This window comes from Pomacea canaliculata, linkage group LG12 (genome assembly GCF_003073045.1).
Source record: "Pomacea canaliculata isolate SZHN2017 linkage group LG12, ASM307304v1, whole genome shotgun sequence".
Lineage (NCBI taxonomy): Eukaryota > Metazoa > Mollusca > Gastropoda > Architaenioglossa > Ampullariidae > Pomacea > Pomacea canaliculata.
In genome coordinates this window covers 9,189,897-9,461,886 of record NC_037601.1, presented here as the reverse complement: position 1 = coordinate 9,461,886, position 271,990 = coordinate 9,189,897, and the positions used below count along the sequence as shown (strand labels likewise).

General features: G+C 42.6%; 5 protein-coding genes and 1 long non-coding RNA gene across 18 annotated transcripts; 2 read left to right on the top strand and 4 right to left on the bottom strand.

Annotated features, from left to right (window-relative positions):
• The first annotated feature begins 35,870 nt into the window (after window positions 1-35,870).
• LOC112577117 lies at window positions 35,871-38,920 on the top strand. Its single transcript, XR_003102009.1, has 2 exons — window positions 35,871-36,146; window positions 38,548-38,920. It is a non-coding gene; the product is annotated as an uncharacterized LOC112577117 (long non-coding RNA).
• Window positions 38,921-38,924: 4 nt separating this feature from the next.
• Window positions 38,925-61,109, bottom strand: LOC112577116 (ankyrin-3-like). Of its 7 annotated transcripts, none has more exons than XR_003102007.1 (18): window positions 61,055-61,106; window positions 52,685-52,860; window positions 51,684-51,831; window positions 51,427-51,525; window positions 51,026-51,121; window positions 50,641-50,739; window positions 49,848-49,976; window positions 49,374-49,469; window positions 49,089-49,187; window positions 47,880-47,978; window positions 46,001-46,102; window positions 45,534-45,704; window positions 45,127-45,237; window positions 44,465-44,557; window positions 43,866-43,964; window positions 43,565-43,663; window positions 42,389-43,387; window positions 38,925-41,178 (listed from the first exon to the last, which is right to left on the bottom strand). XR_003102007.1 is itself a non-coding variant. In XM_025260071.1 (18 exons), the coding sequence occupies exons 4-18, from the start codon at window positions 51,810-51,812 to the stop codon at window positions 43,151-43,153; spliced, it is 1,758 nt and encodes a 585-aa protein (XP_025115856.1). In that variant the 5' UTR covers window positions 51,813-51,831; window positions 51,959-52,019; window positions 52,685-52,860; window positions 61,055-61,107; the 3' UTR covers window positions 38,925-43,150. The 7 variants fall into 7 exon arrangements, 5 of the variants coding, with proteins under 5 accessions (XP_025115856.1, XP_025115855.1, XP_025115857.1 ...); XR_003102008.1 differs by having other exon boundaries at window positions 38,925-40,325; XM_025260071.1 differs by adding an exon at window positions 51,959-52,019 and having other exon boundaries at window positions 38,925-43,387; window positions 61,055-61,107.
• Window positions 61,110-69,052: 7,943 nt separating this feature from the next.
• LOC112577341 (zinc finger protein 208-like) lies at window positions 69,053-83,266 on the bottom strand. Its single transcript, XM_025260396.1, is given in 5 exon segments — window positions 69,053-72,756; window positions 72,884-73,479; window positions 73,673-74,378; window positions 74,381-75,882; window positions 83,179-83,266. Coding segments are annotated over 4 exon segments (4,089 nt in total). The 5' UTR covers window positions 75,881-75,882; window positions 83,179-83,266; the 3' UTR covers window positions 69,053-71,469.
• Window positions 83,267-83,277: 11 nt separating this feature from the next.
• On the top strand, window positions 83,278-193,524 carry LOC112576671. Its single transcript, XM_025259296.1, is given in 5 exon segments — window positions 83,278-83,443; window positions 179,096-180,529; window positions 180,532-180,626; window positions 182,257-182,454; window positions 182,742-193,524. Coding segments are annotated over 5 exon segments (4,470 nt in total). The 5' UTR covers window positions 83,278-83,403; the 3' UTR covers window positions 185,445-193,524.
• Window positions 193,525-193,814: 290 nt separating this feature from the next.
• Window positions 193,815-215,020, bottom strand: LOC112576670 (zinc finger protein 236-like). The gene is given in 27 exon segments (XM_025259295.1): window positions 193,815-195,032; window positions 195,661-195,832; window positions 196,109-196,336; window positions 196,984-197,193; window positions 197,858-198,085; window positions 198,539-198,889; window positions 198,891-198,988; window positions 199,280-199,472; window positions 199,713-199,942; window positions 200,220-200,489; window positions 200,702-200,862; window positions 201,362-201,453; window positions 201,663-201,926; window positions 202,577-202,847; window positions 203,141-203,390; window positions 203,584-203,730; window positions 204,104-204,298; window positions 205,440-205,698; window positions 205,946-206,149; window positions 206,587-206,763; window positions 207,421-207,543; window positions 207,963-208,120; window positions 209,065-209,192; window positions 209,499-209,840; window positions 210,304-210,398; window positions 211,980-212,263; window positions 214,234-215,020. Coding segments are annotated over 27 exon segments (5,841 nt in total). The 5' UTR covers window positions 214,454-215,020; the 3' UTR covers window positions 193,815-194,541.
• Window positions 215,021-219,144: 4,124 nt separating this feature from the next.
• On the bottom strand, window positions 219,145-257,916 carry LOC112576672 (MTSS1-like protein). 7 transcript variants are annotated; one of them, XM_025259297.1, is made up of 16 exons: window positions 257,482-257,916; window positions 254,325-254,386; window positions 253,931-254,004; window positions 251,031-251,115; window positions 249,603-249,694; window positions 246,700-246,786; window positions 242,071-242,243; window positions 241,663-241,818; window positions 240,120-240,263; window positions 236,006-236,119; window positions 234,174-234,618; window positions 233,798-233,943; window positions 231,331-231,543; window positions 227,759-227,939; window positions 226,203-226,322; window positions 219,145-225,348 (listed from the first exon to the last, which is right to left on the bottom strand). In XM_025259297.1, the coding sequence occupies exons 1-16, from the start codon at window positions 257,551-257,553 to the stop codon at window positions 224,186-224,188; spliced, it is 3,327 nt and encodes a 1,108-aa protein (XP_025115082.1). In that variant the 5' UTR covers window positions 257,554-257,916; the 3' UTR covers window positions 219,145-224,185. The 7 variants fall into 7 exon arrangements, with proteins under 7 accessions (XP_025115082.1, XP_025115083.1, XP_025115084.1 ...); XM_025259298.1 differs by having other exon boundaries at window positions 240,120-240,260; XM_025259299.1 differs by having other exon boundaries at window positions 242,071-242,228.
• Between the last annotated feature and the right edge of the window lie 14,074 nt (window positions 257,917-271,990).

Here is a 271,990-nt window from a genome sequence, read left to right as displayed (position 1 = left end):
TTTTGTTCTGCAATACTTGTCCAGAAACAGTGAGAAAAAGGGTAGAGAACTAGTACAGCTGTTTTTACATGGGCATGTATATTTTATTCAAATAAAAGAGCGAATAAAGTTTATACTAAGGAAAAAACAATGACATGTTGGAGTTTTTTGTTGTTATTGTTTACTTTTACCAAGTAAGTATGAAAACAGACATCCAGAAGAGAATAAATTATTCTATTTATATCCTACTAACAATAGGTAAGCAAAAACATGAAAAATCAAATACAAACTTTGATGATCTCACGTTTGTATAGATGAAAATAACAAGTAAACATACACATTTGCTTCCTAATCAAAGATGCGGAACAAAAATACAAAAAGCAACAAATACTCTTTCAATCTGAACATTTTCGTCTAAAAAATACTTTCTTCCTCACAAAATTTCGTCCATCTTGCAAAAGTTCAGTGAGCCCTGGAAGATGCAGGTGTGAGGGATATAAAAGGAAGATAATAACCTGGCCCAAACTTCCTAATAGCCTGTCCAACGACTTGTTTGGACATGAAGCGAAAAGCCTTGACGACCATCACATTCTACCTCCATCAGTGGGCGGCCGGATGGAGCCTGTGGTTTGCGGACATTGATCTGAGGGCAGGCACCATCAAGGAACTGCAAGACTTTACCAACAGACTGACACACAGTGCCAATGGCATGAAATAGTCTGGCACTGACAGACCACAGTCATGGCAACACCAGCGTGGCAGTGATGTAGATACAAAGTAAAGCTCAAGTCCTGCCAGCCGCTGTTCCCTGACCACCACCACCGGCAAACACCACAACCGTTGGTCAGCTGCTGCTTGTTAAGGGAGGAATGAACAAAAATAAACGAATTACCCGTCGTCATGCCAGACACGTGAGGTGTGGAGCACTTGGATTATTTATGGGTGTCGGACTTGCTGGCACTTGTACCCGGGGAATTATACAGACCTTCCCACGCTCCTGAGTCAGCACAAGTTACAAGATGTCTGTGTATGTCAGATTATTCTACTCGCAGAAAGGCATTTTTCATGTAGAAAATTCCTGCACATGTTATACATAACCATATACATCTCATTTATACATCAGTACAACATCTTCACTATTCATCTGATGAATTAATTAAGCGCTGCTTCAATCATCCAATGAGTTATGTCAAAATTATTTGCTAGTTCAATCATATTAATGATAAAATGTTACATCTAAGCTATGAGTAGGAAGTTTAGACATCGAAATTGAGAAAAACGAGGCTTTTACTAAATTGCTGAGATAAAAATACGCGAAAAATCGTACACGTCCATCAGATGAGGTTTCCATTTTTCAGAAAAGTTTTCCCAGGACCAAAAAACCGACAAGTTTTCAATCCATCAACAACTCGCTTTTGTGTTTTGATTTGTCAACAAAATGTTTTTGCAATGGTGGATGTGTCGTTCAAACATTGCAGTTTCTGTTTGAACAGTGTGTTCAGAAGTTTGCCTGCTCGTAGTTTGTCGTGCCGTTCACTGTAGCTCCGTACCGGAAGTGTTGGTTATTTGTAGGACACGCGAGTTGTGCCCCTTTTTTAATTTTCTTTTAGCTTTGAGCTCATGTGAGTGCACTGCGTCAAACTGCCTTCACGTCAAGGTATATTTATAAACCTCAGCTCTTCACCTGGTGAAAGCTTTAATCTGTGTTTACCTTGTAGCTGAGTGCTCCACTCCGTGCACAGCGCACGTGCCAGAACCTCCCACACGTCGCTCTTCTCTGCGTGTTCATCCCTCTTCCTTGCTTTTCTGAAAATTTACTAACCGCCGCCCAGAATCTGACTTTCACAAATCATTTTCCTTCAGGAGTTTCTCTGTGACGTAGCTTACCCAGGGCTCGGCCACCCAAACACAACCGTGACGTCACTGAGCTCCGCCACCCAAACACACAGAAGCTGTGTGACGGTGTTGCCAAAAGTGGGTATGTGGATACAACAGAAACTACCAGACTTGGCCGTCAAGATACCTTTAATTAAACGAAACATCTTGGTGATGGGCTGCAGTACACGTGGGAACATTGAAAATACAGCAATGGACGCTAATCAGTCTCGGCTGCTGGACAGCGGGTGGACACAGGAAGGTCCGAGGAAATTGCACGACAGCCAAAGACGAGAAAGTCTGACGAGTTGTCCTCTCTTTAATTTGTTTTTTCTGCTCTTGTCTTGCCCACAGTCTCCTACACAGCAGCTGGTGTCTCACCCTGCTTTGCATTCCTTCTTCCTGGCCTTCCTGCTAAAGTAACTGGCTCACCAAGCAGCCAAGATGTTATGTCTATAACGGATATATTTAAATTTCCACACGTGTCTGTGTTTTGAAAGGTGACCTCATAGTTGGATGGATGGGTGCGAGAGGTCACACTCAATTTACTGGCTGACAGACCGCAAAGACTGCAAGTGATGCCAGGGGTGGACTGGATGATCTGCTCTCTAATGAATCTGGTCTCGCCTGTTATTCTGGACAACAGACCCTGCAGGGGCAGGCATCGGAGTTCGTTTCTGTTTCTGCCAAACGTCTGTCAGAGCCTGACATCTTTAATTACATTTCTACAAAATCAAACATTTCCCAGAGATGAAAATCGTGTTATTAAAATCTCCAGTAATCAAACATGTCAGAAATTGACATTATTTCACATTTTGTGGAGATAAATTGTCTGTAATTGGAATTAATTAGTAAATATTTCACAAGACTCCGTCTTCCTTTCTTCTTTTCTTTCTACGCAGTGCCACGGCGCACGACTTGACAGGTGCAATAAAAGATCTCGTGAAATCTCGTGCAATCTCGTGCAATCTCGCGCAATCTCGTGCAAGATGCAATCTCGGCGATAAGATGCGGAAATGGCAGATCGCCGACTGCGTGAAACTCCGCCATCTTTGTTTTCGCCAGACAAGCGTGAGCAGCACTTAGCTTCTGATGCTTCCCCTGCAAGCCGAGACTTCTCTGTATTTTTATCATGTGAAGTTGCGAGGTCTGCGCGCTGTTCATCTCTCGCGAGTTTATAGGACAGAGTTTATTTTTCATCAGTTTGAGATGAGCTCCTCCTCACTTTACTGCTTCGCTTTCATTGCGATGTTTTCTCCAGTCTTATCTGTGTCGACTGACATCATGCTTAACGTCCAACATTTTCAGAAGCTTACCTCCGTTTTATCTTTCTCTATCATTCTTTTCTTCATTTCTCTGTCTTCCAAAGTATGCTCATCTCTTAACTACTAGCAGGCAAAACTGCCCTCTAGACTTTCTACTATCTTCTCCATCAAAATAATGAGAGGGTCTCTCAAGCTCAATATTCCCACACCGAGAATTGACCTATTCAAGACGAGTCTGAAATATTCCAGCAAAATTCTCTGGAACAACCTTCCCTCAGGTCTCCAGACTGCAGTCTGTACAGGGTCAGAGTGGGTCAATTCAGATATTAACCACCATGTTTGTACGCATGATGATTTCTATCTACTTTTATTGCTTTGTTTTGAATTATTTTTTTATTATTATTATTATTTCTACTACTTAGTCCGAGGTCCAGATGCGAAAAAGCATGACTAATTCTGTTGCCCTCGTAAATAAAGATTTGTCATTTGTCATTTGTCCCTCTGTGTGAGTGTGTGTGCCTGAGTGTGTGCGCGCGTGCGTGCGCGAGTGTGTGCGTGAATGTGTGTGAATGTGTGTGTGCGTGTGTGAATGTGTGTGTGCGTGTGTGAATGTGTGTGTGCGCTCGTAAGTAATGACGTCAGTGGGAGACGGCGAGAGAGTCAATAAGTCCGCTGTGTGTGAGTGAATGTGTGTGTGAATGTTTGTGTGTGTATGTGAGTGTGTACGTGATGACGTCAGTGGGAGACCGATAGTCAATCAGTCCGCTGGCCGGCCAGTCTTTTCACGGGCTGAAGACAAGTAAATAAGATTGATCCCGCCACCACCGCACACACCAGCGCCCTCACTGGTCATCAGCGACGCCAGGGGCGACTACCAAGATGCATTTTCTTCTCCCTCCCTTCCCGCCAAAATGATGCTGATGGGAAGAAGCGAAGCACGACTGTTGGGAAACTTTATGGGGTGGGGAAGGGAGTAAAATAAGGGGACAGGGTCTGATACACATCACTGAAGCCTAAATTAACTGCCCTTGTCAAATTCTACAACTTCTACATCCTAGCGTAGAATCTACATCATAAACTACCTCCAGGGCTTCTATGATGGGGAACTAACTTGGTCCCTTGTCCAAATCAGACAACAATTTGTTTTCTCTGTCTCATTGAAAACATGGATGGTTTGTTTGGCAGTTCAAATGAGCGCCTGACTTCCACACTGAGAATTATTATGAACAAATCATGTTAATAAATTAATTTAAAACAGGGAAGGTGTTTTTTTTAATCTATAGACCTCAAAACGGCGACCTTTTGCACCACAATCCTAACTAACACCAGGCTTTCTTTCTCTCTATATACATAACAAAAGAGTTTGGTGTTTTAAAACATTAATTTATTATTTTAGCCTCTTTACGACTGGGTAGGAAAAAGTGGCTAAAACTCTAAATGTTACCTTGGCATCAATGGTGTCTTCTCGATGGTTTTCATCAAATCAGTGACAGTCAAGCGTATTGTCGTGTTTCACCTTAAACTAGTTTAATTCTAAATCGTGTTACATTGTTTACAGTTATTGGTAATCCAAGTTATTTTTAACTTTCTGTTATATAACTGAAGGCCATGGAAAGGAAAAAAATAGTTTGTGTGTTTTTCATTGTTTCGTAACGAAAAAAGTCAAGGCCGGACACTTGCCCCCAAAGCTTAGCTCTCGAGGAAACGAGCTTGGATATTTTTGTGACTGATGGAGAATATGACATCGTGGTGGTTGCTGTCGCTGTACCTGGTGTCCAATGGAGGGTTTGTTGTGTGCGCATGCGCGTGAGGCAGGGAGCTAATTCTAGTCACAAGCGGGTGAGAATTTCAGACAAAACAGAGTTAAAAATACCTGAGCAGGGTGGACAGGGTATGAAGAGGCGGCTGTAATCCGAGAGGTGTGCATGCCGGGAGTTTGAGGACACCCGATGCTTCCTCCAGCTTTTCTTCATTGATTTGGAGCGGAGCTCATTTCTCCTGGAGGCGATAATGGATCTGAGGGAGTGAAGGGAGGCAACTGAAGCTTCTAGACGGACGAGATGGGGGAAGGGGGGCGACTGCTTCATCCTTAGGGTGGAGGATGGATTCTATTTTCAGCCTGAGATGTGCCAGAGCTGTTGTGTGCAGTGACATGGACTCGTACTGGTGTGTGAATGTGTTTATGTACATGTGTATGCATGTGTGGATACATTTGCTGTATGTCATCTGTTTGTATGTTTGTATGCCCTCATGGACAGATTGATGGAGGTAAAGTAGATAGCAACATTACCTAGAACATCAAACCAGAACACCTATTGAAAGCAGTTGTGGAAAGACTCCGTGTAAATACTGACACTGAGCTAATATTTCACATTGCATATACATCCGTTGGTTCGTCCGTACAGTCTACCTTCTCTCCAGTAAAATGAACATTAAGTGCAGCAAGAATTTCCTGTCCTCCAAATGGTACTTTCAAAAGGATCTTGCATCTCTAGTAGTTTGATGTTCTCAGCAAATATCCTAGAGGGGGCCGGGTACCTTAAGTACTCGCATGCGGGCTGAGTTGGATTTTCAGCATCATACGGGTACTTACAATACAAACATACCCGCATAGCTTTTATCTTCAGATAGAGCCCTAGTCCAGATTATCGACAAACCAATTTTAATCACTTCATTTAAAGCATTATTAGCTGTCGATGTCGTGTGTGACCAGGATGTGCAAGGTCAGGGGTCACACGTGAGTCCTAGTTTACAAACAACTGTTTGTTGTTCGTCCTGTACACGTGTACAGTCACTCAGTCCACCACACACACCAGTCTGCGAGTCTTGGTGGTCTGAAGTTGGGACTAAATGAGGTTTGACGAGTGTTTGCCGAAGTCTGTGAGTTACAGCTGCTCACGTGTGAGTCAGTGTTGACTCTCGAGCGCTGACCTCACCATTTGGGGGGAGGGTTCAGGACAGGGGTCGGGGGTCGGTGCCAGACGAGGCACAACAACAGCGACTGGAGTTAATGAAGTTTGTCCAGCAATTCACTGGCCCTGTAGCTACTCAATGTGTTTTGTCACAGACCTTGTGAGGTGTGTACATGTCAACAAAGCCGCCGTCACCGATGGGATGTGTGTGTGCGAGCCTGCATCCCTGTGCCCGCCATCTTAGCGGAGTCTTCCATCTCTTCCACCTCTCTGTCTATTCTCATGTTCCCGATATTAGGAAACTTGCAGACAATGTGGATGTCCACCATCACCAGGCTCAACCAGTCAAACGAGTTCAGAATAATTGCACTTTGGTAACTTAGCATGAAAATGCTTGAGAGAAGCATTTCGACCTTCTGTGTTTACCTGTACACAGGTGTGATGAACATTGCTTTGAATTTCTTAAAGTCTAAGGAAATAATATTATTTCAGGAATCAAGACATGCACTGTTTATGTCGATGGCATCGAGATAACACATAAATATTTAGGGACTGTTTTCGACATCCAGCTTCCAGGGAACTCAAACTGACAGGATTATTAGTCGGGACCAGCGACCCCTGTACATCCAGCGTGAGGCTTTCAGTTCTGTCCTCCTGTCATCCTCACTCTATTCTAGCAGCCCTTCATTCAGCTTTTCATTTTTTTCTTGTATTTCCTGGATCCACAATTCATCAGCCAGACTTGACATGTTATATTTTGTTCTAAATAAAAAGGGAAGGACTTCACAACCCAAGGCAGACGCAAAGACTTCAGGAACACAGTGGAGCAGTGAGTGACTAGTGTTCACTAACATGAGGCATACCCGCTCTTTTGAGCCAGTAAAAATATTATTTTGTTTGTTGTTTAATAAAGTGAAAATATGTGGCCATTAGCTCAGTATTTTTCGCTTTTCCTAACTTACTTTACCTTGCTGCTCACGCAACTAACAAAAATTCACTTTTAAGGTGTGTGTGTGTGTAGTCAATGAAAATCAAGAACTTTCAGGTATACTTCGGTCGGAAATCAAAAGGTCCGGCGCTTGTTTATTTAGGTTACTTTATTTATATTTACTTGTTTATTTAGGTTACTTTCTTGATACTTTCTTGTTTTTCGCGGGGGATGGTGGCTAGAAAAAACTCTTTCAACAACTACAAGAGTCCTAAGCCGCAGTTGCAAAACAAAAACAGAATTTCAACTCCATTACTTATAATCACAAATTATTTATTTCATAAAATATATTCTTCATCCTCTTCCAAGCAAAATTTTAAAGCGAAGACAAAGACCTGCACTAGCCGACCTCACATCCTATGAAATTGCTGACAAATATAGTGACACTGTCATGCCATTACATCACTCAATGCCCATAAATAGTAACACTGTCATGTCATCACGTCACTTCCTGCACATTAATAACGACACTGTCGTGTCCTCACGTCACTTAGCGGTCCTGCTGTCTCCTGTAGACCTGTAGCGTAGCCGCTTAGCACACAGACAGTTCGTGACACCTGATAGCCTGAGATTACTGTCAGTCCATCGCTGACGTGCCTGCAAGACGACGGTCGAGGGTCAATACTCACGAGGTCGTGGCTGTCAGATGCACTCGGGCTGAAAGGTTGTGACGGGGAGGGGGCGGGTAGCCCGCCATAGTCCACAAGGTCTTCACTGGGTGGCGTGCTCACGTGATCATGTGTGGTTGTCGTGAGAGCAGACATGATGGTGGGACTGGTGCTGGTGTAGGTGCCGCCATCACCTGCCCGCGGCTCGCAAGTGCGCCATGATGGGGAGCAAAGGTTACGTCACGATGTCGCACGATGTCACGTGATCTGCACGAAACAGGTTTTACAACTTTTTTTTAACAAACAAACATTCTGCACACCACCAAAAGAACCGTTTCTGGCAATCACGTTTTCAGCTTTGTTGCTCGGAGGATCACGAGTCTGGACAGGGAGCATCGAGTCATTTTACACGAAAACAGCAACAACAACAACAACAAAAATTGAAAAACAACTGAAAATATGATATTAATGTCTACAGGAGAAAATCGTAAATATCCGTGTAAATAAAGTATTACTGTATGCAGTAGAAATTGGAAAAAAACTCTTGTAAATATGAAATTACTGTGTACGATGTATTGTCAAGGATAAAACGGCGACACATGTTTACAAAACATGTTGTAATGAATTTTGTTGAGAGAAACTTTGTGAGCTACAACCATGAGGTTGGAGTCGGGTGCATGTTGCTACGGTCACCCCTAGAACACTCCAGCGCGTGCTGCACCACAGAACATCACCAAAAAGGACTGGTTGATAAAAAATTCCCCTGCCGCCTCCATCCTGGGTTTGAACTGCATGATAGTATGGATCTTATTGTGTGGATCTTCTCTCATAGGTTGGCTGGGGCTGTGCTGGCTGGCTGCTGCTGGCGGCTGCACTACAGCATTGATCACACTGGCGTTTGTCAAGGCTGTACACGATGTTTGCGCTCGCTACCCGGCCCACCCATCGAGTTCCAACCTGAGACTCGCCAAGCATGTAATAAGGTTGACCTTAAAGACAACGTGCAATCAGATTATTTTGGGACCAGGTTCGGAAGTTACGACCTCATTTTAAAAAATGAAATAAAATAAGTGCACTGGATATTTTGTGCTGTTAGAGAGCGGGTCCCCAGGGAAATTTGCTGCAAAGAGCGGGGAAGACATTGGTCTGGAGGAGAGGGCGTGCCCCGTGCCCCAGTGCCCAGGTATTTGCGGCATGCAAACAGGCTTTAGGACTGCCGCGTGATAAACATCTTGCTGGGTGTAAACAACAAAACAACATCTCCTGCTGCTGAAGCACGACTGATGTAGTTACAACTGCTCCACCTCCTGCTTCTCCTACCTGGATGTAAGTGTCGAGATGTTGACGTTTTCTCTTGCAAAAGGTGAACATGACTAGTAAAGGGTTTTAACTACGAGATTTTCTGACCAGTGTGTTGTGAAGCATAATCATCTTTGTTGTCATTCTCATCATTATCACTTTTTTCATCTACATTTTTTCCGACCACCTGAGTTTTCTAAACAGCAATAACCAAGAGCCAAAAAAAAAGGCTTCAAAGACATTCTTGTGGAAAGAGACCGCTGACCCTTGTTATGAACAGCCAGAACGAACACAAGTTCTTCTCTTGTTTACGTCTTGCAGGCTGACAAGCACCACGTAAACTTGATTACTTTGTAATTCAACTGCGCTCGGCGAACCCTCATCTCGCCGCAAGGAGGTAGAAGTACAGACTGGAGTTTGTGGGTTTGTCGTCTTCCACAACCTCTCTACCTGTGGGATGGAACATCGCCGATACATTGTGATGTCACTGGGAGACAGTTTGAATGATGATGTTGGGACATGTACTAATCACCATCAAGGCTTTCTAGAAGTCGTGGTGATAGTGGTGCAGAAATGAGACTCTTTGAAGACCCTGCCTACACCCGATCAACCTTTCAACACTTATCCATCCATCTGTACCCACCTCGAATACCTTCATAGTAATCAAAGATGTCTGAAATAAAGTTCCGCCATCATACCACAGTCATAAACAGCCATGTTCTCGCCAAAATACCCGGTCATTACCCTCCGTACAGCACATCACTCCAAGTACCTCTTTACAGACAGATTCTAATCAGCTTTCTAATCGAATGATCTTGCAAACTGACAGGAGCCGGAGGAGAGATTCCATCAGCATCAACTCGATGTCTCACTACCTACATCCACGCCTTCAACAACCTTTGCCCAGCGCTTGCGAACATCGATGCTCGGCTGTCTACATCAAACACAAATAGAAGTTTCTAGAAGTGTTTACTCACCCTACAGCCAGCGTGCCCTACAGTGCCATAGAAAGGGTTCAACCCAGGGATGTAGGGCGATATAAATATTCACTGTTATTGTTATGTGTCTTGGAGAGGGAGTCGCAGACCTGTGTTGTTTGTACCACGACAGAAAATGGGGCTCGAAAATCTCAAAGAAGGAAAAGAATGGAACCCAAAACTCCACAATGAAAACAAACAAAAAAAATTGCTAATTGGAAATGTTGAAACCCATGGATGGAGAAAAGGCAAATTAATATTCACACCACCCCCTGAGCTATCGCGGCAGAGAGGAATTAACAGCTGGGCATCTGTGTGGCATCGTCATCATCATCGTCTATGTCGGTAGATAAGGAGAACAGACTTCAAGTTGAGTTCAAGACTTTAAAGTCAAACTCTCACGACTGCACGCGCTGTCCTGTCCCAGCCTCCAATCATGGAGCAGCCAAGGCTACAAATGAGTTTCTCAAAACACTCGGCTTTGCTTGCAAGACTGCTTTCTCTCCACCCGGCATTAGTTCCGCTCCCGCGTCTGACGTGGCGCCGAAGATTGGCTGCAACAAGGTGCAGAGCACAATCAGACACAATCACACTAGGAGTACTTGTGGAGTACATGGGCAACTTGTTGTCTACTCCCTTCAATCGGTTAGAAATTGCACGCTAAAAATAACCTCATTACAAAGTCGGGAAAATGAGAATAAAAAAGTTTGCTTTACAATTATTCACTTGAGTCACGACCTTCGCCTTGAGATTTCCGGACTGGTACGAGACAGATTTCAGCCGTACAAGTGCTCGCATCCTTTTGCACCCAGTAGCCCTAGGTTTCCCCCCACCACCACCACCACCACCACCCCTCGACCTCAAACTCAGCTACAACAAATTAACTGAGCGACCGTTAACCTGTCTAGCCCTGTTTCACGCAGGCGAAGGTTAGTAATCAAAGGCTGATCAACCATGAAGGGATTTCGTGTCGATGGAGGTCTCAAACCTGCAGTGGGGCTTGGCAGATGACTAGTCCACACACACACGCAGCAAACGACTTTGTACCAGCCGCCCTTTGTTGCTTATTGGTTGCAAAAGTACACTGTCCGTTTCTGTACCCTGTGGCACCGCCACGTGTCGCTACTATACGTCACCACCCGTGTCACTACCTGTCACTGCCCCGTGTCACTACTATACGTCACCACCCGTGTCACTACTATACGTCACCACCCGTGTCACTACTATACGTCACTGCCCCGTGTCACTACCTGTCACTGCCCCGTGTCACCACTATACGTCACTAAGCCCAGTTCACGTCCAGTGTCCAGTGTTCAGATCGTCCGTCTTCCTGTGTAGAAGGAAGCTAGGAGCGACGCTGACCCCCATGACCTGGAAGGATCGTCCAGACGTTGACCCCCAGGCGATGTGTTGTCATCGCCGCTGATGTGATCTCAGTCGTCGGCCAGTAAGCAGATCCGCAGCACGGACGCAGATAACCTGCCCTCCGACACGAAGATGTCCTCCCAGGTACAGCTCATCGATTGTGTGTGACGTGTGACGTGTGACGTGTGACGTGACGTGTACAAACAAATGCACAAAGTGTTTACTGCTGACTGCGTGGTAGCCATCACACGCTTCGCTGATCTCATCGACCTGGCTGCACTTTGCTGGTCCTCCCGTCATGCTTTGCTTTTAATTATTAATTTACTTAAAAGTCAGGACCGTGAACACCTGGAGACTTCACAGGCGGGAGAATCTGTTCTTTCATCAAGAGTACAACCACACATACTTGCCCTACCTTCACCTGTGACTAACATTGAACACACCTGCAGTGTCATTAAATATCTCGACAGCAATTGAGGAAAACTACTAGAATATGACGGATTTGTCGACGACATGGAAAAGAAACGTTTATTACAGACATAATTCACATTATATATATATACAGAGTCAGAGAAACAAACACAGGGAATAAACAATGAAAATACTCAGGTGAAATTCTGAGACTTCCCGCACAGTCCACCTATTTACATATTCACTTACTCTGGAAGCGTTGAGAAACTTCTTGTCCAACATTCACTACCTTCAAGTTTGTTGTAGATGTCGTAAACATCAGACTGCCGTTATGTTGTCTGAACGAGAGACGTAGTTAACATACTTGCAAAACCTTTCCTGAATTTTTGTTTGTTTGGGGTTTTGGCAGCCCCTCTCAAAAGAATTTCTTAAAGGCAGAAGATTTCTCCTGAGAAGACCTCACATATCAGTAAAGAAACTTCGAGATTGAAATTGTTTGTACACAACTTCTTAAAAAATCTTGCCTAGACAGATAAACATTAGTCACAGACGGCTTATAAGTCATCGAATGGCAAAAGAATGAATGAAATGCGAATGTGAAGGGAAATATCAAAGGTGACTACAGCAACAAATGTGAAACGTGATCACGACGAGTTAGGAAAAACGACATTTTCATTTAGCATCGTGTCAGCATGTCCTTCGGAGGCAACCGCTCTGTGACCACCATCACCTCCTCCTCTAACCCTCCTCTAACCCTCCTCAACAGTCCGGCATCCTGTGGGGCAGTGCGACCGCCGCGAGGTCAGGATGTTGCCCCCGTGTCGATCAGGAAATGACGTCAGGATGCGCCGCCTTCAATTCCAATGTCTCCCTTGGGCATCAGAAAGGTCCTCTAATGGCGATCTGAACTCTTGCTGCTCTGGTTTTATCTCTCCTTCCCTCTTCCGACTTGTTATTGGACGGCCAGATGGAGGCTGAATGGTCGCGCGAGAACAGTTGCAAGCTGGTTCTTCATCCATCAGAGTGTCCGTTGAGTGAGTGAGTCAGTGAGTCAGTCAGTCAGTCAGTGAGTCATCGAGTTACATTTCAACCTGCACACAGATGCTCATGCATATCCATCTCGACAGTCACAAAAACAACCGAAGGCTTTTGCAAGTCACTGAACTTACGACCTTTCTGCCAGTGCTCGATCGTTAGACATTCTATTTCTGAAAATCTTAATGAATGACGTGACCTACAATTTCTCTTGAAAAACAAGCACTAAATAAAGATTTCTGTGCATTAATTTCTCTCTGTCCCCGTACATACTATAAGGTTTCAAACGCTGGAACAAATGTCATGGGACCAGCCGGCTTCAAAGTCAGGGAGACACAGAAGATGGCATCGATCTTTCTACAAAGAATATTCCCCTCGCTTACAAAGGGTTGTCTCTCTTTTCTTTCTCTCATTTCACCTCCACCCTTGTCCCTTCTCTCTCTTGAAGGCTGAGTATTCTGATCGAACATTTAATCTACAAAATGACAGTAAGACTGGCGCTACCTGTTCCACTGTTGCCCTCGGGTAAGAACACAGAGAACTTATTATTGCTGGTATTTTTAGAACGACAAAAACTAGAAATGTTAATGAATGATGACATGCGGATGATTATTTCCTTTATGCCCTTTTCGAACTCGCAAAGCAAAAAAAAAAAAAAAAAAAAAAAAGAGGACAGGGCCACCTGACAATAAATGAAAAAATAAGAATTTTAAGATTTCCTGTAGGATCCTTCAAGAGTGTGTTTACTATTCTGGGTTTTCTGAAACTCATAAAAATTTCCTAAAGACATTAAGCTGGCTGACGGTTCTGGTTTTGTGATATCTGTCACCGCAAGTCCGAAGCCTTTCAAGACTTACTTGAGATGTCGGAGTGCGAGAGTATCGCAGGGGAGGTAATCAGTGAATGTGGCGACGAGGGAGAGCGTTGAGGGAGAACTCTTTCGGAAATGCGGAACAAAAAGCGACATTTCCCTCAAACCTTAGGAGTTGAATGTATTTCGGGTATAAAGGCCTGCCATGCATTCTGTGAAACACTGGAGAATAACAGAAAACTTGCGACTTTCTTTGTGAATCGCAGAGAATCGTTGAGGATGAACTTCTGCCTGCTCAGCACATTACAAAGCGGGAACAGTTTTTTTTTTTTAATGCGATTTAATTGTTTTTACAGTTGGAAATCACAGGGAAGTCTTGAGCTTCTCTGCCAGAAATGTCTTTTATTGTTTTGCTGTTCCTTGCCATCTGACGTTAATGACCGCAACAGACAGATGTTGGAGGGGCACTTGTCTCGGTCAGTCATTAAACTTGCCACAAACAACTTGCCACAAACAACATGCTACAAACAACTTCCCACAAACAACATTCCACAAACAACATTCCACAAACATCGGTAGACAATCGCTGCACCCACTGTGTATATAAATCGTTCAAGTATGCCTCAAGCTCACTGTAGATAATTTTCAATATAAGACAGGAACTTTGAAGCCCATTGTTAAGTATACCAAACATTTTAAGAGATCTGTCACGTCCAATCGCCATTTGTGAATAGCAGGCCTTTTCAACTGCCACCTCTAGTCATGGCATCCACCCAACACCCCACGACAGGCACCAGTCACGTGACAGGTCAATCAGTATACAGACTACTCACTACTCAGTGTACAGAGTGCAGACTACTCAGTATACACCATACGGACTACACACTACTCAGTATACACATTACACAGTGTACACACTACTCAGTATACACCATACAGACTACACACTACACATTACACAGTGTACACACTACTCACTGCCGTGGCCTAGTTACCGGGCCTTTCCGTGAAGGGATGAGCGCCAGAATCATTATCAGTCACGTGGTACATTACAGCTAATTCTATTTCTTACCGAGATGAAAATAAGAGGAAACTAAAATAGAATTTCGACCTTCGCCGCACTTGGCAGGTCTAATAAGACAGGAGGCCAGACAAGATTTTACACTTTATTTGTATCTTCTATCTGTCTGGCCGGCTCTGTCTGTCTGTCTGCCACTCCTCTTCTTTCTCTCTCCCAAGTCTTGAGTGTTTGGATTATTTGAGTCGCTTACAGAACATTCGGTTTCCATGTTTATTAACTTCTTTCAGTTTATTTACCTTCATGGGAAAGTTGTTCGCCAAGAAGCGAAAGGCACCCAGGGTAGACTGTTCCCCTCCACGGAGCAGCCAAAGACATTTCTGACAGCATGACAATGTGCATGTGGGAGCGTCTGTGGCACGTGAACAGAAATATGTTTACTCAAGTCTCTCTACTGTTGGTGAGTCTGTTCACAACATTACATAGAGCTGCATGTCATAGACAAGGTAGCATGTGATGGAGGGTACCCGTGGCCATGACAATTCTATGCAAGGTACCCGTGTCCATGAGAGTACTATGCTGGGTACCCGTGGCCATGACAATTCTACGCAGGGTACCCGTGTCCATGAGAGTACTATGCTGGGTACCCGTGTCCACGAGAGTTCAAATCACTTTCAACATGCGCTGTGTATCGACCAGCCGCGGGCTCCAAGGAAAGAAAGAAGATTTATTGTCTGCTATTATCGGCGGCAATGCTTCAGTCGGCTTCTTGAGATCCCAGTTTCTCACTCCCTCGTGTCCTCAGCCTTATAGTCACACCCTGTCCTCAGCAGTCACAGAGAAATAGGAGAACTCGAGAAACACTGAGATGTGGAGGTATGACATTCAGGGTACATTGCGAGAGCTGGAATGACACCATTCCGGGTAGAGTGTCAGATCTGAAACGATGACACCGGGGGTAGACTGTGGGTTCTGGAAACTTGATGTAACTTGTGAGAGGGTGGGTCTGTTGTATGGTTAGATTGCGTGGCTTCCAGGAATATTCCAGAAAAAAATGTTCCCTTGTCTAATTAGAATTACACTGACACCATAGAAAGTTCTCTCTCCCTAGAAACAAAATTTTGACAAGTACCACGCGGTCGTAAAGAAGCAAAGGTCAAGAAGATAGATAAAATCCTTAAGCCAGACAATAAAGACATCCAATAAAAACACGGAGACTGCAGGTGAATGACAGACATCTACAGAAGGCATCTCGGCAAGACAGAAGAAGAAAGAATAGTCTCAGAAGTCAAGGTTAGTCGATCAGTCAGTGTTTTGAACTTTTAATAGTTGTGATCATGAGAGAGATACACTCCTTGTACACAGGATGTGTGACTTGAAATACTGAATGAGAAATGTATTTTATAGAACAAACAAACAAGCAGACAAATAGTAAAGACGTTTTATGCAATGGATTGTGTATGGCAGCAAGCAAGCACGCTCACTAACACCTGACAAAAGCCAAGTTCCCTGACTGACCAATCAGCATCAGACCTCCAGACGCCGGTGGAGGATCCATTGATTGAGAAAACACAAACACTCGCAGGCGGGGCCCGAAACACAAGGTTGTGAAGTTGAAGATCATTACCTTGTTATTCCTCTCTATTTTTAGCTGATCTTATCATCTTTTCCTGTCTTGAGTAATGGAGTCACTGCTGGTAATGAAGTCGTGAGCTGCATCACGAGGGCGATTGGGTGGCGAGCGCCGCCGGGTGTTGTGGTCCCCTGACACCTGTCCCAGCAGGCACCGCGAGGCAGACATGTCCATTTTGGGCACAGCCCCTACCCCTGCACCCTGTCCTCTGGGGTTTCCTGTCGTGTTTGCCTTCAGTCGCTCCTTTCATTGACTTCCTGGGAAGTGTATTGTGGCTGATGCAGTGGGTGGTGGGGACGGTGATACCCACTTAACACCATCCTGTGTTCCTGTCTCTCACTTGTTGTTGCTGGTTGGCTGAGAGTGATGACTACTCCCTCGCCTTGAATCTCTGATGTGCTTCTTCGTCTTCATCGCTGGATGGACGCCCAGTCTTCTCTGTCCTCTGTGTACCATCTTGAAATTTATTTATCCTTTTCTGTATGAATTTACAACTATTCTCTTGATTATTTTCTGATTTTTGATCTCCTGTCTCTACCTTTGTGACAACAGTGCCTCAACCACTCTACCCTAGTTGTGTCCCTTAGCTTTCTACGATGTCACCAGACTGAAGAGACATTTTGTTGACAACTGGCGTTTTTCAGTTTGACCTTTCTTCCGTTTTACTCGATTTTGAGATGTCATTGACTCAAGGGAAATCATTGTAAGCCTCACTTTGGGGACAATCTGTGATGCAATCAGAGTTGTGCGCCATTTCGTATTCTCCTAACTTTTCTCCTACTAATAAAAATGCGTGGCGTGTGCATTACAGGATTAAATTAGTGGGATGCTGTTGACTTCAGTCCCTTGACCTGTACTGCAAGTCGTGGAGACGACGGATGCACCAAAGTTCACTTCCTTGGATTTTCTGAGCGACTTCCGGCAAGGAAGAGTCTGTCCACTCCTCCAGTTAATGAAAAAAAAAACTATCTGAAATAACTGAATACGTTTTGAAAATGTTCAAAAATTTTTTATCTCGTATGAGTATGCGTATGCGTAACTGCGTGCAGTAAGGTAGTCGGGAAAGGGAGGGACAAAAAGGAGGAGGAGTCTGATGATGTGGAGAGAACAAGGAGGGGAGAGAGACAGAGAAGGGGAGGAGGAAGAAACTCGTGGATTAAAAATCAAGCCCGGCTGGTCGAAGTCGGCATGAACTGCTCACATCACTCAGGTTGTTTCGTGAGGTTGCCCCTGGTCAAAGGGAGGAAACAAACAAGGTCTGGTGAGGAAAGTACAAGCAGCCTCATGAACAAATAATCGATATAATCGATACCGTGCAGCTATTTTGGCTACAAGATGGACTAAAATGGCATCTACAACTTTACGCGCAACTCCACAAATAAGACTTCCGCTTGATTTAGTGCACGAGACATTTGTTTTTTTACATCGCGCGTGCAGCTCGTGATGGCTGGTGGCGAGGAACACACGCTTGAGTGAAAAAAAGAGAGTATGAACGGAAAATTTGTGAGCTGTTCTCTTAGTCTAAAAATGTCTCTTTGACCATCACCCTGTCGCATCACAAGGACTATTTATTGGAGAAAAAACAACTGAATTATTACTTCTTTCTTTCTTTGTTTGTTCTTTCTTTGTGTCAGGTATTTCCTTTTTCTATTTTCTTTTTTTTCTTACTTTTGTTTTTCTTTATTCTCATTCTTTCTTGTTTTATATTTCTTTCTTTTCTACTTCTTTTTATTACTTTTTTCTGTTTTTAATTTCCTTTTTTCAATTTTGTTCGAGGTAAATTTTGCTTGTTTTGCATGTTTTTTCGTTAGAGTTTCATTTTCTATACACTATTTTTTTTCTTCTAATGAGACAAAAAAAAAACAAAAAACACATCTACTATTTTATACACTTTTGTTGCATTGTCTCTCTGTCCGGTTGAAATTTTGTAATCAATTTTTTTGTCCAATTCCCACCGTTCTAGAGGTAAGAAAGTATCGCCAGTTGCTCATCTCCGGTGACAATGAAACATTAAATCATTTCCACAAGTAGCAAAAGGAACAGTTGTAGTAAATGTTTGGTACCCGAGGTAGGGCGTGGAGAGCGCCTGGAATGTCTCAAACTACCCGACATATTCTCTCTGTTCTCAAAGTGGCACAGATAACTCGACTGTTTAGAGAAGTAGACTACCTCTGGCATGCAGGACCGTGTGTGTGCTTGTGTGTGTTTGTGTGTGTGTTTGTGTGTGTGTTTGTGTGTGTGTCTGTTTGTGTGTTTGTGTGTGTGTCTGTTCGTTGCCAAACTTGCCTGCGTGTTCGAGTGCTGGTCACCTCACACAAGACACCGGCGGGTAAACAATGTCCACAACCAACAACTACTACAATACTTTGGAGATGAAGGACAAGATGAAATCTTTAAATTGTCACAGGATCAGCCAGTGGATGCGACATGAAGATGTGAAAATGTCAATCAAGAAAAAGAATTGCTGGAGATGACAATGACTGGTGGCCTGCCTACGGACCTTTTGAGGACAAATGTATGTTTGGGGCATTCGGTAAATAGTTTATAATTAACTGCTTTTACGAGCATCCCTCACACTTTTATATTTTAAATTATAGTATTAAAAAAATCCCGAGACCTAAGAAAAAAATGTTTTCACCCTTTTTAGTACAGTTCAACTAAACCTGTATGTGTGATTTTTAAATACTTATTTCATAAAGTTATTAAAGTTACACGTTGTGAGAGTTCCTCTCCCCATTCCCACAAAATTAAGAAAACTGTTTGCAATCACTAACCACGATGGCAAACATTTTGCCCTTTTTGTTAACCTCTTTCTTTTTAAGTTTAAGAGAAGCGGAAGGAGCTAATTAAATTAGGAAACTCATCTCAGAGAGAAAACAATCCCGGGGTTGGCAGCTAGGCGTGGGGGCGTTTGAATCTAAAGGGAGAGAAGCAGTTTTTGTAGCAAGGTCCTTAACTTGCCAGAAGTCGCCTCAACTTAACCCATTTATGCCGAAGGTTGACATTTTTTACTTTGTTCATGAAATTCACATGTGTTGCGAAGAAAAATATGAGGAACAAGAATTTGAAGAGAGAAAAAAATATTGCATTTAATTGTTGAGTTATGTGGCGTTCCAAAATTGGAACACTCGGCAAATCCACTTCTTACATTAAACATAATGTGTAAAATTATGTTTCGTATCTGAGGAGATGGCAAATACCTGCTATTTGGTGTGACATCCAGCAAAGCATTCTTTTGACATCGAGTACACCGTCTTTGCTTTCCCTGTTTGACTATCACGTGACTCAGGCCATCATAACGGGAATCAATGTGGCGCTTCTGAGGTCTTCCTGTTCGGCAAAGGTCTGCAGGATGACCCTGGGTCTCCACATAATGGCATCCGATGAGTCGCCAGAAGATCCATTGGCTTCTTGTCATATGTTTTATGAAGTTGCCATGCATCTTGTAAGGCCAATGGGAAACAGAAAACAGCGGACTTGAATGCCATTTCTTTCCACGGATTGATGTCCGATACTTATCAATGTTTTCATCAGCTCTGTCTATGCCTTCCATGAAATTGTTGCAGACTTTGATCATGTTTGACTACTGGACTTGGATATTCTTTTTTCAGTTGCTGGGAATAATGATTGACAAGACACATGGACTCGATGCTAGCACCAGATGAGGCAACAGTGACAAGACTGCTATCATGCCATCTGCATACAATATTGCCTTAGCCATCAACTCGACAATCGAATGTGCCTTTTCTTTTTTGTTTTTAGCCCTACATCTGAATCCAATGGTAGCTTGTCAATGCGATACTTTCTCACTGTACCTGTTGCCTGATGTCCTATTGCACTGAGCTTATCCAGAAGTGCAATGGTGGTGACAAAGTTATCAAATACAAAATGGTATTGTCCAGGGTGTGTCTGTGTAAATGCCTCACTAAACTGCAGGACAAGTGATGCACCGACACCATATTCCTTATGTTTATTATCTAAATGTTTACCCTAGTGTGGCTGAAACCAGCAAATGTAGCCAAGACGAGTGGCACCACACCAAAACTTGAAGCCAAACCGAATTGGTTAACCGCGAATAAATTGTTTGCACCCATAAAATAAGGAAACCATGGATTCATCAAAGCTGAAATATATTTCATGTGGAAAAACATTTATGCATTTATCATTGAGTTTGTTTATGAGAGATCGCAACTCGGAAAACTTGTCCATTGGATCCAAATTGGCATTGTCAACAACATGACACTAGAAAATATGGTTTTAAATTGCTCATGTCTCATGGCGGCACTAACAAGCACATTATCGGCATCTGTTCTTCCTTTCCAGAGCATATATAACCACTCAGAAAAATAATTCCCCGAAAACCTTTGAATTTGGAACTAGTCAATCCCAGATTACACCCTTACTTGCAGCGTATAAGTTGGAGTATCTGACAATGAGTTCACCGATGTCGTCATCAAGAAAAAGTTCAAATATTTCTGGAGTATAAAAACAACTCCCACGTGAATGCCGTTCCAATAAATGGGTTAATGCGTTCGTGAATAATACATATTAAAGTTAACATAGAAACAAATACCCATTAACTGACTACATTTTGTCCAGTCAGTTTTTCGTCTCTTGACTGCTGTCTATCGTTGTGAGGACCTCATGCACATGGCCGCCATCAGTCCTGTCCTGGACCACAGTCGTCAGGTCCTGACAGGACCACAAGACCTCCACCTCCTACAGTCAGTTCTTCCTCTGGTCACCGCACTGTCAACAGCCCTCCACAGTACCTTGCCGGACAGTCCTCAATAAAGTGTCGTACCGGGTCACGTGGCCAGTCCCGACTAGCGTACGCCACGTGACTCTCGCCAGTAGAACATCCGGGTGTCGCACGTGTGTGGCTGCACGTTTCCTGTCACAGATCTGGAGCAGTCTTCTCGGGTACTTGCTCTCGATTACCTGGTTTCTCCGCTAAACCGTTTCAAACATTGTGATCTGGTTCTCGTCACCAAGACATGCAAACACGTGACGCTCGCGACATCAGTTGGCCAGGTAAAAAGTGACGCACAGCTGGAGCCAATCAAGTTAGAGTCCTGTCACACCTCCAAGAAACAGAAGACAAGAACAGCAGGTCAGAGGTTACCGTGTCAACACAACTTGACATGTCAGTGTCACCGTGACACTGCTTCCCTCACGTTTTCTTAAATCACAAACGTGAGCTTCTCAAGTGAGGCTGTATTTTAAAATCTCTTTAACGGATGGATGAGTAAAAAATGACAAATTCGTTCTCCACCTCTGTTTCTCTTGATGTCTCTCTCTCTCTAGCACGTGTGTGTGTGTGGAGGTGGGAAGATGACCACTGAGGATGACACGCACATACACACAAACAAAGACAGAGAGGGAGAGATACACACACAAAGATGGGGACAGAGACATACAAGTCTTAACACCTTGCGTTACTGACTGTGAAATCATCATCATGTCAAGACCTATTGCAGTCCTTGGACATCAAATTCATCCCCACCTAAACAAATATAACATACTGTAAATATTTTTTAGAAATGGTGGTTCCCATTTTGTGCCAAGACAAATCTTCGAAAGAAAGTTGATTCCAGAATAGGAATCGGGGAAACATGAGACAGGAAAGAGACGGTACGGAGAAAGAAAGGATGGATGGAGTAATTTCATGTAACTGGAGTAATTGGAAAGAAAGTTAAGAGGAAAAAAATGGTTTGTGTCTCTTTACAGCGGTAGATAGACGATTCGCATGCTTACATAGAAACTAAGAGAATTAACTCCCTGAAATGTAAGAGAAAATAGAGGAGTTACGTCTCCTTGCAGCAATAGACAAAATCGTGTTCAAAGATTTAATTGTGATTAGATTCTTATTTTCTTCGGCTGACGACATAGCTCAAACAATTTTTTTTCTTGCGAATGTCGATTACTTTTGCATAAACAACCATCGAGACAATTAAATAAAGTTGTTTTCCTTCCTTTAGTTTATAAGTAATCTTAGAAATTACATGTGTGTGTGCGTGCTCTCGTACGCAAGAAAAGAAATAATTGTACACAAGGGGTGTGAATAGAAGTACATGTAGTGGTGAATGCAAGTGTGATTAATGATTGTTGACAAAGTGGTGATAAGGTGTTGATTGGTCATTGTCGATAAAGTGGGGGACATCATTAAGACATGTTCCTCCTGTAATGTCCCTTGGAAACAAAAAATCTTATCTTGGTTCTCGTTTATTTTTTCTCTTTTTCTTGCTGCTTTTTATTTGTTTTTTCATCTCAATTCTCATTTAAACTAGCTCCATTCCTTTTAATTGTTTGTTTGTTTGCTTGTTTGTTTCTGCCTTCAGCCTCCACTTGACCGGAGATAGAATCCATTACCGATGTGCGTGATAAGCGATCAAAATAATTGTGTCTTTTGTTTTAAATTATCTTACTGAATCCAGAAAGTCATTTTATGTGTTTATTTAATTTTTAGCGATGTCGGACACAGCAGTGAGACTCCTGCGGGTTGTAATCATCGTCATCCTACGGATGTCTGCAGGCGCGCTCTCTGTGTGCTGCCATGTGTCTCGTCAGGTAGGGCGCTCGAGCCCTTTAATAACAGATGATGATGATGTGAACCCTTTAAGAGTGGCTAATGATGATGTGACAACAATTATATGTTGATCTGGGGGTTGAGAAATTTAAGAGGGGAGCAGGATCTTGACATCACCGACTCGCACGTGCTGACGTGTCGGTTCCTATGTTTCCCCTTGTCTCATCTTGTTTAACCTTTCACCTTGTACTAAGGTCTCTCTCTCTCACACACGGGGCATGTAAACAGCAAATGAAGGACGTGCTGAAGACCAACAGTGAGATGGCCTTGCGATGCAGATGAGTGCAAGGCAACAATCAACGTCATCGTCAACAACCAATCAAAGCAATCGACTTGGAATTTATGTGTCTTCGACTTCGGGCAAAGTCCTTGCTCTGGAAACTCGGAACAAACACCGGCATTAGACGACACAGCAAACAGGAACGACCTTCCGCCGTGTCGATTAGACAAACCAGACAGCTGAGTCACAGAATTAAACAGAAATATTCCTCCACAACTTTCAATCTACCCTCACCCAAGCTCCACGCCATGTATCGAATATGATATGTCTTTCAACAAACACCTTTTTTTAAGCGTCTCGTTTGTGTGCACAGACGAAGTAGGCACCACAAACAAGGTGTTGACAATCGCAGATCTTCATGAAATTTTTTTTCTTTTTCCGTTGACATCTGAAGCATCTGCGTCCTACAACCTGTTTTGACTGGCTTCTGATTGGTTCGCAGACGTCCACGTGCTGATGACCTGATTACTGCGGCTGACCTTCTGCCCTCAGCCTGCCGGGTACTGGTCTGTTCACTTGCTGTGTTCACATGAAGGACAGAGATTTGATATGCTTGCTGTTTACCTGCTGGCCATGCAGTTTTGGTCTTTCCGTCAAAGCTGAACTCATTTCACACCATCACGGAACTTGCACCTGATAGACGCCTTGAACCTGTTGTTTCTTGGAATATCATTGAATTTGTACAGACAGCCATCTGAATATTTTTTTTCTGATTTTCTGATTTGAGATGATCCAGCTTTAGCCATTTATGGGAGGTAAACAACTTGACAGTTTACTGATTGAAACAAAATTGACGATGTCTCGTTTTCTTCTCTGCTCCTCTATTCTGATGGTCCTTTCCGATGACTGGTACTTCGGATCTTTGAGAAAAATAAATGTAAACTTCTAACTGTCTAACTTTTGTATTTTAGTCTTCATACAAATCACTCTGTCTCTCCAACTTTAAGTATTTAAAGACTTAAATCATTTCACTTTGTCGTCTGAATGGTTTTTATTTTTTCTAACATGGATATAAATGTCATCCTAATCAGAAATGGATATTTTATGCATGTATAATGAAACACACTTGCAAAGTATCAGTGTCATTTGATGTTCCCAATATAACCTGAGTGAACCTACGGGTATGTAGCAACCAGCTAACTGAAAAGTTGTTACTCGCAGCTTAAACTCACAGTTAATCTCACAGTTACACTTACAGCTAAACTCAGCTAATCTCAGTTAAACTCAGCTAATCTCACAGCTAAACTGGCAGTCACACACACCATAACGAGGATCTGGTGTCGCCATCTTTCCCATCTTCCTGTTGTGACGACAGCTATGAGCGCTGATTGGACGTTTCTTCTGGCGGTTTGGAGGGAAATGGATAGCTTCATCCTTTACAGTTTCAAGTTTTCACTCTGTCTTAAGAATATGGAGACATTGGCTATTGATTAACCGACAAAGTCCCCGAGAAGGAAGAATTTTTGTAAACAATCTGCAGCGGTCTGAGAGAAGAAAACAACAAGATTTTTAAAGGTCAAAGTGTAACGGCCAGAAAACTTCAATTTAAAAAAAAGTGCTGTTTGCATTGTTTTGTTTTGCTTTGCTTTGTTTTTTTAACATAGATGCGTTTGTTTTACCTGACGAGCCTCGCCTGTTGCTGCATACAAGGAGCGCCTCTCCGGCAAATGACAATCAGATGAAACTGTTGACCTGCCGCGTGCGCCGCCTGCACAACTGTTCGTCAATACAAACATCAGGACGGCCACACAGGTCGGCTAGTAATTAGTAATTAGCAAGGGCCTGGCTGTCATCACCAACAAAGAAAGGTCTTTTGTAACCGATGAGTGTGGCCTACTTGCTGGTGTCTTGACTGTGGAGGGAAAGGTCGGTAGTTCCAGGCTGCTTCCACGCATGTCAGGTGGTCTGCGGCTGACAGTCGTCATGTCAGCAAAGTGATGTTTACATCGCCAGAGACGCTAATTAGTCCATTGTTGATTTCACACGAGTTTTAATTATATCAATGTCAAACTGCCCGTTGGCATAAAACCCTCGCTCACCAACTAAGTCTTTACGTCACAGCGCGAGCATCGCGTCATTTATAAACGCGTCATCCGTCACCCTTGGTATCGCAGTGCACTTCCTTATTTTTAATTTTTATGTGTACTTTGCGAAGTTTGTAATTGTATGTACACTTCTCACTATACTACTGTCATATAAGTACATTTAGTTTGACTTGTCATGAAACATGCGGCAGTTGAACTTTGAAGTTCACGGTAAAGTGATTTTAGACCTTGGTGGGCCGCCATAGTTTGACTTCAGTCGAGTGGTCCACGGTGCCAAATACTTTGAGAACCACTGCGCTAGTAGACTGCACAAGAGGGAGGCCGGTGGAGGGGAGAAGAAAATCATCACCACACGTCGACGGAAAACCTGCCAGCGATGAGTGGATGAGGCTGATATTACAGTCACGTGATTCCAATCATACTCAGAGTTCCGTGCCCATGATCTATTTTCATACCGGAAGTACGTACGCCCCCGTGTTTACGACCAGCGGTGAAAGTTCCGCTTCCATCCGAGGCTTTCGGATCCCGAGCTGTAGGCAAGTTTACATTTTCTGCAATCTTTCATATTTCAGCGAACATCCGTATTTCCTTTCTTTGAGCCAACTTCTGAGCTAAGCCTAAGTCTTCGAGAAGCTTCCAGCAATTTCTAAATTTAAATAAAAACGTTAAAAACTCGCTGTACTCTTAACGTTCTTGTACCGACGCCTCCTCACGTTTCTTCCAAATTTTAATTTTAAGGAAGAACTTTACAATTGTCCTGGAGCTTTTCCATGTTGGTTTAAAAATAAATTCAATTCAATTGACCGATAAACGTCACCGACTTTGCTGTGATAATCATCTACCTTGTTTTTAATTTTCATAAGTGCAACGACCTGCGGCTGACATTTCCGGCGGGAGAACTGCGCATGAGTGGAGGTGACAGGTTCGGCAGCTTTACTGATGTCAACAAGTCTCTCTGGTTTTCTGAGACACTGATGATAGGTCGACCATTTGTCAACAAGTGAATACGAATTAAATTGCTCAGAAGTACATTATAAACAACAATTCCTTCTAAACTGAAATATATTCTGAACAGTCTGCTGAAATCCTCATCCTTTTCTTTTTTCTTACTCGTCGTGGTCATGCAGTGAAAAATCTCTTTCACACCTTTGGTCAGCAATGTATTGTCTACAACAGTAAAATGAATATCTTAAAAGAAACAAATAAAAGATTAGAATACAGAATGTGAGACCAGACAAAGATAATTTAAATTTCAGAATCAGATTGTCTGCCATTGGTACTTCTTAACCCAGTCATTTTTTTCTTCATCGTTTTTTTTTTTTTTTTTTTTTGGTTGTTGGTTTTTTTGTTTTGTTTTTTTGTTTGTTTTTTTTTTAGCCGTGGAATGTCCTTAGATGGCTCGAGAAGGCAAGACAGAGAGAGAGGCGGGGGAGATGGGCACCGCCCCCTCAAGAATCATTTGTATATTTGTAGAGTGTGTCTTGTCCACGTAGTGAGAAAGAATCTATGTAAGATACCGGAGGAAGCAAACCCATCATTAACCCTGACTTATAAAAGTCCAGGCATGGACAGGCAAGGGTAGGTAGTTCCAAATACCGGAAACCAGAGGAAGAATGCAAGCGTTTCTAGTCTAATGGGAGGAACGGAGATTAGTGGATTACCTGAGGTTTCTATTCAGTAAATAAAAGTTTTCACGCTTCTGCCAGCCTCTAGCATTACAAGCATTACAAGCATTACTTTCCTCAAGTCTCTAGTGTTACACTCCATTATTCTTGTGGCTGCTTCTTGTATTTTACTCCATTACTTTGATACATTCCACTAACATAACATTCAATTACAATTCTTCCGGCTGCGAGCATTACACAGCCATTATACTCCAGCCAGAGCTATTAGGGCAAGCAGATACCCTGGTGGTATGAGTAACGACATCCAAATCCGGAGAAGGGTGCACAAGTTGGTTCGATACCCGTATGACAGCGGGGTTTGTTTTTTTTTTGTTAGTTTTTTTGTTTTGTTGTTGTTGGGGTTTTTTTTTTTTATTGTTTTAGCCGTGGAATGTCCTTAGACGGCTCGAGAAGGCAAGACAGAGAGAGAGAGGCGGGGGAGATGGGCACCGCCTCTTCAAGAAGCTGACCCCTTGATAAGTGAGACTGCACTCGTGTAAGGTCACGTGACTACCTTTTTTTAGCCACAGTCATTACTTTCTCTACAAGCCTCGAGCACTACATGCCGTTACTCCCGCATTAGTACAGTCGTATCCCGGATGCACAAGTGTGAGTAGCTGTCCGTCCATTCACTCTCACATAAACCCTCAGAAATCTCGCCATAAGCTCTCAGAACTCTCGGGGCGAGACTACAGGTCAGTCGTGCTGTGTGCACACCTGGCAACAGTGAATCGAATATCGATGGAAATTTAGAGTAATCACACCCACTTTGTTTTCAACACGAATCTTATTGCCAACACTTGGTGTTCAGAAAAAAATAGTGTGTTTACAGCTGGGAGGGAAGATCAGCCACAGTGTAGGGATTGTTCTGTCACGTGATCCCTGTCAGAAGTATGTAGACGATGTAAAGAAACTTGGTGGTCCTGTTGCTTAGTTACCTGTTTTCATCTGTTTATCACATCCCCATTACTCATCTCCTTCAATATTTTGCGGATTTTTCTCTTTTATTTTTTTTTTCTCATCCCCATCCCTTTTTAAAAATAAAGTGAAAGTATAATTCTGATTAACTTTACATCAACGAGTTTAGAACCTTACTTTAATACCTTGTAGTATTATTGTACTACCCACCATAGAGTCCACGTTATGCAAGTGAACTTTAATTTTTAAAAAAATTAACGAAATAAAGGATAAAAAAGCTTTGTGGAGGCGAGGGACTCATTTTTATTCTCGTTAAATCACCGACGTCCACGTCACTCATTTTCCGCTTGGCAACTCTACCCGCCACCGCCACCCACTCGAGAGAGCGGGCTTTGAGCTGTTGGCATCATGTCTACATTGCCAGGCTGCTGATAGACACTTCTGGTGTCGCCTACACACACGTGACTACACTCTACAAATAACCGCTCCTAAACAGGAGTACATTAGGAGAGCAAGTGGGAAGCCGACACAAAAAGTGATATGAGTGAGATTGAACACTAACCCTCAGATGCTCCGGGCGGCTAAGCCCCTCCAATCCTTTTTTCTTTTTTCTTCTCACACCCACACCAGTCGCCAGGGCTTGATTTGTACGTTCTTCCGTCCCAGTTACAGTCAGGCTTCTTCCCCAGCTTCCTGTCTGCTGGACTCTTGAAAGACGGGTAGCTTCTTCATCTTTCCACTGCGTGCCGAGCGCGTGTGTACATTCGGTGGAACGCCGGCCAATAGAGGAAAAAAGTCTGGAAAGAGAAATATAATTATACCTCTCTCTTTCTCTCCACCTGCCAGGAGTAAAACAATTTTTATATCCTCACTCTAGGGAGGTCTTCTACTGAGCCCATATTCAGGGACCATAGCTAGCCCTCCATTCTGCGGGGGCAGATCCCATGAGACCTCTTGGAAATGTTGACAGGAGAGCAATTAAATCATTATTACCAGCACCCAAAATACAGTCTAATGTTGTCGCCTCTTTGGGAGTCCTTCAATTGACAGAAAAAAAATCACTGACAAGTTAATTTTCTCCTGCAATCTCTTTGCTATTATGTACAAAAGTACACGACCTATTTAAATCAAACCTGAAATAAACAGGGAGCATACTCTGAAATATCCACAACCACCACCACCACCACCATCTCTGTCCTCCTCATCTCCAACAAGTGAACTGTCTAAACTGTTTCCGACAAGAATTACTCAAATATTTATACCAAACCTGATATTGTTTACTGAAGTCTAAATCCTTAGCTAAAGGACCCACATTGAACTTCCATAAAGAATTACTGTGACACTATCTTTACATACTTACTGACTCCATGAACATCTTGTACATACGAGTTAATAACTATTTCGTGTTTTTGTATCTATATTAAATGTCTAGTTCTCTTTTTCTGTCACAGCCTTATGTCTATATGTAAATGTCTAACAATTTATGGATTTTGCCCACTTTTTGAGGGCGTGAATGAGCTGTGAGGAAACGAACTTGTTTTGTTTATTCCACCATCCCCGGAAACACGAAATGTTCACACTCATCCAGTTTTCAACCCGAAATTACAGGATAGCAATTGTCTTGTATGACTGAGCAATGGCAGGCGTGCCTGTCGGTTCATTGTTTCATTCAGCTCACAATCACAAAGCTGAACATGTCGTTTTATTCTGTTTTATTCTGTTCTGACAAACTATCTCCATTGCACCGTGAAGCCTATACACAGGGTTTGTTAGTTAAATCTCTCAAATGTCCATTTACCTCTGCTTCCTTGTCACGAGCTTGTCCACCCTCATCAAACTGATGTCCACGCAGCTCCCAGAGCAACGACCAGCCACAAGGTCGGTTAATTTCCAAGTCCGAGTTACCGACAAACAGTTCGTTGTAACAAACAGAATTATATTTAATATATTGGTAAGTTGGACACCGATGTAGCAACTTCCCATGGCTAGTCTCAAACACGCTGTTCAAATTCTTTTTTCTCAAGGATAAGGTTAGAGCCGTGGCTTTGAAGTCCCCATCCCCATCCCCATCCCCAGTGCCGTCTTGCCTCAGTGCAGGTTGTGTATCACTCTACTGTTGTCGGCGCTTGTTTTTGTTTATTTTATGGTATAACAAGGTTGTGTGATTACTCACGAGCGCGTAACTCCTGCCTTGTTACCGTTCTTGGTGAGGACCTTTGTCTGATGGCCTCTGATGTCTGCCGTCCTCTCGCCATAAAGCCCATTGCTGAAACTCCCCAGGGTCTTGTGAGAGCCTCTTACTCAAAAGTTTTTTTCTAGAACAGATTTCTCTCTTAGATAAACCTGTTTCGACAATACTTATTGCTGTCTCCATTTACATCTGTTGTCGAAACAATCGTTGTTGATGTGAGTGGTTGTGAATGTCCTCTGGGACCGCAACTGTAGTATTTATCTCTCAGAAGCCACACAGAAGACATGAATAATAAAATAAACTGCGTCAGTAAATAATAATAAAGTTAATATTCATCTCTTTATCTTTTAAAGTGTAGGTAAGATACCAATGAAAAGTTTTTAACAACACAAAATATATCACAGTTCCTGAAAAGCTGGGCCCGCTGCTGTGTATAATTTGCCATCAAGGACATAAAAACCGTTGTTTTGTCATGAAAGGCAAATGTCAATTACCGTGGAACAAAAATAGGAAAATTGTTTTCAATGATTTTCTTTCAGAAGTAGGGTACTTCGCTGTTTCTGCTTTCTGAAACTGAGAGAAAATATTTCTAGCTGGTATTTCCTACAGGAGAGAAAGTATTTTTACATCGCTCATAATCACGCTCGCGAAGGAGCATGCCATCAGCTCTTAGAACAGGTAGGACACGTGGACTGAACACCAAGGACGGAAGGAGAGACAGCTATGCAGACAAGTAATCAAATACAAACATAGAAGACACAAAGAAGAATCAGGGAACTAACAATAAGATGTAGTGTCATAAATTTGGAAGACAAGCAGGCGGACTATAGTGAGTTGACTATAATCACAACTATTGACAACTATGTTGAGTGGCAGTGCTCGTGAAACAAATGTGATTTTAGCGCACGTTTAGAGATAGTGGATAGATGGTGGATATGAAAGAAAAGAGAGTTCCATTGCTTTGCAATACAGTCAGTAAAAATCATGTGACCATATGTAGTTGTAACACACAGCACAGTCCCTACCATGGAATGTGAGTAACCAGTGGAGACAAAGCAGGAGAAGAGGGACATAGTCCTGTTCCCTGTCTCTAAGCCTAAAGGAAAAAAAAGTATTTGTGGACGGTATTTCCTACAGGAGAAAAATATTTGTAGACAGATCTTTGCACAAAAAATTTATCTCCGGCCTACAAATTCATCGTAAAAGACGCACATCGATTTGTAAATAATTGTAGGTCTTCTTCGCCATGTGTGGGTGGAAGTTTTGTCACATTTTTACTCAATAAAGATCGACAACAGGGTGTGTGCTTGTCTTCACGTTTATCGACATTTTTTTTTTTTTGACTTTATGGGAGTCAACAACCGCCAGAACCACACAAACAGTTCCATTGAACCCGAAATTTAGATGATGCTGTACTAATACACCCAAGAGAAGGACAGGCGAAATAAGTATACAAAAAGTAAAATGGGAGCGCTGAGGCCATTTCATTACAAAGTAGGAGTCATCCTATCAGACAAACACTCTTGTAGGGGGGACAGACAGAGGGATGGGAGACAAGTCATCAGGACATGGACTACTCCCACCCCGAAGACCCTCGGCCCGACTGTTGTCATCCAGTCACACGAAGCACAAAAATAACACGTGGTGTAGGTGTTGTCATTATGTGGTCGCCGGACTGTCGGACAAGTTGGGGAGCAGCAGACTCGGGAAGAAGACACTGAATGGCGAGGGCGACAGGAGGAAACTCAGAGAGACGAGCGACGAGAAAACAAGGCGGGACATCGTGCACAGGTCAGGGCAGTGCAACGGACACAGGTCAAAGCAAAGGTCAGAAGGGGGCAGGTGATTAGCCGGCCTCTCATTTCCGCTGCAGTCAGTCAGTCGTCCGGCACCTGTCGTTGGGAGGTGGGGGAAACATTGGTAGACAATGACAATGACAATTCTTTATTTACGAGAGGTAAAATAAGCAAGAAAACCTTTTTTTTCATTCAGCCCTCGCCCTTTACAGGGAAGAAAATTAACTACATAAATGAAGTAATTAAAAATTATTGAATAATTTGTAGTAAACATAAAGGAAGGTGGATTGTGGATATGTCCAAAAGAGGTGGTTCAGAAAAATATATATAGATATTTATATATTTACAAGGTTTCCTGGAGTTGGGAGGTATCTCTAGAGGCCTCATCTATCTCTTGAAAGTATTTAGGTAGATGGCGTCGAAAGCGGTTCAGGGAGTTCAATGGCTTAAGATGGAGAGGGAGGCTCTTCCATAGTCAGACAAGACAGCAAGTGTGTGTGATTGTCTGTGCGTATGTGTGATTGTGAGTGTGTGCGTCTGTGTGTGTGAGTGTGTGTGTGTGTGCGTATGTGCGTGTGTTTTCCAGTGCCCAGGACTATTCAGCCAGTATCTCCGAGATATTCCCCAGGACGACTAGCGCTCCCATGTGACTCATGTATCATAAATTATGAATCACACACGTTAACCCTGTTAGTCACTTGATGCTCGATAAAATCTCCCAATGTTCGCAGTAAAAGACTGATGGCCCTCCCTGTCTCCCTCCAAGGCCGTTACCCGAAGTGACTATAATGCTCACTTTCTTTAACTGATCCGTCATATATTGACCAGTCTCGAAACTTCTAAACAATCCCTGCCTTCCATAGCATTTTATCTTAAGTCTCGATTTTCTTTTTTAAACAACTTACAGCAGCACCCGTGGTGAGAGCTGTAAACCACCAACTCCTATGCATAAGATTTAACAGTAGAATAAGAACCGGGAGCGGGGCAAGGGGTGCAGCAGCCTCCTCAAAAAAGTTATTGAAGAGGCAAGAATTTCCACACACACACACAACGCCGAGCATCTTTCGTTGCCACTGTATAATGGTATGTTTTATTATTATATCCTTGAAGTACAGCAATATACCACTTACAGCATGTACACGTGCAGAAAGGACGAAAGTCTGATAGTATTGCATCTTTCAAGAAAAATCTTAAGACTCACTTGTTTAAACTTATTTGAAGTTATCATTTGACCTGCAGTTTGGTGGCTGCTGGGATCACCGCGCATTGAGCGCATCTTTGTGATGCGGATACTAGCGCGCTACAAAACTACATCATCATCATCAGCATCATCACGTTGACAAAGCTTTGTTACATTACGAGGAGTTAACTGTAAGTGGTACACCGTATCAAAAGGGGGGTATGAGGAGCGAGGAGCTCAGTATTTTTCTTCTTTCTTAATTCCCTCACAAGTCAGACACCCGTCGCTTCTGGTGGGCGAGGAGGAGAGTTTTCCAGTTACCTTTGACCCCACGACTTTCTAACTTTTTTAAGGGCTCTGGCCTTCTTCCTTCGACTGCTAGCTTGTATTCCTGGCATAGTCCCCTCTCCCCTCGACTTACGAGGGTTTCTTTCAGATTGCGAAGCCCTTGCAGCGACCGCCCTGTCCGCCTACAGTCCGTCTCCCGTCCATTGCAGCTGAGCACGAGAGGAAGTACGTCACCCACGTCCCACGATGACTGCACGTCACGTGACCGGCGGCCGGGAGACGTTTTGATGGCCGTCAGCGATGCAGCTTTTAATGGCGAAGGTGTTTACATGTAATCAGTATCTGTGATGTGGCTGTGGGGGTGCAGAAGCTGGGGGGTATTCAGGGGGAGAGTACTGCGACTGTGTCGGAGAGCCAGACAACACAAAATGTTTTGATCCCCGGCGGTCGACTGTGGAGTGAACTTTTAAATGAGTTTATTGGTTCAGGCTTGTTGCTTCCATTCGAGAGCGATGTCAACATTTCCAATGATCGTCCTGGCAGCAACTATGTCAAAGTTGTCACGATTCGCACAGGTGAACAAACAAATATCTATGTCACAATGCCACAGTCTCTCTATTTCACAACTTGTCAAGTTCATAACCTCATTCTATCCTTTCGTGGTCTTTAAACGAATAAAACTGTCAAATAATGCAACCAAACGTTAGTGTTCTGTCATCCTTAGTTTCTTCTATCTAGTTCGTGGGTCCACACAGCGTTTCTCAGTCTTTTCTGTCCAGAGAGCTGTTCAGTCTTGCAGGGACTATCTGACTCTTTAAAACATTCACTGAAATAATTTAAAGAAACTCTTCCAAGAAGACACGCTGAAGACACGTGAAACAAAAGGAAAGACTCGAGTTTTTAATTCATGTTTAAAAAGAGAGTTTCTAACAACTTTACCAGACAGCATTTGTTTTGTTTTTAGAAACATAACTGGTTTTTGGTGGAGCTCGGTAATTAAATAACCCGTTGCGTAACCAAAATAACATCTGTCTTTAGTTATTTTAAGAACAGAAATATGATTAAGTGTCTTGGTGGTGGCTTATCTTTTCTTCTTATATTAGCTTACAAAAATTCTATCATGTTTGTTCTTTTTTCGGTCAATCTTCTCGGGAGGATAAAGAAAGCATCCTGTTATGTCTCTCCCAGACGAAGCTATTTACAGCCAAAGAGGACAGGAACAGCAGGTGTAAGGTGGCCGGAGGTATAAATAGCAAAGCGTGATATTGGCTTCAATCAAACTCGATGTTTTGTTTGAAGAAAACACTCACTAAAACACTCGCTCGCTCACTTTTTAGACATAGCATCGCATCTCCTAAATGTCAGGGGGAATGTATCGATGTATTTAGCGATTTGGTGCATCCCAACACCCAGTACTTCTGCCAGTGCACCGCATTAAGCTGGCATTTACTTTTTTTCTTTGTTTTTTGATCGTTCGCTCATTTCTCTAGTAAAATAATTACTGAAATTAACGGCTGCCTCGACAGTTGTTTTATCAGAAATAAGACCATCTATGAAGAATGACAATCAGAGAGTTTCAATGGTTTCCTCCTTTCCTGATACAAGTCAACCCTACACTATAGTTCTGAGAGAAATTCTTACTTAAAAATAATAATTTTTAAAAATCTAAATCGGTAAAACGGAAAATGAGCAGAATCAAGAGTGGCATAATAGAATGAAATGACTGATCAATGAAGTGTACTATGTGTCTCTTTTAGTCCGTCATCACTAGTCAGGTAAGTAAGTGGACAGAGGTCAACAAGTAGCGTGACTAACCTGACACAAAACTAACCCCTTACCTCAATGCCCCGTGACCTTTTAGACATTTTTTCGTGGTGAAGTTATTCCTGTTCTGTCTGTTCCCGACAGTTCAATTTTTTTGTCCTTCGTGCACATTAAAGACTGCATTATTTTTCTCGTCTCTTTTTATGATGGTTGTCTATAAATTTTCTGCCTTTTGTCGGCCATTGGTCTGTCCCTTGTCTACAGTGAGCTTAGCGCAGCTGCTTCTACATTACTTTGACAGACATCCTTAACACAGTTTGTGATGAAAATATCTTCGAGGCCAAAGTTAAGCCATAAGGCATCGGCGACCATTCCAGTCGTGACGCTGGTGTCTGTGGCCTTGGCGCCATCTTGTGTGCTGGACATGCGCAGAGCCAAGGATTCAAGTCTCTTCAGACGAAAACAATCGTGAAACGGCAAAATAAGATAACCGATGCGTGCTTTGTTATAGATGTAAAGAACATTTCAGCAATAAAAATACACCCGCTAATCTGGGATTTAAAAACATAAAATGACCAGAAAATATTACGTTTCTATGGAAATTAGACTGAGTAAACCTTGATTTATTTTAAGGCTGCAGACAAAAATGCTTGAGATAAATGTCAGAAAAACTGGTAATTGTTATCCTTCTGTCTTTTCCTTTTACCTTCGTCCTATCATTCCTTTCTTGTAAAATATTCCATTCTCTCGCTCCGCAAAATACGTTTTTCAGAAAATCTGCTGCCCATTATTTTACTGACTTCCTGTTGGCGCTAACTATTAATAGCCCTTACGTCACAACACTTTGCTAGTTTTTACGTCACTGAATGTTACTACGTCGCCTATCAATTACGTCGATCTCAGTAATGACGTCAGGTAGTCTATAGACCTTCTGTTGTCAGTGCTGACGTCATGTACTCACGTGGTCAAGTCAGCGCACGGCAACTCAAGCCCTGGGAATGACCTCAAGCTGGAACCCAGGTGTGGCAGTTGAAGCAATTAGTGCGACAGAAACACGAGACAGCCTTCCATACTCTCAGCAAAGAACAACACTGACTGCCAGATACTTCAACTCCATTTTGTTTAGAGAATGACACAGAAGAAATGTAGAGAAAGAGATAAAAACTAAACGAAACGAAAACAAGTCTACAATGAAGAAAGAAAGAATTCTGGGGGGAAGTATAAAAAGGAATGATGGATGGAAAGATGCTTGGTGGTAAGGCAGCAGAAGTGTATCGCATTTCAACATGATAGCATAACATCTGACCCCTTTGTACTTAGTTGAAAGTTATGTCACCAGTCTCCATATCTCCACCACACCACTCTCACCGCACGAAGGTCGTATTCCATTATGCTCTCTTTTTACTTTTACAAAAAGATCAATTCTCTCTTTCTCGTATATCCTCAATTCTTTATAATTCACTTACCTCTCCCTCTAACAACAACTCGCACCTGACACTTGTTTTCCTAGTTTTGTCGAATTACGGTCTGATGTTCAGCAGCTCCACTTTGTCATCGACTTTATTAATGTATTTGCTCTGGCACCTCTCCCATACCCTACTAACAACCAGGTCTTTGTCGATCAACTATTGTAAGAAGTTTTGGGCGTATTTGGGATTTTTTATGAGTTATATACATGCTTTTTGGTGGGTGGGGTGAGGGTATTGAACAGACTTAAAGATGAAAGCAAAAGTGTTTAAATGTGTCAAATGATGATGAATGAAAATGTCTTACACATCCATAATTATATCTTCTCTTCTTCCCTCCTAGTTTTTTAGGGTGCCATTTTTGGTATCTTGGAATGTGTGGCAAAGAGGCAGGGGTTTTGTTTTTTTCTTTTTGGCAAAAACAACTTTTAAAACTCTGAAACCAGATTCCTGCAAAAGATTCAACGAAGGGGCGAACATCGCCAGCGTCTTCTAAAACCTTTGAGAAGGCTTAACACATTTCCGAGAGGTTGGTTGTGTTCTTTCAAGAAGAACGTCATTGTCGGATTTGCTGGGAGATTGAAGAGTTTCCACCTGTGTTTGATTTTCCCTTAATACTCCAGTAAGTGCAGCTGGCAACGACAAACTCCGTCCGCCAGCTGACATCCAGGAACAAGCATCTTCTGTTGGTGCCTAACATTCTCGTTGCATGAGTGGAAATATTCTCACTGCTTGTCAATCCCGTTCTTACAGCCAAGTTTGTTGTTTCAAAGCAAGTTTCCCAACTCAGTCCTCAGAACCCAGACAAGCTCCAGAATGTTTGCCCGCAGTCACCAACAGCCCGTGGCTTTCGTGCCGTCAAAAGCGTAACTCGAAACAACCACAAACAATGACAAACAAAACAATTACTCCATGTCTCCACAATCTGTTTTCTACTCAATAACTTTAGGACAGATTTGAATGAACTGGAAATTGTTTCTAAGTAAATAACTGTGGAGACGAGGAGAGGCGATGGAAGGGAACGTACGTGACACAAACACTGCGCGTGGCGTCACAGTCCAGCAAGCATTAGTGACTGTGCTATGACGTCATGGCGCATTACGTGCTCGACAGATCGAAGCTGTTAACGATTTTTTTTTTTTTTAAGTCTTCGCGTGCAAACGCTCCCTCCCTCTCACTCGATCGTTGCACAACACGCACACAAACTCGCTCGGGACATTGTGGGAATGATCAGAAGCACTGAGGTCACGCGGGTATCGAACCAGCTCACTTACAGGTTGCCAATGCTGTAGCCACCTACTCGCTTCATAAAAGCTTTCAAACGCTACTTCTAATTAGATGTTTCTACCTTTTAAAAAACTAAATAATTGCGTCGATCATTTTTCCTCAGCGCATCACCTGTGGCGCTGGCTGCCGGCTTAGCGCTGATCGATTTTGTGTCTTTGTGAATAAATCGTGATCAATGCGTCTTGAGAAGAATATCGCAGAACAATCCTCACGTCCGCTTTATATCCTTGTTTTCTCTTGAGAGAAAAGGACAACGACCTGAACACATTAATCCCTGACAGCAGCTTTCTGTATAAGAAAAAAAAATCAATCTGATTAATGAAGAGTGAAGGCCGTTTGGTAAAAACAAAACCATGGCGTCACATGCAAAATAATGTGTTTGGCAGAGGTTGGCATCATTTAACTGCGCATGCGTAGCCACAGGTTAGCTGCTGGACCAACAGACGAACGCATGTGTTGTTCCTCTACATCGCGGCGAAATGCCTCTTCCCCACTCAGCTATGATGACAATCAACTTCACCAACCGTAGGCATCCAATGCATCTTGGTCGCTATGACGACGGAGTGCTGGTAGCTGATCAAGTGTTCCTGTAACTGTATTCATTGTTTATATTGTTGTTTACTAGTATTAAATTAAATCTCCCATGTCTTCTTGCAGTAAGGTTAGTGAAAGAGACTGGAATTGTTTTGATGGATGTTGTTGAAGGAGTATGGTTGCTAGCGAGCTGGTTGCCACAGCCAGTCACGGGTAAGGCAAAGACCGTCAACCAAAGGAAAGGGTGGTGGCTCATATAAATTATAATACTAGCAAGCAGGGTACAAAAGATTAAATGAGTAGTTCTGTTTAACTGTGAACTTTTTTATGTATTTTTTAATGTCAAACTAATTTCTTCTTTTGTAACAGTTTTTGATAAACCACGACTGATGCTTCAGCATTACAGAAGGGGAAGGACATGGTACTGTGAAAAATGCCTTACATATCATGACAGACACAAGTTTGTTTCCAAGGGTGCATGTCCCCACAAAAATGTCTAGGATTTTACAGGTTCAAATGAGCATGGTTCAAGACTGGTGAAGTGAGGCATAAACAAAAGGATATTTACCCTAGAGACTGCACTGGCCACTGACAGCAGTAAAATCTTCCAAGACTTTGCCAGCGGTAACAAACCACTGTGCCCAAGCCTAGACCACTGAATATGTTGACAGTGAGCATGAACATAAGAGCTTTATCTTTATCTGTACTGATCTAACAACAAAAGCTTTTGAACAACAAAAAAGTCATTTTGTCATGTGGGTCTTTTAATTTAATAATCAAATATTGAAAAAATTGTTTAAACATGCTGTCAACACTTTAAATGAATACATCAAAAACTGAGAAATAGACACAAACGCAACGACTGTCTCAAAAACATTTTGCTGCAGGACGAGCTGTGCACAAAATATTGCGTAGCAGTTTCTCAATCTGTGGAATGTCTTCAGAAAGAACAACTGAATATAAATAACAAGGTCAAACCAAGTATAAATTTAGGTAAAATCAATCGTGTGCTTTAAATGTTCAAAAGTAAAGATTGGTCAACAATAACAGATTTGAAGGATGATTACTGGTAGTAATCTGTAGACCTCTCTTGTCTTCGAAACTGTTTCATATACTTCAATATATGTGATCACAAATAGTGTCTTGAAGGAGTGTGGAATGCAAATAATTAAGTGACGTATCACAGAACCACAACATCAGCACATTGATTGTCCACATGGCATACAATATTGCACATCTATATCAGCTGCTGTACAAATAAAAGTAAAAATTTGTACAGTCAAAATATAGGCTTTTGTGGGCCACACAAGGTAAACAGGCATAACAAGAGAGCAATAAAACAGGTGCACAGTTATGTGGCTTGCTGGCCCCTCCCAACACAATAAACACAACAGAACTGTAACAATGTATAATTGGAATACAGTCAGCCACAACCATATATTAAATATAACATATATAATTTACATAATAAATACAAATGTTCCATCAGTGATCCAAGGTGAAAAGGCGCTGCAAAGCACTTGTGTTTAAACTTGACTGTTCGGATTGACCAAGAACACTTTAAAGCCTAAAATGCAAGAGACAATCCATGCCAGCAGGTATACTATTATAAAACACAGAAACAGATTAATTAACCAGTGTATACATCTAAAATGCACAGATAATCAATTAATCCTTTGTGTTTTAAATATTAAGTACATATCACGGTGCCTGAAGATAAAAACTATTACTGACTGTGCTAACAGACATGTGAAATTTGTCATTTTCACCTTTATAAGTGCAGCAACCACACACACAAAATTCTTTCTAGGGAAGGCAATCTATGATCTTCTATGAAACTGATTTATTGCAAGGATAGCCTCCCTCTCCCGACTGATTAAAACAAGTTTCAACCACTGCTGCCACAGTAACCTGTAAAAACGGGGTTTTTTTTAAATGCTGTAGCCATTTGTTCACTTTTAAAACATAGTGGGGAAAGTCCTTAACCTTCTTTTTTGTTATTGTTGATGTTTGAAAAAAAGAACAGCACAGGCCTTGTATAAAATACAGTGTAGGATGATCTTTTTTGTCCAATCAGCATACTGATGTTATGGTAAATAAGAACACCGGTTAGCAGGCTGCACCTGAAGGCTGCCAGTTTTTCTAATCTGTGATCAAAGACATTCTTCAACTGAAAAAGACTGGAATCTACTGCCATAAAAATGCTTTTGTTTAATATACAGCAACATATTCTCATTAAGTCAACTGACACTATTGCACTAAAAGCAAATTTAACACAAAAATATCTGACATGACCATTGCTATGCATGAACAACAATAACAGTAGCTGGACTAGTTAGCGTAATATCATAAGGTAAAAATACAAAGTCAGTGTATGTAAAGACATTTTTTCTTGAAGGAGAAAAATGACAATGAGATCAGACACAAGTGACTGCTTATCTACTACATACAGGTGACTAATTGGTTCTCAGCTACGTGGGTAAATAATTCAAAAAATATCTCTCAAGGAAAGAATTATATATTATTATTATATCATCATAAAATCTCATTAAATGCCAGAAAATACCAGAGATTACAAGAGATTTCCCAGCATCTTAACTGTGTATTCAAGAATAACAACCACTGGGTGTTGCAATAACCTGATATACTGTAGTAATATAAACCCCTGGCACTAAATTTCTTTCCTAAAATCACTAAATCTTAGGTTGTTGAAAAAATTGCAGCAAAAAATGAATATCTTTAAGACAGAAAACCTGAGTTCATCAGTCTGATTTCTGAAGGTATTACAACCAGATGTTACAAATGTGTCAGCTACAGAAGGTAATAGTTACAAATGTCACTTTTTTGATGGTCATTCATGTCCTGTTGTTACATTCTTATAAAAATAATGTCAATAGAAACATTTATATCATAATATTAAAGCAAATTTCCCTTTACTTTCGAAACATACTCCTTTATTGTTTCTTGATGCTAACCGTTAAGCCACCAGACTGCAATAGCCTGTGATAAAAGCAGAACACTTAATACACAGGATACAGCACAGATCATGTCACTTACTGCATAATTCTGTCTTGCTTTACATTTGCAAGTGAAAAGTAGTCTTTTTTATATTTACCTCCAATACAGCATACTGATCTGATAAAGAACAATTTTCAATCTGTTCTCTGTTCTATTACTTGATTCTTTGTTTGCCACACTTCAACAATCCCATGCCATCTCTTCTAATACTTCATATATTTTATCTTACTGATCTTAGTTTTTCCCTTCAAACAAGCAACTTGCTTTAAATAAAGTGTTTTGTGTTCAAACGGTTCAGATGTTTTACAGAAAGTGAAAATTACACTACCATGCTGTTTTTGTAAATATGTTTGAGCTGAAATCTGAACCAACGACCATCTTACTAATGGACACATAAAAAGATGGCTCTTAAACTCCCATTCAAACATATCTGAAAAACTCAATTACAGTGTCATGGTCTAATTTCTAGAGCCATGACAGGTCACATAACCAAACCAGATCTGCTTATGCCACTTGAATGCTGTGAGTAGTGGTTCCTGGTGTCCTTTGAGCTGCCTACTAGGGAAAATATAGAGCGCTAGCCAGATGATACTACCCTGGTACAAACAGCATGAAAATGCTGGAAGGCTAGTGAAAACTTGTTGCCAGTGCCTCTTATGTAGCTTTTGTAATCTAATGGACATGGCATTGTAACTTCACCAGCTCTGAAACTCCATTCTGCTACTCCGGCTCTCTCCTCCCCACAAAAGAAAGATATACATCACAAAAAATGAAACTACTCTCCATTAAATCTGAGGTTCTACTTTTCAAATGTTGTGTAATATCCAAATGCTCCAAACTTCTTACCTTCATCATTTAAGTATGTATGAAAAAAGAAATCACTCTTTCTAATCTTCTCTTACTGTGAGCAGAGTACACTTAATTCCCCAGCACACCATGCAAGCTGAGGTAAGAGTTGCTATATTTTCCTAGTTTAAAAAAGTGCACAATAATGTTTAGCTCTGTTCAATTAACTGCATGACTCTCACAATGCAATACAATCATGTGCAGCTCTTGGCACAAACTGATGGCACAATCATCGCAACACTATAAAAACAGCCCATGACACTATCCAAAGCAGAACACTACAAAACAGCACACAGTGGCAGCGCTGCTCAACAAAATGATACAATGTATACTATATTTCACTTACCACACAATCAAGATGACAGTGTGCTCTCTATTCTTACAGTGATGCACAGTAATGCACATTGACGAAAACAACAGAACTGTGCAACACAGGACTGGTGAACAGCAAAACCACTTTCCTACCCACACAAAGTATCTGCAACAAAATATACAAACCAGTGTAATTGTGTCTTAACATAAAAACACTGACATGTAAGCAGACACTGGCCCCTGATTGATCCCGCTGTACTGGTCACTAAATGTCAGCACTGAAGACCTTTGACACCAAAGCTTTTTACGACATTATCACAAAGCTGCACAGACAAAATTTACAACATTTAAAACTAGGGCTAGATTGCTTGTTTTTATCTTCAAAGCCTTTTAGGTTAGGTCAAGACTGGGCAAATGACAAACATTTCATGTTAAATATTAAATTGAGATCCTCTAAAGTTTTTCTAAATAGCAAATGAGACTCACCAGCACTTGACATCTACAATATTTTCATTCAGTAGTGGCTTATATACTACAAGCTTTGTATCCAAGTCAGTAAGACAGAGTCTGAAAAACATTCTTACTTTAAGCTATGATTCTTCACACACCCAACCTTTTTTCACATAACCAGCTAGCTATTATACTTTGGCCTACAAACAGACTTTTCTAGAATCATCCTCCAAATTTTTATCTTTAAGATGGAGCTCACCCTCTTATAATTTTTACCCTCTTACAATTTTTTCTTCTGATACAAATGATGAGATACAAATTAATCCTAAGGTGCACAAAAAGTGCTTTATGTCAAAACACATGCCCGTCGACCCTTCTTGCGTCTGTTTGCAGAGGAGAGAGGATTGGACCGACAAGCCCACTCCACCATCCCCAGCACCTGTGACACCTGCTGTTCTTCCGACTGGGTGCTCAAGACATTGAGTATGCTGCAGCATGGTGCTAGTGGATGCTGCTTCAAAATGTTTTCTGCTGCCTCTAAGTTCTTCTTGGCTATGGCCATGCCCAGGGGTGTCAAGCCATTCTAAAAGTGAAAAATAATTAATGCTGTTAATAGGCTATAAGTAAGATTTATTCTCACATTAGATTACAGGCATAATTTGTCTATAAAAACTATAAACTCTCTATATCACTCATCACACTGCTACAATGCCTGAGAAAGTATTTTATAAAGTAATAAACATAAGACAAACGTAGGTACCTGCATGCTCAGTGTCATATCAGCACCATTCTTCATAAGAAGTTGCAACACAGAGGGACAGTTTGCATATGCAGCCATGATAGTTGGTGTGATTCCATTCTGCCACATTAAATATAAATGAAACATTTAATGCTCTCCCTGACACACATTTACATAAAGTGTCAAGCAGAGTTCACCATCCAAATGTTCGGAACTATAGTCTGAAAATTAACTATACATCACACATTATTCATGCTTTCGCTCAGTTTCTAATCATGTGCAGATTGAATCTCTGTTTTTACTTACGATTAACTGTACTCACATCAGTAGAAGCATTAGGGTTAGCCTTCCTTTCAAGAAAAAGGGAAACAACTGCTACATGCCCTCTCACACAGGCTACATGCAGAGGAGTCAAACCACACTGAAACAATGTGAGCAAGTGTTATGACTGACATACACTGACTTATGATGGTTACTAGCACATTACACCATCATCAGTACAGTTAATGATTGACATGCTCATAACCACTCCTGTTAATCATTAATATATAGAATAACTAAGCTTTAAAGAGTGGTGACAACACACAACACATAGCAACAGTCCACATTTTACTTTATTTCTATTATGATGATGAATTGTCATGTAATTTACAGTCCATACAAAGGGCACTTAGTGGTAATGCACGTGGCACAATGCAAACAAGAACTGCTTGTTGTCTTCAATTGAGTGATTTGTGCCATTAAGTCCCACATAACAGCAGACATCCCTTTACTATGCAGATACATTATATGTATATTTTATGAGTGATGCTTACATCAGAGTTATTTTGGCACTTTCTTCACCTTTGTATCTTTTACAGGACCAAGAAACCAAGTTATTTGACAGAGATGAAGATACTGTGTTTCAAGGAGTCCACTTACCTTTGTCTTGGTTTCTAAGCAGGCAGGATTTTCATCTAGGCAGGCTGTTGCCAGCACCGCATTGCCTTCATCTGCTGCCTTGAAGATGTTGCACTGAAACAGTCAGGGTATAACTAGCCACACATATACTGACATACGGGCAGCATTTAGTCACATATATGCTGCTATAAAGTCACCATGTCACTATGTACATGTCACAGTGAACATATCAAAAGCTATACATATTCTAATAGTGTGTCATCAGCCACACAAATGCTATAGCTTGACATAAAGCAGTGACAAGGAAGTACACATGATGATCAAGCTTGAAGAAATTTTAAGCATATGTCAGCATGAGAGGTTGAGTGTGAATATGTTTTGCTTGGGTGAGTGAGCGAAGTAAGTAAGCATGTTGCGCTATGGAGGAATGAGTGAGAGGAGCATGTTACACTATGGGTCGGTAAGTTACACTGAGTGAGTGATTGGCATGAGTGAGCATGTTACACTGTAAGTGAATGGCATAAGTGAGCATATTACACTATGAGTGAGTGAACAGGGTGGGTGAGTGAATGAATGGAGTGAGCATGTTATACTAGTGGTCAGTGAGTGAGCATGTTAAGAATGCGTGTGCGCATTAAACGGTTCCTAAAAAGAAACATTTTCTAAAATTTTGATTTGCTTACCTGGTGAATTGTACTGAGTGCTGCTTCTATCAGTTCATCTACATGTTCAGGTCGTGAGCGGAAAAGTGAACGCATCATGGCCAAGCATGTTCCTGCAGGATCTGGATCAGGCTAATTGGGCAAAACAGTGGCTTGACATAATAACACTTTGACACAAGTTATTTGTGTCCCCCATCCCCCCACACACACAAACATGAATGGTCCACCTTATAAGGTGTAGTTGGCACCCAGCACTAGTGTCCAAACACACATGCACACAAACACAAACATGAATGGACCACCTCATAAGGTGTAAGCGGTGCTCAGTTACTAGTGTCTCCCCACACACAAACATGCACGCATACAAACGTGAATGGACCACCCCATAAGGTCTAGGTGGCGTCCACTTGCTAGTGTCACACACACACCTCATAAGGTGTAGGTGGCTCCAGAAGCATGTTGCCTGCCTCAGACTCTGTGTCATGCATGACATGTGTCTGTTGCTCAGGGCATAGTTGCAAGGCCCACTGAACCAGCAGAGACATAACTTCAGCATGGTGGTCATCAAAAGCTACGCGGGCATTCATGCTGATCCATTTCTGCAGAATCATTTACGTTCTGTGTTAAACATGCATAAGCCACTAGGAATAGGGAGAATACCATAAACCTGGTGATCAACAGCACAGGTAAATAAATACCTAAGAAACACTGGTAATATAACATCACACTTTATTTAGTGACTCACTACATGTTTAATAAAATGATTTATATTATCTTTATTAGTTCTTTGGCCAATGAGAACTGTTTTAATTGCTGTGAAGTGACTGCTTGTAAGCAGACTGATTCCAGACTGGGAAAATCTTTAGAGAAGTGATGATGGTGATGTGCAACTCACCCCAGCAGCTTTGACATCTGCTCCATGTTGTAGCAACATTAAAACTGCTGCTGTATCTCCATAGTTGCAAGCAATATGAAGTGGCAGGAGGGGACTGTAGGGCTGCAAACACAATTGTTATCGATCCAAGAACACTAAGCTTTTCACAAGTAACTTGATCAATCTAAACAAACCTAACAGACATATTATCCTAGGAACTAGATTATGCTACCAAAATACACAATAAATCTAAAATAATAAATGATAAACAAACTACTGCAAGCTCTTGATAAATATTTTAAAATCATTTACCGTCTATGAAGTGAGCAATAAACTAGCATCTCTTTTCCACTACTTCCTCATCCTTGGGTTTTGTGGGGAGATGGAGATGGTTGCTGATGGCTCCGTGACTATAAGGCCATGTGGCAAGAGGGTCTTTACCATACCCTCAATCCAGCATCTGAGGGGTCGTCCTCTTGGTCACATGCTAAAACATCTTTGAGTGCAGTGCTTTCAGAGATGCCTTGTCGACTGGCAACCTGATCAAGAGACTTGACTTAGCTGTTGGATGTGCTGACTAGCATGACCCCCACCATCAATCAGATTGTTTCAATTTTGATCATGTCTGTTCAAGAGTTATTAGCTGTCCATTTCAAACATCTCACTTCATGTTATTTTTCTTTTCTAGACTTTAGTGTCCATGTCTGGCCCTGATGTGCTATGGTGAGTAGGAATACTGCACATTAGCTGTGTCTTACTCTTCACTGGAATGGTTGGGTGTCTAGAGAATGAGGTCACCTGGTAGTTGACACTGTTTACTTTTTAAATTTGTGCCTCTATCTCTTTGTCAAACTTGCCAAAAAATGATGCCCATACTTGATCTCCGATGTTTGTTTGAGTGACATTTCATTAATGATGATGTCCAAAATGCCTGGTGTTCTGCTGACTGTCATTACTTCTGCCTTTTCTATGCTGATTTAAATGTCATAGGACTCAGTTGTCCTGTAATATATTTTAATGTTCACATGCTCCCTTAAAGCTTCTTCATTCACCAGTCCCTGACTGCTGGCAAAGAGCAGGGCCAGGGTTTGCTTCTGTAGTGATTAGGTCCCTGTGAATGACAAAAAAAAGTACAATGATGGTACATATCCCTGCATTACTCCTGATGTTATTTCAAACCATTCTGTCAGTCCTGCTGAAGTTCTCACTGCCCTTCTGCTGTTTATATACATTTCTCTGATGTTACTGAGCAACTGTCCCTTCACACCATACTCATCCAGAATATTCTTGACTTTACACAGTTAAATACTTTTCCTTGGTCTATGACGACAAGAAGCAGGTCTTTGTTGTATCTGATGGCCAGTAAACCGAGTTTTCTGAAGAAAAAAATTGAGTCAGTGTAGAAGCATACTTTTCTGAACTTGAACTGTGCATTGCTGAGGTATAGTTCCACTTCGTAACAAGTATGCTGCTTCAAGATCTTGATATACATGTTTCTCACAAGACTAAGAAATAAAATGCTTCCATATATGTTACAGTTTTCTTTGCAACCCTTCTTCTTCTAGATGGGCACCACTATTGCAAGATACCAATGATCTGGCTCTCTTCTTTCTTTCCAGGCCTTTTTGGACAGCTTTGTCAGACATGTGATACCAGTTTCACACAGACCATATCTCCAACATGATTCCATCCACCCTTGCTTTGTTCTTTGGGCTTGTTCATAACATCTGTCTGATTAAGTGATGATGGTGATGTGCAAGTTATGATGAGTTCCTCCTTTTCTGGGTATTTTGGGATGAGGTGATGCAATATTAAACCATAATAAGTCAGCACTTATTGTTGTCTTTTTACAAGATAAAAAAACTAAAACAGTTTTTATTTAACTAAACTGTGATCTTACCCGAGGCTTATCATTAGGATTTGCACCTGCACTTAACAAGGCCTGGATGATATCACGTCGACAGGAGTGACAAGCCGTGATTAAAGGTGAAGAAAGTTTCTGAAATATTTAGTAAAGAATTGCTTCAACAAAAGCAGCACCAATTCAAAAGCCTAAATCAAAATAAAATGTTTCTATACTAATATAAGCCAGTAGATGTGTAACAAACTAATATTGAATAGTATTAAATATTAAATAAAAATATTAATGGTACAGTCACACGGTTTACAAAGTACCTAAAATATGAGCATGCCTATAAATCAGAAGAAAGTGTATATAGCATATGTGAAAGTTACATGTTTATTTTTGTAAGTATTCATGTATTCATGAACTGGTTATTTATATTTGGAATTTTTGAAGAGAAGATTCTTATTTGTTCATAACATTTTTTGCAGAATGAAAATAATGTCTAAACTTTTGGTTTGATATAATTGCAGAAAGCATGTGATGTTCGTAGACTGCCTCAAAAAAATTAATTGTAACCAAATAAATAAGTATAAATAAAAACGGTTCATCTGATATTTAAATGGATAAGAACCTTGAAATATAGTTAGGATAAAACTAGAAAAATATCTTTTGTGACTATCTTCCTGTGTACTGTAACTTTGTTGTCTATTTCAATAATGTCTTCATCCCTGAAATCATCAAATTGGTATGGCAACTTTCTCAATAAGTTAAAACACAAGACATGTTTTAGTAGGGATGTGCCCTGTTGTTTTCTGACGTATCATTCAAATTTTGCATTCAAAATGAATGTAATAGCTAATGGAGCAATGAAAGAATATGTTTGGCACCATATGCATACACAGCCCACCTTCCCCAGTCTCCTCCCTTTTTACTCTCTCTCACACACTTCAAAGTTCATACATTAGTATAACCAAATCTATAAAATTAGATTATAAATACCCTGTTATTACAATATACCTAAAAAGAAAAGATGAAATGTATACAAATAAAGGCAATATCCCAATTGTCTGCTAAAGGAAATTTTCCAGTTAATTTCTAAACAGATTTATGGAAAATTCTGTGCGTCAAATCTGGCAATAGCCTGCACATCTAAAAGCTATTTCCAATCTCTAGCAAAGCATAGACATATCTTCACACTACCTGACTTATGTCGGACTGAACATAATAATAATGTAGGTAGCCAGGGTAGATTATCTAGATTACCTCTGATATTGTGGAGGGAAAGGCACCATGACTTATCAGCTCTTTCACCATCTGAAGATCTCCCAACACAACTGCCAGATGCAGCGGGCTTAGACCATCCTACAATAATAAGATAGTGGCCCTTTATAAACATTGAAAGAGGAAATCATAGTGATTGTAGGACTGGATGAGGATCACAAATATATGAGATGATAACATTTTAACCTTTAAGAAAATGTTAAGACAATAGATTCTCAATTTTTAAAATTTACTTTCATTAATTTTGTCAAAATGTGAACAACTCACTTTTAGCGTCTGATTTACATCACTGCCACTACGGATAGCTTTCCGCAGTTCCACAAAATTGCCTTCAGCTGTGTATCTGAACACATCAGGGCAATCCTAAATGAAATACAATATAAAAGTTTTTTAAAAAACCAATAGATAAGGAAAATTAAAGTGAAAAATGCCTTACATGATACTTTACTCTCTCTGCTCTGAGGATTGGTGCTCTGATCTTACTGGACTAATGTTTTCCTTGTCTCTCTTCACAGAATGTCATTTCACATGTGTTGCTTCATATCTTAAATAAAGACCTACACAAAAGACACATGAGACAGTAGTACAAAGTTTGCATCGGTGATCTTCACCACTCCTCACAAAAGAATCACCAAACAGCAAGAATATGCTAACAAACACACAATCTGCAATTCACAAGCACAACCTAGACTTGACAATCACAATATAAAGCCATTGGTCTTGTTAAGTGCTTGTGCTTACTAGTCCTAGTTCTTCAAGCAATCTGAAGGCATATTCTGGGGCTGACGCTCGCCAGTTGGGCAACAACACATTTATTACTTCTGCATTTTCCTGTTGAACAGCTACTGCCAAGGGAGAAAAGCCATCCACCTGTAGACAAAAACAAGAATTACTGTTGAAATAGATTCACTTACATAAATTTGCATCAAAGGATAAGAAACACAGAACTAGAGATAGCACAGGGAAAAGCACTGTTTTCTACAAGAAGCTGGTTAGATCATAGAAGAACAAGTTAGCTGTGACGGAAGTTAATGAAGGGGTTGTTCTGAGCAGATGGACTGAATATTTTCAAGGTTTGTATAACTGTCATTTAATGCCATACTAATAGACAGGAACATGACCTAGAAGAATCCAGAGCTATTGCCCACAGTAGGGGAGGAGATAGAAGAGATGGTAACTTGCATCTTCAAAGATGGGAAATCACCTGGAACTGACAACCTCCAGGCAGAACATCTCAAGCATATGGTAACGCAACAGTAAAGTTGAAGCTGATCCCCTGATAAAGTCTGAGAACCCAATAAGACTGGACACAGTTCTTTATCATCTTATTACTAAACAGTGGTCTACAGAGTAGACACAGTCCCTTGTCATCCCACTCCCAAACTATGGCCCTGCAGAAAGCACAATGGACAACTCCATCAAGTGCCTTGTCTGTTATATATCTGTCCCTTACTTCATAGATCAGAGAACTAAACTATATAGCAATGCAATTATTTTTAAGTAAGGCATCCAAATAAGACATGCAAATATTTACTGTGTGAATACGCTGATCTGCTCCAGCCTGTAGTAACATACAGGCTATGTCTGACCCATTTTCTTGTGCTGCCAAATACAGAGGTGTGAACCCAGTCTCCTTTTAAACAAAATGGAAACGTCACTGAAGAAAATACTTCTGAGTCTAAGAAATGCTACAAGTTCCAATAAGTTGATGGCACAGTCCTATTACTTGTAGCTCAGAATTTAAAGCCACTATCAAATCTTTGAAGATGTCTAAAAAGCAAACATATGTTGATAGAAACATGTTAACTGATGTTCACAATTAAAATCTAAGGCTTAACAGCCTTTATTTTAAAAAGTCTGACTTTTACAAAAGGTATAGGTAAAGATCAACAATAAAATCATGTAGATGCTACACTTACAGAGACTGCATTTATGTCAGCTCCTCTTTCCAGTAGGATCTGGGTCACTTGGGACTGTCTTGCTAAGGCAGCAACATGCAAAGGTGTGTTGTTTTTCTAGCACATTCAGAAAAATCAGATCACTCAACTATACATTCTTTTATGTTGTTCCCAAAAACTTCATTATCTCATATTTAAACTGGAAATAAAATAGTAATTGTGATACAAAATTCAAAAACATGCTATATTAGTTGTAAATAAAATGAAATTAGTTGGATGAACAGTCCAATAAATTGTGGTGACCACATACTACACCCCACAATTTCATAAACCATACTACTTGCTATCTTGATACATTTTTGTCTTTTTCTACTAATCTTAAATACACACCAAAGTGAAAAAAAAAATGGCATATCCCTTACACGAGTTCGAGCAGCACAATTAGCTCCCCTGTTCAGCAACTCCATGACCACAGACAGATGCCCTTCTTTGGCAGCAAGATGAAGACCACTCATGCCATTCTGAGCATTTACATTACAAAATATGTGTTTACAAATAATTTTAGTATGTTCATGTAAACAAAGATTCTTTCCATTGGATGTTGTAAGTAAAAAAGATCCTTTTTGAAAATAATTTTATGTGCAATTGGAAATGTCTACAATTACAATAATTTACTTACAATGTTTGTGGTGTCCACATTTTGACCAGCATCGAGATACTTTCGTACCTCCTCCAGATTCCCTCCTCGCACAGCTCGTAAGAACTGAGCATCAGTATCCATTGCCATTCCAACACATTGCCACGACATCCATAACACTTAAATTGATCTGGGCACACACACATTATACATATATTTTGAGTAAGCACAGTTAGAAACAATATGGCAAAATACTTCTTTCCATCCGATTATAAAAACAGAGAAGTTTACAATTCCATAATCATGTTAATAGTCACCTTTAAGATTTACTTTTGGTCACTGGTTTTAGAAACCTTTCAGAAACTGTACTGCTTGATCCTAAATCATAAAATACACATGACCACATTGATCAACAATTAGTAAGCATGCACAATTTTGCAACTAATTATACAGATAGAAAGTCCCTGAAGTAAAGTTGAAAATTAAGTAATAATATTGTTAATCATATTGTTTCAGTCTAACAGTCGTTTACAAATAATATTACTTTATTAGCATAACAGCTTCAAACCAGACATTCAGCTAAGTTTAATAGCAGCATAGCCATCTCTCCTTCCAGGAATGTAATAAATGCTAGTCTGCAGACAAAGACTATAACAGCATTATATGCACTTTATGTCTATTTACGAAAAAAACAAAAAAAAAAACAAACCGCTATAACGTTGATTCGTTATGTAAACATAATAGATTTCCATAAAACTATGCGCTATCTTACAATCAAGCTGAAGGTTTGAAAGTCCCATTTGTGTGTGTGTGTGTCGTGATAAAAAAATAACATACACTTTTGATTATTAACAAAATATGATTTGGAATCATTTTTTGCTGCTGTAAGATACACTGCGAAATGCTTGAAGATGAAAAACCCAACCTCGTTCAGTTGCCGAGTTTGCGAGTACTGTCAAGACCCTCATTATGATAAACAGATTGATGACACACTTTAAAGATATCAAAATTAAAAGAAATCAACAAAGCGATGTGTAGATCACCTGCAGTTTATGCTTATTTCCAATTCTCAATTAATCTAGAAAGTATGTTGCTCATAAAATCAACAAACAACTGGATGCTCTCTTTCAGAGTTTGCGCCGAAGCAGACGTCATTACCGGAAGCAGGGTGTATCCAAGGGACATCACTCTTGTTCTCAGGCGGGAGTATTTGTCCTTCCTGGAAATCCAAGAGAGACAGAAAGCTACTTTGTGTAGCGATATGAGAAAAATAAATAAATTCTATATGTAACCTTTATCCGAAATTCTGTGATCTCTAAATGAACTTAGTTTTTGTAGAAAGTGATTCTTTTACTTAAAAAAGAAAGAAATGGTATTTTTAGTTTATTTTTTATAAATTGTGCGAAACAATATAATTATTGTTTTTGTACATGACCATTTGTCGTTGAGCAATAAACGGAAGAGGTACCAGTCCTTGTATTTCAATATTTCAATAGACTTTCAATCAAAAACTAACAAGCCTGCAAGTTCTGTGTAAAAGTAAAACGCCAGTAGCGCAACCATTCCCGCCCCCCCCCCCCCCCTACACGCACCACCCACATATATTAATAGTATATATATACATGCGTGTGTGTGTGTGAAAACATGTTTCGTTAAGAAATTCCAACATCCGTTATTTTTATTTTGGGCAGTGGACAAACGATCATGCATGTTATCGCTTCGTTCAAGACGTCAGTACAGCCGACGAGGCAAAAACAAAAGCACGCATATTCAGAGTGACAGAGACAGACAGTTTGATCAATCGATTACACGCCGAAATTTCTTGTTTCCTAAGAACGGTCATCACAGCATACATCCACTGCAAGCTGACATGAGGGAGGAATACCGTAAACCAGATGTGACCCCGCATACCAGAGCTTTGTACGCTTAGTGATTTGCGTGGGACTTGCACATAAGTTTATGTTATACAGTAATGTGAAAGGATGTAAACTAGTATTTGTCTCTCCCCTTGTCCCCCTCCCCACTCGCAACGCTCCCCCACTTATGCAGGTCTGCATGCTCTCACATCAGCCCGTCTGTAGGCCAAGCGCAGTGGCTCGGTGGCATGAGGTGAATTATGTTCCAGACTCTCCATATCGTGTTCGCCTGTATAATCTAGGAGAAGAAAAACAGTTTCTTGTGGCCAGGATTAAGTAGCCCCCGCACCTTAATACTGTCTTCTGCTGACGTCTACTTATCACCTGACTACAGACTCTTTGTCGCGTGCGAGTCATGCCATCTGTAGACAAGGGGGAAGTCAGAACTTTTCAATTTTAAGGAAAATCCACTGAAAGAAACATTCTTTATGCTGCACTTGTACGTTGTCCATTAACTCTCCCTTGTGTTACCTCAATGAAAAGATAATTTTTTACAAACTACAGCTAATGCACTTACGCAAAGGGGATACGGTGTAATCGTAATCAGCTCCAGGACTGCATGATGATTCTCTGTCGACAACAATCCCTTTCAGTAATCTCTTAGTGTCCCCTTAAGTAATCTCATCGACTCCAGTAACTTGTCGATTAGTACCGCCAACGCTGAGCTCGAAAAAAGAAAATCTGTTTGGCGAGTATAAAGAAGTGGATAAACAGTCCTTTCTGGGTGTTCCTGCCGCCGCTCACAAAGGCTACAGTGGAGAACTTTGTCAAAATCACTCCAAACTTTCCGACAGTCGAACCTAAAGTGAACTGATTTGTGTTATTATTGTGCTGCAAATGTCTTGAGATGGCGATGACACAAAGTATATATAAATACCGGGACTGGCTCCATATCGCTGACAAATATTCATACAAATACAGCATGCACCTTCAAGAAATCCAGATGTTGAACCACATCCAGCTCTGGCACCTAGATGTATGTACAGACAAACAAAGACAAGACTACCAGAGTTGCAGGATTACCCCACGTTCTGGAAACAACCTTATTTATGGCATCCTTCGAGCGAAGTACCTGACTGGCTTTTCGCTGTAAACTGCCAGAAACTATCGAAAATCAACGAACTAGTGGAAGACTTCTGTCATCGTCTATAGATGTCACGATGATCTTTGATGTCAGTTACCGTACCGATGAAAATTGTGAGCCGGCCTCACGACACGCCTCTCTCTCTCTTATTAATGTATACTGAAGGTACAGGGGCGATTACCACTCACGGCAGCACAGTTATCATTCTTGTCATTTCACCCCTCACGTTTCTGTCATGGCCGCAGTGTGTGTCGCTGATGGATCGTGTTTGTTCTTTTGCTCTGAACAATATTCTGTCAATATTCAGACCCACGATAAGGGTCGGGCACTGTCGACCGTGTTTGTGTGATTTATAGCTCGGCGTCCGTTATTACTAAAGAGAGATTTGCAGCAGCAGACGATCAGGCGCCGCTGGACCTAAAGTGGTCTGGCTTCGAAATGCATCTTGGGAAGTAAATCTTTCACTTAATCTAAACACGTTATGACTTTGCTGCGCAGAGATAAGCGAACTCTTCCATTTTCATGCATTGTTGGGGATGGTGGGGCTGGGGTAACCGACTGCGCGAAATCTTTTGGTAGTCGGAGGATGACGAGTTGACCGTCGGCAGGGTACGTGATATAAGCAGGTTCATTTCCGGTCTGGCTGTGCGCATCCGACTGTTCGCCCTTTGACCTATCCAAGGACGACGCTTCTTTATCTTCTTTGACCCATCTCACGGATCTTGAGATGGTCGACGAGTAGGATAGCCAGTTTCTGGATCAGTCGATGTAACGGAAGCTCTCTCTCTGCATATACACTAATACATGTACAGAAAAATTAGTTGTTACAAAAAGTAGGCTCATACCTATATATATGTGCACTCCTGACAATAGGGTGAGTGGCAGGTGGGTCTGGTGTACCTGGGCCCGTGGCTGTGAAGAGACCACCTAGCAGAAGCAGTTGTGAGCGATGTCTGGACCACACCTCATCCACGAGGAGTCAAAAACAAGGCAAAGGTGAGTCGTTCACCACGACAAAGTCTGAGTTTGCCAAGACAGGCGACAGCAGCGGATGTCGATGCGCTTATAATGGTTGCGCCTCTCGAGCATCGTGCTTTGGTTTTAATGATGCCCATAGACTGAGGGCCGATCACAAGGTCCCATAAATGTTAAATACACACAGACGCATAACTGCACTTAAGAGCGAGACCATTGTTAATGCCGACACTTTCTGAGCACACTACACGAAGTGATTGTGCGAATGTGTCAGTGAGAGAGAGTGATCGTGCGTGCCAGCAGCTAGTCAGTCAATCAGTCAGCACACGTGTCCCAGAGAGGGAGAGAGGAAGTGAGTGTCCCAGACATCTGCCATCGCAGCGCAAATGACATCTGCTCGTGTTGTTTGTGGATAAGACCTGACAAAGGCCAGTAACTCCAGCATGCAGGGTCAACCGTTTATTGTGTCTGTGATGACACAAAGCATTTTTAGCGACAGAGCATCCCTCCCTCTGAAGGATCGTTAAAACAGTGGAGCGTAGAGCAGTAAGCAACCTGTGCGTAGACATAAACAGGGAGACGTTGGCAGGGGGACACAATCCACATTGAAGAGTATCTGTCCTTTAGTGCAGTAAGGATCATTAAACAAGTGAAGCGGGGACCAGTAAACAGCTGCAGCACAGATCAATAGACAACATGTAAATAGAAAGAAGAGGGCGGTAATGCCAACGGGCATACTGCCGTAAACTTCACATTGATCTTTGTGTCCAGGATTCAGTGTGTTAACGAGATACGACCATATCACACTTACCTCATTCTACAAAGGTTAGGGAGGGGCGCTAACTTCGCTAGAGTGGAGCTCACTTATTTGTTTCGTTTGGTAAATAGTCACACGCAGTCGTCATAAGGTCACATGACGGAGAACGAGACTTCGTTGAAGCCAACGAGAGAAGTCCCGTGTGATAACACCCTACATAAACCTTCAAATTTTTTGTATGCGAACAGACACGAAAATAGATAAAAGGCAATATTCTTTAGTAGAAATCACAACAGCTTTATTTTGCCTTGTTTGTACCTTTAAGACTGTCATCAACATACTTCTATGAAGTCTGTGAAGCCACCTGTCGCGACGGGACCTTATCCACGCAAGCGCCAGAAAATGGCCTCATGGGTAGGTGCAGGTTATTTTGGGTTTTCTTCAAACACTTTTAACATGTAGGACTTAGATTATGTCACTCACTTAAATAATTTACCTTCCCCCATATATTTATATATTTGTGTAAATATTATTTAATGACTACAGTCAATTACTATTGTTTCTGTGCCACCAACCTGTTATCTTTGCGGTACTTCGCAAAAATAATTTTCGCGTTTTGTACATCTCTTGCATTTGTTTGTTACTAACTTATATAATTTGTTTCGCTTATGTGTATATTGCACATTAGTACATATTTTTGAATTAGCATCTTACCATCCTGTATACGTACTTTGCTTGCCACGTGTGAATGCAGGGGTGTATGTATATATAACATTTATTTTTGTCTCCAACCTGTATGAGTTGTTTTGTGTCGTGTGTGCGTGTGTGTTGAACAGTGTGTACATATCTCTTGCATTTGTGTCCCACCAACCGGTATAATGTATTGTTCTTTATGTGTTTTAAGATCATCACCAGAACACTTAAGTCTTGAACTCTAACAAAGTCCTATTTTTGGAAAACCAATAGCAAATGCAAAACAGAGGTACTTCTGTGCTTAAACCATCATTGCTTTTATTTGACTAATACATTATCATTGATCTTAAAACAGTTATGGGAAAATTTACTACATGCAAATGTAGATTAGGAGTATATATATATATATATCTTGTATTTATATTTTCTAATGGCGTTAAAAAGACATAAAAAGATATTACCTTTATTTTAAGCACTCTTTAACCAGAGACAATCATAATAAAGTCTATAATATATGTGTCACGTGCTAGTCTGTTGTTACCTTTGGACAAGATAGAAAATACCAACAGAAATTTGAAACTAAGAAATAAGTATAACATCAGAAATTTATTCGACAAGGTAAATGATTTACCTATTTCCGAGACATACATTAAGACTAACCCTGAAGTCATCCTTTCACGATAAGTCTTTGGTTACATTCATGCCTTTAGAAAGTCGTCTTTGAAGTGTCCGCCGTCTGGTTAGGAGCTCCAACATGAACGAACACTTTTGAAATTATTTGTTCCTTAATACATAGGCCAGGAAAAGTGTACCTAACCAAAGCACAATGAGGTATTACACCATATTAACCCCGATCAGCCAACAAGGCTAAAAGAATTTGTGTTGTCTTTTATATATGCACACACATACACATCATGTTTCTTTGAACACAACTCTCACCACATATAACATACACCTTAACAGTAACTCAGACCTATCCCTATCCCTAACCGTAACCCAAACCTATTCCTAACCAAAATCCAAATCCATGTCCTGACTCTAAGACTCGCCTCGATGCCAACTACTGTAACGGGTGGACAGCTACAAACTGATCTCAGGAACAAGGAAAGAAGCAAAAATAAAGTGAGGAAACAAAGCAGGCAAGAAAATAAATAAAGCTGGTATTTAAAACACACAAACACGCACGCATGCACCATTACATGAAAAATAAAGAGAGAGCTAGCCTCAACAGATTTTCACGTGAATAATTTACACTCTTCTAACAAGTCTGGTCAACACTTAACAAATGGTGTGGTCAGGACTTCATCACACAACACCAAAGAAAACTGTCAAGTTCCTCCTCCCGGTCAAGAACACAAAACAGCCGCAAAAATCACTGAGTTTTTTTTTTTTTTTTTCTCTCTCGGCCCTAACCTTTGGAATTTATATCAGTGGAGTCTCAATGTCGCCGTTACATCGAAGAACATGGGGCAGCCGTGAGACGCTCCCACCCTTCGCTCGCGCATGAGCAAATCAACCCACCTTTTCCGCCCACCTTTGCTTCCAAACGATTAAAACAGCATGTTTGTGACATGCTCGAATGCTATAACAGTAACGGATAAATAAATAACAGTAAGAAGGTAATTTTTTTTAATTTAAAACCCTAACCCTGACTTTGAACAATAAGTTGGAAGTTGGAGTCTGTTGGTGTGAACTTTCATTTAAAAACACACCTACATGAGCATATACCTGTACAACTGCGGTTAGTATGGGGCGACAGTGCTGCCACCTCGCAGTTGTCACTCCTTAATTACTCCTCCATTACAAATAAAAAATCCCAATTCGCTGATGTGTAAAAGGATGTAACTCTTGTCGGCCAGCTAAGGGCAACTGTTTTCTGCCTGCCAGTGTACTTAGTATAATTGTTATACAATGAACATCATTGTGGGAATTTTATGCACTTTATTTGTGTCTATGCACTTTCATGACCTGTTTTATTGTAAAGGCAGCTGCCTGACACCAACAAATGTGAACAAACTTCTGTTTTACTTTCTCTAACAATGATGCAATCAAATGTAAAGAAAATGTAAAGAAGAGAAAATAAAAAATGTCAAAAATAGAATGACTGACAATCCGACTTTGATAAAGAGCGAAGTCTGCATTTGCGTTTTATTTGTGACAGTCACTGAAACATTGTTAGAACAAGCTTTAAAAATGTAGTTTAGCTGTAATATTTAGGAACGGCCATGAGTCATTCTCTGGTTCAACTTCAATCATCTGCATACCTACACGCACTCGCGCGCATTGACTAGGATCATTGTAACTAGTCCTTGAGAGGAGAGCAAGGCACCGACATCACATCCCCCAGCGCCACAGGCAGCAGCAACAGCAGGGCCAACATCATCAGCACAAGCCGCAACATCAGGCTGTTGCTGTCTCTCCATCAATCACGTGACGTGCACGACACTTGCAACAAGACTGGCCACTTCAGAAGCGCGCGCGCGTGTGTCTGTGTGTGTGCTCGCGTGCGTGCGCGTGTTTGATGCATTGTCTGAGTGTTTACACTCGCGCGTGCATGTGTATGTGAGAGATAGAAATAAAAGAAAGAGTGAGGAAGTGAGATGCAAGAGGGAAAAAGAGTGAGGTCGACAGCTCCAGAGGGACAGGAGAGGTCTGGGGAGGAGGTGGTGCAGATGGATGAGGGAGGGCCTCCCGTGACGTGGATGTAGGGCTGGCAGAAGAAAACGTGTCTTTTATGTGCGTCAGGGTTGGCCTGGTGTTGGCAAAGTCGTTTGTCAGCTCAGAACTTTGTACTGTACTGCTCTTCAACACCGTCAACTAACTATGCTTTACAAAACCATATGCTTTATTGGAAACATTAAAATTCACCCACACACACACGCGCACTTAAACATGCTGTCTCTCTAGTACTAACGTGCAAACTTGTCACCATATCCTTAGAACGCCCAGATTTCTTTAGCCTGCTCTCCAGATGCCCCCCAGTTTTGATCCCTCCCCATCTAGCTTCCCTCTACCTAGTCATACCTATCACTTTAGCCATTCAATGAACCTATGACACTATCCCTCGAACTCACGGGTGGGCAAATCGCGGACATCTTTGCGAAAACGTGAAGTGCCCTTGTTTTTATTTTTCTATTTACTCAGTCAAGGTTGATTTAATTGAAATTTAATTTATCGAGTACAATAGTGTTAAAAATCGGCATTCTGTAAGATCCTAACACAGACACCATATAAAGATAACAAACAACAGATATGTCTGATGGAGTCGTTAGAGAGCATCGTGGGCGGGCCGGTCTCAGAATCCTAAGCTATGTGGCAGGCCGGAAAATACCAAAATCCCAGGCCAGGTAACTACACAACAAACCTAGTGATAGTGGTATGAACAACAAATGAGCACATAATAGCCTTCACTTACCGAATTAATTGTATAAAGTGAAGCTGTTTGACTTCGCTCGCAATAAAACTTTAAAACCAGCCTTTCCTTTGATGCTCTCTAACGACTCCATCAAACAAGTCAGCCGTGTTATTTATCTTTGTAATTTGTGTTAGGTTGATAACACTGATACATAACACTGTCTACAGCCAGTCGAACTCTGACCCTATACATCACACTGTCTACAGCCAGTCGAACTCTGACCCTATACATCACACTGTCTACAACCAGTCGAACTCTGACCCTATACATCACACCGTCTAGAGCCAGTCGAACTCTGACCCTATACATCACACTGTCTACAGCCAGTCGAACTCTGACCCTATACATCACACTGTCTACAGCCAGTCGAACTCTGACCCTATACATCACACACAGCCAGGCGCGTTATGACAACTGCCGTGAAGTTGTCGTAAATCTTCATCATTTTTATCATTTTCCTCATTGATCTGGTTCTGACGATACTTGGCTGGTTGGCACGGTGCTGTTGGATCAATATGTCGAGAGCTAATTCTATCAACCTTTTCATTCCTCTACCCTGACGGCCTCTCTTACCTTTATCTTCTGACGAGTCGTCTGTCACCCCTGAAAACTAGGTAACGACACAACCGTTGGCCTTCCCCTTCTCCGTCCTCTTGCTTTAGCATTTGAGGAATGTCTCGTGCGGTTGTGGAATCATTTTTTCATTCTTTTGTTTGTTCACTCCGTTATTCTTCTGCTGTGTTGTTCAGTCGGCAAAATCCTGGTCATTAATAGCCTGTCAAGCTTCATGTGCAGAAGACTGCAGAAATTTTTTTTTTTAACAAAAAAAGGTACATGCATTGTGAGTGTCATGCTGTGTCAGTGGCATTTACAATCAGTGACATGAAGTGTCAGTGGCATGAAGCGTCATAACTAACCCCGAGGACACCATCACCAGCGACATTAGTAGCAATGACATGGTCTTTCCTCTTAGCGCCAAAACAATGTGTATCAAGTTCGGATACTTGAAGGTGCTTGATATCTTCTTTCACACACACACACACAAAAATGTGTGAAAGAGAAAAGAAAGTTGTTACCATGGTGCATTTAGTCTTCATGCAAAATGGAGAAATTCTGTATTTGATCATGCAATACATGTCTGTTATGTTCTTCCTAAGGATTTCACCATCAATAGTTTTTTTTTTATCTCTTTTTTCGAACAATTTAAAAGGAGGAGCACGATATTTGTGAATGAAGGAACTGTGCTGAGACATCGTAAAAAGCAGACGATGAGGTCTATGTGCGCCTGTCATTCAATGTACAAATTCTGTCTTCTGCAGCCAACACCATCTTCGTCTCATACTTCCTGGTTTCCCGTTTACCCGATTCCAGAGAACAAAATTTCCATCAACCTTTTTTTTTTTTTTTTTTGAAGACACCTGGGCCGACAGAAGCTCAAATGCATTGATCGAATTTCGTAAGAACATTTAAAGTGTCTTGACACTAGTTTCTTCTGTCAGGGTGTGCATGTGTTTGTGAGAAAGAGAGAGAAATAAAGAAAGAAACGACGACGACGGGAGGGTGACAGCAGCGCTACCTTTTTTGTCTTTTGTTGGTTTTTTTTTTTTTTTGGCACTCTTCCATTTTTGTAATTTACCTATCTGTCCTAATCTTCACGACACAACTGCCACCCGGTCTAACACCCGAGTCGAGCCTTAAATCATCTCAAAGGCTTGACATGCGCACCCGACATCTGGCTGGGTGTCCCACGCCCTGACAACTGGCGTCACACCAAAGCTCAGGGCGGTCGATGAATCACAGGAGAACGAAATATTTATCACATGTTCCCAGCTGAGAGATGTAGTGCTTGATGATCTTAGTTTCATCTCAAATTACTTGGCGTGCGTGCGTGCGTGTGTGTCCCCGCAGACAAATGTTTGTGTCAGAAATCTCAACTGCTAAAGATGCATGCCACGATTTCTAGTGTTTTTCATCCATGTAGACATGGCTGGTGTCTAGATTCTGTCTTGGATGTTTACCTACTGTGTTTGGGCTTGCTGAAGTTCTCTGATCCGACCCAGTGACATCTCTGGTCGCTTGTTTGTCTGTATCTCGTCTTCTTGATGTTGTCTCAACAAGAAGAAATGGCTCCCAAGCACATAGTTGGCATAGCATCCGAGACCTTAGTTCTCTGACTGCATGTATCAACCTACAAAGACCTGTAGCTGCCTGCTTTTCAAATGTTTCAAGATTTTACTTTGTCGTCGCAGCTCACCTTCCATAAATCTGGTCGACAGTTGATGCCACAGCCACTGTACCTGTCAGTCACCCTATAAAAATGTCTGGACTGAATAGCCGTGAAAGTACAAATTCAGTCATAAAAATGTAAGACAGTCATAACACAGCTGCCAGTGCAACATAAATATAACAGCTGTAATGTTGCTGGCATGTTGAGGCTGATATCATGCAAAGTCAGTGATGCTTTGTTTGTATCGTTTAAACAATATTGGCAATCGTTTTGTTTTATTCTGTAACAAATGAGGATGAAAGGAAATTTATGGTGTGAGATGCGGAGATCTGAAAGGTTCTTTCTATGGAGGTCAAGATGTGCAGATGACTGATTAGCAGTACAAGATGGCAGTAACCACCAGCACAGTATGTACAAATGACAGTGATTAACAATACAAACCTGTAGAGATGACACCTGACGCTACTTAGCTCTTCATACTGGAAAACTGGAACCAAGGAGAAGAACATGTATCACAGACAATGTGAAGGCTGCCAGAAATTGACCTACTGACCTTGACTGAATCTGGAAATTGTTTGTTTCGTGTGTTGACTGGATGTTTATCAGGTTGTCGCATCAGAATTAAGTGGGGAGGGAGTAGAAGCTTGCATGTGTGCAACAAAACACAACACCACAGTCTTCTGTTTTACTCCCAAAAAGTTTGTTTTTAAATGGGTGGGATCCTTTGAGGTTTAGAATTATATGTTATTTTACTGAGAAAATATTTCCGAGAGGCAAGACTAGTAGAGCTTCGTTTGGGAATAGAGCAGCAAGCACCACGTGACCGCCTGCATTCAACAGAACGCCAGCAAGAGGAAGTCACCTGGTCAGCGACAAAGAGAGAGAACTCCATTGACCACAACAACCACAACATCAGAGCAAATGCTTGAATATTTGTTATCTTCCTCTCTACCAAATATAAGCAAATCTCACAAAATATAAGCCTGGTAACATATTTCTTCATCCTGACACAGTGTAAGACTAACAGAGACACATGGACGTGCACCGTACATACAATCTGTGGATAAACAAAAAGAAAACGACTTAAGGAAATTATTGATCACAACAACGTTCGAACATGAGAAGGTCGGGTACATAAAAGATTCGCGAGAGTTGGAGGGAAAAGGAAGGGAAGGTAGAGTAGTTGGAGAGGGGTGAAGTCGGCTGACTCAGGTAGGCTTTCGGGTCGCCATGACGGTCTGTCAGCCGTCAGGTATTGTGTCCGTCACAAGGCGTGATTGATGGGAGGTCTCGTGAAATCAACACCCAGCCTGCCAGAGCTTGCGCGCACATGTGACAAATAAATTGCTGCGCTACCCGGAACGACCCGTCCGACATGTTGCGCGGCTTATTTCGTGTAAGTGGCGCCCCCTGACTTATTTTCACTGTTCACGGACTGGTGTTCACTCCGTCTCCTTTGTGCGCGTGCATGATGTGCGCATGCGTGCGAGTGTTTGTGTGCGTGTGTGTTTGTCCGTCCGTACGAGATCTTCTGTGTCCGCGCACAGGTGCGCTTGCGTGCGCAGGTGTGATCGTGTGAATAAAGCACTGCAACTGGGTTGTGAGACGAGCTAGCCCTGATGTTTTCCACCCGGATCGCTTTACATAGGATGAGGTCTGGAGAGGTATAACAATGAGGGAGTGAAATGTCTGTCTGTTTTCCACCCCACTATCTTTTCTGTTCGTCAAACCGTACATGCCTTTGGTCTCCGCGCGCAACCTTTGTTCTTTCATCTTACCACACACCTTGCTGTTGATCTCAGCTCACAACCCTTGTTGTTCATCTTGCCTACACATTTTCTTCTTGCTATCAGCTCGTAACCTTTTGTTGGTCTTTATTATTGGCCCAGTGGCTCCCGAGCTTTGTTGCTGGGGTCACTTCACAATGCCAGGGGTTGGCATTATAATTCACAATTCTTGGCTTCGCGACTGACAGCACATTACGTGTGCCATCCTCCCATCCAACCTAGCCGCTTGACACGCATCAATACATAACAACACAAGTCAACTCGCATCAATACACACAGACACAATGTAAGACCAAGTCTCAAAGGAAGTCGTTTACCTTGCCCAGCTGTTCAAACTGTAAGAACGGTAACTGCATTAACCGTCACTGCCCCACCCACACCAAAGAAAATGTTTCAATAATAACCTCGTACTGACATCCTGCAGGTTTCTCATGTCTCCCTCTTGTTTATCTGTGAACTATAAAAAAAAATATATATATTCACTGCAACCCCACTTTCCACCTCTAACTCCCCGCCGACCATTCTTTCCGCTTATCTGCAGGTGTCGTGATTGTCTACACAAGAGGTCTAGTTGTCTCCTCTAATCTTGTCTGTCTGCCATTAACGGACGACACAAGAAGAAAACGCCTTGATGCCAGAAGGTTCAAGAATGCCGCGCCTGAAGAGTGCAACCCTGCTTGGATGTTGTAAGGTAATCATTGACAGCAGTTCAATTCCACGGTGAGGTAAACTATTTGTTTTTGACAATGTTTAAAATAAAAGGAAGTGATGGTAGCTGATGTCAAATAGGTGTGAAATAGTAAAATGCCGTGGTGTAAAATAGGAAATGTTGTCGTCACATGGTGGTGGTAAGGACATGGATGGCAAGTGAGTTTTGTTAGCAGTGTACATCAGGGAGCGATGAAAGCTTTGTTTCAAAACAGCATTTACCGGCACGTGATCAGCAAGTCACAACATTTACACGGCAGCACCAATAATCAGCTGCATCCCCGGGTCATATAGGGAAGCTGACAGCTGGCGTCCGAACCGAAAGCATCAAGGTTCGCTACCCGGCGGGGGTAACAAACATTTCCCAGTAGACCGGATGTTGGGGATGAGTACTTGACTCCAGAGAGGGTTGGGTAAGGTGGATATCGCCCTCACAAAAGCCTTGCCCCGAGAACCTTCTGTCCCCAAGACCTGGCGGCTGTCTTTGAGCAAGGAACCAAATGCAGAGTGTGCACGCATAGAGCTCGTCAATCATGCTGCACCTTGCTGTCAGCCTGAGAGTCCCCTAACACCAAACTAACGCAACCCTCGGCAAGTCGTTCGAATCTGCATCAACGTCATCTGCAGGGTGGTAGTCGCCAGCCTTGCTGCTCACCGCCAATAACACCGAGGAGTCAGAGGGGCAGTGGCGTCAGCAGGAAGCTAAATCTGACGTGGCATTCATCTGTTGTTGTTGGGTTGTTGTTTGTTTTTTTTCGAAAGAAGGGAGCCGAAGTGGAGGGGCGTGGGGTGGTCTGCAGGACATAAAATAGTGCCGAGGATGTTAGCTGCACTATCGCTAAAGACTGTTGAAGAAAACAGCGTGTTTGTTTTCTCTCCAAGTTGGAAAAGATTGTTGTTGAGACTGAAGGACCACAATTTATTTGTCTTGCGAGACCTTTGTCGAGTGTTTGGTTCCTGCGGCGGCGGTTTCATCCGCGTGCGAAGCTTGTCACAAGCAATTCATTGCCCCTTTTCATCTAGGGGCAGACAAATCCATTTTACCTCCTTCACTTTCGCACTCACCACTAGGTTTCGTTTTGTGGGGATTCCTTTCTCGCACACAGACATCGCTGTTCTTTGTCAAGGTTTTGTTCTGGGGACGCACTCTCTAAATAAATATATAAATCTTAAAGTTGCTGCTTATTCTCTGACTGTAATTACACTCAACACGATTTATTTTCCAGAAAAACACAGAAAATTGAAAAATGATTTTGTTATAATTCAAATATTTGAAAAACACTTTCACGCCGACACTGGCACCCGTTCTAGCAAACCACCTGTACTAACGGAATCATCAAACCAAGGTTATCTTAGGCAAGATCAGAATTAGTGCACTAGTGTTGTTATCGGTCGCAGCAGAATCATTATGCTAATATCACCATCTTTCTTAAATAATCCTTAGTAATGTTACCATCCGCCCCCAGCATAATCATTACACTGGTGTTACACTTAGTTGGTGTAATCATTATACTAATGTCACAAACTGAATCATTATAGTGGTGTTATCAGTCATCATGGCAGAGGCGGGTTAGCAGTCATCTTATTCTGAGATCACATCACCTTCTGTGAAGCGCCTTGAGGGTTAGGGTCAGCATAAGGAGCTATACAAGTGAACACTTATTATATTGTTATTGTTACGAGTGTCATATGCAGGGACCAGAGCCTCGTGAGAAGACAAGAATCTCTTATCGCGGGGCTCCCCTCAGGCCCTAGTCGCCACCCCTAGAGGCCGCCTGTGACCATGATAATCATGACGAGAGCTAATAGTCACATGACAATGTCATGACTATCACTAACAATCATTATATTGTGACCAGCACTAGCAGTCATTTTTCCAGATCATAACAGCTATCAAGTCGCCGCTGGTCACGGCAAGACGCTGGTTCCAGCGACCATCCATCCAGCCAGTCAGGCAGTGATCACGCTGCTGCCAGAGCCGAGGTCCGTGCTGCTGGTATGGGCCGGCGCGTGCCGTGGTGCGCGTGATGCATGCGTGCGCCGCTGTACTGGAGAGGACCTCGCTGTGACACCCATAGCTCATCAAAATGGTGATGCGGGGTGACGGGCCCTGAACCTGCCACGTCACTCTGGCTCCAGCCCCTCGCTGTCTGGGTGCAGCGACTCGGCAACAACTGTCAGGGTGCAACGATTCATCAACACTCACAACAAAACCGGACACAAGAGTCTGGAGAAAGGGTCAGCTTCTCCCTCGCCACGAGACGCATCTAGCATGTGTTGCACAATGCTGACGTCACATACAATAAATTGTAAACATAGCTGGGAATCACAACAAATTATTATACATCTGCTACAAATATCCGACTGTTGAGTGATTTCCACTTGGACATTTTATTTTTTTGTATTTTTCTTAAACGTCAGTGGTTGGTTTCATTTACTGGACAAAATATAAAATCGCTTTTTGAACATAACCTGAGCGATGTTTCTTCCTTTGACTCGACGAAGTGCACAGATTAGGTGCACTGAGCCGCACTCACTGTCAGAAATACGTTACAGAGTTCTCAAGAGGTAGGTGAGAATGCTGATGTTCGAAGGATTATATCATCACAATTAATCATAATTATATAAGTACTACTATATTTTGGGAATTATCATTTTAAAATGTAAATAGATGCCACATGAAGAAAGATCAGCTTTCCCGAGACGAGATCCGAACCCAGGACAGCCAACTGGTGACAGGCGCTAACTATTGCTCCACCGGACCGTCCAGGTGCATATGAAGCAAGAATGAAAACCATTGTTATTTGTTCCAAACACCACCTTACCACTGAAGCTAATTAATAATACTGGATGTTCATATTCTTACAATTTAACAGCTATTCCCATGGTCAGTAATGTATAAACACCCTCACCCACCCTCAGTGGCGACCAAAACATGTCGCACTACCGCCAGCTCCCATCCCTCCTCTTTTGGGAGGGTGGACAGGACTGTCACGTGCAAGGTTCGCCCCATCCATCGATCTGCTAGCTTTGAAACCTGATAGCCGCGTGCTGGCAGTCAAGTCTCACTGCTGACCCACCCTTCAGGGGTCAACAGGCAAACCACTCGCAACATTCGTCTTGACCAATGGGGCATTAGTGAGTTTACCGAATTTCTGAAAGAACACAAAGTTGGAGGAGATAATAGCCAAGAAGCCCGAGATATTGCGCGAGAAACTGTTGTAAATCCACACACACACGAAACATATCGAGTACAGACATGCTTCTTTCTTTTTCCTTCGGAAAACCCGAAAAGTGACTTTGTCGGACGAATGACCACTTGTAAGAGTCGAATGACCACATGTAGAGTACTAATTGTTCTTGAGGAAGCTGTCCCTTGTTGGGTAGCTCCCTTTACTGTTTGACTAGAACCTGTCTACCATCCACACTTCACTAGCTAGGTGTATCCGATCCTCCAGGTTTCTCTTATCACCTAAAGGAACATCGTGCTACTCTGATCATTCAGCTCGATCTTTTTACGTATCACGAAAGATGAGCTGGTCTCTTTTTGTTTTCTCAACTGTTTTCTTAAATTTCGAAGTGTTTCCTGTAGCTGTGTACGGTTTCCGTCAAAGTGATACGTTAGAAGTGTTTCCGTTCTAGCGACAGCTGCGCATGGCGAGGTAGCTGTGGACGTGCTTCTTGTCCTTCTCATGGCATCTGCACGTGCTGGCATGTGTCGCCCACGCGCGCTGGGTGGCATGGTAACAATTTGTGGTCCTGTTTGCCTTCTCGCGCGTGCCTGTGTGTGTGTGAATAAGTTTCCAAATGAAACGAATCAAAAACAAAATGATATAAAACACCGATTCCTTCACCTTTTGGATTTTATTACGAAAATACCTTCGTATACAGATTGATTCCATGAAACTTATCGCAGTTACATGTGAGATATAAATTATCCTGCATATTAAAATATAATTTTCACGCGACTTTCATCAACCTTATTCATCTTTTGGGAAAAAAACATTTGCGTGCGCGACAGCTTTATGTGTGCGTGTACGCGCTCTCTTACAGGCATGCACTCACCCATACCACATACTTTAATGAGGTTCAAATGCAGAAACAAAAATGTAGATAGAATTTTGATAGGATCACATCACTAAGATGGTTGAATGAAGTGGAGGCTGCAGCAGTCTACGTCGCTCATTCATGTTTCCAGTATGTAAGAAAAGCCAGCGAGAAACCTCGTTAATTAGCTTTAACAAATGAACACAAAATGCTTCTCTCGGGGCGTCGTTCCACCAAAAACACAAGTTTAGGTAGACATCTAAACCATATCATCACTAGATATACTTTCAGGTGCGCTTAAAAAAACGAGAAGTACCTCGCAGGTGTGGTGGCGCCAATGCCTGGTGGTGGCAGCATTCGACTCCGTAGCAAGTGAAGTGGTTGGTCTATGCTGTTAGAAGAACATTTCCCGCTCACCCAGCAGGACTCGTGTTCGTGGACATCGGCAATCTACCCATAGGTAACCTCGTCACCACGTGAGGAGGGAAACTAGGCGGTTAAGTTACCCCGACAAGCAAACAATCATGTTCTAGAGTACGTCGTTACATAAAAGCCAACATAACAATATAAAATAACCTAGAAATAGCGATTCCCAAAAATGGGTACCACTGCCTGCGTGGTACAGGGTTGGAGGGAGGATTGGTATTTTAAGCCGAGCCAGCAACTAAGGCTATATGACGACATGGCAGCCAGCCCTGTAAACAGATGCCACATGCAGAGAAAGATCCTGCAGGGTTCCCGAGACAAAAGCTGAACCCAGGACAGCCAACCTTCACTGTATTGGTGACAGGCGCTAACCATTGCGCCACCGGACCGCCTGCTAGGTAAGAGGGTTAGACGGGAACCTTACAACTAAACGATAAACATTTCAAAAGGGGGGAAAAACAGACAAGATATATTTGAATTTATCTATTCTGACCAAATAATGTTCCGCCCCCAAGCATTTGACGAAAAAAGGAATTCGAAAACTAAATAAAGTAACGGGGAGTGGCGTGGGGGTGGAGATAAATCGAATGGTATCCTTTATTTGTAGGGGGTCAACAACTCTCATATTATGAATATCATAAAAACAGTATACATCGAATAGTTCTTGGACACCAGATTTGTCCAGTTCATTTGTCTAGAAAATTCTGTTCGTTACTGCTGAGGTGAATCAATCACGAAATCAGCCATATTTAATCTATACAGAAGAAAGCTCTTGGAGGGAAAATACAATAAAGCTGGTCAAAAGAATTGATTAGGCCCACCCTGAGTCCATGAATACGGAGTTTTATCCACTGTCTGTGGGAAGCCGATTTCTCCAACTCAGGTATGCTAACATGCTATAAACATGATTCGGGTGAGTACCCGATTCATCAGAGGAGGCTAAAGGCAGTGGAAGGAGTAGGTTGAGCCCAGCCTTGCCAATATCTTTTTCTTATACGACCACTAGGCTATGCAACCTTTACCTTTTCATTTTTTGTCACAGCCCTTTGTAGGACCGGAAACGCCAGATTGCAGGTGCCCAACCATGCTGTGTCCACACACAGAACATAGTGTGCCCAAACCTCATACCTTAATGAGTCGAGACGACATCTGGCGAGTGGATGGCAGAAAGCAGCAATCTAATGACAGCTCCGAGGGACGGACATAACTACACCTCCAAGTACAACGTTGGCGAAGAAGACATGGGAGGAACTCTAATTGGCTCTTATCTTTCAGCTACAGGCAATGCCACACTGCAAGGGTAAGATGAACCAAAGCAGGAAACCTCCCATTTCTTTAGCTAATTCCTATATCCTGTACTTATATAGCTCACGGAGGCCTTACTTCCTTATATATCAATATCATCTGCTATGCCACTGTCAGTAAGTTCACATTTAATAATGTAGCTCGATTACAGGCCCGCGACAACCGACCGATGGACGGCTACTGAGGGTAAAGTCTGCTCGCACATCTAGGAATACCGAGGGTGAGCAGGTGGCAAGCTGAGAGCATAGCCTGCCATAAATTCATGTAGGCCTGCATCGAGTTAATGGTTGATGGTGACATTGGTGGGAATCACCTGGAAACTGCCAGCCTCCATCTGCTGAAACGTCTGATCGTCCACGTTGACCACTGTCAGAATACTGGGAGCACCCTGGGTGCTGCTCATGAAGGCTGTGCCGGCCACGTGACTGCCGAGCATCTGCACGGCCTCTGGAGCGTAGGTTTGGATTTGCGTGGGTTGGGCCACGACGTCAACCACCTGGCCCCCTGCAGTCAGCCAGTTCTCGCGAGCCACCACGCTCCAGGGGAGGCTCTGAGGATACACCACGGCAACATCCACTTGCTGGACGTTTGGTCGCAGGAGGGGACTGTTGATGGGCGACCAGGGACAAGGCACTTCCTTCCGGTACAATGACCTGGTTCAAGGTCGCGTCGCTCGTGCTCATCATTTTGTGCTCGTGCAGTAGGCTGTGCTCAAGTGGCGGCATATCTTGAACACATTTAGTCTTTCGTTTCCCTGCTATGGCGCCTTTCTTTTTGGAGCAGTTCGCAGGGTCACCGCTTAGCTGACGACTGCTGTCGTAGGTCTTGACAAACCGTCCCTTCATGACCTGATGGATCTCTCCGCCTTCTGGAGGCTGCGTGATGTCCTCTTCAGGGTGATAGAGACCGGTAAACTTTACCAGGGACTCGGAAGGCCTGGCCTTCAGGTACTCCATATGCTCCAGCATGAGGTGCTTCTTGAAATCTTTCCCTTCATTTGACTGGAAGGTGCAGAACTTGCACGGGTAGATCTTTAGCCCCTGGTGCTTCCTGGTCTTCAGGATGTGCTTGCGGATGTTTTCATGTGTGTTGCAGGCGTAGGGGCAGTACAGGCACTTGAAAGGTTTACTACCGATGTGAATGCGCATGTGCCGGCGAAGATGCGTCTTGCACCCGGCCTTGTAAGGACAATACTCACATGGAATCTCCCGGGTAGCCTGGTGGGTCTTAACGTGGCGCTTTAAGCGAGTCTTGTTGCTAAACCCATTACCGCAGACATCGCACAGAAAGGTCTTCTCCTGAGTGTGGGTTAGCATGTGTTGGTCCAGTTCTGTCTTGAGGACAAAATGCCAGTGGCAGCCGGGCACAGTGCACTTAAAGTTGCGGTCCCCATGCCTCTTTTTGTGGTTGACCAGCTGCGACTGGAGAAGAAACGAAGCTCCGCACACGTCACAGTCAAATTTTAACCCTTTCTTCTCGCTCTGGTGCAGGCGCTGGTGGAAGTAGAAGGCGTTCTGCTTCTTGAACTCCCGCCCGCAGGTCTCACACTTGTGCACGCCGTAGCCGATGTGCTCGATTAAATGGCGGCGTAGAGACATGCGGGAGCCGAAGTCACTGGCGCAGTGCCGGCACTTAAACGGCCTCTCGCCAGTGTGGGTCCTGAGGTGCTCGATGAGGTTCGTCTTGACGAAGAACTTGCCACACTCAGGGGCAGGAGACCGTCGAGTCGTGACTGACCTTCTCCAGCTGCCTGAGGTGCTCTCCGTACAACTGTGTCACCATGTCACGACCTTGACACAGCCGCGCCACGGCCTCCTCGGTACTGATATGCAGGTGGGTGAACTCCACGTGGAGCTGAAAGCTCTTCTCGTCGTTGTACTTTTTGCTGCAGTGAGGACAGACATGCAGCGCCACCTTATCGTCTGTGTCCACCAGATTGTTGAGACGAGCCTGGTGAGTACCTCCAGCGCAGTGAATCTTGTACGCCTTTTTGGACAGAAAAAACTGACTGCAGGGGTCACAATGAATAATGTGAGAAGGATGTTCTTGCATATAGTGCGTCCTCAGGTCCTCCATCGTTTCACCGCAGAATTCTTGACAATGCTCACAACTGAAGATATCCGCACCTTTGAACGTTCTTGCAGAGCCTTTGGGTCTGACACGTTCTCCACCTTTAAGCCCACTGTTATCTAAAGTTATGTTCACTCGGTCTTCAAAACACTCCTCAGGATTTTGAGCGACTTCTACACAGCCGGTTCTGTTGTTCATATCTAGCACATCATTTTTAGCCATCTGTTCACTAGCTATACTTTCAGTAAAGATAATGCTTTCTTCTTTCTCTTTTCTCTCAAGTTGTCTCACCTCATTTTCCAAATTATCGCCAAACGGCTTGTCACATCCTCCTGAAAGATCGTCCTGCGACGATTTTAATTCTGACTTTCCATCTTCGTTGGAGTTTTCTTCGTTCCTGCGCGAACGCAGCACAACACCTATTCTGTCTGAAATGGAAGGATCATCATCACTTTCTCCTTCAACAAGTCGGAATCTTCTCGGCTTTCCTCTCTTTCTCTTTGGTACTCTGCTTGTAGCTGAACCTCCCACCTTTTTTCCAGCAGGTTGTGATACAAGTTCCTTTCCCAATACTTCTTTCTCCGACTCTACGTTAAGGTCGGAGTCTTCTGTAGCGAGGTCATCGCCATCCCGTAGCTGCTTTGGCTCTGACCCTTCTCTCGTGCAATGAAGTGCGGTCATGCATCATAAGTCCACGCATTTCTGAGAATCCCTTGTTGCACACATCACACCTGTATGGCTTGCACTTCTGATGTCTCTGGCGATAGTGCTTCTGTAAGGCCGACTTGCTCCTGTACATTTTACCACAGTCTGGGCAGACGTGTCGGTTGGTGGTAGCTCGGACCTCCAGTCGCTCTTGCACTTTGCGGTCCTTATGGCGAAAGTCCACGTGCCGCTTCATGCGCACGGCTGAGTGCATCTGCACGCCACAGAACTTGCACGTGATCTTGGAGTGACACTCTCGTATAATGCACACGTGGTGGTTGCGAGCAACAAGGGCGTGGTGCTGTCTCGTCTGCACGTGCTGTAAGATGTCGTCCGGAGAATGCGTCTTGTACTTGCATGTCACACACAGCAGTGGGCCCACCAGGTCCTCGCAGCTCTGCTTGTGCTCTTTCGTTTTCAGGTGGTCGAGGAGATCAGCAGCGCGGTTGAAGTAAAACTGGCAGACGTTGCACTGAAAGGGACACAAACGAATGACATACTTGTTGTACTTGTCCAGCATCTCTAAAGCCTGCGGATGTCTTACTGCCCGCTGCTTATGGAAGTGCGTTAGAAGATGCCGGGCCATCTCGTACTTTCGCGCAAATGTCTTTTTACAAATGACACAGTGGTGACTTCTGGAAGACATTCTTTGTCCTTTTGGTTAGACACATGGTTGTCATCAGTTTTAGAGACAACCAGTTGGGTAGCAAGGTCACCTTTGGTACACTGATCCACTGTGGGTGCCTTCATTGTGGCTGCATGCTGACTCTGCTTTTTCTTCTCCACCATATCTTTGTGTTGCTTTGTATCACAATGGATTTCATAGACTATAGCACTATCAAAGTATAAATCACATGTTTGGCAGAATGGTCCAGAATAACAACGCTTTTTGGGCGAATTTAACGAAATAGGTGCAAAGTTAGCCATAGCTACCTGAGTTTCAATGCTATCTTCTGCAACCTGTTGACTACTGGCCACTGAAGTCTCACTTGTCAGTGAGTCCGAACCCCCTAAAGAGCCATCTAAACTTGCTGAGACTAGTTCCTTCTTACTGTGGGTCCCTTTACGTTGTGCTTCCACAGCTTCTCTGTGAGTTTCGCTGACAAAATGAGCTGAAGAGGAGTAATGATCAGGAAAAGTGCTTTTGCATAAGTTGCAAAAGTAGGGTCTGTTGGTTTTGAGATCTGCAGATCTTGAGGACTTAGTTTCTCGAGTTCTCTCCACTCTCTGCAGCCCCTGCCCTGGTTTCCATTTCCCACCAACAAGCTGGTGACGATGATATATTTTTGATGGACCTTCTCCAGGCTTCCACTTGCCACCAGTGTGACTTTTTGGTGGTGAGGACCATTCAGAATCACTACCCTCATCTTCAGGGTCTTCATCAGAGGGAAAGTTGACAACACAGCTTTCCTCGTCACTGCTGAAGTCCAGATTACTGAGAATCATGGTGATGGGTAGGTCAAAGTCAATGGGCTCTTCCTGCACCCACCGTCTCTTGCCTTTTGACCCTCGACCCTGTGGTTCTGTTGCACTTTGCTTCCGCCCAGTGATGCTTTTTAGTTCAAGAGACTGAAAGAAGTCTGGCCTTGATTTGGGTGATTCAGGATCCTGAAGAACTGAATTGGAATCAACTGGACTGTCTTCACTTGGACTGAAAGATGAGTCAATAAAAGAAGAAAGAGGAGAGTTCACATCAACTGAAAGACCAGTATTTGACGGATGAGTTCCAGAAATTTTAGCAGAGGCATAGCTCTGGGTAACGGTAAGTTGTGCACCTGGCTGCTGATTGTAGCTCCCAGGCTTGTTACCATACTCTGGAGGTGCACAGGGAAAGATAAAACTGTCCTGACTGCCAAGGCCATAACTGTTGGAGGAGTCCCGCAGTACATCATTTTGGTGACTAGCTCCTTGGTGAGAAGATGTGCTGCTGAGACTGAAAGAGTGATCATAAAGCTTAGAATTTCCATTAAAGGCACTTTGTTGTTGCTGTTGCTGTTGCTGTTGCTGGGAATAACGTTTTTTGGGGCACTCAGTCTTTTTGTGCATGACATAGTTCAGAAGACCCACAATTGTCTGATTGCAAACCAGACACAAATGTGTGTCTATGTCAGATGTGTCCTCCATCCCTGAAACAGACAACAATCAACATTTCAAATGGCACATGTCTAAAGGTTCTAAGAATCATTTCAGACAATTTTTATCTTATAGCAAAGAATCAAAGTACAAACATCAAAATACATGGCTCGCTATAAATGTAAAATAAGTTAATGTACTTCACATAAAATAACTTTAAAAGTACAGGTCAGTCAGTGCTTAAACAACTTGAAAAGATTTAATCTAACTTTCAGATAAAAGGCCAATAAGCAATAGCAAAATGCAAGTAAAGGCGCCTGTTAATAAATACATTGTGCATACTTAATTTAAAACCTACAGTTGAGAACTCCACATGCTCTGACTCTTAAGTTTCAACTGGCAGCAGTTATATCTCCACCTGCTGTAATATGAATCTTAAAGCATTCAATAAATGTGAATTTATGTCCATCTCAGCAATCCAACTCCTATGAGTTTGAGACCCTAACATACATCTCAAAAAACACAGAAGTTCTAACAAATAAACACAGCACAGTAATATGAATACTGGGCCTTCAACTTCCAGGAGTCTGCTTGAATCATACTTCACTCATTGATCATGTAGAAATCTTCAGCTGTAGCAAGGCTTTGATGATACCACAATATTTATTTTCTATGCTACCAATGGTACTAAAATGGAAATGCATGTTTAAAAATTTCAATGCTGTGTTGTAAAGAGTGGTATGATCAAAATGTAAAGCTATGCTTTTATAGCTTTCCAAGATAAACTGTTTAAATTCCATCCAGCAATAGGTGAAACCATCACTTGTAGACATTAGTTTTATATATGTATGCATTACATGTCTGATACCTTTGTCTGCTTGTTCATGTTGTTAATTTTAATCAGATAATAAAATACATTATCATGGAAATGTAAAAAGATCCCTGATGAAAATAAGTACCAGAACACTTGTAAAAGAAATACATAATGTGAGAGAGCAAAATTATTTACTATATGTTTCATTTTCTGACAGGGACATCCTGCATACTTTCACTACATTAAAAATTTAAGAAACATGAGATTTCATTCTGTGATAATGTAAAACTTCCACATTATATATATTTTAAACTCTTAATTCCACGAGTTTAAGGGTAAAAAAGAAGACAAAATGCTGAATTTGCAAGGTCTTAGCCAAATCAGTTCAGAAACATCCAGAATGTGCCACAACATCTAATTGTAAAGAACACTCTCATTGAGAAGGTAGTAGCCCAACAACTGTTAATTACAGCAGGAAACCTTGAAATTTAGTTAGACAAATAAGTCTGGAAGACCAATTTCTGGTCTGAAAGAGACAAAGCAGCCAAAATGCACAGAATGCTGAAAGAAAATGTGCTCAGCTCCAAGCAGCATCGGTCCAGGCTTTGGCCTATACAAAAGTGACAGGAAAATTTTCATTTTAAGGCATTGCACTGTATAGTTACCATGAAAAACATCCTTCCGAGCCATCCTGAAATTCTCACATACAGAAGGAAAAGCCACAATCACAAACTCAATAACTGTCACTTCCCAGCACATCACAGATCACTACCCATACATCAATTGTCACACTGTCCTATACATCACTAAACAGTACAATTCACATTACATGGTCTGCCTTCTGCTTTTTAAGCTTTTGATTCTGTTGTGAAGGGCTTGCAAAATATGCATGATACTTCATAGGTCATATATCGAAATTATTCTCCTTGAAAAAGGTATTGCAAATTATATGCTGTGAGACTATGGTAATTGTAAAACAAGTGAAATCATTTATAACTGGAAAAAAACAAAGTTCTTTTCCAAACAGCCATTCCTGAAAAAGCATTTTAAAAAAAAAATCAGCTGCAAGGAAATACAAGCATTAACAGATTCATTAAATACAGATTCTACAGTTCCACTTACACAGGATCCATAAATAGCCATTCCTAATGTATTAAGCAAAGCATGCTGTATACAGCACTGAATGAAAACAACTCTTCATTTAATGATGCACATTGACTGTGGTGGCAAACAACAGAAGAAATGGTGCTTAATCTGCCAAACAGCAGTTGGAATTCCAGCCAAGTCCCCTGGCTTACTGAGAATGATAAATTGTGAGCGTCAGTTACGTCAAGCGGGCAAATTGTGACTGATTATCTACAGCCGCAACCCTGGCAGCATCTGGCTGCTGCACTGTGCATGGTGTAAATGTCCTGCCTCGTAAATATCTCTCAAAGTGCCAAAAATGTCTTTCCGTCCATCATCCTCCTCCTGCCTTCCTACTTTTCCCAGCCCTGTTTTGCTTCAGCAGAAGAGTTATTTATCACCAGCAGTTTGCCATAAATGTAAAATGATTTTTGTCACTATGAGTCACTATCAGATAGCTCCCCCCTCCAACACCATCACACCCCTTGCATGCCAGCACAGCTCATAATTAGGACTCTCTGTCAATGCCACTGGCATCACAGGTGAAGTCTTGCCTCTAGCTTATCACCAAACACTACAAGTTAAAGGCCCACCAGCAACTGTGATTACAAACACTTTAACTCTATTTCATTTACGGCCATAGCTTGAGCAGAAGTGATTAGAAGATCACAAATCCCCATCATGTTTTCCAGCCTTTTAGCATGACCTTGAGATTTCCCCCTTTTTCAAGTAAACATGCTTGCAGGAAAAATACCTTCAATTTATAATCTCTAATCTTTGTGCTCTTTCACTTTCTCCACCTTTCCCACACCAAGTCTATAATATTAACATAGTTGGTTTTACGTCTTTTAATTCTAGTAAAATGTGCTATAGGACCATATATAATGACTCTTTTTTTTAATAAATTTTAATATTATATTGTCTTAAAATTTGAAGTTTTTAGAAAAGTTAAGAATGAATGCAAAACACAATTGCCAAGTTAAAAAAAAAAGATTGGAATCATGGCATATTTCAATTTCTATGTAAAGAGATAATAAAGAATTTCATCAACAACAAAATAAATTTTTAAAAATTCAAATTAAAAAAAAATTTGAATATGACATAGGCCACAAAATTCTTTACATCCATCTATATCCCAGTACTTTCACTTTTTTCTAACATCCAAGTTTTTCTCATCTTCTTATCTAGCTTCTCTTCTCTATCTGCATGTACAGCTGTAATGCACATATACACACAATTGCTGGATGGTGACTGAGCTGTATATACTGTTGAAAAAGTATGTCTAATGCAAACCATGTAGATGAAATTTAACACTGTTGTACAATCCTACAACCAACATGACATCAAAGCAACAACATAACACTGTCATTATCCCCATAATCTTTAAATGAGACAGCTGATCACCATGGCACTTTTATTACTCATGCTTGCTTTGTCCATATTATTTCTGCAGCATTGTCGAAGTGGAGGAAGAAAAAATGTCACCATGTGCATTTGTTGTGCTATCCAAATGGTGAAGCTGCTTAAATTTTCAAGCACGTTCCCTCTTAGAAGAATGCTTTAAATAATTTAATTTTTGGTAATTTTGTTGATACTTTTTGGGGCATTCTTTAGTTCTTCTTTGCAGCATTATGTCTCAAATATAAGTCCAACAGTACAGATTCCTTTAAAGACTATTTAGGTCATTTCACAAGTAAAATGATCACTCAAGACTTGTTTCAATTTGTATGAAAATTGTAATTTTAAAATGTCTTCAAAATGTTTTGCAAAATTATTAGAACAAGCCAGCATCGTGTCTTCAAAAATCGAGATTATGCTTATGCAGGCAGCACAAATGTTTCCTAGAATAAGCTTTAGTTTCAATTCCAACTACATATCACACAATAAAACTATTTAAGATTACAGCTGAAAAGCATATGAACTTTTTCTAGAGAATAGCATTCTCATCTATTAGACAAAGTTACTGGCTCACATTTTCGCTAGTGGTGATAGTGTTGTTGCGATAGAGAATGCATAAATTAAAAAAAATGTTTTTCCTTGTATCAACTAAACATGCAGCCCTTTTTGCTGATGGCCTAAAAAATAGAAAGGAAGCAGTGCTGTCTTTATGAACAAGGTCTGATGAGACAGAAAGTAAGCAGTGTAATAATCTCCCTTGACCATGTACAATCTATTTTGATTGTATCAATAAATATAATAATCATTCTTGACCAGGTACAAAATATTTTGTCTCACTTTAATAATGTGCAAAACATTCAGAAGTGACATCATAACTTTGTGACTAGAGAAGAACTATGTGTTCAGATGGAGTACTATACATGCTGTTAGAGTAAGCTTCGTTCTCTCCTCTAATCCAAAAGTGAATTGCAAGCAAAGTGACAAAGAAGTCATACTAACAATCAATGTTTTGCTGAAGAAACTTTATAAAATTATTTTGCACATTATGGATTACAATGTTGCTGGCCATAAATATTAGCCTCCATAACTTCACAATAAGTTACAAGACTGAACTACTTGATCTCTCTTGAAACTGTCCTATTATTTCAAAGTGGTGTATTTAAAAAAAAAAAAAAGAGTAGGGGAATGCTAGGTGTCTGACTTAGAAGGTGCTGGTAGCTTGCTGTTAGGTTTGTCTGATAATGCTTAATTTAAAGACACGATTTGCGTGATCTTATTGAATATAATATTTGAATCTGAACTAAGAATATTAGATTTTTCAGTTTTGGTAAGCACTAAAAAAAGAAACCTACAAATATGTTCATGCATATCAGATATTGGAAGTATAATGTATGTTCATCGACTTTTTTTTCTGGAAGGTTCTTTACAAATGTACTGTAATGCATGTATGACTATGGACACACAGACACCTGCATATGCATGTATGCACAGACTAACGTTCACACATGTGCACATGTAAACACACACACAAAGCATGCACACATTGAGCTTATATATTTACATCCCATATTCAGATTTAACATGCAGACACTAGAAACTAAACCAGAAGAATAAGCCTCTTCAGTTACAGATAGTAATAACAATTTATTTGAAAGAAGTGAAAGGAAATAAAAATCATAAATGAGGACCACATAACTTTAAATGTAAAATATCACCAACAGTTTATACATTTTTTACAGACACTTTAGTAAAGTAATGCCATCCATTTCCATTCCCTCCATTCTCCCCCCCCCTCCTCCGATCCATCCACAGCTCCATAATTCCAGTGATCATTATATAAACCATTCAAAAACATAAAACTCTCAAGTAAGATTGCACCCACAATTTCTGATAAGTAATGTTATTCATATACATTGTTTGAACACTGCTCCTTGACTTTAAACATCAACATTCTACCAACAGTCTTAAATGCTTTATTTTAAAGCTTGTACATACGACCATCACTTCCTTTGCTTAGAAATACAAAACCATTCCACATCACATGCTTAACAGTTCTGTCATTACAAGCATGCATTATCATCATCTACTCTGCATCTAGTATGTTAACGCTCAAAATCTGTTTTTTTTCTACTGAAGCATATGGCTTATGGGAACAAACTCTGAAAATATTATATATGGCAAGTCAGAAATCTTCACAATGAAAAAGCCATCCTAAGCACCTTTACCTTAGACAAACTGATGCAAATATGTCTAGTCAAAAATAAAGCTAATGAAAAGGGAAATACAGTATTAACTAAAGATTCCATTTTTTAATTTTATAAATGCCCAATTGTTAAAATTAGAGGTCATCTGATTTGTGCTGGCAGCATAATGTTAATAGTAATCTTTGTTGAGCCACTGACAATAAGGCTAAAATATGAAGGAAGCCAATTAGTATCCAAGTGTTGAAGATGCACAATGGAAGAGAAATATGGGACCTATAGAACATTCATAAAGAATGGTGAGAGGTGACATAATATCAGACTTCGGTATGGAATTATGTATGTTTATCTTTACAGCCAACTATTAGAGTGGGAAGATCTTACGAATTGATTTTAAAGATATTATTTTATAAAAGGCTCATTTTAATTAAATGAAACAGCAGTCATTTTTATTATTATTACTAAACTATAAGGTTATGATATCTTCAAAAATAAAATATTATTCTTCATGAATTTTAAGTTGGCCCTTTGGTGCATTAAACACTAATAAAAACAAGAAAAGTCAAGTTGATGTATAGATAAATATCTGTGTTTGAGGACATTGCATATGTGGACTTATACTTTGCACATGCTTTTTTGTACAGATGTGTATGCAAACTAAGGCAAAAAACTATTTCTAAAAGCAATGAAAGAAACTCATGGTGACAAAGAAAGGAAGCAGCATACTCCACATGCTTTTCATAGTGAAAGGATTATTAATGATTTGCCTCCCTTCCCTTGTACTCCACCCCATAGCACAGCCAGCTCTGTAAGGGTATCAAGGCAGCATCAGTGCTAGTGATTAAGGGGACTAATATATATATGTATAAAAACAGACAATCACCACCTCAGGTTTTGGATTATCCTTTGGCAACTTCACATCAAACACTTAATTTAGTAGACTAAGAGGTGTTTGAGCATAGCTGAATCAAGTTTTTGTGGCGAGTCTTAAAACTACAAATACAGAAGCAGCATTGCTGCCAAATATTTACGTGCGTATCTAATGCCTCTGTTACGGTGCTCATACTCTAAAAGTAAAGGGTTAAAAAAATTTCAAAATGGAAAATCTTTCTTAATAAATTTTAGAAGCCTGAAAATTATTTGCTGCAAAATATAAAAAGTAATATTTCTGTCAAAGCATCACAGACATCTAGTGAAAGATGATTTCAAGCTTTAAATGGCTGATTTCACAGATTCTGAAAAATCCTCAGTAAAACCTGATGTTAAATCTGAAATTGCTTTTTTGGTATTCAAGGTTAATGTCTGTAACTGCTTTCACAATATGCAGAAATACTAACCGCGCAGACCACTGATCACCTTCATACTTTCATTTGTTTATCGGGAGTAGCAGCTATTTTTTTTATGGGCAGCCTTCGTTTAGACTAAAAAGTAAAGCTGAACCACTGACCAATCGCAAGATCACGTGACGTTAACCGCTAGAAATAAATAAAAAATTTCCAATCAGAAAAAAATAAAGCAATGTCTAATGTAGACTTTAAAACTGTGAGACTATATTCTGTAAAAGTTAAAAGATGTGCTGAAAAGCAAAAATAAACATACTGCCGGGATAACAAGCAAACAAGCCAGTATCGGAAACCGAGCACACAGAAACATTCCACAGAAGCTACAGGGGAAAATTACAGCTCTCTGCGACAGATCTGACGTTGTGCAGTGTGTGCTCAGTGACAGATTGGGGTTTGGGGGAACCAGCATCCGTAAGCCTCGCATGCATTGTGATAAGAGGTCAGAAACTCAAAATACAGTTAACTTACTGCAGCAACAAACAACTGCAATCGCCTCGCCCGGAAACAGGTGCCCACTACATGCGCATGCGCGTACCAGTTCTTGTCCTCGTGTGACCTAGACAGCCATTCCCTTCCGGGTTATTTTTGGAGGTTGGTTTGGATGGAGCGTCTGCCAGCGTGCTCCTTTTGCGTTCCTCTCAAACTTTGTTTTGAGTGACACCAGGGAGAGATTCGATTACTCAAGGACCAGAAATGACGAGGAGGAAGCAGAACTACCCAAAACGACTAAAATGTAAGTTGTCTCAAGTTTATCTGTGCGTGAACGAGTCGATTTTGTGAGCGATGTGTGGACGAGCTTTGCTTGTTCTGTGCATTACTAGAGCAGCGCTAGCGCCTGTCAGACTCGCATCAGGCAGGCGTCAGTCGCCACGCTTGTTTGTCAACAGCGACGTCGCGGGCGTGTGGATACTACATGACGATCACTTGCGCATTATGGAGGCCTCTGCTACCTCTCTGCAGGGTTTTGTGTTGCTGCGATCGTGACCGGAATCTTGCTCGCAGGCTTCAGGCAGGTTTGTTCTCGCAGGTCGAGCAGCACTCGCAACGGCGAAGGACGAAGGGAGCGGAACCCGACCATCTGCTGTTTGTTCTGGAGGCATCAATCAAAGCTTTCATTGCGAATTGTCAATCAGCTGTCAGGCCGCCTTTGTGGCGCCCTTACAATCAATCTGGGTGGCTATCAGTCATGCTCCGCTTTTATTGTAAATGTATTTGTTCAGCAGAGCAAACAAAGACGCCTGGCTCGGGTTTGACAGTTTGCAAGATATATTGGCTAACTCTTGCATTAGATGGGATGATAAGATGACATTAGGCGGGTAGGGGGAGGAAGAGCCTGGGTCTGCGCGGTTGGGCGCGTTTATAATTTTCTCTCCACACTCGCCACCCCCTCGCCTCACGGGCCCCCCGTCGCGGCTGCTACGTAAGGGAGGCTTGTTGTCATCTCCTGGGGTGCAGGTAGAGAATGGATGGAATTCATTTGGTTCCGTAATGAGAGATACTAATTGCGCCATGATTGATGGCTAACGTTATCAGTCACAGAAAAACGCTCGCAGCACAAATAACGTCATTTATTTTTCATACTTGTCAGGCGTTTTTCCCGTAAATAACAGTTACTGTGGAAAGTGCTCCCAGAGGCCCAGGCAAGACACCAGCATTACGCAGCGAGGTAGGGGGTGGGTGGGATCTATCGCTCTCCCTCCCAAAGACAGGCGTTGTTGGGAGGGTTGGATTTTATCTATCAGCCTTGGCAGGAGGAAGGGAGAGGATTTGATTTGCATGTGACATAGCTGGGTCTAACAGCTGTCAGAAGCGTACCACTTGTCTTGCGCGTCTGACAGAGCATCCCCTAGATTTTAGTGACAGGCTGCTTTTTCGGGGCTGAATGTGCTGGCTCAATTCCCAACAATGATGGTATGAATTTCCTTCCTACCCACTGCACCCATGGGGTGGGAGGAGGGGAGGGGGAGAGAAGTCGAAAATAGACGGAAGATTTATGTGAACATTCCCAGTAATGGATCATGGTTTGGGATGAATTACTCCAAAAGACGGGCAGCTATTTAGTGCCGCTGTCTCAAGAGGTCCAGCTGCCCCTCACAAATTTATTTTATATCTAACGTGTTGCTCGTAAATCAATCACCTGGTATGACTCGCATGTACTGTAACATTGATCCTGTTATCTGTGGCACTGAAGACTTGAGAAAATGGAGTCACCAGATCTCCCGAGAGGGGGGTTGGACAGGGCTACCTGTTTTTTATCACGCCGGATTTCTCGGACTCGGAAGTGACCGCACATCAGACATCTCATTAACTTTTTGTGATTTATAGTGATCCCTGAGCAAGTATAGCGCTTGATCCCAGCCATAGCTCTTCCTCCCCACCCCCTTACTCACCCCCCGCGCGCTTCAAAGGGGGCGGGACACCTACAGCAGCTGAGCGGCTTGAAGGATAGGCGAGGACGGGTAGGGGCTGGGGGGAGAGAGAGAGAGCGTGAGGCGCAAGGAAGAGGGGGTACCTGTGGGTGGGATCAAGACTGAGGGAAGTGGCAGCGAGGCCGGGTTTAGCAGGCAGCTATTATGCTGGCATTACTTGATATTGACAGTCCATCTGGAGCCATAAATCACCGCTAACTGGCACCGGAATATTCTTGAAGTTAAAAAGGCAACGCTGGTGAAAAGGCTGCAGCCCGCTGAGCGCTTGGGTTGTGGCGAGCGCCGAGGAAGGGTAATCGCTGATGATTGGTGAATCTGGATGAAAAGTTTACAGTCGTTAGAAATAACTTCAGGATGCGAGAGGGGGATGGTGGTGGTGGGAGGGTAAGGTAGCATCAGCGAGGGTGTAAGAAAACCAAACGGAAGTGGCACGAGTATGTCGTAGAATACTCAAGCTCCACGTGCTAATACTGCAGGCGGTTTGACGGGGAAAGGGAAATAAACACATTTATGATGGGGTCGTCATGGGAGAATACTGTTGAACCTTACAAAAGTGTGCGCACACACACACACATTCATTTGCCGCCTGTCACATTTGCTCCCAAAATTACTTTCAAACTCCCTGCCGACTATCAAATGTTTCAGTAATAATCTTAATTTGGCCAACTGATATTATCGTTTATAACAAATGCTTCGGTGATAATTTCAACAGAGGCGAGATAGTATTATTGCTAATGATAAATGTTTTAGTGATAATTTGAATTCGGACAAGAAAATGTTATTGTTTATAAAAATGCTTTAGTGATGGTTTGAATTCAGACAAAAGATGATTATTGTTTGTAATAAATGTGTCAGTAATAGTTTGGACAAGAGAGCATTATCGTTTATAATAAATGTTTTGTTGATAACTCGGGCAAGAGAAGTGTGTTTTGTTGTGAGTAATTATCTCATCACAAAATTGCGGGGGAGAGAGGGTGTGTGTAAATGAAAGGTTCTGAAATATCCGGTTACATTGCAAAAACATGAATCAGAGGCGAAGAAAGTGGTGTGTCCGGCCGTTTGAATGATTTAAAGTATTTGTTAGGGACTGGTCTGTCAGGCTGAAGAAGATCAATTTAAGGTGTGGAAACGCAAGGTAAGACAGGTGAATACAAAATAAAAAAAGACAATGTGAGACAGAACAATAGCAATAAGCGGACAGAAAATGTTGACGACGACTTGATAATGGGGTCTGAGAGTTTGTTTTTGTTTTGTTTGTTTGTTTGTCTGTTGCATATCAAATAGCATTCGGCTGTCTGTGTACACCGAAAATTTGTTCAATTTTTCTTTAGACTTAAAGCAAAAAGATAATATTTCATAAAGTTGTATTGAGAGAAAGTCAACTTTTTAACGTCTTTCCGTGCTATAAAATAGAAAGAAACAAATATTGAAAGTAGAACAGAGGGAACAGTTATTTTCAATATCATTTTTTCAAGGTGTAAAACAGTAAGACAATGTTAAGAGAAGCTGAGAGAGAGAGAAGGGGGGGGGATTTTTCAGTGAAACTTTTTTCAGCATTTACAGCAGCAGGCAGCATTTACATTTAGTGTTGTAGGGGGTGTGGACATTTGTAGGAAATATTTTTTCTAAGCTGTAAAACAGGATGGCGATATTAAAATTTTGCGATGAAAGTTGATTTTTCTCTTTAACATATTTTTTCCCCCATCATGCCAAAATTTAGAACATTGCGAAGAAAGAGTGTGTGTGTCGATTTTTTGTTGTGAAACAGTTTTCTCAGCTTTAAAACAGCAAGGCAGTGTCACTTGTTATTAACAGCATACTAGAAGAGGGACGACTTTTTTTCAAACATTAGAGCGGTCGTTGGAGCCATTCAGTGACTGCACGTGCTGTACACGCGGCTCCTACAGAGCGATCAGCAGGCAAGATGGCGACAAGAGCACCCTCTCCCCTCCCCCTAACCCCCCTGTGCATCATGGCGTCATTAGCCTGTAACGGCAAACATTTTAGTGGCCGAAACTCGGACGCCAGACCTGTTGCTAGTGGAACGCCACCAGGCGCGTGCCCCGCAGACACCTATCAGCCAATCATCAGTCACGGATACGTCACGTGCCTTCCGATTACGCAAATTGGGGAAAGCCAGGCCCGATGAACGTTTGAGGAATGGTCCATTCACTGAACGCTGCTCGTTCAGACACCAGATATTGGGAGGGGAGGACAGTTAGACGACATTGCATAGTCTTGCTGTTTGGCTGTGTGTGTGCTTGTTATTTCCAATCTCTCATTCTTTAGTTGTTTTAAAATGGGATAAAATGTTGCTTAAAATAAAATGTCTGCTGATTGGTAGAAAAGGATTTTATCATAGTGCGTGTCTGTCTCTCCTTCCATTCATCTCTCTCACATCTTTTCTCTCTCCTCTCTCATTCACTATATATATATCTGTGTGTACCTGCTTTATGCATAGTTTGGTATATAACGTGTAAAGTGCACTTCCTGGTTTCTTCTATAAAGAACTGTAAAGGCCATCTATTTTAACACGGACTCTTTTAAGACGGAAGCAATAAACTCGGCAAACTGCGCTCTTGGAAGATTTTCTCCTTTTTTCAGCTTAAGTTTATAAAGTCTTTGGCTTTAAAAGTGCGTGGAAATGTTGCTTCCTTAAGATGTAATGTTTGGAGTTTTCCAGCTTGCTTCCTTTTGTTATTTATTCGTTTTTATTTCCTCATTGTATGGTTGTGGGAAGGGAACTATTATCACACTTTCTGTTCTCCTTTTCTCATCAGATGTGAGCAGCCCTTAACCTGGGTGCCCATGGGAGGGCAGTAACTAATCCCTGCATGATCGTGTCTTCTTGGTTTTTATGCTGAGATTTCTTGCTGTCTCAAAAAGTCAAGCATCACCTTTCACATAGCTCTCCCGATTTTTAACATTTCTTTTATTATTTGCTGGAGGTGTGAATGGGTGTCAGAAAGAGAGAAAGACGGGGGCGACCTTGCTTCTTATTCCTTCCTTGAATACTCCTGTTTTAGTGGCAGGGACTTTTGAGAAGAAGAGTGGAGGTGTGAGTAATTGTCTGGTAGCAGAAGGCATAGAGAGTTATTGGACCTTAGTCTTGTGTTACACTCAGTATACTACTTCTTCACCACGTGCTAGACGGGAAAATCAATCGCATCACCAAACATCAAAGGTCTGGGTCAGCGGTAAATTGTAAACTTGGCACGGAACACGGCAGGATAACTTTGCAAATATTTTCTTTTAAACTGTAGTGCCTAACTGCTGTTGATCTTGAGAGAGTGCCGCCTGTAAGTCCCTGTGCTCTGTCTTGTTGCGGCCCCTGGTCATCAGGTGACAAAAGTGAGCGACAGCTAGATGAGGAGACAACGCATGTGTGTAGTTATCATTGTCTGTTGGTCATCTATCATTGGTCATCTAAAGTAACCAGATCAGGTAGAAGTAGACTGATCGTGTAGAGAAAACAGCCATTTGAAGTAAGCCAGGTCATTAGGGGTCGGGGTCACCAAGCATACTTCAGGCAGATTACCTGTGTGTTCCTGTCAGAAGAGGATGGAGAGGAAACGATTTATTAGTTTTGAGATAGTCCATAGGGATCCAAAAAAGTGAAAAAGGTACAAGAGCTTGGCAGTTAATGGTCACACAAAGTGGGCGATGGTAGCATGTCATCAGCTCTTACAGGTTTCACTCTGTTAAACTTAGACTACCTGGCTGCTGTCAGAGGAGCAATAAAAGAGGGTTATATATGGTTAACACATACCACAACCAATGCAATATATTTTTTAATTTTCATGTGGGAAGGGGTAAGTGTTTCAGAGGTTATGTTCCGCGTCTATTCCTGAGTATATCATGATGACGATTGTCGATGGAGTGTTCAGGAAGCTGAGGTAATGGATTACTTCATAAAGGTGCAATTATTTTTATCAGCCATGTTTGTATTAAATTAAAAACTGGTTTTCAGACCCTGTAAGGATCGTTCCCATCACAAGTTATTCATGATACCAAACAGGAAAAAAATATTACACAGTGAAACAGTTGGCCGAAGGACATCTGACGAAACACGAATCGGATTGGTCACTGGAGGGATTTGGAAATGTATCAGTGTTTATGATTCGTCCATGCTGGTATTTTCGAAATGTCTCAGTGTCTATGACTGGTCGCTGCAGGTATTCCAAACGTCTCGGGGGTTATCGATGACCATCGCAGGCCACGAGATGGAAGCATCCTGCAAGTGACTTGCATGCAGCCGGGTTGCCTCCCCTTACCCCTCACCAGTGCACGTCACAGTGAGGCAGCGATGTTGACGGATAGGCGCTGACACCGCATTGGCTGTGGCTTCTACGTCTCGCGCCCAAAACAAAATAGAGGGGATTTTTAGGATGTTTGGCTAAACCTGGCGCTTTTCCCCGTGTTTTCTGGCTCATAGCGCAAGGACAATATCGTGGGCTGTATTATCTCAGCGTGATTGATTCTAATTGACAGCTTGTCAGGCCTGGTTCCCCGCGACCAGCTTTTTGCTTTTCTCTCCCCTCCCTGGGCGCACTTTGGAAAGCTGGGCAAATGTAATCCAGGATTGCTTTGACCTCCTTCCAGCTGGTATGGCGGGGAGAGTGGTGTCTGGATAATGTGGGGGAAAGAATGGACTGGGGACCTAGGAGTGGGGGGAGATATGGAGGAAGTAAAGCGATTGAGGCTGACATTCTTCAGCGTTAATACATCCAGGCATTTTGACAGTTAGGATTGAGATGTGGCAATAATTGGGAGGCTGATTCGGCTTGCTTTTATGTATTTTATCATTATTATTTTTTGTGACGGCTTTCAGTTGCTCTGCCATCCTTCCACCTACACAGACAACTCTCCCGCGGCAGCTTTACCTCCCCTTCTTTCATTATTCCCTCCCTTGGGTCCTACTGCAGCCATCTCCTCTCCCCACCCTACCCCCGACTCCATTCGCCCACTGCCTGCTGACCAGCTCACTTAACAGGGAGCACTTACAGCTTCCAGTGTCAGCAGCCTGTGTGAAGCATCATCTGGATTCGAACCACCAGGGGGTAGACAATGTACATGCTTAGTATCCTGTTTCACATTATTGTTTGCAATATCTGCAAGGAGTACGTGCACTGAGGTAACTGAATACAATACATGGAAACGTGTTTGGGGCCTTAGTATGGAGATAAGAAATATTTTAATCAACGTAACTCCTAATATCGATATCAGATAGATACAGATTTAGTCAATAATAATGAAAACACACCTAGTGTCAGGTAATTTTATAAACATTTTTTGGTTGTAGTTGGTCTTGTACAAATCCATTCTAGTAAGATTGAAATCAGACTGTCCGGCCATTCCTTTCGCTGACAATTACGCCTCCGATGGAGGCATTTATGTAAAGAACTTTAAAGCTCCCCACGAGATGTTGACAGTTGGGCCTATGTCCTGAGTACATGATATATTCACTAACGTTAAAATCCCCTTTAGGTGTCGAAGACTAGAACGGGGCGGGCGGGGATGTGGTGGTGGACGTAGTCGGGGATCGTTTAGAGTCCAAACTCTAGTCTGGGTTTTGATTGTGAGCAGGCGTAAGTAACTTGATGAACATTTACTGGAACTTTCCATAAATAAATGATTACCCTTGTGTCGCATGACCGCTGTGAATGTCTTGAGTTGTTCAGCTAATTTTTGCTATTAAAATGACGACGCCATCTTTTTTTTGTGTGGTCCATCTGTTCATTCTTCCTTCCTCATCGACAACTGTTTCTGGACTTGTGTGTGTGTGTGCGGATAGAGAATATGTAAAATTTTTACTATCGTTTAATTCAGTTTTCTTTTGTAGAAAGTACAGTCCTTGTTGCTTTTTTAGATAAGTTAGAAATTGTATCACTGGAGCTGGAATTTGTCTCAGTAGGACACCCCTCCCCCGAAAACTAATGTTATTTCAAATGGCCTGCTTAGTATGAATGTTAGCCTTTGTTATATTTTATATTTTGTCCCTATGGACGTTCGAGTAATGCAATTCCTCTGTGTGTTGAGAATATAGAAACATAGATTATAGAAAGATAAGCGCTTCCCTAATATTCACGGACTGAGAGAAAGAGTCTGATGTTCTGTGGAAATAAAAATGGAAACTCTGTGGACATAATAACAGACATGGATTGATAAAATAAAACGGAAAGGATTATCAATGGGATACAATCATGAAAACCATCCCCGAAAGGGGTTTGTTATCAGGTTGTTGTCGAAAGCTCGGTGAAGGCAGGCTGCGTGTTGGAGGCAGATCTGACGTCGCGAGCAAGCCCGTTATAACTGACGGTCTGGAATTCGGGCGCCTTGCCCCTGACGTTCTGGGTCACGTGAAGACAGCTCAAGACTGCGCCAACCTTATAAAGTCGTCAGCAAAGCTCCACTTACTTCAAACTACTTGTAGACACTTTTCAGTCTCAGTGAGCGGAGAGTGCACCACGTGACCACGAGACAGGCATCCGGTATGTGTAAGACGAATATAGTCTCCCCCACACGCCCTTTGAACTAAGCCTGAGATGAAAAAGAGAAAATGAAGTCGGTAATATTGCGCGAAATGACACACAACAGTAGGTCTCTGTGCAGTTGTTTGTCAAGCACAATTGGCTGCAAGCCGGTGTTAAGGGAGTGGGCAGGCTGGTTGTAGATCAATTACTCGCCGTGAGGATAGAGAAGCTGGAGGATACCACTGCATTGTCGCTGCATTTTTGTCTTCAGTTCGCCGCCAGACTACAGAAGAGCATCAATTTCTTTTTTTTTTCTTTTTTTTTTTTTTTTTAAACCAGTGAGCCAGCATCACTCATCCGCGACTTGCCGAACAATCTTTTCTGCGAAGATAAATGTTTTGAGAAAAAATCGGACGAACTGGAAAAATGGGTTTTTGTCAGCACACAGCTTTCTCACCTGTTGCTGGCGATCACTGCCGCGTGGCTCGAACAAAGAAAAAATATTGTATTCGGATCAAAGACGTAGCTCGTCATTATATAAAATTATTCTGTCCAACCTTTCTTTCGTTCAGTCGCTGTTTGAGGTAATTATTGTATTGTTTTGTTTAAAACAAATTGTTGATTTGTTCACAGTATATCCCCGCCAGCTGTGACGTCAGTGTGACAGGTGTCCTTGATGGGTAGTTGCAGTCTGGTTTGTTGGGGTTTTTTTTTGTTGTTTGTTGTTTGTTTTGGTTGCCGTGCGAGGGACAGTAGGTGTCCGATACCATCCTGTGCTTTACCAACCTGATACTATCTCAGTCTTACCATCTTGATGCCATCACGTGGTGCTCACAAACTGCGAGAACTGTGAAACCTGTTGAAAAATTCAAAAAAATGCGAGATTTTCAAAATGGCGTGTGTGTGTGTGTGTTAGGTGTGAGAAAGAGAATGTGTGTGAGAGAAACTTTTGATGTCCCATCGCCTTTTTCCAACTTAGCAACCATTTATGTCACGCAGCACCAAAGAACTTCCAATGACAATTAGTAAAAGTGATTATAAGAATCCCGGGACTAATGTGTGAAGCGGGAATATATAAATCACGAGCTTTGGACAAATCCCAGAAGTTCGAAACCGAGGTTATGGAACTTGAGAAAAAGCAATGCATAGACCCGAATATGTCAGGACTAATACCACATCAAACATTTACGCTTGTTTTTGTTTGTTTGTTTGTTTTTTCGACGACCTAAAACTATGAGTAGTATGTTTGAGGGGATATTTCCGCTGCAGACATTAGCACCTGAATGCCGACATCCGAGTTTTTACCCAAGAGAACTCTCATCACGTTCATTAGCCAAGCAAGGAGGAAATCTTTCTGTGGGTGAAATCACTGTTTACTTCAGAAATAAACACACCACAGTCAACAGTTTTTTTAAACAGATTAGTTGTAGTTTGCTTTTTGTCGCCATCGGAGCTTTTCTTGGACTCTGTTTGCTGACGGACACGACATTAACTACAGACGTGTCTTCCTGAAGCAAGTGGAGAATTGCTCGATCATCTGTATTTTGTACGGTAGTCTTGCTAAGCTCTGCAAAAATATTTCACGGTGTTGACTGAGATTCTTGTATCCGTCCTCTTCATGTTGTACGTGTGTATGCAGATAGAAATATTTCTCTGTTGACATCATACGCTGTCTTTATTCACATCAAACGCCGTCAGATTTTACTTTTATCTGTTTTTGCTATACTTTCATTCTCCTCTTCCACTCTTTCTTGATTGGTATTATTTACACTTCACTGGGGAAAACAATGAAACATAAAACACCATAGTTTTTGTGCATACTGGAAAACCAATAGTTAAACGTGGCATTGGTGTCGATACGTAAGGCTTTAATTTTGTATTTCTTTCTAAGTTCAGGTGCATCTTTCGCAATTAAAATCTTGGGTATTTTCTTCCTTTTTTTTAACCCCTCTCTCAAATTTTTAGAGTTCTATGATTTGTAGAACTGTGGATTTTGCTTCTAACGTTATCTGTCTCAGGCTCCAACATTTCTTTTGGTGATGTTTCATACATCTACAGGCGGCCTGCAGTCGTCGCTAGGTCACGGACACACGGGGTGGGGGGGAGACGTGGCCATCCGTTTGTCACGTACAGATGGAAGCAGATTTCACAACAAACGAATGATAGCTTTTTTTTCCATTACAATAACATTGAGCGTCAGTAAATATCAGGGAGAAAAGCAGAGCAACTGCTTGTACAGACAAACATCTGCTTCTGTGTGTGCATGTGTGCATGCGCGTGCAGAGGGAGGAAGGGAGGGAGAAATAAACATTAGCCCCAGTGCAGGTAAACGTCAGTATAATTTGTATTGCTTTCAGTAATGCGAAGGAGCAAGAAAATAAAAAAATTCTCGTGTTGAGAGAAGAATTCACCAGTCGGGAGGCTTAGTGATCAATTTAAAACTTTCAAGTTTTGTTTATCGTCAACAGCTACTCCTCTATATATTCCTACATCTTCCTCTACCTCCAACCCTCTCTCTAGAACCTACTCTCTTAAACCCATTCTCTCTTTCTCAAGAAGTTTTCAAATACATAACGTTCTTAAAAATACAAAAAATGAGTGGAAAACGCACTATAAATTTCATCTTCATTAATTTTTTATTGATTTATTCTCATGATCAAAGTGGAAACTGATTGTAGACAATAAAAGTGACTTTCCTGATGACTGTTAATTCATTTCTAACTCTTCAGATTCAGAGATGTGACCTGTTTATCAGGAGCAAACTAAATTTTAATAAGGTTTGTAAAGTTTTATTTCACGTATAAACATCAATGAAGGGAAGGACATGAGTATCGGGAAAGCGCCAACCGTCTCTCAAGGTCCGCCACTGATCCCCCGTGGTCACTCTTGTTGCGGAAGTTGCGGCCAGTCGCGGTCATGTGACCTGACGGGTGCGGAGAGACGACAACATCTGCTGGCCTGCGATACGCTTGTCCACCGCAGGCGCTACAACGACTCGTATCGATCACAAGGCGGGAGCCGCGGTTGGCCCTCCTCCCGTCACCATTTCTTGACTTCCGGTTACACAATACTTCAGCGATGCTTGCACAACACACATTCTTGTGTCAACACAGCGAGGCGGCCCTCCAGCCTGCTGCACCAAGATCAAGGAGACAAGTTCCAGACGAGACAAAGCTGTGCAGGTGTCGCGGACAGGCGAGGGGCGGCCTGGGTTGTCACATATCCGGGTGCTGGGTGACAAAGCACGATGGGTAGGATGAAGGGTTAGAGAAAAAAATCTAGAAGATGGACAAGAAGTCTTGCACTAATGCTGCAATAAAAAGGTCGAAAAGTCATGTTAGAGTCGGTCGCTAAGGGCTGTCGGACATATATAGATCAACTATTGAGCAAGGTTGGCTAAGTCGACATTCCAAACTGAATGAAGTGTTCATCCCTATCTGACCCTTAACCTTAAGTTCAGTTTGAGTTTGGACCGACACTAAATATTTTATAAGCTGGTCGACGAAACAAGTACACTCCATTGGGTTGTGGGGCCATGTTCATAGAGCAAGTGTAAGTAGTTGCCCAGGGGTAGGATGGGGACATCAGAGACTCGTTACCTGTGTCTCTAGTTACGACACAATATCTAGACCCGCGAATATTGTTTTATGTTATGATTTATCTCATGGAATCTTTGCCACTGCTTTAGAAGTATCACCCCAGGGGTAAAGCAACATCCGCAGCCGACAAGACCCTTTCCCTTGATTTACTCCAGATAACGACTTCTCGCTTGAGATTACGACCTCTGACTTCTGTGTCAGGTGGAGGGGACTGTGAGTGTAAGAAAACAATGTAGAAGCTGAGGCTTTGTACAAACTTTTCAATCAGGCTGTATGAAGCGACAGCACTAAATCGTAACGTGTTCTCCGTTTTTAGCCGCCTCTACCCACAAGCGGAAATGGGTAGCGAGAGCTTGCCTCTAGGTGGCAGCACGTAGATAGGACGGACAAATGGTGGAAGGAGAGGAGGAAGGAGCGACAGGGCGAATGTCGTGAGAAAGCGACATCAAAGACTACGAAACAGATGATGATGACGATAATGAGGAGGTGGGGTGTTTGGCATTGATGATTCGAAAAAGGAATGGCTAAAACGAGCAAGCGAATATTTTTTTAAAAAGTGTTATGCCGGTAAGAAGGAAAAAAAAAGCTAAATGAATAAGTACAAAGGGGAAGATAGGAGAGGGGTGGCAGATCAGAGAAGTAAGCAAAGCCTAGGTTTGAGAGAGATACGAGACTGTGAATGACTCGAGATGGTTCAGGGAGAGGGCTAGGAGAAAGGGTGGGGTGCAAGGGGAGTGAAGTCTCTATTCAGACCCCTAAGAGCCCGGAGGAGGCCGGGTGCTTGTGGTGCCACACAAAAAATGCCACAATCGCCGTGTCCCAGATAAGCGGACTTGACTTATGAGCGCGGCGTCAGGCACCGCCGCCACTTCCAGACAGTAGAATAGAATGGGATGAATTATCCGCCCTTGGAAACAGTACGCCAGAAATGGGTGGAGCTGACAGACCTGTTGGTGTGGGGAATGAGTTTCTTGCTCTCTAACTCCCTCCCCCGCCTCTTCAAAAGCAGATATCGTTCAAGAAACCATCTGCAGGTGTCTGTCCCTTATTGGTGGGGAATTAACGCCCTTATCCTGAACTGATTGGTCGTACAGCATGCCAGAAATCAGACTCATTTTACCTTTTGTCTTCTGTTAAAAATTGTAGGATGAAGTAACTCCGGTACAGCTGGTTTTATTCGCGAAAATTTAAAAAAAAAAAAAAACCTGGTTGCTAGTAATTGGAGAACAAGCTACCTTATCGAAATCTTTAAACTGGTAAACAGAATTTGTTATAAAATATTAAAGTCATCTGCATTTTTGCCGGCAGTCGATAACTGAAGATTATTGTAGCCGTTCGTGAAAGCTGAGGCAGCGTTTTCTTTTTCTCAGGGTCCCAGAGAGAACATTAGTGTCAAATATATTTGTTTGAAGTTGAGCTGCTTACGATGCAAAACATGCAGCAGGAATTTCAGGTCCTCCCAGCTGAAGTTCTTTACTGGAAACTATTCCGATTCCTTGTCCAAAAGGAAGAAGAAAAAAAAAACTGAAGGCATTTTTGCCGTGGGTGGGGTAGGAGGAGAAAGGTTAATGGGATGAGTAGCAGTGACGCTGCGGTAGAAGAAAGACGAGAGGGAAGGAGTCAAGCACGTGACATGCCAGTCGGAGTCGCTATCAAAGATACGACAGTCCATCATTGCTGGAAACAGACGCAAGAGGCTGGCCGCAGCCGCCATCGCCCAATTTTCGTCTTGTCACTTATCAACATTGTAGCCTGCTCGCTTTTATCCGTGTAATTGACGCGTGTATCTGTTCTCGATAACGCCGCCAGAGGCAAGACATCTGTAGTCACGACCTTCTCCAATGGCAGCACTTCCTAGTCCACGGCTTCGGAGGCAGGGCTCCCTCTCTCTCTCACTCTCTCTCACACTCTCTCTCTCACTCACACACGTAAGCTATCGGCCATTTTACTCTCACTCACACACACACGTAAGCTATCGGCCATTTTACGAACGTGTCTGGACTTCAACGTACGTATCAGTATTTCGAGCTGTATAGTGCGAGACTACGTCGTATACTTTTGAGCCGTATACCAAATGAAAGTCCAGGCCCGCTGGGGTTGGGGTGGGTGGGGTAAATAAAATAAGGGACGAACGTGCAGAATGGGACCAAACACGCTAGTTATCAGGCTCAAAATAAAACAACAAACTTCACAAAGAAGATACCGTAAGAAGGAAAACGCAGAAGTTTTCTTGTCGAAATGCCGGGAAAAGCGCGAGGCGCCTAATTGCTCAGCCTGGTGCTTGCCTTATCGGAACCCGCCTTGGTGTTTGTTCTTCCTTTACTTTTTTTTATTTTCAAAAATTTAATAATGTTTTTCTGTTGTTGCCCTTGGCCCAACAGATGCTGCTCATCAATATATGAAACTTGTCTCACCTCAGGGTAACTTTTTTTTTTTTTGAAAATGAGGTGTTATGTTGAGCATGTACGTGTCTGGAAAAAACTGTATAGGAATATGTACAGATTGTACAGTTACAGTACTAAGGACATGTGTTTGTAAATATATATCTCAGTATATGTGTAGATATACAAAAATATAGACCACGGAACACAGGTGTGCAGTCTATTAAAACATAAGGACAGTGTATGTATACACAGTTTAAAGACCAAAAAAAAATACTTCATAAATGCAAGTAGCTTACACATGAACATAAGATGCTTTACGTGAACATGAGGAAGATGAACGCATACAAGAACATAATATCGTTAACACTCACGCACACTGTACCCTCTCACACATACACACTTCATTCAATCGCTCATCGTCTGTCATCTCCGGATAAGACCCAATCGACGACCAGTGAGGCACTGTCCATCTTTCAAGCATGTGAGTGGTGATGAACGTGAACCATGAACGTTTGTGACCCTGTAGCAAGATAGGACCTCTCACTGGCGACCACAGGAAGCAAAATGAAGTGACCCCGGGACACAGTGTGGCGACCTCAGGACACAGCCACGTCCATGGATAACAGAAAGAAACCATTGTGTATGACTGGACACGGTGCAACCTGAGGCTGACAAGTAAAAAGTGCCAGACATGGATGGCGGAGCGGGTACGGTGGTGAGTACGTTGTCGTAGCTAGCAGGACAGATGTCACGCCTGTGTCTGTGAACATTCGTGACGTACTCGCCAACTGACGTCACACACAGCCTGGTCTTATCGCAAGCTCGCCGAACCCTCCACTTGAGAACGTAATTGGCAATTAGCACTCCTGGCGATCCTGCACGCTTGGTGGGGTAGCCCTGACCCCCACCCGATGATCCGTGAGGGGTGCGTGCCCAGCTCCATGCCGTCACTTGGCCTGTCTTCCACACGGCGTGGCCTGCAAGGTCTTGCCGTCCACCCTCAGCTTTGCCGCCTGAAAAAAAAAAGACGAAAAGATTTGTGTTCACGAAGCGATCACGTAACAAACGTCTCTCGAGACAGGTAATCAAATAGGGTGTGTGCTGTGTGTGTGTGCGTGTTTTGTGTGTGTGTGTGTGCGTAGGTGTTGATTGCTTCAAACATTCCTTTTCGTTTTGTGGTAATTAATACGAATCCATGTTGGCAGACGGGTTGTACATTTCAATAAAATCAGTGTTTCGGCTCTCGTTCTTCCCACTTTGGAGAACAAACAAATATATCGTCTGATGGGGGCGGGCCGGACCTAAAGTCCAATCTATCGTGTTCGAGGCCTGTGTGTGTGTAAAGTTGCGGAAGGCGTGTTTCAGATGACTGCATATCAGGAAGAATGCCCTGTTGCTAGAAGTTTTACAGCAAAGAGTTCATTAATGCACATATTTTCATAAAAGAATATGTGTGTACATATATATTTATTTTGACATTGCCATTTTTGCGGACAGTACAGCGGTCTGTTTTTCTTCTTTCTCTCCTTGACTCCATTCCCTATATTTTTTTTGTTTGACCTTCTGTATCTCCTTGTAATCAATTGTAGTACAGTCCAGTAGTACAGGTGCACAGAAGTGCTTGTGTCCAGTAGTAGAAGTGCGCAGCTTTCTTCACGGCGTTCCTTTTTTTTCTTCTTTCTTCGTTCAGCTTCTTCTTTTTTTTTTTTATTTTTTTCATTCGCTAGGTATCAAATCTTAAGCATCATCAGCTCCTTAACTGAAGCTGATGTTGTCAATGGATGTAATGCACTTAGAACGTGGCATAAATCAGCTTTTTCTCTTCAGTTAATCCCTCGCCGACCGTTTTTTAAAACGAGGTCAAAGAAATCCTAGTGGCATTTCTGGGACAACTTGATTTTAAATATTAAAGCACCGCACATTTAGCACGAGCTGGAAACAACGAGAAGCACGCGAAAGAGAGAGAGAAAAATCAGAAAAAAAATGCAGGAAATACAGAGGTCAAAAGTCACGACTAACAGGCCAAGTGGGAGGGGAGAATGGAAAAAACTCAAAGGTGGAGTATCTCACTGTCAACAAGAAGATCAGGTGTTGGCAACACTCTTGTTCAAACTGAAGACCGTGGGTGCTTGCGTTCTCAGAAGGTATTGGTCATTGGTGTTGTCTTAAGATGCTGGCCGTTAGTATTCTCTGATGACATTGGTCCGTAAGTGGTGTCAGGTGTCAGTTGAAGGTAGGTGCTGATGGACGTTGCTGACTACCTGAGAGTGTCTGATACTAGAAGTAATGCTTTCTCGGATGTAAAAGATTTAAAAAAAATAATTGTTTTTAGAATTTTTTACCGGAAAGGGTAGAAAGAAACTACCTGGATTTATTTAGTGGCATTGCTATCTGTAATCACTCGATGCTTTCTTGCTTTGAGAGCGTGCCTGGTTACTGTTATTGGTGGATTTGTCTTTGTGTGTCATTTAGCGTGGATCGTCTTCTGTAAGCCTCTTTCTCCGAAAAAAGAAAGGTTGCTATTTCTTTTGATTTTTTTTAAAATTCAGACCTCATAATATGTGGGTGATTAAAGATTAATGCGCGTTACCTTCGTCAGGGTTTGCGGGTGTCTTACATATACAATAGCTCGTCATAAACATCTGGCACACACTGGGGAACATCGGGAATGTGTTGTATACACTTCAAAGCGTCATAAGCATGTGCTGCGAAACAATAAACGTGTGACATCTACTGGGGAACATGATAAACGTGTGACATCTACTGGGGAACATGATAAACGTGTGACATCTACTGGGGAACATGATAAACGTGTGACATCTACTGGGGAACATCATGAACGTCTGTCATACAGGGGCGCGTGCTGAACGTCTGGAAATGTCTTCTGTTTCCACCTTCTGCTCTTTCCCTCCTCATTCTTTCCTGCCTTTCATTTCCTCTTTAGTCTCTCGCCAAGTTTTGAATTACCGAACACTTGATGGGCAGTTAGTCGTGCAGAAAGCCAGTAATTGCCAGCACCTCCTACTCGACCACTCCCCCATCCCAGTCGTGTCTGCCAGTCACTCACTCACTTTGTTATTTGCATGTGGGAGGGTGCGTGATGTGGGACTGCTGCACTCCAAGTGGCCAAAACGAACATCTGTACCCTTGGATCTTGCCACTATACTTTTCTACGATGATTCTTACTATTATTATACTATTGCGTATTGTCGAACTTTAATATTATTAGTCTTGTGAGATTTATCAAACTGTTTGCATGAATCTCTTTTTATTGGCTGCTTCTTTCACTGTGTGTTTACTCTTAAATTTTCTTGTTCGTTATGTAACTAATGAGAATATTTACTGATCACTTTATTAAATTCTCCATTAGCCAAGTGATTAGCAGCACTGTCCAATGCTCAGTACGGTTTATCCGAATAAGTAGTGGTTATTATCATTATTACATCATAAACTCTGTAACGAGATCCACTAGTTTAGCCTCATAACCCTTGTGACTAAATGATGATCTGCAAAATATCGTCTATACACCGTGGCCGCAGTTTTTTGTTTGTTTACAAACAGTTGCTAGGCAACTACACGCCACGCCCGTGTGCTTGTCATTATGTTCACCCTAAAAAGTAACAGCGAGATTATCAGAGCAAAGGACCAAGAAATGAGAAAGGTTCCAAGCATTTAATCGGTTTAGAAATATTTTATTTCTGCTGTTAATTTCGCTGCTTGTACAGAGTGATCGTTCTGGAAAAGGAAAGCAATACTTACAGATGATCGATGAGACAAAAATAAAAGATTCTTTGGCGAAATTAAAGAAGCACATATGCGTTTCTTGTTTCGTTATTATTTTCCGAGCGCTGTCGAGTTGTTTTCGCGCTGTCGAAAGATCGACATTTAAGGTATGAAAAAAAAAATCAGATAAAACTAAAGTGGAATGATCGTGAAGTGTCGTTTATCATCCTGCTTGTGGAGAGAACTTGAAACCTCGGCGAAACTCGTCTAATTTCGTCTATTTTCACGTATACTTTGGTCGTGCAGTAGTAAGTCTTTTAAAAAAAATTGTCTTGTATTTCTTGAGGAATCGGTTATGGAAGGAACGAACGTCAAACGTGGGTGGATACCGTGGCACCTGTCGCCATCGCTAGATTTTGTCTTTCGCTCGCTTCCTTCTTGTCAGTCTCCTGAGGTGATTGTAAATCTCTAAACTTCATCTCCGTGAAATCGAGTCTTACTGTACACTCCATCTTGGAGAAGTTTGTGCAAGTTCGTGAAGTTTGAGACACAGAAATTTTTGTCGCAAGCAAAGCAGTAAAACATTCGGTGTTGTTGTTTTTCCCTCTCTTCGCTCAATCCTTTTTCATGCAATACTTTCACAAAGATGCCGTCATCCTGTCAGTCCCCCCGCAAACATTTTATGACTACACAAACGTGCCATCATCCAATTAAAACTTTCTGAGTGTCGCCAGCGCCAACGTAAACATGTCAGTCGAGTTACATTGCACGCTGTCATGCATCTGCAACCTACAAAACTCTCCTCCATGGGGATTCTTCATGAAAATAAGTGTGAGAATTAAATAAGAAGAAGATTTGCGTCATCTTGGCAAAGGTTTTAGTATGAAGGATGAGAGAATATAAAGTAATAAGGCTGTGTCTTATTAATAAATGTTATCAATGTGATAGATAATAGAAAATAAAAATACTTTAGTTGTATAAACTTGTATAGACAAAAAGATGGATATGTAGATGAATAGACGGTGGATGTCAAACGCATAACGATGAGAGAAATAACAGTTATTACTTGTCACTAAAAATATCCTTCTTGAACGATAATGGTAATAACTTCAACAAGTTGTTTTATGATGTAAAGTATTTATCACAAAAAAGCTTCTTTGAAACTTTTGAAAAAAGTGTTTTGTTGTTGTTTTCAGAAATATGAGCTCTGAAGGTGTTCACTGCTGATGTGATCTTGCTCTGTTTCAACATACTCTTATCTCCTTCAGATGTAATTTGCTTCAGTCTTTAACATATCAAACACCCAACAGAATCAGATCCGTTAGTTTAAGAATTTCAACAGTTAGACGAAAAAAGAATGTTCTTTTTAGAGAGAAAAGTCTGGATAATATGGAGCGTATAAAATAATTCAAAGAAGTGAGTTTAACAGTCAGAAGTGCTTCTCTCTCTGAACTGCAAATTAGCCTCAGAATTGACTACTAATTGTTTAGCTGTGTACTTTGGTGACGTGCAGTCCTGACATACCTCCTACCTTAGTTTTATCTACTTTGATGACGCACACCATTAGTTTATGTTAGTGCGATGACGTACAACTCATCAGTTGGCTGCACCATGTATATTCAGTTCCTGTAACAGTCGTGAAGTATTTAGTGCATGTTCCTGTAACAGTCGTGAAAGCGTTGTGGTGCTAAGTGCCTTCTCGCCTGTTCGTGCCGCTGGCAGACCTTTCTTTTGCGAGCGCCGCCAGATGAAGACAGGCCGAGACATCCGTCACTTACCCAGCTATTACCAACTCAACTCGATATAGTCCAGTGGCCTCACTCCGCCATTAGTTCACAGCCGCGATGTGTTTTTCTATTGATTTCAAATAACCAATTGAACTCCTTCATGGAAATGTTTTTAACTCTTTTTTTTTTTTTTTTTTTTTTTTGTAAAGCATTGATTGATGGGATGCTTTGCGCTGTCGCGCCATTTCTTGTAAAGGGACATAATCTTTCTAGTGTGCTTTTGTTGTTTGTGCGCGCGTGCGTGTGTGTGTGTGTGTGAAGTCATGCTCGTGATATCATCCCACCTCCTTGGCGTAAATAGTATCCGTTCTGCCCATACACTTGAAATTTCATGAGACTTCTGAGAACGGGTGGTGATCGGGTACCTTTCAAAGCTACTGAGGCAGTATTGGGGGGAGGGAACTCACTGCAATGTTGTGACTGTGCTTTACCCAGAAGTGAGCAGTGGGGAGGGAGGCGGGGGCGTATTGACATGGGTGTCGGGACAGCGTGCACGTTTGATTAGAGGTTAATGACCGCTGCCGTCACCCTGCACCACGTGACCTGTTCTTGCCCTAGTCCCTGTTGCCAGCGTCAGCCATTGACGGCCACAGAGGCGGGCTGATGTAGAGTTGTTTCCCGCTCGGTGAGATTTTTTTTTTTTTAGCAACATCGGAGGCTGCGAAACCTGGTTGTTAGCGTGCTAAATGGCAACCCCAAAGCCACACTAACTACACTAATAGGGTATAGTGTTGATAGTTTACACATGTGACGACTCGACTGAATGACGAAACCGTGGGGAAAAGCTCACTGCCAGCAGCTAGTGTAGTCTGTACAAACAACATATTCAATGGAAATAAGGCTATCGAGCTTTTCCCTAGACAAACGTATAAACGTGGGAAGACAAACGTGTATATGTGAGGAGACTAACGTGTATATCAGGGGACACTAAGGTGTATATGTGGGGAGACTAATGATGTTCACGGTCACACAGCTGTAACACACACACACAGCTGTAACACACACACACTACAGGCTCTACATAACATTTTTACCATCTTGTCCGCATTTTGTCATAAAGCTTTTTCTGCAATCTGATTTCACTGGAAGCACCAGCATCTGAGATCAGACAAACTCTCCGACTCTTAATATCTACCACCGATCTTTTGTATCCACATAGGTTCAGATCGGCGGTTGTTGTGTTGTTTTTATCAACAGGTTTTGACTATGACGATCTTTTAACACGTGGATACTTTTCCCATTGCACATAGCGTGTGACACGTGGCAGTATTTAAATTGTTTGGAACATAAAATTTTTTTCGTTCATCGATTTAGTTTTCTCGCCTTGTCTTTTTTTTGTGCCTTTTGTAAACGTTCTCTGTATAGTTTTTGTATGCTTTCCTAATTGAGGCTCCACTTTAAACAGTTTAAATATGAAAATCTTACCGTCGGTTAAGTAATTACCGTTTCTCCTACCTTGAGCCCAGAGGGTTGAGTTTGTGTTGCAGCCAGTCAACAGAAAGGTCGCGATGGCAGACGAAAAGTTCCCACAAACATCGTGCGATTTTCTTTTGCCTTTCGAACTTAGGTTCGGCGATCTCCGTGAACCAAAGATTAGACTGAAAGGTTTGCCCAAGTAAGAACCTTCTAGGAATCGACAGTTACCACGATCCCTGTTCTAGAAAGATCGTTACATTGCACTGTACTCACGACTGCCGAAACCTAGCGTAGTCTGTGCGTTTGTCTGCGTGTCTCCTTCTCTGTTTGTGTGTGTGAGAGAGAGAAGAGAGAGTTTTTAACAGTATTTCTCCTGATCCTTTTATTCAACTCTTGATATTCAACTCTTGATTCTACAAGACGCTGACTTTGGTGCTACTCTTGAGGTTCGTTTTCTAAAGCCAATCAAACCTGTTGTTAAAATTTAACCCATGATCTTGTCTTCAGAGATTAAATCCTATTTTTAAATAGTAATCTTTATATTTTCAGCTGCTTCTATTGCAGGTCATCAAAGGTTGCAATTAAGTAAATCCACAGACTTGTAGATAAGCATGATTATTATTATCACAGTGTATGTATGTGTTGCATGTAAACGTTCCGGGATGTTGCGGTGACGTCATGTTTGTACGAGGTCGGGCGTGTTCGTTCCATCCTTGTTTTAACCCTCTTTGTAAAAGTGGGCGGGGCAGAGACTTTGCGCGGACTGGGTTAAGAACCGCTGCCATGGTTAAGCTGTCTGGCGCCGACTCCTTAACACTCCGGCTGCTGTCAGCCAGGGACACCTGTAAGTGACAAGTCCGCGCCGTGTCTTGCTTTTCTCCACTTCCTTTCTTCCCAAAACGGATGTCATCCTTTTGTGCTATCTCTCCGCTTGTTGGCCGCGGTCGGGCACGCCGTATTGTTTTCCAGACACCACTCACGTCAGCGCCATCGGCGCACTGCTGCAACGACCTGCCGGGCCCTATAACCAATCACTTCATCACGACATCCGCGCGCACCCTCAGCACCGCTACTCACGCAAACAAACACGGGGTCCGCCTTGGTCGCTGGCACTAGTCAAATTAGTGAAGTTTCTCTCAGAAAATGTTAGCTTAAATACCTGAATGGTAAAGTATGTTAATTATATTTTTTTTAAAGCTTTGATGAAAAGATGATACCTGCCCTATGGACTAACTGTTCAAATATCAGTCTTTGTTAGAGAAAATAAAGACGACCTCCTTATTAGAAGAATATCGATGTTCCTCATTTAGACAGCTGAACTTACACTTTGTACCATAGATGGTAGGCAAACTGTTTATTGTCTGGTAACACTGATGATCTAAATATGGATACAAGACAGATAAATCTCCAGTACTTATCATCAAAGTCTTAAATAAAGTTATGTACAAATGAAAAAGATGTTATGTGCGAGACAATTATCAAACACTTCAAAGTATAAAGAATTGATTCCTGCTAGGTAGGAGTATTTCACATTCTCCACTCGTATTCAAAGATGGAAAAGAAATCTCGTCTTTGCTAGGAACAATAGCGATAATAATCATTGACCATCGTCGTCGTCGTCTTCGTGTCTGCCTGAGAGTATGTTTGAGACTGTGTCGCCTCTTCACCAGAGAGAGAGAGAGGAGGAGAGAGGTAAGGGTTTTCTACGTGTTATCCGTCACAAGCCCAGATTCGATTACAAGGCTAGCCCGAGTGTCTTGACGTGACAGTGGTGTGAGGGGAGGCTAGTGATGTGTTTGTCATGTCCAAAATGGATGATCGGGATTTGGGAGTGAAATTGTGCTCCGAGGGACCTGCCGGCCAGGACTAGGGATGGAGGGTTGAGGAGGCTGGGCGTGCGTCTCTATCCATCACGCGGCCGGGGGGCACGGAGCAGGAGGGAGGCAGCAGCAGCAGCAGTAGTTCCTGATGCCCTGTACTGGAGACGACTCCCCTGGTCGCCGCTACTCTGTCACTCGGTCTGGTTGGCCAGGGCCTGCGAGGGTTAGTCGGCTGCTCGCTCGACACCAAGACGGGCGTCCGCTTCTGTCGTTTGTCGTCTTGTGCTAGTCAACGCTATTTCGCACCTCTTCCTCTGCCACCCCTTCCCCACCCTTCAAATCCAAGCGGGTGGTTTTGTACCGTAGCACAGTCAGCACTTTGGCGACTTATTTGGCATCAGCACGTGTCCAACTCCTCTACTTACAAATGTCTTGGACAGAATCTCACCCATGTCCTGTCACCCTCTCATCCCTTTCATGTCGGCCACAAGATCTCCAAATAAAAAAGTCCACAAAGCTTTAGCAAAGTTCCGGATGGAGCTAAATAACTGCGGACAGTGTCTCGGGTGGGAGACAAGGACGTTTCTCGACTGTCTGCTCTTGCAGATGCCTGTGAGGCAGCATGACATAAGGCGTTGGTGAGGGACGCGGCCTATCATCCGTCCACGAACTAATATCCCTGGACTGCTGGCAGACGATTTTTTTTCCAGTTAACTGCTAAAACGAGGCATGAGACAAGAAAGCTTCCGGTTTAGTCACATTCTTTGTTACGGCTCACCGAGACTTACAGCGGATCTTTCGCAAGAGGCTAAGCGTTGGTCTCGGCAGACAGACAGCAGTCCACCCATACACATCCTTGATACACACAGACAGCAGTCCACATATACACGTCCATTGCTCCGTCCTGAGCTTCAATGGCTGACACGCTGCTCCTTGCTTGTGCCACTGCTGCTTCTACGTTGACGTCATGACGCAGACTGTCGCACTCAGTTCGTGACGTAGATTTTAGTTTTGACGTCAACACCTGCATGTGCACGTCTCATGACGTTTGATTGATGTTGAATTCATCGCGAGCATGACCCTTTCTGACCTTTGTTAATTAACAGAGTTTAGTAGTTATTTCTTAGACTATATATCATCTCTCCTGTCGTTCTCCTTTATCGACGTTGGCGTCATTGGAGCGACGAGAAGGAATTTGTGACGAGGAAATTAATGATGATTTGATTTGTCAGGGTGATTTCACAATAGTGAGTACTACTACAGCAACAAGATACTTTCATGCACCTGGTTAACCTGAGGTTAAAACACACCTGCCGTCACGTGCATGACAGACTGGGACACACACATTATATATATATACTGTACATATGACGGAATGAGATTACACCTGCGCAGTTACTGTAACAAGTACTAAGGACACTGTAAAACCTAGAGTCAGCAACAGACTCCTTGATGGAGGAGTATGGACACTGCTGTGTTGTCTGTGGGAGGGTGGGCGGGAGAAGAAAAGCCTCCCGCGCATGCGTATTCTTTGGTTACGCCTGTCCCACCCCGACCTCTATGCCTCCTTCCCCACCAGTCCTCTCTCTCTCTCCATTAGTTTTTAATTCTGCCAGCGATTTGCCTTCTTAATCTGAGGCTGAGTAAAAATCATGGGCGTCATGAAGAGGCACTTAGACTTTCTACAACGATACCCTCAATCCTTCCTAGGCTGAACTTTCCAGCTGTCTCCATTTTTTTCCCTCTCCTCCTCATGAAAGAAGTTTTGTTTAAGCGCCATTGTATTATTTGGTGGGTGTGCTTTCAAAATACGTTATTTTTACCTGTCTCTATGTCTATGTCCACATCGCCTCCACAACCTGTTTCATCTCTGCAGTCATCTGTCTTTATTTATCTCTCTGACGACAGTTTATACAGATACAATAAGAACAATGGTAGGAATTAAACAAGCGAGAGAAGGAATGAAGACAGACGAAGAGCAGGGAGAAGAAGGCGCGTTGACAAACATCACACGTACATAGCAGTATTTCATATTTTATATGTACGTGCTTCATACACGCATGGAAAACGTAGACATAAATACACATCCACATGCATAACAATGCGCGCATTCATTCACAGATGTAGACATATGCATACATCGTCATGGGTGCGCACGCAGTGACACTTGACCTGCGACACGTGGGTGTAACACCAGGCTGGTGTTTACATTACTCTCATTACAGCTGTGTCTGATCACGTGCATATTCTCTGCTTGATGTTGGTGGACAGCGTTTTTAATCACATTTGTCGCCTAAGTATAGCCTGCCTCCATAGTTCTGCACAGAAACCTCACAGCGATGATGATAATGATGATGATGTTTTTGTTTTTGTTTTTTTGTTTGTTTGTTTTGTTTTTTTTATTGTTGTTTTTTTTTGTTGCTGTTTTTTGTGTTTTTTTGTTGTTGTTTGTTTTTGTTTTTTTGCCTGAGTTCTTTCACCAAACTGCCTTCATCTTGATACTGAAGACCACGTTTAACGGTCCACAGAGTGCACATAAAGTTGGGAGGGGTAGGAGAGCATAGTTTCAGAAACCTTTTCTCAAGACCAGCTTGTTGTGACGATGTCCATCTCTGTTCTCCTCGCAGCCTTACCTTCCTGTCCTGCGCTGTATTGAGTCATGTGACCCACAGGTTAGCTGAGTGTGGAGGACGCTGCGTCAGACGGGGTTCGAACCCGGCGACTGTCAGCGTATTGGATGCCATTACTGTAACCACTAGGCTGTCCTCCATCCGCCACCCGTGAACCTTTATAACTCGTCATGAAGGAAGCCTGAAACTTAGTGTTTGTTTGTTCTGATGGGCTGAGTCTGTTCGGACTGTGAGAACACACCAGTTCGTTCCATCCCATCGTGTTCCAGAAATACACAGCATGCTGACAACAAAACATGGAACCCCGTCCCCAGACTGTTCAAGAGATAAAGAAATTAGTTTTTTAAGTTTTTGGTATACAACATGTACATCTAGTGCGTTCCACCCTGGTATGCCTGACACCCACGGTCAACGTTCCCTGTGCTTCTAACTCGGGGTGGATTCTTGCGCCAGCCGTTTGTTATTTGCGTTCCTACTTTTTCTGAGACTAATTATATGCGACAGGTGAAGACAGAAACTGCAGACTAGGGCCTTGAAGAGTGATCCAGCACTGACAGGTGCTTCTGTCTTTCTCTGGCAGTTCTCCCCGCCCTCTCCCCATCACAGACAAGTGGCTCACAACTCTTGTAGGCTGGTCAGACTCAAGGAGTTACAGAGTTCCGAATGTGTGTGTGTTTAAAAGAGAGAAAGATTTCTTTATAAAATTAACTATTCATCAGGCACCAACATGCAAGTGTCAGCGTTTCTTCAAATCTGCCATAAAGACAATAAGGAAAGGCTAAAAAGAAACAACTTTCCACATGAAAATCGGTTGTGTACTCAGTCATCTGTCACCCATCTCCTCAGAGACGAGGGTTACAACACTCGGGCGAGGAGAACAGGTTGGAGGGTCATACAGCAGGTCACAAGAGGCCGATGTGAAGTCACATCGCTTGCACCGTTAATGAGAGTGGGAAGGGGCAGTAATTACAGTTGATGATTGTGGTGTGAGACTTCTTCATTAAGGGAGGAGAGACGAGGCAGCTGTGTGGTCGGTTCTGTGGAGGTTTTCGACTGAGTGTTAGAAGTGGAGAATCTTCTCTTTTTTCAGAAAAAAACATTGTCATTGACTTTATTTGTTACTGCGGTTAGTGCATCAGGGTTGGAGATCACATCAACGAAAGCTTTGTAAGAACCTGCGAGGAGGTTGACAACCAGTTCTGATATAAAAGAAAAACTGCTGGGACACTTGACATGACATTCCCACCGCATTTGTTTATTTGTTTGTGTCTCTCAGTGTATCAAAAATCCCGCATTCTCACAACATATTAGAAATCGCGACAGTTGACAGTACAAGCCCTATCAGAATTGAAATATTTATATTTCACGATTAAAAAGTCTTCCTTTTTGACATAATTTTCACTATTTACCATATTTAATAGACTCAGTTATTACAACCTTTATTTTTATTTTTTTCCCCCACAATCAAGACTAACAAAAATGGTCTTGAACAGCTTCTTTGTCTTCACTCTCTTAACGGAATGAAAGAAAATTAAGGGGCAGATAAGACTGGCAATAAAGCAATATACAAATCCTAAATTAACCAGCCTCAACATCTTTATTTCACCAGCAGAATGAAGAACAGCCATCTAGCCAGCAGACAACAAATTTTACGGAAAGAGAAATTATAAAATAAGGACAAAGGAACTAGGTAACTAATAGATGTCCAGGCTTACATTACTCTGCTTTTCTAAACCGGATCTCATCAATCCAAAGTAGCTAGAAACAGGCATAATGAAGAATATCATATTATTTATTATTATGCATTTATATTTTCTCTGTTACACGCACGTTTGTTGTTAGAGAGTAATAAACTGAACCAAGAATGGTCTTCAACCAACATAATCTGATATTAAACATATCTCTCTCGATCCATCTAAAGAATATTTAATATAGTGCACTGTCATTAGTCAGAAAGAAGTTGGCAAGCCATCCCAATCCTAGTTTTATATTATTTAAAGAGGAACATGAAACTAACAGCGATCTTAACCCCTAACTACAATTTAAATAAAACTAAAATAAAGCGATCTTAATGCTGCTATAAAGAGTTCTAGCTTAATTAAAATTTTCAAAAATCTTAAAAAATAAGACTAAAAGATTATCTATAAAGAAGCATATCTTTGCTATTTATGTGGAGTAAACAAATGAACAGTACATTATCGGAAGTACATTTACTATAAAAACAACAGTATAGATAGAATGAGAGAAGAGTGACACAAGCATGAGACTAGTGTGAGACATAAAAATGAGATAAAAACAATATTAGAATGACACAGGAATGAGACCAAAGGAGACCGAAGCCTGTGGAGGTGGCAGAGGAAACGCCCTCCCGTCTTCCCACCCCTTACCCACCCGCCAACACTACACCCGACACACACACACGCAGGCTCGCACTTGAGTAGCTTTGCTGTAGTGCTGGAGATGTTGCTGAAGATGTTGCTGTAGTGCTGAAGATGTTCAGGACCCGGTTTTTAAATTCAGATAAGAAGGTGCTAGTAAAATGGTTTGCAGCTGACAGGAATAGACGGCAGGGCTTTAACTGCAAGCCACGGAGTGTCTGAGCTCAGGCTTTGGGGGGACAAAGAGAAGAAGAGGGATGTTAAGGTTAAAAGTTTTTTTTTAAAAGGAAAAAAGAAGAAAAGGTTGACGGTTTGAAAGTGCCTAGGTATTTAATTTCCGAGCCCACGAGGCTTGACAGGCTGCTGAGTGAAAGAGAAAATGTCGGAGTCATGATTAAATATTTGGCAGGCTGCATACACAGGCCGTCTGTTTACGACAGGTTTGTTAATAAACCAGTCTGTCAGGGAAAATGAATAGCAAGAAGAAACATTGTATCATGCTGCATGACATGTGCAGTTCCCCCCGTCTACCTCCCACACCCCTCCCACCATCCCCGACAGAGCGAACACACACACGGACGGTGAGGAATGTTGCATGAGTGTTCAGAGTGAGACTGCACGCGCGCGGACTTGCTGATGTTTGAGGAGGGTTGTTGTTGTTGTTGTGCATGCGTGGCTGGCGTTGTTTCCTGTACATATATATGTTGTCGATGTGTTGTGGATGTGTGAAGTGCACACGTGTGAACATGCAGAGAAGCGTTGGACTTCCCCCGTCATCAACATTTCAAGCTTGGAAGCGGCGGTGGCACAGTGGTACCTGTCTTTGTTATCAATGTGGCAAGGATGGTCCCTGGAGGTACATCATCCATTTGCTTACATCACTTAGCTTGGATGTGACACCTGTTTGCATGCCTGGCCATTGAGACTTTTCTCTGGTCCCTCCTGTTTCCTTCGCTCCCTCCCCTCATGGGTGGGGACATAAAATAGCCAAATAGCCGCTTCTGTGGAAAACTCTGTTCTTTTAAATAACCATTGAGACTATTATAGCAACAATCAGAGCATTTGAATATTTTCATAAGACCAACAAACTAACCAATCAGAACTTCGGGATTATTCTTACCATTTAGGCGCTTTTATATTTGTCTTTTAACATTTCAACGCATTCAAAGTTTTGGATTTACTCAGAGAAGACACTTTATTGAATCTGTTAACCTCTATGATTTTGTTACATTCCTTTAAAGTGGTGCTTAAATATTTTGATGAGCTGAACTCACAGTTCAACTGTCAACTGACCCTAGTCAACTGACCACTGCACCAGCCCCTTATTCACACCTCCTGGCAGGCCCCAGTCCCCCTACATGCACCATCAGCACATGAACAGCCGGCGACTGTTTTATTATTTCACTCTGTCACCTTTTTATGCAGATTTGGGAGGAGGCAGAGCTGTTCTTTCAGGACGATTTATTTCCGGTAAACCGTTGATACCCTTTTAGTAGAGGTTGAACTTGGGCCACTCCTCCCGTTCTCAAGCGCATTGTGGAGGATTCATGCGGTTTGTTTTTATCGTTCCAAGCTCAGTCATCTGCCACCAGTTTCATATAAATCTCTACATTTTACTAGCTTGCAACCTTTACCAGACCAAGCTTTGAGCCTACCTCAGGCTTTCATGTTTTGTTTGTTTGTTTTTTGTTTGTTCGTTTTTTGTTTGTTTGTTGGTTGTTTGTTTGTTTGTTCGTTGGATAGTTATTTTATTTTAATTTATTTTATTTGTATTTTTTATTTTTTTTTTTCAAATTCTTCTTGTGTGTGATTGATGTGTAGTAAGTGTGTGTTGGTGATTGTTTACATACTCGCAGGTTCTGGTCAGCTGTGAATGTTTGGTGTCAGAACGTTCGCCGACTTGACCTTTGTACCGACCTGATTTTCCTGCTCACATAAATATCTGTAAAGGAAGTTATTTTAATTGTAGGATACATCTTCTGTTCGGTATATTGTTTACCTTTGGGTGACCGAGAAGTTCTAGTTATTCGGATTTTAGTCTCAGCGGAGAATTAAAAAAAAACTTACTTCGTAAGCTTAATCCTCAGTGAGAAAATCATGTTTGGAGAGGAACCATCAAGTAGGAGTAATTCTCATTTGCTAGAAAGTAATGGGCAGATCAGTTACTATAATCACCACACTTATTGAGATCATATTAAAAACAATAAGGACGGATTTGCAAGTAAATTCTGAAAGCCTGAGCAATAAACATCAAGTTTAGTGTGCTAACTCCACCCTGAATTAGAAGCATAATCTCTTGCCGGGTGCCTCGATAACGAGCTCCGGTTTTTCCGAATTATAAAGTGTCGAGAAGTGTGTGAAGACGGGTGGGATGTGAGAGCCCGACCTCTAGACTTCTATGATACTTCTTGTTGAAATAACTGACATACTTTCTGCAGCTCTGCTGTATAACTACAGACTAAATAATTTTTAAATTGCTGAGTAATTGTTGAATAACTAATAATTAATTATAGAAATATGTCTTCCAGCGCCATATAGTAAGTTTGTGTCTGCTGGAGTTTGTAATATTATAAAAATAACATTTATGTAAAATAAATACCAGCAGACCTGAGCATTCATTTGCTTATAGCAGCTTCACTACTGTAGAAGGATAATCCACTTTATTATATTCTGCTATTTATATTATTATACTATTATTGGTTTTAACTTTGTTGATGCTGCTGCGCAAGGTGCAAACAATAAAAAATTGGTTTGCAAACTTTTTAACTGCTACGCTGACTTTAAAAAAAATTTCTTAACATCTTCTGATGACCTTTGGTCCTTCGATATGGAAATCAAAATCGATTACTTGTGGGTCTTTCAATACCTATTCATTTTCCATCCACTGAATGAGACCTAAAATATGTTTAAGTAGTTCAAGAACTGATCACCTTTATAGTAAATGTTCCCCTCTGAATGTCCACAAGACAGAATCCAGGTCTTGGCGGTGACCTACCACCTTCACAACTTGTGGCTGATGAATACTTGCGAGAATCAGTTGTGGCTATCAGAAACTGAAGGAGAAAAACACAACAACAACAACAACAACAACAACAACAACAACAGCTGGAGTGTCAACAACAGGTGATCGCATGTAAAGACGGGCGATACAAGCAATGTCGAGGTAAACTAAGAGCTGATGTCACCAGTTGACCCGCAGAAAACACTGGCACTCTGTCGTGGATGTCTTGGAGGACGCAGCTTCTGCTCCTTGCAATCAGAACCTTGACCCCCAGTAGGTCTGACCTTGCCCATAATCGTCATGAAAGACCAGGATGAGCCGTCAATGAAAATCATGTTCCCTTTCGCAAGGCAAATGAATCCTTCGGCTCTTAGGGCTGGCAAAAGGTTGACCTGCAAGACATCTTAGGTGAGTGACCTCTCCCGCACCCTCACTACCGCCAGGGCTTGGTGCGTGGCTGTCGGTGGCAAAATGCAGATGAGACGATGACGGCGATGAAAGATGGCCATCAGGTCCACGGCGGCAAGTTACAAAGCAAGCCCCTGGTGCTTCCCTTTCATGCAAATGCTTTGTCTTCTGAAATGTTCGCTGCGGACACAAAAAAGAACATGTGAGGGTGGCTACTAGAAACTTCTCTGCTAGTCCGGCGATGACAAACGATTTGTGGCGCCCTCCGAGAGCGCTCGTGATCCTCCCGAGCTAGAACACTGTTGACCTGAGGATTATACTACCTATTCGCACACACACACACACAGCATCATGACACAAGCGACTCCACAATGAACTCTGACACATCTCCACCACACCCTGACACAGGTAAGTTCACACTGCACCATCACACAGCACCAAAATTTGGCGATTAGCAGAGGGCAAGAAAATTATATCAGATTATTACACGGGAGTTCATTGAAATCCGAGAGAACACCTCAGAAATGGGAAAAGCTCCACGAGTTAGGAGAGTTTTGTAAAAGTCGTCGCAGTGGTAATAGAAGTCGAATTTTTGTTGGTTTATTTATTTATTTTGCAAATGTCCATCATCAGACACGACACAAGCTCATGTATCTACAAGAACCTCTCACACCTCCGCCTAATGTGATGCCAATGTACCCGTACCCCATTAATGTGATATGTCTTGTGAGGTAGTCATTTATCCACATCCAAACTCTACTTTGATGCTTTGCGGTCCCGGATGACTGCAGGCATGTCAAGAGCGTGGGAAGCTGCCACAAAGGCTCATCTACTGATGAGGTGTAAAATTAAAACTCGCATAAAATTTGTCATGCTTCTGTTAACCACCGAGAACAAATTTTTCAGTCAAAACAGTGTTTGTTAGTATTCCCTCCAACACCAGACTGTCAGAACTGTTCATCGTAAGTCTTGTCCCCCATGTCTTCAGTCGAGCCAATGGTGTAGGTGGGTACGTGGCCGGTGGTCTCCTCTCTTCTCCTTCGTGAAAAACCCTCCTCCTCCTCGAATCCCCCCAACGACCCTCACCCCCCATCCCACTCCTCCTTCTCCCGTCTAATGCCAGTTCTTTCGGCCATCATCTTCACTCAAGTGTCGCACCGAACCCTCGCCTATCATTTTCTAGCCCCTGAGCCACCCACCACAACGCCCTCTGCCTGCTGACTGGCTGGCTTCGGCGAGAGTTCATCCCCTTGGGATTTGGCTTAGCTCGGCTGGGTCTGGGAGTCTGCAGGGAGTTTGAGGAGTGATGGAATATGGTAATGCATGGACTTATCCTTCATATACTTGACAGGGCGGACAAGCCAGCATCAATCATGCAATCTAATATTCATTTGTTGGCGCACGAAATAAATCAAACCGACAGCGCCTTGATTTGCAAGCCAAACGTATGTGCCGGCTGACCTCGTTGCCAATAAAGTTCCACAAACAGATCCGCTCTCTGTCTCGCTTCCCTCGTCCTTTCGCCACTTCTACCACCACCACCATCCCCCCAACCACCTACTTCCTCGTCGAAGTCATCAACTCAAAGTTTTTTTTACCTCCACGAACATAAAAATATATACTTTCTTAGCTTTTGTACTTCTTTATAAGTTCTTTATGCTGTCTGCTGGATGGGCGAGGACAAGAAAACTAACCAGACGATGCCCCCCACCTCTGTTCTCTCTCTCTTTTTGTCTATCTTTCGATCGTCTGCTGTGGCTCTTTTTTTGCTTGGTGAGAGTTTTTTTTTTAATAATACATTTATAGAACGGATACAACCTTCTGTCTATCTCTGGTGTTAATATTTTGCCTACATTAAGTAAAAACGTTGGCTGTCATACTGTCCTAAGTTTAAGACTTCTCTCTCTTTCTTCTGTCTGTTTTTTTTTTCCCATAAGTGAACTATGAACGAAGTGTTCAGCTCTGTTCGAGACCTGTGATAAGCACATATGGGACTTTGTGACATAAACCATAAACATAAACCATGCCAAGTCTGAAATCATTTCGCACTAGAACATCATTTCGTCCAATTCGCTTTGCATCGAATGCTGATGACAAAGGTTGACAGACGATAGTTTTCAGTGATGACGACGCCCCGATCGTTGGCCGATGACCTGCCTTCTGCAAGTCTATGTCCCGTCAAACAACAGGAGACACCACGTGACCTGAAGACGCGAAGAAAGTGTTGTGTTATGCTTCACTGGACCCAGAGTCCGGCATCGGATTTTTCATTTCAGTTCATTTACAAAGTGAGGTGAAAAAAAAATCATTTTGGAAGAAAAACGAAACCCCGTACTAACCATGTTGCCTCATTGACACGGGGAGGTAAAAAACAGTTTACAAGGGGAGGTAAACAAAATCAAAGATGACAAGCCCAAGCAGCACCCGGTGTATCTGTACGTGGGTGTCACCTTACTACACGCTGTCGTGAATTGTGGTGATTGTGAAATTGTCAGATGACTGGTCAACGGTGCTCACTCTCTTACTTACTCTCACTGTGTGACCGTGTCCGCCATGTTGGCAGTACTAGGGTGGGACGCTGTTCCGAGTTGTCGGTCCATGTGATGATTATGCTGGCAGTCTTTAGCTCCCTTTGCGAGCTCTTCCATTCATCTTCATCCTTGTCCGACCGGGGCGATAGTGGTCTTGTTCCAGGGTTACAGTTAAATATTTTTTTTTAAATTAGAAGTATCAAAATATCAGAAATTATCTTGTATTATAGAAAAATGCTTACAATAATTTATTACAGCTGGTGTAACAGGGGCTGGAAAATCCGATGGGAGTAGGACAGACAGACATGGGCGTAGGACAGACAAAGTTTTGGAAGGAACGTCCGGTGAACTCTCATCCTTCATGTAGTGTCTAATGAAGGTGTCTTCAATCAATTAGCAGCAGGGTCTGGTCTGTCTGGACTGGAAGCAGTAGGTTGCCAGCCTGGCAGTAGATTTTGTCCTTCGTGGAGTGGGTTGTCCTCCATTGCTGAGCAAGTCACCTGACTCCACCCTCTCCCTGCACAACCTCACCGAGCAACCAACAATCATGCTTGTCTGTCTGCCTGTCTGTACGTATCTGTATGTACTCGTGCATTATTTCCTTGAACACACACACCATAACCTGGATATATGTCTGAAGGGCAGCGGTCTGTCAAGACTCCGTGGTGCCAGGCTGTCATGCCGGCCACTCTATTGCATCCATCCTGTCAGGAAATGTTGCTGTGCTGGGGATGAAGGCTACCAAATGGCACGGGCGGCCTGCTGGAGGATAGGCGAAGAGGACAGTGATGGACTGCTGTTGTCGGGCGCCATCGCCATGTTGCTAGCAGCAGCATCAAATGATGCCAGCCTCTTGCACAGCCGTGTCTTCCTCGCCGTCGCTGCCGCCTCGTTCTCGGCGCGACAGAAGATAGATAAATGTGTCTGTATTGTGTTCTTAGCTCTTGGGGGGAGGAGGAGAGCAGGAGGGAGGGGATTCCCTGGTCCCTCCGCACACTCCCCTCGACTACTATCGCCCCAAGTCTTGCAAGTCTTTAACATGTCAACGCAAACTTTTGAAAAGAGAAGAAGTTGGGCATCTTCACTTTCTTGTTGGTGCTGTCGCCATTTGTGTTGATGTTGGTGCTGTCACGGTTGGCATTCTTAATTCTTGTCGGCGCTGACCTCATTCACTTTTTCGTTGGAATGTCTGGCAGTGGGTTTTACCCAACCGCAGCTGGCTGTCATGGCGCAGACAGTTGTCTTGTGTCTCGCTCGTTGGACGCACTCATTTTTCTGGCGCATTCTTCCCTAAAAACTGTAATTTTAGTGAGCATGTGCAGTTTGGGTTTAGACCATACATTGTGTGTGTGCATGTGATCTTTCACATCTATCCGTATTATACGAGTATATATATATAGAACTAAATACATATGACCTAAAGTCTTTATACTCTGTCTTTCACTTTCCTAGCAAAGGACATGAAAGGGATATTGATGGAAGGGATTGGGAATAGAAAAGGAAATTCAGCAGACCGTATAGGTCAATGTCAGGCCCTTGTTTTGCCCCCTGTGCCAGTTAGGTGATAATGAAACTACTACTTTGTCAGTGATGCCTCGCGTAGAGACAGAGCGAGTGACGTATGGGTTGTCCAGCTGGAACGAGAGATGATGGCGGTGATGATAATATTGAGGATTGGGTTGTCCAGCGCTTGTTGCTTCCCTCCTTGACGATGAAGAGCCTCCTGAGTCTGCTAACTCGTGAATGTCGTTTTGTCATTGTTTGATGACAGATCTCTACTGACTACTTGTTGACGGGTCTGACAGCCTGGTGATGGGATCATACAGGCAGGCTGCTTCTCCTTGATGGCCATAGCTGCTGGCTCGGCGGAAAAGACCAGTTTCCCTCCCACCTCGAGATCCGCAGAGCTCCGACATTTTCTTCCAGTCGCAAGCACTTTGTGAGGTCTCCTTGTCTAAAGTCACGGAGAGCAAGTGGACAGGAGACATTTCCCGAAGTCTCCTTGTCTTGAAGTCCCAGGGAGCAGGTGGATGCAGGAGACTTTTACGGAAGCCTTCACTTTGTCCCGAAGTCATTCGTGCACATCACACATACTTGGGTCGGCCCAGCGCGGGGTGAGAGCTGCAAGGCCTTGCTAGCACACAGAGGAGGAGAGGAGAGGACGTATAAATTGTCATCGTCATTGAATCTGTGCCCACGTTAAGGCTGATTTATGGGGCCGGCGTGTCCAGAACTTGATAGCACGCCCTCACCCTGATGAATGTCAAAGGCTTTGTGTTGTGCCTGTCACGGGGGTCGATTCCTTAGCACCTTTAACTCCCAGTAACCCTTGCTGCTGCCCCCATCCAGCCACCATAAGGGTTACCCGCCCCATTTTAATGATATTTAACCCCTCGCAAGACGGTAATCAATTACCCCACCTGTCTTCCCCCTCCCCACACACATCAAGCCCGTCAAAGGTGAGGTGACTTACGAACGCTGCACCCGACTCTCGTCGTCTGCGAATATCTTGTTGCCAGACTAATGTTGAAACCTACTGTTTCTGTCTCTCATATATAAATATCTCAGTCTCTCTGCATCTTTGCGTCCTTGTTTTTCTAGTCTCTGTCTCTCACCAAGTGTTGAATCATTGTAGCTACCCACACTCTAACATACCCCGTTCCTTGTGATGACTGACCGGTCAGCTAATGTCCAGTGAATGGCTGTCCGTGGTTCCCGGGTGGCCGGCTGGACGGTCGGGTGATGGAGAGCCAGTTGCTGGCCGTGTTTCACCTTGCGTCCATCAAATAATGTCCAGTGTATCGCGATGTGGGATGTTCACGTGGTCACCGCCCGGCCATTGTTGTAATGTACAGCCTGGCCGGTCGTGTGTAATGGTCGGTCTGGAGTATCCAGCGCCTGTGTAATGCAGTCCTAACTTGTGGGTTGTGGCGACAGGTCTGTCTATTGATCTGATACACAGTGCCATTGTGGCCGTCCCGTGTCTGTCTGCCATTGCAGTTTATTTTGTAATCTCAGCTCTTCACCCTTTGGCCTCCTGGCCTCGTTATTGGTCCGCTGGGTCTGGAGTATTTTCGTTACGCCTGTTTTCAGTCTTGGTATTGATTCTTGATTGTGGCTGTAGGGACTGGAGTGTTTTCATCACACTTTGATTCTAGTCTAGGTATTGATGCTTTGCTTGCTGGATTTAGGTACTCTCGGTATTGATATCTGGTTTGTTGCATCTGAAATACTTATTACAACATTGTTTTTTGACAGCAATTAACGTGCCTCTTGCTTCAAAGAAAATTCGAGCGAGATTAATCAAGCCGTGATGTGCTCTGTCATTGGTAGATATATTTTCTAATTATAAAAACCAGGTGCACATTCCCGACAGCTTGGTCGACTGGGAGAGGTTTTCTGCACCATACGGGTATCGAACCGCCGCTGCAGGCTGCGGACATCTAACCACTCAGCCATCCACTTCTCTCAAACCTTAGTAAACATTTCAGAAACATATCCAGCACTCAGAGTGTAGGTAAACATTTCAGCAGTCATTGTTGCTGTGAATGTGGGTAGGTGACAGGGAAAAAAACAGTATTACATGATGGAAAAAATATATATTTCATTGTCGTTGTCCTCTTTGTCAAGTGTTTCTTAAGATGAAAGCAGATATCGCAAGTAAACGAAGACTAAATGATCGGTATTACTCTTCCGGATGCAACACACGAAGAGGGCGAGATGAAAACAAAATGGATATTGTCAGAGCCGAGCGACTGAGTGGAGATAAGCTCGCGTCATGACCTCGGGTGGGCGACTACGTACCCTCCCGTGGCGAGGGCGGGGCGACGGTTCGTGGGATGGGGACGAGAGGGGGAGAGAGGTTTGTATTACTGTCACTTCTTCCCGTACAACACAAACTCTACAGCATTGTGAAGGAGGAGAGTGGCTCTGTGTACAACGACAGGGCGGTGAATGGATGGGAGGAGAGTACAAGGTGCTATGGTTGGTGCTAATGACGCCACATCCGGCAAGGGCAGCTAACTTGCGAGGGGCCAGACATTTGCGCCTCCATAAAGACCCTCGCATCCTTGAGTTTTGTTCTGGACGTCGGCGCCACCTATAATAATGAAAGAAATAAAAGTAAACATAGTCGCAACCCTCACCCGTTCATGATTTACAGTCGAGCGTGGAGGGCACTTGGGCAGTGTGACAACTCACTGTGATCACATGGCACCGACATTGACCCACCCACCCTGCCATACCTTGCGTGTGTGAGTGGGGTGGGGTGGGGTGGGGTAGGGTAGTGGAGGGGATCAATAACTCACAGAAGGTGACAGGCACCATTCACAGTCTCTCTCTTGTCTTGGCTTTGTTCCGGTCGCCATCTGCTGTCGCTGCTCTCCCCTTGCACGGCAGGCCTGACAGTCACAGAGATAAGGCTAACCCGTCGGCCCCCGTCCACAACCCCTCCCGTCTCCCTCCACAGACTCGCTGCAATGTGTGGCTGGGAGGGGATGAGAGCGATGGGAGCGGAGAAGAAAATAAAAGAAAGACTGGGTGGGGGGATGTATTACCTTCCACCTGACAGGTTCAGTGTCTGGTGGAGGATCATGGCCGGGTACGTTGGCCTGGATGTGACGCGGGTGATCTGTAACTCTGCTCGGCGAGACAGCGAAAACGACCCTTCCCCTTTTTTTGCGAGAGGGGTACAGGATGAATCCCCCGCCTCCCGACCCGTCGTCCGCCAAGTGCCACAGGTGTTTTACGTCAACGGGTGGGATGGGGGAGAGGGGCGCCGCTATCGGGACTCGAACTTTGGTGGAGGTGAGCTTGGGTCGGCGATGTTCTCATCATTCTTCGCCATTTTGTCGCACTGGTCGCTCATTATAGCAAAATATGCAAACACGTCTACATCATGTTTATACAGCATACTTACACAAGATACTTATACAAACATCACCAGGACACTAGTAACACGTGGATACAACTGGGTCGCCATTAATTTTACCCTGGTCTCACCTGTCCCAACAATTGCTTCATTAATTATTGTTGTTCTAATATTGTCATTATTATCATTATTGCTGTTATTGTTCTTGTCACACCTTCATCACTTTTGAGGCGTGGCATCGTCATCTTCGTTGCTAGCGTGCACCCGATGACCTCGTACAGATTAATGAAATTCAGTTCTGCAGAAGTTATTCACATCAGCAGTTTAATTAACTGTCTTTTAGTCCTATGGCCGCCACAGTTTGATTAACATTTCAGGTTTTGTTTTAAAAATTAAGATAATTTCAGCCTCCTGACTGAATCCACCGGTCACCTGTAGATGCGGCAGGGGGCGCCTTGTGGATGTCAGGGGGGTTTGAGTGGAAAAGTGGCTGCAGGCTCTGGGGGAGGGGGAGGCTCGCTGCGGGAGGTGGGGTACTTATCAGTGTTTGTCACAGCTAGCTAGGCGCTGCTATGACAAATCAAAGCGAGGCAATGGACTCTCGCATCAGTCAACCTGCCTGTGAGTGAAGTTAGCCTCCTCGCCCTCTTGTCGAGATAAGCGGCCTCGCGCGCTCGTCTTACGAACGCTTTGATTGGCTGCTAAGGAGCAGCGCGCGCCCGATACGAGCGACGTGATTGGCTGTTAAGGAGCAGCTCGCGCCCGACTCAGCGAGTCCCGCAGCTCCAGGCGCTCAGCCGCCGCCATCATACATCCGTCACGCTGAGCACCGCCGGCGCGCATGCGTATCTCGTGGTAGGGCGGAGTGATGGCGATGCGCCTCACGTGTCAGAGTTCACCAGCTTCTCTTGGCTTTCGTTCTGCAACTGCAAGCGCGAGTCTTTTACTAAAAATCAGAAGTTTTAGACGAACTCTTTCTTGACCTCGCGAGATCCGTGTGATGTGTTAATGTGTTTGTTTGTTGATATTTTTCGATCTGTGTGTGTCTGTTTGTTTGTTCTGTTTATTTTGATATTAAATTGAGGTTTTTATTTCTGTAGATACATGGGTACTTGTTTAAAGTGGGAACTACGTGTAAATAATCAAATTATCATCTTTCCTGTCAAGATGTTCATACATTAAGAAACACCTGGGTTCGGACAGTTTTAAACTTGGTGAGGGTCAGAGGTTAAATAAATAAATCTTATAAACGCCGGCACACCTGTAAGCTAGGCGTTACCTCCTGGTTAGTGGACAGAAATATGGTGGAAAATACAAGAGAGTTTAACAAAAAAAAAACCCACGAACAGTTTTCGCCTGCTTTAGCTTATCTTCACCTGACGAAGGTAAAGAGGATGACGACTATTGGATCATCATGAGAGTCATGTCCCTTCGCCGGTGGATTATAAGAACTTTTTTTTTCTGTCCATGAATCTACGTCGCCTTTAGTGTCTCCTGTTTATCTGACCTTTTTTTGTTTCATATTAGTTCTCTGCATTGTACCCCCAAAATTTATTCAAAACAAAACTTTCAATCCAGTGCTCAAACTAACCTCCACCTCACCTTTACCCCGAAATCTTTCACCTGTACCCGTATACTGTTGTTGCTTCCGTGTCTATTTGTTTGTTTATATGTTTTGGTCTGTGTGTGTCTTTTTGAGCCCGTCCTTCCATATTAGTTTATTTCACTTTGTTGTGTGCCTGTACAGTGCATTGTTCCAACTTCAGAGTGCTACATAACAATTTTTTTGGTCTTATTATCATCATCATATCATATCATCAAAGTCATTAAACTTATTTGCATTTACTCATTTATTTTCTTCCTTTTTCCTTGAAGTGTTTTGAGAAAACAGTCCAGTTAATCAAAAATTAGAATATTTATATTTTAAAGCAATCTTCAGGACCAACGACAGTAAATATTAGTGGATTGCAAGAGTTTCTATTCACAGTCTTTTCCATACATTAACTTTCCCACAAGGCGCGTTCCGTGCCTTTGAGATGTGGACACTTTTATGGACAGAAAATAAAAGCTTGTGGAACTCAGCCGTGGTTTAGAATAGTCTATTGATGTTGATAATGGCCGCCGGTAAAATAGAATGATGTTAAGAAAGAAAAAGAATCTGATTTTTAGCGGTGAATATTCCAGAACAGCGATGCCTGGTGAGAGGGTGAAAAAACTCCTTCTGTACCAAAGACATGGTTCTTTGAGGCCAAAGTGCGAAGGTCATGAAGCAGGAAGCTGGCTACCTGTGAGATAGACACATCAACAAAGGTAGCAGGTAGACAGGTGGTGGGGGAGGGGTTGGGTCGAAGATCAGATGCACAGCTGTTGTCTCTCATGTGTATCTCGCTCACACGCAGGTGACAACACTCGACATCGATTCTGTCAATCAAGAATACCTGTCATCGTCATGGTTGTTGCAGCTGTTCCTTCAGGATCTGTTGTTGTCATCGTCATAATCGTCGTCGTCGTTCACCTTGATTACACTTAAATACCAGCTCTCGAGATGTCTGGCAATCATCTACAGAGTTCACACATCCTCGATGCCAAGGCGACCCAGCATGGACAGACCTCCACATTCATTACTACACATGGTTATTAATCCACAACTACAGCTCCTGGAAAAGTCTAGAATCCTGTAGTGTGGTGTCTTGGTTTGTTGTGCTTTTCTTTTGTGTGATTTTAATAACACAGGATAATTCAAAATCATTTGTCTAGTTTAATAGGGTTTTTTAAAGCTGTAAAGGAGAGTCCAGATGAAGACTTAGCCAGACCTATCACACATCTCCACAGCCGTCACTCTTTGTAGTCGCCCAAGGGAAGCAATCGTCGGCCGTTTTTGCCCCTCGGTGATTGGTGGTTTCAAACATCGACCGACTTGGGCTGTGGCAAAACGAGGCTGCAGCTTGTGAAGTGTGTGTGATGGATGAAGTCTGTCTTGGTTTTGATGGCTTCGTCAATGACGTGGAATGGTGCCACGGTCGAGATGGTGATCAGTGCGGACACAGGGACAGGGTCGACTGTATGCAACATGGCTGACTGGTGGGAGGGTGCGCGCGCATGTCTGTATGTGGTGGTGGGTTTTTTTCCCCCACTATGGTCAGTACAGTCAGGATCGGATGTCAGGGGTTCAAATCCAGACTGTTGCTTCTATGCATGTGATACCTGTTTGCAGGACCGGCTGTTTGGCTGACGGCATAAAATATCATTCTTCCCTCCCCTTGCCACGATTAGTTGCAGGTGAATGGGGAATGTTCTGTAACCATATTAGGTTGGGAGGATCTTTATCTCGTACTGATGTTCCTGCCAAGCGGTTTGGTTGTCCTGTTGATTGTGTCCCGCTTGGTCTGTCACCAAGTCTCGGTCTCCGGGACCAAACACTTCCACAGAGTACTCTCCCCCTGTGCTGGGGTTAGCCGCTGACCTGTGGGGCGACACGGCACAGGACAGCCATTGCTTGGAATGTTCTGGAGGATGCTGACGCAGGCACGAAGCTTCCCCCAAAAAAGCAGGAGCGGGGAGGGAGCAGCGCTGACCAGCCGTAAATTCGCCGCCTTTCACTCAGCTGTTAGACATGGAGCTGGGTGCGGGGTGGGAGCTGGGTGCGGGGTGGGAGCAGGGTGCGGGGTGGGGAGCAGTGCAGTCCTGTGAACTCGGAAACCAGCCTTGTAATCGATACCCAACACTGTCATCTCACCGCTTTGCTGCGAGCGAGTGAGTGAGGGAGAGATGGAAGTTGATAGAGATAGAAGCTGTCGCGAATCCCCACTTCGCTGTTCCTTTCCCTTTATCTTCTTCATCTGTATCTCTACGTGTGTGTGTGTGCGCGCGCGTGCCTGTGTGTGTGTATGTGTGTGGGTGACAGAAATAACTGCGTTGAAAGATCGCAGGTGGGCGGCTGTTGAAGATTGAAACGACAGGGCATTCTTTTTATTGCATTTTTCCCCTGCTCTTTCGTTGATGCGATGCAAAGAAAGCAGCCAGGCACAACTTGGCTCGCAGGGAGGACAGAGAGGAGGAGGAGGGTGATGGTTGATGGGGTGGTAGTGGTAGTGGTGGTGGTCGCTAATGTCACACATCTGTTGACGTCTGGTGCCACCTGAGACAACGGCGACTGTAGTCTTGGTCACGTGACAAGCTTGTAGGGCAGGACATGATGGACCACGTGTGGTGCTGCACGTCAACTCTCACCACGGAGCATCACGCAGTTGTCGCGCATGCTTGAGCACCGGTTCTCGTGCCCTCTGACCTCTCCCCCCCCCTTTTTTTTTTTTTTTGCTCCCGGATGGCGCGTCCCCGGAGTGTTGCTGCAGTGTTGTTTATTTTCTTGATGTGTCTTACAGGTCTGTGAGCGGGTATGTTTCAAGAGGAAACGTTTTGAAAAACATTACCAACAATTGAGGATACTGAAGGGAATCGACCCGCCCTCCTCCCTGATTTACTGTATATTGACCATCGTGTACAGACATCCGCACACACATCTACCGGTGTGTGTGTGGGGGGGGGGCTGTCTGGTTAGCTGACCTCTGTACAACTGCCGCTAACTCACCTGAAGATAGTGTCCAACAACAAGGAGCACGACGACAGCTAACGACCGGAAATGACGTCATTGGTTGGTGCGCCGTCGGATGGCGTCCAGGTGTGGACAGCTGCATGTCGTCGCTACTGGCTGATGAAGGAAGACAAAAACTGTGACAGGGATGAGGCATTGTGGTGTACGGTCATGGCGATAGATTGAAAGAGAAATGATGGTGCGGACAGGTGGAAACAAACTGTTGCTGGATCACAACACTAGTTGTTTTCCATGTACAAATTTCTAACAGGTGTTGATTACCATCTCTGTAAAAGTGAAACAGATATGGAGTGACGATTTCTATGAAATCAGAGAGTTCCCCCGATTTGTCACTTACCTGTGCACGACACTGGCTGGTGAGTCAGCGGCGACATAACTTTTTTAAGTTTCACAAATTTTTTATTAAATGGCGGTTGTTTTTATTGCTTGTAAGAAGTCAATTTTCAACTGTAACTTAATCCAGCATCCGGTGTTGGTTACACAGCCAGCACCAGGGTATGTTTGAAGGCCGGGGAGTCAGCTGGGCGGGTGGCGGGACAGATGTGGGAGCTGGTATCAGCGGGGTCGGGGTGGCGCCTGTGCGGCGGGGCGTAACGAGTTGTGACGGACTGTCAGCTCGCTGATGTGAGGATCAATACTCACGAGCTTGTGATTAGCTCCCCTGGCTGCAGGACGCGTGTCCCGTGACCACCGCGGATGTGGCCGGTCGGGCGGCAGGCCTCCTGCATTGTTACGTCGGGTTGGCAGGCTCGGGCACCCCACGTGACGTTTGACTGATCGCCTGGCTGCAGTGACTGGCTTGTGAAGTGTGGCCACAGGGGACCGTTAGCTCTTTCATGCACACACACACGAACACGCACACACACACGCACACGCACACACACAAACAGGAGAAGAGGATATAGGGAGTGACTGGGATAGAGAAACGATCTCTTGTTTAACAGCGGGGATGGTGGACCTCAGTCGTGACAGTACTACACGGATGACCAGTCATGTAAATCCTCTCGTCCATGCGGCATCCAGAAAGTTTCATGACTGCATCGTATGAAGCTCAGTATGCAGCAGCTCAGAAGAAGTCCATGGCAGTGAGTCGTTCCACTCACTACTGTTCTTGGGATCCAGGGCAGGTTTCTGGGCAGGTTCCGTACCCTGGTGATCAGTGCGTGGGACTGTAAGGCAGATGAGCGCTGGTTCGAAACCTGCTTGGACCTCTGGCTGGAACACTCTCGCCATCACCCATGCCAACCCAGCAGCAGTTTCTATATCTGTAGGAACGGGCGCTTGATTTATTAGGGGAGGTAAAGACGAAACATGGCGTAGGAGACAGTTGGGCTCTGCCTTCTACACGTCTACCCTAAACCTTGCCACGTTGAGCCACTTACCTTCATTGTCTGTACTTTCGTTTTGTTTAAAAGACTCATTACCACTTCATATCCAAATGACTTTTGACGACTACGCTCACTTCTCTTATCTCTGACATTTGTATTATTTCTCAGTCACCATAACACCGACGTGCATGTGTGTGTGTGTTCGCGCGCATGCGCGTGTGTGCGTGGTTGTTGGATGTGGACGAGGGTCGTTGACGATCCGACTCCTTCACTTCTGGCGTCCCTTGAGTTCAGAAAATAAATCGTCTGAGCTCGTCAACAACAAATCACGCAGCAGTCTCACCTTGACCTTTGGGAAGCTGCTGCTTGGCCTTCACCTCGAGGTGATCGTTGAGGAACTGGCGACGTCACATGCTCCGCAAGCCAGCCAATCAGCGTCGCCCAAATTAGCCGCCGCGCTCCCCGGGTCATTGAGACGGTAATCTGTCTCTTCGACCCTGCGGATAACCTACCTGTCGTCTGCCACCACCTACCTGTGTGTGTGGACTCCCTGTGACTTGTCATCACGCTGCATGGGAGGAGAAGGGGGGAGTCGTGGTGGTGATGGTGGTGGTGCTGCTAGTGCGGGGATTTCACGGCGCTCGGTAGACAAGCTTAGTGATTAGTCTTAGGAGCAGAAATCCAGACCCTGGTCGTTACGTGGCTTGTCCTGGACCAATACACGCACATCAAAAAAACTTTGCGCCCTCGCCATCTCCGACTTCATTGGGGCAGGTGGAGTGTGGGGGGTCCTCACACATACACTGTACTTGTCCGTGTTTTGCTGTCACAGCCCGATATATGGACTTTTTAATCTATATTTCTAGACATGGTTGTCAGAAAAACCTTCCGGTGGAAAAGGGTTAGGGTGGTTTTTTTTCTTGCTGACTTTCATTCTAAGAACCGAGATCGAAAACTTCTGGTCATTACAAGCATTGATTTTGCTGCAGGCGCTGACCGGAGGACTGTGGGTAACAGGATTTGTCTACTGTAGCAAGGTCTTCAGATGTGAGGAGGAATTAGAGAGCAGTATTCGATCATTTGTGCGAAGTTGTGTTCCAGTGACATCTCAGGATTTTCTGTTCCATGTATATAAAAGTTACAGATTCTCAAAATTCTCTCTCTCCCTCCCACTCGCCCGCCACCCACACAGACAGAGAGAAAGACAGGCAGACTTTTCACACATAGTTTCTCTCTGTCTGGCTATCTGTCAGCTAGTGTTGGTCACCTCTGATGTTGCTCAACACTTCAAGCTACTGACAAGTACAAAGCCTCATTTTTATTATTATTTCTTGGGACACAAAGCTATATTGCTGTGTGTGTCGTTCGTGTTGTTTCTTATTGTTATTTACATTCATATTTTGTCATCATTAGTCCATATGGAGGAGAACTTCCAGTCACTTCACTGACATTAACTAGCCTCATCTATCGCCAAAGACCACGTGACTGCTAAGACCTGCACCGTTGACCAGAAACAAAATCTTTGGTCAACGTGCAGATGGTGCAACCCTTCTTGGGTAAGGGTAAAGGTCGACTGAAAAACTGTTTTTCTGTCGTAGGGGAGGAGGTTGTTAGAAACCCCACTTTTCTCGGGGTGAGCTTGTCCGGACTGTCTTCATCTTGTCTTCCTCGCTCCTTACCTTCCCCAACCCGGTGTGGAACCAGGTAGCCATTCCCGACAGAAGATGGAGGAGAGGTCGGGTATCGAACCGGCGCGACTCTGATCCTCTCGGCTCTCCGCTCCTCACGTCACGTGTGTGCATAGGTGAAAGGGGTGGACATGTATGTTTATGGAGATCAGGATGCGGGGTGGGAAAGGGGGACGCTGCCACCCGGTGTGGACTCCCCGGCATGCCCGGGCTAACAAGAGGCGGCGCTCTGACTGCGTCAGAGGAAATGTGGCACGGCTGATCTGTCAGACGCCGAGACATCTTTATGGTTTCTTCCGATTGTAAATCTCCGATGCCGGGATGAAGATAAAGCCGATTTGGCCTGTGATGTGGGACCGTAACCCTGGGAACGGTAGTCCCCGATGAACATAAACTCTTTTCAGTCTGGCCATCTCGATACACGGGCCTCCTGCATGGCACTTACTAATATGTCAGTAGTGGCGGCCACACCAAGACGAGCCGCCGGAGGGCAGGACGAGGGGAGGCGTGGCTAAAAGGTCCGCGCCCTATTTACAACACTATTAGACCTTTATTTATGTTCTGTTTGGACTACTCTGTGTCTTACTTAGAACCCTATGTTCTGCTTATTTACTAAGATGGGGAGATGGGGTGTCCAACCACCCGCTCAGCTGCTGCCGACAAAGGTGAAAAGTGATTGCGTCTCATGCAGCCGTCCAGCCATCCAACGATGCAGTTGGGCAGAAGTTTTCTTGTTGACTTTACAACTCGGAAACAACTCTGAGACTGGTCTGTTAATTAATTACTAAACGATGTGATGGTAAAGTTGGCACAGAATGTAGATGAGTTTATACTCGTTGATTACAACAATCATTTCCAGGTTTACACACAAATAATTCATCATCATCGTCATCATCGTTCTTTTAGCCATACGATACCTGGCGATATTAGCACAAACTTTCTTTATATTTTAGGCGAAACAATTCAACAATAATAAAAACAAAAAGCTATGTTGAGGTGACAAAAACTGAAAAAAAAAAAAAGCAAACTGTTTTGAATCCCGACTGCCCCAGGTTCAGTACTCTAGCTCCCTGATACTTACCATGTGCCTGATATAAATGTAGCTTGCTAACTGCCGCATAATGGTGTGAAATTTAGCCCACCTGACTGTGGGTTTGATGAATGGCAGTAAGTGTACCTCTGGTGCACAGCCGGTGCGCTCGGGGGCGCGTCAACTCAAGCGTGAAGCACTACAACCGCGCCACCTGTCGCCTCCGAGAAAATGTCGTGACGAGTGTTGACGGGTGGGAACAGCGGCCATGATGGAAAATGTGAGCCACAGTCGTTGATCCACCTACATGTACCCAGCATTGCTTGAGAGTCTTGCTAAATGTAAACTATTAGACAAAGACACGTGACCCTGCCCACCCTACACCCGCTCCTTCCATCCACCCCTCACGCAGCATCCGGGGCTAGAGCATCCTTACACACACCACACATGGAAACAGTAACTGCGGAACTAAGCTTTGTCGTTCTTGTGTGTGCGTGTGTGTGTGTGTGTTTTAGTTTTTTTCCTCTTCATCCCAGAAGGGACAGTAAATCGACAAGACAAATCCTTTCAAAAGGCTTCTAGGGACCGCGTTCAGCGTCTCTTCAGCCCTTGAAATGTTGTCAGAAGCGATCCAGCCTGCCTGGTGATCTTGATCTATAATCAGCTCGGACTTTTTTTTTAGGAGGATAATTACATAACACAGCACGATAAACCCAGCAGCAGCAGCAGCAGCAACAGCAGTTTACAGCAGGGGGGTCGTTACATGGCCAGCTCAGCATCAGTCGCCATATTGGAGCGACAGTTGATGGTGACGATTGTCAACACGCATGTCACCCTCTGTTTTGAGTGGTTTGACCACTCTTAGTGCTTATTGTCCTCTCCTGTCTGTCGTGCTCGCTAGGTGGCGCGGTCTGTCACCTCTGCATGCGATCGATGCCGGCTAATGTTAACGGACACTTTTTGGGTGTTTGTCAGCCCGGCTTTGACTAGAGCCCCGCGCTCTTCACGAGATGCTTGTACATGGAGAGGCAGGAGCATCTTCACTCCATCCCTGAGAGAGAGACAGAACCTCACACATTTTCACACCGGTAAGGGCGCGTGGGTCTGTGACATTTTAAACAGGTCAATATGTGGGATTGGATCACATGTCAGGATTGTTATGTTGGGTGGATAGCTTTCTGGGTGGCCAATCAGGCTCATCACAAAACCCTATAAGAGCTGCACAGATGATGTAAATACAGGGACAGACATGCAACATTTTGCCCCCTGTCGTCATGTCGAGGTGAGGAAAGCAGTGATGACAGAGCGAGTCGTGCGGGGTGCAGGGTCCGTGGGTGGATGTAGGGGTGGACGTGAGGCTGCTGTGGCTGCTAGGCTACCCGCGCCAACGACATGGTGAAATGTGATCAGCCTCCGAGCCTGGCTGTGAACTGGGTGTGTGAGCTCGGACAGTTTATTACTCACTAGAGGAAACTAGAGAACCCCCCTCCTCTCTAGGCATCACTCTTTATGGCGACAGGCAGGAGTGAACCGGCATTCGTCATCAGCAGTCCAACCTCCGTCTCACGCGTGCAAATCAGAATGCACGTGAGTAAACACTCTCTTGCCCCGCTTCTTTGCTGCACGCGCGTGTGCACACACACAAACCCACTAACACGAACACCTAGTCTTGTGCTGTAGTCATTCAGAATACGAGAATTTTTTCTTGCCTGTGTTGTGTTCAGGTTTCACAGCTGTCATGTTCACACATGTCTTTGTTCATGTTCACATGTGCTGTTGATGTTTACTTATCCATGCTGTGTTCATGCTTCTGTTTACTTATTCTTCTTGTTCGTTTTTGACGGCTAAATTCATTTATCTTTCGTACATCCACTACACCACTATCTACCCGATTGTCCTGTCTGACGGAAGACCGCCGCCTGCTGAAATCAGCGGAACACTAATTAACTTTTAATTTTTAAACATAATACTGCTGACACGGTTTTCTTTTTTTCCTTGTTTGATTGCATTCCATCCACTGATTGCATCGTGCAACTTTCTCGCATGTGTGTGTGAGAGAGGGGGAAGAGGGGAGAGGTGGGTGGTTTATTCGCCCTCCTGTTTGTCAGTCTGTCCTCCTGCATATCGATCGTCACTGTGTCATGGGGTGTGTGGCATACAAGCCGTCAGACGCTGATGAGTTAAGTGAGGTGACCTGCCTGCATTATCATGCCAGCGAGGTATGGACTGTCAGTGTCAGCACAGTTTATGGTGCCACCTTGCCCTCGGCTGATCATGTGACCTGACAAATCACTCAATTCTTTCTTTCCTGCCACATCATTGATATGCTAATCCCAGAGCATCCTTTTCTGCTTTCTGGTCTCTCTTAGCACCCTGTGTGCAGTATTTGCGAATTCCATTCTGTCTGAGACCTAGGTCACTGTGAAGCTACATCCAGGCTGATGATCAAATAATTGTATCAGCATCTTTCGTCAACTGGTTCTGGTTTTCACACACAAAGGTCACTCACTCACTTTATTATTACAAAGAGTAGGTGTGTGGGTGGGGGTAACTATAATTTATTAATTTATAAGACTTTTTTGACGGCAGAATTTTCTTCCTTCATGGGTGTGCATGAATGTCTATGGGCATGCGTGCTTCAGCATGTGTTTGTGTGTGATTGTGTGTTTATGTTTCCGAGGTTGTGTTTTCCTCCGTCTCCCTCACTCTTTGTGTGTGTGGTTCTAAATATTTTTATGACCATTTCTTGTGTTTGTATTTTATAAGTGTTCCATGCGTTCTTATATTTCTTGGACATTTCCTGTGTTTGTTCTGTAAGTTTATGTGTTTACCTGTACGTACGCGATAGCTTGTGTTGTCCTGTCTCCATTTGTTTACATTATTCTGTCTGTATGTATTGTCTGTGTACTTGTGTTGCTCTGTTTGTATCCTCTGTGTCTATAATAACTTTACATTATATGATTGTTGTGTAACCTATCCTTATGTGGGGTAAGTACACAAGGTATAGATACTTAACGTCTGAGCATAACTTCTCTCAGTGATGAGTGAAGCCCCAGTCCCTCCCCTCCCTCCACTGAACGGAGCCCTCTACCAGAAATGCAGAGACAATGAAGAGTGAGTGTGGCACCGTACTTCATCAAACAGGCTCGCTGATCGATCTTACCAAGAGCGTCTGTCACGGCCGCCATCTTAGGCTCCGCACTGACCATGCGCGGCAGGCCATCCATCCATCTCCCTGATCTTTACCCTGTCAGCCACCGCGGCTCCACGCTGCGCGCTGCGGCCGACAACCGCGCGTCGCCGTGCAAGGCAAGGGAAGTAACTGCTTCTCACCTGTTGCTGTAGGTAACTCGCTGCCTACTGCCCGGTGATACCATGTGTAGCACACACAGGGTGCTGTTCGTCGCGAACTATGTTTGTCAACATCACACAGGAGCATTTGTAATGTTTTGAATGTAAATATATAAACAAACACTCGTTAGCTGACTGCTTCTTGTAGATGGACCAAAGGGTTTATATATTTTGATGTTTATGTTTTCCTTTTGACATGGATGTTATTATTTATGTTTGGCGCTTTGTCGGTTGCCGCTTAGGACGCTGGAAGGACACAGATGTGTGGTCAGGAGCCGCGAAGAGTGGGATAACCACAAGATAACATAGAAACCACATCATAATATACACACCATAATATACACACCATAATGTACACACCACACCATAATATAATGTACAAACTACACCATACACACCACACCACAATGTAGCAAGCACCATAATATACACAAGGCAGCGTTTGTTGTCGTGTAGCCTTATCGTCAGTGTGATGTAGAGCTGCTGTCGTCAGCGCTGTCGACACGAAGCAGACGGTTGCTACTGGTCACGATGAACTGCCCACGTCGGCGTGTTTTGGCATTTCGTGGCTGGCCTCGTTTTAAACAAGCTCCGCGATCGCTTCCTGCTGAAATCTGGCATTAAAAAAAAACTGACGATCGCTTGTTATCAGAAATGCGATGTTTACCGTGTGGGTTGAGTGTTTGCTGGTGTGCAGTCGTAGCGAGCGGGGAACATGATATGGTGTTCAGTGTGTGAAGCATGTATGTAACAATGGAAGTACAGAGCCCCGCAATCTGTGTGTGTGTGTGCGCACGTGAGTGTGTTTCTCCGGTAGATGCCTACCCTGGTTCGCAATTCCAGGCTCTTCCTGTGTTGAAGATCAGAGTGTTGTTCCGTCTTTTAATACAGCTTAACCTTTTCAAGCTTTTTACCTATTATCGCTCCTCACTCCCACCCATCCTAACCCTAACGCCATTCACTAGATGACTCGTGTCCCACAACCAGACATCACCACGTCCCTGGCATGATGACCCACAATGACCTTTGTCCGTAGTGTCCCACCCCGTCATCTGCTGGCCCCAGACTCAGTGGCTGACTAGTTCTGCCTTGGCTACATACGGGTGGTTGTTTCAGCGTTCAGGGTGGACATGGACCAGTGAGCGCTCGGTGTGATGAGGGCAATAAAACAGCTTTTCAAACTCGCGACCCGCGAGAGATATCGAGTGAAGACGAGTGGCTTTGAAAGTCTTGTCGGAATGTGACGTGCGCATAAATATCCTGACGTGTGACGTTCCCAGATCACGTGGAATGTGACGTGGGGAAACTGAACCCTGAATGATAAGACCTAAGTATTAACTCCGGGTGTCGGAGGACGGGTGCTTGTAGTTTGTCACCTGACAAGTGTCAGTCTCGTAGGTGGAACCTCGACAGCGACAGACTCACTCACTCACTCTCTCACTCACAGGTTCGGGTGCTGGTAAAAGGCACTAGCTATATAAATTATTGTTATTACCAGGGTGGGCACTTTTCTTGATTTAAATTGGTTAAACGTAAGCCACTAAAATTAAATCCATCAGTGTTAACAAATGGACTATAAGTTAATTTAACATCAGCTTGTCGATTTAATTTAAATCTGTTAAAGTAATATGAAGTCGACCATTTTTTAATTTACATTTTTCCTGATTTTTCTTAGATTTGTCATACTCAGTCGACCAGTTAGTTACATCGCCCATTATTCGCTTGCATTAAGATTCCGCGATATCCAAAAAGATCATTTCTTTAATCAGATTTTGTACAATCCAGTTGACCATATTTTAAATTCCATTTTATAATACCCATTCGAATTTTTCGTTGTGTTTTGGATTATCTAGTCAACCTATATTTAACAGACACAACTTGAACATGGAGATCAGATATGTAATAGCTTGCCAGCCTGTGTGAACTCGGGAACAAATGTGAGCATCGACCAGTGAACTTGTGTACAGCAAACAAATTGCTCGACATCCCGCAGCCGTCGTATGATCCTCCCTGCAACTGCGCCCCACCCGTCTTTTTTCCTTCCCTTCATCCCATTCCCACCCCACCCCCGAGACCTACTGCCTGCCATGGTGTCCCTGGAGAGTGGTTTGAGAATTCACAGGTTGACATAAACCCAGTGAGTAGCGGCCGTCCCCCCGGCGGGCAGATAACCCGGCCGCCCGCTTGGTACTATTGTAGCAACATGCCAGGAGACTGAACTCTGCTCACTCACTGTGTCCGGCGCCACTGGCCTCCAGAACTGAAGGATGTCGCTCCATTGTCTGTTAGAGATCAGACGATGGAAACATCCTACATTCGTCTTTGTTTAGGTGGGGGTCAGAGTTGGTGATATGTTGTTACACGAGAGGTAAACTAAGAAACGGAAGTTTGGGAAGTTGGGAGGTTTCATCAGATGGACGAGGGTTAACGAGGGAAGATGGCGCTCACTCCGTCTCTCTGTGTGAGTCGACATCAGTCGCCGAAGAAGGAAGGAGTCACGGTGGACCCTACTGTCAATGACGGAGGAGACTCGGAGGGTGTAAAATCATTGGAAACTCTCATTCTTGTTTATATATATATATGCCATGAGAAGCTGACTCAATGATCAGACGAAAGTTTTGTTTCCCAATAACGTTTTTGTTTCATTCACTCGTTCAATGATTTTCACTGAGGATGTTGTTGTTCAACCTATTTTGCCAGCTCTAACTTTGTTCACGTGGAGCAGCCAGAGCTATCATTGTTCCTTTGAAGTAGAGCTATGATTGTTAGTGTGAAACAAGGCTTTCGTTGTTAGTGTGAAGTGTGAAGTACCGCTATCATTGTTAGTGTGAAGTAGAGCTATCGTTGTTAGTGTGAAGTGTGAAGTACCGCTATCATTGTTAGTGTGAAGTAGAGCTATCGTTGTTAGTGTGAAGTGTGAAGTACCGCTATCATTGTTAGTGTGAAGTAGAGCTATCGTTGTTAGTGTGAAGTGTGAAGTAGCGCTATCAGTGTTAGTGTGAAGTAGTGCTATCATTGTTAGTGTAAAGTAGAGCTATCATTGTTAGTGTAAAGTAGAGCTATCATTGTTAGTGTGAAGTGTGAAGTAGCGCTATCAGTGTTAGTGTGAAGTAGAGCTATCGTTGTTAGTGTGAAGTAGAGCTATCAGTGTTAGTGTGAAGTAGTGCTATCGTTGTTAGTGTGAAACAAGGCTTTCATTGTTAGTGTGAAGTGTGAAGTAGTGCTATCGTTGTTAGTGTGAAGCACCCTCCACACTTTGGTTCCCCATCCCCTGGTTTTTGAACTGCTGACGTGTGAATGGCGAGTGCTGGGTGTTAGCTACTTACTGAAGTGTTAGCTACTTTCTAAGTGTTAGCTACTTTCTGAAGACACTCGTGCAGCTAGTTACCGTCGTATTGGTTTTCTGTAAATGTTCCTCTGTAGTTTCAACCCTACGGCGATCCCGCGAATTAAGTAACGGTGTATAAATAATTACTTCCTTACGCCGCTGCCGCTAACGGCCGTATCTTGTGAATTTATTGGTCCTCCTCCTCCTCCTCCTTCCTTCTCTCTCTCTCGCTCGCTGGCTCCCCCTCCCTGTAGCCCGTGTCATCCCTACCCGGCGGCCTGCAGGTCTGGCGGCGGGTTCCCATGCAGAAGAGAGAAGTGTGTGCGAAAGGTCTCCTACCCACGCAAGCGTGATCCAAGACAGATGCAAAAGAGCAGAAAGTGACGGGGGAGGCTTGAAGCTGGCTGTCGCTCGGCTGGCCAAGATTTATGGGCCTGTTTTGAATGCCGCCCAATACAGCCACTCTCTCATTTGTCTGGCCCGCGAGACCCCCAGTCATAAAACATTTCTGATTAGTAATTTGTGGGCCCCACGCTCGTTTGTTTTCATTATTTGATAAGTTTGGCATGATAAAAGAATATACATCACTCTCGGCCTGCTGCCTGCTTCAGCCAGTCGAGCCTCTTCTTGCTCGCTCTCTCTCCCTGGTGTGTGTGTGAGGGGGGACTTGGGAGGGGTGTCAGAAGGTGAAGAGAAGTTCACCAAGACAAAGATTCGTGCATAACATTCATGCGATTGCCTTCAGCTTCGGCGAACGATCCTGTAATCTAGGGGTGGGGGATGGAATGAGGGTGCACACCCGACAGTGGCTAACGATGTGAGAAATTGTGACGAAGCTAAAACATGTAAGAACTTTTTTTTTTTTTATTTCACTCACTCCCCTACTCACCCACCATCCTGACCCCTTTTTTTTTTTAATTTATTATTCTCCTGCGTATACACGCGCGCGCACAGACTTCGCTAGTTCACCTCAGGTCAATCGAAGTCGGGTTTTTGTCAAGTCGTGGAAAGCAGATTTAAAGGTTACCGGTTGTCGGAGATAATAAAGGCGGCAAGATTCCGACCTCATCCTTCGCTGCCTCCCTAAACCCCTCCCGCCTTCTCCCTCCTCCATCCTTGCCCTCCCCTTCTCTCCAAATCCTTTTTCTGACAGGAACTGTAGGGTAAGCAGGAGCCTGACTCGCAGGCGGCGGGCGCCGCGCGGCAGTTTGTGAGGTGAGTGGGAGTCACCGCCAGCCGCCATCTTTAATTGCCTTACGTCGCGAGGTTTTTATTGGCTGTAAGGAATCCATCAGGGGCGATAACGTGCTGCCTGTCTGTTAGCCCGCCGTCACGAAGTAAGTATACAGGCAGACAGGTATGTCAGAGATAAAAATGAGCGAGAGAGGGAGACACGGGGGGAAAAACCCGAAGACAAGGCTCGCGTGATTGTTTACGGAACAGAGCGGAGTCGAGCTCCTCCAGTGCTTGAGTAAACAACTCGCTGGGTGAAGAACGTTTAACCCGTAACTGCCAGGCTCCTGTCGGGTGGTTCCTATCGGGTGCAGTCATCTACACGAGGAACAGTTCCAAGTCGCACGTCGGTGAGGCCAATGCACGGCACGATGAGGGTGCGCGCGATGGAGCTCGAGACTTGTCAGGGGTGGGAGCAAGAATATTGGTGGAAGTGATAAGCAGCTAACGGAAGTGTGCTAAGCACATGGCAAGAATGGTTCTGTCACCAAGAGAGCCTGACACGTGGGGATGTAAACTGATTTATGAGGTAAATGGACACAGAGAGGTCACGTGACACACGGGAAGGTGAGTTGATGCAGAGGCAGCCTGATACACAAGAAGTCCCCTCAGGAGAGCTGTGAGGGCAACAGGCATTCCATCTGGCATAAAGTTTCAAAAGCTGTTCAGATATTGCTTCTCATTTTATTCCAACAAGGAGCAGTGGCATGGAACAGGTTTTGGAACGAATGTGGAACTCTGACAGGTGTACTAAGGATGTAGATAGCATGGATGGCTGCACATGGTCTGTTGTAGTCAACGCCCATATGTCGTGAGAAAACCCACAGCCAACGGTCCTGGTGGACCTGTTGTGACAGTTTGACACGAAGAAAGAAGTTGGTGCCACGAGTTGGACCATAGGTAATAACATGGAGCATGGATTGCTCTGTCTCGCCATTTCCCCTTCGTTAGCTGAACCAATAGCTAAGCTAAGGGGTCTGTTCCCAACCTCACCAAGTGCTTGTACTTTTCCGTTAAGGAGGGCGCTGAGGAGGGAAGAAGAAAAAAAAAACCCACCTCACGCAGCGCGAAATGTTTCGCATTAAAAAAATTGCGGGCATTTAATTTTGTGCCGAGAAGCAGACAGGTTGATTGGCGGCCTGTCATGGTGCGTCACACTGGTGAATAGCAGGCGAGTGATGAATGGGTGGAGGAGCTGCTTACGGACAGGGGGGGCGGGGGTGTGAGAAATGGAGAGGAGGGACGGGGGATCGTAGGGAGGGGAGACCGACAACCACTTCAACCATATGGATGGCTGGGAGGGTGTGTCCTTGGGAAGACACGTTGGGGTATTGTTGAGGGTGACGTGTCTCCGTTGTTGCTGTAGTTAGGAGGGGGGGACCGTTAAAGGGGAAGGGGCGAAGCAGTTTTTACAGAACTGTTTTTTATTTCATTCAGATCACATTTCTCGTTCTCGCAATAGTAACTGGTTTATGATAAGCAGGACCAGTTGGTCTCATTCGACCACGTGACCCAACAGGAAACTCTAAGACCGATTTTTAGGGTACCTTGGAGGGATGTCGAGGTGGACAAAGAAAGAACTGGCTCGCAAACATTCGATGCAGGACCTACCTACCCATCGCCACCCTGACAGTCAACCTCTTGTCGTCCTGAGTCCAGTTGTTCCTCTCAACGACCGTTGCTCAGCTCCACCCGCTGACGACTACAGAGACCTGCCGGCCTCTTGGATTTTCCGTAGCAGCGAGGGATTTGGACACCTGACAACGGAATTACGATGGAGTGTTAAAAAAAAAAAAGTTGATAAAAATGGGAATTTTGAGTGGGAATGCTGCTGATGAAGAGTTGTCCGGGTAGGGAGCTGTATTATGATTTCCTGCAGCTTGATGCAAGGCTGTAAAGCTCTACATGATGAGTTATGGAGTCCGGGGTCGTGGGCAGACGGTGTTTGATCGCAGAACGATTAGTTGATTGAGATGATGAGGGCGCGGAGCTTGAAGATTGGGGTCGGCAATACATCGGTACAGTAGACAAGTTTGAACAACACAGCAGCTTAGCAGACGGGATGGGGAGGGGGCAGAACAGCATTTGTCATCATCAGTAGTCGATGAGGAGGAGGAGCAGGAGGAAGATGAAGAGAGGTGAGGACAGGGGAGTGTGGACTTATCTGTGTTGGCCACCAAATGGGTCTGAGCGGAGGACATGAGCAGGGTAACGTTTGTCGTGACGTCACGGTCCTACCTGCAGGTACACCCTGTACTACCTGCCCTCGTTGTCTCGTCGTGATAAGAGTTATTTATAGCCTGTCACAGGCAGCATCTCACGTGCTGCGGAACGGTTTCGCCTGATGGACAGGTAAGTGGCAGAAGAACTCCGGTCAATTTTCTGGCAGCAAGGCTGGGTGGATATCTGCACTGCCTGTTGTCACGTCCCTCACACATCCTCCTACTTTATTTTCTCTAGACCTTTGTCGGATCATACGGGATTGAGGGTGGGGATGGGGATGCAAGGGGGATGCAGCCGTGTCGGCCTAACGGTCTTTTCTTACAATAAATACCTTTGTGCTGAGTGTGAGTTTGATGGAGTGTGGCTGCTTACGTTCTGCGTGACGAGCGCGTGTCTTCACCTGTTGGCCCTGCTGGCCACTCGCTGGTACGCCTCGGTGAGTGCAACTCAGCCCGCGGACCGGGGCGGTGGGGGTCGCTGCTGCTGCGCTGCAAATTGAGCAGAAAGGAAGGAAAGGCTATATGAGGCGTGACGTCAGAACAAAGGACGTGAAGATGGACGATGGGGTCAAGGGGAGGTCGAGGAAGAGGTCAGGGGAAGATGTAGGGAAAAGGGAGAAGTTGATTGGCCACAGAAGTTGAGGGCAGTTTTTTTTTCATTTAGTACAAAGTGTTACTTACCGAGACCAAGGAGAACATAGAAGCCGAGACTACTACATGTGACGCCATCTTTGTAGTGCAGTAACCGGCTCTAGGTTTATAATACTCTCTCCGATACTCTGTTCGCTCGATTTTTTAAATTACGTTTGAGATAACTTTTCAAAAGGAAAGAAAAATGTTAATGTTTGTTTAATGTAATGTAAAACAAGGACCAGTCTCCTCTCTCCTGTCCATCAAATTAGAGTGACGTAACATGACATGATGCAGACGGTTAATGGGAGGAAGAGGGTCAGCGGAGGAAGAGCGGGGTGGAAATCCTTGGCGCAGGGCGTCCTGCACCAACACCGACGCACGCATACGCGCACGTGCCGACACTCGCGGAAGCGACACGCAAATAAAACCGCGGAAGCGAGAAGACACGCGCGCGCACGCACGCACAATGGCTGCATACAAAGCGCGCATGACAGAGAAAGGAGCGAGAGCGCCGCCTAGCGGGCACGGTGGGAGGAGGCGGAGGATTATCAGAGCACTCTATGTAACCAGGGCAGAGAAATGATTTATGTCTCGGGTTTCGCCATTATTTTACTGCTCGGCAATTGGCATGATTAGATAGGGGCTGAGGCTCAACTCACGCTCGCTTCAGGCATGCCAACTTTCAGGGGGCGATAACTCGCGCCGCCTGTCTGTCAAGGCGGAATCAGCGAGCACCGTCAAGAGGGAGGAGACGGGGTGGGTAGTGGGGATACCCGTCTCACCTCCACCTCTCACCATCCACGCACATACATCTTGAGTTGTTTAGTGTCTGACAGCGGCTTCCTTTACGGCCGTCAGTCCAGCTTATGCTTCGAGCGATGAAAGTACGATGATGTTCATGATCATGATGATGTCCACGGAACGTCACACTGTGGGCTCCGTGGAACGTCACTGTAACGTACACACAATAGCGCTCTGTAGTCAGTACATAACGTCACTGTAACGTACACAAAATACGTCAACTTCAGCGCTGACGTTAATTAATATAAAATATTGGTCAACGTCTACCTGAGATATTAATTAACAGTCATGCTTGAATGAGTGCTACAATGGTTGTAAAGTCATTTCCATACTAAAGTCGACACACCTGAAAGTACTTCAACCTACCTGTGCTCTCAGTCGACACACCTGAAAGTACTTCAACCTACCTGTGCTCTCAGTCGACACACCTGAAAGTACTTCAACCTACCTGTGCTCTCAGTCGACACACCTGAAAGTACTTCAACCTACCTGTGCTCTCAGTCGACACACCTGAAAGTACTTCACCTACCTGTGCTCTCAGTCGACACACCTGCCGCAGTGCTTGAGACGAACCTACGGGACAAATGAGAAAGTGCACACAGCTCACCGTTAGCTACTCTCGCATCAACCCAACATCACCAGCTACCTCAAACTTCAACAGATTATTGTTATTATTTCTGCCGCTGTACCAACTGAAACGAAAGCTAATACCTTAATAGCCGAGGCTAACCGAGGTAATTAGCCTTCAACTTGAGCAGCACGTGACCCTGCTGTTGGTCTGCTCGTCCACGTGGGCGTCAGTGAGCTGTCGAACCGTTGGCATGAGCAGTGCGGAGGGTTGAAAACCCGTGTGACCCGCGGGACGCTACTACTGATGGCGGATGCTGTGACGCACGCGCTGGCAATCTTTAGTGACGTCACGAAGACAAAATGGCTCCTTTGTCACCGTTACGGATCCTGTCTTTTGCTGGTGCTACTGCCTCATAGAGGTGACAGCCAGTGCACTTGCTTAGGAACTTGGAGCAGATTGGATGCCTTCTATGAGGTAGACCTTTCTTTCTTTCTACTTCCGGATGCGAATCCGGGTACCGCATGTCTATCACTCACTCCATCTTCCTTTCCTTTCTCTTCATTCTTTGAGCTTCTAAAGTTGGATGTCTATCACTCTCCCTCCCTTCTTCTTTCTGTTTGCTGCCAAAAATCGTAATCAGGCGCCGGATGTCTGTCACCTTTCGGCCATCTTTCTTAGCGTGGGTTGATGGACATCCGTGCCCCCACTCCTCCCTCACTTCCATTTCGTTAAATTTTTTAAAAGATGAACAAGAAAAGTTTGTCTTTCGCCAGCAAAGTCTTTTACAGAGCAGGTCCGGGACCAGAGCAGTTGCTTTGTTATCGTCTTCACGATCATGGCTACAAGTTTGTTATGTGTGTGGTCAGACATGTAGACATGAATGTAGATACTGCATGGACTGTGTTATATGTATTGAAAACTTTATTTTTAAAGTTTTAATATGTGACAAAACTATTTGTTTATACTGTTTAACCCTTAACAACCACCCTCGCCACACCTGACTTCACGACCGTTCCACAACCTCGTGCACTGTATTTGAGGCTGTGTGGGTTACTTGGGCCCGTGTTTTGGGCCGTGTGGGCGCCTCAGCTGCGTCACTCCGGCATCCTGCTGATGGTGTGGAAGTGTGGGCCGCTGGCACTGAAGCAGAGAAAAGATCTTCACTCTCGGCTGGTCCTGTCGGATTAGACTGCAAGTGTCTCAGCGGCTTGAAAAATCTATCTTGACAGGTTTCAACTCGCGTTTCTGTCACGGGGAGGGACGTAGAGAGAGAGGATGGGGGGAGCGTGCGATGGGAGATGGGGGGAGGAGAGAAACAAGGGGAACTCTGGCGATAGCACGGAGGAATGGATGGCAACCCTCCGGCCCTGCACGAGCTAATGCAGATCCAATCGGAAGAGTTAAAAAGTGGCACAAACATGGAGGGAAAGGCAACGAGCTTTGGCCGGTATCTTAAATCTCACTTTATTCCGCCCTGCTGTCCGCTTTGATTAATTTGTCATGACATTCTGTGTGAACGAATTTTTAAAATGCTCAAGCAGTGTCAGCTTTTTTCTTCCTCTTCGTCTTTTACGCGTTCCGTTTTACTTGCCTCGGCTTTCAGGGGAGAGCAGTTCACTCGACAGGAGAGAGAGAGGAACTCAAGGAGGGTCAGCGATGGCTAATGAGAGTACAGGTCGAGCCATGTCCTATGTTTCAAACCAAAACAGACAAAAAGACAAGACTGACAAAGCATGGTGCAGGTCTTGAACCATGGATACATCCTTATCTCTCACGTGCCTAAGGAGACCACGTGACAGTCACATGGGTAGGTCTCGCGAGCAATAGTCATCGCTAATTGATTGTTAAGGTTTTTATCATTTCGCATTGAAAATGTTCAATTAGTGGAGTAAAATTATTACTGGCTGTCTCCTTAGACACCTAGTACTAGTCTGACGTCACGTGCTGTCATGGCGCGGTTACTAGGAGACGATCTCCAGTTGTGATGATGTGAGATGGCGAATCCTACACAACGTTGGCCAAATGATGGAGAGAAAGAACATTGATTAGAACAATTCATCTCACCAAATCCCGGAAAAGTTAAAGAAATGGATTATTTTAAGAAGATAAAAGAAGGAAACCAAATCCCTTTTTTAAAAAAAAAAACAAAAATGTCAACTCGAGGGCGAGTTAAACTCCGTTTTACTTTCGTAGACAAGGGTTCATAGGAAGGTAGGCAAACTAAAAATATCTCGATTCCTGCTTTTCTTCTAATTAGGTGAGGTAACGGAAGGTGTTTGATAGATTGGACACGTCTCTGTAAGAGATTTTCACGAAAAAGCGGAATTTTCTTAAGGAGGATATTTACGACTTTGGGGGGAATAACTGAAAAATGTTTCCACTGCGAAGGGTCGGTAGGTAGGATTGTTTCTCGATGACTGTGAGGAGGGAGAGGTGGGGATACAGGGGGTAGAGAAGTCAAGGGTGCTCTGGTAGATTAATGTGGTAGTCGTCGACTTCGTGTCGTTGGCACTTGTTCTATGTCACCAGCCTGGGTAATGAATGTCGTCGTTGTTGCCGTGTCTTGTCCTCCGTTCATTAGCTTGAAATGTACTGGTGTCGCTCACAGCTAGTCACACTTTCTTTGTCTCCATTCAAGTTCTGCGAGGTGTGGGATGGTAGTGGAAGCCATTGCAGAACTGGGAAATATCTTTTTGACGACAGGTCGTTCCCTCCAAAGATGTTGTCGCTAAACTCGCACGCTTTTAACGGATGGGAGAAGATGAAGGCGGGAAAGCCATTTTGTTGCTTTGGAAACCGTTTCAACACAGCGTCTGGCACTTTCCGAACGTTAATGTTTGAGGGCGTTGGAATGGCAGGACGAAGTAGACCAAGCGTAGTAAAATATTTCGACCATTTTGAGTCTCGGCTAAGTCTCGGTAGAAGACGCGGCGTGTCTTCATCACATTTGCTGGCGACAGGGGAAACCACCAGCCGCTAGGTGGCGCACCTCCAGTGAGTACTTGACCAGGACCAGTCCATTGTCTGGCTGCCAGTCCTGAATTATGTACTTGACCTAAGTAGTTAAACTTTTATACAAGGTGAGAGGAAAACAACTACTTTCAAAAATGTTTGTTTGTTGTTGATTGTTGTTTTTTAGAGCGCACGACACTTTCAAAGGCTTTAAAAAACAAACAAAAGTAAAGAAAAGTGAATTTTTTGCACCCTGCCCTCTCCCGCACGCGCTCAGCCCACATCATGATGAAATTAAGATCCCATAACCATTTCTTGAGAGTTGCAGAATTTGTACAACACACCTCATACACGTCCCTCGTTAGCGACTTTATCAGGGAGGCGACTACTTTGTAGACCATAAGTGTCGAAATGACAACTGTGTTTGACGCTGGCATTGACAATCATTGGTGTCAACGTGACAGCTGTGTGTGACTCTGACACTGACGCTCATCAGACTCGACTGTGGGCCCCGCTCCGACAGGCGGTGACAAATGTCTAACCGCGGATAGCGGTGCAGGCGGCCCACAGGGACGCGAGTAGCGCTCACTGTCAGACAGCGCCCTCACCTCCTCAGCACCAACACGGGGGATCACCAGGGAGACCGGGCAGGCTGGTGTCTGGTGGCAACAAGTAAGCGTTTGTGTCTCGACCTACGGACTGGGTGACGTGTGTGACTGGGCTTTGCGTTGGTGTGAGCGTCACCATTGATGACAGCTTGTCATCTGTGGGTAACGTTCCTTGATCAGTTTTTTTCTTTATTTTGCATGCGTTACACCGTGACATCATCGTGACTGTAAGACATTTTCATCTCGCGTTCTCTAGTGTAACCACGCTTACTGTCACACTTCTCTCACACCATGGCATGTCACTGAACACGTCACACTCTGTATGTAAACCAACTCTATTCCAGTGTAAACTAACCCTTGCAGTTCTAATGTTAACGAACACCTGCGCAGCAATATCCAGCATCACACTTTTTCCATCTAAACAAACACTCGCATCTCACCTTTTCCAGGTAAGCAAACACCTGTATCACACTTCTTTCGTGTAAACCTACACATGCCGCACACGTTTGTCTTGTGCTCACAACACCTGTATCACTGTCCGGACATAAACTGACAGAAATGTCAAAACACGTCGACTTCAATAATGTTGGACGATGTAGTATAGTACGATACGGAATATACTTGAATAATGTTGTACGATATAGTATATTACGATACGTATATAGTATATACGTGTGGAATATGCAATATATATATGTATGTATATATTCTACAATATGGACAAGAGGTGTTATTTGATCAGATTTATGTATTTCCTCAAGCATCCATTCTGTTCTTTGTGGCCATCATATCCTTTGGAAGAAAACATGTTCGTATGTATCTGAAAGTTCAGGTCATCGGCTGATCATCTTTTCTTTTCCGTCTGTCTTCTTGCTCCTCCCGCCCCACCCTCCTTGTCATACCACTCTGCTCGCTGTCTCAGCCTGTCTCACGTGTATGTTCAGCTTGTCACGTGTTGTTGGGGGGTTGAGGGGTGAGATTACTGGCTACAACCTTGTTTTTATGGCTCATGTCTGTGTAATGCTTTTAGCAAGGAGGTGAAGGTAGGTCGGGTTGCCTTGTCAAGGACGCCAACTGCCAGCTTCTGACTCCGGGTGCCGGCCGTCAGCTCGCGACTCCCTGTCCCCGAGATTGCCGAAGTTTCTAGAACTTGGATGACCACGAAGCACGGCGTGAATGACCTCAGCAACTGACTACAGTACGACATCACATTCACAGAATGACATCTTGGCCTCGCCCCTCACCTCAAAGTAACAAATGTTACGAACCTTACCGAGCATTTCTCGATGTACGTTACGACGATGGCGTTTTCTTTAATATCGATACGTATCGACGGTGTAACGCTGCACACACGTGCATCTCGCTCTCGTCTGTGTATTTACGCGCGAGACAGAGAGAGACGTAGTGACGGTGTTTTGACGTGACTGACTTGACGTGTTTGACAGTGACGTGATGACGAGATACGGCTCAGACACATACGTCACAGCACTGCGCATTCCCCTGCAAGTAGGTCATAGAGACATGATACACAGATACACGGGTACCCCGACCTCTGACCCTCCAGGGATGAAAGGTGCACAAACTCTCCCTGGAACTCAAAGGCTGCAAATGGCGATATCGTGGGTCTGGGAGACATCAGACGGACAGGCTTTAGAGGAGTTGTCATGAAGGTTGCTAGGGAAACGTGGATTGAGGATAAGTGTGAGATAGACGAAGGTGTGACGAGGGCGACAACAATAAGACCTTTCACTTTCGCAAGACTCTCACAAACGGCGGTCAGCAGAAAGAAGTCATCGAAGACAGTGTTGACATGGCAAGACAAGGCTGTAGTAAACAGATGGACCTTCGCTGGCCTCGACAACTTCCTGCAGGTGACAGAACTGAGCATCCTTCACGACGACCACGTTACGAACGATGTTCCTCAGACCTACAAGTCCTGGGAAGAGATCGAACGAGCTATCCGTAGGGTGAAGGGAGCGGTGTCTCCTGGGGTATGGGGGATGACAACGTCCCAGTGGAGTTGCTCAAATGTAGCCAATAATTGATTATACCCCTTGGGAAGAAACAACAGCCAGTGCCAGAACTATCGGACGATAAGTCTAATTATTTAAGTTATCTAAGCAAAGTTATTTTGTAGGTGATCCAAACACCCTCCCAGTCTCACCCACCAGATGAATGAGGAACTTGAGGAACTGCTCGCAGAAGAGCAGACCGGTCTCAGAACAGTTCAACAGATCTTCAACTACCTTACATGTCTACGTAACTTTATTGACTTCAAGAAGGCCTTCGATGGAGACTGGCATGAAGGGTTGTACGGAAATTCAACATGAAGAGAGTTTCATCCAAACCATCGAAGCTTCACCACAGCTCTTTCATCGATGGTGGGTGTTCGCCACAGTCGCCTGGCGGACTGAAGGGCCGGCATTTATTGTGGACACAACAAAGTCTCATCTCATTTTCTATTTACTTAATTTCTTTTTGGAGCTGCTTAACAATCATTTGATTTCGTTATTTTCACATTTATAACATACATATTATAATACTGTATCCCTATGGAAAGGCTTTAAAATTGGTTTTGGATTAATTTGGAACTTAGTTCGCCTTTCTCTGTGTTATCTCTTCATCATGTGGATTCATTGGCGGACATTTTTTACATCAGATCCCCCTGATAAATTTCAGCAATATTTTTGTATAATTTATAACTTTTATTTCACAACAAATATGCACCAAGAATGAAGAGAAAATTTGCCAAATTATAGGGATAAATGCGACACAAATTGTAGAATAAAAATGACATAAATTATAAAATAACTGCGATACAAATTATAGTAAGGACAAGAAAACACACGGACTGTTATCAAAGCTGGCGTTGATTGACAAAAACAATTAGAAATGTCTGGGTAACAATTTGCCTGTGTGTCAGTAATTCATTCAACACAATCATGTGGCGAGCTGCTCATTGCTAACCCTGAGGAATCCGAACTGAACAATTTTAGTCTTCTGAGTACAGAGCGATTATCAATCTGTAGATGATCATTTCGTAGAATAAAGGTCTCTGAAGTGATAAGCAATGTTGATGCCAACGAAGAATCACACTTTCCTGAAACGGTCTTCCGCTGGAAATGTCCACGTGATCTCAGTTGTAGGATTTTCGTTGGGTCTGTTTAGAAAATTAATGAGAAGCAAGGTTGGGAATTGAATCTGAAGTTGAATGTTGTTAGCTAAATGTGGATTCGCCATTTGTTGCATCCCCGTAGTAAGCATGTTGTGATGTAGATCATCATCCTGTTGTCTCTCAGAGATGAGACTGAGGCTCTGGTGGAGAGGTGGTCAGAGGTCCGAGTCAGTCCCTCTCAGTAACACGTCTTGCAGCAGTCATGTGGTGAAATAAAATCCATGTTTACAGGTATGTCAGATATATTTCTTAAAAAAAAAAATCCGAAAAAAAGATGGACGTAAGGAAGGAATGTGGCAGCTCCAGACCGTGTACTTTTATTTCGCGAGACTTTGCGGAGGGAAGACTAATGTTTGCCAACAGAAACCAGTCTGAGTTCTTGTTCTTGCAATTGTAAGCAAGTCAACTGAGATGGACGTGTCCTCCCTCTAGATCACTGGGTCACATGTTGCAAAACGGGCGTTGTGGGGCGCGCGGCAAGGAAAGGTAAGTCATCTGATACTTTCCTCCATCATCTTCCTCCGCATGACGTCATCAGTCCGGCGATGTTGGTGCTGCAGGTGGCGTGAGCACCGTTGGGAGGGTATGGGGGGGAGGGGAGGAGGCGTCTGAAGGTTGGGAGGGGGAGAACAATGTCGTTGATACATCGCCAGCTGCTAACGTATAACAGAGTGGTCGAGCTGCAGCAACCTCCTCCTTTGTCCCTGTGGTGAGGGCGCTGTCGTGGTCGTCGCCGACTGAAGACAACGCTAATGAAGAAATGTTCTCTACAGCTGGCATCGGTTCACCCACACCCCTTACACCCTCCCCCATCTCCCGGCATCTACCTCCTCACCCCACTCCCATCCCACTCGCTCCTCCTCATCATCCGTTCCAGGCGGGTGGTAGTTTCAGAGTACGCCGACCTCGCATGAGGTCACGCTAGGCTTCACATCCCCCGTCGTTCCCTTCCCTCCCCCTCCCCTCATCCTTGCTGCCCTCTTCCCCCACCCCTGACCCCGTGGCGATGGCGCACAGGGTGAGTCGCGCCCACCTGGCCCTCCTGACGTCGTGTGATTGATGGCCGGATCTGGAGTCCTCACGGCGCCAGCACCGGGTCATCCGTCAGCGTCTGTCACTAGGTCGTACCCCGTCGCGCATGTGCGAGGAGGTCTGGTTCACTACACCCCTCGTCAGACCTCGTCCAGTGTGCCTGCACTTTTACACATCTCTCGTGGTTTTTACAGGTGTTTGAAAAAAACCGGTTGTTGCCTCGTGAATTCGGCCATTGTTGTACACGTCATAATCATCCCCTTCCCTTGACAGGCACTGCTGCTCTTTCATTCGTCAAGGTTGAAAGAACCTTCATTTTCTTCTATTTAATTAGTTAACAGGTACGTCTACCTAGCTTGAATCCTGATGCAGGGGCAGATAACAAGTTTTTGCTGTATTGTTGTTGCTGTGGTTGGCCTCGCTTCAGTCCCCCTGCCTCCTACTACTCCTCCCTACTTTCCCTCGCCTCACCAACTCCCACCCCGTCCTCTCTTTCTCTGGGTCAGGGCTGAGCAGACAGGTCAAGCGTGACACCTGTACCTCGCTGTGTAAGCGGTGAGGTTGACGGAGAGTGTGGGTGACGTCTGCCTGATGGCAATATTATTGTTTGTCCTGTCGACCTTATCTTGTTTATACCTCGTTTTTCTTTACTCGCGTCTTCACCGACTTATTATTGCGATAAAACATTTTAAAATAAGGTTGTCGACCCATGAACTTTGCTTTATGAGACTAAAGTGTGAGTGGTTCACCATAGCTAATGGCACGTGGAGGGCGAAACTCAACCGTTTCCTTCCGTTGGCTGAAATACATATTCACTCTGGTCTGGACACCGACACCATCTCCAGTCTCTCGTTTCTGGACATTGGCTTGTTTGATGTCTTTGACACATCATCCTCACCCCTACCACCATGTCAGATGTGTTTTAAAAAGAGAATTAGTATCAGCAATAGATCGGCTACAATCAACATAAACAAAACGTTTGAACAGACCACGTGACGTTTAACCGTCGAGCTATGGAGGCGATGTGCTGTGTGCACCGGACCCCCAGAGGAAGCTGTGACAGGGAGGCAGATGGACAGATGGCGCCACAAGGACCAAAGACAGGTGTGTGGCGGTCGAGTACTTGAAACTTATTTCCACCCACAGTTCTCGTTACTACCCGGGGTGGCACAGACCCACAGTCACGGAAGTGACGATGAAGTGCACTACATCTGACTTGGTATTGTCGCTACAGTACGACAACTACTACTACAGACTACTTTTAGTCACACCGCCGACTCGGGAAATCTCGTTAAGTCCGAGAACAGAGTTCGGTATCTTGCTAAGCATGGATTTTCCGAAGATGTTCAAAGCTTTAAAAAAAAAAAAAAAAAAAAGCCTGGTGGCAATTAACTATAAAAGTACCTTATATGAACAACGCTACAAAGGAAATCATTTTTCAAATATCCGTTTGACCAGAAAAGGTGAGTAGCATTTTATTTTAGAATTTAACAATGCAATATTTCAAATTAATTATTGATGCGCGCAGGCATGAGCAGAAATAGCAGAACAACTAAAATGAACAAAAGGCAGCCGTTTATTGTCATTTCACTAGTTCAGTGTCGCTTGCTTTCTAGGAATATAAAACTTTCTCTCATTTATCTGTAGATGTCATGGAGTAGACGCTGTGAGGTGGTTTCAAGCTTTTTTGTCATTAAGTTAATTGTTGAAATATGTTGACAGATGTGTAAATGATATCAAAGCAATGGGTGATGTGTTGATGTAGTAGAATGTAGACATGTGGACAGAGGTGTATATAAACATATACCACAAATAGTTGCAAGAACAGCAGTAAAAGGAGCATAATATGTACTGTTGTATTACATCTGTACTAGTAACAGAATATATATTATGTTCTATTAGCTGTGTGTACTAGTACTAGCTGTGTTTTATTAGTTGTGTCTACTACTAACTCCTTACATCACAGCTCTGTAACAGTATTCTGATTTTATTTGTGTGCAGAGAAAAGGCAAGATACATGCCAACAACTACTGAAGTTACTGAGCACAAAACAAAAACAAATGCTATCCCTCCTCAAAAAAACAACAACCTTTAGATTGCTCAGAACCAAAAACTGCAGGAGGCCTAAAAAAAGATTAGTAGACGATCTAACTTTTTTGCCAACTTCAGCTGCTAAATTTGTAGCAACTTGTTGGTGTCACTGGCAGGGAACAGGAGGGGCACAGATGGACTAACACTGGAAAAGATGCAGCAGCACTTTTTTTTGCAAGCAAACAAAAAAAAGCAAAAAATCCGGTGACTCCGAACCGTTTATGTTGCCAGTATTTTCTACATTTAGAAGATCAGTGGATGCTGTTAATGTCCAACCAGGTTTCTGTGAGAACCTCTGACTGGCCCTGATGCACTCAGTGCCATCAAATCCTTCTTCGTTCTCTGTGATATTTAGGGGAATAAAGATCAAAGAAAAAGTCAGCAACAACATTGAAAAAAATCAGGTTGAACATTTTATGGCTTGTTTGTATTCTGTTTTTATGTCTGCACAAATATGTTTATTTATGTACATTATTTATGAAGATATCTGAGAGCAGTTGTGTAGGTGTGTGTGGTTTCTGTTTTATTTGTATGTTTCAAGTACATCACTTGATACTGTTTCTTTGACTAATATATTCTGACCACATTTTATTTTCTGATTTTTTTTTTTACTTGCTGTGTGTGTGGATGGACGTGTGACCTTTTATTCCTCATCTTTTAGTCTGTCCTTTCTGGGTATTATATTGCAGTAAACAAATATAAAAATGCTGAACTTAGAACACGAAATGTAAAAATAAAAAGAATGTCAACAGAACAAACAAGAGTTTTGAGTGTCAGAAGTCTTTAGGAAAAATTATTTTTGGGGCAGAGAAGTATCAAACATCAAACAACCGATGTACATACCCAAACAACAAAAACTTGTTTGACAAATGTACAACAGTGTCTGCGGCGACGACCACTGACAGAAAAAAGCGAGGTCACCCATGCTTTAGCTAAGAGAGATAACTCCTGGGAGGCTGACTACTTAATGAAGGAAATGGAGGAGTAGACAATCTTTGTTATACAGGGTCTTTACTACACAATTTCTATCTCACTGTAACAACAACAATGAGACGCACGTAGCCACACCACCGCCGTGACCTCGTCAGTCCGCCCGTGTTGACCCCGGAATGACGTCACAAACACCCACATCCTCCTGATCCACCCTACTTTTTGTTTTTAAAAAAAACTTTGTTTTTAACGCGGTGTGGACAGGGTGACAATGAATTAATCAGCTGCCCAACAAGGACGGTGTTGTCGCGCGCCCGCATCAAGTATTTCACCAGCCCGCCAGGTGTCTCCCCTGTCGGCCCGAGCCCCTCAGCCAGGCGAGGACGACAGTTGACAAGATGAAGTCGAGACTGGATGGAGAGAGGGTGGGCGGGTGGTGAGGGTTGATGGCACTTGGTTGGAGGACTACACCCTGGCTGCTAGATGATGTTCCCCTTGGCTCCTACCTTGGCTGCTAGGTGATGTTGACTGCGAGATGATGTTCTCCTTGGCTGCTAGGTGATGCTCTGCACGCATCTCCCTCCTTTAACCGCCAGTCTCTGTCTCTCTGTTGTCGCTGAGAGTCAACATTAAGTGTTGACGACAAACAATCCATATTTTCAGTGCAGGTTATGAAGTGAATCAATGAAAACACGTCGCCAAGAAATATCACAGCCGTCACGTGGTAGAAATATAAACCTCACGAGTTAATTTTTTTCAGACAAAAGTGTCTGCTGCAAACACCTTGTGGATCGCGGCATGACGACATCTGCCGTTGTCGTTGGCGTCTGTGCTGACGGGGGTGAGGGTGCAGGCGAGGAAGGAGGGGTTCATGAGCGGTTTGCATGTGAAGCTAGCACGGGGGAAGGTTACTCGGGTACTTTATACCTGATGCAACCACAGACAAGTGCGTGCTTCAGGTTTCATTTCTTTGTCCAACAGCCAGCGACTTCGGTAACCGCAAAAAAAAAAAACAACAAAAAAACTGTCTCCGATGGTGCAGGTGACATTGTCGTTATGTCTGCGAGCGGAATAATGTCTTGAGAGTCGCTTCCAGGAATAACTGCGTTCTAGTGTCTCGGCTCCTTTGCTCGCCAAAGTTCGTGTTCTTTACCTGTCGTCACGTGCGTCGTTGACGTCACAGGGTGGTGCTGTCAATCAATGCTACCTGTCTGTCGTCTCACTCAAAGGTCTGTACAAGATGAGGACAGCCAGGCCAGAGCAAATACTGAGACAGTACTCAGGTGGTTGTCCTTTATTCACCCGAGAGACTGAATGGTCTTTGTGAGCTTTGCCCCTCCTTTCACCTGTCATGTATATTTTTCCAGGTAGAAAAGTTTAAAGAACAATCTGTATTTTTGGTCTTTGTATACACATAAGCCACCGCTGTGTGGATTGTTTATCTGTGTCTTACCTGTCATGTCTGCCACTGTGCACCAGTCTGATGCCATCATTCTTCACACTGTAACGTATATCCTGTCACACGTGACGTGTACAAACGGTTGATGCCTAGCGGATCTGAGCACCTGTACGATGCACATCAAACACCGACCGACCTCGCTGAGCCGTCTCATGCATGACCTCGGTCTTGTTAGCCCAGACTGACCTCTGACCTCAAAGTAAAGCCGCAGTCGAGACAACGGGTGTGGCGGTGGACGGAGGGGAAGGGCGGAGAGTCGGGGGGGGATACAATCAGCGAGGGGAGGGCAGTCAAGCGTGACGTGGCTCCCACAGTCCCTAGCGCGAGGACACGTGGCACGCGGTGCGAGGGAGGAGGGTCAGCGAGTTGTCACCTCAAGCGAGTCCGCCACCCAACGTCCCCAGAGCTCGTCGTGCGGGGGACAGTGTTTGGAGGATACAAGGGCGAGTAGTGCTGCTGGGCGTGAGATTACCCTCCCTTCACCTGTCACCTGCCCGTTTACCTGTCTGCGTGTTGGCAGCGTGCACTTCTCGCTTGGCTGCGTGCCGCTGTTCATTTCTACCCGCTTGGCTGGTCAGGAAACAACAGGGTGGTCGACAGTGACAACAAGTGCAACAGTTGAGCAGGTGCGCAACCTTCTCTTTCTCTCCTCTTTCTCTCTGTCTTTCACTGGCAGCTGTTTGTGTTGTCTATCGACTAACTGTTGTTGCCTTTCTCGCATGTTGTCTCTGGGTAACGGTGTTTATCTATGTCATCTTTTTCTCCTTCATATGGCTTCACCCGTCTTCATCTATCTTGTCTTCATTCTTGCTTCTCCGTGCCGATGTTTCTCAGTCTTTCTCGGACACCTGAGTTAGTAGTGATGATTGAAACACGATTGATACATTCAACAGCGGTGATGACAAGGATAGAGGGGTGAAGACTGATGATAAGTGGTAATGGTAGCAGCGATGACATTTCTGAGGATAATAATAGCGATGTTAGCGCCGACGATAGTGGTGATAATAATATTATGGTAATGACATTGAATACTATGAACGCTATAATAGACTACATGTAGCCATCCACTGACATCCACTGGTTCTGTTGTGTTGATGGGTTAATTGTGTTTTCTGGGCTGAATTTGGTGTTGAGAGGTTTGTTTGCTGTGGATGTAGTGGCTGTAGTGGATGCAGTGGATGTAGTGGATGTAGTGGTGTAGTGTGGGCGCCTGTAGGAGTTGAGCTTGTAACCTCCCAGTAACAGTTAATTAACTCAGCAGGTTGCTCAATGAGGCCAATAACAAATAACAGCAACGCACAAGTCATCAACATCAACACCGATGGAAGGCGGTTAATAATGTGTAGTGTAGTGGTAGAGGCTGTGGTGGAGATAGACTCGTGACTAGAGACTATTGATACAGACCAGACGGCTAAATGACCCCGGGTATGGACTGACTGTGTGGTCTCCACGCTACTTGCTTGTATTCTTTTGTGGCGGCTGACTGTACCGCGGGTATTACAAGCTGGAAATGTAGGGAGGGTGTGTATGGGTAGGGTCTGCTCCACGTCACCCCTCGGTGGGTACATAGTGTGTGGGGTGAATATACAGGATGTGGGGTGAGTATACAGAGTGTGGGTGAGTATACAGAGTGTGGGTGAGTATACAGAGTGTGTGTGAGTACACATTGTGTGGAGATGTGGGGTGAGTATACAAGGTGTTGGGGTGGGAAATATTATGGTCTGTAGCGGCGCCACACAACGCCCGTCATCTGCGTGTCATGGACTCATCTCGTAGTCCATGTGGACCATTAAGGGTGGCAGTGCAGGAATTGAACTCCATCTCTCAGAAATCTTATTTACTTTGTGCAATGTGACCTGAGTCAGGAAGCATTCTCTTGACATCACGGCGCTGCATGCTGTGGTGTAGCAATGTGACAGACCGCGGCCATGACAGGCAGGAAACAGAATTCGTGTTTTTCTTTTCACCGAGCGAGAGAGAGTTTTAACCGAGAGATAAAACGTGGAACAAACAGCGAGGTCTAAACAGGAAGTGATGCGCGCGCATAAACACACACACGGACTTCCTTGTGGCAGTTCCTCTTCCCTTCAGTCACTCTAGGAAGTCTTCCGCGTGAATTATTAAGGCGACTGTCGGAAGTAGGTGTTGGTGTTTGTGTACCACGCATGCGCGTCTCGGTACAGTTAGGTCACGTGATCGCCATTTGTTTACTGAAGGTATTTGTGAATAAATGTCTGTAGAGCCCACGGTCCCCAGCGGCTCCTGGTGTGCGGTAAATTGTCAAAGATTAGGTAATTAACGGCCTGCCTGTGAGTGACTCATCATCGTACCTCGGCAGCGGCAGACAGGGATGGAGGAGGAGGGAGAGATGAGATGCTGCAGAACGAGGGAGGGAGAAGCAGACTGGGAGGGGACGAGCGAAGGAGTGCGTTGGTGGTGGTGGTGTTGGTGGTGGTGGTGAGGTCGGAGGGGGAGTATACACGTGGGGTCAGGGTGGTGTGGATTTGTTAATTGTCTGAGCTGATACTGTCCGTGGAAAGAGTTTTGTACTTAGCGTCGGGCGGGTGCGGGCGTCATTCATCAAGCATGACACGCTGACTGATGGCCAACTTATTCGCCGAGTGTACAAAACACCGCATGCCATCAGGGAGGGTGAGGGTAGGGGGGGAAGCAATGGCTGCTCTGCTTTCTCTCTCTCGCTAAGTCTCTCTCGTTCGCTTATTCCTTCCTTCCCTCTTTCCTTCTTTGCCAGAAGTTTGTGTATGCGTGTGAGTGTGAACTGTTATACCGACTGTTCGCTTCTCTGACCCCTGCCTCCCCATCCCCCCCAACACACACACCCGCTTCTCGCTCACCATCCACCCGGACCCTCTTGCCGATCCAGTGAGTGGTCAGTCGGTCAGCTGCGACATCAGTAGATGCGGCTGTAAGTGGACAGATGCTGCTGCTGCTGCTGGTTTCCGCCGCGCGTCACCTCCTCGGCGCGCGCCTCGGGTTTCCCGCTGCGTGCGCGCGTGGCGTGTGCGAGCGCGAGACAGAGACAGGGAGGGAGCAGGAGAGAGAGAGAGCGAGGGCTGGGTTTGGAGAGTGGCTGGTGCCAAGGCGCTAGTGATAAGAATGATAAACGACAGTGATGGATCCAGGCAGTGATGTCACCATGGCAACTGTCTTCTCGCATCAGGCTCGATTGGGAACATATCATTTGTGAGGTTCCGTGCAGTCGCCCGCCCTGACAATGAATTACGATGTTTTTGTGAAAATGCCAAGATTCTTTTGACAGCGAAATTATCATAAATCTTTTGTTGGTTGCCCTCACATCGCGCCGTAAATATTTTCATGGTGGCTAATCACGGCCTTATTGCCACTAAGGAAGGGGCCAGCTGAATGAAATGCGACTGGCCGGCGGTGTTCGCTAGTTTGTGACCAACGTGTAGCCCGGGGACTTCCCTGCTGCCCCCCTCCTACTAAATTCACCTCCTCCCTCAGGAATCCTCCGCTTTTCCCCCAGGCTCTCTGCTTCTACCCTGTGTCCTCCCCAAACGGAGAAGATGTTGGGGGTGTGTGGGGTGAGGGCGCTCAGAGATGGAGTAAAGGTTGCTACTTACAACGATGGCGATAAGGGAATTAGTGAACTGGCAGAGGGCGCTAGCATCGCTAATTGGTGGAGGGACGAGAGGGCGTGAATATATTACATTAGAGGCTGCCTCGGACAGGGTCATCGGCAGGGGCAGCTGGTTCATCTGTATATACTATGTACGTGTACACTCTGTATATACTGTTGTACTATCTACCTGTACAGCTGGTTCATCTGTATATACCATTGTATGATTTACGTGTACAGCTGGGTAGTGGAGCTGTAAAACCATCTGTAAAACCTATGTGTCTATGACCAGAACGGGACATGAAACAAGATACTTAAAGCAGATGACTAGACACGAATAGGAAAGTTCGAACGTTAGAGTAATAACTGTATAATACACGATGATGCAGTTTAGCACTGGATAATACAATAATGCAACATTAGTCAAGAGAGTATACCTGAGCTGAGATTCGAATCCAGGACCCTACAATCCTACGGGTGCTGGTCACAACCGGTGTGTCGCTGCACTTCCGGGTCTTTTCTTGTATAAACATTCAAGTGTCAACTTCTCTGAACCCTCACGGGGGGAAGGAATAAAATCGATGTCAAACGTCAGGGTAGATAATCACCGGGGCACAAGCCATTGTCTATGTAGACCGCCGATTCATCTGCCAATGAGGCTTTGACTGAAGAAGTCAGTCTCGCGCTAGTTTGACGAGAGGACGCGAGACATAATACCCTGATCACACTGGTATTTGCCCAGCCCATACCTGGCTGGCTCACTGATACTTCATTTGTCTACATGACAGTAAACAGTCTCCCAGCTGACAACAAACAGTTGCCCAGACGACTGGAAACATCTGCCCAGATGGCGCTTGCCTCGGTGATGTCGTTGGTGTGTTCGTCTCCTGTGAACTTCCGGTCGCCGAAAGAGATGGATGCTGACGCTGTCTGAGCATGCGCAGAGCGTGTGAGTACTATTTACCGGGTGAGTGGAATGGTGGGTGAGATGACTGTCATCTGTCTCTCCCAGCGCCAAACTGCCTCCTTGTGAGTCTTGATATGGGTGGGAGAAAATTAATTAATTAACACACTGCACATCCGGGGATGTTTGTTACAGGGTTAGTCATTGTTTTTGCGGTAAATATATTTGAGTAAGCATCTATCAATTGCGGTAATTTTGCGGTAAATGCATGTCTGATGGTAAATGTGTGATGATTACACACTGGCTGAGGGCGACTGCTTGCAGGCTTCACACTCGGATGTTGGCGTTGCTGGGGAAAATGTGTTGACTGCGCCACATGCTAATGGCGGGGGGAATTCTGTGTGAATATTCCCCCCACTCCCACATACACACACGTCCTCAACCTCCATCTTTCCTTTGCATCATCGTCAAGAGAGTGACATTGACTGGTCGCAAGCTGTGGCCTGCCACAAGCGAAATTAGTCGCGAAACCGTGTCTTTGCGCAAAGTAAAATAATGAAAAAAGTGTTTTACGAGTTGTTGGCCCTTTTCAAAGCTGTCATCATGGCATCCTGCCATCAGAGTGGCAGACCAGAGATGATAGTCAGGTCCGCATACTCCAGGAGCCAACGGCGCTTGCGTCATCCACAGCCGGGACATCGTCCACCCGCTTCACGTTACAAGATATTGAAAAACCTGGTGAAATTAAAAATAATTTAGGCTTAAAAAACCGGGTAGATAGTTTAAAAAATGACAAACATATTAGTGACATCACTTTTTTTTTTCCTCTCTCTCTCCTCCGCCGGATCGTTGGATGTCGATCTCTCAGGTGACAAGGACGGGAGCTGGAGGGAGGCTGCTTGTTGGAGGACACTCGCTGCTTGTCTGACCCAGGGGCAGGCAATTGTTTTGATGGGAATCCCATGGAAGTCTCGGAGCTTATCGTGACAAATACTTGATGCAACCTTTAGTGTGAGGAAAGGCGGGCGTCTGACTCAGAGTGCTTGGATTGTCTCCCTTATCTTGTCTCCCAGTCTCGTCGTCTGGCGGTGTCCATATGGAATCAAGGGGAGATTATTGTGAGGCTTTCAGCTGCAAAAGCTATGTTGTGTAGACTTGTCCCCCTTTTCCACTCCTTTCTTTTTCTTAACCCGCCCTCTTCCCTCCCACAAAGAAAAAATAAAGGGAGGAAACTTGCTGACCCTCCCCGCTACGTGCACCGCCGCGTGTGTCACACAGCCCGACACTCTGATCCCACTAAGATTGACGGCTCCCTCCTCGTGGAGAAGCTTGTCTGCAGGTTTATGTCTGACATTCCAGGGGAGACCACTCTATTAGCTGGTTTCCAGTGATTGGCAGACAGTTTGCGTCTTGCGACAGAAAGGTGTTTTCTGGGTGCAACATCTGGTGAACCGCTCCATGACTAGCAAGTGTTGGGGGGGGGACCTTATTTTTCTTTCTTGGACCCCCTCCGTTACAGGGCCACCCCACCCCCTAACCCCACGCGCGCACACTGAGTCATCTGCGAACAAACGCACGCGCACACCGCCAGTCGGACGCACGCGCGTGCAGACGAGGTTGTTGTTCATTCAGTCGCTGTCGGATCAGTTTTCTTGTTGTGTCATCTCTCCTCAATCTGCGTTTGACACTTGGCATGGAAATGAGGTTGCAACTTGCCTGCAGGCCTGGGTGGAGTGGGGGTGGCGGCAGAAAATGGCCTGGCAATTTTTTTCCCTGTGGAATAATTGTCGTATCGTTCAGCGTGACAGCTGCCGGGCCCGACAGATTAAGTCATTGAAAGTCGGTGACAGGCAGCGCCCTCTTCTTCATATTCCCTCCACTCTCTCCTACCCTCCCCCCTAGCTTTATTCTTCTTCTTCCTCTACACACATTTGCACCTCTACCCCGATCTCTTTCGTTCTCACGTGATTCAGGGTTTGCGAAATTACCCGAGTAATGGAATGGTGAGCTGGTTATTGAAAGTTGTATGTGTGTGTGTGAGTTTGTTTGTTATCCAACTTTGTCATTTCGTCACTCCAAGATGTTTTGCTTTCCCCGGAAGCATCCTTGCTCAGAAGAGGGGAGATCAGCTGTCACAAACATTCCCCTCCACCCACTATTCCCCATTTCCACCTCGTCCTGCTTCTTATCCTCCACCTACATTTTTTTTTTTTTTGTAAAGGTGGCTGCTGTGATCCACCCTATCGCCCCTCAGCGAGCCTCAAATCACGTGAGACTCTCACCTTCCAGACAGTAGAGTGGTCTCCCCTGCCTGTCCACTTCCTGTTTCTGGCCTTTGCCTGTGATTTGTGTTTGTGGAAAGGAAAGTGTCTTTGTTTTCGCTAGGTTCGCGATCAATGTGGGGTGACCTTACAGTCATTGTGGGCTGGTTCACGACTGGGGTGGTCCAATCTTGTAATAACCGCTGACAGACTTCTATTGGGTCATTAAAATAATCAACGGTTGGGTTGTTTCGCGATCGTTGTAAGCTAATTTCCCGATTCTTGATGGTCAGGCTTCCAATCTTGTAGACAAGGCAACAACAGCAGCGAGCGGGTGGCAGGACCTCACAGACTGTCACATCGGTCAAGAGCAAGGCTATGGCCAACACCATCGAGCACATGAAGAGAGTGCAGCTCGAGGAGGTGAATAGCTTCAAGTACCCGGGGTACTACCCTTTCCAAAGACTGCTGATCTTCACATCCGGGTCACAACACCGCAGCAATGGCCAAGTTGACCAGAACATGGGAGAGAAAAAGCATAAGCTTGACCACCAAGTACAGTTTGTATGAATCCCTCATCGTCCCCACCCGGCTGTACGGCTGTGGGACGTGGATTCTGTGAACTGAGGCAAAAAGACTGATCCAATAATTCGACCCTGAAGGAAACAACTCCGAACCTCATTCAAAGAGCACAGAACTAACGATTTCATATGGAACGAGGTGGCCGTCCTTGTGGATCCCCTGAAAACCCTCCTCTCAACCAGTGAAACGCCGCGAGCTAGTCTGGTTTCGGCCATGTCACCCGGCACCCTATCCAAAACTCTTGGAAGATGGTCGACACCGAGGTGGACGTGGTGAGAAACTGGGGAGCGAACATAAACGAGTGGACTGGCCGCTCCACCCAACATCACCTTGGACTGTCTCAGGTGGCCCACCCTGGCTACTGCTGGGTCCCCCTCACCCCACTCTCACTCCCCCACGACTGGCATCAGCGGGCAGCTGCAGGGTATCTGGTGATGGATGATGATAATGAGTCTGGTTTCACGATCCTCGCGGGCCAGGTTCAGCTTTACTCCAGTTTAGGTTCGTGGTTGCTGAGGCGAGCTTCACTCCTTCGACAGTGTCCTTGACACCTAGTCCGGGTATCTCCAGCTGAATAATGTTCGTGACATCAACATTATGTGTTTGTAGGGCGGGTGGGTACGAGGGTGGTAGAAGTTGATGGATTAGTAGAATTTTGAGGAAAAGAATTTAGGTAACTCCTGGATTGTCAGGTCCTCCCTGTAGTACACCCCACCCTCACGTTCTGCCTCCACCCGTCTATTTCCCCCCTTCCCATTCTTCTCGCTGCACCCGCGATTGTCTGCCGCTGAGTCGAGTGCATTAATCACAGTCTATCACACGGACTGAACAATGGAAGCAGACGATAACAGAGGGTGGCCGATGTGGATAGAGCGGGGAAAGGGGGAGAGGGTTGGTGGGGGGGGGGAGAGTCTGTTGTGCCACCAAAGTAATCTCCCTTGTTGTATCGCGCAAGATGGCCGGCCCAGCCGTAGATCGCGGCGGCGCGTGGCGGACAGGGCGCATTTTTCATCATTCCGCATGTCACGGCCGACATTTTTGTAGCCAGGGGACCAGCAATTTGAGTTAGATGGATCGGGGCAAAAGAGGAAATATAAGCTATTATGAGATTTTGATGGGAGATTGTACTTTCTGTCACATCCCAGCCGTACAACTTTATTTCATTTCCAAAAGCATGGACTCCGGCGAAATCAGTTTGCCGCGCGGCAGACAACCCTCCGCCGCCGCCGGCCAGTCCGCGGGAACAGGACAAAGCTGATGAGTTGCAAAAACTGGGAGGGGCATGGAGGGTGGATGGAGGAAAGAAGTTTTCGCCGGTGTCTAAGATATCGACTTGATTACACAAAAGCTTCCAGTACTGTTGGCTGGGGGGACAGGGGAGGACACGAGAGGGGGCCGCGGCACTCACCCCGGTTGTTGATCAGGTAATTACCTCGCACGTCAATCGCTCCATATGTTGCCATCGACAGTAAACTGTGTTCGCTGGACTTTCAAACACTTTCCCCTCCTGCGTTCCTTGGCACAGCCTCAGATGGTAAGTCAGGTAAGCTAACAAACTTGACCGTTAAATTACGATTTTGTTTTCAATCTCACAGCATGGCGGTCAGTCCATGGGACCTTAGATGTTCTTGTCTTCTGGTGTAAGACACAGACAAGAGGATGCACGTGAGACATGTTTGTTCATATTGAGTCTATGGTTCGCGTCACGTGACGCAGGAACCCGAGGACATCAGTCTGTCTAGGCAACAGTTTTTTTTTCCTCCCTTCCTTCCATCCGACAGGCAATAGTTACGACTGTTGGTATCTTGGCACAATGCATAAATAAACTTGATGTCATGCATTCATCACTTATTAAGTTCCATCTGCTTTCTCTTCGTCCGGCGCCAGAACGAGGCTCTGGCTGTGGCCACGCCCTTGACTCCGTATCGCCAGTAATCGCGCGGATGTATTGTCGCAGCAGGAAGTCGGCTTATCGCTGCACCCGCTGCACACCTGCCGGAGCGCGTTGAGCGCTGGTCGCGGAGAGTTGCAGCTCCATCCCTTCTCCTCCCCCTCCCTCGGCTAAACCCGAGACGGTGCAAAGTGACAGATACGAACTGTTTGGCGCTGACATGCAGGTTAAGTGTAGTCACCGGGGTGGGCACGGAGGGGGAGGGCAGGGAGCGTGGGGGGGAGCGGGTCACGTGCTCAGTGCAGGTACAGAGCGGAGGAGCAGGCGAGAGGAAGGCTGTGCAATCCATGCATGGACACCAGCAGGTCTTGGAGAACTGGAAGACAAACGCGGGCTGAGGTGGTGTGCAAGGTAGGAGGGGTTTTCGTACCTGTTGTGGCGGTTAGCGCCCCCCTGACGTCAGACATGTTACATAAGAGTTGTATACCTCGCGTGGAGGTCTGGGAGAGTGAAGGGGGAGAGGGAGACGGAGGGTCGGTACGTGTTTGTTATCACATTCGTATCTCGTTCCAGGAGCGTTGTTCTTTTTGTGTGTGTATAGCATCTTATTTTTAATAGGCCGTCAGGTTGCCTTAGTTACCGTGTTAACACCTGACTGACTCGCGTGGCAATCTACCTGTGTAGGTAGGAGGCGAAAAGAAGTGACTAGACTAAGAAATGTAGACATCAGTGGCGGTCTTTTTAAAAACTAAGTTGATAATAAGATCCTGTGTTTCCACCGCCACCGCCTAACACACATTCCCGTATTGTGGACAAAGTCCACCAGAGAGAGTCTAGTGTCGCCACCTCGAGGGCGAAGGATCGCCGTTGAGAAGACTTGCCACGTGACGTCACGTGGGTAGGTAGAGTACAGAGTTCAGGACCGTTGCTGTTTGTTGATGAAACCCAGTACGAGGAGTCCCCCCGCTGTCCATCAGCTCCCAGCCCCACTCCCGGGCCTGCAGCCGGTGACGTGTAGTTCGTGACCCCACGGTGACGTGTCGCTTACAGGGGGTCAGTGCAGGTGACGCAGTCGGTGTCCAGTTTGTGACGGATGCGAGTGTCAGCAGGGGGCCGGTCGACACAGTAGGGATGCCAGTAGAAACATAAGCTTATAATGTGTGGCCACCCCACAAGAACAAGTTTTCACTTTAGCGGGTACTAAAATGATGACGAGCCGATAAATAACATCAGCACCAAGTCAAGAGTATTACAATAAAAACCGACATGAGATAAATGTTTGTGGTTTGGACAAAAAGAATCAAATGACGAAGTTATCAGAACCTAAGCGAAAGGCTAAAACATGGACTGTGAATGTCTGCGGAATAAAATGATGAACTACTACAAACATGTTTGAGTATCAGTTAAGGGTGGCCGATAGTAGCAGGTCCTCGTCTAAAGAATTTGAGATGGCAGCTTGATTTTATAAACGGCAGCTTGAACATTATCATAAAGTAGACATTTAATAAATAATGTTCCGCTGACTACACGAACATGATGGATTATTTGTAAAATGTTGTTAAATGAATCTCGTTCACATAATTACGAAAAGCTCGATATATGTTTATATATATATCCACACAATCACACGTATGTATATTGTGGAACTAATGACATCTGTGGTGTGAATCTGATTTCAAGGGAACCTCATGTCTAACATATCTTGTTGGTGTAAGCCTCGCTGTCCCACATCAGGTGTGAAGAGACTTATTTGCGTGGGTGTGTGAACACCTGAGGTTGGATCTCGCGACCCGCGAGGTCTTTAATCTTCGTGTGCGCGTGCGGCGGCAACTCTTAGCCACTCCTCTGCCTGTCCCCCTCCCTCTCCTCCCAAAGTGGAGCAAAGTCTGTCGTAGGTGTGGATCCAGTCAGGATAAATCACAGCTCTGCAATTTATTTCTTTACAGCTAAACTTTATTGAAATGTGTTCGCTAATTATTTGATTCCTTGAGGCCGCTTCTTTGGGTCAGCAGGTGATCGGAGGACAGCGGGGCATCAGCACCAGGGAGGTGAACCCGAATTTAAAAAAAAAAAAACTATTTCTGGAAAATGTTGGTGTATTCAAATGGGTAGATTGGTCGACTCGACCATGTCGGTGAGTTGAGGGTCTTGTGGACTGTTCACTCTGCTACAGCCATCCAGGCATCCACTAGGATGTCCAGACACTGACCTCCTACTGCCCAGCAGTGACACCCGTGTTCATTCGTTGCAACCGTTTTGCCTGAGACCCGAACTGACTCACAAAACTGATTTGCTTTTCGGGTTTGACTGAGTCAGACGACATATTCCATGTTTTGGGTGTCTTACATCTTGGCTTTTTACTGTTTGCCAAGATGGGTAGGTGTATGTTTGAAAGGACGCGATCGCTGGGTACACGTGACGACAGCTGTTCATCCGTTGTGAATACCGTTGTTTGTCGTTCATGCAGCGTTAACGTCTTCTTCATCTTTCAAGTAAAACATTTCACCATTGATTCTACACTTGCCGGACAGGGGTAGGGGTGGGAAGGACAGTAAATGCTTATCTTTATTGTTAGATATACCGACGTTTGCCTTCTGTTCCTTTGATCGTCTCTTGTAAACTCCCGCTCACGTCCTCCCGTGACGTTCAAGGAAGAGCGCTCGCTGGCATTTGTTTGTGTGTGTGACGTACATATATTTATGTTTACCCAGTGAAGACCACCAGATCATACTGAAACCGTTACTGTAAACATAAACACGTATTTGTAAGTGACATTAAGAAAAGAAAAATAATGTCCACCGTGCATGCAGAAGCAATGGACAGTTTATGTGGACTTCGATCACGTGACCCAGTGCGTGCCGTGAACACCCGTCATCGTCTCTTTGATCGTTACGGGCGGTAATAAAGGTGTACGTCGTTCTGTCCATCTCCTGACCCGAGACGCTGAGTTGTCTTCTCTTTATGACGTCGACCTCCGTGATTGGTGCAGTCTTGACGTGACAAAGGGCGATAAGCCGGGCCTGCGACGGCTAGAGGGCGTGTCCACGGTAGTCTTTTCAAGTTCAAACCGTTACGGCCGGTAGGTTGTCGGCAACATCTTGCTACTAAACCCATCTTCTGTCCTGGTGTCCTTAGGATGAGAGCATTTCGTCTTAGACCCTGTGACGTGCTGGGGAGAGTTGGGGATATCCGTGTTGGAAAATGTGACGTGCTGGGGAAGACTGGGGACATTTTGTCGTAGACCCTGTGACGCGCTGGGGAACATTGGGGACATCCGTGAAGTGCTGGGGAAAAATTGTGGACATTTCGTCTTAGACCCTGTGACGTGCTGTAGAAGATTGGAGACATTTTGTCTTAGACACTGTGACGTGCTGGGGAAGCATGGTGATGGCGAGAGGAAAAGGGAGGACAAGGTTTGAGTTTGTCGTCTGCTTGACCCCGACATGTAAGAACCCGATCTAAGATATGTTGTCTTTATATGTGTGTAAAGGTGTAAACTGTTAACATTACAGGTTTACCTGTAGACACTTGTGCTTGCAATAAAACTAATTTAATTGTCTACCTGGATGATTTTCTTTTTCGCACCGACATCAACACAAGAACTAGTTCCCTAAAGATGAGTAACTTCTCTGTCTCAAAGTGCGGCTGACATCCTATACTCGTTATGTCACAGTTGTGGGTCACGTGGTCGCACAACCATGTAAACAAAACGTTAGAATGATATCGTGATGTTTATTGACATCGACCCGGATATAATCATCGCAAAATGTCATCCAGATACTGGATACTGGGAAATTATATTATCTTACCTAATGACAACATTACCTTTATAACTAATAATATTGCATTCTCTAATGATAATCTCACCTTATCTCTCATCATCTAATGATAATCTCACCTTATCTCACATTATTGATAATCTCACCTTATCTCACATTCTTTATTGATAATCTCACCTTATCTCACATTATCTAATGATAATCTCACCTCATGAAGTTGCGGTTCCGTGTCGATGGCGGAAATACTGGCCGTGTACCTGCGCCCATCTGTTTGAAGAACATCTGTCATTGGTCGAACGTCTTCACGTGTTTACGGTCTGCAGTTTCCACCCTGACCTTAAAGTTGATTGTTGATTCGAGGCAAAGGAAGTAATTAACCCATCAGTGGGTGACAGGTCGCACGGAGGCACCTGGTTCAGACGACAGTAACTACTTCTGGTGACGGGGTAAGAGCTGAGAGGCTCACCTTGCCTTTGATGGAACCTTTGGAGTAGGAGCTTTGTGGTGGCAAGAACCTTTAGAGTAGAGTTGTGTGGTAACAGAACCATTGTTACAGTCGCCTCTGTGTGATGAGACACGAGCTAAAAATATTACAAGGTAGGAAAACACTTGTTGCTATGCGTGCGTGTGTTTGTCTGTGTGCGCATGCGTGAAACCTACCGTCCACGAGGATGCTGGCTTCCGGGATATTTTCTACCCAGTGCTGACCGTGATGGAAATACACAGCAAGCTGAGGTCGTCTCTAGCATCTTTAGACAAAACCAGGTTGTGATGGTCGACATTCACCGCTGGTGTGTTTTCATTACTCGCGGCTGGCGTAGTGTGTGTGTGAAGAGCCGTAGAGTCCAGTAGAAAATATACACCAGGACAAGGTGCGTGAGTAGTAGCTCAATAAAGATGCTTTCCTTGTAATGTCTCCTATGTTGCCCTGTTGGCTCCTAACGTACATCACATATCAACATATGCACACGCATGTCACACTCACATGTCACGCGCACACGTCACGACTAATTTTAGCGACTTAAAGAAACATGGATGCCCCTGAATGCTGCTTTGTCCTCATTTTTAGGAATTCCTAATCCCTAAGGGAACGAGATGCAGAAACGTTTAATTTTTTTTAAGTTTTGGGGGTTTTTTTGTTGTTTGTTTTGTTTTTTTTTTGTTTTTTTTTTGCTTTTCTACTTTTTATTTTTGTTTTGTTTATCATTTTATGTTTTGAATTTTAAACCGTGATACTGGTGAATTTTACACAATTTATTAACGTGATGTTCTTATTTTGCTCTTTTTCTGGATTTGGAGGATTGTGTGTTTAAGCGGTGTGTAGAGGGAAAAGTTATATTTTGGTTTTTACTGTGTTTGCCAAGGTGGTCACATGCTTGTTAGGTGTTTTGGTGTTAATGTATTGTAGAATGTTCTGGGAAAGGAGATTATCGTAGGGAAAGCGGGTAGGTCTGGTGGATCACGAAGATGCAGCCATGCTTTTACTATCGTTCGCAAAACTTGTATCCTGCATTCTTTTTCTCCTCCCTTCACTGGTGCCGGGGTTACCAGCCGTAGGGCGGACACGAGGAATCGTGTTCACTGTATTATTATTATTTACTTTATCAGTTTCACGTGGTATGTCGGCTTTTCCAACACGATTGTATTAATTACCAGCACTTGCCAGTGTCTCCCAGTGACAGCGTAACGGTTACAGCACTGACATTTGAATCTCGTGGCGCGAGATCGATACCCGTGTGGCGAGCTGACGTCATCAGGTGGGGGTGAGGTCTGCGCACGTCACTCGACAAGATCGACAACCACACAGCCAATGGACGAGTGTTTGAAAGTTCGACAAAAGATGTTATACAAATGTTTGGTCAAGTTTGACGAAGGATTTGAAGTCATTGTTATCTAAAAACTTTGCCAAACTTGGTCAAATGTTCTTGTTCACAGTTTGTTTGTTTGTTTGTTTGTTTGTTTTTTTGTTGTTTTTTTTTAATATATATTGTTCCTCCGAGTAATTCCCCAACTCCCGGGAATCGCCCTTCATTCATTTTAAACTTACCGTCGATGGCGCGTTCGTACGCTGTGGAAGTCAAAGACGATGCTGAACTAAACAGCTTCTAACGGCGCTATCGTCTGCCTGTCGTCGCTGGCGCTAGTAACGAGAGACGTCATTTCTGATGCGCCCTTGACTGCGCGTGCGCAGCGTGCTAGCGACGCGTGTGAACTCAGCTCCGCACGTGAGCTGCCAGCACGTGGTCACCGTCACCTGTGCCGAGACTACGGTCACAGGTAGCGCTCGCCGAGACTCGTGACGGCAGCTCACACGCGCCAGGTGTGCAGGTGTGGGGATGTCCACACTGAGACGACTGAGGTCACAGGTCTGCTGAGGTCACAGGTCACAGGACTAAACTTGGGGCTGCGGTGCTCAGTACAAGAATACGAACGAGGAGTGAATGCTCTAAGGTTAGTTTCCCCAGACTCTTGCCACAGCCACACCTCGGTCATCACCGTGGTGTCACGAGTCTCACTCCAGCCCAGCTTTATTTCCGAAAAACTTTCTTGCCTGCTTGATTTTTATTCTTCAGGAAGTAAGGAAGGTCGTAAATCTTGTCGTCGACTGATTTAAGTCGGTTTCTGACCCCACCTTGCAATACCCCTTTCCTCACACACCCGTCACAACGCACCCACCACTCATACACCATCTCAACTTACCCCCGAAAAACAAACAACCAAAACAGCGACAACTCGGAGAGAGAAAAGAAATTAGTCATCAGCCAGTGTTTACACACGTCGGAAGTCATCAGACGACACCTCCACCCGTTGAGGGCGCTGGGGTAGCTGTGGGTCGGAGGCAAAACGTGGGAGACAGACATGCACCATGTGTAGGGTTGCGGTGGAGTACAATAATATTGGTCACGTGACTTGCAACTGCGTCCCAGCAGGTGACGTCTCGGGTCGCGATTGTGTCGAGTGGGCGACGATGGCAGGACTTGAATGATGCGATGTGGACGGCCTCTTACGTCACGTGGGGTACTCCAGTCACCGAAGACGCATGTGTGGAACTGTCCTTGAATGCTTCAAACCTTGTTGTCGGGTGTGTGGTGGTGGTGTGTGGCGGTGGCCGAGTGGTGTCGCCATGTGCTGTGTCATGTGACCGCTTGGCGAGCGTGCGCCGTGCGGCTTTAGTTCGGAAAGAAAGAGAGAGGACCTGCTTGGGATCCAAACTTTCATTGTAGTCACCAGTCACCGGGAAAAGATTTATGATATTCGTCAGTCGGCACGGAGAGATTTGTTCTTGTTTTATTGTGTCGAGGCTGACGCCATCTGACAGGACGCGGGCCACTCGTTCAGGAAGGGCAGCCTTGACCTCTCTGTCGCTGACGTTGTGGCAGGTGACAAGTAGGTGACGACCAGTAGTAACACGTCACCCAAACTCTGATCCCCCGCCTCACCCCTCCCCCACCCACGCTCGTTGCCGTAATCGGAAAAAAAGCAGACAACTCCTGTCCTCGAGCTGTCCGTCCAGACGACGTGAGGAAAATATTATCGCAGCCTGCGTTGTCTCCCTTGTTTGAAAGGAAATGGCGCGAGAGAGTAACATAAAAAAATAGTTTTAGCTCAGATTATAAGCAAATAGCCCCTTCCGTGAATTACAAACTTAATCAGCGATATTTTCATCGGTTAGGTCACGTAGTTGGGTGGTAGAGTCAAGTGCATCACGTAGGGGCAGGGGGATAACTCTACCATTACTGTCGTGACAGTAGCAGAAATGTTTGACCAGCCTCTTGGTTTGTATACTGTCCAACGACATCGACATTGCCGCAAAAGCGAAGTAGAATTAGTCTGCAACGAACAATTATTTAGCAAAGTCAAAAAAGTTTAAGTTCTTTTCGAGACTTCTTTGTTTTATTCAGAGTTCACTCACATAAAAATGACCTCTGACCCTTCACCCGAATCCGAGAGGTCCACCCCCATCCACTCCACCACCCTCGTCACACTTTCCTGCTCCACCTCCTGTCCCCACGCGGAGGTCGGGTGTCACATGATCTCCTGGCATGGCAGCCGTTCGTCAACCACCACGGTCCCGGCGTTGAAGAGATTTGCATGACGATGTCGTAAACACTTGGAGTAATCTGAATATCATCGGAAGGAAGGATTTGCGACAGTGAAATACGAGCAACTCTACAGCCATTTGCATGATGGTCGTCAAGGCCGAGCACTCCCGGGCCACGACTCCGCCGCCTGTGGACCCCGGGTGTGTGTTACCCAAGATCACAATGCCAACCCAACCGCCAAACTAAATTAAAGCGTCACGTGATACAAATTGTTCACATGTAATTGTGGTGATGGAAGATAGATGCAGAGGTCATAGTCACTGAGATACAGCTTATTGGTTATTGTACCCGCTGCATCCACAGCCGGTAGTTAGAAGTGATTGTGATGCTCGGAGGAGAGGGGTAGGGTGGGGTGGAGGAGAAGAATGGTGGATTATCGCCCCTTTCTCGTCAAGCGAATTATCTGCGATATCCGGGGTGTCGGTGGCACTCTCATTCGCTCACCACTATTATTTGCTCGGTCTGCTTGGAATCATTTGCTAAAAGTGCAATTATTTGCAAATTCTCGTCTGACACCACTGGTTTTCATTACCTCCAAACCACCTTCCGACACTGATGAGCATTTTGCTGTCCGACACTACGTCCGACAAACATTTTCCGAAATCTGACAAGCATTTTGCCTGCCGACACTTATACGTCTGACAAGCATTTTGCCTGGTAATACAAGATTCTGACAAGCTTTCTGCCTGCTCCCACACACTTGCTGTCATTTTTGCAGGGTGACACACTGACATGCTGTCTGTAGGGTGACTTCACGTCTGACAGACATCTTGCCGGCTGACACGCCGATTCCAAGAATCATTTACAAGCGAGATTGTGGGTGGATCGCATCTGCCTCCTCGGCTCACCCTCCACACACTCACACATATGACACCCCTCCTCCCCCTCCAAAAGCTGCAAAACAAAGCGGGCCATGTCAATTTCTGTCTTAGATGATTAGTGGCAATTGCCGCCAATTCACTCCGGCGAGTGCGTGTGACCTCACCAGGAGGCGCTCGACCCCGTAAATCAGTGTCAACAGGGGAGAGTACGTCGTATGCACCCATCTTGGGAGTTGCTGGAGTGGGGGGGGGTGAGTGTGTGTGAGGGGGGTGAGGGTGGAAGAAAGGCTTTGGGAGGTTTTTTGTGCTTTAAGCGGATGGGGACAAAGCTTTGACAACAGGATGAGTTTGATTGATGAACTGCGGAGGCGAAACAAGGAGGGGGACGGGAGGAGCTGTGTGTGTGAGAGGAGAGATGAGAGGCCATTCTAGAACGTTTGTATACAAAAGTAGACAAGTTTCTGTATCAACATATTCACAGCTGAACACCTCGTTGTTCATTCATTTGCCAGCACGTGATTTGTTTACGGTCACCACACACAGGTGAGAGAGACCACGTGACTTGTCCCTGGAGACGATGTAAGATAATATTTTATTTATTTATGTTGGATGTGGTGGTGGGTTTAGTTACTGATCACCGTGAGTGTCGATAGTCTGGTCCTGAGACTGCGCATCGTCAGTCCTGTCTGGAGGTACCAGCAGTTCCGTTAAGTTCTCTCCCTCCCGCCTCACTAAAAAACCTCCCAGACCTCCCCGTCCCCCCCTCAACACGTCTTTCAATCATTCGCCCCGCCCCAGCAGTCCTCATCCCTCTCCTTTCTTCTCCCCCCTCCCAGCACGATCAGTGCATGATAGACTGGCTGTCACTTGCCATGTCACCCCTCCTGACAGCCATCATAGAAAATGGCGGGCCAACTGCCCCCTGCCTGCAGTTTGAATCTCCCCGACAGGACTGCGGACAATCTGTCTTTCCAGACGCCTGTCAACCGCTTCTGCGCCCGCCTCCTCTCCTGGCTGTCCGAGAACTTGTAAATCATGAGCGCCATTCGATGAAATGGCTTTTGGGTCAACTGCTCGGCGGGAGGAGGACAGGCCAAAGTAATGTTTACTAGGTGTTGTGTTGGAGGAGTCGGCCAACAACAGGGGAAGTCGTCTGACATTTGTGTGTACGTCTGCTTGCCTGCTGTGGAAAGGTTGCGAGCATCGCACACCCTACCCACCCACTCACCTGGCGAGTGACCAACATTCACCAGGCCAAAAGATGACCGGAGTACCCGGATGATTACCTCCAAAAGTGGTCCGCGACTCGGGTTGATAATGGAGGTAAGAATATGTGGTGCTGGCGGTTAATTTAGTAGGAAAGTGCTTCCACCTTAGATTTCGTACTATGGGTGGGGAAGAAGGGATGGGGGAACTGGAGTACCCGGGGAAAACCCCCGACACCTTGCGGACAATTATCACACACAGTGTCCCGAGACGAGATGTGAACCATGAGTGTCTCACTTCATTGGTGGCAAGCGAGTGTTTGAACCACTACACTACCTGGCGCCCTTTGCTGACCTGTAGGCAACAGGTTTGGTTTTATCTGAGGTGGTATGTATGTAGGTGTGGGGTAGAATAATGTCAGTGTGGATGACACTGAATGCTTGGCGAGACAGTGATCCCAAGAAAACGACGGTAAAGTCACGTGACTTAAAGGTCGAGTTGATACGCAGTCACACCAAGTATAAATGCGATCAGCAGACTACAAGAATGAGACCAGTGGTCACGTTAGAGCTCGGTAGTCTAGTTAGACTACATAATGGGGTTAATATCTATGTAAATGTGACCCGAGGTCATTACACGACATAAATGTCATCAGCGGCCATGTAAATGCTCTCGGAGGTCTTCGACTGCACAAAGACGGATCAGCGATCAAGTGAGAAGACGGACAAGTTGGAGGATAATTTCAGTCAGTCGATGGTAGACAGATGGATCTGTGACAAAGACAGCTCTGCGCACCGACGCCACGAGTTCTGGGCTTGTGGGATTGACCATTAGCCTTTGACCATTGACCTTTGCCTTGCTTTATCTTTACTGCAAGAAGTGTAGGTCGGCGGTTTTCTGGTTCACCAGATCAGCCAAGCTCACGGTTTGTAGGATGAGGATTTGATTTGAGAGGAAAGCCAACAGCTGTTCTTGATGGTAGGTGAGCAGTTTTTGTTGAACTCACGTCCTTGAACCCAGGCAACGACTGACACCCACCACCACCCCCAGGTACCCTCCCGTAGCCGAGAAACGCCGTGCATGTGTGACGTTTGTGGAAGGCCGTGCCAGACGTCACCCTGCTTTGTCTTATTCCACGTGACGTGTGTCAGGTCCCACACCAGGCCCCTCCTTGCCAAAAGTAAAAAAAAAAAACAAGGTCCGCTCTGAAAGTCTTGTCATCCTGTAAACAAGAAGTTACCGCCCTTGGCCCTTGAGCTCTTGGCGGCGTCTCGCGACTCGTGAGTTATGTTTCCTGAGGACAAGCTCGCCATCTGTCCGGAACACGCGTCATCCGCTAACAATGCTGACGTCACTTTAGTGTGGAAACAAGCGAGGGGTGGGGTAGGGGGAGCGGGAGCGAGGCTGTGAGGGAGGGAGGGAGCGGCGTGAGGTCGATAGCCTGGGGTCGCAGGGTGAGAGTCGTTCACCTTTGAACGGCAGTGTAACCGTAGCGCCTAGTGGGAATTTGATGTGACGTTGACATACTGCTACTTTGTCTGTCTGCTTCTTGACTGAGCTCTTTCCGTCGGCACGCTACTCCCACCCCACCCCCACCCTCCTGTCTGCTGGCCCCTTCCTCCCCTCCCCCCGTCTGGTGGCCGCCCTGCCCGACCGCCCGGTGACGTACGACCGTGGACACAGTCGTTAGTACACGTGCCCGCCTGCAGAGGTCAGCCTTGTGATGGCTTTCGTTAGCTCAATTTATTTTCACTCACTCCGAGGGGTCCCCCCATGCAAAGTAGGTCCGCGCGTGCGCGCTGCTGCGTCTGCACGTGCCTCCGCGCACGGTTATCGCACGTGTAATTGATTGTAGGTAGTGGAGTGAGCTCCCATCAGTGAGTGGCTCATCAGCGACTGGCGATCTGGCAGAAAGGGAGAGCAACCCCCCACATACGAGTGACAGAGTGAACAGAGGAGGACTAAATCGTTCCCAGCGACAGAGGGAACAAAAAAAAAGGTGGAAAAGAAATAGGGAATCCTTCAACGCCTGGAAATTAGTCAGTCGCCACAGAGAGAGAGAGGAAGAGAGGAGGACTGCAGTAGATGAACAGTCATGATGGATGGCTCGCGTGATTACGCGCTGCTGGCCTCACTTGTTATGCAGGGCGACCCCCTCCTCGCCCTCGTGCACGCGGCGTCATGGGGGAGGTAGGGGAGGTGTCCCCCCGGGTCAGTCAAGATCGGCAACTTCACTGTGACAGAACACATTAGAGCAGTTTTTAATTAATCGAAAACTGCGTATGCGTGCGCAGGCCTGCGCCAGTAAAAGGCGTTTTTCACCACAGCCTGCCTCGTGCGTGTTTAGCACAACAATAACATGTTGCCATCCGTAATTTACAGCTCGTGAAGCTGCTTATCGTTAATTTATTTACACATCTACTCACCATGTAAACAATATTGTATACCTGTTTGTTGTATTGCTGTAATCGTCATTGGGTGATCCACTCGTTGTTATTGTTATACCTGGGGTGAAAAGTTGTTTTGTTTTTTTTTCGTACCCGGACTGCGAGTCTCGTTCTTCGTTTGTGGGAGGAAAAGCATGTAACACCAAAAAGGGAGATAACCTACATCGCAGGACCTGCACAGCCGACACGTCTTTCGCGTTCCACAGATGATGGCTGTCAAGAGGTTTTATGTGTTTATGAAGTCGGGATATTTTCTCCATGTTTTCTTTGCTGCCCTAGAAGTTTCTCTTACAGCAAAGGGGACACAGAGAAGATGCAGTTCGCAGCAGACGAACCATCTGACACAACGGTTGTCAGCCCCTCGTCACGGGGAGGGCGCGTACCAATGTGACGTCACAGGGCAGGGGGTCGATTGGTGACGTCAGCCTCCCCGATCCCCATTTGTCGTTGGCCGTGTGTCCACCTGTATCATGATGCCGGGGGGGGGCCCAGCAACATGCCAGCAGTCACCCACTTAGCCGCACCAGTCAGCAGAACCCGAGGCGAGAGAAATCAATATGGCGACGGATCCTGGGCTCACGGTGTTAACATCTCGCCTGCTGGTCCGGCGCCTGGCCTCCCAGGACTGCTTGACTCTCCTCGCTCTTGTCTCACGTACAGTCTCGCTGTTCCTCATTTCCCATCTACCTCCCCCGTCCCTTTCCTATCCCTCCTCCTCCCTCCTACACCTTTCTGTGTGCTCGTGTCACGTGACCTTAGTACACTTCAAAAACAGGATCGGCGACCGCAGGGTCGGCCTGGGCGCGGCGCGTTTATCTGAGATGATCCTGGCGGACAGTGGCAAGACCCTTCAGGCAGGCACGGCGGAGGAGACGGGAGAGGTCTGTCCCTGTCAACAAATCTGCCATCCGCATTGACTGTGCCCCACTCCCCCCGGTTCCCCCCCGATACCTACCTGCTAACTAACACAGTCGTAACTATGTGAAAGTGTGTGTGGAGGGGGAGATGGGGAGGCGCTGAGAACTGTGAGAGTGGTGGAGGAAAGTGAGGTTGTCGAGGAGGAGATGGGGAGGGGTGAGATGGGATGGAAGGTGTAGGGGGTGAGGGGGAGAATGTCTTGTGTTCGTGACCCGCCTGTGGTCACCGACCAGACGCGACTAATGCTGGGCAGTATAAATCACCGGAGCTCCCGACAGAGATTGGCCGCAGCGGTGGTGGTGGTGGTGGATGGGGCGCTGACGGTGATGCTCCTTCCCTGACACCCTCCATCCTCCTCTCACGCGCGGCGGGCTTGTCCCTGTCGTGGGTGTAACACGGGAGACAGCGCCATTGACAGGGGAGAGAAGCGAGGTAGGGGGACCAGTGGGGGGGGGGGGAGGCGACTGATAGTAGCAGGAGTGCGCGGCCAGTAGAAACGGCGTAGAGGGGAGAGGAGTTGTCGTCAGCGATGGTGTCGATACGGCGGTGTGAGTGATGCGTTTCGACAACCTGCCGGCAGGTGACTTTTGCTGCCAGCGAATTGAACAACAATGCAAGTGATAGAAGTGGACTTGGCTTTCACGACCCCGACCCCGACCCCAGTCTGTCCTCCACACGCCCGGCTCGTCTACCATCGCCCCTCCCCCACCTCCGACACCGTCACCTCCGTCGTCAGCGCCATGCGCCCCTCCCTCCCCTCCGCCCGGCCCCCAGTTCTCTCCCTTGCCTCTTGCCGCCACCCTCTCGCTGTTTTCGCCGTGGCTCCGCTGAAAAGGGGAGGCAATGGTAGTGACAGCAACAGATTTATGACACAATTCACATCAGCGATCCCTTTGAACTGCATGCGTGCCGCAGGCACTTTCCGGGTTTTCTCCTTTCCCCCCATCAACCACCCGCTCCCCCGCCTCCCTCCCGCCGCCAACTCTCCACCTCTTTCTACGAGGTCTGCCGGCTGCGGCTGCTGTTCTGAAAGCTTCACTCAAGCGTGTGGCTTGCCCGCCCCCTCTGCCAGTGGTGGACATACAAGCCTGGAGTCAGGTCGCACACGTGTGGTGTAGTTGCCGTCGTCTGCTAGATACACCCCAAGGTCGCCTGCCAGCTGCCAGCATTGTGGTCTGAGTGGGCAGATGTGGCTGATGACTGATTCAAAGAAGAATGTTAACTGACGACTAAAGATTAACACGGGAGGGCAAGATAGTTGGTGTGTTGTTAGCTTGACAACAGTAATATGCATGTGAGTTTACATGATTTGCTCTCACTCTCCTCCTCCACATCCTTCCTCTTTGTTATTTTTAACATGTTTCCGTTATTTATTACAGGTGCTCCTTCAGACGATGCTGCAGGCCATGGGTCAGCAGATGCAGGGAGAGACAACGCCAGTCCTGTAGCCACAGATGATGACGACGATGATGCAGAAGAAGATACCACAGGAGATGAGGAGACTGGTCCACAATCTCAGCCACAACCACAGACTGGTGACAGGCTGCTGTCATGTGCAACAGAGAAGTGTCAGGCCCAAGATCTGCTGCAACTGTGTGAGGTTGAGAGAGCAGCTGAGTCAGAGAAAGTGACCTCAGAGAGCCCCCAGCCAAGTCTCAACATATCAGCCCCAGTGCCCCTGACAAGCTTGTCTAATATGACTGTTCCTGCCACCTTTGGCGATGCCAAAACCAAGGACGATGTGATAGGTGCTGTGGGCAAAACCAGTTCTGCTAAACCCGCCACTGCCGTTAGTGGCAGCGCTTGGCATCCTGATCACACTGGTTCCGAGGGTACTTGCACCACACCAGACCAGGTTTCGAGCAGTCCTACCAGGATGGCATCTGTCATCGTCCCCATGGCTTCCATTGCCAGGAAGATTGCAGCATCCCCAGAAGAGAAGGCTGTGGATAGGGCTACTCTCATATCCCACACTCACAGCCATCAGTCCCACCACAGGAGTTTGTATGAAAAGATGATTGCCATAGCACCTGCATCGGCTACGGTCACTGGGACCATAGAGGACCAGCCACTGGACCTGTCCAAAAAGTCCAGCAGGCCTAGGTCTGTTTCAGATCCAGACCCTCCAACAGCTTCCCGTGTAGGTGGCGGCAGCAGTTTGTTGGGGTTGGAGCGTGAGGGAGCAGCGTTGGTGAACGGCAAGTCAAGTTTGGAGAGCCTGCAGAGAAGGTTTGGGGGAGACTTTGCTCTAGAGCAGATGCGTCGACCGAGCAGCATCATCCCCCTCCAGTCAACAGTCCTCTCCACAAGTGCTGCCCTCCGCCCCCTGGCCCCACCTACCAATGGGTTCAGCAGTTTGGGGTCATCTTCATTAGTATCTGCAGGCTACCACCATCACCACCACCAACACAATCACCACGGTCACCACAGCTCCTCACACCACCAAGGATCTCTTCCACCAAAGCCAGGTCTTCCACAAATGGGAGATCACCTTGACAAACTGCTGTCAGCGGCTTGCAGCAAGAGCAGCAGTCAGCCGTCATTATCTGCCCCTTCCTCAAGCAGTGCTTCATCTGCTGCAGCCAGGAAGCCTTTGACCTCATCAGCAGTGCAGAACCGGTCCAAGAAAACTGAATCCAGTGCATGCCCAAAGACAAAGTCTTGTAGCAGCAGTAGCAATGTGTCAGCCGTGTCAGGGGCAAGCAGCAACAGCACATCAGGGGGAATCAATGGAGGTGACAGCGAGAGTAAGTACACGATTCACCGCTGCTCATGTCAGAAAACGTTTGGAACATTGTACGCATTGAGCGCACATCTCAGGAGACAGGACATGTGCCAGGATCCAGCAAGCAAGCCTCTCTCATGGATTACCCGAAGCTCGTTCGTGGACAGGATATGTGGCTGAATCAGGTAATACAATTACAAAAATGAATTCAGTTAAAACTGTTCTCTTTCCAATAGGAGTCTAAACATAAATGTTGAGGCAAGAGAGAACAAATAGTGTAAGGGAGGTTATGTGTGGAAAAACAAGAGGATGGGGGTCTCAGAGGTGGGTAACCAAATGTGATAGAAGGGAGGTAATTTATGATGGAAGAATGACACTGAATACACACCAAAGAGGGAAGAACAGTGCAATAAGTACATCCACCATTATAATTATAACACAGCGCATATCTCTAGTGCCAAAGCCAGGCTTAAAATGCTTTACAGATGCTACACATGAAGGTGAACAGATCAGTTAAGATCACAATCAAGTTTAGAATTAGGAGCTACAGTGCTTTTCTAAAACAAATTTTTAGCTGAGTAGCTGTCTTAACTCTCTCCAGTCATAGCTGTCTGCTGCAAGTGGTTTACAACTACTAATACTGCTTTTTCTAGAAAAAGTCACACAAAATGGCCTTCACAGCATGTAAGGATGGTGTTAGAATATTTGTAAACACAACAGTAATTTTTCATGCAGACTGAAAGATGTCATGGTCAAGAACTCAATAAACCACCATACATGCCATGGGGAATCTGCTTGCTGGAGAACTACATTTTAATTCAGGGTTGATAAACATACTTATGTAACCACTTCACTCACAGGGCCTGCAAGCTTTGTCCCTTGCTACTTACACTGTTCATGTCTCACTACATCAGCTTCATGAATGATTTGCAAAATTTGCTACCATGAGGACTGGTTATTATTGCAAGTAAATTTTTCTTGTCTTTTTGAAACTTCACATGAGTTAGCCAGCTATTGAGACAGTAACAGCCACAAAGCATCGACAGAATAATCTCCGTCTTCTTGCCATAGACCGTCCAGAATGTTTGATGACTCCATCAGAAATGATTGAGACCGCAGTGCACATTATCAACATTAGTGTATATATGTAATAAATCAGGATTATAATGATATTGAGTGAATAGACCTCATCAAGCAGTGCAGCAACCTGAGTCTGATAGTATTGGATCTTTCAAGAAAAATCTGAAGACTCACTTGTTTAAACTTTTTTGAAGTTTTCATTTGACCTGCAGTTTGGTGGCTGCTGGGATCACCGCGCATTGAGCGCATCTTTGTGATGCGGATACTGGCGCGCTATAAAACTACATCATCATCATCATCATCATAGACACGACACAATGGTTCTCACTGGACTTTTATAATACTCTGGTTCTTTCAAATCTGAAAGAAATTAACAGTTGTATGATATTGTAGTGGAGCTAGATTTAGCTGCAATGTTCCTGTTTGTCTAGTTTCCTGGATACAGAAGTATGCTTGCCTGGAAAAGGCAAATGAAATTGTGTTCCTTTGCTTCAACCTGCATTACCATTTCAAGTAAATGATTGCAATATGTTAGGCATCGAGTGAGGTCCATAAGAGACCAAAGAATTGTGATAAGAAATTATTCATTATCTTTTTCTTTGTGGGTGTCTCAGTATCAAAATTCATATACAAATGCAGTTGACATGTATGTGTGCTTTTGTATGTACCACATCACCTGCAAATGATTGATGCTAACTACTTGTTTACAGTACTAACCTCTCTCTCTCTTTTCAGGAGTCAGAACAGACACGTCGTATTTTACGGTGCATGCAGTGTGGAGAATCATTCAAGTCATTACCAATGCTGACTGTCCATATGATGCAGACTCAACACTACTCAAAAATTGTCAGTGCAGACCATGGACGTCGATCCCACAAATGCTCAGCATACTGTGAGCGAGAGCTGGACCGCGAGTGTATCTTTAAATGCAAGGTGACTCCTTGCTTTTCTGAAACTCTAGTCCTGAATGATGCGAATTTGAAATGTTGTGGAAGGTCCTATTACAGTTAGAAAATCAGTTACTAAAATTGTAGATTATGCAGGTATTTACTCACTCAGCATCTCCAATGAGTTGAAAAAGATTTATCAAATGCCAAAATTCCCAGAAGGTATAAAATGTGTGAGGGGTGAATAACAGAACATCTTTGTTTCTTTATCAGTATTTTCTTTTCTCCTGCCTTCAGAATATTTTGACAACATTTTTTCATTCAATTTTTCAGGTGTGTCAGGATACCTACCCTGACATGGAGGGTCTAGCCAACCACATGATTGTATCAGGCCACCATAAAAAGCAAGTTCTCCGTTCTCATAACTATCCTGAGCTGGGTTTGCGACACAAACAACGCAAGCGTTTCTTAAGTGATGACCAGGCTGGATCTACAGTTGCCTCCCTTCTGGAATACAAGAGGAAGTACTTGGGAGGCAGTGGTGGGTCCAATGGCTACCTGAGTCAGGTGGGTCAGCCCTCAGGAACTACTGCAGCTGACAGTCACATCTCGTGTGAGGTGTGTGGCAAAAAGATTGAGACACGTCAGTTTGTGGAGCACATTAAGGCATGCCTCAGGCAAAAATCTGAGGTGATTGATGCTCTGAAAAGCAAACTGTCTGCTGAGGAGAATGCCACAAGCAAATCAGGGGGTGCCAGACCTTTTGGTGAAGCAGTGCCAGCATCTTGTTCAGCTTCCTCGCCTGATGCAAATGAACAACCTCTTCCAAGCACAAAAGACAGCGCCCTCTTCAAACGTCTTGAAGTAGCATCACAGAGCAACACTGGGTCATCTGATGATAAGAAACTGGTGATGCTGAAGAAAGAGAGTGGTGGTGATAATGACATTGATGATAACTGTCAAAAGGATATGAGATGCAAATATTTGGCAGAACCCGTGGATACTGACTGTAAAGAAATTGAAGGTGAAAACTTTGCAAAATCCCAGATGAAAGATGTGGAAAACAGCCGTGTGAAGTCGCCGGACTGTGATGGTGATGACCCTACATCTCGGACTTTAGGAGAGAACGCTTGTGAATCAGAAACTTTTGTTAAGAAAGAATCTCTTCCTGAAGATGAAACAAAACAAACTGTCAATATTCTTCCACCATCTGATTTGTCTTTCCCATCAAAGTCATTGAAAGAAAACACAGGTTTAAGAACATCTCCATTGTTGAAAGAGAGTATGTCCAAAGAGGAGATAAAAGTTTCTCGAGACAGTTTATCTCAGCCGACTGATGAGGATAACGCTTCAAGGTCGCCATGTCCGAGCAGTGAGTTGAGCCAGTCAGGAGGCAGCAAGTTCTCTTCCCCCACAGTCAGTCCACTCTCATCCTCTAGACAGGTGCCAACTCCTGCTGCTCAAGCCTCAGCAGAGAGGGCAGTCAAGCGAGAATTGGAGGAGGAGCTGCCAGAAGAAGACAGCAGCAGTAACTGCAAGAAGATCAAATTGGAACCAGGTCTCAATGAGCAATGTGAACATCCCACGTCGGATCCCAGTGTGGTGTCATCGGAAGGATGGGAAGAGAAAAAATCTGGAGACCAAAGTAGTGGTAGTGGTAAGGAAGGAGGGAAGAGCTTAGACATAATCGACCCCAACAGCACTGAGGAGGGAGCTGCTGAGGGCGGAAGTTCAGCTCTCAAGGCAATGGAGTCCTTCATCCAGCGAAGTTTTAGTTCAAAGTTTGATGCCCGTCGCAGCTCGCTGTCACCGATGTTCAGCATGGTGAGCAGCACCACCCACCTCTCACCACTCCTTGGCATGAGCAAGGGAGTTCTCCCTCTTTCTTCCTCCCATCCTCCAGCATCTAGCAGCTCATCCTCTTTGAGTCACCTGACCAAGTTCACCAGGTTCTTTTCATCTGTCCCTTCCTCAGCCTCCAAATATCTTGATGTAGGTTTGGACATCTCCCACCCATCTTATGACAAGGGTGTCCTTTCAGCTCTCAGTGCTAAATCTGCTGAAATCCTCGAGCGTAACAGAATTCACAATAGAAGCTCACCTCATTCAGTTGTTATCAGCAGTTCACTCAAAAATACTTCAGAAACAAAAGAAAAGTCTGGTGCTCGAGATCAGAGAGGGAGTGAGAACAAGCATGAGGATATTAGTGATGAAGAGAACAATGAGGATCAAAATTGCAATCAGTCACTCACAGGGGACAGTAAGGACAAAGAGGAGAATTTGGCTGACAAGTACCTCAACCCTGATGAGGACAGCACTGATAGTATCAGCCCAAGCAAGGAGGGAGAAGAAGGTGGTAGTGGTGGAAAGTCTAGTGGCAGTACAGCTGGAAGCAGTGGGGGTGGCAGCGGAGGGAAGCAGTCCGCCTTGGACTCTCTGAGCAGCTTTGTCTATGGTCAGCCCATGACCAGCGAGCATCCTTTGGACAGCCTGCAGAAGCTGCTAGCCAAGTCTGACATTCCAAAAATGATGGCTGCTTCTGCTGCTGCCTCCCATGCCTTGTACAACCCTCACCATCCGTACCTTCACGAGCACCCCCTTGACCATATTCGCTTCACGCCTCCAGATTTTCCAACCCCTTCTTCGTCGTCGTCTCTTCCTTTGAACCTGTCGCTGAAGCCAGTGGATGGTTGCAGTGGTACAGATGATGATGACGACAACTTGGAGTACCCACTTGACTCAGAGTCGCCCTCGACTTCTCGTGATGGGGATGATCGTGACACAAACAGCCCTAGTGGGGCTCAAGGCCCAGATGGAGAATTGACTGACTATAAGTGTACTGCCTGTAGCCGCAGGTTTGCTTCCAAAGGGTCCTACAGGTATCACCTGAGTCGCTGCCACCTGTCTAGCGTCAAGAAATATGGCATCAAGGAAGCATTCAATATGTCTCCTTATGTTTACCTACCATTAGACCACACAGCCAAGTTCACCAAGTACTACCAAATGGCACAAGAGTTGGCCAACAAAGGCAAGTGATAGCATGGTGCAGGTGACCCCAGACTTTGTTGGGAAGCTTTGCAAGTGCTAGCCATCAACAGAAGACGCTTTGAATCTAAATTCCTGCGTAATCCAGGCAGGTGAGACTAGAAGCAAAGTGAGAGCATGCAAGGTTTTATATTGGGTGTTCACTGCAAGCAGGATGCAAGTGGGTAGCAATGACCAGTGAACTGTACAGCCAGATGGCCATGGGCTATGAGTGGTGTTTTATGTGGCCTTGACATGAATAAAAATAGGTTTCATCCTGCCAGTGGCAAGCCTGATGACCTGCAGTTGACTCCTGGATTCTTGAAGTTCTGAAACACCAGGGGAGATGGGTGAAGGTGGATGTGAGCCTGCATCTCTAAGGACTGAGTTTGACAGAAGTATCTTTAACTACCTCTGCAAAGTGACCACAGCACAAGGATACTACAAAAGCATGTACATTGTGATTTCAAGCTAAGGGTGGCCACATGATGGCACTCTTCTAGGAAAGAGACTAGAACAAGAAATGGCAAATGTAGAAATGGACATGATGTGTAGTATGTTTTTTCTAGCCTATGTAAGTTACAGAAAATGGCATTAGAAAGATTGTACTGGACCAATGAGCATCACCTTACAGGCGTGTACCCAGAAAGTTTTGATTTGCTGTATTTTTTTGTTTGTAGTGTGCGTACAACCCTAACACTTACACTGAAGAGATCTGAAATTTTAAATAGCTTGAAAAAATGATACATCTGTTATGATAGCTTGTCATGTATGGATAAAGCTAAATATCTGCTTGGTTGACACAAATCAGTTCTGAAACTTATTCTTATCCTTTTCAACCATTGATGAGACCTCAGTTAATAAATACCAACCATAGCATTGGCAGACACAATCCACAATGCCTCTAGAAGTTTTTGTATTTAAGACCACCCCTGAAACCTACATCATATTGGATTGTAAAGCTTTCAAGAGGTTTTTGTGAAAAGTAGACTGTCATATTAAGCCAGAATGAAGAACAGTAAAAGAAGCATGCATCTACTCCGATTCTAAGCTATGTGTGACGTCAGTGTGATGTCTCTGTAAAAGTGAAGCATTATTGAAATTCCTTCTCAAGTAAAAATGGTTGAATTTTGTCTTGTCCAATGAGCATCCATTGGAAACCAAGACTAAATAAATTTTCAGTTTTAGAGTTTTGCTGTTTGCTTGTTTCCTTGCAAATTCTTGCACAGACTTGTGCTTAGAAATCTGCAGACATGAATTTGTGCCATTTTCCAACATCAGTTTTATTGTGAATAGTTTTTGAGCAAGTTTGCCTTTTACTGAATGTATGAAAGGTGTTTGACCTGCATAATAGTGTACCAAAGAGAATGTGTGTGTGCTTGGTTGTGGTGTACTTTGTTAGCTCTGAAGTCAGTATTCAATCGTTTGTGAGTGGCTTTTCAGACTTTCAGAAAATTAAAGTACAATATTCACAGAGATTACCAAACAGAAAGTTAGCAAGGAGAAGCAGAGCACATGATGGAAAGTCCTTTCAAGACTGTGAGACCGCCCCACCCCTCACCTCAAAAATCTTTGATTGTACATGAGCACAGGCAGTTGTTAGCATGGCTTCTAATCCTCAACCCAGATTTTTGCATGTTGCAGAATCTTCAGCTAGAAGACACTATCACCAGAGAATAAAAGTTATTTTCCAAGTATTCCTTTCAATCTTGATGAAAGCTTATGTCCAGCAGTTTTATAAATGTTATAAATCGTGCAGGCTGCAATGGTATAATTTTCAGTAAAAATGACACTGAGAGCATAGTTTATAGTTTAATCTAAACCAGGCAACAAATGTTTTCTCTCGTCTATATTTAATGCAACATTATGGGCTAGCATTGTCATCTCTTTCTGGCATTATGCAGTTGTGTTCTTAAGTCCCAATTTTGTGCGCAGTTTTCTCCCTTTAACAAATTTTAACAGCCTAAGTCAAACGTTGATAGTTTCGGTGTGTCTACACGCTTGAGTATGTATATTCTTGTGCCATTGTTCCCCTTCTGTCACTTCACACTTAAACAGCTTAGTCAAACATTGTACATGTGTCACTGACACAGCTGGCCAGTGTGTGACACTGACACAGTGTGTGTTGGTTAAAAGTCACACATACTCCCCTTCTTTCTTTCTTTCCCTCATTTAATTCAGCTCTCGTTTGAGGCTCTTTTAGACTCAAAATGACTTTGCATAAACTTCAGCAACTTTAAAAATACGTCAAATTTGTTCTTGTATTTTTACCAGTCATTTCACATAAGCTTGACCACTGCCAGGTAATCAGTTGCTTCAAATGGTTATGGAAACTATAACCATGGGCTAGTAACCACACTTCACCCAATGGCAAGGGAGGGTTGTAATTGCATTGTAAACCACATTTTTGTTCAGGTGGGAGTTATCCATGAAGGTATTCACAAGTGTCTCGTTAGAAGAATTGTTTTTGTCAACAACCACAATTGTCAATATTAAGGTTCTAAAACCATAACGGGAATTTGAAGGCAAATTCATTTAGCAGCTTAAGTAATCAGTATAGCATAATGATTATAAAGTTGAGGCATACCTGTGAAGATAAGTTTTTAGTTATTTTTAAATTAAAAATGCATGGTAAGACTGCTGTGCACACAAACTGACATAATGTAAGCAGAGTATTTATGAATGAGCTGAACTTGTACATTTACCGTTGTGATGACCATATTTGGTTATCAACAGCTGAATCATGCCATATGGACGAACGATGTAGATCATTGAGCAAAATGCATCATGTCCATCAAGTTTTACACGCCTACATTCTACTGACAGACATGTGCTAATAAATATAATGCCAATGTATTGAGGTATGGACTAGCCTGTTGTGCATTTAAGTGTATATGTCATATAACAACAGCTTCTACCAAAGTATTGTCTTGTTTCACCTGCTTGCATGCATCTTCAATATTGCTATGCTTCAGGTCTGAAATTTGATTACCAAGTTTATAATGTATAAAACTTATTTGTGATATATGCATAATGACTGATACTGTTTAATCCCTAAATGCTGTAAATAAAACAGCAAATGTCAACTATGTGTTGACTGTGTGCATTATGTTCCATTTCATTCTTGAAATCCTGTTGATGTAATCATTTTTCTAAATGCAGAAATTTATATGTAGCTGAAAAAGTCTGCCGTGGTTATCAGGACACCTGCTGTGAATGCTGCATGAAGATGAAGTTCTTTGAATCAAACCTGTTTGAATACCTTTTCATCTTTGCAAGCTCTTATCCTAAATGCCTACCTGTGTAGGCAATAAAAAAGTGCTTTTGTTGATTGCAGAAATCCTTGGCGTGTTTTATAATTTGTTCTCTCTTCTTTCACACTTGACCAGTGTTATGGCAGATGATGTAAGTTTTAGCATCGTGTCTTGTTTTGAAGTTTTGATAGTTTCGGTGTGTCTACACGCTTGAGTTGGTATATTCTTGTGCCATTGTTCCCCTTCTGTCACTTCACACTTAAAAAGTGCATTTGAAGAAAAGTTTTTTTTTCTTTTGCTTGTGAGTTATTTATACAGTAATGTCTTTACATAAGAGTAAAATATTTGTTTGAAGACTTAAGTTTGTGCAGCAATGGCATGTACATTTAGAGATCCTAATTACACACCAAGCGAATTTGTTTGCTTTGAGGTTTTAGTGTTTTATTTATGCAGCAATTGAATTACGCAACTGTGGAATACTTGTATGATGGTTGTAACAGCACCACTGAAAATTGTTTGTTAAATTGTTCTAGCAGTACAACTAACTGCATAGCACTAACTTTTACTTAAAGAAGATCCTGCATTACTTTGTTTTGGGCAAACAAGAGAATGTTTTGCTGAAGTAGCAGAAATTGAGGTTTCTAGTGTTGAGCTGTTTGCTCATACGTTTCAATGGTTGTTTTGCAGTGCACTAAACTGCAATGCACTAAATGTTTAAAATTATCCCCAAACCCATCTTTTTTAGGATTCTGTACCTGTATGTACCAACAAAATTTCATGCAAAGTTGTGAAAGTTACTAATTCTTTAGTAGATGGATGCAGTTTTGTATATCAGGTAAGGAGAGCATGATAAAAGGTATTGATACCTAATAGATACTTGCCTGGTGTACAACAGAGTTCCCAAGAGAAGGCCTGCCTATACCTAGACATCCTGAAAAGCACTGTACACTTACATTATTACAGGCATCACTGCTCACCTTTCCATCTTACACACACAGTAATAATTGTCATGATTCAAAGCTTAAGAAAACCAAATTTGTTGTCCAAGATTGTACAGAAGAAAACAGTAACCATAGCAAAAGACCGGTGCAGGCTGGGAAGGTATGCACATTTCCACATGGCTTTATCCACAGGAATGTCATCAACTACTTGAGTTTTGAAAGTAATACAGTCTGATTTATTTATCAACTGCATAATAGAGGTTTTTCATTGGGTTTTTGTTTCAAAATGAATGGTGCTATTTCATGATTCACAACCTCCTGTGGTTTTTGGAAGTGATTGTTCAAGTTTGAGAAGATTCTGTAATGTTTATCATGTTCTTGTAAGGTGGATAAAATCTTTCTTAATGTTTACCACATTGTTGTAATAGATGTTATTTTCACCTCAGAGCAAAAAAAAAAAAAACTTTTATAAACTAAAAATTTCTATTGCTCCTTATTTCCAAAGAGTATCCCTGATATTTGACAATACTTTATCAATTGGCTGATATAAACTCATTCTACATTCATTTTACTTGCTGTAACATCATTGTGGGCTTTGCTTTCTTGAAAGTATCTTAGCTTTAATTGTTGCTGAAGGAAGTCTGTCCTTTAGGCCTTGAACAGTCGCTGTGAAAGAACAGAAAGTGAGAAATCTAAATATTGTTTGATCAGAACTTTGCCAAATTCCAGTTTCACTGCAGGTGCCGAAAGTTGTTAAGCTTTACCACAATTTAGGTAAATTTAATTAATTATATTAATTTTTATTCCTCTTGAGGAATTGTGAGAAATTTTTCAAAACTTTTTTTTTCTATCAATAAATGTTTGCAGAATTCCAGACGGCACAATTTTGTTATTTTTCTGTCAGTAAACTGCAGAATTCCACTGGAACATGCCATATGATAAAAACATGTGCAGTCAACTGGAGCAATCTTTGATATGAAGTTACTAATGATAGGTAGTGAAGCTTTTCAGGTTTCCACATGGTAGTTAGATCTTATCATCTGAACATGGGGGCTGTGCATGTGTTCAGCAGACCTCTTGCTTTTAACTGGAAGAAAAATGGCAAGAAGCACCATTTTATCCCTTTTGAGTCAACTCCTTTCTGAGGAAAAATGAAGCAGTAGTAACATTAATACACTAGTATATTCTAGGAGGTTGCAAAATCCAAGGGATTATGATTATTAGGGTAAGTTTTTTATGTAACAATCCAGACAGAATCAGATAATCAGATAATCTACAAGTTCTTGTTTTATACTTCCAGGATACAATTTACAATATGCAGGATTCAGTGCGCACTTGAAAGATCATTCTGATCAGTACAAATTTTTTAAATATCGATTGATGTTGGCAAAATTCATAAATTACAGCATCTTACCTGTGATCAACACATGGTGCAGAAAAGGAGTGCTACCTCACTTGATGTTATGTTGCCCACTATGGCTGTATGCTAGGATTCATCGGGCAGTTTTCACTGATTGCACTCCAAAATATAGTAATAGTTTTAGTGACAAAAAGTTGGTTTACACCCTAGGATCATTAAATGCATACAATATTTCAGAAATGTATTTTGAGAACCAGTTGACAGACTTCGACACACCGACCGCCAATTAAGTGTTTACACTTCAGTGAAATGTTACGAGATGCTATCTTATTTGATGCTGAACCTTAACTTCTTCCGAGGTTAACAAAGGTGTATGTGTCATTAGTTCTGCATATTGCTGTTAAAGTAGCATCCAGTATTTATTTCTGCTGTTTCTTTGGCCCTTGAATTTGCATCTCTTGTGATTTTATTGTCAATGTTACATCCACCACTTCATCTGAGTCCCAACTCATTCAATTCAGTAATGGTATATGTTGGTAAATGTAGCAAAACAGATGAGATACAAATGAAATTACAATGTCAGTCAATATCTTTGCCAAAATTTGCTCTTTTTTATTTTAGACGATGCATCTTAAAATGGGTAGCAAACAATTATGGATACCTTGGCGCCAACTTCATGAATTAAACAGTCTACAAGCTTTTCAAAAGGAATAGTGTAACGCTGGTTAGGATTGAGTGAATAGTGTGGATCTAGACAGCCCACAAAGGACACAAGAATCAGGGCTAGTGAGCAAATAGAAAGCCTGTCCTGTCTAACAATAGTCAGATGGTAACCACTTGGGTGCTGAAGTCTCAGGCTTTACTTCCTGTTCTTCACAGCATATTTGTATTTTCCATCTCTGGTGTCAAGTTTTCTCAGCCACACTAGCTAAAAAAGCACAGATGATTGGCTGCATGCCAAGCTGCCATCAATCCTATACCTTAACTGCACACAGTGAGCCAGAAAAACTTTTTTTCATTTTAAAATTTGTGCTTAAAGGCATTAATTTGTGCTATGATTATGAATGGTGTCTTTAGAGTGCAATATACTTTTCGCATGTGGAATGGTCTTTAAGGGCAAAAAATATAATCTTTGTACTTAACTGCCTGTGAGCTACCGGAAATGTGTAATGACATTTAAAAAGAACAATGCTCATCAACTATTAGTTGATACAAATTATAGTTAAAGAATTGTTTAAGCGAGATGTTGAAATTGATCTCTTGTAAAAATAAAATGACAATAACATCTTTAGGTTTGCTGTAAGGGAAAACCAACACATTTTTAAGGAGGTTGAGTGTAAACACTTTCAGGATGGAAGAACAGAGCTGTAGAATACCACAAGAGACTTTTTGGTTGGGTTAAAACGGCGAGAGTGTCCACCTCCTTAGAGAAGAAAAACCACATATTTGATTTTTAAGGCAGGAGCCCCGGGATGAAACCACCTGTGGTCTGCAAACAGATATCACATTAGTGATATGGCGGACACAGTCTCAGCAACCCATTATCTTCACTACATTTTTGCAGCAGAGTGCTATAAAGAGCAATGTTTCATTAACTGACAGGTAAGAGATCTTTCAGATAACCACTGAAGTTCTCTAAAAATCAAGCAAATAAGTGATCATAGACTTAAATCAGATGTAGAGTTGGTGCATAGTTAAAAAGCATGTTCCATAACCATGGCAATTTGGAGGCCAGTGACATTTTAACTGCCACTGGTTTTAGCAACAGGTTCTGTTGGTCCCCCTTGACCCTGGAAAATTGCCTTGCCCTCCATTGTGCAACTACACTTTTTGCCTTTGCACCTTGTATGTTTTGTCTTGCCTCATTGCCTAAACTGTTTTAACAATAACGGTGCTCAGAAACACTAGGTTCAGTAGCCCTGAATTTTATTATTTGTGTGCAGATTCAGTCACTTTAGAGCTGACTTGTCTTCACAACATTGACATAGGGTTTGCTTTACTAGACAGTCAATCCTTGACTAGGATGAAATCTGGGCAGTTGAGCATTTTTTAGAGGTACCTTGACTATTTAGACTAGAATCATCACAAGTCTGCAGTTGCTTATTTTACTTTACATTATAATACACATTTAGAGGTATAGGCATTTTTTAAATACCTTCCGACTGTTCAAGACTGGCAAATTTTCTCCTTCACCATTATCTTGAAGCATAATATAAGGACAGGGGATGTAGCTCACTTGTTCTGTTCATCAGTTAATTAGGTGGATAATAATGCAATAGCTGTCAAAACCAAGGGACTTTGTCAGCATCGTTTTTTAAGAGAGCTGTTTAATGCACTTATTTTGCTGTGAAAATAGCTAATTCTTATGTCTTGGGCTTTTTTGTGCATCTACAGCAAAGTATTGTATGCATATTTCTTTTATAAGATGAGATTCAAAGTTAAAAAAAAACAACAGTACTTCCACTGTTACTTCTCTTTAAATCCTTGATGTTTGAAAACCGAACTGATCAATTAAAGTATATTTGTATTTGTTTTTACTAGTTTATTGTTGACTCTAGATTATGCCAGTGTGTATGCTTGTCTTTTGCATGCAGACACATTCTTCGATGTCCTGGAATTATAAATGCGGAAATAACAACTAAGGAGATGAAATCGTTGTGTGAACCCTCTTATTCACAGACATATCATCTGTAAACATAAACAGCCCCCATCCCTGAAAAAAAATGCAGCTTCATGTCTAACAACCCAGCAGTCTATTACTGCATTTGGCAAAGTTTTTCTATTACCATGCAGGTAATGTCGGTTGAAAAAAAAAAACTTTACTGAATGCTTGTAACCACCTCTTTATATGCATGAGCCACCTGGTAAAGGAAAACTTTTATTCAGACAAGCAGGAGATGACAAAAGTAAAGAGAGAAAAGGGTCATGCTTAACCTGCTTTATCCTGAACAAAGGATTACAACAAGGTTAAAAAAAACTGTACCAGCTATATACAAACTTTAGACTTGCACATCTTTATCTGTGTGCAGAGATTCCACATACAAAAAACAATGTGATCTTCCAGACATTGCAATAAAAACATACAATCAACATTGAATAATACCAGCTAAAATGTTCTTGTGTTTACTGAATTCCTGAGACAGCACCGTCAAGTATAACTGGTGTGTGCATATGCAAAACAAACTACACACACATATGCATGCATTCACACCCACTCATGCTACATCTGCACACACACACACAATCAGTGAATATATAGGAGTATCCATATGCTTCTGCTCTATCATCCAACAATTATTCTCAAAATTACGGATTTCTCACCTTGCCAACCTACCTGTTTCTCAATAAGCATAAATCACAGGTACACCAGAAGGAGGCAACTGAACAATCGCACAAATCTTGCTGATCACTGGGCACAATAAAGCCAAGTGGATAAGGAATCCAAAGGGCAGGCTATTCAAAACAGTTTTAAAATGTTTCTTCACATCATGGCACCACATTTTTTTCTTTTTAAATAGCCTCACTGCCTGCCTTGAGTCTACTAGATGCACAAATCAAAATGTATAATTCAGAATTAAATTATCCAAAACAGACAGCCGTTGACACTGAGGACATAGTTCCTTTCCCAAGGTCCTGGATATACACAACCCATTTTGTTCCCAAATATCACAATAAATCAGCCACATCAGTAAGATCAAAATCCCAACTACTGCAGATGACACATTTGTAGTCACTATTGTGCTGTTGTCTGCAACAGAAGCAACAACAGTATCAGTTTCTGAGACACTAGCCCCTGAGTTAGGTCCCACACTATCACCTGTCTGAATGGTGGTCATATAGCTCTTGGGAAGATTCATGGAGCTGACCATATCTGTGTGATGTGCTCTCTTGATATGAGTCTTCAGGTTCCCTCGTTGAGTGAAAGCTGCATTGCAGTAGGTACAGGTGTGAGGCTTTTCCCCACTGTGTTTCTTGAGATGAATATTGAGTGCATTCTTCTGGTTGAAGGCCTTCTTACAGATGTCACACACAAATGGACGCTCCCCTACCGACAGACAAACTCAAGTAAGATGATCTAAAACGGTTCCCAGTCACTTAATCCCCAGACACTTCATCCCCAGACACTTAATCCCTAAACTAAATCCTTAACTATAAAAATTATGAAGTCAGCGAAAAATTTAATTGAAATTCAAATTCAAATCATGCTATTAACTTCAACGTCATTTGAACATCTACAACATTAGTTAAAGTTCATATAAGCTAGTAAATTTAATGTTCTTCAACAATATGATATGAAAATTGTTCTTGAGTGTCGGGGATGAAGTGTCTGGGGATTAAGTGACTGGACACCATCTAAAACAACGGACAGTTCCTCTAGACTAATTAATTTTTCATCAATTTGTTTAAAAATGTACTTTCTACAACATTTCTACTAATTTTGTCTGTAGACTTGATCTTATTTGGAAATCCTACTATCAAATCAATTAACAAGCAACACATGGGATACCCTTTTCTGTCAGGATTCAAATATGCTGACATATTCAATAAGGAAAAATATGGTTAAACAGCAAAAAAACAATGTTTTTATTCACAATATTTTGTGTCATTAAATTTTTTTCAGGGGAAACAAAAAAGGAGGCCAATGACTCTAGCTCGACTAAACTTCCGCTTACCTGTGTGGATGCGCATGTGGCGCTCTACCTGTGAAGGTTTTTGAAATCGCTTGTTACACACTGTGCATTTGTGTGGTGTGGCCTTGGGCCGTCGAGGACTTGCACCTGATGGCTGGTGAATATGCATGTGATCTTGAAGATGACTGGAACGCTTAAACCCTTTAAAGCACACCTGCATGACCCCAAGAAACATACTTTCAAGATGCTTTATAGTTACACTTTATTTCTTAAACCTTCTATACTTTTTTTTCCCCCTGAGCTCTGTCTTCTATGATGCATGCATCCAACTGACAATGCCTCATTAGCCTACAAGTCTATTCTCTATCCTCTAAGTGGTTATGATGGGTTTTGATGACATTCATTTTAACAGGTAAATTCATGTTAATACACTGCAGAGCGTTTTATCAAATAATCCACATAACAATCTTCCTGTAGACCAGGTACATACCCCACAGATGAAATTTCTCTCTTCTTGCCCAAGTCCAAGCTGGATAGAGTTCTGACCAATCAACTCTTCCCCTCCCACATCACCTCCTACCCCCTCCACCATGCTGACTGCATGGCCCATGGTGTGGTCCATGACCTCGCTGGTCTCCAGGCTGTTGTCTTCATCCCCATCATCTTCGCCATCATCTTCAGGCAACACAGGATCTTCCTCCTCTACCAACACCACATTCTGGCAGCCACCAACAGGAAGATAAACAAGACAATAAAAATATATTAAAACAATTCATGAGAAGCCACCTACATCCTTGACAGGTTCAAGATAACCAGCCAACAAAATTACTATTTTGAAAGGTGCAGTTTAAAAAAAAATCAAATCACTGGGTTGAGCTGGCTGAAAAATCATATTTCCTAGCATCTGAGTGAAAAGCACCCCTCTGTTCTCCAGATATTTGTCAACAAACATAATCAAGCAAAGAATGAAGTCAAGCTGGAGATGTCAGAAATAAACTAATAAGGGTATTGTTACATCCTGGCTTTGGATTTTACCCTTCACAACCTAAAGATTTCAGACATCTGTGTTTTGACCTTATGTGGAGACCCCACCATCTGTTCCACATTCATCTCTCACTCCACTCCTATATAAAGCGTCTTCTTTCATTTTACTGTCACTTTACAAAGTACCCTGTTAGTAAAGAGATGTCCTGTTAGCAAAATTCTTTCCAGGCAGCAAAATTTCTGTTCGCTATCCTCCATGTGTCATAAGCAATGACTCCTCTGGTTTTAACGCAACATTTGATGTCTTCCTAAATATTTTCTTTCTCCGAACTAAAGAATTTCTTTCTCCGAACTAAAGAATTAAGAAACAATCTGCACCACCTGTTCATTCTCCTGCAGTGATGTTGTCACGTAGGAGGTAGCTGCTGTGGTTGGGTCATGCGCCTGTTGGGTTGTCATGACAATGGTGCCAGAGTTAGTCTGCATGGTTTCTAGCATGGTCTGGCCAGCCAGTGATATTGCTGACTGGGATTGTACAATTATGTTTGGGTTGACAGCTTCTTGTATAGAGACTGGTGCCAGATGTAGACTCTGTAATTAATAAGAAAAATAATTGAATATGGAACTTTGTTTTTGATGATAGAATGCACATTATATAGAGACTAAAGTATTTCTTTCAACCAGCACAAAGTTGTGTCTGAATTTCCATTCTGCTTTTAAATCTACAGCTCTACTAATGTTGCTAACACATTTTCTATTCAATTCATGAGTTATCACTATGGCAATGTAACATAATCATCATCATCATCATCATCATAATAAAAGCAATTCTATGGCATATTTCCCTGCTGGCAGCAAGCTCAATGTGCATTGACATATTCAGTTGGTTTAACAATATCTTTGTCACATACAGACAGGCCACATGAACACATAAAATGGCACCTACACAACAGACAGAGTGGAAAATATGAAAAAAGGAGAAGAAAGTCACCAACTACTTAAAATATTGCTGGAAAAGGTGGGTCCTAGAAAGCACCACCTGTATTCAAATTACAGCTAAACATTTCTTTGCCAGACTTGAATAAACAAGTGTATAATTTTGGAAGAAATAAATTATGCACATAATTTTATGTGCAGATTCTACACTTACTGCCCATGATCTAAATTTAATCTCACAATTCAAAGCACAAATGGCTCATTTTTGTGAAAAGATTTTGTCTTCGTAACACACACCACACTCTGTGCATTCACTCACCTGAACTAGGTTTGGATCAGTGGATACCTGTGATGTCAAAAGATGGGGATTGATGGTGATATTGATGTTGCCTTGCTGTTGTAGTTGCTGCAGCAGCGAGGCATCAATCTGAACAGTTTGTGAGATCAGGTTGCTGCCAGCTCCTGTCTCCAAGCCAGTCAGCTGCATACCCTGTGGCAGACTGCCAGACAGCTGCAGTTGTATTCCTTCAACCAGACTCTGCAGCATCTGTGATACAGACAAAAAGATGAACTAACAAATAATTGTAATGTCCAACAAAACCTTGCAGCATCTGAAAAAACACATGAACTGGCAATAGTTGTAGTTTACACTTCGACATCTGAAATGTAGGTAATAATGTCAGCCTAAAGCTGTCATGATTTTGCTCTACCAACAGCATTTCAGCATGCACAAACCAAATAAGAACATCGTGTACCCTGGATGTTTACTACTTTATACTTTTACAACAGTGGTGAGGGACCAAGAGTTGCATAATGACTATAGCTTGATAGCCAATCCCAATGTTTAAAGGTTTTCTGCATTATAAGACTTTCTTTATCAAGTCAGCTAAAAACAAAAATCCTGGACTGCATGGGAATACATATCTAAATCTTCATGAGGTGTTCCAAAAGTATTTTAAGATATTAAAATATTTCACAGATGCCACAAAGATTCCCTTACCTGAGAACCATCTGCCGTAACCTGTCCCCCCATCCCATCTGACACAGTGAGTGACACTGGCAGGAGATTCTGTGAGGATAAAAGGGACTGGTCAATGCTCAGCACCTGGCCTGTGAGTCCCACCTGCTGCCCAGCAGCTGCGGCAAGGTCACTTGTGTTGAAGACAATAAGAGGCTGCTGTTGCTGCTGTTGTTGCTGCTGCTGATGTTGTTGCTGGTCATGCAAAATGTTAGCAGTTTGGCGTTTGCCAGTGGTGTTGCGTTTGCGAGGTGATTCACTCTTAAAGTGAGACAGGATATGGGACTTGCGATGGCCAGAGGTCCGGAAGCGAAGGTTGCAGTTGGGACACTTTGAATGGCTTGGCCCCGGTATGCAGGCGCATGTGGACCTTCAAGCTACCTTTTGTGGAGAACATGGAGTCGCAGATGTGACACTGAAAGTTTTTCTCAGCTGCAACATAACAAACAGACAATGCAGTCACACAAAACAACAAACGAAAAAAACTCTTAAAAATTCCACTATCACTCATGTGGCATTTCTACCTCATCTCCCTCCTTGCCTTTTCAAACCTGCTTTGAGCAATCCTCTGTGGAACACCTTAAGGGTATGTGCTACTTACTGCTCACATTTCACCAGGACATTAGGCTGTTTGCTAAGATTTTCTCAAAGATTTTTTAAAAAAAAGCTACTTCAGCATTGTTCCAAAGGATCAGGCACCAAGAGCTGAGTTAAACAACTCACTTGGTTTGTGAGTACGCATGTGACTATCAAGAGTTGATTTGACTGTGAAGGACCGATGACAAGTCTGGCACTGGAATGGTTTCTCGCCTGTGTGAATACGGATGTGACGCTGAAGATCGCTAGGTTTCCTGAAGCTCTTATGGCAATGGCTACACTGGTGAGCATGCTGACCTGGCACAATGTCTTGCTTTTCCTGTGATGACCAGAAAGTTTGTATACAACATTTTATCTCAAAGAGCACTTTATGCAGCAGAGGTTAAAAAAAAAATAGCTGTATAGTCAAGACTCCGTACAGTTAACATTTCCCTAGGTATTAAAAACTTTATTTTAAAATATGCCACGATGACTAATGAAAAAAAACTTCTCAAACTAGAATGTGTGTCTTTACTGGAAATCCTAACTTCCACCTCAGTGCAGAACTAAATGACTATACCTGAAATGAGAGATGCACTAGATCACCAATAAATGCGTTCTTCTGTTCAGCATATAATACCTTCACCTCACTGATGCGATCTTTTTCTGATGATGACTCCAAGAGAATCCTCTCCGATACTGAAAGTTCGGCATTGTTCTTGGACAGAATTTGCTCTGTTGTCTCCATGTTGCTGACTTGAATGAGAGACCGACGGGTCTGAGGTGCCAGGTTTTCCTCATCCCCAACAACTACAGAAAAAAAAGAAGTGGGGAAATTTAAAAAAAACAAATCTTTCATTTCCTTTATGCTCAACTTCTAAGACAAGTGAAGAAGTGTGGAGGAAATCAGCTGTGCATAGAATGAAAGTAACAGAATTGTGTCTCTTTGACATAGTTTCACCAACTATTATTGAAGGCCACTTGTAGTAGTATGATCCCTCCAATGGAAGATGTGGCTTTTGGCGGGGACACATACATGCTCCCCTCTTTTTCCCTCAAAAAAAAGTGAGGAAATAAAGTGACTCACCAGCTTGTTCTTGTTTTGGGTGGGCATGCCGTAAATGACGCTTGTAGTGCATACCAGTCCGGAAGGTTTCAGAACAGAAGTGGCACTTGACTTGTCTGACAGACTGGTGGATCATCATGTGACGAGTCAATGATCCATTGGTAATGAAGGTTGCCTGGCAAATGTTGCATCTGTGTTCTCTCACACCTGTGTGTGTCTTCAAGTGTGTCTTAAGCACACCTGATGACACAAACGTCCTATCACACTGCATGCACTTAAATGGTTTTTCACCTGAAGCAAAGCAGCAATCAAAATAAATATTATTATGGTGACAAATATGATGATGTGTTATTAATTTTAGAAAAGTCATAAGAATGCTATATGATAATGATAAACATTATATGACTTGAAGGAAGATATTAAAATATGAGAATCAAAACTGTGATACAAGAATTTAGTAAAAACCTTATTAAAAATTGCATTCAAAACCTATGCAACTTTACCTGTATGTGACCTTAAGTGCTGCTTGAGATGACTTGACTTCTTGAAAAGCTTATGGCAGAAATCACATTGGAATGAGCGATCACTTTCATCCATCGACTGCAGTCCCAAACCTACTCCAGATTCTTCTGTTTCTGACTCCACTAACTGCTGTTCCTGATCACTGGAAAGCACAAGTGTTGGTGAAGGCACATAAGCATACATATATATAATGTTACACATTACTCATAGGTTCCTGACAGACTGGGAAAATAGTAATGATGGATCCACAAACAAAAAAAAAAAGAGTTATATGAACAGAGGTAGGTGTTCAAGCATATGTTTGGAAGCTATTGAGATGAATTCAGTTTTTTCCTTGTTGAGCTGTAATTTGTTTGTCAACATCCAGTGTTTGACAGAATCAAAACTTTGCTAAGTGAATAGTCTGTGCCGTTGGCAAACTGGACTATCGTTAGGAGCTATTGTCAGCATACCTTTGGAACTGCATGATAAAGTGACAAATCACAGGACCAAGTGGCTGGACATAGGCAGTAAACAAGGGCCCTGGGGCACTCCATACTGCTGAATAATAAATCCATTCTACTACCACAAAAAAAAGTTTGAAAAAGGCACAGAATCAGCCAGATTCAAATATGATGATTAGCCATGAATAAATTACTCACCCTGACTGAAGCATTGAATGCATGACTGACGTTGACATGGAGCTCTGTTGTCCAAAGTCTCCCCCTAGTGGACCCACTTCTAGTTGCTGTGGCTGTGGATGATGATGATAGTCTGTCATCACTAAACATCAGTATCATAGCTACTTCTCCTTACCCAAGTTACAAGCACGAGAGTTTTCAAGAGATAGAAATACAGTACCTAACAAATGTTAATGTAATAAGTTAACATGCACAATCACACATACAAGTCTACAAATGGACATAATATCTTGGCTGTCTGAGACAAAATTTAATTCAATACCTGAAAAGTAAACTGATTCTGGCTCAAGGTAGCTAGCTGTTGTGTAATTTGTTGCTGGTGAGGTGGGCCCAGGGTGGAGGAGAGTGGAACAGTCAAAGAAGTGCTGGAGGAAAGGGGTGCACTCAAAGCTGAACTGAGAGCTTGAGCACTAGATAATGGTGTTGCCATCTGTTCATCAAGAGACTGAGTTGTATTCAGCTGGCCAAACGTTTGCTGGCCACTTAGAGTAAAAGTCTGCGTAAAACTCTGCTGCTGCCCAAATACCTGAAACAGACAGACATTTTGTCAACACAATAATTTTGCTTACATTCTGTAAAAACAGTAACATACAAAAAATACAAAGAACATTAATACATAAGGAAAATATTCAGAAAAGTCACACCCGTAGATTAAACACAAAGCCTGTCATATTTTACTTAAATAAAAAACTTCTAACTAAACTGGTATTTATATTTTTCCTCGATTTCTGAATGTGTGAGCTGAATGTGATCTTCAAAACTGGACAAGCTAAACAATATATTTTAAGCATTGTATGTTGAAATTTACAGAGAATAATCTACCAGAATCAGCTTATAACATATTGTGTTTGAGGTTTTGAACCTTCAGCATTCTCAGGTTCAAACATCCAAGGCAAAAAAAACCACCATTTTACACTTGTCTTTGCTATTAAAGCACGATAAGCGAAGATCGTCTGTTGAACCCACTGTACTGATCCACCTTCTGGATATTATATACTTACTGAGACAAATCATGGACGCCACCAGCTGTGACATCGCACATAATAAACTGCTGTGTTTCAGATGCTGAAAGTTACAGAATGTATTCATATTATATCTACCTACCAGAATCTGCTTATAACTCAGACCAATCATGTAGGTCTTTAAAAAGGTGGCTGTGCAAACTAGCTCAACCACCTGTTGATTTAAGGTCTGTTGAAAGGTCTGGTCAAGAGCTGTGGTGTTGAAAGCATCAGTAAGTGCAGATGATTGCAGGTCATGCTGTGTAATGGTGGTGGCATGGCCAATTTCTGTCTGCTGCAATGCTGCCAAGTCAGCTGTGGTCTGAGGCTGAGTCAAGTCTGCCTCGGTTCCTGTAGTTACCGACTCCTCTGCATCAACCACTCCTTCACCTCCATCTGGTCCACCAACCTGACTCCCATCTTGCAGTGACATGTTAACTTCATGTCTATAGTGATAGATGGAAAAATTCATCATCCTTTTTTGTAAGCTCAATGGCTTTCAGTCCTGCTGTTTATCTATTCATGTCTATCTGAAACCCTAGTATAATTATCTACACACTAAAACATGAATACCAGATGCTTGAACATATCTGGAAATCTGAGCAGTCTCTTCACCATCACTATAAGTGCCCATCTACATGAATGAACATGCACGTCCTGTACATTTGTGCTCATACACACACATGCATGCTCACACATATGCATGCACATACACAAACACATATATATAAAGACCCACCTGTGAGTTTTCATATGTTTCTTGCAGTTGACTGAGGTCTTGAAGGTCTTTTGACAATAAGGACACATGAATGGTCGGTTTTCACTGTGCGTTGACATGTGGCGCTTAAGTGATCCATTCGTTGTGAAGGATGTGTCACAAATAAGGCACTTGAAGCCTTTGATACCCGTGTGTGTCCTCATATGAGCCTTCAGCACACCACTAGACACAAATGAATGCATGCACTGGTTGCATCGGAATGGCTTCTCACCTGCCAAGACCATGGAAACAGACAAATTAGCATGCTGAATCACCCAAAACAAGCACCACTGATAACATTGGGAAATGTCCAGATTTACTTCTGGCAACAGGTTTTTCAGAATATTTTTTTTCACCAAGTTTGCTTGCAAAAAGAGAATATTAACCTTGTCTTTTACTGAAAAAAAAAAGCAAAGGTGAAAAACCTGTGTGTGATCGGATATGTTGTTTGAGATGGCTGGACTTTTTAAAACCTCGCTGACAATAGGTGCACTTATATGGTCGTTCAACACTGCTGCTTTCCCCCAAGTATTGATGGAAGATGTTGTTGCGTGGAGGCTGTTGGATTAAGCCTGCATGGGAAAAAGACATTCTGCTAAAACAAACAGTTGGTATTGCAGGTTTGCCTGAATTATGGTAATCAAGTAAGCAGTGTATAGAAGAGCACTAAACATCCTAGTAATGGGCATTTACAGCTCTATAACAATGCACAATTAAAGTTATAAGTCAATATGTGGGAATGTGAACATATATAAATGTATGAATGTAAATGTGAAGACATGTTGAGAAGGGTGCAAGAATTAAAAAAACAAAAAAAGAAAAAAAACCTACCAGGACCTGTAGTATGGCTTGATAACATTAAAAATATCAAAATATTATAGCATTTCTAACAACCACACACAGCTCTTTAATTCTGTTTTTATCTTCCTTCTCATCGTAAAGTACCTGCTTCTGTGATCAAAATAGGTTCCTGCAGTGGGATGTCATGAAGCACATCACTGCGTGCCTCTCGTTTGAATGCTCGACGGGGGCGAGCTGATGTCTGAGATGGATCTCTAAAATGTGAAAGGATGTGGGACTTGCGATGAGCAGAAGTACGGAACTTTTTGTCGCAGTGCTGACAGTCAAAGGGTTTTGCCCCTAAACAGCAACCAATGTCACAAGAACTCATGTTAGAAACAGAACCTTGGCTTTAATGCAAAGCAATCATCTTACTTTCAAGTAAAATGTCTGCTATAGATCATTTCCCAGAAAAATGACTGTATGTCACAAAATGTAATTTCAAAATTTTGTTAAAAATCAAATTAAGTAGAAATAAGCTGTTTGTACCTTTAGGCAACAGCATGTATTGTTGAAAAAAATTCACACATATCAGTGTACACATAATAGCTTTTCAAAACGTGTTTGAAGTAAGGCCAAAGTTAAAACTTGGTATGTAAGTACACTCAAAATTGTCCAATTATTGACCACTTTTATAAACATACATCTTTCTTATGTCCCTATAATCATCCTAAGCAAAGATTACAATAAATAAAAGAAATCACAAGTAATTCAGATGACTTTGCAGCAAAAATCTCGCATGAAATATGTGGAATATTGCTCCATGTAGTTGATATGTTTCCCTCACTTCAGCACAAAGGAATTTTATTTGAAAAAGTATAGAAATTCTGTTCAATACTTTGTGATCAGGGCAATAAACATGATTAAGGAGAAAAAAAAAACAGGAGAAGGAAGGAGACTTTTTAAATTGCCATTATGTTAAAAACCATATTCATTTAAGTTACAAGGCTAGGTATAAAAGACAAGGCAAAGCTGTACAGATTTAGTGTTTACAGGAAGTTGTTTCTTTATTGCACAGGGTAGAGGGTGAGGAGTTATGCACACATATGGCTTGCTTTGCTGATAGATACACTGTCAGAGAGAAACCTTGTTAAACAACTGTATATGCATGTTATTTTGTGAATATGCATACTGTTAAATATTACATTAGTTTATGTGTATTTTATGTTTTGCATATTTGTGTATTGTAAAGAAATTTGCTTCTATATCTTTGCTTTTTAATTTTTTTTAATTTTTCACACTGCAAATATTGAAACAAAACTTAACTTTTTAAATGCTAAGAAGTTGTAAACATACTTCTCCCTATAAAACACTATTTTAAAATGTGAAAGATGTTACAGGAACAAAGCAGCCAGATGTCATGGTCTGTATAGACTACATGTCCACCACTTTATGTGTCCAACAGAAAAAAATGGAGGAAAAAGCAGAATGTGTTACTTACCAGTGTGAAGTCTAACATGAACCTTGAGACTGCCCATTGTAGAGAAGAGCTTATTGCACACATCACAGCGATAGTCTTTGACACCAGTGTGTGTTTTTATGTGGGCTGTCAAAGTGGACTTGACAGCAAAGGCACGAAAACACTGGGTGCATTTGTAAGGCTTCTCATGGCTGTGAATACGGATATGACGCACTAAATCACTGGGTTTCTTAAATTCCTTACTACAGTAGGTACACTGATGCCACCGAACACCATTTACCTAGGCAACAAACCAAAATATCAATAAATTAATAAATATTACTTCATACATTTAGAAGCAATAAATTACAGACCACAATTCACAGGCATGTGGTCACACACACATTATTAGTTGAAGATCACTCATGGGTCAAGAAACCTCTACACAGGTATTATAAGCCAAAGACTGTGGGTTATCCTGTGACACAAAAACATGTTGCACACCCTCCCCCCCAAAAAAAAGAAAAAAAAAACTCTGCATGTGTTACCCTTCTAATGATGTGCCGTTTGGTTGTGCCTGTGGCTGTATCATGAACGGTCATGGTCATGGTGGTCCGAGGAATGGCAATGCTGGTACAGGCTGTGGTGCTGACAGCACCGGAATGTGTTCCTTGGCAGTTGTCGGTACCAGTCAGTCCACTGTTTTCCAAAGCCTGCTGCAGGATATCAGAGGCTCCTGCCATGCCATTTGCCTACAGACAAATATCTTTTTAAATCACATTGGTGGTTTCTTAGTAGATTTTATGAGTTTCTTTTTTTTTTTTTTAGTTGGGCTTATGATTTAACTTGTAACTTATCTTTTCCTACACAAATGATTATGTGACACTTCTTATATTTTTACAAGTCTAGAAAAGGCTTACTCACATGAAAAGAGCTTGTTATATATTTATCTTACTTCAGTAAATTATTTTTAAATTAATCACTTAAGGCCTACACATTTAAGACCAACTAATGCCTATTACCTACAACTGATTTTGCTTGCTCTAACACCACCAACACTACTAATGAGATGGTTTTTCCTACACTGTAAGGGACATCATCATCAACGCTATCCTAATGATACAATGTCCTCATCAGGTTCTACATACATATATATCTTACCCCTACATATAGATATATCATATCTTACCTGGTCATGAAGCTGGGCTGCCTGAACAGCCTCTCGGACATCAGGGTCCTGAGAACTCAGACCCTCAACACCTGTCCCAGGCACTTGCTCTGACAATTCCAACAGCTGTTGAATAACATTGTCTCCAAGACTTTTCTCATCACCTGCCCGACGAACCTCAACTTGTGTAGGCAGTTCCTAAAATAAGACTTTTACAATTAAATCCACTTTCTTTGGTGATTTATAACAAGGCAAATAGTTAAGACACTACCATTAAAATGAATTGTAGCTGAAGGGAAACAAGAAAACAACCAGCTCACAACTCACTAACATCCTGTCTCATCACAGACACATCAGACACACTGGATATGCCAGACATGTTAAATATATCTAAACAATAGGCTGACAACACCAGGGAGATAGGGAGGCATCATCCCATGACATTCTCAAAACTTTAGTAAAAGGCTAATTGCACAAAGGGAAGCAAATTTTGCATCTTTTGAAAGCTGAGCAATGGTCAGCACCTTTATAATTTAAACCCTATTCAGTCATTTGTAGATTTTAATAACAAAATTAAGTGGAAAAGTCTTACTGATTATAATGCAATCAAAGATGACAGAAATTCAGTCATAAGGTGAAGTTTTAGACAGAATCTCTATTTTACCTCTTGAGAATAAATCTTCCAGTATACAAGAAAATAAAAATAAAATAAATATGCTATAAAAACAAAAATAATTCATTTAAAACATGTTAGATACCAAATATTAAACAACTAATATTTTCTGCAACTCTACTTATGCATAAGTTGTCCAAGGACTAAATAAATAACAAATAAATGAGGGTAAAGAGACTCACATGAGGGTCGGAGTGAGCACGGCTAATATGCGCGTTCAAAGAACCCAACTTTTTGAAGACACAGCTACACTCCTCACAATGAAAGGCAGGCACTTCCCCACTGCTTGCTAGTGTATGTACACGCTGGACATGCAAACAAAAACTGTTCACCTCTCTTTTATAAATGAACTCTTCAACAAGAATTCAGCAAGATTTTAATTCGCATGAACGGAGTTAAATTTTTAGAGAAGTAGCAACTTTAAAAAAATTGTTTATTGTACCATTCATAAGTTTTGGTATTTTTGTTTTGTTGTGCTTCCATACAGAGTTGCATCTAATTGCCCTCTGGGATAAATGAGGTCTTACAAAAAAAAAAAAAACCCCAATTTAATTCAAGGGAAACCACTCTTGCACAAAATATTTCTCTTGAAATAAGTTTCAAAGGATTAAAGAAATCTTTTTCTTTGTTTTTCTCAAAATAATCAAGAAAATGTCTGCTCAAACTCTGACTTAGGCTTAAAAAAAAAAGAACACATCCAATAACAACCAAAATGAAAACTTACATGAATGTGGGCTCGCAGATTTCCTTTCTGGGCAAAAGTCGCAGGGCAAAAATCACACATATGAGATCGCTCTCCTGTATGTTTTGTCATGTGAACCTGGAGTGCTCCTTTCTGGTTGAAAGTTTTTTCACAAGTGCTACATTTGAATGGACGTTCACCTGTGGCCAAGAGATGTCTCATAATAATAATTATTGAATTTGTAAAGCACAGTTCCCAATGTGGATGAAAACTCAATGCACTGCACACAAAAGACTACAAAAAAACCAACAGTCAACCAAACAAGAGACAGCATCAGCAAACAGATGACACGATGACAAAAACATGAACTAAATGCATACATTAGAAACCGAGGAGTGAGGGGACCTGTACTCTTGATTATGCAAGATATTTCTCAACGAGATGGGTTTTGAGGCTTAATTTGAAGGCTTTGAATCTGGACTTAATCTGGAGAAAGTGTCAGGGATCTTCAGTTTCTTCACTTCACATGATGACAAACAGTATTAAACTCAGTTTCATGACTTCACATAATGATAAAGAGTATTACACCAGCAATGAACACTACATCTCATTCTTATGTGCAAGACACACATGCACAAGTGTTGACAAAAGTGTAAATGTTAATTTCAAAACCCAGACAATGAAAAATTGTAAAGCAATATAAAGATACAATGTTATTTGCCTTGTTTTTCTTCTTTTTTTTCATTCCTGCTTATTCTTTTCCCTTCTACCCATCTGGCCTGCCTAAGCCCCTCCAGCTCACTGCTTCACTCCAACCGAGTCTATTTCAACTTTGTTCTCACATGGAACACCCACTTCCAACACACCCCCACACACACCTCAGGCAGCAAAACCTGTAAATGCTAGTAAGTCAAATTACATTCCTTCCCTTATATCTAAATAAAGTTGCCAATGTGGTTAGTGAAAGCAGTTGAAGCTGCCAGTGTACTACAAGCTCTAGTTCACATTCTACCCCTACTCACACTCCCCCAGAACCAAAACTATAGCTTTGAAAGTTGAAATTTAGTCTTTTATGGTTCATTTCTGTTGTCACCATGAAAAATGTGCAAACATATTTGACATTAGCAAAGGAGGGATGTCTGACCTGTGTGAATACGCTCATGCCGAAGAAGCTGACTTGGCTTCTGAAATGTCTTCCCACAGTGCTTGCATCGATGATGAAAACCTGTTCGATCAATATTGCGTTTGTATGTTCTGTGGGAGAGTGATGCTCTGAAAGGGAAACATTCTATTAAAACTCTAAATGACTACTTCACATATTTCATTTTACAATGATTGAGAAAGCATGGAAAAATGATTGAACTCACTTTATTCTGTTAGTCAATTGCTAAACATGACAGTCAAATCTGTTTATTTCAAATAATTTTAAAGTAAGGAATTATATTTATTGCAACATAAACTTAATGCAGACAAAGAAATAAATTAAAAATTTAAATAAACTTTATCAGCAATCTGATTTTTTTGGGGGGTTATAGACAGTGTTCATTCCTGCAGCAGCCATAGCTCTGGAAGCCTTACTTGATTTTGTAGTGTTGTTTCATATGCTCTCGCAACAGTGACAACTTTGGAAAATCAAGCCCACACTGACGGCATATGTATGTTCGGGCCCCTTCGTGTTCCTGGCGATGTTCATTCATGTGTCGATCAAGTTGACTCTGCACATTGAACTCATCTCCACATTCTGGACACATAAGATTTTCTTCCTTTTCATGCAGCATAACATGTGCCTTGAGGCTGGCCACACGGGAGAATTTTTTCCCACATTCTGGGCAGATAGGCTCACGATCTTCTCCAACATGAGTGGCTAGATGTAATCGAAGGTTATCTTCAACATTAAAAGATGCTGAGCACTGCACACACCTGTTGAAATTAGCAAAAGGCATCAAACATACAACTGCATGATAGCAACTACATACATACAAAAAAACTTACATTCTTTACCAGTCTTGGATGCTTTGGAGAAGGAGAACAGCTGGTGTATAGATGAGTGTCATCAGCATAAGATTGATTAGAGTGAGATTAAACTAAAGTAGTAAGTGGCTTCATGTTCTACTACAAAAGTGCAGTTAGGCAATTTATTGGAGATAGTATGTAAAGACACACAAAGGACACTGACGTTCTCAGTAGTGGATCAGCCTCAAAACAGTTGTAAGACGAAGAGGGAGCCTTGAATGACGCACAGTTGGTGAAACAGTTTTTCAAGACAAAGGCAGTTCTACTATCTCTAAAATAAACATGCTGAAAAGTGAAAACTGTAGCCAGGAGGAGTTTGGTGTGATGCATTTCAATAATAAATAAAGCTATTTTTCAGGCTGCTGCTTACCTAAATGGCTTATCTTCATCATGAGTCTTCAGATGTCGTTGTAACTGATTCCATCTGTTGAATACTTTTTCACAAAGGTCACAATTAAATGGACCCTGAAAACAACACACAAAAAATGTGACTTAAAAACATAGATATGCAAACAAATAAACCTCTAATTCCTAAAATATACTGTTTTTCTCTGGCCCCATCTCAGAGGCAGTGGACACACAACTTAGAGAAGAACAAGCTGGTTTTCGTAGAAGAAGAGGATGCACCGACCAGATATTCGCACTACGCAACATCATTGAACAGTGCACAGAGTGGCAGAGGCAGCTCTATATTAACTTCGTAGATTTCCAGAAGGCTTTTGACAGCATCCATAGAGAGAGCCTTTGGCGCATCCTGAGAGCATACGGAATACCAATGGAAATTGTACTGCTGATCAAAAGCTTCTATGCCAACTTTTCATGCTGTGTTGGAAACAGTGACATCTACTTTGAGGTCGGGACCGGAGTGAGACAGGGCTGCGTGATGTCTTCCCTGCTCTTTAACACTTGTCATTGACTGGGTAACGCGCCATACAACGGAAGAGTGAACCAAGGGGCATACGATGGACACTCTCCACGAACTTAGAAGACCTAGACTTTGCCGACGACCTGGCCCTGCTGTCACACACCCACCGGCACATGCAGGAGAAGACGACTCGCTGCACACTTTTGCGCAACAGGTCGGACTGCACATCAGCCGGAAGACAGAAGTGATGACCCTGAACACCACCAATGATCAGCATAGAGGGAGAAGACTGGATGGTTGAAAGCTTCACCTACTTGGGCAGCGTGGTCACGCAAGATGGAGGGCAGGCCGTGACATCCAGAGCAGACTGAGCAAAGGCAGGGGCATCTTTTGTAGCCTACGCAACATCTGGAAGTCGACACAGTACAGCATCATACCAAGCTGAGACTTTACCAGAGTCTGGTCATGTCTCTACTGTATGGCTCGGAGTGCTGGCGAATGACTGACTCAACAAACTGTCAGTCTTCCACACCAAAAGCCTGCGAAGAATCCTGGGCATCTTCTGGCCAAGGACAATCTCCAACGAAGAACTATTGCCAGTGCGGGCAGGAGAGTATGGCCACCATCCTGTTGAAGAAGCGATGGCACTGGAACGTCTCCGAGGCGGGCAACTCCATCATAAACTGCCTTACACTGGACGCCAGAAGGAAAACGCAAGCGAGGTCGGCCCAAAGATCACCTGGCGAACTGTGGAGGCAGACATGAAGACCCAAAACCTCAGCTGGGGTCTGTGGGGAGTCTAGCCCAGGACAGGCAAAAGTGGAGGACCTTTGTCGCTGCCCTACGTGCCGACCGGCATAACGGGAACTAACTAACTAACTCTCTGGCCCCATACTGGACCTGATGTAGAACACCAAGCAAAATACATGAACAGCTGGACTTGTCTTTTTATCTGAGCAAAAGTCAAACAGTATGAGACAGTTTATCTTTGCACTTCCTAATTAAGATTTAATTAAGAGCATCTAAGATTTTTCTGGTGTAGCTGTTTAAAATATATCATGAATACAAGCTATTTTCCAATAGACGGGTTAATAGATCATATGAAGATGGCTAATGTTGTGCTGAAAACACTTTGATAATTCAGCCTTAAAGAACATGCAGTACAGCAACAAGCAACAAACCTTTCCCAGTGGTGGCTTAATGTCAGGTGGCTCCACAATTGGATTACTGGAAGCTGTAACAGTGGAAAGACCTTCCAGCTGGCTAATCATAGGCTGCTCCAATATAACATGTTCAATGTTAACTGAAGCAGGAATCTGGATTGAACCTTGGATCTCCATTGTCGTGGGATCCAGGACATGTGCAGCCTCCAGCACAGAGGGATCGATAAAAGTAACTGTGGTGCCATTGGACAGCCCTTCTCCCAACTGCACATTGGCCACCTGTGCAATGTACTGTGCATAGTCTGCAAACACAGCATCTTAAAGAAAGCAAAATTTTCGAGCAATGAAACAGACAACAGAAAAGGAAAACACCAGAAGATATTGAACAAACATGTCAATTTGTCACTAGCCGCATAAACGGATGCAGAAATGGATACAAATTATTACCATAACATAAATTGATGGAGAAAATGCTGATTCATATGATTAACACACTAGGCCCAGATCATGACTATAATTATCATGTGACCTTTGGTCATACTACATTAACACAGCAAAAGTCAAAATCATTATGTGGTGTATAGGTACAATAAATTAAACATGTTATATTACTGATGGAGCATTATTACTAGCCTGTTGTCTGTACCACAGATCAAAATGTATTAGTGTGGAATGAAAATAATGCCACCATTATAATTCACAAATATGTATACTTTAGCTATGCTGCTCAGAAAAGCCAGTGGTAGGGCAGGTAAGAATACTTTGAATACTTTGGTAAGAATACTGTCAATTGTGTTGTCATATTCAGTATTTTACAATAACAAAAAAAAGTGTTTTCTTGCTCTGATTCAGGGCAATAAATGATGTAAATGATTTTGACAAAAATCTAAGCGAGCATAAAACAAACGCGTGCATTCAAATGTATGCTTGCATATTTGTGTATGCACGTAAGCAAAGGTAAATCAACAGACTATCCCGTCTCTCTAAATGTTACATCGCAGACCCATATCAATGAAAATTACTGACTGCCAAATTTTATGGGAAATATGTGATGCGCTATATATGATAAATGACTGCCTCAGATAAATGTTCAGGAGTGTATCATTCATAAACCAACCACAACATTTTTTTCAGTTGAAAATCGAAGACTGTTTTGGTGTGATATTTGTTATGTCCATAAATGTTATATTGAGTTTATTTCTTTTGCAATTACTTACTCTGCAGTATTACTGTTTTCAGAGGATCTAATAAAACTTCACCAATTCTTTCAACTTTCATTTAACAAATAAATTTATTTACATTATATTCTGCTAGATTGCAGTAACACCATCAAATGTGTTGCATTGGTGCATGCACACGAAAATTTGCAAAACATTAATTTCAAACAGTAAAAGACATCCTAAACTGGATGCATAAAGTTTAGGAAACTTTAATTTACTTGATGGGTTCTAAATTCATCAGACTTTACCAGAATCATATTCTTAGGTTGGATATTGCAAGAATTCATTAGTGGTGATCCACCTAGCTTCATATGTAGTTGTTGTTATGATGGTGATGATGCAATCCTTTATACATGCTGATAACAATCTCAACTTAAGCACTATTTCCACTTACACATCATGCAATACTGTTTGTTGTTGACAAATGTATGTCAAGTAATTTAATATGTTCTTCTAATACTTTTACAAAATGTTCCACCCCTTCCCTCTCATTGACGGCTCTGACTATACAGCGTTTTCGCCTTCTCTTTACCTCATCCTTCTCGAGGATTTGTTGAAAGCCCCATGCATCATATTTGTTTCACTTGACATTTCTCCACCCTTTTGTGTTGTAATGATAACCACGATATGCATGGTAACACTAATAGTGTTCTGTGTTTATCTATAGTTTGAAATTTTACTATACAGAATGTCACCGTGATATACTGAAAAGGAGGAACGAAGCATGTATCAAACAACGTGAAAGTTTTAAATGCTGTGACCAGCAAACTTATTAAAAAGTCTTGGTGTCCAATTTTGATAAACAATATTTAGGAGGGGTACACGCGGTTTCATCTTAAAAATAGAAGCAAAGCAAGCTCTGGAGTAGGAATACGCGGTTGGGGCGACTCTTCAATGAATTGATGCGTATTATTGCGCCCAACGACGAGAGCGTACATCGGCCATGGAACTACATCATATTTAGGAGTGCTGATGACTGCACCCTATCAATTTTATGAATAGTGTTCAGCTGAAAATAAATTTGAACGGATTTATTTTCCGAAAGGACTTACCAACTACATTCTCGACTTGAATTTGTGTAACGGCTTGGGCATCAACCGACATTTTCTCATGGAAGATGGATTCAAGATGGCGGATATAGTTGGTTAGAAATTTGTAAGCGAGGCTGGCGGCCATCAGTAGCCCGGATGCAAGCTTTTGGGCGACTAACACAGCTGATTGGTTCTTCCTTCGCCTCGTGCGATGTAGTCCGTCGCGCACGCGACACGTCATATGTTTGGTTAGAAACGGCTACAGATGACGGAACTGTAATATTTCGTAACCCTTGTTCGTTATACAAGACTGTGTTAGTCTAAAATACTGCAGATTGTATGCTTAACACAATGTTTTACTTAAAGCTTGGGTTTTGATTTTGTTAAGCCCGCTCTTTTATCCGTCACTCTAACTTCAGTGTGAAAGAAAGCTTCGAAATACCAAACTGTAGCACTAAAAGCTTCCGATAGCTCGTTTTAAAATAGACGCCACTCATTCTCCTTTCTGACGGCTGATACCGTGCACCTCGAATTCTCCTAGCAGTCATAGTCATGGGCAGGGGTATTATAGATGATGCCATGATTTGACGTCTGCAGGATTATTTAGTTTCCACGTTAACATTACCGTAATAAGTGTGAACGGCAGTCTGTATAGCAGTCATGCGAACTACATGCATTTAAAGGTTTGGACTTCTGACGCAGTTTATTATGAGGTGAGGTGCTTTAAAGCATGTTGGCTTTAAATGCTGCATCTTTTCCAGCACAATTTCAGCCCACCTCTCATAAACAGCTCGAGTTAATGTGAACTCTAAGAAACCATAAGCTGCTCCAAGCATGTCTGGTGGTGTCTGTATACATGCACATAGGCATAATCAAGATGACATGCTGAACAAATAAAATAGAGACTTGATACATTTCTAAAACATTTATTGTGATTGTGGAAAGATTTTACATCAGATGAATTTTTGGTTGCAGTCAGTGTGAATAAGCTTTGAATCTTTGGATTTACACTCGAATGTCAAAACTAATTCTAAACAAGACAAAATATGTCTTGTTTTACATTTATTTGGCCATGCAAAAAAAACCATGAAGTTCCAGTTATGCAAAAAAAGAAATCAAATTCAAGACAAGAAATTTCTGTGCTGAATTTACTGGTATTCAGCACCTTAGTCTGTATTGACATGCATATTTGTTAATAATAACAATAATGTGTTGATTTGTATCGCACTTTTCCCCACTGTTAAAGGCGGGCTTAAAGCACTAGGCACGACTGTCCACAGTTCATGGGGGTGGGGAGAATTAGTGTTTTATGCCAAGCCGGCAACTAAGGATGTATCAAGGCAGCCAGCCCTGTAAACAGATGAAACATGCAGAAAAAGAACAAGTGTGCCTGAGACAAGATCTGAACCCAGGAAATCAATCCTCACTGTACAGGTGACAGGCACTGTTGCACCACCAGTCCGCAGGTCATAACAATGGATGAAGCTACAGTAATGTGGGAGAATAGTTTTATGTTGTGCTTGGTTAATACTTCTTTCTGTACACAAGATAACTCGCGATCTCAGTTTTCTAGATCATCCATTTAGGGCCAGACGCAGCCCTCAAAGTGGATGAAAATTTTACTGAGATTATGGCACATTGTAAGGATATTGTGTATGATAGTTTGAGGAAGCTTTCTTTATGAGACATGCTACATATTTTTTATTGTGCTGTCAGATGCTCATTTCTTTTCAAAATACCACGTGTGAGATGGTATTCTTAGACTGTTGTAGCAGCTAAATAAAAAATGATATAACTTAGTTATATCTGCCACCAAAAACATCCATCATGTGGTAAGCAAGAAAAAAAATGAGAAGTTTTGATTTCTACTCAACTCTCGGCAATAATCAGGAACATTTACAAACTTGAGTGAACTTATATGCTTGTTATTTATGTATTTTGTCTGGAATGTAAGGAAATGGGGCTTTACATCATTTGCACAGATTTTTTTAACAGGCCATTTGTATTTTAAAATTTAGTCACAATATTATCATGCACGTAAACTTGTAAACACTACTGGCTTTATTATTAGCTTCTGAAATAGCAGACAGAAAAAAATAGACTCTCATGCACATGCATCTCTGGCAACAGTCCTAGACACAAGCTAAGGAACAAAGGTTGGGTTGTCTTACTCAAACCAACTGTAACAGACAGAATGTGTGTAGACTGGCAGTTATGTATGATATTCCTAAAAAAAAATGAAGAATGCTATCTAGTCAAGTTTGTTGCATTCTAGAGAGCACAACCCCTAAAAGGCCATACAGCTGGTGCTTTTTCCAAAAATCTTAGAAAATAAAGAACCACCAAGCCACAAAAATCAAATATCTTTCATCTTTGTGACTATATAGGTAATTCATAAAATAATCCTAGCATATAGAAGAACAGAATATGAGCAGCTGATCAAAGTTCTGGTGCATGCAATGACGTATGTCTCTAGATTCTATGAATAGGTTGTGCTCCCCAAAGACTTCTTTCCTGAACATTTAATTCCACGTATAGTTTGTGTATTTAATGAAGAAAGTTTTGAACTAAGAGTTATATGTTGATGCTCATTCCATCACCATGCAATTGTTGGCTAAGAAAGATGCACACAGAGTGGTTCTTACTAAAAGCTGCCACTTCAGTAGATGCTCACAAAAATTGGAAGCAATATGCAAGGCAGCATCACTAAATGTTAGATATCAAGAGACCTGAGATGCCAAAGCCTGTGAAGCTAGTGGATACTAAACCTCTGATTAACTGAACCTATAACTGTGTAACTCAATGTTTGTAATCACCGTTTTTTTATTACTGCATATTTCTTTTCAGCTAAGTCAACATTTGGACACAACAGCTTCCATGTTGACTTTTATAAAAGTGAAACAATTAGTGCTATTAGTGTTAAAGTTATATGTAGAAAAACATTGAAATGTGGTTAAATTTTCCATCAAATACATAAAGTACATGAAAGGCTTGAACAAATTACTATCTTTTCACTTTTCTTTTCTCGAATAATCAGTTTCTTGTTTTTGGTCAGTTTACTTCAAAACCTTATAACTTTATATCAACATGTGTCAGAGACCTGAAATTTGGTTGAATTTTTCTTTATACATATCTAACCATTTCTATGAGGGCTTTCTTTTTTAAAGAAATATTTAGTAGTTACACTTTTATATCAACATTTTTTTAAATTTTAGCAGTTTCAAAAAAAATTAAAAATAAAAAAAACTATGCTGATTTTCTAATTTCTCCTCATACGATTCTAAATCTTGCCTTTAGTTAACCATTTCAAAAAGAAGTTCGAGTCTACTCCCAAAATTAGCGGAGTTATAAGCTTTTAGCCCCTTAGCACCACAAAAATGTAACATTACAATGACTGGCTTATAACCGAAGAAGACAGTGAAGACGACAGTGGGTTTCTTATTGCTTCTCTAGGGCAAACATTAAACCAAGAAACCTATACATTTTTGGAAAGAAGAATGCGTGATCTTTGCAATAAAAGTAATGAAAATCACCTTCCCTGTGTTTCCCGGCAAAACCACGATCATAGCCCATCGAGTTAAAAAAAAAAAATGTTTGGCGCCATTTTGGATCGTTTCCGTGGCAACCGATAGCGTGATAAGTGCAGTTCAAAGGCACAATAGTTTATTTTTAAAAAAATAGTGGCATCAAATAAATTTCTTTTGTTCGGGCCACCTACAGTCCTGCTGGCGAGTGCTGAGCTAGATGCACTGTAGTTGTATCTTTATTACCTTTGTTTATTGTTCATCTATCATTACTGCATTGTCTGCGCAACGAGCGCGATCTTGGTCGTGGTGCTGGGCATTACAAATGCCTATTATTATTATTTCTGTATTTAGCTGATAGACACAGAGCACAGTCAAATTGCACGATGACCACTTTTGATGATGACCGATGTTGACAATGACCTTCACCTTGTTTTCTGCCAGTGATGGAAGGTGATGTAAGGCTGACCGTGGTGGTGGGGTATCAGGCAGCTGGCATTCAGAAAAAGCACAATGCTTTATTACTGATTTGTCTGACATAAGTTTTGTATGTCTTTAGCCTCTTGTCACTCTTGGATCTATGAACTTGACCAGCTACTTGTTTTAGGAAGTCGTCTGCCCCGTGACCCGCGTTGGCTGTCAACGGCCCTGAGTTCAGTGGTGTGTTTGATCTACAGCTCGGAAAGACATTGTGTCGTCAGTAGGAAGGCAGAAAGGAGTTGAAATCGCTAGAGGACTGCTGGTATCGATGCAATCACAAAGCAGAGGCAAACTGCATGAAACATTTTAAAGCAAAGAACTGTGTGATCTTCAGTAGAAACCGTCATGCAGAAAAGACCGCCAGTCGACAGAAAATCCGAAAGTCGCAGAAGAAAAAAGTCAGAAAACAAGTCAAACAGTCCTGCACAGCAACGACGCAACGAAAAAAGCACCGCATACACAACGGGCACCAAAAACACAAGAAGCTAATAAAAATAGAAACATTGCGGAGAGCCGTCTCCTAAAGAAGGGACGCCACTCCTATGTTAGAGAAACTGAAGACTGAAAACATCAAACTTGAAATAAAGTGGGAACGATTTGCTAACGACATTTTTTTAAAGATAATTGGTGAAAGATGACTCGGGCAGAAGTCTTGTTTGTTTTGATTCTTAAAAAGTTTGTTTTGGCTATTGTCACAAATACAGTGTGAAATTTTGCACCCCACATAAATGTTACTGTGCCCAACCCTCTCTATTTAAAATAACAAAACAAGCCCTACACAAATCTAACTTTAGTGGGAAAAGGGAATGTGAACAAAATAATAAAAATACTATGTTGTTTATCAATAGCTCAAATGATTGTTTCTGCACCTTCATCATTCCTCTTATAGTTTCTCAGGCAACCAGAAAGCATGAAGGAAATCATTCAGTTCTCTGCAAAAGTATATTTACAGTGATTTTAGAAATGGTATATTCTTGGCACAGTGTAATCTGAAACTGGCCATTACTGAGCAGTCTGCTACTATGTCTGTACTATGTTTTGTGACAGGGATACTAAATTTGAAGATATTATCTCGTGCTGCAGCAATCATCTGCAGATCTACACACACAGGAATAAAGAAAGCAGCGTCATAGCAATAACTATATTAGGAAACAGCAACCTGACACACAAATCATAAATTAATGTTTAGTTAATAGGAATAACGGTCTCATCTTCGGCTGCAAACTAAAAACACTGGTGGAATTCATTTCTGCAGAACAGGTGACAAATGTTCCTTTGCAGTAACAAAAATAAAATCTTGGCATGTCAAAGGTGAAGAAACAGCCAGTTTCATCACAGAAAAAAACAAAACAAAACAAAAAACTTCCATTTAAGCTCAGTGGTTCTGGGAAACTGGATGTAAAAGGGTTAATAGATGTGATGGAGTTGGCTATCCAAGTAAAAACAAATTATTCATAAATGGGTTAAGTGGTAAACAAATAAAATTCATGCTACTGCTAAAGGGGCAGGCAATGCAAAAACTGGTATGAAAACATTGAAAAATGTAGTCATGTAAACATCCTAACCCTGCCGCATCTAGCAGAGGACAGACCACAATAGACATCTCTATCAGCTGCTGAGTCTCTATTGGCCCCTCCACCACCATGACCATGTAGGACAAAGGACTAAATATTGTGCCTAGAAAATGCCCAAATACAACAGCTTAAGCAAAAAGACCAACAGGTGTATGCATTGAAAGACATCAGATTAATATTTTACTGTTTGAGAATAAGTTGGCTAAATGTTCAGAACCAATCACACAGTGGGCTAACTATACACACATGCAGAGCAACGTGCTGACAAAATTACTGGAATAGTATAGAAAATATGCACTTCGAACTCCTGACTAGTGAAATCAGCATGTCAAATAAAAACATTAAATTTTGTGTTTCAATCAATGAAATAAAATCACAATTTACTGTGGTAATATACATCTCTCAGTGCAATAACTTTTAAGATGAATGCAAAACCAACAGTTACAAAAAAAATAATTACTTCTTTAGCTTGTGAAGTCTATTTTTGTTACACACATTAATTTCTCTCACACATCTAAACTTAACAATGGCATCTTGACATTTATCTAGGGCAAAAACTATTGCAAAAGAAAAACAGAAAACTTTGAAACTTCATAAAAGGGCCTGAAACTACTATGTAAGCCCTCTCTTCTGAAGAACATTTCCCAGAGAAACTTAATATCATCTGTCTTTCAAACTTTCCCAGTTTGTTCCTTCATTCTGCTCTTTTAAAATCTTAAAAAAATTGAAAGCATACCTGTGCTAATACTCTTAAAATCTAACATCTTTATTACATAACTCTTCCTCAAAAATTCTTTTTTCAGGGGCTAAATAGTGACTGAATATTCATGAGGTAAAATTAGCTCTAACCATATTTGAGAATAGGATTTCCCTGCCAGTGCATATACCATGTACACAGACATATGGAACTTTAAAAAAAAAAAAAAAAAAACGCAAAAAGAAAAATTTTCAAAAATTCTTCACAGATCAACTTAATTGCATGTGTGTGTGTGCATGTTTTGTGCCTGGTTTCTAGTAGAATCAGGTTAAATATAAGAATTATTATTATTATTATTAAAGTCATATTTACTCCTTGAAATAAGGCATAAGATAATGTGTAACTTACACATCATTTAATATCAGGAAGATATTTTAATCATAATTTCTATTTACACTAGGCACTTGCTAAAACAAAGTGCTGACTTATGTTCTGTACCTATAAAAGAAAGTGTTAAAAAGTTATTCACTGCATAATAGTTCTCCAAAATCTCTCAGAACTTTATAACTTATTACAAATCTATGTCTAAAATAATGCAGGTAGAAATGATAAAATCTTTCTAAGGTTCATGCTTTATATGCTTCAATAAAAATCATTTATCTGCAGATCTTATTAACTTTCTGAATGGCTGACTCTGTAGCTATGACTGCTATTGCATTAACATGCAAAGGTTGCATGATGACTATTATTGCATGCAGGAAAAAGTGCACTGAAATTCTGAAGACAATCTAAACTCAAAGCAAGACTGATATTTGGGCAGCTTGGTTATCAACCTTCAGTTGTTCACAACTTCGCACAGCTGATGTGCTTTGTTGTTCTTAATACAAACTTTGTACACTGACAAGATAACATGCTATATTAATTTATGCATGTTTTTAGAAGATAACATTACTCTTGAGTGGCTTACTTTTATTAAGATTTTAACACAGTACCCTTGTCCTCACATGCATATATTTGGAAAAATGAGCTCCAGTTGTCTTTCTGAAGTTCTAAGCACATAATTGTAGAGCTTAGCTTGACTGTATGTGACTGCATTTCTCTCATGCTGCCTGGGGGATAAAGGTATGAAACTATGAAAAGCTACTGAAAAATAAAACATTTTTAAAACACAAGATGGAAGACAAGCAATTACGATTGAGTCACTAGTCACTGTCATCTTTTGCAGCCTACCAAATAACTGCTATTTACTTCTCCAGCAAAAAGTAAATAAAAATGCCTTAAGTAATACATATAATCAGTCATTGCTTTCCTGTTGCCTTACAGGATAGATTTGACAGACTTTCAAGTTTTATCAGTCATTACTTGACATAAATATGCCAGATTCTTTCTTCTTTCTGACCATCAGATTTAAGCTGTTTTACAAATAACTGCCATTTAACATAAATTCAACCTGTCCATGTAAGCATTAAGTAATAATTTTAGCTTTACTTTTTCACATCATGAATGTTCCACTTCACTACATGGGGGAGTCAGAAAATATGTCATTAGAAAACTAGCAACTGTTATTTTTACCTGCATCTTTCTACCCTTCCCAGGGTTAGCACAATGATGATACTGTTTCCATCAGTTTTACATCCACTTTAATTTTTACCCATCAGAAGAAAATATAACATCCAAGGTATGAGAAATCAGAACTTTGTATCATGAATCAAATCTTCCTTCAACTTTCCTGATTTTAGCACAAACTTTTCTTCCCAGGAATTTCAATCAACTACTACATGTTCCACCCTATGCATGGAAGTTCTAATGTAAAGAAGAGGAAAGATTCATTCCAAGAAAAATGAAAGAGTAGTTTTACAATGATTCAAACAGCCTAGTTTGAAGGACTAAAACCACAGCTAATCACCACCCTAACAATAGCAGTTAACCTATGTACGTTAAAATATATCAAAGCAATCAAATGACATATATTACAACTGTCCTATACATATGTACATTTTTTTTTAATGGACATTCAAAGCACACAACTTAGTCAGCAACTGCATGTGATACAGTCATTTTTGGTAAATGATCTATGTTTTATCATCATTTGTTAAGATACAAAAGCCAAAATGATATTTCAGGCAGGCACTTCTAAGATCAGCAGGTAATTGCATTTTGCCAGAAGAAAGGTAATCATATCATTACCAATGGAATTGGTGTTGAGCATATTCCCAACCTCCCCCTTTTCCCCAAACAAAACTAAAGAAACACAACTGAAATATCCACCAGACAACAGACTTCAATTCCTAGACATCATAAAATGAAGCCAATGGCATTAGCAACTTGTGACAGCACACGCTGACAAAAAGCACACTCCGACTAGTGTGAAAGTTGTTTCTGAAACAGACATACATCTACAATAAGGAAGGATATATGAAATATTTCAGTCAAGACCATGACATGATGCAAAATGCCATTTTCGCTGGTTTAGTTGAGGTCTTGTGGTGCAAAATCAGTACGTGCATACAACCCACATACACCTTAAAATGTCTGTGCTTATGGAAGCCTGTCAAATTATGAGAAACCTACAATATATATATGACACTAAATGAGCCCATTCATCTTTCACTGTTTGCATGCTCTTTCACTCCCAAGGAAGCATGCATAATGTGTACATCAAGTGCCACCACTCCTCTAGATGTAAAACCCTTCGGGGATACAAGAGGTGAGGGGGACGGATAACATATTGTTCATGTCATCGACCGTTTAATCTCTGTTTTGTAATATTCAGGTGATCCCATCATTTACTGTTGTTCTCACCACACAACACAAACATTGCTCTACACTTAGTGGTTATTCACAGTAGTTTGTGCACATATGCATATGCATTGCTTTGGTGGGCAAGTAAATTTACTTTCAGAAAGTCAGGTGTGTGCATGTTTCAACACAAATTCTCCCCCACCCCCTTAATCCTTTGTCACATTTAATAGAACATGTAAGACTCAATATGAATTAAAAGATGCACACATAACATACATTTTTAAGAAATAAAGTGTTTATGGCCAGGAGGCTACATCCACACAAGAAGGCAAACAAAATTATGTGTGCAAAATTTTGAAAACAATCTTATTACAGTAGATAAAATTATCACTCCAAATACAGTTCATGTAAATATTCCAAGTTTTCACAATTAAACATTTAGAGTACCTGAAGCTCCACATCATTTTACACTTGCAGTACAGCATTATTCTGTAATTTACTCAAAATTCTTGTTTGGTGGTTTGTTATTTCTTGCATATTTTTGCTCATTTGCTTTCCAAATACAGTTTATCAAAAGCAAATATAGTGTTTTATGGTACACATTAAAAAAAATGACAGTAAACATCCATTTTAAAGATAATTATCTATGATTTTCACAAAGTACAAACTTTCTCTCTCATGTGCACATAGCTTTCTGGGATCATTCTGATTATTGCAAGCAAGAAAAGGGCAGACTGGCCAGACCATGTCTGAGACATGGATAGATCTCTTTAAGCTCAAGAGTTAAATGAAAAGATATTGTGAGCCACATGCACTATCAAAAGGATGCCTACTTGCAAATACTTTCAAGCTGTTTGACACCCACATTTGCCTGTTTCTGCATGCAAAAAACTTCCTAAGCCAGCCTGAACCCAATTATTCTTGGTAAGATTCACTTCAAATTGCCTGAAATAGCACTAGACATCTGAAGCTTCTTCCACAGAAACCCGTTTTTTGAGCTCCGTCATCAGGCTGGCTTGTATGGTGGGCCTGGCATTCACTGGAGATGGTCTGGAATACATCTCTTCCATCTCTGCCAACTCCTCTTCTGTAGGAGGAAGAGGAAAATCCTCAACCTCACTGTGCTGCTGTCCATGGACGCCTCCTGGGTGCCCATGGGGGTGACTGTGAGCATGACCATGACCATGACCTGCATGACCACGGAAAGGACCATGGCCTTGATGACCATGACCAGGAGTAATCTGATAAGGGCTATGACCTAGTGGTTGGTGACCTTGATGGTGACTGTGATCAGGACGATCATTACTTTGAGCCCAGTAACCCTGAATGTGGCCACGGCCTTCCCCTGGATAGCCTTGATGATAACTATGACTAAGTACATGCTGTCCACCACGCTGGGGCTGGTTATGGCCTTGACCAGGTGAGTACCCTTCACCTGGGAGTCCATGCCCTTGTACTGCAACCTGTGTAGTTTGTGCCTGGGTGCTGGAAGGAGCAGGCGGAGGAGGCATCATTCTAGCAGCTTCTGGATCCCCACCACCTCCACCGCTATTGCCACCAATGTAAGTGGCCGTATTGTTGGGAAAGTCCTGCTGGTACTGTGAATCTTGATACTGCTGATTCAGGGAAGCAAATTTGGCATTGAGACTTTGGATCACGCTGGCCTGGCTGGGAGAGGAAGCCACATTTGGCACAGCATAGTGTGAACTTCCACCAGAAGACCCTGAGGAGTTGGATGCTCGGTCAGGTGAGGGAGATGTCTGGTGTGGATTCTGCTGGAAGTAAGTCTCATTACTTTGCTGTCGCTGCAATCCGCCAGGCTTTGGCCTGGGTGGTGGGGGTTGTTGAGGCTGTTGTGGAGGTTGCATTTTCTGAAGTCCTCTTTGACTCTGTATATTCTGTTGAATGAACTGCAGCTCAGCATATGCGCCTTCTGCTTGACCATCGTTAACACTGGTTGAGCTGGTGCTTTCAGACATCTGCGTTGGAGGGGATGTGTTCCCTTTGAGAACAGCAGAGGAAGTGCTACTGATTGATGCAGTTCTTCGCACAGGAGGCGGAGGCTTTGCGGCATTCATGGAACTGCGGCGCATTATGTTTGCACCAGATGCAGGAACACCTATCAGAACGAAGCATTTATCCTGTTAAAAATGTACACATTCTTATTTTCCATCACTTATGAGTTTTTAAACAAAAATGTATGCAAAGTTTGATCCACTAATTATGTGTTCTCTAAAACAACATTTTATAAATTAAATAAAATTACTTTTACCTCCATTATCAAGACAAACAAGAATTATTTGTATCCTCTTACAATTTTGATGCAAAACAAAACTATCTGAAATTTAGGATGGCCACTGGGAAAAAAGTAACAAACATGAAAAGAAGCAGACAAATTCAGCCAACATTTTCATGCAAGGTCATGGTCACAGCATGAGGCTTGTACATCTTGCAACATCCAAGGGCTCATCAAAGACATGAACCATAAATGACATTCCAGTGGGGACTCATTAACCCTCTCACTCCTGCATAATATTTCTTCTTTAAATTCATTTTGGTTAAATTTCCACACAATCTATCCTGGTTAAATTTTTAAAAAGCTGAATGATTTGTTCTTATTTGGGGTAAACTGCTATATAGATCTATTCATGCATTAAAAACAGACTCAGGAAGCACATTTAAAGTAAAGCTCTAGAATAACTTCACAAACTGCATGTCTTTATTACAATACTGCTAAGTATGTGAAATGATTTTGGATCAAGAAGATAAAACTTGTATGCATTTTGAATCCAGTAAATTAAAAATTTGTAAAAAGTGTCATCTAGCAGGTATAAAGAAATGTTAACTCTGCTTAGATCTACACAGAGAACACTGCCACAAAATATCTGATAAAGCTGCTTTCCTACAATGTGGAAACTCTCCTAACCACCAACCCTACTTCCTGCTTTTTAACCTATAAATTGCAAAACACACCTGCAGTAGATGCAGGACGTTTTGGGTACAAAGCTGCACGGTAGGCTGCACTCATCTCCCCACTACGAGGGATTGTGAAATATTTCTCAGCTTCATAGGCAAGGGAAGGAAACTCAAAGTCTGTAGACAAAAACGGGCACATGACCACAGGCAAAACAAAACAAAAAACAAAACAAAACAGAAACAAAAACCATCAGAAGCTGCATCAAATCAACATGCATAAAGTCAAGCAGAAAAAAAGGTACAACAGCAAAGTAAATACTAAAAGGGAATGGATTATGTACAGGACACAAAGATGCAAGTAACACAGAGGAACACAATGGTTTGCAATACTTTTAAAAAATTAGTCCAGTGATATAAAATGTAACAAGTGGTACAAACATTTTATTAAATTAGTTCACTGATGTAAAATCTAACAAGAAATTGGTACAAAAATTAAAAAAGAACAAAGAAAATAAAATTAAGCAAACACAAATGTTTATTACAAAAAAATTATACCAATGCATATTTAGTGGAAAAAACACAAGGAATGTAAACTGTGAATCAGTAAAAGGCTATAATGTATAGTGCTGATATTTCAGCTCTAGGAAAATTTCTGAAAGAAATATTTTTGCTCATGAATTATGGGAAATAAATCATATCCAAATGCTATTCTGATGACTATACCAAGGAAGCAATTCCCAACTCCAATGCACAGCCTGCAGTGGCTTATAGCAGGCTCTATTACTTAGTAAAAATCTATGATTTATCTACAAAATTTTTCATCAAATCTTGAAACGGTTTGTGAGTAATGAGTATAGTGGTCAATATACATTTTTAAAAGAGCAGGCAGATGGGTGCACAAGTATATATGCATGCACTTACGCATGCATAGCGTCCAACCCCCTAGCTCTTTGTTTGACAAGTTTTGGGGTTCATACATGTGTCTGCATGTAGGCAAACATGCATGCACACACTCTCTCACTAGATGAGGCGGGGGGTGGGGGGGGCCTACTATTTAATGGATTCCATCCCACAGTGAAAGATTTGCCAAAATGGGAATGACAAAACTTGAAAAAAAAAAGGTAATAAGTTCATGCAATATTTAATAAAATATACTAATTCAACACATTTTTTACAGATGTCAGTGAAAATATTTATTTAACAACTTTTCAAATGTTTTAAAAAGGTTTTAGACAAATTTATATTACTCTTGCATGAAAACTATTCATGCTACTCTTTTATAAACTGTAGTTGCAGCCTAAACTATTAAAACAAAACCTTCCTTTATTATTTTATCTTTCATTTTCATTTTTAGCCTTGTTGTAAGCTGACTGTTCTTATTCTAGTCAATTTCTTGTTAACAGAAAGTGTAAGTTTTCACAAACATGCATGTACATATATGGGATGCAATGCTACAGACATTACATATTTGTGCAGATTTATTATATGTGCATACGAACTATGCTCACAAATTACATTTTATGTATGGGTTCTCTTTTGACCTAAAGAAATACAACACAAAACACAACAGGTGAGGTGGGTGTGGATTACTTACATAGCTGAAGAAAGCTTACCTCCAGATGCAATGGTATCCTCTGAGCTTGAGGGTGTACTGTTCATAGTAGCATAGCCACTGGAGCACTGTAGTGAAGAGTGTGAGGTGTGGTTGGACGCATCATAGGTAGACTGTAAAGCAGCAGTACTTTCTTCTAGCTCTCGGATTGCAGCTGCAAGTTCCAAGCTGTTTTGCTGCATCTATATAGGCAATACATGACTCTGGTTATAACTAGGGAAAGATAAGGTGCACACTGTTAATGTTAACTTACAAACGTTGCCATCACTCTCACATTAGCTGAGAAATGTGTCATTCAAAAGAATGTTAAAATTAAAACATGCAAATAGCTCAATACTTTAATAGTCGGATACACTTTAGGCATAAAAAAAATAGTACGAATTAGTATTTTTCCCACAGGTAAAGAATATTATTTTTAGATTGTCATTTTAGTGCATTATGCAAGTGACTCGGGAAATCGTTCTGTTACTTAAGAAATGCCATTCTTCTGCTTGTACAGTTTCAGTTATGAAAGCAAGAATGTGGAGATCGAAGACTGTAGCATTAAATGTTTACAAGTATCTCTTTGTGGTCAGCATTTAACATACAAACGATGACATGCTCAAAGATGAAAATTGCCTCAATATGTCTTAGATCAATACAGAAAGCATCAAAGATAAATTATGTTTACGAGTCAAAACTCACTATGGATGTTTTCAAACTAGCACCAACAATATATATGAGATAGACTTTCAAGTAGGTTATTTTTTTTAACTGTGACAGCAATGAGTAAGCTTATAAATTATTATAACTAACCAAATCTACACATGCAAATTCAAGTTAAGTTAGTAGCACTCAAAAAAATATTCTAGTTAAAAAAACTTGCATGCATTTTCATCTTTCCATGCAATAATAGCACTTTTCAACTCTTTCTACTCAATTTAAATTATCTTTCAAAACTACATCTAATCACAGTGAAAAAAAGCAGCTATTTGTTTTAATAACAAATTTAATTCTAAATTTAATAACATCTGAAGCATCAGTGCCCTAACTGGCTGAATAGCTATGACATGTTGCAGTAAAATGAAATAATTTTTCCCTCTGACCAATAAACATGCACTTAAAAAAAGTATTTTAATTACCCAAAACTATCCGACTTACTTTTATCAATATTCTCTAAAATAGCAATACCTTTATACTAACAAACAAACAAAGTACTTCTCAAAAGAAAAATACTGGTAAATCAAAATGAGCAAAAATTTATTCTACTAAATTTTTGAGGCTCTGGTTGCAAATAAGGGTACATAGTGACTTAAAAATAAAAGCACTTAGCGTAAGCAAATGCAACATTATGGGTCACGATACCTAGTTCACTAATGCCTTTAAGGTGGTTCAACTGACAAGTTTTTTAAGATACCAGAAACAGAGAGATGTGTACAATTACCTTTTTTCCCCCTATTTTCAACCCTTATTACATGTATTGAAATGCAGATGAATCATGCTACCCCTTTTAAAAGTTGGCCATTTCTATGTGACTATATGACTGCAAATAACATAATTTCCCTCCATTCCAGTCCCCTTAACCTTATGGAAGCAGAAAGGGTCTTTGGAATAGCAGAAGGAAGCTACTGAATAGTTTTCCTATCATTACAGCAAATGTGCAGTGGTAAGCGCAAAATTAGGCAGAAAGATCTGAGATCCTGTGCATTTCTTTGAAGGCCATCTTGACTTAAACATTTTTCTTTTGGAGGAAGGGCATGTGCACTGACCAAATTTCAAACTTTTGCCTTCATTGAACACCATGGCAATTGTAAAATGGTTCAAATGCATGCCACATAAGTCTTAATGTCTCAAGGGAAATAAGGGCTTGACTTCTTTCCAAATTGCAGTATTACAAATTGCAGATATCTTATGAACATTACAACATTTTAGCTCAGATCAGGATTATTAGTGTCTTGTATCAAACTAAACAATTAAAATAAATTATTTTGCAAGGGGTAGGCCTTTTTTAACAAAAGTAAAACTTCTGACTCAACATGTGTCTAGGAACAAGAAAGCAAACTTTTGAAATGTCGAATGAATATTTAGTAGTGTAAGACAAATGGATGACAGAAATGATAAACCAAACAAAAATACTTCCTAAAATGTAAGAAATGCAGGTTAAAGGAACAAAAGTTTGCAAAGTTTGTGCCAATGCCATCTGAATAATGTCAGCGCCACACACCCATCTGCATATACATCTTTAACAGGTGAATAACTGAAAGTTGTTAGTGGCCAGTGATGGATGCAATGATGCAGGAATGTCGCCCTACTGGCAAACTGTTTTACCATCCTGTCCAATGCCATGTTACCATAAAACTAGTACTTCACTGCTCCTGCAGTAAAGAGACTCTTCTGATGTATTTAACCTTGGCTTTGGCTTTTTCTCTACATACAAAGAAGTCATAAGCACTGGACAGCAATTAACCATCCCTAAAACTCATGACTATCATTGTAGTTCTCACTTATTTGTAACTGTGACAGAAGTAATGAAATCTTCAGATTTCAATACATGATAAAGAGAAATGCTATCCAGAAAACCTGCTGAAGTGTATTTTTAACCTGTTATCAATCTCTTTGCTGAATGTGCAAGTATGTTCACTCAGCTTAATAATAAGCACCAAGTTTCTGACAAAAATAGTACAGATGTCCTCAATGTCAAAAAATAAATTATTATTCCCAGTATCTCACTGTGTATTTATAAACAAACTGAAATATTTTATTTACAAACAAAAGAGACATAAGTGAACCATCCAAAGCAATGTATGGTACACAATTTCATTACTACAAACAAAATGATGGTTCACACTGCATAATTTTTTTATAATAAAAACACTTAGTGCAGGAAGTCTCACTAAACTGTAAATCATGCCAGCATCTTTATGAATGAAGTAAATTACCTGCCACTGCATTATACCAAATCCATAGAAAGTGCAAGAATGAATTTATAATAAAAACACATTGGGATTTTATGTTTACAGTGCCACTTTGCCACCATCATCATGCATCAGGCAAACAGACATAAAAGATGAAGTCTTCCACTCAAGTTATGCTGTATTCACCTCAACAGAATTTATTAACTTCAAAAGCAATGATTTCTTTTTTTCAATTTCTAGCATGTCCTTTTTCAACCAAGATAACTTTGGAGGTCTGAGGTTGTTGATCCCTTCTCCCCTATTTTATAATATTGTGCACCTAAACAACAACAAGGGAATCTTTCAACACTTTACAATCTATCAAGTCTTTACGTAATTAACAACTGCTAATTCAGAGAACCACTTTACATTTAGTCAATGTATGTAAATAATTTCATGGAAGACTTCATCCATATGAAGCAATCATGGGTTAAGGTCTACAAATTAATGCATGGTTGGGAGTGGTGGTGGTTGAGGTGGTTATAGAAAGCTAGGGTCAAAGCAGGTGATCTAACGTCCACTCAAAACATTGTACTAGGAGACTGGCAAGTGAAGAGAAAAAGGGCTTAAAAAAGATGGTCTGTGAATGAAAACAAACGGTGCTGGAGGCAGCTTTCTCCTGCCTTCTTGTGATTCTTGCCTTGTGAGACCTAGATGCTCGCTGTGTTTCTACACCTTCCTCCTCATTCTTCTCCTCCTTATCTTCCTCACTGGCTCTCGTCTCCTTCTCTTTATCTTCCTCAACCACCTCATTAATGAGGGCAGCAGTGCAGCTATCAAGACTGCGAATAGCTGCTTCTAAGTCCATGGTACTCAAGTCCAAGTCAGTGTCAGTAGGGGCAGAAGAAGCAGGCTGCAGCCACGCACGCAGTCGTAGCAGCAAACAGAACAGGGATGCACAGAAGGTCAGTGAGATCAAGAGTTCATGTCAACAGAAGCCAGTCAAACCAAACACATCACAAATGCCTGGGTTTAAATACAATTCACGATGCAACATGCTTTTTCACCTCCTGCTTGACTAAGTGCAGGACGAAAAAGGGGAGGCTATTATGTGCCAAATACCACAGGGGCTGATTAGGTCATGATGCTGATGTTTGCAAAAATGACAATGAGACAAAATAACAGCTACCATTCACCTTAATCTTTCCATTGAAAAAAAAAAAAAAAGGAAACTTTCAAAACCCCTGCCTCTTTCTATCATAGGTTTTTCCTGCTGAATTCAAAGACCTGTATCAACAACACAAAGCTGCATGCATATGGAAATGATAGAGCAGAAAAAGAGATGAATAATTTTTTAAATGTTAATGGTTCAGTCATTTAAAAAAAAAAACAATCTTGGTTAAATCTAATGTGTACACAAGAAAGGCATACACAAGTGTCACAAAAATATAATAATGGAGCAAACAAATCAGTGATTCAGCACTCAATTATTGTATGATTGCTATAAAGCATAAGACAGGCAGAAGTTTGGTTGTACCAATGAGCCACATAATAAGATACAAGAAATCATTGTGAATACATGAGGACTACAGGGACCTCTTGAAAAGGAAACAGAACAAAACACTAGCATGAGCTCAACATCTGGCCAGAAAGTGCAGGTTGTATCAACAGTGAAGGTACAGATGTGTGAGATACTTCAGAAAACTTGGAGACCAAGCAAGCATGATCATATCTCTAGATGACACTAAGTGCAGCTATGCATTAAAGGGAGGGGAGATTACTATGTATGTTGGTGCCTCGTCATTTTCTAAACACTAACTTTTTTATTTCCCTCATAATTAAAACTGTAACACATACAGAAGTCAAAGAGTTATCACAATTAAACTATTTCCTATTTTGGTCTGTATTCCAAAAGAAATGCCTACTGAGCAGAACATCTTCCCATACAATATTGATAATAATGACAATGATCATATAAATCAAATCAAATCAGACTTTACTGTCTGTCGAGGAGACCCAAGACAGAAATTTTTCATTTGCTCACAAGGGCAGGCACATACTCATACAGACATTTAACACACACAGTTAAGAGTAAAGATACATTATCATGGCAGTTTAGATCTCTGTCAAATAGCAACAAATGGTGGAGGCAACAGCAGTTTTGAAGGGAGCAAAGACTTGCAAGATAGCAATGCATACCAATAACACAATGTAGCTTGCAAAAACATATTGCTTTCACATATTTTACTATTTTTTTAGGTGATGCCTTCACTTAGCATTTCCCACAGCTGCTGAAATCATGAGATCAAAGTTTAAGGCCATCTGAAGATATATATTTCCTGACTTTTACAGCATGAAAAGGAAGACAAAGTGAGAGGTGTGACAGGTATTCTTGTTCACCCTCTCTTTTAGGATATGATCTGTTCCTCCCCCCCCCCAACTCCCAACCAAAAGTCTCATCTGTGGGTAGATGGCATTTTCAAGTATCCACAGAGGCAGGTGTGCATCATCAAATGTCCATTTAATGTACAACTCTTGAAGGTTTTAAACAACTAAAAAGATGGCAGAAATTAATGAGAAGAGTAGTTTTATTTGCAACTGTGAGCTGCAGTAAAGTATAAGCGAGCAGCAGTTTCTAGCCTGATGACGTATAAAAACACAAAGGGACTTGCTGACAGAACAAGAACAAAAGGCAAGTCCATTCATTGCCCCCTGCTGCATCTAAAGCAGGGGTCTCAAACTCATATTAGCATGTGGGCCGCAGTGTAACAGCCAGTCAGCGGCCGCACCACGAAAAGAAATGTTTTTCATTAAATTTTACGAACACTACTGTCACTGCAGTTAATGCTAAAATAAAGTTTTTATAATTATTAATTACATTTAGTGTAGTTTATTACATGCACAGCAGTTTAGTTTATTAAAATAAGTTGACGTTGTCTCTGTCACTAATAACGGGTTCATTTTCACTGCGGGAGTTAATCACCAAGCACAACATACATATACACGCGGACGTGGCCGAGGGCCGCACAAAAATGTTTCGCGGGCCGCATTTGGCCCTCGGGCCGCGTGTTTGAGACCCCTGATCTAAAGCAACTGTCTGGTACAAAAGCATGTCCTGTAACACTTACCCCCCATAGTAATGCTCTATTTTTACTTGTATTTTGTACCTTTGCACTCTGTTGCACAGGTGGAGTAGTTGGTGCCACAGTATCTCCATCTGGCTCATCAGACGGCCACCTTTGTAGCTGTCGAGCTTGGTTTTCAACAACCATGCGTTGCAAATCCATGGTGTTGGCATAAACAGGTTGGGCACCTGCAGAGTTTATGTGAGTAAATATCTTTGGTATAATAAATGGACAAGTACATACATGTATTCAAACAGGTGCTTATGGATACCATATTCCTTTTTATCATGCATTAATTATTCTAATTCTTTCATGTTTTTTTTCCTAAGCTAAGGGTAAAAACTGCTTATAAAAATGAAGTTTGAATGGTTATTACTGTGCCTTAAACCCTGCCCCCAAAAGGTGTTTTGACACCAACCTGGTGGCAAAGATGGTGGTGGAACTGCCTTGATTTTAGGTCGAGGGCAATGTGGAGGCAGCACCGGCTGCATCTTGTTTATTGTAGCAGCTGGCCTAGCATAGGGACCTGAGGATGCAGTGCTGTGGGGACGTATCTTTCCACCAGCATGAGCTTGGCTCTGATCCCGCATGTCCACCTCTCCCTGATCAGCCTTCTCTGGCAGGGGCTCAAACAGCTCCGGCTTGAGGGCAGGGCGAGAGGTGTGAGTCTTCTCAGAGCTGACTGATATCGTATGAGGTCGCACACGCTCTTGCTTCAAAACAATGGGTGCAATAACTGGCTGGCTGCTGGCACTACTGACAGAAGCGGTTGGTGTGGTGACCATATTGCCAGAGGGTGTGGTAGGAGTTGAATCACAATCTCCAGTATCTGTTCCTGTGCTGTCACGGTCAGAGTTGGAGGCCTGCACAACAGAGGCAAAGCTAGCACAAATGTGCTCAAAGCACACAACAGATATACACTCGACTACTCAGGACTTATCTCTTGCTGCAATCATATATAAACTAACAATTCATTTTGAATAAAAAGGATAAGTGCACTTCCTAACCCTAGGACACTATTCACATTAGTCTAAACCTGTGTTGCTGTCGTACAAAAACTGCTAATATATTTAGAAAGAAGATTAAGATGAATGCACTATTGAATCTAAACAAAAGAGAAGAGCAGCACAAAGAAAAATCATGCCTAGTTATGGCCATGAAAATTAACCATAGCAACAGCAACACACATAACCAACAATTTTAAACTATAGCAAGACCAAATGCATCTGCCACCTATGTTTATTGTATAAAAGCTATGATATTCAATACTAAATCATCAAATAAGCTAATGAAAACTAGAGTGATAAAGGGCTTTGACAAAACTTTAGATAAAAATTCATGTAAACTATTCCTCCAAAACTGCATGACCACCACCAGCAGCAATTGAAAACTAATGTGTTGGTTATTTGTTGAGCGCGAGAAATCTGTACCTTCTTGTCTTTAGCAGCTATTAATAATCATTAAGTTATTGTTTTTTGCATTAGCTAGGTATTATTTACAACCTTCTTAACACTCACCATACATTCTAAACTCCATTTGTTATGTACTTAATCCTTTTACACATGCTGAAACATCTATTTATATTTCCCTTCTATTTCATCCTTACAGATACAACACATGGATTCACATTACAGATTCAACATGTTAGCATACACAGATACTTATTAGTATTGTATATATGCTTGCATTAATTACCTTATTTGCCCTTGTTCTTACATACACGTTACATTTTATTGCATGCTGTTTTATGCTCTAATACCAACATAAATTCATCTGGGAACTTGTAGGGCAAAATATGTCTACAAAAACAGCACAATGGCTGAAAAGCTGCAGAGATCCTTTGACAGCAAATTAATCATTCATCTTTTCCTAGAATATGTTAATAATGACTGTAAAAGCTACACTTCTTAATCAGTGAAACAAAAATATACTCCATGGATACAGAAAATTCACCAAAGCTAAGGAGACACTGTATGACATTCAAACATTAGTGCAGCAAACAAATTACAACCCTTTTGCATTCTTTTCATTTTGTGTTCTACAATATCTGCACCAAGAGCAGTCCAATTAACATTCTGAATGCCTGAAAAGAAGCAAGTGTATTCTAAACAGGCATTCTAGCCACCATGTCAGTGTAAGCTGTAGCATTTAAAAAAGAAGTTCTGGGCCAACAAGATCTCTGCAGTGTTCTAGCTAGAACAAGTATGAGGTTACTATTAACACCAGACATTTCAACTCCTCCCTGCCTACCTGGTACAAACTTAGGGACTGGGGGGTTGTTGGCCGCAAAAACAGCATATCCTGGGATGTGAAGCCCGAGTCTTGGGACGAAACGCTGGTCAGGCGTTCAGTTCCCATAGGAGGCTGTTTCATGAGGCAGGGGTTGAGAGTGTTCGTGCATCCCAGTTTCGAGTGGTTGGGTGGACAGGCAGATGAATGGATGACAGATTGGATGGAAGAAACAATACATAAGCAAGCAGCAAACACAACCATGCTTGACAAGCAACAAATACTGCCATAGCTTTCCTCCAATCATTCTCATAATTTCATGTGCCAGAACACATTATTAACAAACAAAAAAATAAAAAGAATCCCTTCCAGCTAAACAATTCAACCAAAGATGCACAGATGTAGCACTATTAATATTTCTGCGTGCAAGTATTGGTTCTAGTACACAAAAAATGAGAATCTTTACCACTTTTGACTCTGCATTTTTGTCTTTTAGGTTAGCTAATGAGAATATTTGCGTGAACATGTGCTCATGCACATTTGTGCCTGTGACAAAGTAACCTGCATGCACACACACACATGCACACAAAAACCTTTCGTATTTCACAAATTCTCTGCACCCCTGCACCTAGGGATGGGGCAACATAAAACTCAGAAGAAATTACATCTTTGCCTAACCTTCTAAGGATCATCTACTCATAAATCAAATTGTGTGCAAAAATTTTAAACTAAAAAGATAGCCATATCTAGCAGTTTTATGCTTTATCTACAGAAAGCATACTTTCTGCAGATTATTTCAAAGTTTGTGAAAGGCTAGTCTGCCTAAAGAAATAACAAAAATAAAAACTAATTACTGAGCACACCATTATTGCTGACCAAGTGAGAAATAGTGACTGATATGATCACAAAAAACAGAGATGGTACAAAGCAAGAAGAGATTGATCATGTCAGGTACTTTTACAGTACAGATCTCAGTCAACTAGAACCAACACCTGCAACAACAGACATATAAACAAAACTGTTGTTTTCATGAGATACAAGGTTAATAGCAAATGCAGTACTGCATATGAATAAATCACTCAAGGCAACATCTGCACTGACCATGCATATAAAGGATAACAAAACTGATACAATCTAGATAATGACTTTACCAAACTAAAACATGCATTTGTGACTTATCTCTGTTGTGTATGCATACTATATATTTTCATTTTACACTTTACCTAATTTTCATTCTCTTTTACTAGCAGTTCAAGATGGCACTAGCAAACTATACCCTTCAAAACAGTTTTAAACTATTTGCTTTTTAGTAATTTTTGATTTTATAAGTGGTGCAAAGTTTACTTTAAAAGGTTTAGCCCAAAACGAAAGTGCTCTAGAAGAGCAACTATGTTATATATGTAATTCTGAACTGTTAACCAATTAACAGCCTTTTTTCAAGCATGTTCCACATAAACTGTCGAACTGCTGCTGACACCAAATACAGGTGAAAAACATGTTGTTTGGAGACAATAAAAATATAAAGCAAGGTTATTGTGTGCACTAAAGCCAACAAACATAATGAAAACATACAGTAAGAGTACTGTATACATGCAAAAAGGGAAGAAGCCAAGACCCTATAACACATATTTTTAATGAATGCCAACAGCCTAACAGAAGAAAATGTATCAGACATATGATCAGACCCAACCAAACAAAATTACACCAGTCTTGAATGCACTGGTCAACTGTGTAAACTGACCATATACTAGACCATAGGTAAAAGTAAAAGCTGTCCCTTAATGATGAGAGGAGAGAGATGTTAGAGCCCTTAATTATCTCAGGACCAGGTTTTGAGAGCACTATTTTATCTCCCTTGCTACCTTACCTTCCCCAACCCTCTATAGTGGGCACTCACACCACAGCTGTCAACTATAGGACAAATACACTGCATTGCATGGGTATCAAACTGGTTTGAGCATGCACCTTGACCAACCACTCTAACTAGGCTATGTGGCCACTGATAGTGAAGGCTGAATGAGTATATGCTGAAAGATGAAACTGAAACAAAGCAGTGTATGTTTTGTAGTGTGTACACCTCAATCATCTTATGGAAAAAAAAACAAGCTTCTCTGTTAGGAAAGAAACAGGGATATAAACCACCATGAGATAGGATGCAATATCCTCAACTGACCAAAACAAATGCAGACCAACATCATCATAACCATGCTGCGACAAAATGAATGGTACTGTATAGCTGATCATTTTTACGAAATATATAAAGCAAAAGTCATTAACCCAAACTCCCTGGGTGAAAACAGGATCACTGTTGACTTGAATTATTAAAGGTGGACTGAGATAAAGATCTTATCAGTCAACAAAAGATCACCATGAAAATACATCAGTATCTCAAATACTTTGAAACTTGTATGTGACTAAGTTGGCACTAAACATATATAGCTTCAACCAGCTGCTTGATTCTAACATGCCTGCAACACTCTTCACTCTTAAGCTGTTTATTCTGGTAGAATTTGCAACCTGGACCTCTCAAGAACAATGAAGATGTCATTCCCTTTAGAACTGCCATTCTTACAATCGATAGTGAGTCTGGGAACCAATAGCAACATGCCAGAAACCTTAAGTGAATGTCTTTAATTCATTTGACAACAGAAATATTCAGAAATATGAAAATATATACATACAAAGAATGAACAAGTGTTACTGCAGATAGAAAATATGATTGATATTCTGTCATGTATGCATGTCAATCAGACAATCTAGAAATGACCACTGATAATATATGTATAATTTCTAGAAGACCTCAGGAGACAAAACTCACTCAAACATGCAGAAATACCTCAATGATGATTCATAGCTAAACACAGGAATCTGCAGCAAAGGCTATCATGCAAACTTCCTATGGAAAACACATTGCAGACAGTTGTGGCTCTGCTGCACACAGTGCATTTACCAATGCACAATTTAATGTGCAATGCTCACAACTGTCAGTATATAATAATTTATAACTACTAAAAAAACCTAAACAAAAAAAAGTTGTGAATATAAAAGAAGCTGAAGCTAAAAATAAGAACAGTGCTCTGCAGAAGCTTGCGCAAGAAAAGTAATAAAATGTTCCGTCATTCTATTATTAAATGTGAAGATATAGTAGGCATAAGTTCATTGTGACAGCATAAACTGCTGGCAAAACATGTTGACTTGTTGATCGCCTTCTAGAAAATTGTTTTAAATTTAGCGCAAAGCCGTTATATAATGTTACATAAGATAAGACCGAAAAGCTTTAATAATGCCAATATCTGTGATGGAAAATCCAGCCAAGTAATTTTGTATGAAGCAAACAAAAATCATATTAACAAACTCCCTTTAGCACAAACACAATAAATTTCATGCAAAGCAGTCATTGAAAGGCTACAATGCTAAGCAAACACTATCCATGAAGTGGTAATAGGAGATGACAACACTTAAATTTCTAGGCTTTATAAGTAGGAAAGTTTCATAAAGGTCTTCATTCTATGTGTATATACAGTCTGGTTTCCACCAGTGTTGGTCTGCTTACAGGGCTGGCAGCCTTGCCTTGATACAGCTTTGGTTGTTGGCATGATGTAAAACACCATCCACTCCACTCCTTCTCCCCCCCACCAAGCCACACACACTAGTCTTGGTGTATGAGTTTGCAATCAGTGTTGTAGCACATCCTACTGAACTTTGTAGCCAGGAGGCAAGAAGCAAATCTATATATACTGGAAACTATTTAAATATTTTAATAAAATATTTCAACTAGTTCAAAACACAGCAACCTGATTCAGGTTATTTTACTATGATTGCTTCAAGCCTCAAAAACATAGAATGAGGCAGGGGAGACTTTTTACATGTAAAGGAAGTATTCTCACAGACAACAAAAAGCCACCTCTGCAGCAATCATGCCCTAACTCTTCAGGCCAAAATAAGAAATAGTACCAGTGAATATGTCCACATGCATGTGAGGGAAAGATGCATGTCCTTGTGTCTCTGTCTATCACAAATGCTCAACAGCAAAAAACAAAATGCACACAGGAACAGTGTGAGTCTTCAAAAATGAATTTCAATAATAGTGCATTAACAAAACAAAAAATTGATAAAGTAGAAGTAAAGCCCCTACCTGCGAAGCTGTCCTCTTGTGCATGGTGTGGCTAGGGGAGTGGGACTTTGAAGAGCCACTTGATGAACTATTGATACTGTTGATGCTGCACATAGAGGATTTGCGTGAACCCAAGGAACTTGGTGAGCTTGGTGGCGATGGCTGCTGCAAACAAACGAATTTTCATTTATTAACAGTATTTAGAACTTATCACAGAACACTATACTTTAGTCTACCAAGTTTTTATAGAGTTTTTCAAGTGTTCTAATTCAGGTCATTGGGTTCTTGAAGTGTTGACTTGATGTAAAGCATTACAGAAAGAATATTTGTAAGGCTGTTTTGTATCTCAAGGTAGTATTAAAAAAAAAGTAGTGACAGTTTTTTAAAAAAAAGTAACTTTCAAGTAGTATTTCTTAACTATTTTATTCTAAAATTAGTGCCAGTCAACCTTTATTCATAAGCAGTCAACTGATTTTGTTCTTTTTTCACTTTTATCAATTTAGTCGGTGTAAGACACTATATTAACATTATATATAAATGTTTTGGTACAAAAATTAATGCCCTTGATCTCCCCCCTCTCTCTCTCTCTCACACACACCCTACATATAAAGAGCAGAAAACCTTAACATCACTTTTGTGTGTGTGAGTGAACTTAGATGTAGTGTGAGTGGATAGAAGAGAAGAACGAGCAAAGAACAAGGGACACAAATGAAAGACGCTTTTATCACCACTTTTGGAACATCATGCAAAGTTATGTCCCCTCAATAGTAAATGTACCAAATGGTGCAACAGTCTGGGCGCTGACCTTTTGATTCTGATACCCAGGCGTATACAAATGTGATGTATTTTAATAATTAAATAAACTAAACACAATGGGGATAAATAAAAACTTTGGTTAAACTTCAATGTTAAGAGAAGGAAACCATTCCTACCTTATTTCATTGTGAAATTGCACTTGTAAATCCAAAGGAAATTAATTGCATCGAATAGTATTTCCCAAAACAAAAATTTTGATACAGGCTTACACACAATCTATCATCATTGTAATGTTTATTCTGATATTCACTGGATTTTAAAGGTTACCTTGTAGAAATGAATAAACAAAACATGATAATGAAGAACAAGTGTCAGAAATAGGCTTGAAAATTAAAATTTGCTAGCCTACATTGCATATGCATTTGTGTTGCTATCATTTTTCTAAAGAAATTACATCTAAAAAAAAAATCCTAACTTCAGACTAATGTCTTCCTGTTCCTATCTTAAGGGATGTAACTCTTTTCAAATATGATTTACTTAGCCAAATAACTGCATTTTATCCCATTTTTTCACATAAGTTTGTCGTTAAAAATTATGAAATATGACAGACATGGTGGGCGGTCTGGACTTAACAGTTGTTGGCACAGTCTCAATGAATTAAGCAGATGCATAGTTACATCATTATTTAAAAAGAGGAAACTCTGAACACTTACCTTGACCTTATAAAGTTTAATGTGTGAGTTCAAACATATGTGACATACAAAAACTGCTGAGAGTGGATTACCTTTAACAAAAACTGAAATCACACCTGAATGTTCCATGCAGCAGGATCCATGCCCTTAAGGTCTAAGATGACCTGCTCACTAGAGGGCGGAAGTGATTGGGGCTCACTGGCCTGCATGCACAGACAGTGCATTATTTCTTGCAAGTGGGTCACCTCCGTCAGCAGTTGCACCTCATGGTCCTAAATCAAGCATTAGCAATGAAAAATCACATCACAAAATGACATGTTAAAACAATCTATATGCACCACTGGTACATGCACGTGGTTGATGTATCAGAAAGCTGTATTCAAATTTCACTGAAATTTATTTATGAAATTAAACTTTGGAAGAAGTGTCTTTTAAAAATTGTGTTTCAACACTGAGCTGTGGAAATATTTTAGTCTGTGAACACAAAACCTCTAATTCTATGAGGTCTAATTAAGTGTTCTTACCACAAATGGTTTGATGCAGCTTATGAACAGACAGAAGCGCCCTCTTTCTTCTATAAGTGCTGTGCGTACAGAGTTTTTCTCTGCCTCTTCCAGCTGCAGATATTTAGCATTGACATCCTGCATTGCAACATCCAGTTTCAGCTGCATTTCATTTTTACCTGAAGACCAAGCACCTTCCCAGGTGAGCAAAAAGAATATCATCAATAGTGGGAAAATGTACAAACCACATGATTCTGTTGCTAAACATGTAATACACGAGTTTAAATCAAGGTTTTAAAAGTCCATGACCTAGTTCAAACATAGTATATACATGTGTGTGTGTGTGTGTGAAACTTAGGCAGCCAAACAATTGGTTGCAGAAAAAAGTGTAAAGTCCCACAGTGTACAGCTTAAGCTGCTTCAGCTCAACATTTACTCATGAAACTCCAAGTTGGCTGTACTGTTCTGTGAGAGCTGTTATTATTATTATATTCCCTTTTGCAAGATTTGAAGTTTCAATGAAACAAGAAAGTTTGTAGATCAACTTAATAGTACAATGCAGAGACTTACAACAAAAATAGTACTCAATAAACTCAGTAATCATCTCTCTCACCCACCCAACTCTCTCTCTCTCTGTGCACCAGAATGTATGAGGTCTACAAGAAAAGAGAAAATTTTCCAAGACTAGATTATAAAAATGACCATTAATTACACCTATGAATGTCAGTCTCTTATCTAGATAAAAGCCTTCTGGTGACTTGGTTGCTTCTACACCTTACATCATACAGCTGGCACATCATTAAGGTCCTAATTAAGACATTTCTATGCCTTAATGGTCTGAATTTTCAAGCAGGCCTTTGCTCATGGCACTTGTGTAAGTCAGTTTAAATTTTGAGGAATGCACAAACCAAACCTACAATTTTCCTTTGCGCACATGATGCAAGCCAAAAGTAGTGGAAGCTCATGCAGCCTGACCTAATAGTTATCATATAGAACACCACACCAGCAGCATAAATATATATAAATAACATAAGCTACCACCACATCACTGGTTACGTGTAAATAGTGCCATCAAGAAGGGATGAAGCCAGTTAAGGAGAATTGAATCAAGAGCCAATGCCAGGACATAGAGGATGGAACAACACAAGGTGACAGCAAAAAAGCCTACCACCTTCTAAAGACCATCACTAAGATAGATCAGCACAAGACCTCAGTCATCAAAGACAGCAATGGCCACCTCACAAAAAGCAATGCTATACTCAACTGATGGACTGAGTACTCCAAAGACCTATACAACTTCCAGCTGAAGACATGCCAACATCCTCCAAAATAACCAGACTAGAGACAGTCCACCTGCAGACATTCCAGTCCTATGTCAAGAAGTCAAAAGGGCTGTACATAGTCTGAAGGGAGGAAAGTTGGCAGGCATCAATAACGTGCCAGCTGAGCTACTCACGCAGACTGGGGAAGAAACTACAAAGGCTCTCACTGTTCTGTGCCAAAGAGTCTGGGAACACAAGGAATGGCACAAAGAATGGATGCAGTCACTAATTATACCCCTATCTTCAACTGTCGCATTCTTATATAAAAGCATCTTCAGCATCAGCAGAATCTCTACCACAACTTCATTGACTTCAAAAAGGCATATGATGGAGTCTGGCATGAAGGGCTATGGCATGTAATGTGAAAATTCAACATCGAAGAAGGCCTCATTCAAGTCACCGAAGCACTATATAACAGCTCAACAAGTACAGTAATGCTGAACACCCACATAGAAGCTTACTTATGCAACACAGTAGGCCTATGTCAAGGATGTCCCCTATCACCAGTGCTGACAAAGAACTGCAAGACCTCATCAACAGACTGAAAGACAGTTCAAATGCATATGGAATGGAGACCAGCACCGAAAAGAGCAAAATTATTATCAATGACAGCAGCAAAGCAGAGATCTATATGAATGGGGTATAGCTTGAAGAGGTAAGCAGCTTCAAATACTTGGGAGACACCCTTTCCAGAGAAGGCAGCTCCATGCCAGATATCTGCATCATGATTGCGACAGCAACAGCAGCAATGGCTAGACTAGAAGGAATCTGGCACAGCCATAAAATTAGGTTTACTTCTTGGTAGTACTGATCCTGCTCTAAAGATGCAACACGTGGACTCTGCTCGCCAAAACGGAAAGGAGAATCCAGGCGTTCGAGAACAAGTGCCTGAGGAGCCTGTTCCAGATCTCATACAAAGAACATAGGTCCAATGACTTTGTCTAAACAAGATTACCACACTCGTAGGATACAAGGAATTTCTACTTTCAACAGTCAAACGATGTAAAATGGTCTTCTTTGGCCATGTGACCTGGCACAACACCTTGTCGAAGACTGTTCTTCAAGGCACCTTGGAGGGCAGCCATCCTCACTGTGGCCAAAGAAAGAATTGGTTTACTAATGTCAAAGATAGGATTTGCTGTCAAAATAATCAAGAGTGGCAGGCCCTGTTAGTCGCTGTGTCTATCCATATAATCCCCCGAAAGACAGGTGCCAGTCAAGGGACGACTGACGGTATGACTGATACACAGTGCTGTAGGAAATGGAGATCAAGCATGACTTCTCTTACACAGAGAAGGTAGCAGTTCAATCAAGAACATTTGAGATAAGCAAGAGACTAAATGTATGTATGCAAGCAAATCAGAGCTAACTTGAGGACACAAAGAACTAAGCACAAAGACAGTAGTTCTCATCAAACATTGTAAGCTAAGGGCATCAGTATGAAGCTTAGTCAGTCTGGGGTAATTACCAACATTTTTCTTCAGAAATGCTAAAGGTTCCAAAGAAGTGTACTGGAGATTGAAGGAAAATATAAGAACTACATCCTGTGAACTGGTTCAATGTGTTAAACCATGCTTGGTTGATTTAAGCATGTGACATAAATGTAAATCAACTTTCATAGACCTATAGCTCTCAGTCCACAAAGCAGGATGGGTGGTTGGAAGTGGGGCCCTCCTGCTAACATTAGAAACATCAACTGTCAGGTTTTTCAAGTTCCCAGGACCAGTTACTTTGTGGAGCAACAGACTACCTGTCAAAATCTACAAAGACTTTCTTGGCATTACTGTCACTGAGATCGGTGTATGTCATCAAATTTTCTGTGACCAGGCAGCATACAGCGCAGCTTTCTGTGCAGGCAGGTTTGAGCAGGGTTATGTGCACCGCAAGAACCATGCACCATTGTACCACCAATTACCTATAATTTTCTTATTTTTATTCTCTGATAATTAAAAGCCTTTCATTAATTTTTGTTCCCTTGAGGTTTAGGTTAAATCCATGGGTAGACTGAGCAGAAAGTTTATTTCTTACTGCAGCTCTGAATTTGTTGCATGACGTGCGACCAATTCTAATTCAAAAGTTTTTGCTAGTGATCCAAAAAAACAGTCTCTTAAATGAATCCTCAATGTCTATTTTTCTTTACATGGAAACTGCTGCACCTCCTCCAGGATGCTGCTGGCAGTGTTGACGAGAAACCATAGAATTTTCTACCATAATAATAATGAACATATTTTTTAGTGCTTTTCCAATGATTTGCTCATAGTGCTTTATCAGAAGTGATAGACTTATCCCCATAAAGGCAATTACAAACACCATGCACACATATTCACATGCTCACTTCTAAAACAGACACACCTACCCATACACAAGGTAAATAAAGATGCATGTTATGCACACACATGGTCAGGACAGGGTTGCAGTAGGTCTCTGTTCTGAAAAAAATGCTTCTGATGTTTGGACTTAAAGGTAGTAAGAGAATCAGAGTGACCAAGGCTGGTGGGTAATCTGTTGCAAGCTGATGGGGCTTGGTAGCAGAAAGACCTATACTGTTTCTTACTCTCCTTGTCTCCACCATACTTGCAGTGGTCCTACAGAATCTGTCACAGATGAAGCGAAGGAAGGAGATAACCAGAATCTTGCAGACTTTTTATTAAGCTGGAAATCTGTTTTCACCCTCTCTGAATTATTATAGCATAATCTTCCCTACTATTTACTAAGGGAATAGTTTATAATTGACACAACTAACAACGCAGTTAAATTATTTTTGTAACACCTGTCCATAAAAGGACTTAACACTAGTTCTGAGATCCTCTAGTTTCCCCTTGTATAAACTTTAAGGTTGTCTATGATAGGCTGCATTAGCTCTCAGGCTCAAGCTGTTGTAGGCCATAGAGGGGAAAAAAAAATCAATATCCAGGTTAAAAATATTTCCATGCCAAAGCTTGGCCATTAAAGAATAGGGTGTGCACCCTGTGGTCCCTCCCAGGAGTCTACAATCCCCACTCCCCATGCTTAAAAAATACCAGAAATGGGGAAGGAGGTGAAGTGTGTCAAAGCCATTGCAAAAGGGACACTTTGGCTGGACAGGTAGAGGTTGAGGATGGTGCAGGGTATGTTGCTCACTGGGTTCGCTGGTTCAAACAACACACAGGGAAAAGGCACTAGCAACTTAGAAGCAGGAGGTCTAAAAATAGGAGTCGCAGTGCACAACTGCCCAACGCTGGTATCATTAAGCCTAAACCTGAAGAGGTCACACACATATACATTACTTGGTCAAACACTTTAACATCTGTGATGTACGAAAATGTATGACAGTCATATATATATATACCATGTGGGACACCTTTCTTGACTTTCTTCTGAAGGCGCATTGTGTCAGAGGCAGCTTTCTTTATTTCTTGCCTGGCTTTTTTGTACTCTGCAACACACACAGAATCAATGCAATCTTGATCCCTGGCATACACATTAAGTTAAAAAAAAAACGTAAGTTACTGTGTCAATAAGCTCTATTAACTCATCGATTTCAGCTAGCTTAATTCACATGACATGCAAATTAAGCTACCTTCAAAGGCTGTGGGTATTCCATCACTCCCAGTTACCAAAACATTATTAGAGGAAAATAGTCACACTGTTAACATATTTCTATGCAATTTTAATCGAATACTCTTTTTGTTCTTTATATGGAGCTGTGCCTATCTAGTCAATTTCACCCATCTGCTTTACTTGGCGACTTCTGCCACTACCCTTTGCTTGAGATATCTTGAGCAAGGGCAGGAAAGTTCCAAAAATCAAATTAAAATATACAGCCTACAAAGATCATACTGTATCATGCATATTGTTATGGTTTATATTATATATTTAAACACAAAGTTATCAAATTCCATTATGTGAATATGGATATGCCAGGTGAAAATAGTGAAGCGTCATTAATGCAAATGACTGCTGGTGCACACACAAACACATATTTAATTTGGAAGGGGAGATTTAAAAAATATCTGGCCTCTGACAGAAACCATTTTTCTATAATAATGAATGAACATCAGTGATAGCATGGAGGGGGCGGCGGCAGGAAGGATTTACTAGCTCCCCTTCTGATGCACTCTCTGAAGACAGTTTGACCCATGGGGAATGCACATGGCTAGGATTCCTGCATCAGTCTTGCTGGCACATGACAAAACAGACTTGGTAGCTGAGACCAGGCCACCCCAGCCTCTGCAAGAAAGGCCACATGGATGTTTCCACAAAGGCAAGTCCCAAAAGGCTCAGCAAATGTGTAACACCATCATGATGGTTGGCTTCATTGTGTGTAAGTGGAGCAACGGCCTCTCAGGAAACAGGGAAAAACAATCCTATACAACAATGCAAGATCTGGAAGTCGCTTACTCTCTTCCTGACTATGCCTTCTCTATATAGTGATCACTTCATGCACAAGAACTCCACATTTTATTAAACATCTTTTAGATAAAGTCATGATGAGCATAGAATGCTAATGGTTGATGCCCTTATCTCACAACAACAGGTATCATATGCTCATCAGTTAGAAATAAGCATCTTGTAACTGTTTGAACAAGAATTCTCCTTCCTAGTATTTTATTTAAAGTCAGATAATTAACAGACCTGAACCTGGAATATTTACTATATCATTCTGACAGCTTTAATGTAAGGAGTGACCACATGTTATATTTTTGACTGAAAGATAAAGTAAACCAGTGATAGCGACCAACTTTATAAACCCAGGCATCCTCTCAACAAATCACACTAGCATGCTTCATGTCAGTAGAGTTCACATTCACAAAACTGTCCTTAGAGTTTTGAAAAGCAGTTCCCTTCCAGTTCTTAAAGTTGAACAGATTTGAATTTAATATATTTAACATAAATGTTTTTGAAACACTTGTAAATTATTGCATGCTGTAACACCTGGTGTCTATGTAGACAAAGATAACAATACTAATCCCACGAACACACTCATTTCTGAATACACATTTTGAAGGAGCTTTAAACTGCTGTCTTTTCTTGTAAAGCCAATAGGTTGATTGCACTATGTCTTAGCACTGATACTACACACACCCCCCCTCCCATCCATCTGCAAACCCAGTTCCAAGAAATGTCAGGGTGAGTTCGAAAGAATTTCCCAGATCGCACTCTGCCATCAATCAAGTGTAAAAATCAATCACTGAAACACCTCAATTTTCACCTTCTTTTGAAGTTTTGCCATAAAAATCCTATTCTAAAATTTAGCTGGGTAATATCATTCAATATCAAGAGAAGGTAAATTTGTTTTACATCATCAGTACTAACACACAAAAAACTGTCTTCCACGTCCCCATTTATTCTTGATACAATGATGAGGTCAATGCCACTGGCAAAATACATTTTGTCAAAGTTCAATAATTAACTTAAATTTTAAGCAAGCATTCAGTGACTCTTCCCTTTCGTACCAAAAACAAAAAAACAAAAAAAAAAACCTTAGAGTTCTGCCAGACCCTTGCAAGAAGATTGATTTACACCTAAACTGTCTTGATGGTAAATGTAAGGTTTTCAAAGATGTGATGTTAAACAAGGCACTTGTTTTATATTGTGCATAATACAGTTATGTACATAAAAACAACAAAGTGTCTTTGTCAAATGGTAGCTAGTATTTTCACATTCACCTTATCTTTTGATATTCTTCGCTTTTTATTGTTTCTCTCCCCACTCAGCCCCCTTAAAAAGTTGTAGAATGGTCTTTACAAGAGGGAAAGACCCAGCTATCTTAAAAGCAAGTTCACAGTATTTCTAGTAAAATGTGCTATGTAAAATGAGCAATGGCCATTTTAACTATAAAAAAGACAAAACATTGAGAGAAATAATAATAATCATAATAAAATATTTTCATACAGTGCTTTCCCTAAAAATAAGAACCTTACAGCACTTTACATTCAGAAATAAAAACAAAAAATGTAGATACCACCAATATATAGAGCCTTAAGCACATCAGAATACAAACATGCACAAACACCAAGCCATACAATGAAAAAGACAGTACACAAGTAAACCATGTACATAAAGTGTGCCATCACAACGTCAACATCAAAATATGCCACTAACTGCTTTCAGTCAAAGTGGTAAAGGTAAGTTTTTAAGATGTGTTTTAATAGAAAACATTTTCCTCACAGATACTATGCTGCTGTACTAGCAGGAATAACCTTGAATCAGCAAAAAAGAAATAAAATATAAAAAAAAAATCAACTTTACCTTTGGCATGGTCTTTATCAAGTTGGGCAACAACCTTCTTCCAGTCCTCAAGTTTTTCCTGAAGAGGAGCCACCAGACTGTCCAGTATAGAACTACAAACAAAAAGAAAAATTTGGCTTCATCTAAACACAACAAATTTTTCTATAATTTTCTATCAAATCATTTCTCATTTTCATTAGTCCTACTACTTTTTGAGGACTTTAGGTAGACTACGGCCCATGCTGACTCAAGCTGCTGCCAACTCACTTGCTGTGGCTACCATCACATCACGATTGGACTACTGTAACAGTGCATTTTGGGGTATACCTGCTACTCAGTTGGATCGACTCCAAAGACTTCAAAATACAGCTGCCAGGATTGTCACCCGTGCAAAGGCCTCCACTGAGCACATCACAACTATCCTACAGAGCAGACCTGGGCAAAGACCGGCCCGCCCGCTGGCCCACCCGCTAGTATATATACTATATATACAGTAATGGGTAAAACTGGGTTAACTATATGGTCCGGCCCTCTAAAACCATCCCAATTTCTCATGCGGCCCCTTGGGAAAATTAATTGCCCACCCCTGCTACAGAGCCTTCACTGGCTCCCAATGAGCAAGCGTATTGACCACAAAGTACTTTCCATCGCTCAGTCCTGCATGTCTAAAACTGCTCCTGACTATCTGCAAGAGATAGTTCCTCCGTACCAGCCGTCAAGAAGCCTGCGCTCAGGCTCCCAGTCACGCTTCTGTCTCCTTGCAGTGGAAGACACCAACAAGAAGCGCACTGGAGCCAGGGCCTTCAAAAACGCCACCTAAGCTGTGGAATGCTCTGCCATCGTCACTCTCCACCATCACCTCACCAACCACGTTTTGCAAAAAACTGAAAACCTATCTGTTTCTTTCAAACTAGTCTTAAACTACCAAGAAACACTTCTGTCTATATTTTTTACTTTTCCTGGTGTTTTATATATTTGTTCACTTTATTTTTTCTTCTTTTGTTTTTTTCTGCGCAATGAGCATTCTTCGGAATGGATATTTGCGCACTACAAATCGACATCATCATCAACATCATCATCATCATCATTATTAATAACTCAAAGACCTAGACAGCATTACTAATACTATTACAAACACGTGTGTAAAATATGTGTGTGTGTGCGCGCGCGCGTGCAGGGGGTGGGGGGTGTTCCTCCTATGATTACAGACGGGCAACTGCAAATACATGTAATAATAATATTTGTGCTGTGGACAAATTTTACTACTCTGGTGATAGGTCTATTATTTTTTGGAGTACCCTGCTATTTGAAAAAAGGTAAATACAGCTTAGATGTAGCATCTCTCTCTCTCACATACTGAGAGCTGGAAACAGAACTGGGTGAGAGGGCAAAAAGGGACATACTTTGCAGAAGGAAGGGCTAACATCTGCTTGAGCAGGGCAAACATACCTTGTGAGAGCTTTCAAGCTGGCCTCTATATTCCTGTGCCGCATGCACAGTCGTGTAAGGGCGGAGCCAATCTCCCGTGTAGCACCTGCAACATACACAAAGATGGTGTGCAGTAAAAAAATGTGACAAAAGAATGTCTGGTTCTTGTCTGGCAGTGTTAAGGACAGTAACGTCTTATTCTTTATTAAGAAATCCTACCCAATTTCTAGATCTCTGTAGCTGGCATACAGTACGAGGAACAAAAGCTTGCAGACAGACTATAGCTCATTTTCTGATTTGGGGGGTGGTGGTGGTGGAATTAACTGCCAAGCACAAACAGCATCACATTTTTCCTTAACACAGTATCAGTCATCTGCAAATGGCATCGTTACCATTAACAACTTCTTTTTAACAAAGAAATGACCAGTACACATACAGTATATCTAGTATGCCTGTATGCATTCAAATGTTACCCAATTGTCACTTTCTCATGTAACAGTTTTGCAAGCATGATCCACTATATAAACAATACTCCAATTATACAAACACCAGTACAACCACACACCTCCAATCACGGCCAGGGGCACTGACCATTACCCCTCAATTGTCTTTACATGCATGCCGCTGTATACTGTATGGAAACTGTGCCTTTCCTCCATGTAAAATAAACTACCTTACTGTATTCTTCTGAACATGGCATTCTACCACAGACTAAATAGGTTTCCTTCCTTTATCTCAGCTAATATGTGTGTGTAATGCCCAACCAGAGACTAATTTTTCAATAAATGATCTGTAAACCCTGCCTGTTAACTACATCTACACAGTGTAAATATCTGTATGCATCAATGAGTGGTCTGTAAAACCTTCCAGAAAAAAAAAATGCTTTGGCATTTTCAATACTGGTTCCTCTGCACAGCAACCTAAACTTATCACAAATAAAATGTCATCATTTGCATGTTGGAAGTGTCACCACTCAATAGATCTTTTGCTTTTTTTGTTGTTGTTGCTCTTTTGTAAATATCTTGTAAATATCTGCTTTAGATTTCTGATGATCTAGGTGAAAAAATGTAATAATACAGATGGGTATAAGAGTCCAATGGCAAAAATGGAAGGAAAGCACTGAAATTGTTGCTGATAATTACTTGATAAATGGGTTAATGTTTTTGATCTTGTATATAATACACATTCACAAAAATAAACAAATATTAGATTTAACTTGGAAGCACTGGATGGAACTTGAAACCACTTGAGAATAAACAGGAAGTTTTACATGACAATTACCAATTATTAAACTAGAGGGCCTAGAACTGCCAATATGCTCAACATGTGAAGTGGCTGATCTTTACCAAATTTAAGCACTTTTTGCCAGCTAGTAACTTACTAGAAAGAGTGATTTGCAGAGCATTTATAACTATGCTTCAGACCCAAGTAGCACTCTTCTGTTTACAAATTAAATCTAATGAATATCTTCAAAACTTACTTTGCAATTCTTTGTTCCTATTTCTGAGATATAATTATGACACCACATTGCACTTGTAATTTTAAAAAGTGAGATTTAAGAACAAAATGTTCCTATACATAAACACTGTTTTATTAAAGAATATTGGATTTTAAATTAGCAAGTCATTTACGAAATAAAAAAACATTTACCCAAAACAGAATGAAAATGCTATCAAGGTCAAAATTATTTGTACTTTTTTCCAACCCTGAGAACTAAGAAAAACACAAGAGATTAAAGGCAATGAATAAAACTTCTTGTAAACAAAGTGATCTGCACTGCAACCTCAACACATTACTCTATCTCAGTCTTTACAATCTAACAAACAAAACAATCTAATTAGTAAGGTGACCAGACGTTTCGGGGGCGAAAGCGGGACACGTGCCGATGATGGTGTCGTTACCGTCAAAAAACGCCGAAAAAAGTGATTTTTAAAGACAACCGGGACATTTGATGGACTTGCCAGAAAGCCAGAAAGCGGGACATTGGGCGTCCCGCGCGATATTCAGGCGGGACACGAGGTCAAAAGCGGGACTGTCCCGCCAAATGCGGGACGTCTGGTCACCTTATAATTAGACATCTAGGTAGAAAATAAGCTGTGAAAACATGAGGCGGAGAGAAAAATAGTTTGAAATGCCTAAAAAAATTATCAATTTACCCTGCTAAACTGGACAGTTCCACCTGACTGAATGATTTAGTATTCACGAGCATTCAAATAAAAAAAAAATTTGTGATGCACACTGAAGGATGCTCAACAGTTTTGCAAAGTAGGGACCATCTGCAGTATTATAAACTGCTCTATTAGCTAGTGCTACTGTCTAACAAATTATTCACAGCAACCTCACTTGAAAATGTGTACCACAGAACTACATTAAGTGCAAAATTGTGTGACTTGGTGGTACAAGTATGCAGCCATTTAAACAGCTCAGATACAGCCTTTGCACCTTGTAGCAAAGGCAGCACACCTAATGCTTCATACCTAATGTTGTGTAGTGTCTGATGTTTTCATATTCAAGATAATGTAGAATGTCTTCACACTTTGTATGGATTTTGCCATACCTTCCATATGTATATCAGTTAATACTAGTGATTATTCAAATACTTTAAACTCTCATGTAGTGGAGTAAGATCAAGCTACACACTTCATATCATTTTCATGGAAAAGCCATTTAAATCAATATCACATATGAAAGTACTTGCTTTGGGGGACATTCTGCAAGTCAACAGCTGTAATACTTAGGGTGAGGTTGGGTGGAGAATCACATGCTAGTGTTATCACATACTTGATACAAAAAGGCATGATTGACAGGTATTTATCTAATAACCTTTCAGTAGTAATCCTTGTTCATACAGTGTCAGTTCTTGCAAAGTTTTTGTGAAAAAGAAGAAAAAAAACACTAAGCGTTTTGGAAATTTTGCTCACCTTTTGAGTTGGTAGCCATATCTGCAACTTTCTGAAATGCTTCTAAAAAGGCTCCAATGGCAACCAAAGTAGTTCTGCAATAAAACATAAAATCACAATTTAAATATATTCACATCATTTTTTAAAAATAAGCTTTACCAACAAAATGTTTATATGTACACTTTCTGCCTACAGAAATCTACAGCAAGTGAGAGGGCTATCTATATTAGTTCCCTTGCTCTGAGCAGAACATTAACTGCTTCATAAAGAAATTTGCAAAAACAACTGATAGGTCAGGCTACATCTTAAACAAAACAGTGACAATTTACTAATTTATTAATCAAAATAGATAATTTATTTAAAACATACACGAAAATTATAATTTGATTAGTGGAAATTGCTACAGATATCTTACTTGAGTGACTGATGCAGTTTGGTAGCTTTATAGGTGAAATCCTCCCATATCGGTGAGCTGGACTGTAAAAGAAAGAATGAAAGAGAATGAAGACATTAAAAATAATTTGAAATTGTATTGATCTGCAGATTGTTTACTAAAGTGTATATTATAAAAATGAATTCACACTTATCAACATGCACAGCAACTCTTGTTCCAGCCTCAGGGTGAGAATAAACAGTCATGTTTCTGAAATGTTTTTAAGTAACATGTTTGCCACATGTTGAAACAAATAAATACACACAGGAAAACACCTTTAGCCATGAAATGTAATCATAAATTATTTCATTTATTCATTAAAATTGCAGTACTTTGAAAAACACTTAAGTACACTGAATACTGAAGTGCTCATTCAGCAGGCTTCTTTTGTCTTTCTTAAGGGGAGAAGGGAGCAGGAATGTTATAGTAATTGACTAATCCTAAAGTCATCTTAACACTAGCAGTTATGTAATAGAGATTTCCTAAGCAGTATTTGAAACAAATAACTTAAATCAATACAAAAATGCAAGGGATGGTTTAGGTGCTAAGGACAGAAGTGGAAATGTCAGTAAAGAACCCAACCAGAAACTTATAAGTTATTAACATACAAGCCAACTGTTATTATTATTTCACCAATCCCATTCTTAGAAAAATCCCACAGTAAGTGCAACACTCCAAGTGCAATAGCTCTGCATTGTTGATCTTTGTATGTATCCTATATCATTTTTAATTTTAGTCAAAACATTTTTAATATACACATGTATCAGCACTGAAGGAGTGAGGAATGTTTACATTTGAAAATGGAATGTATATTGAAAAGTTCAATGATGATTTAATACTACTGTTAACCATTCAATTTTGTGACTGCTACAGTGCAATAATGTTCTCCAGACTCTTGGCATTATTAAAACTATGATGGCTCTATAGCCTAGTAAATAATAAATTACAGATCACTGCAAACATGGTGTGCATATAAACAGAGATCCATATATATATATAACTGTATTTATCCCACAAAAATTATGGTATCTGCACTCATTAATCACACAAACACTTAGATACCAGCTATACATTATGATAGGGAATGGGAGTAGGGGGGATGGGACCCAAAGCAACGGTTACAAGATGTAATATATTCCGGAACTGATGAGTTTTAAGCTGCCTATTACTGATTGCTGCAAACATGTCCTGAACTTCATGATAGCATCTCCCACTTAACTTATCTTCAATATAAATCACTTCTTTTCCTGCAGAAAACAGCGTATCTATTTAGATTAGGCAATGTGGATTATACCGAAACTGATAACATAAGGAACACACCTTAAAATACATAGCTTCATCTCTGATTAAATGCTAGCAAACAATCTAACTTAAGCAATACTGTATATGCTACAACTTATAAGTTAAAAAACAGCTATGATGGGTAACAAGTTAAACAAAAATGTTAACACTTTAGTACCATGTCCATTATAAAAAGTGCGCTTGTTGCATCAAACTCAAAGAAGAGAGATTTGTGCTCCAACTTCAAGCTTTCACTGTTTATACTGTCTCTGCTAGCAGGACAATAAGCAGAGATATAATGAAGAATTTAATTTACTGATTCAGTCTTATACATGCCTTCTGTCTCAGTGATCTTTTCAGAAAACCTATTAACGCCATTAGTTATTGCAATATAATTTGAGTTACTACAAATAACAATAAGCTAATACAATTAAGGTAACCAGTTAATTTTTTACTGGTCATTACTGATAATAGAGTGCCAACACCCATTCAAAACATCAGTATTACATGAAACAACAATTTGACAAAGCACTAAAATGGACACTGTACTAATCCTTGGGAATATTATTTTATGGTTTCTATATCCTTGTCCACCTCTCCAGTTTCACGCGAAATAAAATGTTTTGAAATCTATCCGCTTGAGTACTAACAACACTGTAGATTTTCAGTAATACACCAAAATGCACACATGAAACATAAACCATTCCTAATTATCTGGCATACCTTTGACTGGTTGGCATGTCAGCCCAAAAGAATGCCATTGAATGGGAGTGGTTTAAAGTGTTTCAATAGTCTAGACTGTTTCATTTAAGTCCTTTATGTCACATACGCTGTGTGGGTGTAGAACTAACACAATAAGAATCAAAGGTAATCGTAGTTTATGTGCCATACGCATGCACCTAAACACCCACTGCTGTTCACATTACTCTTCCTTAGTTAATCCCCTAAAATGACCTATATTAAAAAAAAAGGACAGCCAGTTTTGCAAGCCAATCCTACACACAATCACACCTTGAGACAGCATGCATGGCATCTGGTTTCTCACCTAGGAAGATCTTTCATTACACGGTTAGGTGGAAGCATATAATTCTTTCTGCTTTACACCTAAATAATATGCAGAATACTGGTGGTTGTACAAAGGTTAAACTATTTTTATTTTATTCCTATTCCAGTTAATGTCTGAAGCTGATCATTCAGCTTGTTGTCAACAGATTTTATTTTATCTTTGCTGTTAGTCAACTTACAAGAATATTCAAAATTCAGCTGTGGTCTCTCAAGGTTATATCTGGTAGCATATCACAATATAATGTTAACATTATTAAGTTTGTAACTGATAAGAATGCAGTCAGATAAACTATCAGTCATTCTACTTTTACCTTGCTGGTAGCCTCTGCCTAAGACTTATATGCATGGCATGATGATGATAAAAACATATGTCAGGCTAATTTACATCTTTATGGTCAAAAGTGAAATATAAGCTTTTGATCGTTATGGCTAGGCCACAATGGACACATGTTAACATCTACACACTATTTTGGATGCGAATATATTATCCCTATAAAAATATATTCGCTCTGTACTTGTCACAATCGTACTCCGTTATTGTCAGTGTATGGCATGAGTGGGGGAATTCTTGTTCCATTTGACTTGTTCTTTCTTATCGCATTCTGCATTTAAATGTCTAAAAACGAGAGCCAGGCGCAAACGCTGGCCTGTACGTAAGACGGCGACTAAGCACATTGCTGTTTTCATTCTAGACCACTTTCGAAGCGAACCCGGGTTATCATATCTAGTGTAGGCCTACAAGGAAGGATACTCAAAGCTGGGTGCAGCATATGTATGACGTCGCCTTACTTACCCTTAAATCGCTGACAATCGTTTGAAAAAGATTTCCTAACACACTGCAGTCCTTTTCTGCGTTGGCTTCCATGATGATAGCTTTAAGAAATCCGAAAACAGAAATGCTTGTACTCTACTCCAGTTGGGCAAAATCATAAAATCCTGGTAGAACACCGACAGGCAATGACTTCTCCCTCACTGAACACAGTTCAATGAAGGAATTAAATAAATTGATCCACAGAAATTTCGAATATAATTCCAAGAATATCACGTTCCGATCCTCGCATGGTGTTCCAAAAATGTCTGACACGATTCCATAGTGAAAATCACAGCTTCCTCCTGGGTCTAACCCACCTGGCACAAAGACTACTGCACACTGACAGTACTCCACTGGCACTCGACACTCGTCTGCCACAGAAGGCGAGTAATGGCGGCGCCGTCAGCGCACTGGCTTCTCTTATCACGTGACTGGTCGACCTCGCCGATTGGACGGCCACGACTGCCGCATGCGAAATGCAGCTTTGACATGTTTACGTTCGCTCTACAGTTCGTTGTTTTGATGAGGATTCTTCACTTTACATGATGTTTTGATGTTGTAGATTATAATTATTCTGTCATAAAGATCTTAAACCACGTTGCAGATTACACGGCAACGGACACCCAGCTTGTTAACAGTTGTGGAGAACAGCTACAGTTATGCGATCAATCGTTTTGTCTTGGAAGGGCTGAGCGAGAATTTACACATTCTAGAGAAGTCACCATGATGGGATGGAGAGACATTTCTTAGCCCTCCCCTTCACCGTCCACCGCCCAGATCACCCCCACCTCTTTCTCTCTATCTCGCCACGTTTTGATACACATTCCTTTGTGCACTCAGCCGGCAGTGCAGATGCAGGTCACGTGCGAGGCTGCTTAAATTATTGCCGCGAACAGAAAAAAAAATCCGTTTGAAAAATTGCATGAGCTTTGACCTCAAGTTTGGCTTAAAAACGATTTGCAAGACCGGAATTGCTGAGAAACATAGATAAACAGACGAGCAGCATACTCTAAGTGGCCTGAACTAGAAATGTCCCTATATGAGGTATTTAAAAGAAATGAAATGTAGCATGATGACTTTTCCTGCGAAAGTTCAAAGATATATTGTATATGCTTTGTTTGGTAATGATCGAGTGTCTTAAAGTTCCCGTTAATACAGTTCGTTTCCCACCACCCCTTCCCCCTCGTTTAATGGTACATCACAATCCTACTTGATGGTGTCATGATTAACCGAACAGCTCGAGAGATTATATACATATGTAGAACCAAACGGAAGGTTGTAATTATACCGTGAGAGTGCCCGTCAGTGACTAAGCCAACACATTTTATGTAGTGCACACGGACGTAAGTGGCCTCACTGCTCAGTTACTCGAAGCCGTCGCGTGCGTGCGTGCTTCATTGGTCTTTTTAAACTGTACGTATCGGGTGATATCTATGCTCAGATGGTTTTATTGTACATATCTATAGTAAAAGATTTATACATTACCAAAGTATTAAATACCACGTACCTTCGTTACACGAGTGAAAGGATATATTATTTTTACCGATTTTTTTAATTTAAAGGGAAAGTTTAAACTGTTGAAATGCCGGACTTTAAAAATCAATGATAATACAGAAGAAGCTAGCTCTATTACTTCTGGTAAACGTGTTTGTAAAAGTTGACATTTCTTTCTGGGGGAGGAAGAGGACATGCCCGTATACTGATCACACAAATTGAGAGGAAAAAAAAAAAACGGAAGAGTTTCAACCAAGGATGGACGCAACATTCGTCATAACGGGGGAGCAATTCCTGATCAATGAACTGGGAGCCATCTGCACCACCTCAAGACTTGACGAGTCATAATTTCTTTCACACTGCAAACCATCAAGGATCATGGTACCTCATGGCCAAGCAGGAAAGATAAAGAAAGGTATATCTATCAGTATATCGCTGGCATTTGAAATCCGCCAACTAATGTCGAGACAATAGGACAAACTAAAGGCGTTATATTTATCTCCAGATTTCCGTCATAAAGATACCGATAGCTCTCTTGACCCTAAGATTGCGCGGTCATTACTTCCAGCGACCTTTGCTTTTGCCTTTTTTTTTTTTTTTGGCTTACCAGTTGTACTCATAGCCTTTAGTCTGATTTCTCTGTCTGAGTGATGGCTTTGCAAAATTTGATGTCAGTAACGTTCCTACTCAGAAATGTCTTGTGGGGGGCGGGGAGGCCTCACACATCGGATTTTCATAAGTGTGTGTGTGCGTGCGCGTTCCTGCCAGTTTGTTGGGTGCTTTAGCAGACCTAGTTAGAATTGTCTGGCTGTCTATCCTTTCACGGATCTTTCCCAACCCTTCATTCCTCTACCCCAACCTACCCGTGAAGATTAAGGGAGGGGTTGGCCTCTGACCCCCAGCGGCGTGACATTTTCCTTTGCGAGTCGAGGGTGACCGCTTCTGTCCTCGTTCTTGTTCTATATTATCCGGAGGTTGATTTGCAGAAAATATCCAGTTTGATTAAGCTTTAACTGACAAATTTTGTGTTTAGTTACGAGCTATCTGTAATCAGCCTAACTGTGCCACTTTAATCTTGCTTTGAAGAGGGTGTGGTGTTTCGCGTGCTGCAAGCTCGATGTTCGTGGATCGCTAGCGCCAGCGGATCACTTCTGATGCGGACTGTTACACTCACGTGCTGTCAACGCACGTGTAGAATGCATGCATTGGGTGGTTGCGTAGCCCCTAACCTTCACTGACAAGCTGTAAAAATTCGTTTTGCATGCTGAATGGGTGGTAGACTGTAAGCACGTGACCAACTGACTTGCTGTAACAGACTGAATGAAGATTTTCTCTGCTCGCGAGAACTTTATTCTGTAAACTCAACATCGAAATCTTCGAAATGCACCAATTTACACCTTTGTGTCGAATGTACATTCTCTCTGCCTCCTTCATAGTCTCCTTATCCCTGTTTATCTACCATCCATCATACGCATACACACTCCTTCATCGGATGCTTCATTTATTGTCTTAGATGAAGCAGGACAAATAAATAAAAGAAAATATATAGTGTTCATATGCTTTTCTGTCTGTATTGTGTGCGTGTGTGTTTTCCAAGCAGTTCACGGCACTATGGCCACTAGCCTATTGAATGTTTACTGTTTATATATGACCTCAGCCGTCTCTTTCTCTCATGGTGGTCTCACACCTACCTACAACCAGGCACATCTAATCTAAAGTCGGCATTCACGGACATTTCTTTGAGCTTTTAGGACCTGACTCGTCATACGTTTACAGCAAAATTTATTTCGTCCGTCTTCAAATACTTGAGTCATTCTCTACTCGAGTAGAATATGTTGATTTATACAGTAGCTCCCTATGACTCATGAATCAAGAGCATATATACAAACAATCATTGTTGTAGATGGTATTTATTTACGTTATTCAACTGACACAAATTGTACCACACACAGAAAGAGATCATAATCGTGACGTCACGTTTGGACATATATATATATAAATTAATATATGGTCCCAGCTCTTCCAATGGCTGAGGACTTTACAGCGTAAATGCATCCATGTACAACCCTGATGTCAGTGTTGATGAACGACTTCTTTCACCGGCATGTGCATGGTGATCTCGAGAGGTATCTCGAGAACGGAAGGGGTATATTCACCCAGATTTGGGGAGACTGAATCTTGTGCGGTGCTTTGCCCAGTTATTGGAAAAAAAAAACTGATCACAGTGCCGGCTGCTAACCTCCTTATTGGATAAAACTGCTTCCCACTTGTTCTTAAATGATTCATCTTCTTCAACAAGAAAATCTTGTTTCACCGTAACGGCCTTCGCATGAGTTCGCAGGCACATCCCACACGTTTTCCAGATGACGTCACAATTAACTGTCGCACCTTAATTGTGCTTAAGCATAACCAAATGAGATTACTGGCGCTCGTTAGGAGAGTGAGCACGAATCACCAAACACCAAAACCAAGCAAAAGCAGCTCCAGAGCCAATCCTTAACTGGTACCTGTGACATGTAGACTTTTATAAAGCGACTTTAACTGGGGCGTGATATTAGCTTATTTGTACAGGTTGCTGTGCATCCATGGCCTAACTAACGAGTTAAAAATAGAACAGAATTACAAACTCTGTTTGTTTTAGTATTGAACTGTTCAGTGACTGCATATTTCAAATAGGTAGACTGGCGTGTCGAGGAAGGGCGTGGAGTAGAAATAATCAAACTCTCCTTGTGTTCCCGGATGAAGGCAACAGAGGTCCTGGTACTATCGAGTGTCTGGTGAAACCTCGCCCGCGTCCCCAGAGTACAAATTACTCGCGCAGTGCTATACTGTAAGCTCAGTAAGCGCACACACACACAGAGTCAACATTTAAAAACAAGGAAACAACACCGGAAGCAGCCACCTCTCGAAATGCACGCGCAGGCTGCTGTCGCGGGATCTGTTTCCGGCAGGAAGTGTGTTGTTATGTGGGACTTTGTCACCGCCTCTTAAACTCTTACTTTTCACTTTAAAAATGTTTATATTCTGTTGTACCCTGGGTAAAACTGAGTGGTTTGTTAATACGCCTTCGTTGGATTCTAATTTACTTGCAGCAGGTTCAGAACGTGTGAACCCTTTCTACAGCACCTTCAGCTAGGTTTACATTCCTTACTACTTCAAGTGCCCATTTCCGTCCCATTTTTGGTCCAGCTCCATCCTTTCTAGTCTGTGTTGTTCAAAGATATACCTTATCTGAGGCAGACACAAGACAGTAAGAGTATGGTATGACATTTGTAGAAGTGCACACCAAATCCACATGACCAAGCATGAATGTTTTTAAAACGTGACATCGACATCGGTGGCGAACTCTGGTTGAGGCCTTATGTGCAACCTGATGCACGAAAAAGATTAGATAGATAAGTCCAGAGTGCATCACATTTACGACAGTTAAACAGATACTTGGAGATGAATGAATGAAGCAGGTAAAGTACTTGTTGCTGTTGAGTTTTACTTTAAATACAAACCAGTCGCGGAACAATATAATTAACATCGTCATAATAAATGTAAAATTTACATTCAAATTAAATGTGTACATTGAAATAGTTATTTATTCCTTCATTTTTATGCATCTATTTACTCGCACAGTAAACCAGTGCTAGATGCAAGGCAGTTATCCTCAGAGAGCTAAAGCGAAAGCATAATGTCAAAATGGGAGTGTCAGGTCATCAGCATGGTAAGGGACTCGGACTTCTTTGGAGTTCTGACTTCCATGGTGATTATCACTGGTAAATCATCAAACCAGAGCTGAGAACCAGTTAACACCATGTGTGGCTGTTGTCATTACAGCACGTGCCCTGCTGATGTCAGTGTTTTAAGAATTTAAGTGACCACGAAACCAGTCTGGATTTCGCTGCAGGAGCTTAGATACCCACCTCTCTCACACTTGACAGTTTGGCATTTCTCTTTACTCCTTAAGCAGAAGATCCCGCAGTTAGTGCTCTCTCGTCTTGTCTTCGATGAAGAGAAATACTTCTTAGTTCTTGCCCTTTCCTATCCGATCGGGAGATAAGACATGGCTAATGTTGCAGATACATCATCCACGACCAGAAGCACCTCAAAATTACCATAACTACCCGAAGCAGTAGTCAAAATAGTGTCAATGGGGTTAATCTTATTGTAAGACTCTTATTGTAAGACTTGTTACTTCTATGATTCCAATTTTCTTCATCATTTAGCCGTGCTTCGGGAAATGAACACAGCTGACCATGACGATTGCGCCGCAAGATTCATGTTGGTTTAAACAACGGCGGTACAGGGTGTGTGTGTGAGAGGGGAGCTTTGAGTAGAAATATGAGCTGCAAGCAGCCAGCAGCCAGCATCCCAGCAAAGCCCTGTAATCAGCCCTCTACAGGCAACCAGCGGCGACAGAAATACAGCTGCGCTCGGCGATGCCAGCTGTCACTGCTAAGATTAGACTGGCGCTGCAGCCAGCCCAGCCCAGGCTGCTGCTGTCTACAAGAGAGGCTTTGAGGGCATCATCAAAGATGCTATCTCTACTAATCTTGCTATGAAAGACTTTCAAAGTTCATCTTCCATGCCGTGCTGATGGCGGAAGCACGGAATGGCCGCCTTCGTCCTTGACTTTCGTCTGTCGCTCAATACCGTTGAGAGAGTCAGCTCTTCTGCTGGTGAGAAAAGTGGGATAGTTTCCTAGGTTGATATTTAGGGAGCTTGCTTTTGCTAAACACTGATTAGCTCAACAGTGAAAAATGACAGTTTTTCAAAGCTGGCACAAATATTTTGGGGCGTGCAACCAGAAGATGGGGTCTGGCTAGACAGATCATTCTTTTTAAATATGTGAATTTTTTGTTAAGTATATTCCGAAAAATAAAGTTTATTTTGTACATACACACGCTTTCAAAATATAAATGTTTTCACTTAAATCCATTACTATGACTGTGGTAATGTCAAACATGTAAAGTCTTTATGTGTGTGTGTTATTGGGTGTTGCCAGGAGATGGGAAGCACGGGACTGTAGGTAGGCTTCAGTTATCACCGTCTCATTGGGAGCTGCAGCCGCAACTCTGACAAGGAATCGACAAAATGAAGCGAACTTGCAGGTGATTCGACAAAGATGTGACTAACATGTGTTGCTGAGATCCCCGAGGCCTGCGGAGTGCTGATGGTTTGTGCTTGCCACGTCACCTTTGTGTAAAGAGTATCGGCTAGCCACGCCGCGTGTGCTGCTTGCTTATGGCGGGGGATGTAGACAAACAGGCGGAGGTAGAGTAAGCAAGACTTTTTGTCCACGTGTAAACGATAGGACAACGTTTTAAACAAAATTCTTTTAGGCTGAGTAAACATTATACTTGTATCATGCATGGCACACGACAAGTTGAATTAGAGGACGATTTTTTGCTTTAACCCAGCCCCTCGTTTTCATTAATATCTGGTCTATCCGGTGTGCTTAAAGCCCTGTAAACAGATGCTACAAGAGAAATGACGACAGCTAACCCTGGCTGTATTGGTGACAGGCGCTAACCGCCCCCCCCCCCAAAAAAAAAAAAAAAACAAAAACAAAACAACAACCAACAACCAACAACAAACGAACAAAATAAAAATGAAACTTGACGAGGTGATTGACGAGAAGAGAAAATGAATAGCAGAGGTGTAGTAGAAAATGTAGAGGTTTGGATGCCACCGTTTCCTTCATTGCGATAGGTAAATGGTGGTAAGTAAAACAGCTTAGGTTAGGGGTTAGGCAGAGCTACTTCTTCGCCAGCTCAGCACAAAGGATGGACGCAGAACTTCCTTCAAACGGAATGCGGAATGACCTGCGGCTAAAGCCAGTTGACACATGACAAGGCTACTATGAGTTCGCAGCTTAATAATATTTGTGTAATACAAGATGAATATGGTTTATCACGAGAACTTTTATAAAAGACAGGCAAGGTAGTGGTGCAATCGTTTGTGTACGACAAGTAGGTTTGCAGCGAGTGGCAAAGTGCAAAAAAAGGTCAAGCAAAAAAAAAATTCCGAGGCTGTAAGCAACGTGCAGGCTGGGGCTGTGACCCCTGAGACTTTAATTTGGTCCTGAGCTGTCACTGCAACAATATACACATAAACGAAAACCTGTTTGTTGAATTCCTCTCAACGATCCAGATGCATTCATGGCCAGATGAATAATTTTCATGGCCTGTAACTCTCCTTGCCTCGACTTGCCTTTAAAAAGACGGGATCCGATTAAAGCTTTTTGCTTTGGCTGCTCAGAAGTATTTCCCCCTCCCGCCGCCCTAAATATCTTTTGTGTATCTAGTAAACAGGCAGCAAACAGGACACCACACGAGTTCACACCATGTTTTGTGAAATATTATTTTAATCAGTTGGTGGGTGGAGTGAAGTGGTCCTTCATTTCCGTCGTCGTCGTCATCATCTTCGCAGTCATCGACATCATCAACAGCTTTTTATAAACTGGTGATGATCTGTCAAAATACTAAGTTTTACAAATTTATTTGCTTCGTCACATTATCTCATGTTGAAGGCTTTTGCATTCGTGCTCCTCATTGATGAGAGGGAGTGTTTGGTGTGGAGCTAGGCCAGACTGGGCTTTACTCTTCTTCGTGGGACTGAGCTCTTATTTGATAGTCTGGGCTATCCCTTGGGGTAGGCCCAGTTGTTCATGATATAGAATTATCTCTGCCTCGTGACTGGTGAGTTAAGAATAGGTTACTGTAGCACTCAGTTTTGACCGCTCCACGTGTACGTGCAGACTCATTAAGATAACTCTGAACCTTTTTTTTAGACTTATTGAAAAAGCAACAATATACAACCCTTCCTCTTAAGTCTTTGTTCTAGTTCATTAGATACTCTTTAGAATTAAAGGAAGAAAAATACTTTTCGTCCATTTCCCTTTTTATTTTCACTTCTCGAAGGCAGATCATTTCTTCAGCTGTTAAGTGCTCGGCCGAAGACTTGCCAGCATCTCTCTTCAGCCCTCCCATCACCTGAACTGCATGGAGATGTTACTACACGCGAAATGCACGTGCAGCTAACCTTCGCACTTTCACCTTTCCACCTCGGAATCGTCCATTCAACCTTCGCTGTCTGCAGCTGCTCCAGCATCGCGAGTTTTCTCTCTCTCCTGACAGCCGCCGTGAGGGAGACAGTGCGACCTGCACGTGCTGCAAAGGTCAGCGAAGGTGAAGTTCCCATGATTTCGCACAGAAAAGTTTGTTCTTTGCGGGAGGTTGAAAGTAGTGGGGGATGGTGCATGTGCTGGGTATGGTTTCTTTGTTCCCCGTCACCGGAAGGATTTAACAGGAAGAAAACCGTTGAAAGTTTCATACACATAAATGTTGAAAGTTAGATACCTGCATATGTGTGCTCCTCCATCTGTGTTGTCTTTTCGCTATTCAGTAGGTTCTTCCTTTTCACATTGTTCATAGTTCGGCTTGACCTAGGCGGAAAAACCCCAGTCCGACTCCCCTTCCCCATCACCACGCCCCCCGGCGCCCCCAGGCTGGTAATAGTCTCTTCAAGCATAACTGCCTCGTCTTGTGTCAGCGTAACCAGGTGTTTGCGTTTTTACCTGCTTCCTCCCTTCACGCGAGGAAACGCCTCGTGACTACGTCAGACGCCCCACACACACAGACACACGGATAGCTCGGGCACGTGCCTGCCAAGTATTCACGCATGTTAAGTTGGCAGAAATGGCACTGCCGCCTGCGTCTAGCACGTTTGAAATGTTTCAAATATTTCCAGACGATTGAGGTGAAGATTTCGAATTACCTTAAATGCTTTATTTGGAACTGAATTCCAATGCACACCGTTAACAAATCAGTTTCTGGTGAACAAACTAAACATGGGTGATGTTCATGCCAAGGGAGGTAATGCAGTTTAGGGGGAAATAATAGAATGCGTGCGTTACTTTGTTCTTCTGTTAGGGGAGGGTAGCCTCAAGACCATTACCTGGGTAAAGGGGGTTGGGGGAATGGGCAGATGGTATCGGGTATTCACTTTGCTGTCTGTGATGCACGTGGCATCGGGTATTCACTATGCTGTCAGACATCTACAGCCAGACTTGCTTGCAGACAGAAGAAAGTCTCGAACAGGAAACGGAACTGCCATAACAATGAAGAGAAGCGGTAATCATCGTTAACATCTAAACAAAAGCAAACCAACAAAGTCTCTTGGCGTCTCTTTTTTTATTCTTGATCTTCACAACAGCATGACTGGTCTCATTAACATACTGATAGGACTCGCTGAATCATGACAATGTAAATATTGCAGTTTTTTTTTTAATTACATTTAAATATTTTAGCACTTTCTTACACAGCCCACAATACGAACAGCAGGTGCTTCTCCTTCTCGGTTGTGAAATACGAGGAAGGGAGAATATATCTTTTCAATGCACATATCAGTCAATGTTACCAGAGATATGGAAGTAGATGGTAATAGATGTTAGTATTTTATGCCATCAGTAGCTGAGGCCATATCACAGCGAACAAATACAACCCTATAAGCAGTGTCCCATACAATTTTTTGTGCCAGAGGCGAGAATTCACCCAGAAGGCCTGCGATTAAAATATATTTTACTTAGTATTTTTCTTGAGATAAAAGTTTTTCTAACACAAAATAAAGATGCTTTTCGCGTACGAACTACGCACACAAATTGAGTGACAAAGAAAGAAAAAGTTCTACCAGCCCTGCGCTAGCCCACACCTGAGAGCGGAAGTGTTGACCTTCACCTGGGAGCAACAGCAAACTGAGAAGCTCCTTACATACACACTAGATGGCGGCTGAACCGTCGCACTCCTACAATTTCGAGAGGACAAAAAATGTGTCAACGACTGTAAATGGCTACCTTCTACCATTTCACAACCTGGTGAAACGCAGGACAGGGAGGAACAAATGAGTGCGCCATTTGAAATGTAGGTTGCCCGGAAACCAGGGTCTGATCGTTTGCTGAGCAGCTACTCACCCAGTACCGCTGCTGACAAACGCTGTCTGCCGACGGCTCCATCGCTTCCCGTGGGGGATCAGACTCCTGGAGAAAAAAGTTGGACCTGTTCTCCCGTTTATTTTGTAAACTTGAAGACTGTAACTAGACCGTGTTAAACATCGTGTTACTACTCCGACTGAAATATGAGCGTTCTCTCTCACTCCTCTCCTTTTTTCTCTTTCTCTCTCTCTCACGGTACTTTTTTTTATGAAAACATTCTGGGCCATTCATTGCATACAGTTTTTAAAATAATTAACAGTGAGAAGGCGAACGCGAACTTTATAAAAGCAACCCGTCTGTCGCTAGAATACAAGGGCTCCTGTAGTTTGAATCCAGCGCTCTTTGCACACCGGTGATTATCGTCCGCATTTAACTCACCAACGGTTAATATTGGAGCGACAAGCACTTTAAAGTCTAGCACGAGGTGAAGACTAGTTCACATGGTAAAGTACACCTTGCTTACACCAGGTCTTGTAACTGGCAACAGATTTTACACTTTAGTACTTGGATAGTAAATGTCATCGTACTTAGATAGTTTACTGCTTAGTACTCTAATGAAGGCCACTGCTCATAACTTTAATAAATACAATAGCTCAGTACATGACGAAGATAACAATGCCTTGCTCAGAGGGAGCTATTGTGCTCGCCCCTTGTAGTCTGGAAGTCCTCATTTCTCTATGTCTAAGAAGGTAGTGGGGAATGTAAAACCTGTTTTCATAAGACAGAACAAGGCACAAGTTCGGCGGTAATGGGATCCCCCTCCTCCACTCCCCCAAAGGACGAGCTCGTAGCTTATCCGTGCAGATGACTATCAACTGTAGCCGCCTCGCGCGGCGAGTCAAACCAAATGCCACGTCACCAGAGACACGGTTTTTTCCGGCGTGCATGCACTTTGTGCATGTGCACATATCAGCAACAGCTTGAGTCAGTTTAGTTTTTTTTTTCCCGTAATCTCAAGATAACTTCATGCGACAGCAGTAGGCTGGAGTCGGTTTATCATCGTGTTTACGAGTACCAATTAGTCATGTCGCTATCGGTCTACGTCTGATGGGATGTGGCGATAAAATGTTGGAGTAATTTGTAATTCTCTTTAAAATATTTCTTGTTGGCTTACGCAGCAGCGAAAGGTTTGAGCCATCCGTTATCATGTGTTGTAGCTAATACAGAAGCAGATGTTTGATTAGCTGTAACCCATTGAAAGTATTATTTGAGACTATGCTTGCAACATCAGATTTCTTCTATTTATTTTACTTTTTTTTAAAATTGAGATTGAAGCTACTGAAGAGAACGAATTTGTGGAAAATTGTGTGGTTTGGCTAATGCTTCATGAAAGGGTTAATATATAACTTTTGGATTTCGTCGGAATTGACAAAAGCAGTCCCGACAGGAAGTGTTCACAGTTCAGAAATCTCTCTGATTAATCAATCACATCTCTGTAGCTTCCGTGGATGCTGCTTTAAGGTTTGTCGAATACTTCAATGGCGAGGGTTTTGAAGCTTGTAAAACTCTCATAAACTCGGGTGAACGCGTCTGTTTTTGCGAGACTGATGACTTAATTCTTCAATACAGATTATGTTATTTTCTCAAAGCAGCAAAAGTAACACGTGTTATTACAGTCTAGTACCATTGAAGGGCAGGGTTAGGAAGAAAGCTAGGTCACCTGGTCATGTTACCAAAGAAAGGAGACATCTCACAGTGCAGGGGATCATGCTGCTGTCCATCCCCAGTAAAGGATAATTCTAGAAAGACTGAAGAAGGCATTAGACAAGAGACTGAGACCAGAACAAGCAGGTTTCGCCAGGATATGTCATACTGAGCACATTGCCACCCTCTGTATGATCATTGAGCAGTCTATTGAGTGGCAGTCCTCCCTCTTTATAACTTTTGTGGACTTTGAGAAGGCATTCGACAGTGTAGACAGGGACGTCATCTGGAGGCTGATGATCCACTATGGCATTCCACTTAAACTCATAAACATTATCCAGGGGTTGTACGAAGACTCGTCCTGCCAAGTTATCCACAACGGCAAACTCACTAAACCTTTCGTAATGAAGATCGGCGTTGAATACTATCATCAACAATCTTCCTGATGGTCATAGACTGGATTATGCGCAAGACAACAACACCAGTATCCAGTGTTGTCTCGCGCCAGAAGCAAGACGGGAGCTAATTCTGTTTTATACCGCCATCTTGCGAGGACATAAACAATGGCAGTTAAAGATCTGATGCTACTTGTCGCTCCAGAGCGAGTGGACCAGCGCAGGAGGAAGAGCATTGCTACAATCATTTGTCAGTCAAAGGATGTGGTTAATGACGAGTATATCAGAGTGTCCTCGCCTGGCTTTCAAGGGACGCAACTGAAGTACCTCAGTGCCGACAGTGGCGGCGTCTTTTGGTGTTATTCATGCACATGCAAGAGGCTTTCAGAGAAAAAAAATTCTCGCGCATTTGTCAGTGTGCTAATCGATCACTCTCTCGCGAAAGCGTTCGCAAATGGATGGTTAATTGTGCGCATGAACCCGCGCATGCCCTAAAGATCGAGAATTCAATCATTGGGCGTGTGTGTGTTAGAAGGGAAGTACTTAATTATTATTGCTTAATAATTCTAAAAATCATGCAAACAACGCGCATAGAGTCAACGCCGTCCGGATCACCCTGCGATCTTTGTACGTACCCCGGTCACGTGATTTTTAGAAAGCTCAGTTGCGTCTTCTTTCTTCTTGCTCATGCACTTCTTTGTGCCCAGCATGGCGGACCCTTCGCACATCGACCGGCCATCCTCGCCCCTCCCTCTCCTCTCCCTTCCCCAGTCCGGCGCAACAGAGCTGCAGCCACCGGCCTTCATGACGTCATAGTCTAACAACTTGCTGCACGGCCCTGATGGATGACTGGTAGTTGCTGTCTGCGGAGGGGAAGCTCAACGAACGAGTGAAATAAAAACGTGGACGGGCTCGTGCAGGGAAATTTATTGAGGAGGCGCTGAACTGGTCGTCTGGAGCCGAGAATCTTCAAGCGAGTCTGTGTAAGACGTCAGAGTAGTGTTGATGCTCAGTGAATCTGCGTATACGGAACATAGACCGTAATTAAGTCCTTTTTGACAGAGGTCAGGGGTCAAACTGAAAGTGATAATTTTTATAGCGGCAAAGTCGAAAATATAGATTTTTAGAGTTTCTCCCTTTCATTTTCTCTCTCTCCTTCTGTTTCTGCTTCTCTATTTATCAGAGTTCACATGAGATGATACTCTGCGCGTATAACTAACTAAGCATATATATATAAACTGGATTCTCTTATATCTTTGTAAACAGGGAAGGCAAATTGTCAAAAGTCTGTAGGTTACTCCTGCTTTTGTTATTTTCTGTCTTAGATAAACATGTATGATCTATTGTTATAGAAGTATGCTGTCTAACACACACTACTACAAAGAGAGCAGGGATGGGTAACGTCCCGTCGAGCTAAGTTCAGTAAATCTGTGAGCCTTTTTTATAGTAACATAAATTTATATTGAGTCATAATGATAAGGTAAATGTTGATGGCCAAGAAGGCAAAGTCCATTACAGGACAGACAGGACACACACGAGTACGTGACGGAACAGACTCGAATGCTTTTCGTCGGCTGTCTTTGGCCTATGGATGATTTTGGAGAATTATGCATGCATGTGACTTTCCCCCCAAGCAGATGGGTTACCACTTCCGGTTTGATGTTGGCTGTTGACACGTGTACATCTTCGTCCATGTCGGCTCTTACAGTGGGGAAAAGATTGTCGACATTACTGTCTACCTCATGTTCAGTTCAGGCCTGAATATCTCCAACATTATCCTTTCATCGATTTCCAAAGGATGAGCAAATAAAAAAGCTTTAGTTTGTAAAATTCGTTTAGGTTTATTAGTTTATTTGTGCATGTGGAAGCAAGCATGTGTGTGTATCATGTGTGAAGACACTTTGTAAGTGCCATGATATCCTCCATCAGGAGGAGGTGTAATAAACATTATATTATACATAATTTATTATACATAAAT

Bases quoted from the DNA above. Each gene is read 5' to 3' on its own strand.
- LOC112577116 (XM_025260071.1), bottom strand. From the start codon at position 51,812: ATGTCGTGGCAATGTGTTGGAATGGCAATGGATACTGATGCTCAGTTC. The intron at 49,470-49,847 runs GTAAGCACAAGC...TATTTCATTTAG, and splicing joins TGCTTGAAGAACTAGGACTA to GATTGCCCTGATGTGTTCAG. The intron at 49,188-49,373 runs GTGAGTTGTTCA...TTATTATTGTAG, and splicing joins ATGTAAATCAGACGCTAAAA to GATGGTCTAAGCCCGCTGCA.
- LOC112576672 (XM_025259297.1), bottom strand. From the start codon at position 257,553: ATGGAAGCCAACGCAGAAAAGGACTGCAGTGTGTTAGGAAATCTTTTT. The intron at 254,387-257,481 runs GTAAGTAAGGCG...TTTCTTTTACAG, and splicing joins CGATTGTCAGCGATTTAAGG to TCCAGCTCACCGATATGGGA. The intron at 251,116-253,930 runs GTGAGCAAAATT...TGTATGTTGCAG, and splicing joins TATGGCTACCAACTCAAAAG to GTGCTACACGGGAGATTGGC.